Genomic DNA, 276,082 nt, shown 5'->3' on the forward strand with positions numbered 1-276,082 from the left:
GTGTGTGGCCGAGAGACGGGCGGTGACGTTGGGAGGCACTGTTGGGTGGGAGAAGGCAGTTGGGAGTAACTGTTGGGTGGCTAAGTGGGGGCAGGTGTGTGGCCGAGAGACGGGTGGTGACAGTTGGGAGGCACTGTTGGGTGGGAGAAGGCAGTTGGGAGTAACTGTTGGGTGGCTAGGTGGGGGCAGGTGTGTGGCTGAGAGACAGGCGGTGACAGTTGGGAGGCACTGTTGGGTGGGAGAAGGCAGTTGGGAGTAACTGTTGGGTGGCTAGCTGGGGGCAGGCGTGTGGCTCAGAGACAGGCGGTGACAGTTGGGAGGCACTGTTGGGTGGGAGAAGGCAGTTGGGAGTAACTGTTGGGTGGCTAGGTGCGGGCAGGTGTGTGGCCGAGAGACGGGCGGTGACGTTGGGAGGCACTGTTGGGTGGGAGAAGGCAGTTGGGAGTAACTGTTGGGTGGCTAGGTGGGGGCAGGTGTGTGGCCGAGAGACAGGCGGTGACGTTGGGAGGCACTGTTGCGTGGGAGAAGGCAGTTGGGAGTAACTGTTGGGTGGCTAGGTGGGGGCAGGTGTGTGGCCGAGAGACGGGCGGTGACGTTGGGAGGCACTGTTGGGTGGGAGAAGGCAGTTGGGAGTAACTGTTGGGTGGCTAGGTGGGGGCAGGTGTGTGGCCGAGAGACGGGCGGTGACGTTGGGAGGCACTGTTGGGTGGGAGAAGGCAGTTGGGAGTAACTGTTGGGTGGCTAGGTGGGGGCAGGTGTGTGGCCGAGAGACGGGCGGTGACGTTGGGAGGCACTGTTGGGTGGGAGAAGGCAGTTGGGAGTAACTGTTGGGTGGCTAGGTGGGGGCAGGTGTGTGGCCGAGAGACGGGCGGTGACGTTGGGAGGCACTGTTGGGTGGGAGAAGGCAGTTGGGAGTAACTGTTGGGTGGCTAAGTGGGGGCAGGTGTGTGGCCGAGAGACGGGTGGTGACAGTTGGGAGGCACTGTTGGGTGGGAGAAGGCAGTTGGGAGTAACTGTTGGGTGGCTAGGTGCGGGCAGGTGTGTGGCCGAGAGACGGGCGGTGACGTTGGGAGGCACTGTTGGGTGGGAGAAGGCAGTTGGGAGTAACTGTTGGGTGGCTAGGTGGGGGCAGGTGTGTGGCCGAGAGACAGGCGGTGACGTTGGGAGGCACTGTTGCGTGGGAGAAGGCAGTTGGGAGTAACTGTTGGGTGGCTAGGTGGGGGCAGGTGTGTGGCCGAGAGACGGGCGGTGACGTTGGGAGGCACTGTTGGGTGGGAGAAGGCAGTTGGGAGTAACTGTTGGGTGGCTAGGTGGGGGCAGGTGTGTGGCCGAGAGACGGGCGGTGACGTTGGGAGGCACTGTTGGGTGGGAGAAGGCAGTTGGGAGTAACTGTTGGGTGGCTAGGTGGGGGCAGGTGTGTGGCCGAGAGACGGGCGGTGACGTTGGGAGGCACTGTTGGGTGGGAGAAGGCAGTTGGGAGTAACTGTTGGGTGGCTAGGTGGGGGCAGGTGTGTGGCCGAGAGACGGGCGGTGACGTTGGGAGGCACTGTTGGGTGGGAGAAGGCAGTTGGGAGTAACTGTTGGGTGGCTAGGTGCGGGCAGGTGTGTGGCCGAGAGACGGGCGGTGACGTTGGGAGGCACTGTTGGGTGGGAGAAGGCAGTTGGGAGTAACTGTTGGGTGGCTAGGTGGGGGCAGGTGTGTGGCCGAGAGACGGGCGGTGACGTTGGGAGGCACTGTTGGGTGGGAGAAGGCAGTTGGGAGTAACTGTTGGGTGGCTAGGTGCGGGCAGGTGTGTGGCCGAGAGACGGGCGGTGACGTTGGGAGGCACTGTTGGGTGGGAGAAGGCAGTTGGGAGTAACTGTTGGGTGGCTAGGTGGGGGCAGGTGTGTGGCCGAGAGACGGGCGGTGACGTTGGGAGGCACTGTTGGGTGGGAGAAGGCAGTTGGGAGTAACTGTTGGGTGGCTAGGTGGGGGCAGGTGTGTGGCCGAGAGACGGGCGGTGACGTTGGGAGGCACTGTTGGGTGGGAGAAGGCAGTTGGGAGTAACTGTTGGGTGGCTAGGTGGGGGCAGGTGTGTGGCCGAGAGACGGGCGGTGACGTTGGGAGGCACTGTTGGGTGGGAGAAGGCAGTTGGGAGTAACTGTTGGGTGGCTAGGTGGGGGCAGGTGTGTGGCCGAGAGACGGGCGGTGACGTTGGGAGGCACTGTTGGGTGGGAGAAGGCAGTTGGGAGTAACTGTTGGGTGGCTAGGTGGGGGCAGGTGTGTGGCCGAGAGACGGGCGGTGACGTTGGGAGGCACTGTTGGGTGGGAGAAGGCAGTTGGGAGTAACTGTTGGGTGGCTAGGTGGGGGCAGGCGTGTGGCCGAGAGACGGGCGGTGACGTTGGGAGGCACTGTTGGGTGGGAGAAGGCAGTTGGGAGTAACTGTTGGGTGGCTAGGTGGGGGCAGGCGTGTGGCCGAGAGACGGGCGGTGACGTTGGGAGGCACTGTTGGGTGGGAGAAGGCAGTTGGGAGTAACTGTTGGGTGGCTAGGTGGGGGCAGGTGTGTGGCCGAGAGACGGGCGGTGACGTTGGGAGGCACTGTTGGGTGGGAGAAGGCAGTTGGGAGTAACTGTTGGGTGGCTAGGTGGGGGCAGGCGTGTGGCTGAGAGACGGGCGGTGACGTTGGGAGGCACTGTTGGGTGGGAGAAGGCAGTTGGGAGTAACTGTTGGGTGGCTAGGTGGGGGCAGGTGTGTGGCCGAGAGACGGGCGGTGACGTTGGGAGGCACTGTTGGGTGGGAGAAGGCAGTTGGGAGTAACTGTTGGGTGGCTAGGTGGGGGCAGGTGTGTGGCCGAGAGACGGGCGGTGACGTTGGGAGGCACTGTTGGGTGGGAGAAGGCAGTTGGGAGTAACTGTTGGGTGGCTAGGTGGGGGCAGGTGTGTGGCCGAGAGACAGGCGGTGACGTTGGGAGGCACTGTTGGGTGGGAGAAGGCAGTTGGGAGTAACTGTTGGGTGGCTAGGTGGGGGCAGGCGTGTGGCTGAGAGACGGGCGGTGACGTTGGGAGGCACTGTTGGGTGGGAGAAGGCAGTTGGGAGTAACTGTTGGGTGGCTAGGTGGGGGCAGGTGTGTGGCCGAGAGACGGGCGGTGACGTTGGGAGGCACTGTTGGGTGGGAGAAGGCAGTTGGGAGTAACTGTTGGGTGGCTAAGTGGGGGCAGGCGTGTGGCCGAGAGACGGGCGGTGACGTTGGGAGGCACTGTTGGGTGGGAGAAGGCAGTTGGGAGTAACTGTTGGGTGGCTAGGTGGGGGCAGGTGTGTGGCCGAGAGACGGGCGGTGACGTTGGGAGGCACTGTTGCGTGGGAGAAGGCAGTTGGGAGTAACTGTTGGGTGGCTAGGTGGGGGCAGGTGTGTGGCCGAGAGACAGGCGGTGACGTTGGGAGGCACTGTTGGGTGGGAGAAGGCAGTTGGGAGTAACTGTTGGGTGGCTAGGTGGGGGCAGGTGTGTGGCCGAGAGACGGGCGGTGACGTTGGGAGGCACTGTTGGGTGGGAGAAGGCAGTTGGGAGTAACTGTTGGGTGGCTAGGTGGGGGCAGGCGTGTGGCTGAGAGACGGGCGGTGACGTTGGGAGGCACTGTTGGGTGGGAGAAGGCAGTTGGGAGTAACTGTTGGGTGGCTAGCTGGGGGCAGGCGTGTGGCTCAGAGACAGGCGGTGACAGTTGGGAGGCACTGTTGGGTGGGAGAAGGCAGTTGGGAGTAACTGTTGGGTGGCTAGGTGCGGGCAGGTGTGTGGCCGAGAGACGGGCGGTGACGTTGGGAGGCACTGTTGGGTGGGAGAAGGCAGTTGGGAGTAACTGTTGGGTGGCTAAGTGGGGGCAGGTGTGTGGCCGAGAGACGGGTGGTGACAGTTGGGAGGCACTGTTGGGTGGGAGAAGGCAGTTGGGAGTAACTGTTGGGTGGCTAGGTGGGGGCAGGTGTGTGGCTGAGAGACAGGCGGTGACAGTTGGGAGGCACTGTTGGGTGGGAGAAGGCAGTTGGGAGTAACTGTTGGGTGGCTAGCTGGGGGCAGGCGTGTGGCTCAGAGACAGGCGGTGACAGTTGGGAGGCACTGTTGGGTGGGAGAAGGCAGTTGGGAGTAACTGTTGGGTGGCTAGGTGCGGGCAGGTGTGTGGCCGAGAGACGGGCGGTGACGTTGGGAGGCACTGTTGGGTGGGAGAAGGCAGTTGGGAGTAACTGTTGGGTGGCTAGGTGGGGGCAGGTGTGTGGCCGAGAGACAGGCGGTGACGTTGGGAGGCACTGTTGCGTGGGAGAAGGCAGTTGGGAGTAACTGTTGGGTGGCTAGGTGGGGGCAGGTGTGTGGCCGAGAGACGGGCGGTGACGTTGGGAGGCACTGTTGGGTGGGAGAAGGCAGTTGGGAGTAACTGTTGGGTGGCTAGGTGGGGGCAGGTGTGTGGCCGAGAGACGGGCGGTGACGTTGGGAGGCACTGTTGGGTGGGAGAAGGCAGTTGGGAGTAACTGTTGGGTGGCTAGGTGGGGGCAGGTGTGTGGCCGAGAGACGGGCGGTGACGTTGGGAGGCACTGTTGGGTGGGAGAAGGCAGTTGGGAGTAACTGTTGGGTGGCTAGGTGGGGGCAGGTGTGTGGCCGAGAGACGGGCGGTGACGTTGGGAGGCACTGTTGGGTGGGAGAAGGCAGTTGGGAGTAACTGTTGGGTGGCTAAGTGGGGGCAGGTGTGTGGCCGAGAGACGGGTGGTGACAGTTGGGAGGCACTGTTGGGTGGGAGAAGGCAGTTGGGAGTAACTGTTGGGTGGCTAGGTGCGGGCAGGTGTGTGGCCGAGAGACGGGCGGTGACGTTGGGAGGCACTGTTGGGTGGGAGAAGGCAGTTGGGAGTAACTGTTGGGTGGCTAGGTGGGGGCAGGTGTGTGGCCGAGAGACAGGCGGTGACGTTGGGAGGCACTGTTGCGTGGGAGAAGGCAGTTGGGAGTAACTGTTGGGTGGCTAGGTGGGGGCAGGTGTGTGGCCGAGAGACGGGCGGTGACGTTGGGAGGCACTGTTGGGTGGGAGAAGGCAGTTGGGAGTAACTGTTGGGTGGCTAGGTGGGGGCAGGTGTGTGGCCGAGAGACGGGCGGTGACGTTGGGAGGCACTGTTGGGTGGGAGAAGGCAGTTGGGAGTAACTGTTGGGTGGCTAGGTGGGGGCAGGTGTGTGGCCGAGAGACGGGCGGTGACGTTGGGAGGCACTGTTGGGTGGGAGAAGGCAGTTGGGAGTAACTGTTGGGTGGCTAGGTGGGGGCAGGTGTGTGGCCGAGAGACGGGCGGTGACGTTGGGAGGCACTGTTGGGTGGGAGAAGGCAGTTGGGAGTAACTGTTGGGTGGCTAGGTGCGGGCAGGTGTGTGGCCGAGAGACGGGCGGTGACGTTGGGAGGCACTGTTGGGTGGGAGAAGGCAGTTGGGAGTAACTGTTGGGTGGCTAGGTGGGGGCAGGTGTGTGGCCGAGAGACGGGCGGTGACGTTGGGAGGCACTGTTGGGTGGGAGAAGGCAGTTGGGAGTAACTGTTGGGTGGCTAGGTGCGGGCAGGTGTGTGGCCGAGAGACGGGCGGTGACGTTGGGAGGCACTGTTGGGTGGGAGAAGGCAGTTGGGAGTAACTGTTGGGTGGCTAGGTGGGGGCAGGTGTGTGGCCGAGAGACGGGCGGTGACGTTGGGAGGCACTGTTGGGTGGGAGAAGGCAGTTGGGAGTAACTGTTGGGTGGCTAGGTGGGGGCAGGTGTGTGGCCGAGAGACGGGCGGTGACGTTGGGAGGCACTGTTGGGTGGGAGAAGGCAGTTGGGAGTAACTGTTGGGTGGCTAGGTGGGGGCAGGTGTGTGGCCGAGAGACGGGCGGTGACGTTGGGAGGCACTGTTGGGTGGGAGAAGGCAGTTGGGAGTAACTGTTGGGTGGCTAGGTGGGGGCAGGTGTGTGGCCGAGAGACGGGCGGTGACGTTGGGAGGCACTGTTGGGTGGGAGAAGGCAGTTGGGAGTAACTGTTGGGTGGCTAGGTGGGGGCAGGTGTGTGGCCGAGAGACGGGCGGTGACGTTGGGAGGCACTGTTGGGTGGGAGAAGGCAGTTGGGAGTAACTGTTGGGTGGCTAGGTGGGGGCAGGCGTGTGGCCGAGAGACGGGCGGTGACGTTGGGAGGCACTGTTGGGTGGGAGAAGGCAGTTGGGAGTAACTGTTGGGTGGCTAGGTGGGGGCAGGCGTGTGGCCGAGAGACGGGCGGTGACGTTGGGAGGCACTGTTGGGTGGGAGAAGGCAGTTGGGAGTAACTGTTGGGTGGCTAGGTGGGGGCAGGTGTGTGGCCGAGAGACGGGCGGTGACGTTGGGAGGCACTGTTGGGTGGGAGAAGGCAGTTGGGAGTAACTGTTGGGTGGCTAGGTGGGGGCAGGCGTGTGGCTGAGAGACGGGCGGTGACGTTGGGAGGCACTGTTGGGTGGGAGAAGGCAGTTGGGAGTAACTGTTGGGTGGCTAGGTGGGGGCAGGTGTGTGGCCGAGAGACGGGCGGTGACGTTGGGAGGCACTGTTGGGTGGGAGAAGGCAGTTGGGAGTAACTGTTGGGTGGCTAGGTGGGGGCAGGTGTGTGGCCGAGAGACGGGCGGTGACGTTGGGAGGCACTGTTGGGTGGGAGAAGGCAGTTGGGAGTAACTGTTGGGTGGCTAGGTGGGGGCAGGTGTGTGGCCGAGAGACAGGCGGTGACGTTGGGAGGCACTGTTGGGTGGGAGAAGGCAGTTGGGAGTAACTGTTGGGTGGCTAGGTGGGGGCAGGCGTGTGGCTGAGAGACGGGCGGTGACGTTGGGAGGCACTGTTGGGTGGGAGAAGGCAGTTGGGAGTAACTGTTGGGTGGCTAGGTGGGGGCAGGTGTGTGGCCGAGAGACGGGCGGTGACGTTGGGAGGCACTGTTGGGTGGGAGAAGGCAGTTGGGAGTAACTGTTGGGTGGCTAAGTGGGGGCAGGCGTGTGGCCGAGAGACGGGCGGTGACGTTGGGAGGCACTGTTGGGTGGGAGAAGGCAGTTGGGAGTAACTGTTGGGTGGCTAGGTGGGGGCAGGTGTGTGGCCGAGAGACGGGCGGTGACGTTGGGAGGCACTGTTGCGTGGGAGAAGGCAGTTGGGAGTAACTGTTGGGTGGCTAGGTGGGGGCAGGTGTGTGGCCGAGAGACAGGCGGTGACGTTGGGAGGCACTGTTGGGTGGGAGAAGGCAGTTGGGAGTAACTGTTGGGTGGCTAGGTGGGGGCAGGTGTGTGGCCGAGAGACGGGCGGTGACGTTGGGAGGCACTGTTGGGTGGGAGAAGGCAGTTGGGAGTAACTGTTGGGTGGCTAGGTGGGGGCAGGCGTGTGGCTGAGAGACGGGCGGTGACGTTGGGAGGCACTGTTGGGTGGGAGAAGGCAGTTGGGAGTAACTGTTGGGTGGCTAGGTGGGGGCAGGTGTGTGGCCGAGAGACGGGCGGTGACGTTGGGAGGCACTGTTGGGTGGGAGAAGGCAGTTGGGAGTAACTGTTGGGTGGCTAGGTGGGGGCAGGCGTGTGGCCGAGAGACGGGCGGTGACGTTGGGAGGCACCGTCCAGCCGCTGGCTAACAGGCAGGGCAGCAGACTCAGTTCGGGGCTATGTGCTCGGAGGTGCCTCTGAGGGGACTGGAGGAGGCGGGATCTGGTGGGCGGGTGCGGTGATGGGGCTGGAGGCGCCGGGGCTAAGCGCACAGAGGCAGGGTCGCTGCCACCAGCGAGGGGTCCCCGTCACATGGGGGATGAGGGGCTTTGGGTGGCAAGTGTGGTCCGATGTGAGAATTCGGGGAGGGTGAATCATGCTGAGGGACCCGCCCGCGCATGGGGAATCATGATGACATACGCTTCGGGGTGGCTGTGCGTGTGGGAACACAACTTTCCTACTGAGGTAATACACGTGGGAGGGACAACAACGACCTTCCCCCCTCACCCCCCCCCCGACAACCGGCATTTGGGCGGGAAACTTCTTCCCGCCCATTCTCCCCTTTCTCCTTGCCCCGCCCTCCCTCACTTCGGACTGAGCCGCGCTCACGTTGCCCAGCCCCGCGCCAACCTCTGGCCCCGCCCCGCCTCTCAGTCGCCCGCTCTCATCGCCTGACCCTCAGACCGCCTCCGCCAATCGCCGCCCGGGCCCCGCCCCCTCGCCGCCCAGCAAAAGCGCGGCCTCCATGCCTCGCTCCTCTCGCACGCCGGCAGCTCGCGCCGTCCCTGGGCTCCTCCACGCGCCCGCCCCTCGGGACCCGACGCTCCGTGGGGGGCCATGGCCGCGTGTAGGGACCGCGTCCGCCTCCAGGGCGCCGGGGAGAAGGGCGCCTCCAACGGGGAGATCGGCCCGCGGGACGCCGGCCACGGCGCTCTCGGCCCCGCGCCGGGCTCCCGGTCCAAGGCAGCCCGCGTGCGGGGCTGCCTGCGCGCCAACCTGCTGGTGCTGCTGACCGTGGCCGGGGTGCTGGCCGGGGTGGCGGTGGGGCTCGGCGTGCGGCAGGTGCCGGGCGGGCTGAGCCGCGCCGGGATCCTCGCCTTCTCCTTCCCCGGCGAGCTGCTGCTGCGCCTGCTGAAGATGATCATCCTGCCGCTGGTGGTCTGCAGCCTGGTCTCCGGCGCCGCCAGCCTGGACCCCGCCGCCCTGGGCCGCCTGGGCGGCTGGGCCATGCTCTTCTTCCTGCTCACCACGCTGCTGGCCTCGGCCGTCGGGGTCAGCCTGGCCTTCATCATCCGGCCCGGCCAGGGGGCCGCGCCGCCCAGCCTAGAGGGCGAGGGGGACGGAGCCGTGCCGGAGGCCAAGGAGGTGGCGGACTCCTTCCTGGATCTCATCAGGTGAGGCGCTGGGGAGGGGGCAGAAGCCAGGGGGGGAGCCACGTGTCCCCTGGGGCGGATGCATGGCGGGGGAAGCGGGGTTGCAGTTTCCCATCCTCTGGAGCGTGGGGGTGGGGGGGCTGGGGAGCGTGTCGAGGCCCGCGTCTGAGGCCGGACTTGATCCGGCAGTGAAGGGGAAACGGACACGTGTCGTTCCCGTCTCTCACCCGGATCTAGGGGAGACCCAAGTTCCGGCTGGCCTTGCTGATTCCATCCCGGCTCCAGCTCCGTACCTGGGAGGCTGCAGGCCCTCTCCTTCGCGTGGGTCGCCCTTCAGGTGGACTTGGGGGGGCTTCCTCCCCTCCTAGCGCCGTGATGGTGGCTGCTCCAAGGCCTGGATAGGACAGCTGGGGGCTCTGGTTGCAGGTGGTGGAGTGGGGAATCGTGCTCATCCCCTTTTATCCTATTCTGGTTGATGGCTGGTTTGGGGAGATAAAAAGTGATCCGGTAGTGACCCCTCTGTACTGGCTGTGTTGTGTCTCCATTTGGTGTAATATCTGGTCTCCCTGGCATCACTACTGTGGCTGGGTCCATCCACTTAGCTTCTTACTCTTTTCTGAACAGGTTCCTGAGTTGTATGCAGTGTTGTCCTGGCCTCTTCCCTTCCCCCACATTAAAGCCCCATGTTAGGTACTGCCCTAGATATACATGGTAGAATCTGCTCTAAGGCAGCTGTCTTAAACTGCCTCTCTGAAGTAACCTCAAAGGCTTTCTACTAATCTTGTTCTACCTTCAGACTCTTGTCCACTGGTAACTAAAGCTCTGTGGGTCCCTTGAGTGTCTGGTTGGTTGAGAGTTTGTAACATGCTGGGATGAAAGATAAGCAAGAAATGTTGGATGAAAATGTGATTTGCCACCTGCACAGCACTCCCCACATCCAGAGATCCCAAGAATGACTTTAGTCTCCCAGCCTCCTTTCCCAGTACGGTTGGGGAAAGCGGGATACAGTGTAGGTATCTTGGGCAAGTCATCAAGTGAGTTTATGGCAGAGCTGGGCATGGAACTTGGATCCACTGACTTATAGTCCTGTGTCCGGCTCCCAACTCCATTCTCCTTCCGCCCCCCGCTGAAGGCATGTTAAATGCTTGCTGTGGAAAGTGTCTTTTTGCTAATTGAGTCCAGCAAACAGGATCCTATGGGAAGCTTGTAAAGACCTGATGGGCACTTCATGGCTTGAAGTATGTCTAGAATGGTGGGAGATCCAACAGGAGACCAGAGGAATGTGGTAGTCCAACACTTCTGACCCCACAGGGCCTACGCATTTAATTTCCTGTGTCAGACATAAATGTTACATGTCCGTTAGACCACCTCTTCCTCGTGATGTGTACATGCAGAGGCAGCCTGGCCTCTAGGCTGTTAATTCATTAATGCTTAGTTGGCATGTCAAGCTATACAAGTGTTCCCAAAGTATAAAAGGGAGAGATCCCTCTGGGCAGTGTCAGATGCTGACACTACTGAGGTTTTACTTTTTTCAGGCTTTACTATTTACAGTAAATATGGTCCATTTGCCGTAGATATTTCCGATCTGATTGCATACTGCTACATAGCAGCCTGCCACCCTGAGAAAGGGAGGGAGACCGCATCATGTTATGGAACCTGATGGCATCTCTCAGTCTCTCTCCTAGGGTAAAGTGCAGGGGTTTTTTAACAAAAAGCTTAGTAGGTGGAGTCTATTTTTGATGGAATATCCCCTTGAATCTGCTCTGTTCCAGGCAACTGCTGAGTCACAGTGACTGGCAATTGAATTCTGGTGTCTCTCCTTGGTAGATGGGGACTAGAGAGGTGGCATGCAGCCCATAAGGAAGAGAATTGTCACAGAACCTGTAACTTGATGCTGAATGAGTATAGCCTTAGCCTACTCCAAGGCCAGAGCCAGCACAGGCAAAGCTGACTGAGCTCCTGAACCATCAAACGTTCTTTGTTTCTGAATTATACAAATAACTAGATCCCAGTCTGGGTGGAGCAGGGATGTGAGGTAGGCATTATACGTGTGTTGTGACTTGCCCACAGTCATGCAGACTGTGGTAGAGAGGGGATTAGAACCACAAAGACCAGCCTCTTATAGCAACTTTCATACTAGCTTCATGCCCCCTGGAGCTGACTTGTGGGAGGATAACCTGGATAACCCCGATTTCAAACCAGTCCGTTCACAGAGCCTTTGTGTTCATCAATTGTGATCTGGGGTTGAGGACCACGTTGTGCTGGTGACATTGTGAGTCTGCCTGGTGGGAGCTGGGATTGGTTGAGCTGCTAGCCTGGACTGGCATTTGGACACAGAGGGTGAAGGAGTTGGGCTTGTAGCTGATGGAGAGAGCCTGTTGTGGCAACAGGCTGCTCTGTGTCTGAGAGCTGATGTCTGTCTTGGCCAGCGCAGTATCTTTGATCACTGCACTGCAGAGACACCCAAGTTTCACAATAGCAGCAAGCTCCCATACTTCATTTGTGTCTATTTACATGCTTAAATCTGATGCCCTGTTTGTGTCCCTGTTCCTGTTTTGATGGATGAACAGAAACTTCTTGTTGCAGGAGTTTTCTGTCAGCTAACCCCCAAAATCCCTGCATAGATGACTTGCGTCCTAGCCCCACACTTAAGAGGGTGATGCCTATTGGCCGGAGAACTCGTTAGCTGTGTTTTGGACACCTGCTTCGAACTGCCCTCTGTTCTTGTTGACTTCTTGGCTGAGGTGCTGCTGTGTCCCGAACAGCCTGAATCTCCTCCTTTCATTGGAACAGCCTGTCAGCATTTCCCCTGTTCCTGGTAAAATCTCAACATCTTATGCATGAATCATCTGAAGTGAGTCACCAGAACTGACATTTGAATAGTTGTGCAGGAAACAAATTCCAGTCTTTAGGGTTTTTTTATGTGGCTTGGGGCTAGCAACCTAGCTCTGAACAGCCATCTCTTGCCCAAGGGTTCCAACATAGTGCTCTGCCAGTGGTTAGCTTCCATGTAAGCCAGTGTCTTGTGCTGAAACTCCCTCACTTCAGCGGAATGAAAATCTAGCTTGCATTAGATGCCCTGTTTTCTTTAGGGACCAAATTGGGGTGTGTGTGTGTGTGTGGGGGGTCACTACTGATCCTGTCTTTGTACAGTGACCAGATGTCCAGATCTTATAAGGACAGTCCTGATTTTGGGGGGCTTTTTCTTATATAGGCTCCTATTACCCCTGCCCCTGTCCTGATTTTTCACACTTGCTATCTGATCACCCTATGTCTTTAGGAAGTGGCAGGGGGGAGTGTGATATAGGTAGGGTGACCAGAGAGCAAATGTGGAAAAATCGACATGAGGGTGGGAGGTAATAGGAGCCTATATAAGAAGAGACCCAAAATCGGGAGTGTCCCTATAAAATTGAGACATCTTGTCACCCTCGTTGTAGGTGGAGCCCTGTCTGTCTGATGCAATGTTGACTGTATGTTGAGCCTGCTGCCAGGCAAAGAAGTGCTGCATGGGGTGGGGTTGAGACTGAAACCACTGCTCTGGGCAGGCATTCCAGCCTAGCCATGTGGAGGCTGGGTTGGGGGATGGTAAAGCAGAGCTTTGAACTGTCAAGGGTTAACTGCTAAAATGAAGCTGTCTGCCTCAAGTCTAGAAAAAAGGCTAAAAATAGTTCTTTGGGTGTCTTTACCTCCTAGGAGCACCTGTGTAGCTTTATCTTTAGCCCAAGGGCAGCACAAGAAGTCAGTGGTCTTTGGGGAGCACCACTAGAATAGTAGGGTGGAAAGGTGAGAGGGTTAATTAACCCATACAAAATAGGCAAGACTATTTTCTAAAATAAGAAATAGCAGCCGAAGTGTTCTCTTCCTGGTGGGGTTGTTGCGTGTGGTTTTTTTTTTGTGAACTGGTTTGTTTCCTTGCCTTTCTCAAGGGAGAGTTAAGGGCAGCCAATGCTTGAGTTGCTTGGCTTTGTCTGGGTCAGGGAGGCAAATGTCTCTTACAAAAGAGGAGAAATCTCTAACTGCCTATTGCCCATGAGTATTATTGCCTTTTGTCTAAGTTCAAATAGGCAAAATTATAACCTCTATTGCTATTACGTTGAAAGGTGCTCCTGGGTGCCAGCAGGTGTGGCTGGGATCCAAAGACTATCACAACCCTTGTTAAAGTCTGTGGGTTTGCCAGGTACTCCTGGAGCATGTCTGCATTTAAAAGTTAATTCAGATTCAAGTATGTTGTGAATTCAAAGCTCAATAGCTATCCCTGAATAACTGTGTATAGACAAATCCTTGAACTACATCTTCACTATCCTTTCCCCTTCTCCCCCCCCCCCCAAAAAGGGTGGGTAGGTCTTTATTTTGTTTACAGCAGGAAAGCTGTTTGTACAGACCTCACCCAGCTACCTCATTACAATCTCTTCCCTTTGCGTATGGTTGACCTCACTTAGTTTACCTTGTAGTAAAATGACAGGGTCTTGTCACCACCAGGATTGTATAGCAGGATAGATAACATGGGTGTTTAGCTCATGGTAAAAATGCACTTTTTGTCCATGAAGACTCAGACTCGGAAGCAATTAAGCCCCTCTGTGTAGTAAAAACAGCTGCAGACAATGGGGGACTACCACCAAAGCACTAGGATGCATAGTAGGTCAGAGTAAAGCTGAGTGGACTGAGTTGCCAACGAAGGAGCTGGAAGTTGGTGTTGGATGCAGCGAGCCAGGTCAAGGAATTGTGAGCATGACCCTCAGAGGAAGCTTCTTGGGCATAGAGCATGCTGGAATGGCAGGCTTAGGAATTTTGGAGCAAAGAAACTGCCTCCTGGGAAACATGACCCTGTGGATGTTTTTGAATAAACAAGGTAACACCAAGAACACTGACTCCTTTATTTCTCTTTCTAATAGAAATGACCTTGCTGGGCCCTGGATATTGGCCAGTTGGTCAGGCCAGAGGGGCCACTCTGATCATTAGCTCTAGTTAGCCAGTCTCCTCTAAGACACCCCCGTTTGGAGCCTTTCCAGTGAAGTGTTCAGCAGAAAAATGACTAATTGGTGGTGTGGTCTGTCTTAAACTTGCTGATTCCAGATTAAACAACATTGGCTTTAAAAAGCCAAAAGATGATGAACATGCTAAGGAGAATCTAAAGAGCCCAGCTGGGTTTTCTGCTTCAGGCCTTCTCTAGTGCAGAGTACAAACTAGATCTCGGTGCCCACTCCCTCATCTGCAGGGACAAGAAAGCAGAGTAACTATTCTGGAATAGCGTCCACACAGCTGTTCTAGAATAGCTTATTTGGTGATAGCTAGGCTGTGTAGACACACCCTTATTTCAAATGATCTCTCTGCTTTACCCAGTTGCTACTTGTCAGGGACACTTACCTCCTTGCCCAGGATAGTACCTATTCTACTTGGGCCAAAGCAGACTACCTTAAACCAAAACCTCTGGGCAAAACAAATGCTGAGATGAAAACCACACACAGCCTAGAGAAAGGGATAGTCTCTGATGCTTAATGGGGTTTGTGTGCATTCTCTCCTAAATTTACTGCCAGATTTGGAGGTGAGTAGATGTTGGGCTCCTGGATTTTGTTCCCGGCTCTGCTGCTGTCTTGCTCTCTCTCAGGTCAAATCTGCATTGGTCTATTTTTTTAGGTTGTGTGTAAATGAATACTGCAGCTGGCTGACACTAGGCAGGTCCCAGAGGCTGCTGTGGGATTGTAGCTTAAACTAATATAAACTGCTGTAACTGTCCAAACTCTTCAAGCATGGTTGTAAATGGGTTTGGAGTGGCTGGCTGTGATTACAATGTGCATTCTGCAGCAGCTGGAATCTACTCTGTAGTTGTCATAAGACATATGGCGGATTTGTCTTTTAAAAAAGCCATCATTAAATCGGTTTCCCAAAACAAATACAGACCTACGTGGCAGAACCTAACAGTCCCATTTAGCCACTGTGCTCTGTCACAATGAAGGACCTGTGCACTCTGCATGAACTGACAATTCCGTACTTAGCACTTCTCATCAGCTCTCAAAGTGCTTCATGGTCTAATGTAGTTATCCCCAGAATCTCCCTGTAGGGCAGGGTTATTATCCACACTATATAGATTGGGGGAGGGGGAGGGAAAGAGAATGAAGCACAGAGAGGCTAAGTGACTTGTCTGAGGTGACACAGGAAGTCTGTGGTGGAGCAGGGAATTAGGCCGGGACTTGGAGTGCCAGCTTTCATGTTGTAACCAGTGGACCACTTTTCCTGAAGTGGCTGGCTCATGTGCCTAGTTGTCCACAGGACCCAGGTCAAAAGGAGCGTTTAAATTGATTAGACCAAGTTAAATAAGTTTAGAAAGGTTTTGAGTCCTGTAACTGTCCTGAATCTCTTCTCACTGCTCTTCCCTCCCAGCCAATTTTTGGGCATTACAATCTTTAAAGAGATTGTCTGATTCGCATACAGCTGGGAATAGCTCACAGGTGCAACAGTGAAACTTCAGAGAGGAATGAGACCTCCAAAAGAGGCAAAGAACTTGTTCTAACAATAGCGATCTTTGGTGTCTGTAGCAAGAGTAGAATGGTGGAGGGGTGGGATTTGAGCCAGTGTGATTGGTGAAGGGACTGGGTCCCTTAACTATCGAAGTCTGTGCTGCCACCCAGGTGATACTTAGATGTCAGAGGTTCTGCTCATGCAAGACTGCTGCTCACTTGAGACATCCGTTGGAAGTGGAAAAGATATCTCGGATAAGGCTGCACCTAAAAACTGCAGCGCTAGACTTAAGGCAGATCTTTTGTCATTAATAGGCGCCGTCTCATCCTTTTGCAGCAAGGGGGAATTGAGGACAGCGTCATTGGCTTTACACTGGAATTTCCTGGCACTTCACTAATCTTCAGTGATCCTGTTTTTTAACCAGGGCTTTGCTCCATGTGTCTTGGCACTAGGGAGGGTTTAGCATGCTCCAGTGACATCGTAAACATGTTTATCCAGAGGGGTTAGAACAACCAGCAGCAGTCAGGATCTGGAATCTTTGGTTTGAGTCTGACATGGGTTGAACATCCGTTTGCCCTCTTATGGCAGCTCAGCGGCCTGTATGAAATAAGTGTGGTCTCAGCTCAGTTCTAGCAGGCAGGTATCTATAGCCAACATTTACTGCTGGCATTATTAGTTCTGTTCATGACCCCTAATCCAGCACTTTCCCTCCCGCATTGGAAGCTGTGCTGAAGCCTCTTTGAAAGGAGAACTGTGTACAGTCAAAACTGAACAGGTCAAAATGCCCATCCAAGGGTATCTGGGCACATCTGAATAAACTGCTTCCTTGCCCTTGCTCCCAGGAAAATGGGTGATTCCCTACAGCTTGTTTGCATTCTCCTTGCCTCTAGGCTCTGCTATCCTGATCAGAAGAGGGGGGAGTGTGAGTGAGCAGCTGCCTCCTAGAAGGGTCCTCCACTCTGGCAATGTTGCCTAGTGGTTAGAGCACTGCACTGGTGCTCTGCAGAGCTGTGTTCTGTTCACTCTCTCATTGGCTTGCTGGATTACCTTGCCCAAGCCACTTCCTCTCTGTGCCTCAGTTTCCCCCTCTATAAAATAGGGGTGAATGGTACAGACCTCCTTTGTAAAGTGCATTGAGATCTATTGATAAGCACTGCTGTATACTATAGGTATTGCAACACAATTAGTGCTGCTGGCTGAGGCATGCCTGGGTGCATGGTCATCCTGCCTTTGCCTGTGCTATACCTGCCCTGGGGAGAGAAGTAGCTCTCCAGTCTCTGGAGCTGGCAAGATAGCACTTTATTTTGAGAGATTAAATCAGAGAAGCTTGAGGATGTTCAATTCTGTCCCTACTTGCCAGGCTTCCTGCACTGAGATGTGTGATGTATCTAAGCATCAGTGTGCGCTTGGTTATAAAAGATCAAAGACCTTATCCCTGCCTCTGGAAGCTCTGACATAGGCAACACCCTGGGAGAGCCAGAGACATGTTCCTGCTGGGCTTCTGGTTGTCTGGAGCAAGGGGATTGCTCCCATTATTTCTGCCAGGGGACTAGAGGTTTCGGAAATGTGTAGGATCCATCTTAACCAGTTAAATTTTCTCCATCAGATGCCAGCGATCTCCTCTGTTCACTGTCTCTAACCAGCACTCACCTGAATCTGCTGCACAGACTGGCTTGTGCTCAGAGCAGCCTTCCTAACAACTTGGGTAGAAACAGAAGGAAACCTTGGCTTATTGATCCTGGGGGATGTGAGGAGGAGATGCTGGCCTGTGGTGCTCTGGCATGTTTGTGGATCTACTGCCTTCCTGAGCCTAAGGGCAAGTCCACACTGGAGTGCTACAACAGCACAGCTGCACCCATGCAGCTGAAGCACATCCTCTCCCGTAGGCATAATTACTCCGCCGCCACGAGAGGCAGAAGCTATGTTGGTAGGAGATGTAGCGCTGGTGTGGAAAACACTTAAGTAGATGTAACTTAACAATGCTCAGGGAGGGTGTGTCTTTTTCAGCCCCATAGCAACATGAGTTACCTAGACTTAAGGGCTGCTCTACACTGCTGCTTAATTGTAAAAGCCAGCTGGACTCCATTGGTGTGATAATTCTCACACCAGCATCAGAGCTAGGAGACCTACCTAGAGCTGGAGCAGGGGCTGATCCAATCTTTTTGGCTTACATTAGAGCATGGGTGCTCACAGTTGTCAATATCTTCCCCTCCTCTTGGGGGGCGGGGGGGGGGCAGGGCAGGGCTATTAACTCCATTGTACAGATGCAGAAACGAAGGCACAGGGATGCTGAGTGACTTGGCCAAGTTGAGAAGTCTGGTAAAATATGGACTTTGGCTGCAGGTGGTGGGATTGGGGTTGGGCCTACAGAGGCTATAAGGGGAAGAGAATAGGCTGGAAAGCCACTCCTTGGTTTGAATGGAAAAACAGAACCACTTCAGACATGTGGGGCCTGATTCACTTGCTTGTGGGATCTTGTACAGTTACATCAGTGCATATAGTGACATGCCACCATGCTGATCACAGAAGCAACAGATTTGGGCCCTATGAGTTTCCCTCTGTAGTCCTTTCCAGCTAGCATAAACCAGTCCTATTTTGTGGTGGATGGGACCAGTTCAAGCTGCTCAAACACCAGTTCAATTGGTGTGTCTACGTAGAGGGGTTTGACTCTTTGCAGATGGGAATGATTGCTGTGAATCCAGGGTATGAATTCAGACGGTCAGTCAGTGAAGAACAGAGCTCTGTCATGAATGTGCCTTTCCTGCCTGTCTCAATCCCATGGGGAGGATGGAAGCTGCTGTGGGAGACCACAGTGCTAGAGTAGAGCTCTGTACATGTGCAGAACACTTCACAGTCCTGGTGATCACACTTCCCCTTATGCTGGGCTCTGAGACTGGGTTGGGAGCCGCATAAAGGAGGGTGACTGGGAACCGGACACCTAATGCAGTCCGTGGCAGCACTCTGGGAATGGGGCAGGAAGGCTTACACTAGCCCTGTTATCCAGGATTAGCTGGAGGCACATGACAGCTGAGTCTGCAGAGCTTTGTTGCTTTTGGTACTTACTGGCTGCACTTTGAGAGGAAAGCTGGCTCCTATCCTTGGGTAACTTGAGGATGGGGTGTTGTGTCCTTAAGAGAATCACAAACATGGCAGCCATATACTTCCCCCTTCCAGAGCCTGCCTGAATACTCCCTTTACTTCTGCAGTGGGTAAGCCCCTTCCAATGTGGGGTGGGATATACAGTCCCCTACACACACCCCTCCCAGCTAAGGCTGAGCTGGGCTTGTGTCATGTTTGCTTTGGATCAGGATAGTTCTCTTGTCGGCAAAATGCAGTCTCTCCCTTTAGTGCCAGTCCTGTGTTGGAATGTGGCAATCACTGGGGTTTGATTGTGGCGGCCCCATGTGACTGCTGTTTGGATTGGTGTTTTAGGGCCGGCTGCTGGTGGAGAGGATGCAGGCATCTCCCTGCTGCCCCAAATGGATATGCTGGCCTGTAATGGAGTCTCAGCCAAGCTGGTTCATGCAGGCTGGGGGAAGCTGGGTTTGGACTGTGATGTGAATGCAGAGCAGAGTACCTCTGCATTGGAGGCACAGATCATTCAGGTCTGCCTTCAGCCTTGGGAATTGTGAAAGGGCCTGCTGGCTCTTCCATGGGAAATCCCCTGTCCCTGATAGCATGTAAAATCTCTGGAAGTAGCAGTTAGTGTTATGTTGCCCAGGGGAGAAAAGCTCTGTGCTGTGTGGCTGAGGTGCAGCTTTGGGTATCAGGACTCAAGGGTTCAATTCTCCTCTCTGCCACTGACTTCCTGGGTGACTTTGGGCAAGTCACTCCTCCCTCCTGCTGTGCCTCAGTTTTCCTTCTTGCTAGATGCAGGTTGTCATAAATATAAAGAAGGGTAAACACCTTTTAAAATCCCTCCTGGCCAGAGGAAAAACCCTTTCACCTGTAAAGGGTTAAGAAGCTAGGATAACCTCACTGGCACATGACCAATGAGGAGACAAGATATTTTCAAAGCTGTGGGGGAGAAACAAAGGTTCTCTGTTTCTGTGTGATGCTTTTGCCGGGAACAGAAAAGGAATGGAGTCTTAGCCCTAGTCTACACTAGGACTTTAGATTGAATTTAGCAGTGTTAAATTGATGTAAACCTGCACCCATCCACACGATGAAGCCCTTTATTTTGACTTAAAGGGCTCTTAAAATCTATTTCCTTACTCCACCCCGACAAGTGGATTAGCGCTTAAATCGGCCTTGCTGGGTCAAATTTGGGGTACTGTGGACACAATTCGACGATATTGGCTTCCGGGAGCTATCCCAGAGTGCTCCATTGTGACTGCTCTGGACAGTACTCTCAACTCAGATGCACTGGCCAGGTAGACAGGAAAAGAACCATAAACTTTTGAATCTCATTTCCTCTTTGGCCAGCATGGCAAGCTGCAGGTGACCATGCAGAGCTCATCAGCACAGGTGACCATGATGGAGTCCCAGAATTGCAAAAGAGCTCCAGCATGGACTGAACGGGAGGTACAGGATCTGATCGCTGTATGGGGAGAGGAATCCATGCTATCAGAATTCCGTTCCAGTTTTCGAAATGCCAAAACCTTTGTCAAAATCTCCCAGGGCATGAAGGACAGAGGCCATAACAGGGACCCGAAGCAGTGCCACGTGAAACTGAAGGAGCTGAGGCAAGCCTACCAGAGAGGCGAACGGCCGCTCCGGGTCAGAGCCCCAAACATGCTGCTTCTATGATGAGCTGCATGCCATTTTAGGGGGTTCAGCCACCACTACCCCAGCCGTGTTGTTCGACTCCTTCAATGGAGATGGAGGCAACACGGAAGCAGGTTTTGGGGACAAAGAAGATGAGAGCTCGCAAGCAAGGGGAGAAACCAGTTTTCCCGACAGCCAGGAACTGTTTCTCATCTTGGACCTTGAGCCAGTACCCCCTGGACCCACCCAAGGCTGCCTCCTGGACCTGGCAGGTGGAGAGGGGACCTCCAGTGAGTGTACCTTTTAAAATACTATACATGGTTTAAAAGCAAGCATATGAAAGGATTAATTTGCTCTGGCATTCGCAGCTCTCCTGGATGTACTCCCAAAGCCTTTGCAAAAGGTTTCTGGGGAGGGCAGCCTTATTGCATCCTCCATGGTAGGACACTTTACCACTCCAGGCCAGTAACACGTACTCAGGAATCATTGTAGAACAAAGCATTGCAGTGTATGTTTGCTGGCCTTCAAACATCTGTTCTTTATCTCTGGTATCCTTAGAGTGAGATCATTCACGGTCACCTGGTTGAAATAGAGTGCTTTTCTTCAGGGGACACTCAGAGGTGCCTGTTCCTGCTGGGCTGTCAGCCTGTGGCTGAACAGAAATGTTCCCTGCTGTTAGCCATGGGGAGGGTTGAGGGGGTAGCCACACAGTGGGGTGAGGCAAAATGCAATGTTGTAACGAAAGCACATGGGCTATGTATGTAATGTTAACAGCAAGGTTTACCCTGAAAGAGTGTAGCCACTATTTTATAAAATGGGTCTTTTTTTAAATACCATGTCCCTTTTTTCTCCACCAGCTGCATGTGTTTCAATGATCACAGGATCTTCTCCTTCCCAGAGGCTAGTGAAGATTAGAAAGAAAAAAAAAACCAAAAAACAAAAACACACTTGTGATGAAATGCTCTCTGAGCTCATGCTGTCCTCCCACACTGACAGAGCACAGACAAATGCATGGAGGGAAATGTCAGACTGCAGGAAAGCACAAAATGATGGGGAGGAGAGGTGGCAGGCTGAAGAGAGTAAGTGGTGGGTTGATGACAGGGCTGAAGCTCAAATGTGGTGGCAGCATGATGAGAGGAGGCAGGATTCAATGCTGAGGCTGCTGGAGGACCAAACCAGTATGCTCCAGTGTATGGTTGAGCTGCAGCAAAGGCAGCTGGAGCACAGACTGCCACTGCAGCCCCTCTGTAACCAACCGCCCTCCTCCCAAAGTTCCATAGCCTCCACACCCAGACACCCCAGAACGCAGTGTGGGGGCCTCCAGCCAACCAGCCACTCCACCAAAGAGGATTGCCCAAAAACAGAAGGCTGGCATTCAATAAATTTTAAAGTTGTAAACCTTTAAAGTGCTGTGTGGCATTTTCCTTCCCTCCTCCACCACCCCTCCTGGGCTACCTTGGTAGTCATCCCCCTATTTGTGTGATGAATGAATAAAGAATGCATGAATGTGAAGCAACAATGACTTTATTGCCTCTGCAAGCGGTGATCAAAGGGAGGGTGGTTAGCTTACAGGGAAGTAGAGTGAACCAAGGGGCAGGGGGTTTCATCAAGGAGAAACAGAACTTTCACAGCGTAGCCTGGCCAGTCATGAAACTGGTTTTCAAAGCTTCTCTGATGCGTACTGCACCCTCCTGTGCTCTTCTAACCGCCCTGGTGTCTGGCTGCACGTAACCAGCAGCCAGGTGATTTGCCTCAACCTCCCACCCCACCATAAACATCTCCCCGTTACTCTCACAGATATTGTGGAGCACACAGCAAGCAGTAATAACAGTGGGAATATTGGTTTCGCTGAGGTCTAAGCGAGTCAGTAAACTGCACCAGCGTGCCTTTAAACGTCCAAATGCACATTCTACCACCATTCTGCACTTGCTCAGCCTGTAGTTGAACAGCTCCTGACTACTGTCCAGGCTGCCTGTGTACGGCTTCATGAGCCATGGCATTAAGGGGTAGGCTGGTCCCCAAGGATACATATAGGCATTTCAACATCCCCAACAGTTTTTTTCTGGTCTGGGAAGAAAGTCCCTTCCTGCAGCTTTTGAAACAGACCAGAGTTCCTGAAGATGCGAGCGTCATGCACCTTTCCCGGCCATCCCACATTGATGTTGGTGAAACGTCCCTTGTGATCCACCAGAGCTTGCAGCACTATCGAAAAGTACCCCTTGCGGTTTATGTACTCGCCGGCTTGGTGCTCTGGTGCCAAGATAGGGATATGGGTTCTGGCTACGGCCCCACCACAGTTAGGGAATCCCATTGCAGTGAAGCCATCCACTATGACCTGCACATTTTCCAGGGTCACTACCCTTGATATCAGCAGATCTTTGATTGCGTGGGCTACTTGCATCATAGCAGCCCCCACAGTAGATTTGCCTACTCCAAATTGATTCCCAACTGACCGGTAGCTGTCTGGCGTTGCAAGCTTCCACAGGGCTATCGCCACTCACTTCTCAGCTGTGAGGGCTGCTCTCATCTTGGTATTCATATGCTTCAGGGCAGGGGAAAGCAAGTCACAAAGTTCCATGAAAGTGCCCTTACGCATGCAAAAGTTTTGCAGCCACTGGGAATCATCCCAGACCTGCAACACCATGCAGTCCCACCTGTCTGTGCTTGTTTCCCGAGCCCAGAATTGGCGTTCCACCGTATGAACCTGCCCCATTAGCACCATGATGCATGCATTGGCAGGGCTCATGCTTTCAGAGAAATGTGTCCATGTCCCGATAACTCACATGACTGCGCTGACGTCGCCTCCTCTCCCAGTATCACTCTGCCAGGTTCTGGTGCTGCATATACTGCTGGATAATGCGTGTGGTGTTTAACATGCCCCTAATTGTCAAAGTGAGCTGAGCAGCCTCCATGCTTGCCTTGGTATGGCGTCCGCTCAGAAAAAAGGCACGGAACAATTGTCTGCCGTTGCTCTGACGGAGGGAGGGGCGACTGATGACTTGGCTTACAGGGAATTAAAATCAACAAAGGGTGTGGCTTTACATCAAGGAGTATTTCAGGCAGGACTTCATGGAGGGTTCCAATAAGGAATGGTGCACCAAAGTAATTGTTCTTATTGGAACAAGCAGGTTGGTCTGGCCTCTGATTGATACATGGCTAGATTTACCTCACTGCGCCTTCTCTGTGAGTGACTGCAGTGTGACCTAGAGGAAGGAGTCCCCTAGACAGGGGAGGGGGGGGGTAAGCAAATGCGTACAAAACAGATCTGGTCTATTTCTTGTTTTGATCCATTCCATCTATCTTTTACATCTTTGGCTGGCAGCAGACAGTGCAGAAGGACTGCAAGCCATCCACATCTCATGGCTGCTCGGCAGAAGATGGTACAATAGGACTGCTAGCAATCCGTATCGCCTGCCTGTTCACCATAAGATGTTTCAATAGGACTGACTGCAGGACTAAAGAGAATGACCTGGTCAAGTCACTTCTAATATAGTCCCTGCACCCATGTCTGCCCAGGCGCTCCTGGCCGATGTGGCCAGGAGTACCTCGAACGTGACAATGACGGCTACCAGTCGTACTGTACTGTCTGCTGCCACAAGGCAATGGGTTGCTGCTGCTTTGTAGCAATGCAGTACCACGTCTGCGAGCACCCAGGAGATATACGGTGACAGTTACCTGAGCGGGGTCCATGCTTGCCGTGGTATGGCATCTGCACAGGTAACTCAAGAAAAAAGGCGTGAAACGATTGCTGCTGCTTTCACGGAGGGAGGGAGGGAGGGAACGGGGGCCTGACGATATGTACCCAGAACCACCCGTGACAATGTTTTAGCCCCATCTGGTATTGGGATCTCAACCCAGAATTCCAATGGGCAGCAGAGACTGCGGGAACTGTGGGATAGCTATCCACAGTGCAACGCTCCGGAAGTCGACGCTTGCCTCGGTACTGTGGAAGCACTCCGCCAAGTTAATGCGCTTAGAGCATTTTCTGTGGGGACACACACACTCGAATATATAAAACCAATTTCTAAAAAACCGACTTCTATAAATTCGACCTAATTTTGTAGTGTAGACATACCTTAGTAAGTAAGCTAGCTAGATATGTGTTAGATTGTTTTGTTTAAATGTCTGATAAAATAAGATGTGCTGAATGGAATGTAGATTCCTGTTTTTTTGTCTTTTTGTAACTTAAGGTTTTGCCTAGAGGGATTCTGTTTTGAATCTGATTACCCTGTAAGGTATTTACCATCCTGATTTTACAGAGGTGATTCTTTTAGTTTTTTCTTCAATTAAAATTCTTCCTTTAAGAACCTGATTGCTTTTTCATTGTTCTTAAGATCCAAGGGTTTGGGTCTGTGTTCACCTGTGCAAATTGGTGAGGATTTTTATCACGCCTTCCCCAGGAAAGGGGGTGTGGGGTTTAGGGAGGATTTTGGGGGGGAAAGACATTTCCAAGCGGGCTCTTTCCCTGCTATATGTTCATTAGATGCTTGATGGTGGCAGCAATAAAGTCCAAGGGCAAAAGGTAAAATAGTTTCTACCTTGGGGAAGTTTTAACCTAAGCTGGTAAAAATAAGCTTAGCAGGTTTTCATGCAGGTCCCCACATCTGTACCCTAGAGTTCAGAGTGGGGAAGGAACCTTGACACAGGTACTGCTCGCAACACAGTGGGGACTCCCTAAGACAGTTGAGGCCTCTGTGCTACTGTAATACTTGTAAAGTGAGTCCATTGGGGTAGGGGAGACCTTACAAATGTGAGGTTCCATGGTGCCATCTGCAGTGCGAGTACATCTCAGAGTGCACCCCCACTCTCCTACCCTAACTCGTAAGGACATCACGGAGCACGGAGGACTTTGCAGTCTCCTGCTCTCTTTCTAACTGGGCATCACACTGCTAGCAAGCAATGTGGAAAGCCATGCAAGCAGGTCAGGTCTGAAGCCTTCATGTCAGTACTTCTGGGGTCTATCCCCAGTGCTGATTCTGCAACCTTAGAAGCATTTGATCTCTGTGCTTTTGTAAAATGGCTAGACGCTCCCAGTGGTTGTGAGAGTGGGGGCTTGCCTAAACAGGGATCTTGCATAAGATTAACACAAACACGCTAATGTTAAAGTGCCTTGCCTCTACCTAGGCTTTTAAAAGTGAATTAATTTGGTATATCAGGCTGTTCTAATGAATCCTGTATAGAACAAGAGTAACTCTACTTTGCAGTTTGTCTGCTTAAGGTTCACATGGATGCATTCATCCTGTTGCTACCTACACTGCATTGCTTCACAGCTGGATTGGCCTGTCTGTGCTTTCTGCTCTGGGCTCATCTTGACTGGATGCATACTCTAAGTGCAGGCATGCAGCCAGCTCTGCCCCTCTTCAGTACCAGGTAGGGGTGACAGAGTAACAGCCGTGTTAGTCTGTATTCGCAAAAAGAAAAGGAGTACTTATGGCACCTTAGAGACTAACCAATTTATTTGAGCATAAGCTTTCATGAGTTACAGCTCACTTCATTGGATGCATACCAGTACCAGGTAGGGGTGAGTTCATGCCCCACATTTCCACATGGACTCCTGAAGACCACCTGGGTTTGACTGCAGCTCTCCAGCAAGAGCGATGTCAGGCACTGGACTGCAGACAGCTACAAGACACTGAGATGCAGGGGCGCTGCCAGGCCTGGTCCCAGTGCCCAGCCAAAGCAAAGGGGCTCTGTCAGAGGTACCTGAAGGCAATGGACAAGAACAGGGTTTCCAGTAATGCTCATCACATGGGCAGGTAATGGGAGCAACTGGTCTCCAGTGACGATATTCTTAAGGGCCGTTTTCTGCAAAGCATCCAAGACAGCATGACACACGCCCAAGATGTCTAGGGTCCTTTCCACACCACATGGTCTTCCTGGGCAGACAAGAACTGGGACACAGCACATGCAGAGATCACAGAAGAACCGTATGTGTGCAGCCTGACTGAAGCCGCCATGGAGGAGAGCTCTACCAGCAGCCAGCCTCATGATGCTATGGGTGGGAGGTGTACCTGTTTTATGTGCTGTTAAAATACAAATGCATGGGGGGGGGGGGGGTTAAACTGCTCTCTGCTGGGTACCAGCTGTCCTCTGCCAAGCTGAGCAGAGCCAGAAGACCAACTGGCAGTGAGAAGTTATCATCCCCATGCTCAAAAGGGCACCTGTGCCAGAGACTTAAAGCTATAAAATAGCAAATACCAGAGCCAGTTGCCCTCGTGGGGGTTATTCTGTACACAGTTTTTATGCTGCTTGTAGCAGCAGCTCCAGTAGGAACTCTGCTCTGGGTCCCAGGTTGTCCCGATGCACTTTAATTGAAGGTACAGTTAAACTGGATGAGGTAAATGGCCAAAATCAGCTTATGGAGTACCTCCAGAATTGCAGGGTGTCTTCATTCGCTTCCTATGGGCTGTTAACCTTTGTATTTAGTTGCTGTAAAGGTTTATTTTTTTGCAGGTCACTTTTTTAAAAAATTGAAGGCCCAGGGAACACTGTGCTTTAGCACACACACTTCATGGCTGTGTACACCCACTAGAGCTAGTGTTCACTTCTATTCCTGTAGCAGCTGGGCAGACCCCATCCTCAGGAATAGCAATGCTGCATATCTCTTAGGTTTGCCCATTGCCTCCTAGAACAAGATGGCCTGAAGCCAGTTCTCCAACATAAGGATTGGATAAGCACCTCTGCAGGCTCTTACTAACCTGCCCCCTACCCAGCACTGCTACAAGGGCATGCCAAAATCAAGGGCAGAAGCAGTGTTTTCTCATTGTTGGTATGGGGACTAGCACTGGGAGAATAAATGTGATCATTCTGATGGCCCTTAGTAGCTGGGTCCCATGACTTGTGCATACAGGGGGAGGGATAGCTAGCTCAGTGGTTTGAGCATTGGCCTGCTAAACCCAGGGGTGTGAGTTCAATCCTTGAGGGGGCCATTTAGGGATCTGGGTCAAAAATTGGGGGTTGGTCCTGCTTTGAGCAGGGGGTTGGACTAGATGATCTCCTGAGGTCCCTTCCAACCCTGATATTCTGTGGTAATCTGTGGTCCTGGCACCAATAAAATGACCTCAAATTGCCAAAGATGAGGCAGAGACACAAGGAAACATTCAGAGAACCAGTGCCTGCAGCCTAGGAGGGCAGAAGGGTGGAGGGATGGCTTCCTAGGCTCAGGCTGAAGGCTCACAGGAGCGTGTGCGGCCCTGGAAAGGGACATGATGGACGTGCAAACAGCTGTGAGGCAGCTTTTTTTTTTTTTTGTAGCAGAGGCCAAGCACTGCCCCTACGTCTTGCCCTGCCAACTCTGGGGAACACACCACATTGGAACCATGGTGGTGTGGGAAAGACCTCACTCAACTCCCCACAGAAGGATAGGCCTGAGTGCCCCACCTCCAGGAGCTTGTGAGCACCCCACAGGCTGAGTGTGCCACAGTTCTGTTGGCCTGTGTTCTTGGTTAACGGTCTGGGTTTCTGTAATAAAAGTAGAAGTGTTTTTGGGGTGGGTGTTACTCGTTAACTCAATGGCTCTTTTCACCCAACCTGGCTGGAACATTCGATTACATCACTTACCTAACATCCCTCCATCCTCTGAGTTCCTAATAAAACCAGTGCACAAACACGTCACTGTTTTAGTTGCAGCATACTCATTACCCCCTAACTATCCCTTGGCCTCAATGTAGGAGCACAGTTGCATCATTGCTCCTGTTTCTGTGAACTCTTGGGACATGTTTTCTCAGAGGTTGTCTATAATGTTCAGAAATTCTCTCCACCACCTGTCTAGGCTCTCTTCCCTGGCTCATGGATGTTTTTTGATGGGCGTTTGCTATGTTCTGCACAAGGCATAGAATGAAGAGAAATAGCCAGCTTTACTAGGTACCATGGCTGCTTTCCCTTCGCTCTTCCAAACACATGTGCTGCTGTCATTTTGCAGCTGCTCTGCAGCCCCCGTTAATATTGATGAACTTTGCCCAGTGATCAGCCAGGCCGTGCAGCACCATTTTGGTCAAAGTTTCTGGCCTGGGGTGTGTGGGTGGTGCAAAGGAAAGGCACTGATCGCTTAGCAGTTGCCCCTGTACCATGCAGTCCCCCATCCATGCAAAGGCATTGCCAAACTTTGACCTGGGGCAATAGCATCCTCTTAATAGCCTTGCACGCCTCCACAAGACCAGCCCAAGCAGTTGATTTCTCTTCCCCTCCCCCCCCAAAAAAACTCCAGACCACTTAGCATGGGGGGTGGGTTCCAAATGGCTACACACTTCTCTGCGCGGAGGGGCGTTCTCATGGGGGTTCTGCTGCTCCGGGGTGAGCTCTGCAGAGATCTCTAGGAACGTAGCCTGCTGCAGCTACTGCTAATCAGCCCCGTTCAGCAGCACTATCCTGTTCTCCTCTCTCCTCTGTCTGTGCTAGTTGACCAAGCCCAAAAACAGTGCTGCACTCAGTAAGGCTGTTCCGGTTAAATGCCCTGTTGAAGTAACTGCTGGATTTCCTCTTCTCCCCCTCAGTGGCTGTATTGCTGCGGCATCCAAACCTGTCAGCTAAGTGACTGCCAATACACATGCCTCATCCTGTCATGACCACGGTGCTCCGTGTGTCCCCAGGGCAGCCTGATTAGCAGTTCGAAAATGGCACTGGCAAAATACAGATGAATTATGGGATGTTAGGAGAGGAATCATGGGTGTTTCTCAGATCTCCTTCTCCAAATCCCAGAATTCCTCTAGGTTCTGGGAGGCTTCCCCCAATGCACCATGAGAAAAATTCTAGAGCATTGAGGTGAGCGGCAGAACTTGGCACCAGAATGCTACCTGCTTCATTTGAACAACTGCAGAGCTGTGTGACTGCAGTAATTAACAAGGGTTGTGCCTTAAGGTGACGTAACAGCTCCGTGCTGTGTACTTCAGTTCTATACAGTTAATTCTGGGTACTTAGAATGAACATACTAGATCGGTGTCACTTTCTTGTATAGACAAGCGTTTGCTCGGAGATCTCTAATGCGAAGGGGGCCAATTTAGTGACCTTGTATTTTTCTGAAGCTTTGCTGGCTAAACTGTTCCCTTCTCCACAGGAACATCTTCCCTTCCAACCTGGTGTCGGCGACTTTCCGTTCGGTAAGTGACTCGCTGCATCATCCCACGCGCTGTTTGTCCCGCAGGTCTCCCCTTAATAACCGTTCTAGAAACTGTCGTTGGGCTGTTTGTCTGAGTGTAGGACACCATCTTAGTGTCACCTGCACTGCAGATGACCTCAGGGTTGGGGGCAGAACTGGCCCTTTACAGTTTGGTAGTGTAGATGGAACCTAGCGTGTTCCCCTATTTTCATACTACGGATGGTACCCTGTTTTGTGCATGTTGGTGACAGCCAGCTCCCTGGCACTGCCTCTCAAGAACTGCCTTCCATAGGCTTAGCATGGGCAAGAAGTGCCCTCAATATGTTTGTACAGTGCCTAGCCCAGTGGGGCCTCTGGGAAAAGAATAAACGATGAACCTGATGTTGGGTGCATAATGCCTGCTCTAGAGATACGGTGGTGGTTTTGCCGTCACTCTAAATTAGGATCAGGTAGATCCAAGTGGCATTCAATCTCTCCAGGTTCTTGTAATGGGTCTGCCATGGTATCTGACGGTCTCCTGAGATTAAAAAAGGACAATCAGTGTGTGCCCTTTAGAGTAGGAGAGAGCCCTTAAAGGAGAGCTAAGCTCAGGTGGGTGGGGTGGTGGGGGGAATTCAGGCTGAGAATTATGTTAACAATGAAGGCAAATCTCAGATGGGGATGTAAATTCACCCCTTCTCCATTGTGTGGGAACTCTGCCTGCTTGCAGTGCAGTGCATTTAATGCACCTGGATTCTAAAAATACACCTGAGAACTGGCAAGCTCTGTGGCCAAGCACCTGATTAAAGGATTTGGGTAGCAGGTGAAGGCCTCCGTGTAAGCATTGCAGTAATTGCAGGGTTTACATACAATGTAGTTTGGCAGGTGCAGTTATTGCTAATGGAACAAGGGGATCATAAGCAAATCTGTCACAGCGCTAACCTTTGGGTTATATTCATCTGTGGCAATTACGCTGCAGTTATAGTTGTAATTGCAGTGTAACTAAAGTGTAACTGGTCACTACACTGTACTGTGTGATTTATAACTTCCTACCAAGCAGGCACACTCCTCGACCCTGTTGGCCATTAAACAACATTGGGTGGGTTTCCATCTCAGCCTATCTTGTAGGCCCCCAAACCATGTGGAATTAATCACAAGACATGGGTGAAGCAGTTTATTTCCCCTTTCGTCTCTCCAGTATGCTACCCACTACAAGCTGGTGGTGATCAGGAAGAACGTCACCGATGAGCTGGGAGTTTTTAATGAAACGGTCACAGAGGAGAAGGTAAGAACCTCATCTTGGGGAACAGTGCTGCTACAAGTCGCTCTGGTCTGATCCCTGCTGCTAAGAACACAGGGAGCAGGTGAAATTGCTGTCATCCCAACCCCCTGTCAGAAGCTGCACACGGAGGCCTCTGCTTTACAGCAGAGCCAGAGACTAGGCTGGCCATACTGGATCAGTTAGTGGTGAGGCCCAGTTGGGGTGGGACCACCTAAATCCGCTAAACTGTTGTCTTTGTTTGGATTGGAGGCAACTTGGGGCTAAGAGTCCTGTCCAGGTGGGAACTCTGCAGCCCCACCCTAATCCCTCCTTGTCTGTGATTAGGACACTGCTGGTGCCTTCTCCATCGGCCTCTTCCCCATTGCTCAGGAATAGGACGTAATTGCAGGGACCTTCTTCATGGCCTGGACGTAGCAGTCTCCCAGAACTAGAGGCTTTGCATTCCGCTACGTTCCCTTCCCAGCCATGTCCAAGGAACCCCTGGGAGAGCTAGATAGGCCTCCTTAGTACAGACAAGGTACTATCTCCCAAAGATGAAGCCCCGTATTTTTAAAAATTGGATGGTGACTGATAGGCACATTCTAAGAACATGAATCCGAGAACAGGCCATTCTCACTGCTCCCCCTTGTCCTTGGTCAAGTGGTCGTGGAAGGTCTCTTTATTTATGACGCCAGCCTTCACAAATGCTATCCAGACCATCTCCCTTATTCCTAGAGATGCCACCCAGCATGGTCTGCCATGGAGGCTCATTGCTGTACAGACATCTGTTCAGTAGTGTGAGTGCTGGGCAGAGGATTGCAAAGACAAGACCCAGGCAATACGTGTGTCTGTGTCTCACAAATGCAGGGAGGTCACCTCTCCAGGTTCTCCAGCCTTCTTGGACCTTAAAGTACTGATGGCTAAAGTTCTACAAGGCTCTCGTTTCTTGCCAAACTCATGCCTGTCAAGCCTCTGCAAATAGCTAGAGCCTTTCTCTGTTCCCTGGCCTGTTGTCTTCTCTGAGCTACCTTGTTTCTCTGGTGACAAATGTTGACCTCTTTGCTCAGGTTCCCCTGGGAGATGAGGTGGAAGGGATGAACATCCTGGGTCTGGTGGTTTTTGCCATTGTCTTTGGGATCGCTCTGCGGAAGCTTGGGCCCGAAGGGGAGATCCTGATAAAGTTCTTCAACTCCTTCAATGAAGCCACCATGGTGCTGGTCGCCTGGATCATGTGGTATGAAAGGGCAGCTAGTTGCACCCATTGCGGGAGAAGGGGGGTGATTCAGTGCGGGGGGGGAGGAGGGGGCAGTGACTGGTAACTTGGCGATAAGGCTGTCTCCTGTAGTGCGTCGCCCTGGGCAGATAGCCAGAGCTGTTGGGGGTCGATGCAAAGGCCTGTGGGGATAATTATGGGGCTAGATGAGCCAGTGATGGGAATCTACCAAGCTGCTCAGATACAGCTGTGTGGCGATTCTGTGCTGTAATGGAGACCATTCCACTTGGCTCAGTGCTAATTCATTAACATGGAAACCATTCTACTAGGCTCAGTGCTAATTCGTTAACATCCTCACTCTGGAAGAGCTGGGCTCACTCTCCAGTACGTACAGTTAGTGCCTTGCTCTTAGGCCCTTCGAGAACTGGATGTGAGCCTGACTACAGAAAGGGAGATGTCAAGTGACTCGTCCAAGGTGGCACAGTCATCTGCAGAGCCACAAATAGAACCTGGCCCTGCTCTGCTGGCCTCCAGTCAGACACATGCCGGGGGTGTAATATTATACAGCAGATGCTCTTGGACACGGTTGTTGGCACTTTCTTTCCCAGTGTGCCAATATGCCAGGTGTAGCGGTCGCTATGCATTGGTGCTTACACCCAGTTCTGCCGCCTCCTTAGCAGCTGGACGTTCCTGTTATTTCTCCACTGTTGGAAGATGGGTAAATTACTTGCTGTATTGGAAATGCCATGGTGTAGTGTGAGATGGGAGTGGAAAGATCATGAGGGTTTTTTCCCTAGCTGAATGAGGGAAGCATTAGTGGGTCATGGGGTTCTTTGCTTCTGGAAGGGTCTGACGCTCGCATGTCTGGACTGGAAAGGGCAATAAATAGTATCCTCTGTCTGGGCTTGAGGAGTGGACAGTAAGGATCAGCAAAAGTCCTCCTGGCTATCGCTGGACTCCTTATCCACCTCTCCTGGGATCCTGCCCCGCTGAGTCCTCTTATTGTATTTGGACTTTCAGAAAGCCTTTGACAGGGTCCCTCACCAAAGGTTCTTAAGCAAAGTAAGCAGTCATGGGAGAAGAGGGAAGGTTCTCCCATAGATTGGTAATTGGTTAAAAGACAGGAAACAAAAGGGTAGGAATAAATGGTCAGTTTTCACAGTAAATACTGGAGTCCCCCAGCCGTCGGTACTCAGACTAGTGCTGTTCAACACATTCATAAATGATCTGGAAAAAGGGGTGATCAGTGAGGTGGCAAAATTTGCAGATGATACAAAATTACTCAAGACAGTTAAGTTCAAAGCAGACTGCGAAGAGCTACAAAAGTATCTCACAAAACTGGATGACTGGGCAGCAAAATAGCAGATGAAATTTAGTGTTGATAAATGCAAAGTAGAGCACGTTGGAAAACATAATCCCAACTATACATACAGAATGATGGGGTCTAAATTAGCTGTCGCCACTCAAGAAAGAGATCTTGGAGTCATTGTAGGTAGATCTCTGAAAACGTCAAAGTGCAGCTGCAGTCAAAAAAGAGAACAGAATGTTGGGAACCATTAGGAAGGGGATAGGTAATCAGACAGAAAATATCATCTTGCCACTATATAAATCCATGGTACACCCACATCTTGACTGTTGCCTGCAGTTCTGGTCACCTCATCTCAAAAAGGATATATTAGAATTGGAAAAGATGTAGAGAAGGGCAACCAAAATGATTAGGGGGGTGAAACAGCTTCCATACGAGGAGCAATTAGAAAGACTGGGACTGGTCAGTTTGGAAAAGAGACGTCTAAAGGGGGATATGAGAGAGGTCTGTAAAATCATGACTGGTGTGGAGAAAGTGGATAAGGAAGTATTATTTACCTCTTCACACCACACAAGAATCAGGGGGTCACCCAATTATGTTAATAGACAGCAGGTTTAAAACAAGCAAAAGGAAGTACTTCTTCACCCAACGTATAGTCAACCTGTGGAACTCATTGCCAGGGGATAGGTCCATTGATGGCTAGTAGCCAATATGGTCACGGGCACAACCCTGTGCTCCGGGTGTCCCTAAACCTCTGACTGCCAGAAGCTGGGACTGGATGATGGGATGAATCACTAGATAATTGCCATGTTCTGTTCATTCCCTCTGAAGCATTTGGCATTGGCCACTGTCAGAAGACAGGATATTAGGCTACATGGACCCTTGGTCTGACCCAGTGTGGCCGTTCTGATGTAACCTTCTCTCCTCTTCCAAGCAGCATGTGCTGGGCAGACTTCCTTCAGGAGATGGGGATTCCTCCTGACCTATGAGAGGTAGCATGAACTAAAAAAGGGATTGGGCCCAGATTTTGGGGGAAGTTAGGAGCTTGAATACCTTTGAGGATCTGGGCCTGGGAGACAGGACTTCTGGGTTCTCATCCTGGCTTGGCCACTGCATGCAGATCTGGGGCAAGACACTTAACCTGGCTTTTCCTATCTACAAAATGAGGATAATTGCCAACTTCTGGGAGGTGTTAATTGGCCGTTGATTGCAAATGGCTGGCACCATTGTCCTGCCATAGTGGCTGAGGGGGGTTTCCCTATCTTCACTGGTCTCTCCTGCCCTTAGGTACGCTCCCCTTGGTATCATGTTCCTAGTGGCTGGCAAGATTGTGGAGATGGAGGACGTGGTGGTGCTCTTCACTAGCCTGGGCAAGTACATCTGCTGCTGTGTCTTAGGGCACTTCATCCATGGTTTCATCCTCCTCCCGGTTATCTACTTCATCTTCACACGCAAGAACCCCTACAGGTTCCTCTGGGGCATCTTCACAGCGCTGGCCACTGCCTTTGGCACCTCCTCCAGGTATTGTGATGTTAGCTGCGGGCACAGGTGCTTAGGGGCTTGAGTAAATCTCTCTTAGGGAGGCTTCCATCAGAGCAGGGATGGCTGCTGAGCCTGGAAAGGAGAGAGAGTGGTAGAATACTGGGGTTGTTAGAAGATCCCTTCATAGAGTCCAAGGCTAGAAGGGCCCTCCAGCTTATCCAGTCTGACCTTGTCACCCCAACTCCGCCCCGCTGCTCGCACACTGAACCCAACAACCTATGTGTGTGATATAAGAACCCGAGACCGTGCTTGATTATGCTGAAAGTCAAGGAAAATACTACCTCCTCTTCAGCAGTCCTGGGCTGTTGCTACTCCCATTGACCCCTGCTGGGTTTTTGGTCACTCAGCAACTCTAACTGCCAGCTGTAGTGGTTTATGTTAACCTGCGGAACTCACTGCTGTATGATACTAACAAGTCTAGTATCTTTAAGAGTCAAGAAAAGGACTCAGGTTTTTCCAGGTAGTAGAATCATATCCTAGGGAGGCTGCACTAAGTAGGGCTCTCCATCCTTGGGCTTCAGGGCATAAACACTTCACTGGGGTCAGGAAGAAATTTGCTTCTGTTAAGTGAAGTGCATTCATTCTCCTGTGAAGCACCTGGCTTTGGCCGCTGCATTTAGACCAAGGAGGTAACAAACTTGGTGGGAGCTGTTTCCCATTTCTAGCATAGCTTGTGGGTGCCCTTCTCCCACAGGGAAGGTTGCTTATGGATCTATTAGGAAGTTCTACATTGGTCCCTCCCCGGGGTCGGGGGGGGCTGCTTCCCCTTACATACACCCCCGGCTTGAGGCCTCGCTGGGCTGGCGCATGAGTACTCACCGTACACACTCTAATCTCTCCGCAGCTCTGCCACGCTGCCGCTGATGATGAAGTGCGTTGAGGAGAACAATGGCGTCTCCAAGCACATCAGTCGCTTCATCCTGCCCATCGGGGCCACGGTCAACATGGACGGGGCTGCCCTCTTCCAGTGTGTGGCGGCTGTCTTCATCGCCCAGCTGAACAACATCCCACTCAACTTCATCCAGGTCATCACCATCCTGTGAGTGGGGAAGCCTCTGGCGTAAAACACTGAGCCACAGAATCTGCCCCACCCCGAGAGGTGGGCTGGATATTAGCCCTGGCTTACAAAGGGGCGAGTGGGGTCCTGAGGCACAGCGAGGTAATGGGACTTGCCAAGCGGTGGCGGGGCTTGGAATAGAACCCAGGAGTCCTGTCTCCATCTCAAATCACAAGACCATGCTTCTTGACTCCCAGGTTCTTGATCTAACTGCTAGGCCCCATTGTGTGGCCCAACCTGGCTGTTCCCCTTCCTCTTGCGGTTTTCTGCAGGAAACTGGGAATCTCCTGGCCGGCATCACATAGGAAAAATGTGGTCATGAGCTTGCTGCCAGGACCAGGAGAGATTCATGTGACGCTGGCTTATGGCAGGAAGTTGCAGGGTCAGGGTGGGTCATCGTCTCCGCTTCTGTTTTATAACTGAGCGCAGTGATGACTAGCTGAGCCCTGGCACTAACCAGTGCGAGTTACAAGGGTTAGTAGCTAAGAGGCCAGGACTGAAGGCTGGATGTCCTGCCTCAGCAGAACTCCCAGGTCTTGCCAGTCCAGGGGTTTGCCCCCCCGCCGTGCTCTTAAAAGGTGGCCTTCACGCCTGGGTTGTGTCTGCGTTTCCCCAGTGCAGATTCTGCTGGGGCACAAATGAGCTGTTGCCTTTGGATCTTTCACTTCACCCAGCTGTGCTGCCCCAACCCTGAACAACCCTCCCCACCCCCACCCCAAGTGTGGGCACTGAGTCAGACTGGGATATGTTGTTGACTCTGAGTGCAGGGCTGCACTGATCCATCCGGTACAGATCACACAAGGTGATGAGAGGGTCAGTGATCAGAGGGTCCCATGATTGTGCCATGGCTCATTAGAGCCGGATGCTTCCTCCTTGGTCGGGAGATGCTGCCCACGTTCCTCCCCAGCAGTGGGTGGAAGGGGAAGAGCTCGCTTTGTCCTTGGCTTTGCTGGCTGGCATGGGGCCTGTCACTGGCTGGTCGTGCTGCTGGGAGGTCCCTTTTCTGAGCAGTGCTGGCAGGTTATTGCCAAGCCCCCTGCTGGGGTCCTGCCTTGACCCTCAATTTCTGATCTGACCGTGCACCTCTGCTCTCCTCAAACCCGGCAATGTCCTCTGGGGCTGAACCCGCTGCCACTGGGCCCTGCCACACTGCACCGTGGCTGGGGAGTGCTGCACCACTGAAGCCCTGCCGACCCACACCCAGTCACTTGCCCCCCCGATCTTTACAGTGGCTTCCTGTCCCTGTGGGGATCTGCCATACAGAGCCCTGGCGCAAGTGAATGCAATTCCTGCTTTCCCCACGGCCCCTTTGTGCTGCTGCTCTTCTGTAACTTCTCTTGCTGCTGATCCCATGTGACTCTGTCCAGAAGCATCACCTTTGCGTGGAAAGAATAACTAGGAAGCTGCTAGCTCTGCCTGCTCCTAATTCTCCTCTCTCCCCGGGCGGGAATGGATGCGCTCTCTACCCCCTCATAGCGTCCTACGCTGTGCTTGCATCATCACCGTCTGTTGATGCAATTGAGGGGGTTGCAAAGGTGGTTCTCTGCCCCAAGAACAGCTGAGATCTCTGGTCTGACCCCCCACGTCTTGCCTTTGCATTTGTCAGGGCTGGAGAAAAGGCAAGGAGCAAGACTGAAATCTACCTGCATGTCCCCAGGAAACACGTATAGGCTCTTCTTCTGTGTGACAGTCCCACTCCAAGGTGTTTCTTGCATTCAGTCCTAGGAAGGATTGTGGCCTACGAGCACTAGAAAGGGAGATGGCTGTCCTCCTTTCACAGATGGGTGAGGACAAGGGGAAGTGACTTGCCCGAGTTAACTGAATTGGTGGCAGAGGCAGGATGAGTACCCACGCCCCTGCTCCAGCCACAACAGCACAGGAATGGATGTGTGTGTGTGTGCTGACACACCTCCGTTTGCCACGTACTCCTTAACTCAAGGATCATGTGGTTAGGGCACTACCCAAGGACTAGGGAGACCTGGGTTCAAGTCCCAGCTCTGCCACAGACTGAGACCTTGGGCAAGTCACTTGGCCCCTCTGTGCCTCAGTTTCCCCATAAGAGCCCTGTCCCGCCCCGCAGGGGGTTTGTGTGGTTAAGTGAGTTAGGTTGGGAAGCGCTTTGAGATCCACCAGTGAAAAGTGCTACGTCAGAGCGCCCCTGCTGCGCGGGTGACCTGTCTGACCTCTCTCTGCTCTGCAGCGTCACAGCTACAGCCTCCAGTGTGGGGGCAGCGGGGATCCCTGCCGGCGGCGTCCTCACCCTCGCCATCATCCTGGAAGCCGTTGGGCTGCCCACCAGCGACATCTCCCTCATCCTGGCTGTGGACTGGCTTGTGTAAGGGCAGGACAGAGGGGCAAAGACACTGACGCGGGTTGTACAGGGTAGAACAGACAGATCCGTCTGATGGGCTCAGTGGGTGCACCTGTCTGGAACAGGCCGGCTGGCTGGGTCTATGGAAATCCATTTCCTGGGGCCCCCCTGTGTTTCTGCAGCCTCAGCAGAGCAAGTTAAACCAGCTGAGAGCAATCTCGCACGGGGAGAGCCCTGGGCAAAGTGACCCAAGGCTGCACTCCCCATAGGCTAAGTCCCCACTTGGACGGGGCCGTTCCTTTGGCTGGCCCGCAGCTCAGCTTCTGCAAGGATACGGTTGTTGTGTTTGCCTGCCATGCAGCCTCCCCTGCTTCCAACGTGCAGTGCCACTTTGCCAGTGGGCAGCTGAAGCAAGGGGGTGTGTGGGTTAATCGCCAACGAGAGCAGCCTTTGGGGCAGATGCCTGCGAGGTTGCTCTTGTATGTAACCAGGCGCGGGAGGGGAGGAGGGAGGGTGGTGGGGGAGAGTGTCTCAATCATGGGCATGATCAGCACAAGGAGGCTGATGCTGGCTCGTCTCCAAGCTGAGCTAGGGAATTAGTTGGCCTGGTTAGTGGGCTCGGTGCTACTTCCCCATGTTTGAACACCCCAGGCCTAGCAGCAAAAAAGCCTGATTGAGTGGGACCAGCTCAGAGCAAATCCTAGGCTCTGAATGGGACGTGCCCTGGGGCACGAGGGCGTATCCTGTGGGGTGCAGGATTCCTCCTGCTCCAGAAATCCTCTGGTGGCAGATGCCACTGTCGTGCCAAGTCAGCATCCAGCCCAACAAGTGGTCAAGAGCTGCGGGAAGGGCTCCAGGTTGCTGGGCAGGGGCTTTGTGGCAGCACTGGGCTGCCATCTCCTGGTGGCACTGAAGCATCTGTCCCTGGTTCAGTGCTGGAGAGCAGTTTCTGACTCCCTGCTGTCACCTGTCTGCTCACCCACCAATCCTCCTGTGTTTATTCAGGGACCGCACCTGCACCATCCTCAACGTGGAAGGAGATGCTTTCGGAGCCGGCCTCCTGCAGGTGTACACAGAGAGGACGATGGGGAAGGCTGAAGCTGAGGAGCTGATGGAGATCAAGACTGAGGCCCTGGGTCCCAACAAGGTTCCGGGTGAAGAGGAGGGCTCCCCACTGATCAAGAGAGTTGAGCCCGTCCTGCTGGCTGCCGTTGGCTCCTGCGAGAAGGAGTCTGTGATGTAATCAGCGCCCGGAGCGTGGCCTTGGTCGGAGACTTTTCCTTTTTTAGGGCTCCTTTTTAAAGACATGTCAATTGGGGCAGAAACGGCCACTTCTGGTTTTCTTAAGCCTTGAACCCCCTGGGCGAGGCAGTCTCTGTGGCAGGGCTGATCAGCTCGAGACAATTCTGACACCCCTCTAGAGTGACCCCCTGCCGATCTGACTTGTGTTCAGGGAGCCAGAATCTTGGCTCGGTTCCCAGCCCCACCCCTTATTCCTTTTCTACGTCGATCCCATTCTCCTGATGCTGGCTGCAGACAGGACTGGGGCCTCTTCAATCACTCCTTGCCTCTGAGCCTCCGCTGTCTACCCTCCCACCCCTGCCCCCTTCCTGTTAATTTTCTGGACCAAGCAAGCACCGAAACTGGCCTCCTTGCGCTTTAAATGTGCTGAAGCATCCGGCATTTCTTGAACGACTGGTAACACCATTTTCTGTCATGCGCTCAGCTGCTCAAGTGGAGGCCAACTGGCTCGCGGACCCCTCCTGACCTCTGCCCTCTCCTTCTTGCCTGAAAGACTTGATATTCTAGCTTAGCCAGAGCTCCGGCTGGGGGTCCCTGCAAGAGATTCTTCCCCCTCCCCCATTCTCTCCATGTGGTTACAACTCGGTGGTGGAACAGCTTGTGCCTTTGTTTGTGTTGCTGTGGTGCAGTCCTGTCTGTCACGCTGGTCCCGGAGGAGCCAGCGCTGATGTTGGTGTGGAGTCGTGTGTCTGTGTCCCACAGTCTCTTGGTGTCCTAAGAACTGGTAGCTCCAGCCAGGCTGATGTAATTTATTTTGCTATTTAAATGATGCGAATTAGTTGGTGTCTCCAGAGTAGAGAGGAGGGAACCCTTAGACAGCACCAATGGACTGGAGGCTGCACGTGGCATCTACCATGAAAAGGGGATGGGACAGATCCTGGACTGATGGGGAAGCCTGTATGTCAACACCCCAGCTAGGCATTGCCTTAATTATTTGACTCCAAGCCCTGGTTCTTGGGCTGGACACTCCAGCCAAGGGTTACAGCTCGCTGCTGATGTGTCAACCCTCTGGCTTTTCAGCATAAGCTCTGACAGGCTGCGGTTCCTCTGGCCCCATTCACTCCTTAGCCTTGTAGACCCAGATCCAGCAGGGCTGTTCCGATGCCAGCTGGAACCTGCTGTTCTTGCCTGTGCCACGACCAGCCATGTGGGGCTCTGATCTGGGACTGTTCTCGGGGGCGAATGGCTTGTTCTGTTCTGGCCCCGAGCAAGCCGTTCTGGGGGCTGTCGGGCCCTGGTAGCAGCTAAGCTATTGCCCTCGGCCACAGCCTCAGTCCAGTGGGTTGGTCCGTTTGAATTTCTGCCATATCTTCCCCAAAGAGGCTTTGGGGTGAGGAATCGCAAGCGGGGGGATGGGTTAGCTCTTGGCATCAAGGTCCGATTCCGTTTTAAACAGATGGAGGGCAGGCAGGGAGAAGATACCAGACCCCTCTAAAGATCTGAGAGGGGAGGGTGTTTGCAATACTGGCCAGCTTGGGGCCAGGCCAGATCTTGGATGTGATTGCTTGCTCTGCTGACTCCATGTGCTGTTACCGACCCAGTGTCTCTGGCTGATTCCTCCCTAGGCCAGGGGGTGGGTGTGTCCGTTTCTCAGGCTGGCTCTTTAACGCTGGTTTTACTTGAGCTTTTGGAGGCCCTTCGTTTGCCCCTTAAGGATCCCTCAACTCAGGGCTGAGTCCAGGGTTCAATGGGGGGTGTTGGGAGAACCGAGACGTTCCTGGGAGATGCCGGGGCTGCCTAGTGTGCCATGTCTGCTTGCAGGCTGTGGTTCTCTGCTAAACCTCGGCTGGTGCTGCCTAGTTGGGAGAGCCTCGTCCTCTGGGCCGCCTTCCTTCTCTGAAGAAATCTGAGCTGCTAATCAGGCGGCCCGGCCTGTGCCGGAGTCTCACACCATCCACCAGGGTCTGGTTCCTGTTAGCAGCCCCATGCAGCCTTGCTTCCACCCAGGGCGCTCCTGCTGCCAGGCAAACGTGGGCAGCTGCTGTGGACTAGCTCCTCTCTAGATCACCCTCTCGAGCCAGGCCTCTCGGTGCCGAGCCACTCGCTGGTGAGAACAGGCTCTGGCCGATCCCTGTGTGAACTCCCTTTGCTGGGGGGGTCCATGCTGCTCTCGCTGCTGGGGACATTGGCACAAAACAGGCACTTCAGGGCCTCAAGTGGCCTTGTGCCAAGTGTTCCCCTGGCAGCTGTCTCCATGGCACCAACCGAGGGCAGACAGGACCATTAGTCCAGGTGAGGGAAGAAACCGGAGCCTTGGGTGAGCCGGCTCTAGAGGCACAAGCAAGTGGCTGCTATGCTGCCGGTAGTGAGACTGTCTTTGGGCTGTAGCATGGGCCTCTTGACCTCTGCCTTAGCTTCACAGTGGCCTTCAGCCAGCCTCCTTCCCGGGGGGGGGGGGGGGGGAGGAGGGAGGAGGCAGCTGTCCTTGGCTGTGCAGATAACCTAGGTTTTAGCCCGGCCACCTACAAAACTCTCTGGCCCAGTTTTCTTTAAGGCTGGGCCAGCTAGCACAGCTGGGGGTATCTGCTGATAGTCCTCCAAGGCCTGCCCACAATTCCCCAGAAGGATAGACCCCTTCTTCTGCAGTTGCCTCAGAAATAATCCTAGGGCATCCCAGTTCCAAGAACCAGCGGCTATGCCCCCCAGCCCACACATGCGTGTCGGATCCAGGTCGCAGTAATGCAGGTAGGGCTTTGCAGGGGCATGCTCCCACCTGGGCTAGCCTGTGCCAGCTGCCTATCACCTGCGTGACCTGGGCAGAGACTCCATCCCCTTTGTTCCAGCAGTGGGGTGAGAAAAGGCCCAATGTGGGGGATAACTGAATCCTGGGGGTGGTGATTTGAGGGACGTCCTGCACTGGAGTCTGAGCCCTGCTTAGGCCCGGTAGCTGCTATGGTGATATAGCACTCCTCAAGCACAGCCCATCTGCAGTCTTGGGTCAGTACTCACCCTGGATTTCAGGGGGTCTTTGCAGTCCCAGTCCCAGGGAGATGGAAGCACAATTTGAAGGAGGAGTAACTGTAGTGGCAGTTCTGTGATTCTCAGGCAGACTCTGCTGGGAGGGACTGCAAGTCTCATCAACTGTTTGGCTTGAAAGCCAGTCCTGGAGCGTAGGATTTTCATCTGCAGAAGGTACCTGTGCGTAGGAGGAGCAGAGAAGGCTGGCCCAGAGATCAGTGCCTGTGGGTGCAGGAAGGTTAGGTACAGGCCTGTCTGAATCTGCTTCAGGCAGTTAACCCCAGCCTTTTGGAAGCATGAGCAAATCCTTAGATTGGTGCTCGGGCTGAGATCTCCTCACTGCCCCTGAGGCGGATGGGGACGGGGATGCAGGTGCACGTCCAAAGTACACAATGCCAAAGGAATTGCTGGTAGGAGCCCTGCAGGGCAGTGCCGCTCTCAAGGGCGCTTGGTGGTGGTGGCGTCTGTCCTCAATGCTGCAATGGCTGTAACTAAAATGTTCACTCCTGACTGCGGAGACAATAAAAGAGACTGTCCCGTGGGTGTGTTTGTGCTTTGTATGCTGTGACCCTCTAAGCGTGGCCTAGAGAGAACAGGTGCGCTCTGCTGCTGTGGCTGGTCTGGGGGGCCCCGATATGGCCTGTACCAGGGCCCCCTTACCTTAGGCTGGCACTGGAGGTGAGGGGGAGCAGTGAGCTAACCCAGAGACGATGGGCATCACAGACCATACATGGGGGGGGGGGGGGGTCAATAAAGACAGCAGAGTAAAGAGCCAGATCCTAGCATGCGGAGGAAGCAGGGAACACTGGTTCATGCAGTCCCTTGGATATTGGACCAGCTGCCGATTGTGCCGTGGTTGGGCTTCGCTTCCTGTCTGTGGTGAGTCAGGCTGACCCAGCCATACAGCTCTCATCTGGTCCCGCCTGCTTTACCCCCACCCCGCGGCTGCCTCCCCTGGGGCTAGCCGCTGAGCCTTCGCTCTCCCCCATCCTAGGGAAAGTCAAGCAGCACAAGCACCCAGTGCAAGCAAGTCTCCGAGAGCTGGCACCTGCCTTGGCTGGCAGCCTCCAGGGGCCTGGCATCTGCCTCCATTCGCTTGCAGGGGCTTTGGCACAGCAGAGCAAGACAATCCTTAAACTGCTGGCTGCACCCTGGACGAGTGCGGGTGAAAGTTGGCGAGCAGGTGCCTGCACCAGAGACAAACGGCGCAGGGAGCACTGCCCTCGTGTACTTAGAGATGAATAAACATTGTTTTCTTTGTCTCCTTTTCTTTCCACACTCACTGCTTCCAACTCAGCTGTTGTCCTTTAAATACCAGCCCGATCCAGTCTTGATCTGTGGGCGTGGGAAGAGGAGCTCCTCTAGGATGACAGCGGTGAAGTAGGCCCTTTCCAACACCCTATCCCTTCCCACTGTCTGTCTTACACCTCCTGGTTCTCCGGTTGGCCACAGCATTGTCTATGGTAGCCAAGGCAGTATCTGACTTTCTAGTGGTAACCTCTCAAGTGCATAAGCATAGCCCAAGCTGTTCTTCCACTGTGGGTCGGATTTAAAGGATTGATCTGTATTCCTTTTATTAATGTTTATTATAGGGGATGGCATTGTGCTAGGGGCTGTACAACTGGTAGCAGTCTGCCCTCCTGTGTGGACAATTGAACAAGACCAGACAGGGCAAGGGTAGAGTGTGAACAATGCGATGGCATCAAAGGGCATGCTCATGCCATGATTTTATTTGGGTGGGTTTAGGAAGGGAGGGGATCAGTTCAATGAGAAGGGAAGGGGGAGCAGAGGAAGAGGGTGGGAGGAAAGTCCTGTCCGCTGCAGTTTTCTCTGAAGGGCCAGAGGTCTCTGCTTCAGCTGCAGCTGCTCCCATCTGGAGTCTCTAGCTAGTTCCTTTCTGCAGTTTTCCCCCAAGGCTTCAGGGCAGATGCTCTGAGAAACACCAGTTCCCCCAAAGAGAGGGGGTGGGTCTCCCCTGTATGGTTCTGGGTCTATGGGGGGTGGCCCTGGCTGGGCCCCATATGTAGCAGTACCTCTCTCCAACCCTCCCGGCCCCCCATTGGCTCTGTCACAAAGGTTCTCAGCCTGTGGGTGGATTATTTCTGGAAACCTCCCAGGGAAACTGAGGCAGGGTGGCAGCAGGCCACCTGGAGGTGGCAACCCAGCTACACTGGGCCAGTTGAAAGGGTTTCCTGGCCTGCAGAACAAGGTTCCATGCCTGCTCTGCATCAGCTAAACCTGTCGGTGCCTTAACTTGCCCATTGCCTTGCCCCACTGCTGCCTCCCCTCTTGCGGGGTTTCAGGGCGTTCTGCTGCTGAGAGCTCGAGCTGGCCTTCCCTGTAACCCTGCCCCTGCCTGCTCAGGCCAGGGGGGCAGCCCCCAGTGCTCAGACTGGAGGCGGATTTCGATCTGCCTCCAACAATGGCACGTGAAGATGATGGTGGATGGTCGGTGCTGCCCTCTGCTGGCACGAAGTGGGCTACACTGCATGCGTTTGGCAGGCTGTGCAGTAAACAAGCCAGGCCCAGGTCTCCTGCACAAGGGCTCCACAGGTTGATTCTCTGTAGTAACAGTCAGCCCTGGGATGAGCTGCATTTGCTGGAACTGAGCTAGCCCCTTGACTCCTGCTTTGGGGACAAAGCCCAACTCCTTAGCTCCTCCTAATCAACCCTGCGTGTCTGTGCGGGAGGCGTTTCTGCTTCTCTTTTCTGGTGGTGGATTGGCTTATTTCCTCTGCAACGGGCACAGAACCCAGCTTCCCTTCCCCCAGCTGAGCTATAGCTAGCGGACGTATCTGCCCTATTCTCCCGCCAGCATCTCCCTGATGGCTAGATGGATTTTCTTTTACCACTCACGCTGTTTGGGAGACGATATCCCTGTGACGGGATCCCTGGGGTGCAGCCTGGGACCGTGTGACCCCTGTGCCACCTTAACTCTCCAGCTGGGGCTGTCTCTCACAATGTTTTGCTAGTGACAAGCAGCAAACCCCTCCAGGCGCTGCGATCACTCAGCACAAGCACACCTGGCTAGATTGTATGAATGCTCCTAAAGCCACTCATGAATCACACAGAGAAAGGCACCAGCCCAATCCCCCCAGCTCCTGGCACTTTACCTCAGGAATATACCATCTTGCACTGCTCAAGACAAACAGTGCAAGTTTATTAATTGGTTCACCACTTCATCAATGGAAAGTGGATATACACTGCATCTAGGAGTGCAACAAAACCAAGGACTCATAGGCGAGAACTGATGATAGGGTGAAGGAAACATGCTAAAATACAGGAGATCTGTGCAGAAGTGGGCACTTGTGAGCACCTAACTCACCTCAATTTCCTGTGAGTTAGATACCTAAATAACTTTGAGGAGCTGGGCCTAGCCATTTCTTCCAAAGGCCGCCTGTCCGTGCCATGAGCCTCCATTTATTTATTCTCATTCTAGATTTCTAACTAGGGCTCCATCATTACAACATTGTGGATTTCTTTACAGCAAGGAATGGAGAGAAGGAACTGCCCTGGTGTGTCTTGGGGATGTCTTCTGACAGATCCCAGGGGCAGCTATCAGTTGGGGAGATTTTTAAACTCAGCATTGCTGAGCCTGGGGGTTACCATGGAGCTCCAAAGCGATATCTGATCACAAATATCAAACTGGTTCCCATATGGGACCAGATCCTCAACAGTTCAGATTCCCAAGGCCAGAAGGGACTATTGGGATCATCTCACCTGACCTGCTGGATAGCACAGGCCAGAGAACTGCCTCCAAATAATTCCTAGAGCAGAGCTTTTAGAAAAAACATCCCATCTGGACTTAAAATCTGTCAGTGATGGAGAATCCACCACGGCCCTTGATAAGCTTAATTACTCACTGTTAAAAATGTATGCTTTCTTTCCAGCCTCAATCCCTCGAGCTTCAGCTTCCAGCCCTTGAGTGGTGGTAGGCATTTCCCTGCTAGATTGAAGGGCCCATCATTAACTGTTTGTTTCCCAAGTAGGCTGAGATCAAGTCACCCTTAACCTTCTCTTCACATAGCCTGTAGGTGTTTGCTAGGTCAGGCATGAGTATGAGTTAAGGCGGTAATGCAGTGAGCAGCAGGCCTCCAAGACAATGGCTTAGCTAAACTAAGCAAGGCGTATGGCCCCCCAAACCTTAGCATGAGCAGCTAACCTTAGGAGTAACCCCAGCTGAGAAGATCTCACAGGACAGAAAACTGTTGTGACTAATTTAGCTCTCAGGTAGTCGGGAGCTGCTCGTTTCTATCAGTTGGGGGATATTTTAAGTTAGGAACATCAGCAGATGGCTGATCACAAGGGTGCCATGGTAACTAATTGACATATATACTAATAAGCATGAGGTAAACGAGCTAGTAGCCTATGGGAGAAGGCCCCCCCACCTGCAATCACAGTAGGGTGAAGAAATACAAACAAGGAAATGTGGGGAAACCCCTACCGAACATTAGGCATAGTGGTGTCAGTGTAACACTCTACAAAAGTTACATCCCCCTGGCCTGAGTGCCTTGGGAGGTGTAACTCCTGGGAGATGCCAGGGTTATGACCACTGGTGATGGTGACGAGGAAGATAACTAACAGTTCAGGTTGTTTTGCAAGGGATGGTGTGAGTATATAGATGCTCAGATGCACATACTGTATTATCTCTATCTACTTTGCTGGCTTGGTGTGTTTGCAATTTTACCAGTCCTGTCAATAAAATGATTGCAAATTCAGAAGAGTTTTCCTAAGAGCCAGTGTTGCAACTGACCACACACGGGTTCCCAACTGAACTTTCATTTTAATAACATTGGGCCTGATCTGGAGACAAGAACCTACCAAACCTCAGAGTGTTAATGGGGAATTTTTAAGCAATCAATATAATTAATACACAATCAATAGGTCAGGCTAAATAGTTTGAGCTTCTGGAGTCTGTCACTGTAAGGCAGGTTTTCTAATCTCGTAATCATTCTTGTGGCTCTCTGAACCCTCTCCAGTTTATCAACATCCTTCCTGAATTGTGGGTACCAGAACCGGACCCAGGATCCCAGCAGCAGTTGCACCAAATGCCAAATCCAGAGGAGAAATAACCTCTCTGCTCCTACTCGAGAGTCCCCTGTTGATGCATCCCAGGATCGCATTAGCCCTAGTGACCAAGCCATCGCTCTGGGAGCTCATGTTCAGCTGATTATCTGCCCCCGCCACCGAAAATCTTTTTCAGAGTCTCCTGGCTTCAGTGGGCCGTACCAGCAGCAGTGGGCAGACAGCTGCCCTAGCAGCAGCATGGTTCATACCAGAATGACTCCCTTCCGTTGGCATCAGGGATATGTTCAGAAGGAGAGAGGGATCCCTGCTCCCTGGGCCTCAGAGTCTGATGCTCTCTTGGGCCCCAATGCAGAGGCAGAAGCCAGAGTTCTTGCTTATTTCTCCTTATCCAGCTTCTTCAGTGCTGGGTTTGGATACTCTGGATTCTCGATCACACCTGCGCCGAACTTCAGCTCCAAAAAGCTCCGGTAGTTGTTGGGTGCCAGAGCTGTGAAGCCAGCAAATGGCAGGGGTAACAGGGGCTTGAGGAAGTGCTCCGGGAACTCCACATCCTGCCGATGGTCCATCCACGTGTCCTTGGTCATCAGCCCATTCTTGGGGTAGAAGGGCCAGAGGTCAACGTGCAGGTGGTTGTGCTCGCTGTATTGCACACGGTAGAAGTCGCCCTCGATGGCCTTCTCCCAGACAAAGCCCTTCTCATCCACGATGGAGCCAGACTCTACGTTCCTGAGGAGGTCGCAGTTGGGAATGTCCTCCAGGTATATCCCTAGATCCACGTCATAATCCCATGGGATGATGTCCTGATGTCGGGCAGCTCCTAGGAGCGTCCCGCCTTCCAGCCAGTACCGAACTCCAGACGTCTCCAAGACGTTGATGACATACTTTGCCGTCTCCCTCAGGGCCTGTAGACAGCAAGGCGGGGTCCAGCGGTTCTGATAGAGATATTCCGGCGTATCATCATGGACGGTGCTGAAGCAACGCGGCGTCTCTTTGCTGCACCCAAACCACTGCTGCTTCCCATCCTCCAGGAGAACCCGCTTGATGCCGAAGTCTCGGAAGAGCTGCAGCCGGCTGGCTTTGGCGCGGTTCTCTGCCTTCCATTGGTTGTGCGAGGAGCTGAGCAGAGGCTGGTGGGCTGAGGAGAAGGAGACATCAAGGATTCGGACCGTCCAGCCCCGCAGTGATGTCTGGATGAAGAGGGAGGTCAGCAGGGGCTTGGCCAAGGGAGTGGAAAGGTTGAAGAGATCCTTTGTGCGCAGCAGAATCACGGCGTCTCCCTTCAGGGCTGTGCAGACCCTGGTGGAAGGCGCTACACTGTATTCAGCAGTCCACTTTCTAAGGCTGACCTTCACGTTCAAGCACTGGAGGGGAGCGAGGGACTGCACGGGTGCTGCCACCATTTGAACTCTGCCCTGGTTGGCTTTGAACTCTTCTAACATACGATCCAGCTGCCTTGTGGAATCAACCTTGACCCCATCAGGCACCAGGGCCACATACTCCGTCTTCACGTACATCTCAGGCCTGGACACATGGGCAGACTGGTCAGGGGCTGGCTTGAGGATCACGAGCTGGACGTTGGGAACATCTGGTAATACAAGCGGAGGGTACGGCAAGGTATCTGCTGCTACCATGACTGGCTGCTCCAGCTTCTGCTTCAGGAAGGACTTCACCACACCAGGGACGTAGTTCTCAAAGTCCTCGAACTCCCTGATGATGACAGTCACCCCGAGCTTCTGGGAGACAGGCAGCAGCCGGGAGCTAGGCTGGACGTGGTCTCTGTGTCTGTGCAACATCCGCTGCTGCAGCCTCGAGACGTAGTACAGTATCAGTAGATTGATGACAATCGCAAGCGCTAGGACCCCCTGACAGAACGTGATGCGCATCTTGCCAGGCAGCTGGGTCTGTTCACCTGGGGAACGATGTTATGTGGCTGTGGTCTCTGCATGGGGCAGTCAGAGGCCTTTGCTTCCCCAGGAGGCTCTGGGCTCATCCATCCCAACTCAGCTGACTTGCTGGTCACCCTGGAAAGAAATGCAGATGGAGTTTGAGTGCCAGGGATGTTTGCGACTGAGGAAAGCCTGCGTCCACGGCTCAGGGGCTGTCTCCCCAATCCTACAATTGGAGCAGGGGCTACTAGACAGATATACTAGATGGAAAAAAGGGTTTAAAATAAATGGTCCGATTAAAGAAAGATGCTCCCCCCAGCTGATTGCCATAAGAAACACAGTCCCCTGATTCTTCAGGTTCACCTAAGGCCTCCCCTAAATTAAATCTCTCCACTGTCCCTCATTGACACAGCATGGTCTAGTGGGTAGAGAAGGGGCCAGGGACTCAGAACTCCTGTACTCTGTTCCCATCTCTGCCGCTGAACCACTGTGCAGCCTTAGACAAGTGACTGCCGCTCCGTGCTTCAGTTTCCCCAGTCAGGAGCAGAACCAGGAATAGGCTATAGGAGTCCTGTCTCTCAGTTCCTCCCTCAAAAGTGGTGTTCAGATTCCAGTCTGAGCCTCCCTCACCCAGCCTGTTTGAAGTCTGTGTTTACTGGCTGGTTATCAGCACAGCTCAACCACTGAGCAAAGCCAGCCAGTCAGCGCAGGTTGGAACTGGCTGACCGAACTGCTACTCCCAAAGGAGCTGCAGCCAGTGGAGAGGACAGACTTCAGTATTGTAGGCATGTCTGAGCTCGGGATTGCTCCTAAGGGACTTGGGGTTTCCATCTTGCTGGGAAAACAGGAGCAAGGAGACCATCTGAAAGTTCTGAATTAGTGCACATGGCTTCTCAACCTACATTAACTGCTAAAGTTCCCAGAACAAGAGATGCGCCATGACGAGGGGGCTGCTTTATTTAATCTTGTTTGTATCAAGCTGGCTCATTGCCCCAGAGCAGTGGTTCCCAAACTTTAACAGCCGGCGAACCCCTTTCACTAAATTGTGAAATCTCATGAACCCCCTCCTAAAAATGAATATTTCCAGGGATTTAAGTTTAAATTTCTTCCGCACTCCGCGGGGCTCCAGCTGCTGGACCCCATTGACCGCCCTGGTCAACTGAGCTCCACTGAGCTTGGGCTGCAGGTCCCGCTGACTGCCGGGGCTCGGGCTGCCAGCCCCACGCGGAGTGCTGGGGTTCAGGCTGCTGGCTCCCTTGCTGACAGGGACAGGGGCAGGGCTCGGGCTGCCAGCCCCAACTGCCCGGCCTGCCAGCCCCAACTGCCTGGCCCTGCTCTCCCTGGGGCTCGGGCTGCCAGCCCTGCGTGGAGTGCTGGGGTTTGGACTGCTGGCTCCCCTGCTGATGGGGGCAGGGCTCGGGCTGCCAGCCCCAACTGCCCGGCCCCGCTCTCCCTGGGGCTCGGGCCGTCTGCCCTGCAACCGGATCCCACCTGCTGCCTCCAATGCCCAGGGTCCTCTGGCTGCCAGGAGTGACATTTTTCTGGTGAGCCCCCTGTAATGTTCTGTGAACCCCAGTTTGGGAACCACTGCCCCAGAGGGATCAAGGCCTCCGTTTAAGCACTAATTTCTCTGCAAACCCACCTTCCCCTCAGGGGGAAGGGGTGGGGAACCCAGAGCACGGCACCCTGCACAACAAGAACCCAGTCATCTAGGAAAAGAAAACCCGCCTGCCCTCCTAACCTAGGGGCACTGTTACAGGCAGGCCTGATGAAAAAAATGTGGGGACCTGGTACATCATGTTCGCTGAGGCCCCACCTCCTCCCATGTCACTTTATTTACACAGATGTTTGGGGGGATCCCCCTGAGCTTGAGTCCCTGGTACAGCTGTCCACCCTTTCCCTCCCTCTCTCACCAGCCCTGGGAATACCGCTTAGCACTGTAAGGAGCCCATCTGTCAGCAACACACCCTGCATCCCAGGAGAGCTCTGTTCATGCAACTATAGCCACATACCGTGCACCTTTAATCACCAGGATCTCCCTCCCAGGTCGCAAGAGACGACCCCCGAAGCTAAGACCCAGATCTGAACTCTCCTAAAGTTTGGAGGTGTCTCATTCGGGGGTTCTGGTCTGAGCTCAAGTCTAATCTAACACGATGCTCTCAGCAAATGGCAGCTGCTCTTCTCCGATCCCATTGGACAAGATACAGGGTCAAGCAGTTAAAGCTCTGAATGCGACCCACTGTGATAGATAGAGCCTGGGGTGGAAACATCCTCCAGATTCTACATCAGAAATCACTATTTTTGTGGGACTTTTGAGGAAACAGTGTTCTGTGCTCCCTCTGCTGGCTGGCTGGCTCCCTCTGCTGAACTGCAGCATCCAAGTAATCAACATTGTCCCCCAGAGCTGTGCACGTTCCTAGTGATAACGATGCTCAAACAAGGAAGCCAAGCAGACAGATTTGCTTTGTTGCCTTGGAGTTTAAGAGCCCACAATGCACTCATTTTCCTTTAGCTAAAGCTACTCTCCCCCCAGTAGGTCAACGAGCTCCAGGAGCAGCAACACGGTTTAAAGCGGAGCAAGCCCTGCAGTGCCTCATTGTGCTGCCTCAACGCTGCTCCCACTTCAAGTTGCAGGAACTTAGGAACCAAACCTAGAAAGAGGCAATGTCACACAGCGATTCCATCCGGGAAGTTGGAAGTCAGTCCTGGACTGGGTGTGTGGCTAAGTGGTCAGAGCAGGGTGTCCTCCTGCATCCCATTCCCACCTCTGCCACTGATTCACTGTGTGACCTTAGACATAACACCTGAGCTGTCTGCACCTGTCTCCCTAGCTATGAAATGCAGGTATCTTTATCTCCCTACTTCTTTTGGGAGATTCAGCTAGGAGAGGTCTGCACTAGCAACATTTGCCAGTATAGTAATGTGGGTTGGGGGGTGATTTTTTTGATGACATTTCCATGCTGGCAAAAGCCATCAGGTAGACACAGTCATGCTGGTATCGCTTATTTAGCTCAGGGAACTGGCATAATCTATGCCAGCAAAAGCACTTTTTTTACCAGCATAAGATGCACCCATGGATGAAAAGGCCAGAAGGGACTGTTGTGATCATCAAGTCTGACCTCTAGCTATGCCAGCAAACCTTTTCCAGTGCAGATCTGGCCTTAGCTGAAGTGTGTAAAGCACTTGGAGTTCCTCAAGCAGAGGGTGCTGGAAAAGAGCAAACTATTATTCATTAGTACTAAACCAGACTCCTTTCTGCCTGGGACTGCAACGGCCTAGCCTGGGAAACAGTGTTCTGCCACAGTGACCAGCCCAGTTTTAAGCTGTTAAAACTGTAAATTGCAGACGAGAATTAAAAGAGGAGGCAGCAGTGTCACTTGAAAGATGAACTGCCCTCAGAATTAAAAACATCTCTGTGGCTTTGTCTACACTACACAGCTTTTAGAAACACGGGCAGTGTAAACGCTGTTTGTCGGTACAAAGTACTTCCTACTACTACAAGCAGGATTCACCGTGTTGACAGGAGAGTGCTCCTGCTGACAACAAGCTGTTTACACTGCAACTTGCCATGGAAAAACTTTTGTCTTGGGGTGGGGGTGGGGGGGCTTTTAGAAGCACCTGTGAATGACAAAAGTTTGTTCACTTGGCAGTGTAGACAAAGCCTAAGCTTCCCCAAGGAGGCTGAAGCTGAGTTTTCTCCGCATGCAAAGGAAGCCTGGTCTCAGGAAAGCTTTTCCACTAGCAGGCTTCTTGCATTGTTAAGCCAGGGCTCTGTAGCTGTTTCGTCTGTAGCTGTTTTGTCGCTTACAATCTTGTCAGCATGGGTTTAGTTTTTTTAATCACTTGTTTATAAGCACCACAGGCCTTAGTCTCCTCCCCTGCTGCTCTGCAGGACTGAAAGGAAACCTGTGTCAAGCAGCATTTAAGACGATGGGTTTACATAAGCTTGAAGTCATTAAAAAGCGATTGTATTAATCTCTGCTCCATTCCCAATGTGTGTGTGTGGGGGGAAAATCTATGTAAAATTGAAAAGGACAAAGCTATATTAAAAGGTACTTAATAATCCCTTGCCCTGCTCTAGCACCTTCCATGCATGGTTCTTAAAAGATGGTTAATAAACTAAGCTCCGCAATCTGCCTGGGAGAGAGGTATTGTTATCCCCACTTAAACGGCGGCACACAGATGGGAACTGATTTGCCAGTGTGAGTCAGTAGCAGAGTTGGGAATAGTGGAACCCAGGAGTCCTGACTCCCTGGCCTGTTTTTTAGTCCCCATTCCTCAAGCTTCTAAGAAGATATCTCAAAGCAGTGCACTCAAGCTGACACTGTCCCCTCCTATAGACACCAGAACACCTCTGACACCTTTAAAAACATCCTACCCCACAATGGTCCAAGAAGAGACAGGGTGAGAGTGAGAGGCTAGACAGAGTCCAGATGAAATGTGGTTTACAGGAGGCATATTTACCTGCCATTCTCTTCCAAGGACATCTGAGAAAGGGGACTCTGAAAGGAGAAATCAAACAGGTCAGATTAATTAAGACCTCGAAAGTATTTCACCAGCCCTGATTTTTTTTTTTTTTAATGCTGTTTCCTTTCAGACAAAGGAATCAGGAAGTGGAACAGAAACAGAAAGTTGGTCCGGACCAGAACCTCAGACCCAACCCTCCCTACCTTCTGGAGCCAAACTTTATATGGATAATAAGAATGTTCATAGTTACGTTAGAAAGGCTAAAAAGGGATATAATGTAGTGTATTACTTCTATATATTATATGTATAATCTCATATATATAAAAAGGATATAAACCGCATTGCTTCTGGGCAGACACGAACCTTTCATTGATGGGGGGGGGGTGAGGAAGAAATTTCTCCTCTATGGTTAGGCTATTCCTCAAGTGTCTACTAAAGTGTTTTGCCCTTTCCTCTAAAGCAGATGGTACCGCCCACTCTTGGAAACAAGGTACTGGACAAGAGGGATCCAATCCTCCGAGTTTCCAGAAGAAATCAGCTGGAATTTTATTAGTATATAGCATTAAATGCTGGCCTGTGTGAAATGAGTTTGGGAGGGCTCAGTCCAACTCCTAGTGGATGTATGTTCACATTCAAAAATCAACAATCATCCATCCCTATTGGCACTAATTGTCTGCCAGGTGGGAAGCTGCAGCAGAGACCTTAGCAAGCCCCGTCTTACCTCTAAACTGGGTCCCTCCAGGGAAGGGAGAAGGCACCCAGTGTAGTGCGTTTTGAGGGAGTTGGTTCTCTAGTTGCCTGTGCTGTACTCATGGGGATGTCTCCGGGGTTGTCAATCTGGCCCCTTTCACCAGTACTAGAAGTAAAAGAAGCATAAAATGATTGACAGGAAAATAACCTTTGTTGTTGCCTGGGACCCCTGCAACAAGTATGTGCGGTGGACCCGTGGGATCAGTTGACGCTACGCACGGCTCATGCGGCGCCTCATGGTCTCGGACACCATCCAATAGTCCAGGGACATCTACATCGAACACATCCCCAGCCACCGACAGTACCAAGATCCCCAGCCACCGACAGTACCATGAGCCGGAACAACATCGTGCATCAACTACGAGAAAGGGACCAAGAGACTTTTTCCATTGGACCGTATGAACTGAAATCATAAACTCACTGAACATTAAATCTCACCAAATGAGTAGCCACTCATTATTCTCCACACCTGAACATAGCCATTATATGAACGACATACCCTCATATCTCAATGTCTGTACTTTGACCTGTTAACCTTTTACTCCCAATCGGGGATATTGCAGATTATGTATTCCTTACACCACCCAATCCTAAACCAAACTTCACACCACTTGATAATCTGCACGTTATTCCCGGATAACCAGAAACTTCTACGCTTAAACTCTGTACCATTTTTTTTTAATTTTAACATCATCTTAATAAAAGTACTTGATAAGGCAAAGTTTGCAGCTAAGTGTGACATCAACGAGCACTCCAGAATGTGTATTTCTGGCTCCAGACTCCTTTCCCAGCTCCTTGTCAAAATATTTCTGCTGCCCCTTGCTCAGTCATACAAGAGGAGTCAAGCAAAACCATTAGACTCTATGACTGCTGTTACAAACAGCTCCCCGACAGTTTTGACCACAACCTCTCCACCTGCCTAGGTTCTACCAGGAGACAAAAGCCCCAAGTAAGAGTTCCACACATATCACAATGCACAACACCATAAAGCATGGGGGGGATTCAATCAACAACCATTGATTGTAGGCTTCTGAGTCAGTGTTCTGTTCCTTCCAGCAGCATGCCTGGGGCCTTGGATTTCAATGGTCTTGAAAGGTCTGTCTCTATTTTACCCCAAAATGGCCATCTTTCTAGACTGTCAACACGATGCCTGAGCTTTTCCACTCACCTATATCTTCCTCCTCCTAGTTTCTGGCTTTTGAGAAGAAGAAAAGGTTGACATTACATTATATATTTTTAACTCAGGGAAATGACTGATGCTTGAATGTAAGTGAATTTGTGTAAGAGTGGGGCCCAAGGACATCTGGACAGAGTCCCATCTCTCTGCTTCCTCTATGTCTATTCCACCCCAATTTCACAGCGCTTCTGGACTTGGCTCCTTTGCCACAGCCAAAAATCTCAAGATTTCTGGAGGCAGCCCTGTGAGTCCTCCTAGGTAAGACAGGTAAAGCACACTGATAAACCTGAATACCAACCGGTGGTGGATTTGGGGTAAGGCAGGCAATTGCCCTAGATAAGGAAGTAGATGGGGAAAGGAGATGGTGACCACCCTGAATAGTTGAGAGGAAGGGACAGTGACTGCTCTGAATAGGGGCTGGTATGGAGCTAAGGCGACAGACCAAATGTTCCAGCATCATGGCTGGGGAGATGAGGCAGGCTTTGATTTGTCCTCATCCAAACCAGACTGGAATCTCAGCTCTGTGCTAAGAAGGGATCTGCCCTGGGGGTGGGGGGGGGCAGAGAGAAAAGTACTTTGTGGGGGGGGAGGGGGAGGACTGATCTGGAAAGGAGCTGGCCTGTCAATGGGGTGGCCTATGCAGTCCTGGGTGGAGGTGGGACTGTGCTTACAGTGGTGAAGAGCCTGTTGCCAGGGGAACCTCCACCTGCTTGCTCTGGGTGGATAAGAAGCCTGTCCTGAGGGGGCCTGATCGAGACCCTCATTGAAATGGGAACCTCTCCCTGTCTGCTCGGGACAGGGGAGAGAAGTGACCCTATTCTAGGGGGAACTTGGCTGGGGTCCCCAGTGTAATGAGAATCCATCTCAGCCTCTTCTGAGTGGGGGGTGAAGCAAGTCAGGGGGGGTGGGGGCATGAGGTCTGGTGGGGGGGGGGTGAGGTCTGCCATGGGAACCCCTCCCTGGATGCTTTGGGTTTCTGGATGTGTGTGGGGGCGGAGGGGGATGTTCCCTGGGAACTGCTCCCTCCCTGCTCTGGGGGGGATAAAGCAGGCCTGTAGGGAGCAGGTGTTACCATGGGAATCCTTCTCCTTGCTGGGGGAACAGTACGGGGCTGAAGCAGGCCTACCCTGGGGGGGCCTGTTGCCATGGGAACCTCCCGCTCAAGGGGGAGCAGCAGGCCTACCTGGAGGGGCCCGTTGCCATGGGAACCCCCTGCTCAGGGGGGGAAGCAGGCCGGCCCTGGGGGCCCTGTTGCCATGGGAACCCCCCGCTCGGGGGAAGCAGCAGGCCTACCTGGAGGGGCCCGTTGCCATGGGAACCCCTCCCTGCCCCCGTCCCGCGGCGCGGGCCCCATTTCCTGGTGGAGCACTATCTGGCAGGAAGTGCCCCCCCCGCACGGCTCCCTATGTGGCAGCCGCCGGGATCCATGATGGAGGCTGAGCGGGTGCTGGTGCGGGCCCAGCAGGCCTCGGGCCCGGCGGGGGCAGAGCCGCCCCCGCCCCCGCCGCAGGCCCCGGGCCGGGCGGCCGCGGGGTCCGGGCCCGGCGAGCTCAGCCTGCCCGGCATCCTGCACTACATCCAGCACGAGTGGGCCCGCTTCGAGGCCGAGAAGAGCCGCTGGGAGGCCGAGCGGGCCGAGCTGCAGGTGCCGGGGGCGGCGGCGGCGGGCCGGGCCGGGGCGCGGGGAGCCGCGGGCGGGCGAGGGGTTACCGGGGCCACCGCTGCCTCCGCCGCTGCCGCCATCTTGGAGGGAAATGGCCGACGGGACCCCGGGGGGGGGGTCAGAGAGCCCCCCCCAGGATCGGGGACCCCCCCGTGGGTCGGGGCGGGGGAGTGTCAGCGCCCCCCCCCAGGATCGGGACCCCCCCGTGGGTCGGAGCAGGGGCGTGTCAGGGACCCCCAGGATCGGGGACCTCCCCCGTGGGTCGGGGATCCCCCCACAGGGGCAGGGGCTTAGACCTTGGGAGAGACCAGGGGGTTGAAGGGAGAAATTGGGGTGAGAGATTAGAGGGGGGTGGTGAGTGGGGGAGGTATTGTGGTCCCTCCCCCACAAAAAAAAATTTGGGACCCTTTATTTGCGACTTGGGATGGTGGCTGTTGCTGTCCAAGAAGGCTTGAGGAGGCTTGGGGCGAGCGTGAGGGGCGGGGTACGTGGCTGTCGCCTCCCCGTAGCACCAGGGGAAGGAGCGAATGACTTGGGGCAAATGCAGCCGTCCCCCTCCAATAGGAAGTTGAGGGGGACCATGGGGGAGGAACACAGCTGTCGTTCCTGCCATAGCAACCAGTGAAGGAGTTGGGATGAGCTTTTGGGGGGGAGGAAATGCAGTTGTCAACCCCGTAGCAACTCCCAATAGAGTTGGGGTGAATGTTGGGGCAGGGGCCAGGAAATGTCTGCTGCTGCCCAAGAGGGAGGTGAGGTGATGAGGGGGGAAATGTAGCTATCGCCTTCCAATAGGGACCAGGGAAGGAATTGGGGTGAGGGCATGTGGGGAGACATGCATCTGTCAACCCCATAGCAACTAGGGAGGGAGTTGTTGGCGGGGGCACAGCCAACATCCAGTCCAGTAGTGGGAGAGGAGAGAATTGAGGTGGGACACCTAATAGAGACCATGGAGGTGGTCACTTCTCTGAATAGCCTCCATGGGTCTGGTCAAGAGGAGCTGCTTCCCGGTTGTTGGTGTTTGGAGCAAAGGGAATGTCGCTTTCCTGAGGTATTGTTTAAGGAGCAGGGGACAGTGATCTCCCTTAATACGGCATGAAGACCTGCAGGGCTGTTCTCCCTGAGTAGCTCTAGGGCTAGAATTGGGATGGGAGGAGATGGCAACCTCTCAGAACAACAATGCTGACAGTGCCCAGGGATGGAAATTTCTCTGAGTAGTGACTAGGGCTGTTAAGTGCATTAACTTCTCTGAATAGCCACAGCCAGCGGATCTGGGGTTAGTAATTTGGGTGAATTCACTTCCACAGAGTTGGAGGGATGAATTGTTTGGGATGGAAATAGGTGCTGAAGATGTCAAGGGAATGCCCTGTCCCAAACAGCAGCTCAGGTATAGAGAATTCTCCTTCCCGAATACCAGTGGAGAAGGGCGGTGAGCTGAGGACCTTTGAGATCCTTGGCAAAGGGTGTCTGAGTGACTCATCAGCGCCTGGGTGAGAGAGTTACTATCCCCTTGAACGTTTATGGGTTTATAGGTCACAGGAGAGAGGCAAACAAAATAGACCAGTTCTCATTGACTTCACTTTGTTGCTCTGCTCGCACATGGAGAACAGGTGAAGAGCAGTAGCTTATCACATGCCAGGCCAGAAGGCCTTGATGCCAGCCTCTAGCACGTGTGCTGGATGCTGCAGGATGTAAGGCATCCCTAGAAAGTGTCTCAGATTTCCAGATCCTCATAGCTGGAGTGGACATGAGGCATAAACTGCTTTCTGGTGTGCGTGCTTGTATATATGATGACTTATAGCTGGTCTGTGTAACATGGGGAATTGAAGTGGGCCAAGCAGCAGGGTTTGATGTGAGCAGGGGGGTGAAAGGCAATGGATGGGACAGAGCTGCAGGTATCTAGGCAAGGGAATATGCAGGGATTGAGAGACTGAATCTGGCTGGAGAGTTTAATGAGATGGAGGTGCTAGGGGAACAGTGAGATAGCTTTAATCTGCAGGGTGAGGCTGAGGAGTGTTGTGTAGGAGGGGTTATGAGTGGAACAGGAAAAAGGCCATAGAGAATTGCTTATAAAATCAAGGGTGTGTCCAGCGGCACAGGTGGGAGTGTAGCAGATTGGATGAGGCCTTGGTGGGAGGGAAGAGAATCATGTGAGTCAGCAGCAGCAGTATGGAGGAAGAGAAACTGATCAAGAAGAGGAAGCTGGAAGAGGAAGGTGGGGCGGAGCGGGGCTTTCAGAAGATAATTAGGATGCAGTCTTGGCTGTGACTCTGATGCTAGCTCCATAGCCCAAACAATGAGATTCTCAAGGAGGAGGTACCCTGGGGGTAGGCTGCCTGTGCTTGACACTTCTCTAGTGCTGTCTTTGTAAACATTAACTCATTAAGCCTGGTAACTTCCCCATGAGACTGTGCCAATATTCTCTGATTGGGAAACTGAGGCACGGAGATGGGAAGTGACTTGACTCCTCTGTACTTGTGGGTGCTGTCAGAGCCATGATTAGAAATTGGGATTTTCTGGCTCCCAGTCCTGTGCGGAGACCACTTGACCCTATCTCATTCTCAAGCAAGAAAAGGCCAGGGGAGCATTGCTTGGTCTCAGTAATTCCATGGATATCAGTGTCAGGGATGAGGAGGGATTTGCTGTCTGAGGGAGCTGATGATAACATTTACCCAGGAGAGTGGTTAATGGCTGAAGAATGATGGAAAGAAGATTGGGAGACTTCTCTTGGAGGTAACAAGGTCATGTGTTGGGGAGAATGCTTTGGGATAGTCTTTGGGAGATATTAGCTGGTTTAATATGCTGATACTCTAACTTCCCTGCAGCTGCTTAGAATTTGGATTCGTCCAGCCAGCTCTGACCTCAGCCTTTCCTGTTTGGGAGGGAGAGAGAGAATTACCATGAGGCTAGGAAGCAAGCAAGCAATGCATTCTGAAGCCAGCCGGAAGTTAACCAACCGCAGCAAATGTGCATCGCTGTTGAAGGGAGCGGGGATGTGGTTGAAAAGCAAAGTGGAGGAGAGAAACCCCACCACAAATCCTCTTGCCCACCCACATTTCATAACTGTGGGTAGGGAGCACTGTGGCACAGGAGCACTTAAAAGTGCCATCAGAGTTCGGCCTCTGGATCTGTAAGCATCATGGGAGCATCCTTGTGGCAACTTGGACTCCAGGGGAGAATGAAGGAGCCAGGAAGAGCATGATGAGGAGCAGTGGAAGAGGGTATATGAAAGTAGCTGCAAGGATGGTCCAATGGCTAGAGCACTAGCCAGGGCTGTGGGAGACCTGGGTTCAATTCCTGCGCCACCCCAAACATCCTGTGTGAACCTAGGCACGTCACTTTGCTTCTCTGTGTTTCAGTTCCACATCTGTAAAATGGGCCTAATAGCACTGCCCTACCTCAAAGGTAAAGACTGTGTGGCACTCAGATAGTATGGTGATGTGGGCCAGATAAATATTCAAAATAGCATGGCAATTCACATGAAAAGTCCCTCAAACAATATTAATTGCATCACTTCAGCTTGTGCCTCGCTTATGCATCCCTGAGGAGACAGATTTAGCTAGTGATCATTCATTGCTAGGTGGGTTTCACCTGCGTTCTCATGCACCAGCATAGCTGGTGCGTGAATTGGCCACTCAATGGTGTATGTGGTGACATTTGCAAAGAAACCTTTGCATAACAGAGCTTCTGGATTGTTTCCCAAGGAAGGTTGCAACTTCCGGCCTTCCTGCAGACCTCATTTGCTAACTGTAGCACAGGCCTATCCGTGCTTCAGCGCAATTTTCTATTGCCCCACTAAAGGCACCCATTTGAATGCTGTATGTTTACGTTGGCCCTGCTGTTCCTAGGAAAGGACATATTACAAAACATAAACCCATGGCTTATAAACAAAACATAAACCCATGGGCTTGGCTTAAGACTTTCTGTTTCAAAGATTGCATACTAAAAGTCCTACCAAAAGGCCCATTGCTTTCTGCCTGTCTAGTTTCCCACATTCCTGGTGGAAATTCCAAGGTGTGTGTTGTCAGAGAGAGCAGTTAGCTTGTGATACTGCTGTACTTTTATCTCCACTCAAACCTTTCATAGCAGACACACAAAATGGGACATACAGGTGAACAGGGGTTAGGCTGTTTGGGATCTTAATTGAAAGGCCTGTATGGAAATTATCAGTTGATTGAGTTTAGACTTCACCTTGCAATTCCTTGGCTTTCTACAGGGCTAGGTAAAACTATAGTATTCTTCACTTTTTTCCTTAACTCCATTTTATCAACTTTTTTTTTCTTTCTTAACCAGAGAACTTCCTTATTTTCATCTGACAAGTAAAGTACTGATCCCCTTCCTATATGGAATTATGTATTCTACACCAGGCACTCAAAGTACACTGTAGCCTTGGTTACCTGCATGATGTTTAGCATACCTTGATGTCATCTTCGTTAGAACTGTACTGCTGTTTCTTCAAAGCTTCAGCCTTTTAAAAAAATGCTTTAAGCTGGCCTGTGTGCCTGTGGACTCCAAGAAGTCTTTGTAGGAATCTGAGAATCTGAACGTTTTGCCTCTGTAAAATCTTTCAACCCAGTAAGATCTGTGAAGTATTTTAAGCAGTCCCTAGGGGTCACAGGCTCCTTGGGAGTGATAGCATTAACCTGCAAGATGGTTTGTGGGGTCGAGTGTGATGGGCCAAGAATCCTTGTCTCGATCCAGCAAACTCTGTGACTTTTATGCTTCCCCAGAGCTCAGATAGGGTTAAGCAGGCCCAGAAGTTATAGTGTTAAGTTAGGTTCCCTAGGAGTTGCTGTGAGAAGTGGAAGCTCTTTAGGAATGAGTGTGCTGGCACACATGGACGGTGTTCCTTGACCCAGTCTCTGAGCAGTGGTTAGCACAGTCCTTTTCCATCTGCAAAGTCCTCTTTCCCCACCCCCCACCTCTAGTGAGGTTGGTCAGTATCATTATCCACACTGTACAGAGTGGGAAACTGAGGCACCGAAATGGGAAGGGCCTTGCTGAAGTCCCTGTGAGTCAGTGGCAGAGCCAGGAGGAGAACTTCAGATTCCTCGACTCCTAGTCCTGTGTTCGTTTCCACTCGACCAGAGTTTGCCAGCCTTCGCAAGCTGGCAATCCCTTATTTGAAGTTAAAATTTTTTGCCACCCCCTTCCGCTTACTATAAAAGTAAGAGTAAAAGAAGATATTGGTACTAAGCCCAAGTAATTAATGTGTGTGTGTGTGTGTCAAGAGCTTGGCCGAGAACACATGACCTTGAAGGGCCAGAGGATGTGGGAAGTGGGGTAGTGAGATCTTTTTTGCTTTAGAGCATAATAAAAATTTCAACGCATCACAATCCTCCCCATTTCCCCCTCCTGGAGCTTGTGGCTTTGAGAACCACTGCACTAGATTGTGGTACTCAAAGGTAAGTTAGGTTTGCAAAGTGAATTCTAGTCTTGATCCTTGCACAGTGATCTGGTATGCAAAGGCAGGCTGAGTTGGGCTAGATCAATTCTTGTAGCCAGAGAGGGCTCCAGGTTCATCTGAGCAGGTACATAACCTGCAGGAAAGAGGGGTTGTGGAGGAGATGGGAATGATCCCTACACAGATGACAACAGTACTCCTTTGGGGTTCCACTCTGCTACCCTAGAGCGTTAGGCACAAGTAGCTGATGTTTAGAAGCTCAGAAAGCTGGGCGTGTGCCATGAGTCAAATGATTGGAAATGAATCTGTAAGGGGTGCTTAGCATCACTGTTTGCTGGGACAGGGTTTGACTGACGGGAGCATGTCGGACCGGAAATCTGGCTAATAAGCAGAAAATCTGTGTTAATAGACTGGTGGTTGGGGGTGGGGGGTTTAAGAAGGTGTCAGCTGGCGGATGGTGGAGCCAGTTTGCAATCTCGCCTTAGGAGCTGGCAGGCAGTTTGGCATATGGTGCAGATTCCCGCGGCTTAAGCCAACAGACGGTCATTAAGTGATAGAAATGTTTTGTGATTGGGTTAAATTGCCTGTAGAAGGGTGAGAAAATACACACACTAGCTCAGTCCAGAGTGGAGCAGTCTCTCAAATGCAATGGAGCATGAGGAGGGGAGTGAGCTCCTTGCGGGCAGGTCTGCACTTAGCTAGATCGCTGCTGTGTGAAAGAGAGAGAGGAGGGAGGTGTTGTGGATGCCTTGCAGTGCCTTGGGCTGAGTCTGCTCCAGAATTAGCTGCCTAATGCCACTGAAGTCCGAGATGCACCTGCAGGAAAATTGGCCTGTTTTTATCAGAGTTTTGGCAATGGCATCGGAGGGGAAGGATAGTTTTGTGGTTAGGGCAAGGGAGCTGGAAGTCGGGAATCCTGGGTTCTGTTCCCGCCTTTGGGAGGGGAGTGGGGTTGAGAGTCAGGATGTCTGGATTCTGTGCCCCCCTCTGGATGGGGAGTGGGGTCTGGTGGGTTAGAGAAGTGGGGCTGAGAGTTGGGATTCCTGGGTTCTACTCCCACTTCAGCATTTAGGCAACTCCGACTAGTAGAAAACACCCTGGCATGTCTCCTCAGCAACACAGGCTGCTGGAGCACATCAGACCTGTCCTCTGCTCTCTATACTGGCTTCTCATAGAATATCGAATCAAGTTCAAAGTCTTGGTCCTTATCTTCAAAACGCTGCATGGCCTGGGCCCAACATATCTAAAAGGTCATCTAAAGCTCCGGGAAAGAGTGTGGTCGACAGCTCTGCTCCTCTGGCCCAATGGACTCTCAACAATCAGAGTAAAGCTAGTCCATGCGGAAGACAGAGCCGTCTCTGGGGGTGGTCTGAGACTGTAGACCGAACTGCCGCAGGAACTAAGGACTATTGTAAACCTCACCACCTTCCACTCCAACTGCAAGGGACATTTCTTTGACCTGCCTTCTGTAAAAATACAGCAACAAGTACCTGTATATTAAAAGAAAAAAAGACACCCCTGTCAAAACCAGACAGGCCACGGCACGGTGCTTCTCCCTCTGAGGAGAGGAGGAGAAACCAGCACATGACAGATGTGTAGTCATGGTGTGCTGCTGGAAGGCTCTCAGATACTATGGTGATAAGCGTGGTTAAAATCTTCTATGGAATAGACCAGAGTGGGGGCTAGTGGTTAGAGGGGTGGGGGAGCTGGGAATGAGGAGTCTTGTTTTCAATTTGAGACTCTGCTCCTGCTTTTCTATCTATGGGATTCTGGGCAGGTCACTGCACCTCTTGGTAAATCTGTAAAATGGAGAATAATGGCTCTGACTCTCCCCAGGGAGCTGTGAGGCATCCTGTGTTACGGGGAGGTGATTTGCTTTCAGATCCTCAGATAAAAGTGGCTGAATAAATTAGTGCCTACGCCCTGCACTGATTGGGAATGTTAGCAATGTACACAAGCAACTGGGCTGGTATAACTGGCACTGTTTTTGGGTTCTGCTGGAATAAGTAAAAAAAATAATCATTTCTAGCACTTCCTGTATGGGGCTCTCCAAGCATGGTAGGGCAGGCAGGGGGTGAGGGCAGCATGGGTGTGAGCCAACAACCTGCGCTCCAAGCCCTTCTGGGACCTGACTGACCTTGGGCTTGGTTCTTGTTCCTACAGGCCCAAGTGGCATTTCTGCAGGGAGAGAGGAAGGGCCAAGAGAACCTCAAGACAGACCTGGTGCGCAGGATAAAGATGTTGGAGTATGCCTTAAAGCAAGAGAGGTAAGAAATGCGGCAGCTAGAGGAGGTGGGAACGCCCGGGAAGGCTGTGGCGTTGAGGACTGGGCTGGCCTGCTTGTCACTCTCCACATTTCGGGGGATCTTTGGAAACTCCCCCTCCCAGGCAGACTCCCCCAGCTTCGTTTTCTCCAGCAGCAGAACAGGTGCGGGGCCCTTCGCTCTCAGAGAGGGTCCTGTAGTCTGTTAGGTCATCCGGGTTTGGACATGAAAGTCTCAGCCATTAGTTGTGATCCCTTGAAATCTACTGCCATCTCATGAGTCCACCTGAAAGGGTTTCTGAACGGTGATGGGTGCATGGCCAGCCCCCTATCCTCCTGCCACCCTCCCCCAACTCATATCATGCTGGGGTGTTACTGGCTCTTGGGTACAGCCTAGGGAATCATGAAGGGGCCAGACTATGGTTGGTGTCTGACTCTGGTCTGGAAGGATGTGCTGGTCTAGTGGTTAGACTAGATGAGAGTGAAGAAGCATGTTGAGTTATGATTCCTGGGTTCAATTCCAAGCTCCAAGGGGAAGGATTGCCAGGTGTTTAGAGCAGGGGTATACAGGGAGTCAGGACCTCCTGCTCTCCATTCTGAGGAGTGGGTGGAGCAGACTCACTGTACAACCATAGGCACGTTGCTGCGCTTCTCTGTGCCTCAGTTTCCCCTTCTATAATATGGGAATCGTCCGTTGCCTCAGTTGCTTTAGGTTCACATCAAACTTCGCTTTTCCATGTTCGTTCAAGGTCAAAATACCACAAGCTGAAGTTTGGAACTGAACCGAACCAAGGGGAGAAGAGAGCGGATCTGTCAGAACCAGGTATTGTACCATGCGAGTGCACTCATACCCACAGTGTCCTATATGTTCTGCCCAGTCCCCTGCTCATGGATATCGACGTGATTTCTGTGATTGCATATAGCTGGGATGTGGGATACTATGGGCTTGTGACCTCAGGGTTAGATTCTTCCCAAAGGTTAGCCTAGCACTGACAGGTGAGGGCTTGAGTTTGAGGCTGGTCCAGGGATGTGGGTGGCTTACTGAAAAGCTGGAGCTGAAGCCAGAATGGGTTCCCCATGGCGGGTATGCGTCACTGACACTTTCTTTACTGTCCTCTCAGTTTCCAATGGCCCAGCGGAAACAACTTCACTGGAAAGCAACCCACTGGTGTGGAAGGAAGGGCGCCAGCTGCTCCGGCAGTGAGTATGTAGAGCCTCCTGGGAGGGGCCAAGGCTCAGGAGCTGAGCCCCCAGGGGAAAGTGGGAGAATGGGGAGCTGTGTGATGGGACAGGGGAAGGAGGAGTTGGATGAGCCCCTAGGATGATTCTCCAGGTGAGATTTACTTTGATTGTAGCTCTTAAAAGAACTTACCACAGGAGCATGAATCCCAGTGTCCTGGCCTGTTCCATACTGGACAATTCCACTCTGCCTCTTTGAATTTCCCCGGTTTGTTTCAGTTGGGTATGACAGCATTGGTATGTGCTGTTAAACACCTGCTGTACTCCAGCCCAGAGGCAATTGCATTTCAGGGGGATGGGGAGGGGATTTTCCTTTGAATATTGTCAGTACATGTCCATGCCTTTTGGAATATGCCTGCGCTGTGCACCGTTTGCAAAGCCCTGACCGTCGGGGCCCCATAGACTTAACCTCTAACTATTCCAGGTGCGATTGATAACAGAGGTGTGCCCTGCCCCCCGCCCACTCCTGCTGTCGAAGCAGCAAATGGAAGTATTCTCATCTCTGCCCTAGTTGGTGTTATGTGACATTTCTATTGCTCTAGCCCCTAGGGTCTGTCTACACTGCAGTTCGGAGGCGTGACTGTAGCAGGTGTAGACTTACCCGGGCTAGTTCGAGTACCAACAGCAGTGAAGCCTCCCCAGGACAGGCAGTGGCCACTAGAGTGTGTACCCAGGCGGGCAGGGCTAGCCCACGCAGCCGCCCATGCCGCTGTGACTTCGCTGCTATTGTTACTTGAGATAGCATTGATCTTGCTCATCGGCTAAAGGAGCTGGGTTGTCACAACCAGCTCTTAGAACAGCGTTGGCAGGTGCTGATCCATGAGGAGCAATTCCTATAGATTACCAATAGCCAGAAATAATAGCTTAGAGGGCTGTGCAGGGCGATTGGTTTAAGTTTGGTTCTCTAGGAATTGGCACCACTCAGGTTACAGTTCTGTTTTATTTTTGCTCTCTGAAATACAAAAGGATGCAAAATGCCCTGCCCAGACTTTGGGCTCCCTAGCGCTCCTGACAAAGCATAGAACCTAAATACTACATGTCCTTATCGACTCCGAAGGCTTTTGGGTGCTCCCTTTGCAGCTGCCAGGGCCTGGGGCACAATTACACAGCAAGCTGAAAATACCCTGCAGTAAAGCATGGGGGGAGGACCCCTCTTTATATGACCTCACCTGGACTAAACCAGAGCTCTAGCCCAAGCCCCTCAACAGTCAAAACTTCCCAGTTGAGGGCGTTGGTGCAGGGTGGATCTGTCCTGACCGTGCAACAAACACTCCCTTTGCAGGTGAGGAATTTGTCATTGCTCCATATGTAGCTTGGGTGGTAAGTTCGGGCGCCATGTGGACCCCATGCACTAGTGTCCCAGTCCTCCAGCCGTCAGCTTAGTAACATTAACCCCATGTGTACCGGGTGGGAACCGAGATGCTGAGAATGCAAGTGACTTGCCCGAGGTCACCCAGCAAGCCTGTGGCCGCGCTAAGGGGATAGAACCCAGTTCTCTTGACTCCCAGCCCTGTGCCTTACCCACAGGCCCACGCTTCCTCTCTGCAGCTATGTTCCCTTTAATGTGGCATCTGCCCTGTGGCTGGGAGAGCCACCACCCTCTGAGGATCAAAAGCCGCTGGCAGCGTGGAGAGCTGTCTCATGCTGCACCCTCCTCCAGAGAGGGACTCCTTGGGGATCTGCCTGGGCCTCCCTCATTTTCCCCCTAAGTATGTGCAGCCTTCTTGACGTCACGGACAAAATGAGGGAGCGCACAGGACTGCAAGGGGGAAGTTCTCAGGTCTGCTTTGCTGACTTGGAGTAGTCCCTTTCCCATGCCAGCTCTGGAGAGATTGCTGACCTGCCATGTCTCTAAAGTGCATGGAGATCCGCAGACGGAGAGTGTTATGTTGTCCTGCCCTGGACCCTAGCTCTCAACTCGCCTTTCTCCCTCATCGCAGGTACCTGGAAGAAGTGGGCTACACAGACACCATCCTGGACATGCGTTCCAAGCGAGTGCGCTCCCTGCTGGGCCGCTGCTCTGTGGAGCTGAACGGCACCGTTGAGCCCAGTGACTTGGGGCTGGGTCCTGCTCCGGGGCCCCCTGGGCTGAACGGGGGCGAGTCGTTGCTTGTCAAACAGATCGAGGAACAGATTAAAAGGTGAGGGGGCAGCCCTCTGTCCTGGCCATACATCTTGCCCCCCTCCTGTAGGGGGCATCGCTGTTCTATGCCTCCTCTTGAGTTATATCGGGGGGCTGCGTGCTTGTCTTTGCTGGGGATTCTCACAGGCTGCTGCATGGATGGGGTTTGGCTGCTACGGGAGTGGGTGCTCTGCGAGTTGGATGGATGGGGATCCTGCTGGCAGGGGAGGGGGGTTCCAGCCTGGGGTGTCTCATGGGGCAGGGTAGGTTTCTGCTGGATGAGGGGGGTTCTGGCTGGTGGGGGAAGCTGGGGGGGGATGTCTCTGCTGGATGCATTCAACCCAGAGTCTGGCTGGTGGGGGAGACGGGTGATGCGCTGCGTTGAGGGGGATAGGCCCTGATTCTGCTTGGTAAAAAGGGGGCGAGCTGCCTAGATGGCGCTTTGCCTGGAGTCAGCATGGTATGGGGGGAGCTGCCCCCCACCGAGGGGTTTTGCTGCATGGTGTCTCATCCCCAATGGGATGTGCATGTGTTCACTGCAAAAGTGTTGATATCCAGCTGCAGGGCACCATGGGAGGGACCTCTGGGCCGTGGAGCTCTTCTAGCATAGGAAGCAGAGCAGGATCCTCAGTGGCTGGCCCCAGCTGCTTCAGAGGAAGGTGTGACAGGAGACCCCTATAGCATTACTTCCCAACCCCAGGCAGTTAGAACTCAGCTAGTGCCCTGAACCAGGGAGGTTTCTATGCCTTCTCCCCGACTTCCACAATGCAGCTGCTCTCCATTCTCTCTGCCCAGTGGGCTATGCTGGGTTGGGGGGCTGCAGTGCAGCCTCGTTCCCTAACGCTGGCCTGGTATCGCCTCTGCCTCTGGCAGGAATGCCGGGAAGGAGACAAAGGACCGAATCAGCAGCTCGGTGATGGAGAAAATCCCCTTCCTCCAGAACTGCGAGGACGAGGACAGCGATGAAGAGGAAGATCTGGAAGGCCTTCCTCTCGAGACCCAGCGGCAGCACAAGAAACAGCGAGTAAAGGCAGGTCTTACAAGGACAGGAGACAATTAACATGTCCTGGGCCACTCTAACAAGCACTCCCGATAGGTTTCTGAAGGCAGGGACTGGGCATCAGAACTCCCGGCTCCTCTGAGAGGAGAGTGTAGTGGATTGGTTAGAACAAGGATTCACTGGGAGTCAGGACTCTTGGGTTCTGTTCTCAGCTTTATTACTGTCTCACTGCATGGCCGTGGGCCAATCCTCTCTGTGTGCCTCTGTTTCCCCAGCTGTATAACAAGGTTAATACACATCCGCCTTTATAAAGTGCTTGATAAGCCTCTGCAGAAGAGTGCTATAAATGGACAAGTAACATAATAATCAGATGCTACTGCGTTTGCCTTGGCGGCCGGTTAAGAAGTTGTCCCCTACTGTGGGTGGTGGGAGCTGAAGGTGAAAACTTCTAGCAATGATCATTCCTGGCCTTTCTCTGGCATTTTCATCCAAGGATCTCAAAGTGCTTTAATTAATTCTCACACTCTGTCCTGTGGGGTGCACCAGCATTTCGCCCATTTTACAGATGGGAGATGTGAGGCACAGAGCGAGCAGGGAAGTGACATGCCCAGTCACATGGTGAGTCAGTGACAGAGCTGGGGATAGAACCCAGGAGTCCTGATTCCCAGCAGCCCCCCAGCTCTAACCACTAGACACACTCTCCTCCCAGAGGTGGGGATGGAACCTAGGACTCCTGGCTGCCCCTGTGCTCTAAACATTGCCCCATACACCCTCTTTTTCTTGGTTCCCTTTCCCTTGCTGATAGGGGAGTGGTGGTTTCTTCTGCAGGGTTCCCTTGTCCCGTTTCTACCCATTAAGTGTCTCTGGCTTCTAACGAGATCCATGCTGCAGCAGCAGCTGCGTCGCAAAGATTGCAGAGGGGTGGTCTGACTCCGCTGCCATAACACACCGATGCCTGAAACGACTTCACCTTCCCAACTCCAGCCTGCCCCGTGGTGAGAGGGACCTGCCGCCCCAGGGCTCAATCTGGGGGCATGGTAATGGGACAGAGAAGCCCTAAGTCGTGTTAATGTTGGTGCACACGCGTGTCCTAACACGCATGCGCAGAGCCCTGTGCTGTGCTTGTGTGTATGAGCGGCTATTGGCCTTGTATAGAACAGTTAACCCTTTTAGTGACTGCAGCCCTATGTGCACACAGCTCCCCCTAAGCAGTCTGCCTGGAGAATGGCAGCGTCCTTCCCACGTGTGCAGATGTGCCCCACCCTAGCTAATCAGTAGCCCAGGCTTTCCTTGGCCATGGTCTCTGATCTTCCTCTCCCAGCCCTCCTGTGTTGAACAGAATCTACCTGGGCCCCATCCCAGGTCTGGGTCTGTCAGTCCTGTGGGCTGGTGTCTCCGCATTGTGTCCACAGGCTGTGGGGAGCAGGCTAAGCTTGGAGCCCCCCTGCCCTAGGCTAACTCTCTCCAGTCTGTGTTACCAGCTTGCTACAAAGCCCCTGATGTCCGAGGTGGAGGATGAGGAGGATGATGAAGACTCTGAGGATGCCTTGAACGAGTTTGACTTCTTGGGCTCTGGGGAGAACGGCGAGGGCTCCGGGGACGCCCGGCGCACCGGGGACGGGAACGAGCTTGGTAATGGGAGTGTGTGGATAGGATCCTAGAGCTCCCAGCAGCCATCCCCACAGGACCAAACCCTCCAGTCTGGTTCTGTGTCCCCATGCAATGGGACTTCCCCACTTCTCTGCATGTCCCTGAGGGAGATCATTCCCGAGCTCCTTACAGCCCACATTAACCTTCCATTTCTGCAACTTACATCCATGTGTCAGCCAAATGAATTCCCCACCCACCTTTGGGGTGACATCCTTCATGTATGCAGCCAGCGACTTGTCCCCGCTACAGCTTCCTCATAGCTTAGCCAAGCTTTGCATAGAGCACATGACTGCTGGGAGCCAGGATGCCTGGGTTCTATCTCTGGCTATGGGAAAGGACTGGGGTATAATGGCTGGCCCAGGGGGGCTGGGATTCAGGTTCTATCGGGAGTCGGCTGGGAGGGGTGTGGGGGTCTAATGATTAGAGCAGGAAGGCTAGGAATCAGGAAGAAGAATACCTTTACTCTCAGCCCCCTCCTGGATCATTTCTGTTTGTCAGACTCCCTCTGGTTCATTCATATCCTCCAGGGACCATGGTGCCTAGATCTGCATGTAAATCCCAAGAGTCCTGTAAAGAGGATTTGCCCCCTCCCTTCCCTGGGATTCCTGTACACACTCCCACTCCCTGGGATCTGTTGTGCGCTTTACTGCTGGGTCACACTGCAAACTCCGGTTTAACTTCCCAAACCGGGAAAGGTTTCTAGCAAGGTGAAAGAGCCACTGACTCCCCATCTCTGCTGCAGGGATGTGGGGTTCCCTGGCCCCTTCTTCCCCCAGCAGTGCTCTGAGCTTCCAGAGAGGAAACGCAGACTTCCTGAGGAGCACATTGCTAGCGGCAGCTGCTGTTCCCATGTCCGGTCGGGATGATCCTGCTTTCCCCTCGGGGCTGCCCTCAACCAGCCTTCAGCAGGAAAGCACCGGGCGGTTGCACTTCCTCTGCAGGCTTGGATGGCATGAAGCGTTCCCTCCCCTGTTCCCACATACACTCATACAGTAGTCCATTCCTCCCCCCCCCCCGCCCCATCAGTGATTCCAGCCTGGCTCCTGGCAGCTCCAGTTCCTGGCAGTGAAGCTGGTCCTAGCCCCTGGGCCTGGACTCCATATGACGTGAGCGCCCTCTAGAGCTGCTATAAACTTGTGTTCTCAGGAATTTAACACTCCACATTTCCTCCGGGCTGCAATGGGCCATGCAGTGTCCCAGCCTGGAAGGAAAGCTTTCTTTTTAAAGGGGCATCATCAGTTTCAAACCAAGAGTCGAAGGCAGTTTTGGGTCAGCAGCGCTGGCTGCTGTGTGCATGTCACACCTATCCTCTGCCCTCTACACCGGCAACCTGCAGAAGCTGAATCTAGTTCGCGGTCTCAGTCCTTATCTTCAAGGCCCTCTGTAGCCCAGGCCCAGGCTAGATCTAAAAGAGGCTCCAGGGTGGGGAGCATGGTTGATGACGCTGCTCCTCCAGCACCATGGAACTTTGTTACCATCAGCGTAACGCCTGTCTGCACAGGAGAAGGATTGTCCTCAGAGGCCAGTCCCAGACTGCGGAACAAACTCCCCCAGAAGCTAAGGACTATCTGAAATCCGCCCACCCTTTGCTCCCAGTGCTGGGAGCACTGCTCCGACCAGGCTCCTCTAACAGAAACAGAGTGGTGTGGACATTTTAATCAACAACAGCAAAACTTTACCAAAACACCCCCCCACACACACACACACGCACAATCCCTGCCCTTGTGGGATAGAATGAACCACAGGGGAGAGGTGGTTATTGTGTCAGTTACTGCATGTCTGAAAGGCGGCCTGATGATGAGGGCGAGATAAGAACCCTTATAGAACAAAATAGGTCCCAGTCCTGTTCCTTTGGTTCTTTTCCTCTTTGTAGATTCCCAGGCCAGAAGGGACCATTGTGAGCAGCTAGTCTGACCCCCTGCATAGCACAGGCCATAGGGCTTCACTGAATGAATTCCTCTTCTTGCATGTTTCTCTTTCCCATGTGGCTGGATGAAAGACTTCCACCAAGAACTGGGGAAGCAGTGAAACTAACAAATGCTGAGGGCAAACCCATATTTCAGGGGTCTTGTCCTGTTCCCAAAGAAGCTACCTGTCTCTTACCATGCTGCCAGGGCCTGGATTTTAACCTTCCCCCTGTCATCTTTCCTTCCTCTGCAGAGAGCCGGAGAGTTAAGCTTCAAGGCATGCTTGCCGATCTTCGGGACGTTGATGGGCTGCCTCCTAAACCATCTGTTCCATCTGCCATCTCCAGTCACCCCAGGTCTCATGAAGGTAATGCCTAGTCCCTTTGTTCCCCTCCTGTTTCTGGCTGTGGGGTGGGGATTGTGTTATGGAGGGGAGAAGTTGGGGGGGGGCGTGTCCATCATGCTCAAGCTGTCATGTTCCTCTGATCCTCTTTGGACCTCTTCAGCAAATCCCCAGTTACAGAGGCCCTACAGACCACCTCCCACCTAGGGGTGCTCCCAGCATACCTTTCTCAAGCTTGGAATACCGCTGCCTTTCCTCCAGTTGTAAACCTGCTCCCACCTGGCACCTCTCCAGTTAGCCCTGAGCTTTGCCCCTTCTCCCCTTGCAGCAGGGTCGCTTGGCTTCTCCTCGGACGTGTTTATCATGGACACCATCGGCGGAGGGGAAGTAAGTCTGGGGGACCTGGCGGACCTGACTGTCACCAACGACAACGAGCTCAGTTGTGATGTGAGTAGCCGGCATCATCTCCTCACCCCAGCTTTCCGAGCTGGCCCTTAGCCCAGGCTCCTTGAGCGTTAGTCAGTGCCGCCTGTGGTGCCAGGCATCCGTGGCACAGCACCGCTCTGTACACCCCGTACATCCTATTCCAGTGGGCTCTAATACCCAGCAGTTCTTTGCACTGACATCTGCCCATCAAGATGAGTCTGATGAGCCCCACAGCCTGGGGATCTTTCTGGCACCTGAGGTCCCTGGGCGCAGCAGTATCCAGGAACATCTCCTCCCATTCACCCCCTGGTTGGAGTTTAGCAGTCATTTCTCTCCGCAGACCTAGCTGCTGTCTCCCCCAGCTTGGACTGTATTGTAATGCCCTCTGCAGGAAGTAACCCGAGGATCTCAGCTGGTGCAGAAGCCAGCTGCCTGCGTGCTGGGATGGGGGGAAGTTCCATGCAGGGAGCTGCAGGGACCCCTGTGCTTTGGGGGCTGCGCTAGCTACCAGCTTATCTGGGTGTGGAGCAGATGGACAGACCACATGATTGGGTCCTGTCTGATACAGATGCTGTCTTGCTCCATGGGCACCAGGCAGACAGTTGGCATCCAGCAGGACATGTCTACTAGTAGTCCCCAGATGGGAACTCTAGTGGGGGCTAGAGGTGGGGCCTTCTTGCAGTGGGTCTGGGACATATGGAGCAAACTCTGATTCCTATGGGACCACCAGAACACCCTCCTCCATAGCCAGTGAACATACCAGTATGACCAGTCTCTACTGGATTGCTAGTTTCCCTTTCAAGTATGCAGCCATTTTCCAGTGCAGGAAGGAGTACGAGGCCAGTTTGGATTCTTTTCCTGCCTCTTAGCTCTTCTGAGAAGAGTTTTGTTCTAATCCACCCCTGCTCTGTCCTGAGCGTTCCCAGCGCCAGACCTGAGCGCATGGCTCCCAGGGCCAGAGGGGAGATAGCCTCAGCCCTGCCGCAGTGCAGAGGGGTGGACTAGAGGATCTCTTGGGGTCCCTTCCAGTCCTGTAGCTCCATAATTCCATGAAAAGCCATGTTGCTGTTCGCATCAGCAAAAGTTTGTAACTGAGCCTGTTGGGGTTGAGAGGAGTGGTTATGACTCTTGCCTGGGACTTGGGAGACCTGATTCAAGTCTCTCCTTTGCCACACGATGCCTCTGTGACCTTGGGTGAGTCACTGTGCCTCAGTTTCCCCATCAGTGAAATTATTATTTATTAGGTGTATTACGTTAGCGCATAGGAGCCCTAGTCATGGCCCAGGGCCCCATTGTGCTAGGTGCTGTGCGAGAAGAGACTAATAATATCCCTGCTCTGCCCTGCCTCACAAGGTGTTGAGAGGAGGTGCTCTGATACCATAGTGATGAAGGCCATATAAGGACCTAATGTAGTTAAGACAGGTGTGGTACTGAGCCAGTAGGCAGGCAGATGCTTGGGATAATAACCCACAAGCAGAACATAAGAACGGCCATACTGGGTCAGACCAAAGGTCCATCTAGCCTGGTGTCCTGTCTTCCGACAGTGGCCAATGCCAGGTGCCCCAGAGGGAATGAACAGAACAGGTCATCATAAAGTGATCCATCCCCTATCGCCCATTCCCCGCTTTTGGTAAACAGAGGCTAAGGACACCATCCCTGCCCGTCCTGGCTCATAGCCATTGATGGACCTATCCTCCATGAACTTATCTAGTTCTTTTTTGAACCCTGTTATAGTCTTGGCCTTCACAGTATCCTCTGACAAGGAGTTCCACAGGTTGACTGTGCATTGTGTAAAAAAAAAAAAAATACTTCCTTTTGTTTGTTTTAAACCTGCTGCCTATTAATTTCATTTGGTGGCCCCTAGTTCTTGTGTTATGAGAAGGAGTAAATAACACTTCCTTATTTACTTTCTCAACACCAGTCATGATTTTATAGACCTCAATCATATCCCCCCTTAGTTGTCTCTTTTCCAAGCTGAAAAGTCCCAGTTTATTAATCTCTCCTCATCTGGCAGCTGTTCCATAACCTAATCATTTTTGTTGCCCTTTTCTGAACCTTTTCCAATTCCAATATATCTTTTTTGAGATGGGGCGACCACATCTACACACAGTATCTAAGATGTGGGCGTACCATATATTTATGTAGAGGCAATATGATATTTTTTGTTTTTCCCTTTCTTAATGATTCCCAGCATTCTGTTAGCTTTTTGGACTGCTGCTGCACATTGAGTGGATGTTTTCAGAGAACAGCAGAGGATGTGCAGAAGCAGCCTGGCTGCTGGTCCCTGTTGGGGGCTTTAATTGAAAATGGACAGAGATGGCTTGGCCCAGCTCAGAGGAGGAGGAGAGCATAGCTGTGATCATGCTGCCTTGTTTTGTGTTTCCAGCTGTCAGATGGCAAGGACGCCTTTAAGAAGACCTGGAATCCCAAGTTCACCCTCCGGAGTCACTACGACGGGATCCGGGCCCTGGTTTTCCACCACACAGAGTCCGCGCTAGTCACAGCCTCTGAGGATGGCACGCTGAAGCTGTGGAACCTCCAGAAGACGGTTGCTGCCAAGAAGTGAGCCCCCCCTGTAGCTTGGGGAGCATGCCAGGCTCAGCAGGGCCAGCAGGAGGCGCTGCGTGGGGGAGGGGTGGGGAGGGATTGCCAGGCAGATGCGTTAACCACACCCTGTAAAAACCAAATCTAGGGAAGGAAGAACATAAATACACCCACGTGTCTAAGGCATCTGTTAGCCAGCAGCCCCTCAAGGTTCCCCCCTGGCATTCCACATCATGCTGCATGTGGGGCTGGTTATTTTGGGATGGGGAGGTGGGGAAGGGGAGCACTGCCAACTGTTAACCTGATTTGTTCAGTTTCATGTGGGCACAAAAGGGTTAAAATCCCAGCAACATCCCCTCCCCTTCTCCCCTGATGCTGAGGGAAGGTCACACATTGAACCCTGGGCCTTTCCACTGTGGGGTCCGGCCCTGTCCCTGAGCCAGTCCTGCTGGGTGGTAGAGTATAAAGCATCCAGCCCTACCAGCTGGGGGTCCCCCCCGCTAATCTCTGCCCTTTCCTCTCCTGCTGCAGGAACGCCGCATTGGATGTGGAGCCGGTCTACGCTTTCCGGGCACACAGGTGAGTCCTGGGGTGTGAGGCTGATGCCTGGTACCTCTGCCCAAAGGGGCATCTCCCCACCTGTGTATTGGTCCCAGGGTCCAGAATCCATGAGTGACTCTGGCCGGAGCATCTCCCTAATGTACTCTGTGGTCCCAGAGAGTCAAGCCCATGACCCTAGAGTCTGGATCCTGGGCCCCAGTACAGCCTTTGGGATCAGATGTTGGAACCCTGGTCTCGGCAGTCTGTGATTTAGGAAGGGGTGAGGCTTAAACCCGCAGGAGGTTGGGGCGAGAGGGTCAGGGCTAATTCTGAACCCCCAGCCTACCCACAAGTGCAGTTAGTGCAGCTCTGGTGTCTTGCAAGTTCATTAAACGACTCCGTCGGTCTACGAGGGACGAGTGGTTCAGTCCAAGCAGGTGCTGTCTGGAGTGCCAAAGGAGCTACGGCAAACTAGAGACTTTGCCACTAGAGGGTGCTCTGACTCCCCGAATGCCTTTCCAAAGCCCAGGGCTCCGATGGGCTCCACGTGGCTGCGCCTTTCCCCCAGTGGGTGGCTGTGGTTGGCTCATCCTGTGTGGTTTGCACCCACGCTCGCTCCTTGGGAGAGTCCTTGTGAGTGTGGGGCAGAGAGGGGAAGCCCCATCCTACGGCTTTGGAAGTCCCCCTCCCCCATTCTTTCTCTGCCCCATTTCTTTTGCCCTGCCCTTCATTTCTGTGGCCGTCCCGTTTCTGCAGGGGTCCAGTGCTCTCCATTGCCATGGGCTGTAACAGCGAATATTGCTACAGCGGAGGAACGGACACCAAGATCCGCTTCTGGAGGGTCCCGGATTTGAGCATGGATCCTTACGACAGTTATGGTGGGTGCAGGCAGCTGTCTGTCCGTCCTCTCCCCTGGCAGTCCCTACGCACTGAGCAGACCCCAGAGTATGCAGCCTGTCTCCTGACAGCTGGGAGGAGGGTGGAGTGAGGCCCAAATGTGAGATTTTGGGTGATTTTTCAGGGTGTTTTTGTCTCCTTGGGGTTGCTGGGAGTTTTCCGGGGAGGGGAGGGCAGGGTGGCAGTGCTGGGGAGTGGGTTGTGCTGGAATCTCTTCAGGAGCTGATGGGCTGTACCTGATGTGTAGAAAACTCACCAGGGCGCAGTGGCCCTTGACTTGACCTGTGGAGACTACAGTTCCCAGTATGCACTGCGGCCTGGCCACTCCAGTGGAGGTGGAGCACTGTATGCTGGGAACTCTCAGCTGGAGGAGGGCCCTGGGGCAAATTAGGGTGACACTCCCCAGCTGGGAGCCAGGATGCGGCGTGACTCCTCCTTGACCCCGGCGTTGTTTCTGGCCCAGATCCAGGAGTCCTCAGCAACGTCCTGGAAGGCCACACGGATGCGATCTGGGGCCTGGCATTCAGCCCTTCCAAGAACCGCCTGGCTTCGTGTTCAGCAGATGGCACGGTCAGGATATGGGACCCTAGCGAGAACCCATCCTGCCTCAGCACTTACAACACGGAGCGTGGTGAGCGAACCCTACCCTGGGATAACAGAGCCTGGCTGGGAAATAGGGGCCCCTTTGAGAGGGTGTTCCCTACCAGATTAAGGCTTTGGGGGGTTAGGAACAGCATGGGGATCTCTCTCTCTCTTTTTGGGTCAGTTTTGACCCCAGTGCCCTAGCACAGTACTAGGGAGTGCTGTGCTTCAATAGGTGGGAGGATGGCCCATTGGTTAGGGCCCTAGCCTAGGACTTGGAAGACCTGGGTTCAAGTCCCTGCTCCTTCACAGACTTTTGTGATCTTGGGCAAGTCACTTAGTCTCTCTGTGCCTCGGTTTCCCCATCTGTGTAATGGGGATTATAGGCCTGCCCTGCCTCATGGGCATTGTGAGGATAAATTCATTAAAGATTGTGAGACTCTCAGATACTACAGAGATGTGGGGGGCACATATGTACCTTAGATAGGTGCCATCTAAAACGAGGGCCATTCTGTCTTGGCATTGAAAATCCCTTTGTAACTTCCCAAAAAGTCACGATGCTGCTCAATGCCCTGGTCAAATTCCAACTCAAGGAATGCCGTTCTGCCTCTCTAACAGACCTCTCGTTTCAATGGGAAACAGGGAGGCACTTCACTTCCCGTTGAAAACTTTGTGCCGTTGCTGTGTGCACGTGACATACTCCACCCCAGAGAGGGCTGCATTTTGGGAGTGGTTGGGTTGTGGCTTTCAGAGTAACAGCCGTGTTAGTCTGTATTCGCAAAGAGAAAAGGAGGACTTGTGGCACCTTAGAGACTAACCAATTTATTTGAGCATAAGCTTTCGTGAGCTACAGCTCACTTCATCGGATTTGTCCTTGGATTGGCCGCTACCACCACCAAACAAATACTGGTTACTGGGGAAGAGCTGTTTGGACACGTCTTTCCCCCCAAAAATACTTCTCAAAACCTTGCACCCCACTTTCTGGACAAGGTTTGGTAAAAAGCCTCACCAATTTGCCTAGGTGACTACAGACCCAGACCCTTGGAGTATGCATCCGATGAAGTGAGCTGTAGCTCACGAAAGCTTATGCTCAAATAAATTGGTTAGTCTCTAAGGTGCCACGAGTCCTCCTTTTCTTTTTGGGTTGAGGCTTGTGTGTTAGTGCGGTTGGAATGCTTTGCTCTGTCTGGTGCCACAGCAGGGGTGGTCTTGGCACTGAAGCGTGACGGTTGGTCCCGTAAGGCGGCCTTCATTGTTCTCCCTGTGTCCCCGCCCCTCCCGCAGAGTACGGAATTCCTACCTCTGTCGTGTTCGCCAGCATGGACCCTGCCCATGTTGTGGCCGCCTTCCGAACGGGCAACACGGTGCTGTACGACCTGGAGACCTCCCAGCCCATCCTGACGCTGGAATCCAGAGCCACCACTGGTGAGCTGGGGTGACTCCTGTGTTCTAGTCCCAGCTGTGGGAGGGGAGTGGGATTTAGTGGTTAGAGCACGGGAGGGTGGGGGAGGCTGGGAGTCAGGACTCCTGGGTTCTGTTCACAGCTCTTATTGATTTGCTGTGTGATGGTAGGCAAGTCACTGCCTTTCCCTGATTCCCTCTCTCCCCGCCATGAGGTGTCCATCTCCCAGGCGGCGGTGAGGCCCAGCAGTTTAGTTTGTGCTTTGAGATCCTTGCCTGGGAGGCACTTCTCCAGCAGGGGGCGGTAGAGGGATGAGCACAGGATGGGTCAGGCCAGGGTGGGGGGTTGAGGGGGCATGGGTGGTTCGGTGGTAACCTGCTCCCTCTCCCATGTTCTGACCCAGGATTCAGTCAAATCAATCATGTGGTGAGCCATCCGACGCAGCCCGTCACCATCACAGCGCATGATGACCGAGGGATCCGCTTCTTGGACAACCGGACAGGTAGGGCAGCCGTCTACTGGTGGCTGGGACAGACCTGTTGCCCCCTTCTCAGCCCCACCCCCTGGCAGGAAGGCAGCCAGCCCAATCTCCTAGGGGCGAAGGGCCTTGCTGTTTCCCAGAGCTCCACCTCCTGGGGCCATCTCTCCCACAGCCTTGAGGCTCTTGAGGGAGGCTCTGACATGACTGTGCTTTGGGGTCCTGCCTTGGGCATCCCCCGTCTGCTGGGGGTAGGAAGAGAGGTAGGTGGCAGTTATGGGGTGAAATCTGTGCATGCAGGACCCAGCCCCTGCTGTGCTGCCTGCCATCTCCCCAGGGCGCACGTGCGAGCCTTCCCGTGCACCCTTCGCAGGGAGACTCACCCATGATGCGATGGAATCAGCTCTCTCGCAAGGCCCATGTCCCTCCCAAGGACCAGTCTGCCCTCCAGCTCCCCTCACCTGCCTTGAACAGACCGTGTCTACTGATCTGATGGCTCCCAGCCTACCCCACTCACCCACCTGGGGGTGTCACTGTCTCCCCCTTCCCCAGGAGGGTCCCATCCCCTCTTGCCACCCTGGCGGCCCCTCAGTGCCCTCCCCTAAGCATGCTGCTCCAAGACCCCCCAGTAGAGGGAGCCACCTTTCCCATGCCCATGGGGAATCCAGCGCTGTAAGCTACCCCACCCCATGGGTTGTGAGGAGAACACCTAGTGGTTAGAGCAGGCCCCAGGCATGAGTGGGAGCTGCCCTATTAACCCTTTCTCCTCTCTGTGCCAAGGGAAAGCCATCCACTCCATGGTCGCTCACTTGGACGCTGTCACCTGCCTCGCTGTGGACCCCAACGGGGTCTTCCTCATGTCTGGAAGTAAGTGTCTTTCTGCTCCACCCTGCCCCCCAGCTGCATGCATCTTGCCTGCTTTCGGCTTTGAGAGTCACCTGCCGGGGGGAGGATGGGCAGTGATCCGGGTGTTCAAATCCAGTGGGGACCAAAAATTGTTCCCGCCCACGTGGCCCTGGAGTGAAATGAGTTTGCTGGATCTCAGCAGCTTCTGAGCAGGGCACCTGCCATCACCGCTGGCATGGCTAGACCTGCCCTCTGGACTGCGTCAGAGGGGCTGAGGACCAAATGGGTCATGGGGGCTGGGCTCGCCTGTCCCACCCCTAGCGGGAGGTGTCCCTCCAGTGCAGGGAGCAATGCGGGGGCATTTGGCCTGGTACTGCCCATGCTGGGCGTGTTCAGTGGGAAGTGAATCCAGAATCCAGCACTAAGCGCAGTAAACAAGCGATTCAGAGTGTTGTGCGGAAAAGCTCTGGGCTTTGCTGGCTGAGCTTTGAGGGAAGAGCAGGGAAATGGGAGCCAGGACTGGCAGGGCAGTGGGTCTAGTGGTTAGAGCAAGGGGGGTTGGGAGCCAGGACTCCTGAGTTCTATTCCCGACTCCATGGGTGAGTATCTTCTCCCCTGACCATGGGTGACCCTTCTCCGACGGCTCTCCCAGGCCATGACTGCTCTCTGCGCCTCTGGAACTTGGACAACAAGACGTGCGTGCAGGAGATCACGGCCCACCGCAAGAAGCATGAGGAGGCCATCCACGCTGTGGCCTTCCACCCCAGCAAGGCCCTGATCGCCAGTGCCGGGGCCGACGCCCTTGCCAAGGTCTTTGTATGAGCAGCAGAGGATCCTGCAGGTGAGCTGGGGCTGCGGGACAGGGCAGCGCTGGAGTGGGAGGCCAGAGGGCCCCCCGCCCCGCTCCCTTGCCTGCTACTGGCCTGCTCCTCTTGTCTCCCCCAACAGGTGGGTCCCTGGGACTCTCCAGAGGTGCTAACCCTGTCTGGCGATGAGCTTATCCCCCCCCACCTCCCCACAGCTCAGGACCTACTGCCAAGGGGCGTCTCTTCTCACCCAGTGAAGTGGCACGGACGTGTGTGGCTGGGGAGGGCAGGCAGGGGAGGATGACAGCCCCGTGACCAGCCCTCTCCGTGCCCTCAGGGCCCAGAAGCCAGATTCTGGAATGTTTTTTCTGCTTGTTTCAAGGTCGCCTGGTTTTATTTCCCAGCCAGCGAGTGGAAAGTGTTCAGGGCCAGGCACGGATAATGGAGGGGAGGGGCTGGGCACAGCTGTTCCATGACGTTGGGCACTCGTCCCCTCCCCAGTACCAGGGCAGCCCTTGCTGCCCCTAACTTCACTGGGCAAGGCACTGCCAGACCACAAAGTAACCCCTGGACCTTTAGGATTCACAAACCCTCCAGAACTGTCTCCTGGCCTCTTCCTTTCCTCCCTGAGCTGTCCCCTGCCGGCCCCTTGCAGCCGGCTTCCAGCCGAGCTGCCCTTGCCGGCTGACGCCAGGCCCGTCAGCAGGAGGGGTTTGGGGGCAGACTTAGTGATCACAAGGGGGGCTGGAGAGCCAGGGAGGGAGGGGCACTGATTTTAAGAGGGGGCCAGCTGGGAGGTTGCTCAGGTTGACCTGGGATAAGAGGCTCCAGTGCGTTGGGTCAGGCCAGGAAGGTTCCTTCCTGCGGGGAGCAGTATGGGGCTACCAAGGCAGTTTCCAGGCTGCTGCCAGCCCAGGCGAGTGACTGGGACAGGGGGACAGGACTCAGGACCAGGGTTTACAGCGTCGACAGTGGAGGGGCCGATGGGTGCTGCCCTCCCCTCTCTGCGCCACTGGGCCTGATTTGGAGTGTTTGGTCTCCAAGGCTGCTGCTGCCCTCGGCCCAGCTGTGCAAACCATGCTGCCCTATTAGCCCTTCAGTTTGCAGGCCAGCCAGCCTCCCATGTCAGATCTCCTCCTCCTGCCCCTGGCCTGCTTGGCCCTGCCCTGGATCCAGGCCCCATCAGGCCCTGGGGAGCAGCCCTCTGCCTCCTTGGCTTCCTACCTTATTGTAGCAATAATCCCTTCCTGCCAGAGGAGGGGGGTCTCCGAGCAGGCAGCTCCTGTGTGACACTACTGCTCCCTTAGCCCAGGGTCGCCTGCCTGCCCTGTGAGAGGAGCTCCATTCATCCACGGACGGTTCTCCTGCCCTCCGGCTGCAGCCTGGTTCTCGGCCCACCCCCAGCGCAGGCCTGGCACCTGGAGTGCTCCCCCCAGAACACTAAACCCCCATGCTGCTCCCAGGGGGCAAGGCCACCCTTGCCAGGACTGGACAGGAGCAGTGTTACCTAGGGTGGGTACACCGGCCAAACACCCCCTACCCGCTCCCCCAAGCAAGCCAGTGCCAGCAGGCCGGGCGTTCCCCTGGCAAGGGTTGGACACGGCCATCACGGAGCCTGATGGATCCCACGGCGCTAAGAGTCGGTTTGGGGAAGAGTTGCCCTTGCCATCACCCCAGCAATAAAGTCCATATACCCGGGGCTACAATGCCTTCCCTACCTGCCCCCCTACCCTCAGACAGTGACCTAGGGTCTGCCTGTGGGCACATGGCCCCCCACCCCACCCCCCGCTCTGCTAATGTCACCGAGACTGCAACCTGCACTGGGGCCTAAGGGTTAGGGCAGAAGGCCTGCTGGGAGTCAGGACTCCTAAGTTCTGTTCCTACTCCTTGGGGCAGTCCCTTCCCCTCCCGGCATCGCCCTTTCCGTATCCTCAAGGGGGACACCCCCTGTTTGCAAAGTGCATGGTGCCGTTGGGCGGCTGAGTGTTACCCTTGCCACATCAGGAACCATCTCCCTCATCTCAGCAGGGGCGGCTTCCCCACTTTGGCTTGGACACTAACCCATCACTCCGTGGGGTGTCCCCTGCAGCCTGTACCATGTCGCTGCTTCAGGCAGAATCCCATGACAACACCAGGAACCAGACCGACGAGGGGGGAACGAAAAGGGGAATGTTAGCTTTGATCGCAGGGCTCTCTCAAACCTCTCTACTGGGGGCAGGGGTTGATTCCACCCTGGCCGGAGGGGTGCAGATCCCTGCCCCCTGGTTGGCATCCCCTGCCATCTCTTCTTTGTTTCATCTTATCGCCTGTAACAAAGAAAAACTCCTTGTATATTCTGTACAAATGAAATCTGATTGAAACCGAACCCAGAGACACCTAAAGGGCTGAAGCTAAAGTGACCACAAACCATGTTATCACTGTGTGATAGTCTCTACCGCTGGCATTTTCAAACCGACTAGCAATTGTGGGGTGCTAGCTCTAAAGGGGGGGCGTTGCTGAGCCAGCTGCCCTCTGGCAATCAGGCCACATTAGGCCATGGCAAGGCAGGGGAGCTCCCCAAGAAATCAAATCGCTAGCCGCTCTTGAAAACCTCGCCCGACGTCCCCAATATACTGTATGTATCGGTGTGCTGTATTTATCCAAACTGAGAGCACTCGCCTTTTTAATGCCGTTTAACTTTTTATTGTATATTTATTTGACCTCTTTGGGTTGTTTTTTTTTTTTTTTGTCCTGTTTAATCACAAGACTGAATCGTATGTGAAAAAATCTGCCTCGATAAACCCCCTTTGGAATAAGAAGCAGGTTCTTCCCCCTCCTTGTCACTGCATTGAACCAGGTCTATGCAGCAATTGTTTGTACAGATGGGGGCGCACTCTCACTCCCCTGCTGAAATGCAGCTCCCTCTGGGGCGCAGCGTGTAGTGACGTCGCACAGAGCAGGGCAGGATCAGTTTAGGATAGGAAGTGAAGGAGAATCTGTTCTCTTATTGAAACTGCAGTTGGAATCATCCAAGCTGGACTCTGCCCTACATCTCAGATTTGATACTGACTCATGGGTGGGTGGGGGTAGGGAACGGGACGTGCCCTGGGAACTTCAGCGAGCGCAAGGTCTTGGGTTTAGGTCTGTCTGCCTGCCTGTGCCTCCAGCCGTTCAGCACCCCCTAGTGCCCAAGGCATCACTTCCTGAGCTTTCCTGGCCTCCTCCCAACCAAGCCCGGACCCTGCTCAGGCCCTGGTGCAGGGCAGCTGCTGCAGGCCACCTGCATAGCGTGGGTTTGTCTCCTGTGTGTGGCTCTGCTCATGTGGGCATTTCACACATGCGAGCCTTTCCCAGGGAAAGCATTCTGTGCCTGCTTCCAACGAGGTCAAGCTCTGGAAGGGTCATTTGCTAACAGCGGGGATTTGGTTTGCGTGGAGCCAGGAAACTGGCCTAGAGGAGCCTGATCCAGAGCTGCAGAGAGGATGGGAAGGGCCTGGACTAGATGAGCCCTTTGTGGTGATGTGCAGCAGGGCGAAGGGGAGCCCAGGCAGACGGGCTGTTAATCGGAACTGGCCTGGGGTGTGAAAGACGGGCCATCTGTCTAGATGAGCCTGATGATCTGAGCTGGGGAGGAGGGGGTGATACTGGACATCCAAGATTTGCAATATTAAAACGTATGTGACAGATTCCTCTGCGCTGCTCGCTCCTCCGCATGGGCCCCCCTGTCAGAGCCCCCCCTCTTCCCTGGAGATCTAATATTTGCCTTCCTGCGGCCTTGGAGAGGCCCCCACGACTTGGCTTCCAGGCCCAAGAGCGACTCGCTGGGGTTTGCATGGTTGGCGAAGCGAGAGCCCAGCTGATGCTCCCCAGCACAGGCACAGGATCAGCTCAGCGGGATGCCGCTTGCGGGGCAGAGAAGCTTCCCCCTAGGGGTGGGTGAGCAGTGATAACATCACCACCCCCCTCCTCCAAACCTGCCCCAGAGACCGCACCATTAGCAGCTTCCAGGAGCCCACTGCAATAGGAACAGCTCGGTCTGCATCTATCTCCCCTGGCTGACGTTCCCCTGTCCCTGTGTCCCTGCCGTGCACCCACCCCCAGCTGGGACCGGAGCCTGGTCCCCAGTGCCAGGGCTTGTTTGAAACCAGTGTGGGCTGATGGGTGGGAGCTGTATAACAGGACCCAATCCTGACCTGGGGGTGTGGGGCTGGACGGTAATGAATGGGCTTTCACCTGCCTCTGGATCCGGATAGCCCACAAGTGGCTGATGTTAGCCCCTGCCAGGGCTTCCAGCGTTGCAGTGGAGAGGGAGGATGAGCCTGATTGACCCCTTCTGTGGCCCTGAGCAGAGCTCCATTGTGGAAGGGGGAGGGGGTGGGGTGAAAGGGGTTGCAGGGGCAGCTGTTGGGAGAGACATTGGCATGGGCACAGTCTCTCGAAAGGAGAAGGGGATGTGTGCGTGGGGGGGAATCTCTTTGCCCTATTGTGACTCTACTCAGCTGGTGCCAGCACGGTGCCCTCACGCACCGGGAAGAGCAGGTAGGTGCTGAGACCCCTGCCTCCCACCCCACCACAAAGTAGGGAGCAGTGGGGGGCCCAGCCTTCCCAAAGAAGAGTGGGAATGGATCTCCAGCAGACAGCTCTTGTGGAGGTGGGTGTGGGCCCGGGGTCAGGGGTGGTGGAGGGCTCTGGTGGCGGTGTCCCGAGGGCCCTCAACTGCCTTAATTTGGCCTTGGGTGTCTCGGACATGGACTCTCATGTTGTCACGTAGGGGCTGAGATCTGCTGGGCCCCTTGAGGCGATGGCCCCTAGATGTGTGTGTCTGGGAGGGAGGTTCTCGGCTGTTTGCGGCAGGGGCAGTCTCTGTTCTGTGTTTGTACAGCCCCTAGCACAATGGGGCACAGTCCAGGACTGGGGCTCCTAGGCACTACCATAATACACCTAATAGCAATAAAAATGTACAGCTCCCTAGCACAAAAGGGTCCTGATGTACGTCTGGAGTGCTTAGCCATTACTGTAATACACCAAATAGCAGTGAAAAAATCTCTAGCCCTTAGCACAGGGGTGGGCAATCTATAGCCCATGGGCCGGATCTGGCCTGTGAGCTGCTTTAAGCTTGCCTCACTCCGGCGCTCCACCAAGGGTGCTGGGTTCGGGGGGGGCCCGCACCACACGGCTTGGCCCCGCTCCAGTGCTCCAGCTGGGGCACTGGGTCTTGGGGGGGCATGCACTACTTAGCCCCACTCCAGCTAGGGCGCTGGGTCAGGGGGCGGGGGTCCACACCATGCGTCTCGGCCCTGCTTCAGCACTCCAGCTGGGGCGGGGGGGGGGGGGGGGAGCGCACCACACGGCTCGGCCCTGCTCCGGTGTTCCAGCTGGGGTGTTGGGTTTGGAGTTGCACCATGTGGCTCCCAGAAGCTGCATCATAGCCCCCCTCCAGCTCCTACGCACTCCAGTGGCCCCCTTCGGCACTCCAATGGGAGCTGCAGGGGCAGTGCCTGCAGATGGGGCAGCATGCAAAGCCGCCTGGCTGTGCCTCCACGTAGGAGCCGGAGAAGGGACATGCCACTGCTTCCGGGAGATGCTTGAGATAGGCGCTGCTCAGACCCTGCACCCCTGAGCCTCTCCCCAACCCCCTGCCCCAGCCCTGATCCCCCTCCTGCCCTCCGAACCTCTTGGTCCCATTCCAGAGCCTGCACCCCCAACCAGAGCCCTCACCCTCTCCCACACCTCAACCCCAATTCTGTGAGCATTCATGGCCCTCCATACAATTTCTATTCCCAGATGTGGCTCTCAGGCCGAAAAGTTTGCCCACCCCTTCCTTAGCACAATGGGGTCCTGGTCCATGAGGTGCTACCGTAATACACCTAATAATAATGGGGAGCTGACTTGGTGCTTGTGCCTTCACGCCATGCACAAGACTGTTTCCCCTGGGATTGGCTGGGAGGGTGGGGAAGATGTGAACTTCCTAAAGGCTTGGCTGTGCCTAGAGCTCAGGGGCAGGTGTCTCTTAAGGCCCTGATTTCCAGAGGGGCCGAGCCCCCCAAAGCTAATAGGAGCTGCAGGCTCACTGGGCCAAAGGTTTCCCTCCCCCCATGCTGGGCTGAGGAGCTCTGTAAGGTTTATTTATATGGCTGGATTGTTTGATTGTTTTTAAGTAGGTTGAATGTTGCTTTCAGCAGCGGCTGCCAGGAAACTTCCCGGACGGTACACAAGTACACCCACCCATGTCTCGTATTTATTTCCAAGAAGCAAAACTTCCTCGGAAAAGAGGAGGAACTGGTTTTGAACCAGCCAACCTGGGGGCAGAGGCTGGGACTAACGGAAACACTTCCGCCCCCTAAGTCTCCAGCAAAGATGCCCCGATTCCTGTTATGTTCCTCCTAATGTTTATTTAATTGGGATGCTCCTTTTTCTAAATATGGGAGTGCTCCCCAAGTCGGGTAAGGAGCAGGGAACAACAGGGAGGCCTGTGGGGCAAGACTTGAGAGGCATCAGCAGAACTGTGTGGGGAGAGATCAGGGCTGGACTGGCAGGGGGACAGAGGAGCAGCAATAGAGCTGGGCAGGAGGAGGCCAGGGGGCTGCGGGTTGGGATTGAGGGGCACTGGAAGAGCCGCCCTGTGGCGGGCATGGGCTCTTGGCGGCCAGCTGCTTTGTGACTGCAGCCTGGGGCCTCTTCCCGCTGCTGTTTGCGTTGGCGGTGGCTGGGGGGTGGGGCTGCCGGGGGAAGCACCTGCAGAACCTGCCCAGAACAAAGCCCCTCTCATCCCGCACTCAAACCGGCCTAGGCCTGGCTGCATACAGGGCAGGAAAGCCCAGCCTGTCCTCAATCCACTTTGAGGCTCCCAAGAGGGTGCGGCCGGGTCTGCTCTTCGCGATGGAAACAGGGCGGGGCTGGGGCTGTAAGGCCCTGAGAGCCCCTGCCAGAACTCCCAGCCACGCTGCAAGCCATCTGCTCAAGAACCACACATTGCACACCCATGAACATGCTTTGTACATGCATTGCATGCGCATGGACACACCTTGCACCCACATGAACATGCTTTCCACACCTTGCACACGCACAAACATGCATTGCACCCACCCGCCCCGCACACAGAGGCAACATCTGTACATGCTTGACCGCATGCACACCCCCGCCATGTACGCCAGCAGGATAGGGTGCCCGCACGCAGGGACATGAGCTGGGGCAGCGCCCCCGCCCGCTGGGGCCTGCAGCAGGGTGCCGGGATGGCTGGGTCAGAATGCTGCCCAACCTGTTGGGCTCCTTCTCCCCAGGGCAGGGAGGGTGGTGCAGGGCCAGGGCAGGAAGATGACTCTGTGCTCAGCTTCCCCTTGCCCAGGGGCAGCTGGTGCTCTGGCTCTGCATGGCCAAGTCTCCATTACTCCTCTTAGCACTGGCTGGGAGCCCTCTCCTTCCCGTACCCCTCCCCTCCTTCCTGCTGCCAGTGACATTAGCTAATAATCCCCAGGGCACAATTAAGGAGTGAGTTCTACTCCTCCCCCGCCTTCCCAGTGCCATACTCAGGAGCGGATAGGGACAAATCAGCCCTTTCTGGTCTGACTCTTCTGTACTTAGATGGGCAGCTCTTCGGGGCAGGAACCGGCTTTGCTGGCGCTCCTACGGATACTTGAATAAAGCTAAAAGCAGTAAGAATGGACAGCCCCAGCATGACGGGTTCCTGGGGCATGGTCTAGTGAGCTGGGACTCAGGCAACCTGGGTTCTGTCCCCAGCTCTGCTCCTGCCCTGCTGGGTGAGTCACTTCCCTGCTCTGTGCCTCAGTTTCTCCATCTGTAAAATAGGGATAATGATGCTGACACCTGGCTTTGAGATGGCTGGCTGGCAAGTGCTACAGAAGAGCCAGGGAGTGACTGGTTGTGGGCAGCTTTGTGCCAATGCCATTCATTCTGCAAATCATAGAATAGAATATCAGGGTTAGAAGGGACCTCAGGAGGTCATCTAGTCCAACCCCCTGCTCAAAGGAGGACCAAGCCCCAATTTTTGGCCCAGATCCCTAATTGGCCCCCTCTAGGATTGAACTCACAACCCTGGGTTTAGCAGGCCACTGAGCTATCCCTCCCTGCTAATATTTGGCTGCCCTAGACTGGAATAGCAGATTTGCTTCTGTTCGCCCCAAAGGGGAGCTGACACACAGCAGGGGCCAGAGCTGCGTAAAGACCAGGAAGACTGAAAGAGGTGTCGGTCCACATCCGGATTGGGCTGACCCGGGAGTTCGTCCTCCTCCCCGTGGCCTCAGACCCAGCTCGTGTCCAGCAGCCGGCCTGTTCCACCTCTGGCAATGTTTGAATCTGGTGGTTTTCAGACACATCTGCTCTAGGAATTACTGTGGGGATGTTCTCTGGCCTTGGGATCTATGAAAATCCTCCTGATGCGGAGCCTGAGCGAAAGTCTCTGGGATGGGGTGAAGAGGTAACTTCCCTGCTAGACAGGTTATTCATTCATTGCCCACCAGGGGGCACCTTCCTCTGCAACAGCTGGTGCCAGGGCACTGAAGGAGACAGGATACCCTGGTAGATGGGCCTTTGGGCTAATCCCCACTTCCTTCCCCTTAGACTTCTAGCTCAGCAGGGCTCAGGCTGGGAACATCTCCCAGGCTTCTCTGCTCTGTCCCCTCCCAGGCCTAGGCAGTCACGGCTCCTGCCCCCAGGTCTCTGTGGGTGGGGGAGCTTCCAGCCCCTCCGGCACGGGTGGCAGGATGTTTGTCTAAGGCAGGCCATGCGGAGACGACAGCAGCAGCGAGTGGCTCTTCTGAGCCCTGGAGGGGGGAGGAGAGATTCTGTGTCCAGCTCCCTTTGTCTCCCTGCCACCTTCCTGGGGAAAGGGGGAGGGGGCATGGGGACCCACAGACAAAGGTCCCCGATGGGGAAGCTTGCTCCCAAAGTGGTCACGTTAGAACTTCTTCCAGGGTCCTGGATGTGTTGACAAGTGCCATGTACAATGTGCAACCCCAAGACTATACATGTTTGTGCAAACGTGCCCCTGCGCAAGCGTGTGCCAACGTGTGTACAAACACACAATGCACACAGGAGCAAACACATCTGCAAACATGCCCGGCACCCCTCCATATGCAAACACACCTGGGCAAACTTGCCACTCTGCATGCATGCACGAGCAAATGCGCACGAGCAAACGTCACTGCACGCATGCACAAACAAACACGCAGGGGCACCCATGCAGTTGCCAATGGGCAACTCTGCCGGCATCTCCCATGCAGACTTGCCGCTCCCGCAGGCCTGCATGGGCCAACACACACTTGCAAGCAAGCTGAGATATCACAGGTGGCCTGGAGCAGATCAGAGAATCTGGCCTCTTGTCTCTCTCATTCTCACACCTAGCACTGGCCGCTGCCTTGTCCCCCCACTGACGTGACGGCCTGGGAGCCTTCTCCTCTGCAGCCCCTACCCCCTGCAAGAGCCTCCTTGGACTCGCTTGGCTGCAGCCTTCCCCCCCTTCCAGGGATGCCCGGGAGTGGCAGAAGGGTGCCGGCAGGACCCCAAACCACGGGCAGAGGGATCAGGCTCCCTGGTGCCAGCAGGGGGCGCTCTCCCCAGCGTGTGTGTGTGGGGGGGGGATGACCGCAGAGGGGAGAGAGGGGTCCCAAGGCTGAGTGGCGGGTGGTCCCTGCTCTCTCTGGGGCACCAACGGGGTGGGATGTGCGGGGGAATCCCAGCAGAAGGGGGAACACAGGAGAAGGAATGGTCCGCTGCCCCCCCAGCGCCTTGTTTAGTGGGGGAGACGACTCCAGCTACCCATGTAGACAGACGGGGCGGGGGGCGCGCTGCCCCCCATCTGCTTCCAGTGCGGGACAGCAGGAGAAGTGCGGGGGGGCTGGGGCGCCCTGCCGCGCTCTCCCGGGGCGGGGTGTGGCGAGAGCTGGCGGGGGCGTTTGGAGGGGGGGGAAGAGTCGTCTGACTTCATCCCCGGAGCTCGCCATTGGCCCCGCGGCCCGTCACTCACAGCACTTCCTCCTCAGTCCCGGCCGGCCGTAAAGTTTGGGGGGAAGAAAAAGAAAGCGGCGGCGGAGGAGAGCGAGAGGCGCCGGCCGGGTCCCCGTGCGCCCCCGGCCGTGCCAGGACCCGTGCGCCCCGGCCGTGCGCCCCCGGCCGTGCCAGGACCCGTGCGCCCCGGCCGTGCGCCCCCCCTGGCCAGCTCTCGTGCGCCGCGCCCCTCCGGGATGCGCTGCCCGCTTCGGATGTGACAGCCAGACCCGGACGCCTGGGTTCGGGGTGCAGGGGCGGGGGAGTCTGTGCGTCTCTCCGGGGGCCTCCATGGCCTCCCCACCGGCCTGCGCCGGTCCCCCGGCCCTCCCCTCTTCCCCCGGGACCCCGGGAGGCTGCCTGGCAGCCCCGGAGCCCGCGCCGGTGGCGCCTGGGTCCTGCGCTGCTTGCCAGGGGGTCTCTTTCCACCTCCAGATCGGGCTGACCCGGGAGTTCGTCCTGCTCCCCGCGGCCTCGGACCTGGCTCATGTCAAGCAGCTGGCCTGCTCCATCGTGGACCAGAAGGTAAAGGGGGGATGGGGCGGGTGTGGGGCGGTCTGGGGGTCAGGCGCTGCCCGGAGGGACCAGCTAACTCCGGGCCCAAGAAGCGAGAGAGGCTCTGTCTCTGTCTGTCTGTGTGTAATTGTGTCTAGATCGTCCTGTGTGTGTGTTTGTGTATCTAAATTGGCGTGTGTGAGAGACCATGTGCGATTGTATGTTGTGTGTATGATTGTGGTGTGTGACTGCGATTGCGTGGTGTGTGTATGATTGTGGTGTGTGACTGATTGTGTGTTGTATGAGTGTGTATCTTTACTGTTGTGAGTGTGTGACTGCGATTGTGTATTGTGTGTGATTGTGGTGTGTGACTGTGATTGCATGTTGTGCGATTGTGTGTTGTATGATTGTGTATCTGTATTGTGAGTGTGTGACTGTGTGTTGTGTGTATGACTGTGCTGTGTGACTGTGTGATTGTGATTGTGTATCTGTACTGTTATGAGTGTGTGACTGCAATTGCACATTGTGTGTATGATTGTGGTGTGTGTGTGTGTGTGTGACTGTGCGGTTCTGTGTTGTGTGTATGATTGTGGTGCATGTGGCAAGAGTGTTTGCATGACTGTGTCTGTGCATCAAGACTTAATGTGTGTGCCTGGAATTGCGTGTGTCCACATGGGTGTGTGTCTGGGAGCCTGTGAGCTGGGCTGCCTGTATCAGCTGCGTGGGGTGGGAAGGTTTAACTGCAGTTGTGGTGTTTTGATGCTATACTGTGCATGGTGGAGGGACAGGCGGGCCTGGGATGGGGGTCGATGGGGAAGGAAGTGGGGTGCAGAGGGGATGTGGGAAGCTGTGTGGGGGTAGATAGGGTAATGAAGCCAGGCGGAGGGTCTGGGAGGCAGCCAGCTGGGGCCAGACTCTGGGTTGGGGTTGGGGGCTGGGTCCCATCTCCGCCCGACTCCCCCCATGGGGGCGGGGATTTCATTTGGTTGGAAACTGCAACTTTTGCGGTTTAAGCTCCGAGTCTGGTGCTCCTCATCCTCCCCCAGGTAAAGGGGTTCTTCTGCCCCCACTCCCCGAAACAGCAGGACTTCCACCAACGAGTGGAAACTCTACCCGTGACTCTTTGCCTGACGGGAAAGGGATGAGGTTTTCCAGCTCCCAGAGGCCCAGCTGGGTTCACGGAGGCCCATGGGATGGGGCAGATCAGAGGGGACCCCTCCATCCTTGTCGTGGGGCATGACAGGGAAGGAGCTGTGGGGCCAGGGTCTGGTCTGGGTGCTGGGAGGTCTGGGAGTTCAGGGCTGGGTATCTGTGCTGGGAGTTTGGGTCTGGGTGATGAAGATTCTGCAGTGTGTGTTTCAGGGACTCCCTTGATCACTTGATTCCCAGTAAGGAGCTCCAGGACTGACCTCCCTCCATATATCCCCCCCTCCCTCCCCCACGCTGGTGTCCTTCTCCTGGGGTCTTGGGGCACAGGCTATGGAGACCTAAAGGGAAGGGGAGCAGAGGGATGCATCACAAACCTGTTTCATGCCCCCCTGCCCCAGTCCAAACTCCGTGCTGTTGGGGCTACCTTTCCAGTTGGATCTGCCGTCCCTGCACAGGAGCTGCCAGGGCTGGGAAGCAGGGGTGACCCCAACGGCTAGGGTTGTGACCCTTCCCCCCCCCCCCCAGCTGGCTGGGGAAAGGGCCCCTTCTCCCTCTGCTGGATCTCCTAGCTGGAGAGCCTGAGCAAGGAGAGCCTGATCTCCAGAGCCTGGGCAAGGAGCGACTTTGCAGCTGGCTCGGACGCCATGAGTCAGAACCGATCCAGATCACTAGCCCTCGAGCTTGGCCCAGATTGGTTAATCCCCGAGGCCTTGGACACAGTAGCTTCTGGCGGGGGGGTGGGAACAGATGATGCCATAGCATCAGAGAGCCCTTTTGTGGGGCTTAGGGAGGTATCCCTCTGGGGGTGTAGTGCATTCATTGTGGCGGGGTGGACAGGAAGGGCGTTGTGGATGTGAGGCATGCAAGGAGGGGAAGGCGCTAACTGTAGGGGCCACGTGGGGGAGCCGGCCAAAGGGTAAACAGGGGCCGTTCTTGGATGAGAGACCTCAGAGATGCTGCAGGCAAAGACGTTGTGGTCAAGTGGAAAGGGCACAGGATTGGGAGCCAGGACTCCTGCATTCTAGCCCCAGCTGTGGGAGGGGAGTGGAGGCTAGTGGTTGGGCGGGGCCTGGATGTCAGGACTCCTGGGTTCTGCCCCCCAGCTCTGAGGTTTAATGTGGCCTTGCATTCAGCACAGGAGACTGTAAGGCCTTGGGCAAGTCATGTCCTCTCTCTCTGCTCTCCTTGTACTCTACTGGGCATTGAGATCCGTGGGTGTGCAGTGCCATTGAAGAGTTGTGTTACTACCTGTAAGGGGTACTCTTCCCCTCGGATGCAGTATTGGGGCATTGCCTGGGGGCCCCAGGCAGGGATCAGCCCCAGCCTGGTGCTAGGGGTAGGGTGCTGCTGGAGGTGCTGGCCGCTATAGGAAATGCAAAAGGCCATGATTGCTTGTGGTTACTAAAGCTCCCACAGCTGCTTTTCACAAGGGAAGGCCTCTTAGCTCAGGTCTCCTGGCTAAATTCCAGTCTGGGTAGTTGGTAATTGTCTTCCACTTCCTTAAATTCCTGTCTGTAGTTTCAGGTTGGCTCATGCTTCACTTCCTCCGTTCTGAACCGTAGAAAGTTTGTCTGGCTGTGAAAGAGCTGCTGCGCCTCACCCCAGAGGTGGCTGCATTTCAGTGCCCAGTGTTTAGATTTTGCTCGGTGCTTTGTGGATCCTCCAGGGCCCCGTAGAAATATGAGCCTGCTGATTAGCAGGCCTTGCCCTGATCTTGATCTAGCCTTGAATAGAGGGGCCAGTCCCTGATGCCTGTGCTGGCCGGGAGAAGAGCTCCCTCCCTTCGGGTTTATTGCCTGCTGTTATGTGCCTGCTTCCTGCAGATCAGTAACAGTTTTGGCAGCAGCTGGGAGAAGGGAAAGCGTGACTCCGGGATTAACCCTTAGCTGGCCAGTCCAGGAGGAGGAGAAAAAGGCCGGGTTTGACCATCCCGGCTCTTTGGGGATGCCCTAGAACGAGCCAGCTGGCCTCGTAACTGGGGTGTGTGTGATTATTCCCACTTCCCCTGTTGTGGGCTCACGCTGCCTCAATGCTCCCCCCCCCCAAGTCTTCTCTTCTGGTGGGTCTACAAGGGGAGCAGAATGGGGCATCAGAGTCACTCCCCCTCCCAGGAGACACCTCTTACCCCAAAGACCTGCCTCCCTAGCTGGAAATCCGTTCCCTGCCTCCAGAGACAGAGGAGCGAGGGAGGGAGACAGGCTGCTACCCCAGGCCTGCACTGGGATGTGGTATTGTAGCGGGGCTGGGATCCACCCCCTGCAACCCGTGGAAGGCCCTGAGGGGAGGTGGAGAGCGGATTCACTGGGCTGCAGCTGCTTTTGTCTCTTATGGCGCTGCCATGCTCCACCCCAGAGGGGGCTGCATTTCGGGGCTTGGAGGAGCAGCCCCCGTAGCTTGGTAGGGACAAGGCACGAACTGTGCACACATACCGTGTCATCCCCCCTCCCCGATCAGTTGTCCGCATTTTGGAGCAGGGACTGTCTTTCTGTTCTGTGCCAAGCGCTGCACAGAGACAGTGAGGGCGGGGGCTGTGGCTGGGCTCCTAGGCACGACCTCAATAAACACTAATAGCAATAAAAACATACAGCGCCTGGCGCAATGAGGTCCTGGTCCAGGAGTGGGGTGCCTAGGTACTACCGTAATACAACTAATAGTTATACAATACAGAGTAATACAGCCACTCTCACAATTGGGTCCTAGTGTGTGACTGGGTGCTGCCATAACACACCTAATAATTAGGATCACCTTGGCATTGGCTGATCTACCACAGGCTGCGTCCCATGGAGGCGGGGGGTACTGAACCAGGGTAGAAAGAAGAGCTCCTGTGGGCCTCCAAGGGACCAGACACCTTGTGGGGAGTAAGGCCCCACTGGCCTCATCTCCAGCTTTGAATCTGTAGCTAACTGCGGTGGACTTTGAATTCCTGGGATGTTATCAGGGACCGGGCCCTGCCCATGGAAAATGCTGTGGCCCAGCGTGCCTGTGCATGGCTGCCCTCCGCTGGGCGGTGTCAGAACCGCTCAGTCGTGTGTCATAGCCTCGCTGCTCATGGAGATTCTCCGGTGGTGCTGGGCTTTCCGGGAAAGAGGCCTGGGTTCTGTCCTTGCTGCTGTCGTGAGGTTCGGCGGCCAAAGTCTTGGGAGGCTATGGGTTTTGTACGTTACATGAGACAGCAGGAATGGGAGTGAAGTGTCATCACAGGTGAGGGCCGGAGGGTCTTTCAGGCTGCTAGATTTTATCCCTTTTGTGCTGGAAAATATGATCTAAAAATCCAGATCCAGATCCAGGTGAAGTGTCTTTTTAAAACAGTAACACTCAAAACCATTTCTCCACCCCCCCCCCTTTTTTTTTTTTTAAATCCTGTTTGGACAAATATCAAACCTTAGATTTTAGGTCTCAAAAGAAGCCAACTGTCCCCAGGAATAGTAAATTATTATTATTGAAGAGAATGTGGTAGCCCGTAGAGATGTCTAGTTTCTCTCCATTGTGGCAGGTGCTGTACAAACATGGCAAAACCAGCAAGTCTCTGCCCTGGAGAGCTTGCAGTGTAAAAGACTCGACCGACTAGCAGGGTGAGACCTAATTAATATAGCTTCTAAGTGGTTACTATAGTATTAATGTAGCTAAATAATTAGTAGAGCTGCTCATTATCTTCTCTTTTGCCCACACTTCACCCAGAAATGATTCCAAATAAATTTACGATTCTCACCATTGTATTGCAAACCTTGTGAGACTTTGAGTTTGTTTCCCTCCCCCTACAAGTCCCCAGCTGCAGGAGTCAGGTTATGACCTTCGGATCTCTGCTTAAATTTCTTTTTGTTTTTAAAATGTAAGTTCTTGTGGTTGTGGACAAAAGCTTGAAAATATGGGCCCTGAGATTCTATGATACCAGAAGGCAAATAAATAACCTCAGTTCTATTATTTAAAACAAAAACTCATGATTCTTGGGGCCTCTCTTTTATACAGTGTGTATATAGGACACTTTATCCCTGTGCTCTATCTATCTATTTATCTATCTATCTACATGCAAACACCCCCCACCCCTATTTTGTATCCATCCCTCTGTCCTAATCCGGCCCTCGTTACCACAGTACTGCACTCCTCGCAAATATTTAATGCATGTATTTCTGTAAATACCTCTGCTTCTGGGGTGGAAGGAATGCAGCCCTCTGAGTGCTATGGAGACGCTGCCCAGTCATGTGGGGTGGGGAAGTGAAGAACTCCCTTACTGCTACAGTGGGGAGTCAGGCTGGACAACTGTCCCGGCCCCCCAGCGGATTAGGAGCCCGGTCCGGCTCTCGGTCTCTTTGACAGCCACAAGTGGGTGGGACAATTGGTTTACGGGGTGTTCAGCTGGTCAACTCCCCCTGATTCACTGAGGCCTCCTACCGAGCCACCAGCCGCTTCCTGCAACCTGGGATCTTTGGGCAGCTCATGGCTGCACGGAGCAAAACTGCAGTGTTCACCACTGACCCTGTGGTTGTGGCCGGGTCACGTCCCACCCCACGGCTGGAGCCACAGCTGGGCGGAGTGGGTGGGGGAGGCGCTGTAATTAGCCCCCCCGCAGCTGCTGCCTCCCTCTCTCCCTGCACCAGGGAAGCAGCTGCTCCCCTTGGCCCGTGTGCTCCGAAACACCCATCCACAGGGTTAATCTCCTGTGTGAGAATCGAGACGGGCAGCCCTGGTGTTGGGATCCAATGATACGTGGCGGTACCAGAGCTGGGGTCTTCTTGCACAACAGGCCTGGGAAGGAAAGCTAGGCCCCGGGGGCACGCTTTGAACTTGGCGTCCTGGTCGGTGGGAGTTACCCTGAGCAGGCAAAAGGGCTCTGGGAGCCAGGATTCCTGGGTTCTATCCCCAGCTCTGGCAGGGGAGCGGGGTTCAGGGGTTAGAGCGGGGGGGGGCTGGGACTCCTGGGTTTCATCCCAGCTCTGGCAGGGGAGCGGGGTTCAGGGGTTAGAGCGGGGGGGGGGGCTGGGACTCCTGGGTTCTTTTCCCTGCTCTGCTTCTGACTCACTCAGCATCCTTGGATGAGGGACTTGGCCTCTACTGGGCCTCAGTTTCCCCCTGTGTGACGGCTCCACACAGCCTGTTGCTGCACCGTGGCTGCTGGAGGAGCCTGGCCCCTCAGAGGGGGAACGGGGGGGGCAGGGAGTGCAGTGTCGGCACCTGCACCAGCCCTTCACTGAACTCTCTGGGCCCCGGGCCAAGAGCCCTGCTTCTAACCACGTCCTGACAACAGGCAGCCGGCTGCAGCCGCAGAGCTGCGGCACGAGCCCTTTCCCAGAGGTCCCTCGTGGGCTCCCTGCCTCCCCGCTGCCTCCCCCCTGCCCAGAACCGACCAGGCCTTGGCCCTGTTCAACCCAGCTTGAGCTGCAGCTTCCCCAGCCCTGACCCCAGCCCCTCCCCCTGCTTGGCTCCAGCTCTGTGGGGCAGCCTTCCCTTCCTGTCTTTGATGGTCCCCAGCCCGGTGGTATCTGAGCACTTCACGCCCTTTGGTGTATTTATCCTCATAAGCCCTGCCTGTAAGGCAGGGTGGTGCTGTTCTCCCCCAGTCCCCCATTATAGATGGGGAAACTGAGGCACATAGGAGCTAAGTGACTTGTCCAAGGTTGCACAGAGGAGCCTGTTGCAGAGCTGGGAACCGAACCCTGGTCTCTTGAGTCGCTGCCCAGCTCCTTCCCCACCTGGCCCTTTGTGTCTTTAGCCATGCCACCCCCCAAGCCCAGGGCACATCACGGTTACCCCCGCCCCATCCCAGTCCTGTGGCCCCTCCTTCACGTCCCAAGAGTCCCCGTGTCCTGCTTGACAATACCCTGCCCCCACTTGCCCGCACCTGGGCACGTGGCCTCATCCTGAGGATGTCTGGGAGGGTAAGATGTTGAGGGAAGGGTTGTCTGTCTCCCTTCCCTCCTTCCATCCGCAGTACTGAGGCTGTCCTCGTGTCCATCCTTCTGTCCATCTGTCCTCCTGTCCCTCCTTCTCTCCACTGCTTGTCTGTCCATTTGTCCTCCTCTCCATCCTTCCGTCCACTGTCTCTGTCCATCTGTCCTCCTATCCAGCCTCCAGTCCATGGTCTGTCCATCTGTCCTTTGATCCATTCACTCTCTTATCTAACCATGTGTTGTTCTATCTATCCTTCCAGCTACTGTCTGCCCATCCATCCAGCCGCCTGCAATATCCTAGCTGTCCTTCTATTCCTCCTTCCATCCACTGTGTCTGTCTGTCCATCTGTTCTTCAATCCATCCTTCTACCCATCCGCTGTCTGTCTGTCTCTCCATTTTATCCTTCTCTCTGCCCTTCAATCTCCCTCTCTGCCCATCCGCCCACGCTGGGGCTGGCTATCTCAGCCCAGATCGGTCTGTCTCTCAGCCTCCTGGACTCAAAGAGAGGAACCCGCTTTCCTGACTTGTTTGTCGCTGCAGCAGGCCCGGTTCTGACCGTGCCAGCCTTGGGGATGTGCGCTGAGCTCTCCGGACAGCTCCCCTGCTAGCCGCTCTCTAGGCCCTGCGTGAGGGGTTTTATTGTCGCTTGGCTCTTCCTGAGAACAAGATGGGCGGTTGCGGCGGGGGGTCTCTGCAGAATCGCCATGGTGGGGTTTTGGGTTCTCTGCAAAAGCTGAAGCAGGGGTGGTTTGAGCCGGGGTACCAGCCTCTCTGTGCCCGCCCTGGACTGGGAAGTTGGGTTCAGAGAGCCGGCCCCGTGTGTCTGTGTGGGGGGGGGGTGTTGGAGAGGGAAAAGGTGGCTCCCCTGAGCTGAGCTTGCAAGCTGGCTGATCAGGGTGCATCTGTGGGTGTGTGAGGTGACTCCTCCTCCTGGCGCTGGTGGAGTGGAACGGGCTGGGCCCTGCTTGGGCAGGAGGAAGGAAGGAAGAGGCCGGAGATCAACTGGAACCAGATCGCTCCTCGCTGGGGCCAGCTCAGAGCCAAAAATAACCCCACGGATTTGCATAAGCAGCTGGAGGGAGAGCGCGGCAGCCCCTGTGTCCAGGCTGCCCTTTGTGGGCTCTGCCATCAGATGTGGGGGGGCGGGAGGGGGGCGCCCTTCCAGCTGACAGTGGGGGAGCCAGAGCACCCAGTTCCACTGTACCGGTGGGGAAACTGAGGCATGGGGGAACTGAAGAGAATTGCCCAGGGAGTCTGTCTGCAGCAGAGCAGGGCCCTGCAGGCCACTGATGGGATAACACGCCCCCACCTAGCAGGTGGCACCAGGCACCCGTGCATCAGACCCTCATCCCCTCCTGGCTGGAGGAAGCCATCGGGGCAGCTGTGGGGCCTTTGGCCCGGGATCTTTTCTGTCTCCCCCAGGGAGCCCAAGCTGCCAGAGACCCTTAAACACCCCATGTGCCAGCCCTGTCTCCTGGCACCAGCACTGCCTTGGGGATGGATCTGGGTGGGGAGCTCTCGGAGCAGAGGAGGGGATGCACTAATGGGTCACGGGCCCTGTCTTTCCTCCCCAGCTCCTCCCCATGGGTGGGACCCCCAGAGTCCAGGCTGGGCTCAGCAGCCATGGAAGGTACTGAGGGCAGCTAGAAGTTCGCAATAATGCAACCACTGCTCCCCACCAGCCACCGCAACTTCTGTGAGATTGGGCTTAGAGTGAGGGAGTGGGGGGCAGCGCTGGGAACCAGGACTCCTGGGTTCTGTCCCCAGCGCTGGGAGGGGAGTGGGATCTAGTGGTTAGAGCAGGGGGACTGGGAGCCAGGACTCCTGGGTTCTGTCCCCAGCTCTGGGAGGGGAGTGGGGTCTAGTGGTTAGAGCAGGGGGCTGGGAACCAGGACTCCTGGGTTCTGTCCCAGCTCTGGGAGGGGAGTGGGGTCCAATGGTTGGATGGGGGGCAGGGCTGGGAGTCAGGGCTGGGTTCTATTCTGAGCTCTGTCATTGATTCGCTGTTTGATCTTGGGTGGCTCACTTGCCACCTCTGTGCTTTGGCTGTTGAATGCAGGCCTGGCTGCTCCCTGGCCCTACCCCTCTCTGGCTCAGTAGTGGGTGGGATGGGGTGGGCTATATATGCCCCCATGTAGAGGCGCACCGGCTCAGGGTGTTCCCTGCCAGCCAACAGGGAGCCGTCTTCTGCTGGATATTGGGTCTGGTAAGCTGTGGGAAGGGATCAGAAGTACATAAGAACGGCCATCCTGGGTCAGACCAAAGCTCTATCTAGCCTGGTGTCCTGTCTTCCGACAGTGGCCAACGCCAGGTGTCTCAGAGGGAACGAACAGAACAGGTCATCATCAAGTGATCCATCCCTTGTCATCCAGTTCCAGCTTCTATTAGATTTAGGGACACCCAGAGCATGGAGTTGCATCCTTAACCATCTTGGCCAATAGCCATGGAGGGACCTGTTCTTCAGGAACTGATCTAATTCTTTTTGAATGCTGCTATACTTTTGGCCTTCACAACATCCCCTGGCAAGAAGTTCCACAGGTTGATGGTGCGTTGTGTGACGAAGCACTTCCTTTTGTTTGTTTTAAACCTGCTGCCTATTGATTTCATCGGGTGACCCCTCCCTGGCTCTTGTTCCCTGAAGTGGTAAATAACACGTCCCTAGTCATTTTCTTCACGCCATTCATTATTTTATAGACCTCAGTCATATCCCCCTTAGTCGTCTCTTTCCCAAGCTGACCAGTCCCAGTCTTATTAATCTCTCCTCGTGTGGAAGCTGTTCCATACACTTCATCATTTTTGTTGCCCATCTCTGTACCTTTTCCAATCATCTCTCTTTTTTGAGATGGGACGACCAGAACTGCATGTAGTATTCAAGGAGTGGGCATACCGTGGCTTTCTATAGGGGCGTTATAATGTTCTCTGCCGTATTATCTATCCCTTTCCTAATGGTTCCTAACATTCTGTTCGCTTTCTTGAACTGTCCTGCTTGCTAAGCTGGTCTTTTCAGAGAACTATCCATGATGACTCCAAGATCTCTTTCTTGAGTGGTAACAGCTGATTTAGACCCCCTCATTTTGTATGTAAAGTTGGGATTATGTGCATTATATGCATTGATTTGCATTTATCAACATTGAATTTCATCTGCCATTTTCTTGCCTGGTCACCCAGTTTGGTGAGATCCCTCTGTACCTCTTTGTGGTCTGCTATGGACTTAGCTATCTTGAGTAATTTTGTACTGTCTGGAAACTTTGCCACCTCACTGATCAGCCCTTTTACCAGATCATTTAGGAATATGTTGAACAGCACAGCCCAGTACAGATCCTAGGGGGACCCTGCTATTTACCGCTCTCCATTGTGAAAACTGACTGTTTATTCCTACCCTTTATTTCCTGTCTTTTAGCCAGTTACTGATTCATGAGTGGCTTTTCCCTCTTATCCCATGACTGCTTAAGAGCCTTTGGTGAGGGGACCTAGTCAAAGGCTTTGTGAAAGTCTAAGTAGACTATATCCAGTGAATCATTCTTGTCCACATGTTTGTTGACACCCTCAAAAAATTCTAATAGATTGGTGAGGCGTGATTTCCCGTTACAAAGGCCATGTTGACTCTTCCCAACATATCCTGTTCATCTGTGTGTCTGATAATTCTGTTCTTTACTATAGGGTCAACCAATTTGCCTGGTCCTGAAGTTAGACTTAACCGGCCTGTAATTGCCTCTGCAGCCTTCTTAAAAACTGGATATCACATTAGCTCTCTGCCAGTCATCTGGTTCAGAGGCTGCTTTAAGCAGTAGGTTACCTACCATAGTTAGTAGTTCTGCAATTTCATAATTGAGTCCCTTCAAAACTCTTGGTCTTGGTGACTTATTACTGTTTAATTTATCAGTTTGTTCTGAAACCTCCTCTACTGACATCTCCATCTGGGACCGCTAATCAGATTTGTCACTGAAGAAGAATGGCTCACATGTGGGAATCTCCCTCATATCCTCCTTAGTGAAGACAGATGCAAAGAATTCACCTAGCTTCTTCTCTGCAATGCCTTTGTCTTCCTTGAGTGCTCCTTTAGCACTTTGATTATCCAGTGGCCCCACTGATTGTTCGGCCCACTTCCTGCTTCTGATGTACTTATAAACAGTTTTGCGCTAGTTTTTGTGTCTTTTGATAGTTGCTCTTCAAATTCTGTCTTGGCCGGCCTAATTATACTTTTACACTTGACTTGCCAGAGTTTATGCTCCTTTCTGTTTTCCTCAGTTGGATTTGACTTCCAGTTTTTAAAAGATGTCTTTTTGTCTCTGGGCTGCCTACTTTATTCTGCTGTTTAGCCATGATGGCATTTTTTTGGTCCTTTTACTGTTGTGTGTGTGTGTGTGTGTATAAATTTAGTTTGAGCCTCTATTCTGGTGTTTTCAAAAAGTTTCCATGCAGCTTGCAGGCATTTCACCCTTGTGACTGTTCCTTTTAATGTCCATTTAATTAGCCTCGTCATTTTAGTGTAGTTCCCCCTTTTTGTAGTTAAATGCTGCTGTGGTGGGTTTCTTAGGTGTTTCCCTCCCTACACTGATGTTAAATTTAATCGCCATGTGGTTCAGCTGTATGTGCCTCTTGGACCGGATCCTGTGCACCATGTAGGGCTAAATTAAGAATTGCCTCAGCAGGGTATTCACTGCATGGCTCGGCTGTGTCCCCCAGCACTCAGCCATGGCCTCCCCGTCCCATGTCTGTCTGTCTGTCTGTCCTCACAGTTCCCAGAGTGCGGCTTCTACGGGCTCTATGACAAGATCCTGCTCTTCAAACATGACCTGTCGTCCGCCAACATCCTGCAGCTGGTGCGCGTGGCTGGAGACATCCAGGAGGGGGACTTGGTGGAGGTGGTGCTCTCAGGTAACACACGCGTGTGTGTGGATGAGGGGGAGAGAGAAAAAAAAGGCTCTGTGTGTGTCTACATGCCTTCTGCCCCCTGCTGGAGGGCATGGGTCCTGCTCTGTGTGTGTGTGTGTCCCTGCTGGAGGGAACGAGTCCTGCTGTGTGTGTGTGTGTGTGTGTGTGTGTGTGTGTGTGTGTGTGTCCCCCTGCTGGAGGGGATGAGCCCTGCTCTGTGTGTGTGTGTGTGTCCCTGCCGCCCCCTGCTGGAGGGGATGAGCCCTGCTGTGTGTGTGTGTGTGTGTGTGTCCCTGCTGGAGGGGATGAGCCCTGCTCTGTGTGTGTGTGTGTGTCCCTGCCGCCCCCTGCTGGAGGGGATGAGCCCTGCTGTGTGTGTGTGTGTGTGTGTGTGCGTGTGTGTCCCTGCCGCCCCCTGCTGGAGGGGATGGGCCCTGCTCTGTGTGTGTGTGTGTGTGTGTGTGTGCGTGTCCCTGCCGCCCCCTGCTGGAGGGGATGAGCCCTACTCTGTGTGCGTGTGTGTGTCCCTGCCGCCCCCTGCTGGAGGGGATGGGCCCTGCTCTGTGTGCGTGTGTGTGTCCCTGCCGCCCCCTGCTGGAGGGGATGGGCCCTGCTCTGTGTGTGTGTGTGTCCCTGCTGGAGGGAACGAGTCCTGCTGTGTCTGTGTGTGTGTGTGTGTGTGTCCCTGCTGGAGGGGATGAGCCCTGCTCTGTGTGTGTGTGTGTCCCTGCTGGAGGGAACGAGTCCTGCTGTGTCTGTGTGTGTGTGTGTGTGTGTCCCTGCTGGAGGGGATGAGCCCTGCTCTGTGTGCGTGTGTGTCCCTGCCGCCCCCTGCTGGAGGGGATGGGCCCTGCTCTGTGTGCGTGTGTGTGTCCCTGCCGCCCCTTGCTGGAGGGGATGAGCCCTACTCTGTGTGTGTGTGTGTGTCCGTCCCTGCTGGAGGGGATGAGCCCTACTTTGTGTGTGTGCGTGTGTGTGTCCCTGCCGCCCCCTGCTGGAGGGGATGAGCCCTACTCTGTGTGTGTGTGTGTCCCTGCCCCCCCCTGCTGGAGGGGATGAGCCCTACTCTGTGTGTGTGTGTGTGTGTGTGTGTGTGTGTGTGTGTGTGTCCCTGCCGCCCCCTGCTGGAGGGGATGAGCCCTACTCTGTGTGTGTGTGTGTGTGTGTGTGTGTGTGTGTGTCCCTGCCGCCCCCTGCTGGAGGGGATGAGCCCTGCTCTGTGTGCGTGTGTGTGTCCCTGCCGCCCCCTGCTGGAGGGGATGAGCCCTGCTCTGTGTGTGTGTGTGTGTGTGTGTGTGTGTGTGTGTCGTTGCCGCCCCCTGCTGGAGGGGATGAGCCCTGCTCTGTGTGCGTGTGTGTGTCCCTGCCGCCCCCTGCTGGAGGGGATGGGCCCTGTTCTGTGTGCGTGTGTGTGTCCCTGCCGCCCCCTGCTGGAGGGGATGGGCCCTGCTCTGTGTGCGTGTGTGTGTCCCTGCCGCCCCCTGCTGGAGGGGATGGGCCCTGCTCTGTGTGCGTGTGTGTGTCCCTGCCGCCCCCTGCTGGAGGGGATGAGCCCTGCTGTGTGTGTGTGTGTGTGTGTCCCTGCCGCCCCCTGCTGGAGGGGATGAGCCCTACTCTGTGTGTGTGTGTGTGTGTCCCTGTCACCCCCTGCTGGAGGGGATGAGCCCTACTCTGTGTGTGTGTGTGTGTGTGTGTGTGTGTGCGCGCGTGTGTGTCCCTGCCGCCCCCTGCTGGAGGGGATGAGCCCTACTCTGTGTGTGTGTGTGTGTCCCTGCCGCCCCCTGCTGGAGGGGATGGGCCCTGCTCTGTGTGCGTGTGTGTGTGTCCCTGCCGCCCCCTGCTGGAGGGGATGGGCCCTGCTCTGTGTGCGTGTGTGTGTCCCTGCCGCCCCCTGCTGGAGGGGATGAGCCCTGCTGTGTGTGTGTGTGTGTGTGTGTCCCCCTGCTGGAGGGGATGAGCCCTACTCTGTGTGTGTGTGTGTCCCTGCCGCCCCCTGCTGGAGGGGATGGGTCCTGCTCTGTGTGTGTGTGTGTCCCTGCCGCCCCCTGCTGGAGGGGATGAGCCCTACTCTGTGTGTGTGTGTGTCCCTGCCGCCCCCTGCTGGAGGGGATGGGCCGTGCTCTGTGTGTGTGTGTGTGTCCCTGTCACCCCCTGCTGGAGGGGATGAGCCCTGCTGTGTGTGTGTGTGTGTGTCCCCCTGCTGGAGGGGATGAGCCCTGCTCTGTGTGCGTGTGTGTGTGTCCCTGCCGCCCCCTGCTGGAGGGGATGGGTCCTGCTCTGTGTGTGTATGTGTCCCTGCCGCCCCCTGCTGGAGGGGATGAGCCCTACTCTGTGTGTGTGTGTGTGTCCCTGTCACCCCCTGCTGGAGGGGATGAGCCCTACTCTGTGTGTGTGTGTGTCCCTGCCGCCCCCTGCTGGAGGGGATGGGCCGTGCTCTGTGTGTGTGTATGTGTGTGTGTGTCCCTGTCACCCCCTGCTGGAGGGGATGGGCCCTGCTGTGTGTGTGTGTCCCTGCTGGAGGGGATGGGCCCTGCTCTGTGTGTGTGTCCCTGCCGCCCCCTGCCGGAGGGGATGGGCCCTGCTCTGTGTGTGTGACACCACAACACACTTGCCCTCCTTTTCCAGACGCTCACTAGCCCATCCAAGCTCTTCCCACGTGGCCCGCTCCGCACTGGCTTGCACCTGCCCGCGCCCTGGGCTGTCCAGCTGCCGATCCCGGCCGGGCGGCGCTGTGAGGGCATTACCAGCGTGTTCCCCAGCCCGTGGCAGCCGATCCCGGCTCGGTGGCGTTGGCTGCTTTGCCAGAAGGCTGGGCGGACCGATGGGGCGCTGAGGGCTGGGCAGGGCAGAATGGGGCCGCCCGCAGGGCTGGTGAATCAGGTGTTACACCGGCATGACGCTGCCCCTTGGCACGTTGCCATGCGACTGGCAGGGCCTGGTTCGGGGTGCAGGAGAGGACGGGACACAGTGCCACGGGGGGCTCGGGGCTGGGAGATGGCGGGGGGACAGGACGTGTCTCGGTGCCAGGGGTCTCTGGGCAGAGGCTGGGATACAGCGCCAGGTGCCTGGGTACCGATGATGGTGTAGTCAGTCCGGGGCTGCGGGTGGGTGGGGAGCTTCCCCACGCATGGCTGTGGGCTGCGCCCGGGCCCCTGGCTCCCTGGCGCCATCGCTCTCCTCCGCTGCTGCCCGCCCACGGCTGCTTTCGCTCCCGCCGGTGCCCAGGTGCTGTTTTGAGTCAGGGCTGCCTGCGCGCGCCCCGGCAGGAAGTGGTTTGGGGGCCGGCTCCCTGGCACGAGACCTGGTGGGGGGAAGGGCAGGGGCGCTGCAGCTCCGGGGCCCACGGCAGTGACGTTCCCCCCCTCTCCACCCGCAGGAAATCCTGCCCCGCGTCCGCCCAATCTGTGCCAGAGGCCCCTGTGCTAGAGAATCCCCGGTGTCAGGGGTCTCGCCAGCAGGGGGCGCCCCGGCACCAACGGGGGGTCCGGCCACTGCTGAAAGTGGGGTGTTGGCTATGGATCGTTACGGGGATGTGGGTGCAGGGAGGTGGGTCCAGCCAGGCCCTCCCTCTCCCAGGGGCAGCCGGCGGGTCTGGACCGGGCCACGCCGTGCCCTGAGCTCCCTCCCTCTTGTCCACCAGCCTCGGCCACCTTTGAGGATTTCCGGATACGTCCGCACGCCCTGAACGTGCATTCGTACCGCGCCCCGGCCTTCTGCGACCACTGCGGGGAAATGCTCTTTGGCCTGGTGCGCCAGGGCCTCAAGTGTGATGGTATGGAGCCCAGGGGGAGGGTGTGGGGGTGTCTCCCCATCTGAGCCCAGGGGGCTGGCGGCTCAGGAGAGGAGGGGTGGGGAATGAGACACGGGGCCTTTCCCCTCTAGGCGATGCCGGCTCTGATCTGGCCCCAGGACTGGGGCCTGGCTGGCGCAGGTCGGGGGTGGGGAGTGGCCGTTCGGTGACCCTTGTGTGTAATGAGTTGGGGGGGGTCTCAGCCCAGTTTGAAGAGGGTCCCACTGCACAAACCAGCCGGTGAGAAACAACCCACAAAGCCCCACGGATTGAGCAGCCTTCTGCCCCCGGGGGGGAGATCTCTCTAGGGTGGGGGCTGGCATCGCTCTTCCACCCCCCAGGTCACCTCTGCCTGGCTTGGGGGGTTGGGGGGCAGGGTGCCTGGCGTTGGGGACATTCTGCTTTCGACCTTGGTGGCTCCGGCACGTGGCTGTGACCCCCTTGCCACGTGCCCTGTCCGAGCCCTAGGACACAGCCAGAGACGGAGTCACTTAGCGTGTAGGAAATTAACTGATTTAATGCTTAACTCAGGCTCTGAGCTGTCCTGTTAAACCAGCGTCCCAGACGGATCCACGCTGGGGCCTGCCCCACTCCTTAGGCTGGGACCGCTGCCCAGAGCCATGCCCTCCCGTCTGTCTGTCTGTCTTACACTTAGATCATAGGCTCTGTGGGGGAGGACTGCCTTGGTCTTCGGACAGCACCATGGGACCCCGATCCCGCTGTGGGGCCCTAATCCCATACTGGGCCTCCCCTGCCCCCGGGCCCTCCCGCCGCCCGTCTGGTCGGAAACGTGACGCAGGCGGCTCCTCCGTGTGTTGCAGGTTGTGGCCTGAACTATCACAAACGCTGTGCCTTCAACATCCCCAACAACTGCAGCGGGGCCCGCAAACGCCGCCTCTCGGCCACCTCGCTGGCCACCGCGCAGTCCCTGCGGCTCGCCACCTCCGAGTCGCTGCCCTGCGCCCCCGACGAGCTGGTAAGAGCCCCCGCTGGGTAGGGGCGAGGACCGCCCGGCCCTGCATCGCGGGCCAACCCCTGAGATGGCGCTGGCCGCGCGCCGTGGCCACCTGAGCTGTGTGTCTTGTCCCCTATACTGCCCGGCTCAGCGAGATTCTTCTCAGGCTGGAGGGGCAGGGTCTGGGTGCTGGGGAAGGGAGCGGTCTGGCGTCCATCCTCACTGCTGCTGGGTAGTTTAGAGCTGTGGCTAGCCGTGACCAAGGATCGTGCCCCAGAAGAGTGGGGGTGGGGGTGGATGGGCAGCCCCTGGGTGTCACCCTGGGTGACACCCTGGGTGTCACAAGTTCAGGTTTCAATGTACTGGGTCCCCAGCTGGAAGTCCCACCCCCCCGTCCCTGAGGGAGCTAACTTCCCCACCCCCGCCCCATGGCAGCGCTAACTGGCCCCCTCCGCGGCTGCTGCAGCACTGGGTTGGCCATGGAACGTGACCCCCCTTCCCCCCCTCATTCCCGCCATGTCCCGTACCCCCCTCCCCTGCAGAGCCGGAGCTCCATGGAGACCTTGCCCCGCCGGCTCACCAGCACCTCCTACATTGGGCGCCCCATCGAGCTGGACAAGCTGTTCCTGTCCAAGGTCAAGGTGCCCCACACCTTCCTCATCCACTCGTACACCCGCCCCACCGTCTGCCAGTTCTGCAAGAAGTTGCTCAAGGGGCTCTTCCGCCAGGGCCTGCAGTGCAAAGGTGACCGGGGGGGGGAGGGAGGTGGGGGGGTCAGGTGGGACTCCTTCTCCAAGAAGGGCCAAGGTAGGGAAATGAGAGGGGAGCACTGGGTGCACATGGCCGGTGGAACTCCCTGCCACTGGAGGGTCCAGCTGGATGTAAGAAGGGGCTGGATATTTCTATGGGAAAGGGCTTCCACTCTCACACTTCAGCGCCTGGGATGAGTGTCAGAGGGGACAGGAAAGAGATTCTCCCCACCCGCTCTGCACCCACCCCTAAAAGGGAGGAGTGAATGCGCTTTCCTTTGAAGGTTTCTTAATTGGCTACTGCTGAGAGGTGGGGCACCAGGCTAGATGGGCCCCTGGGTCTGATCTGGGGTGACAGGGAAGGGGGCGGGATACTGGGCTAGATGGGCCCAAGGGTCTGATCTCGGGTGGGAGGGAGGCCAGGATACTGGCTATATAACAGAAATGGCTTCACCCAGCTCTGAAATTATTCTTATTTATTAGGTGTATTACGGTAGCGCCAAGGGGCTCCCGTCATAGACCAGGACCCCCTTGCGACAGGCACTGTACAGGCAGCTACTTCTGGGGTGGGACGTGGCAGCTGTCTGACAGAGAACAGCAACAGCATACAACAGTGGGGGGATGGGAAGTGGAGGAGAAGCCCTCACCTGCAGGAGGGGCAGGAATGGATACGGCTGGTGGCGTTTGCCTGGGACCCTGGGGCTCACAGCCTGACTGGTGCAGGGTGTCAGAGGGGGGTGGGGTGTCTGCACTTTGGGAAGGGGGTCAGGATGGTTGAGAGACGGGGCTGGAGACCCCCAAGCTGGCACCCCCCTGACGCTCTCCTCTCTTTCAGACTGCAAGTTTAACTGCCACAAACGCTGTGCCACCCGGGTGCCCAATGACTGTCTGGGCGAGACGCTCTTCAACGGCGGGGGTGAGTGGCAGCCGTGCGTGGGTGGAAGGGGTGGTGGGACGCTGCCTTGGGACTACTGCCCAGGGGGCTGGCGAGGGGGACGGGACTGGGGATCCAGCCCTAGCCCTGGCTCATACAGCCTGTGGCCTGGACGATGAGTCTCCCTCGGCCCCTGCCCGCTCAGGGGCTGGGTGCGGGTGCAGAGAGGATGGGGCAGGTGGGCTGGCCCGGCTGAGCTCCCAGAATGGCAGGGTCCTGTGGGTCAGTTCTGGGCACCCCGGTTTCACACCCTGGCACTGGCAGGGCCCCCCTCCCTGGTGCTGATCCCACGGGCTCTGGTGCTGTCCCCCAGACGTGCCCATGGAAGACGCCAGCGACCTCAGCGATGCTGACAAGAACTCGCTGATGGACGAATCGGACGACTCGGGCATCATCCCCGGCTCCCACTCGGAGAATGAGCTCCACGGAGGGGACGACCCCGATGACGACGCCAGCAAATCCCAGGGGTACAGCCCTGCCCCCAAAATCTCCCCTGCCCTGCCCCTCCCTCCCTAGCATCCTGGGTCAGGGCCAGAGGCCCCCTGGCTTCAGGCTACCACCAGCTAGCAGCTGCGTTTCCTGGTACGGGGAGCCAATATCCCCTGACTGCTTCACCTCTGGGTCTGGGGGACCTTCCCTGGGATTTCCTGTCCCCCCTCCAGCTCTGATGACCCTCAGTCCTGACCCACAGCCCCCACCTACCCCAGCCCTGGCCTCCCCCTGGTTCCCACAGCTCTACCGATGCTCCTCAGTCTCAACCCGCAGCCCCCTCCCAGCTGTCCCAGTTCCGTGTTCCCCCACCCACAGATCTGGTGATGCCCCTCAGTGCTGACCCGCAGCCCTCCCTATCCCCGTTATCTCAGCCCTGAGGTTCCCTGCCCCCCTCCCCACCCCCCGCAGCTCACTTGTCCGGTTGCTCTCCCCTCAGCTCCATGGGCTACATCCCGCTGATGCGGGTGGTGCAGTCGGTGCGGCACACAACCCGGAGATCCAGCACAGCGCTGAAGGAAGGCTGGGTGGTTCACTATAGCAGCAAAGACACCCTGGTGAGCGGGGCCGGTTCCTCTGGGGAAGCCAGGCTCAAGAGCTGGCTGCAATGGGACACTAAATTGTATTATACTGCACCGTCAGTAGGTGGTGCTGTGTGTAAAATACCCCATTTAAGCTAACCTTGGCAGTACCTGATGGACGCAGCCGGGGTGGGTAAGTGAGCTCCACAGCCAGGCCAGTTCTGGGACAGGAGCATGAGGAGGTGCCAGGAGTGGGACTAAGAACAGAAACAGAAGAAACAGCAGCCACAGTTGCAGACAGAAAGAACAAAAGTTGCAGGATCTCATCAACATGCCCCTCTGCAGCGCCCCACAGAACTTTATTTTTGACAAACCTTCACACTGGACAGACTGGAAAAAAGATTTTGCAAGATCTCGCATTGCTGCCAGTCAGAGAGATGACGATGAAAAGGTTCTGGCTGTGTTTGTTGCATACTTTATACCTCAAAGAAAGAGCATGTTTCCACCGGAGAATTCAAGAACCAGGGGGAAATGCTGAAAGTTTAAGAGCTCTGCATGCATTGGCTGAAAACTGTGTTTCTGGGAATGCAAAACATGAAAATATCAAAGACAGGCTTGTTGTTGGGTTAACAGATAATAATCTTTCACAGCAGCTATGATTGAGGAGAGATTTAACCCTAGCCACAGATATCCAGAGAGCAGAACAGTCAGAATTAGTCACACATCAGAACAAAAGGCAGGAGCAACTTGAAAAACCTAAAAGTAGCTTTGGCTTGTTTACACTACCAACATATGTCAGTAAATCTATGTTGCTCAGGGGTGTGGAAAATCCACACCCCGCCCGAAGCAGTTATACCAACTAACCCCTGCTATAGACAGCGCTATGTTGACAAGAGGGCTTCTCCCGTCGACATAGCTATGGCCCTCGTGAACATGGATTAACTACACTGACGTAGTGTAGTAGCGGGTTCACTGAAGTGCTACTCTGCAGCGTTTTAAGAATAGACCTGCCCTTCGAAGCTATAAACAGACACTTGAGAGTTAAATGTCATTATCATAAACCCCTGAGGCAAGGAGAGAGAACTAGGCTAAGAGGGACAAATTCCAGCTGCCGTGCCCAACATGTGGAAAAAGTCATATCCAGCTAGAGGCGCATGGTGTAATAATTGCACCAAATATGGACATTTTGCAGCTGTTTGCTGCACCAAAGCAGTCAGGGAGTTGACTTGTATTACAGACAATCAAGAAACATGGCTTCTGGGATCTATCACTGGTGATGATGTAGAGCCTGCCTGGAGAGTGAAATTAAATACTCATGGCAAGACTATTGACTTTAAATTGACTCAGGATCTGACGTCACAGTCATCTCAGAAGGGACTTACAATCACCTTCTACTTCTCCCAGAGCTGAAGTCACCTGACGCAGCTCTGACTAGCCCTGGAGGGATCTGAACTGCAGGGGCCAGTTCACCACAGAAACAACTTACAGAGACAAAAGCTTTGCCTTCAGAGTGGGATCAAAGACCCAGTCGCAGCGTGGCAGCCATGATGGGCCTAGCGAGGAGGGTGGAAGAACTCAACAGAGGATTTGATGATACACTTAAAGTCGTCCTGGTTAATGTTGTTTCGTTGTTATGTGGCTGATCAATTAGGGAACAGGCTCGTTTAAAGTTGCACAGTGCTCCCTTATAACGTTGTTTGGCAGCCTCCTGCTTTGTCCACTGCTTGCAGGAAGAGCAGCCCGTTGCAGCAAGCTGGTGGGGGCTTGGAACCAGGGTGGGCCGGCAGCCCCGCATCAGCTCCCCGCTCCCCTAAGTTCCCCGTGCATCAGCTGCCCGGCAGGCTATCAATTGCCTGCAGTTCAGCTGTCACTCCCCCGACTGCCATGTGCTGCTCCTGCCCTCTGCCTTGGAGCTGCTCCCCGAGCCTTCTGTTGCTGTGCAGGTGTGGGGGGATAAAAGGGGGGGCTAATGTCCGGGTGTCCCCTCCCCCCTGCTCCTGTCCCCCGCTTTCCCCATCTCAATAGAGCGGGGGGCGGGGGGGACACGTCAGGGCTCAGGACGGAGGGAGCTTGCTGGCAGCAGCTGCTGTCTCAACTTGCTGATCTACTTAAAAATGCAATGCACTTAGAGTGGGGTCAGTGTACTTAAAGGGGCAACGCGCATCTCTCTCTCACACACAGGGTGTGTCTCTGTCTCTGTCTGCCATGCTGTCTCCCCTTCCTCCGTTTGTGCTGCCTTGTAGTGTGTGAGGCCACATTAACAACAATGTGTTAACCCTGGAGGGCTCAGCCGAATGCTAGTTCATCATTTAGCAATAAGGCATTCCCTGGGAAATATCCCACCCTCTTCCACCCTCTGGCTTCACCACCTCAACCGAGCTTCACAATCATCATTGCTGTGTACAGTATTAAATTGTTTGTTTAAAACTTATGCTGTGTTTGTATGTGTGTGTGTGCGTGTTTATATAATGTAGTCTTTGGTGAACAAAATTTCCCTGGAACCTAAACCCCCCTATTTACATTAATTCTTTTGGGGAAATTGGATTTGCTTAACATCATTTTGCTTAAAGTCGCGTTTTTCAGGAACGTAACTACAACGCTAAGCGAGGAGTTACTGTACTGGGCTTTTGAAAGGCGATCCAGTACAAATCAATGTAAGAGACAATGCTGAGCCACACAGTGTACAGACACCTCTACCAGACAGAGCAGGGAAGAGATTAGCTGCAGATTTATGTAAATTCAGAGGATAGCATTTTGTGGTTGTTGTGGGCTGTTTTTCCAGGTATAGAGAGATAACGTACTTGAAAGACGGAACATGTTGCATTGTTATCGAGAAACTGACATGCCCGTTCGCTCCCTTTGGCGTTCAGAATAACCAGCGGTGGACAACGAACCACAAAGCACCACCGCAGAATTTAAGTTATTCCGCACAAAATATGGTTTTGATCATATTCCCAGCAGCCCACATTACCCACAAGCGATGGAGAGGCTGAGAGAGCTGGACAGACAGCCAAGGAAATCCTACTGCAGGACGATCCATTCCTCGCTCTTCTGCGTTACAGATCAACACCAACAACGGCTACTGGATCCAGTCCAGCACAACTCCTGATGGGAAGACAACTCAGAGCTACTGTTCCGACTTTGGAAAATACACACATACACAGAATCTCCGAAGTGCCCCGTCATGAGGAGAGTAGCCAAATCGCATAAAAAGGCTAAAAGAGCTCACAAACACTTTTATAACAGACGTCACTCAGTTAGAGAACTGCCCGCTCCAGAACCTGGTGAGCGTGTTCATGTCCAGTTGGGTAGAGAAGAAGGATGGACGCCTCCAGCTGCCATAAAGAAAAAGAATTCAGCGCCCAGGTCATACGTGATCGAGACCGACAGTGGAGATGTCAGCAGAAACCGTCGACATTGATAGTTTGTTCCTCAGCAAGAGCAAACTCTGCCGATGGCGGCTGCAGGACAAGAAGACGACTCCTCGAGGTTTCCAAATTGACCACGGTCCGTCGTTGAAACGGCCGGCCAGCCAGGTGGCCGAGTCGTTCCGCGTTCGGGTCGTGTAACTAGAAAACCAGCAGGGTTCAGAGAGATGTGACAGACTGAGCTGCCGTGAACGGCACAGACAGCATGACGGTGTGAATAGCGTACATGGTAGGAAGGGAGATGGAATGGGGTGTTAAACCATATTAGACTGTTGAGCGACTAGCTGTGTGTAACGTACTTTAGTTAAGCGAATCTTGGCTGGTTCAGGACCATGATGCCGGCCTGGGGTAGAGGTGGACTGAGGGGGCCCCAACTCCCCCTGCCCCCTTCCTCCCCCGCCTGCAAGCTGGGCTGTGACCATCTGCCCAGGGCAGAGCCGCCAGCCCCACGCAGTAGACACCCACATGGGAACTAAGTTCATTTCTTTCCTCTCCCCAGAGGAAGCGTCATTACTGGCGGCTGGACTGCAAGTGCATCACGCTCTTCCAGAACAACACCTCCAGCCGTTACTACAAGGTAAGCCCTCTTTGCCCTGCATGGGGCTTGGCCTCTGTGGGACCTGCCTGGTATGGGAGTCACAGGGGAAGAGCAACCCATCAGAGCCTACCTAGCCCGTCCCCTACAGCCTGTTCCCCCCCACCCCCCGGGGGTGCAGGAATTGTCCCTGTTCCCCTAGCAGAGATGGAGATGCCCCCTCAGGGCCCACTGAGCCCAACCCCACCCAAGGCAGAGTCATCCCCTACTGTGTGTTCCTCCTAGAGAGGTGGGGGGATTGTCCCTGTCGGACTACCCCAGGGTTTGTCGGTTTCAGTGTCCCCAGCCCTTCCCTTGGGGAGATGTTTCCCCAGCCTGGCTGATCAGGTTCTCCGGCTCCTCCACTGAGAGTTTCAAGCTGTCAATCCCGGCGAACCGTCCCTGTGTGTTGTCACCACACCCTTTGTGTCAGAGGCCCCACACTGATGACTCAGGCTGCTCAAAAATCTTTGGACAAAAAAGCCCTTTTTCCATCAAAAGACATTTTTGGCACCAAAAAAATAAAAGTTTAATTATTGAGGGTTGTTTTTTTTTTAATGGAAATTCTCTGCAAAAAGACACCCGCTTTCTTCTGTTGTTGGAGTGAGGTCGAATTCCCGCTGCCTCTTGAGTTCCCCTGCCCCTTCGTTTTCTTCCCCTTGGGAAAAGTTGGTGGGACGTGAGAGTGTGTGCTGGGGGGGGGGAAGCTGGGGGAGAGGGGGGCGTCCACTCTTTTCCTGCTTTCCACTTGAAAAGTTTTGGGGGAAAATATTTCAAAAGTCTGAATTTCTCTCAATTTTTTAAACATTTGACGAAAATATTTCCCTTATTTCCCACTGTCGGGAAAAAAAAAGGAAAGAACTCTGTTTTTTGTTTTAAAAAAATAGCGTGTGTGTGTGTGTGTGTGAGAGAGAGAGAGAGAGAGAGAGAGAGAAAATGAGGGAAATAAATGGAGGGGATCCCTGAAAGTTTGGAGGGAAATCAAAGGGCTCAGAAGCCAGGCTGGGCTGAGCTACTCTGCATTTCGCCCCTGAGCCTGTGAGTGGGTTCCCCTTGCAGGAAATCCCGCTGTCTGAGATCCTGGCGGTGGAACCAGCCCAGACCTCTGCCCTGGTGCCGCCGGGCGGCAACCCCCACTGCTTCGAGATCGTCACGGCCAACGCCACGTACTGCGTGGGGGAGGACTGCGCCCCCACCCCGTCCACCGCCAGCCAGCAGCAGAGCGGGGTCGGGCTGGAAGTGGCCATGGCCTGGGAGAGTGCAATACGCCAGGCCCTCATGCCTGTCATCCTGCAGGATGCTCCCAATCCTCAGGGACAGGCCCCCCACAGTGAGTGAGAGCCCCGGGGCCTGGAATGGGCTCTGGGGCAGCGGGGAGAGTGCCCCCTACCCTGCTCCCTGCAGCACAGCGCCCCCAGCACCGGGGTGGGTCACTGGGGCCAGCGCTGACTGCGAGGGGAGAGCGCCCCCTACCGAGCCCACACCCTGATCCCTGCAGCACAGCGCCTCCTAGTGCCTAACCCTCTCCCTGCAGCGCTCTAGGTGTCTCCCATCCGAGCGCAGGCTGGTCCCTGTTTGGATCAGCCGGGAGTCCAGCCCGAAGCACCAGCATCCTGTCAGACCCTGCTGGGCCTAGCCAGGCAGCGTCCCAAGTGGGGGAGGTGATTGTCCTGCAGGGGGTGATGCTGATCTCACCGGGGGGGCACCCAGACGGTCCTGGGGATGGAGCTTAGCGTCCGCATGGCTGGGAGGAGCTCAGTCCTCAGATGCTGCAGCTAGGGTTAGGGGCTGGGACGGGGGCGGGGACTTGACACGCCTTCCCCCATGTAGGATTTCATGCCCTGGACACAATATGCGGTGGGGAGGGGAATACTGATTTGGCTCAGGCCAGGCCTGTCTGGTGCCAGCTCCTAATCAAAGGCCCCTTTTCCCTTCCCAGGGCAGGCATCGCTCCGGATCTCCGTGTCCAACAGCCAGATCCAGGAGAACGTGGTGAGTAGAGGCCCCGCCCCTCTCTTTCTGCCCTGCCCCTTCTCTGTGTTTGTCCAGACCCAAGAGAACGTGGTGAGTAGGGGTTCCACAACCCCCGCCCCTCAGCTCTCTGTCTGTATATAAAGAGTGGAAAAATGAACCAACGGCTAAGGAGGAGCACAAAGGAATAGCATGAGCATGTAGGGACAAAACCAGAAAGGCTAAGGCACAAAATGAGCTACATTTAGCAAGCGACATAAAAGGCAATAAGAAGAGGTTGTATGGTTAGCTAAGGAGCAAGAGAAAGGTGAAGGAAAGTGGAGGTCCTCTGCTTAGCAGGGAAGGAGAGCTAAAAACGGGCGACCTCAGGAAGGTGGAGGTGCTTATGCCTCTTCTGCTTCAGTGGCCTCTGAAAAGGTTAATTTGTGACCTGGTATGTAACACAATTAATGGTAACGACAAAAGGGAAGGAGTGCAAGCTAAAATAGGGGAAAAAAACAGGTTAAATAAGGTAGATCTATTCGAGCCATCAGATGAAACTCACCTGAGAGTACTTAAGGAGCTAGCTGAAGCAAAATCTCGGAACTGTTGACAATTATCTTCGAGAACTCCTGGAGCATGTCAAAGGCTTTGTGAAAGTCCAAGTACACTATATCCACCGAATCATTCTTGTCCACATGCTTATTGACCACCTCAAAAAATTCTAATAGATTGGTGAGACATGATTTCCCTTTACAAAAGCCATGTTGACTCTTCCCCAACATATCATGTTCATCTGTATGTCTGATAATTCTGCTTTTTACTCTAGTTTCAACCAATTTGCCTGGTCCTGAAGTTAGACTTAACTGGCTTGTAATTTCCTCTGCAGCCTTCTGAAAAGATCGGGGTCCCATTAGCTCTCTGCCAGTCATCTGGAGAGGCTGATTTAAGCAATAGGTTACCTACCATAGTTAGTAGTTCGGCAATTTCATATTTGAGTCCCTTCAAAACTCTTGGTCCTGGTGACTTATTACTGTTTAATGTATCAGTTTGTTCTGAAACCAAATCTATTGACACCTCAATCTGGGACCCGCCTGTCTCTATGCTCCCCCCTGTATGTGTTGGACATCCTGCCCCCCAACCCTGGATGGGCTGACTTGACCCTTTTCCTTGTGCCATTGCAGGACATAGCCACAGTTTACCAGATCTTCCCGGACGAAGTCCTGGGCTCAGGGCAGTTTGGAGTTGTCTATGGAGGTGGGTTCGGGGGGAAGGCGGGATGCAGGGCCTGCCACTGAGAACCTCTGGGGTGGGGTGCGGTGGGTGTTTGTACAGGGATCGCTCACCCGGCAGTGTACTGAGATGCAGCTGCTTCTGGGGTGGAGCGCGGGCGGGGGCTGTTTAGTGGCTGCACAGGGATGCTGCAGACTAGTTCAGAAGGAAAATGGAAGAAAACTCCCGTGTCCAACCCTATTTTGGGTAGGGGAGACTAGCTGGCTTTGGGGGTGGGGAATGGGACATGGGGCCTTTCACCTCTAGGGGGCGCTGGGTCCAATCTACCCCCAGGGTGGGGGACTGGCAGGGTCAGGGGGTGGGCAATGGGACACAGGGCATCTCCCCTCCAGGAGGTGTTGGCTCCCCTGGGACGAGGACCCTAATGCCTCTGTTCTGGCCCCCACCAGGGAAGCACCGTAAATCGGGCCGGGACGTGGCAGTGAAGGTGATCGACAAGCTACGTTTCCCCACGAAGCAGGAGAGCCAGCTGCGCAACGAGGTGGCCATCCTGCAGGTGAGAGGGGGATGGACAGACAGACAGCGACGCCGCTCGGCTCCTCGCTCCCCCGCCCTGGAGAGAGCACACCCTTCCCCCCTGTGGGGCCCGCTTCAGGTGCCCCGGGCTTGGCTGGCTTAGGGGCACTTCTGAGAGCTGGTCCTGAGGTTGCTGCTCTCTGCAGCGAGTTGCATAGGTCTCAGCTCAGGTCCCAGCAGGGCAGGGAAACACCGGTTGAGCCAACCGCTCTGGGGCGGCTGTGCCGGCCGAGGCAGCGCATGGGGCTGGGGTTTGCCTGGAGCTGGGTGGCTCATGGGGGTCACCAGATCCAAAGGGGGGTGGGGCTGGTGGGCAGGTGGATTCCCTGCCCCCAGCCCCGCTTTTCTCTCTCCTCTCCCCGGCCCCCAGAGCCTCCGCCATGCAGGCATAGTGAACCTGGAGTGCATGTTCGAGACGCCCGAGAAGGTGTTTGTGGTGATGGAGAAGCTCCACGGGGACATGCTGGAGATGATCCTGTCCTCGGAGAAGGGCCGGCTGCCCGAGAGGCTCACCAAATTCCTCATCACCCAGGTGAGACCCTCCCCCCCACGCCCCCACCCCGAGCTGCCCCAGCACCGTGGCTTGTCCCTGGGGCTGCTGGATGGGGGAGTTCACCAGGACAGGCCGGGGGCATGTGGCTGTCTGTCCTGGCTGGAGGGGACCGGCCTTGCGCTGTGTGTCCGTCTGGCTGGCGGGGACCGGCCCTGCGCTGCTTGTCTGTCTGGAGGCGACTGGCCCTGCGCTGCGTGTCCGTCTGGCTGGCGGGGCTGAGCTCTGCTCGGGGGGTGTCCCTGCTGCCCTCTGGGATGGCCCAGCCCAGCCTGGTCCCTCAGCTCCTCCCTGGAGTGGGGTGCAGGGGGAGCAGGCAGCGCCCCTCCCTCCCCTCCAGCTGGCGGGGGCAGACCTCCCCTGCCCCAGGCTGCTCTCTCCCCCGTATGCCCCCGCCAGCCCCTGGGGGAGACCCCTCTGCTGGGCGGACGAGGGGAAAGGGCCCCTGTAAGCTCTTGGGGCAGCCCTGGCGATGTCTGACCTGCCCCATCCCGGCAGATCCTGGTGGCCCTGCGGCACCTCCACTTCAAGAACATCGTCCACTGTGACCTGAAACCCGAGAACGTGCTTCTGGCCTCCGCGGAGCCCTTCCCCCAGGTGAGACCCCTCCCCCAGGTAGACCTCTCCCCCAGGTTGGATTGCCCTGCCACCCTCCACAGGGACCAGGTGTGAGTGTCCCACCCCTGTGTGCCGGGACCCCCCCTCCCCCAGGTGAGACCCCTCCCTCGGAGACCCCTTCCCCCAGATGAGGCCCCTCCCGCCCCCCCTCGAGGATCCCCTCCCGTAGGTGAGACCCCCCCCCCACATCCCTCCACAGGGACCCCCTTCCCCCAGATGAGAGCCCCCCTCAAGGACCCCCCCACACTGTCTATAGGGACGCCTTCCCACACTCCCTCTTCCCCTCTGCTGTTTGTGACACCCCCATCTCACACTGTGGAGACCCCTTATCCCCCACCACTGCTGGGGCATTGGGGAGAGAGCCCCCCACGCCGCTCCCTGCAGCACAGCGCCCCCTAGCCCCTCACTGGGGCATCAGGGCCAGCCCTGCCCACTGGGGGAGAGCGCCCCCTGCTGAGAACCCTCCCCCGGCTCCCCCATTCCCCTCCCCCCCCCAGGTTAAGCTGTGTGACTTCGGCTTTGCCCGCATCATCGGTGAGAAGTCGTTCCGGCGCTCGGTGGTGGGCACCCCGGCCTACCTGGCCCCCGAGGTGCTGCTAAACCAGGGCTACAATCGCTCGCTGGACATGTGGTCGGTGGGCGTCATCATGTACGTCAGCCTGAGCGGCACCTTCCCCTTCAACGAGGACGAGGACATCAACGACCAGATCCAGAACGCTGCCTTCATGTACCCGCCCCACCCCTGGCGCCAGATCTCCGCCGGAGGTACCTGCCTTGGGGGGAGGGGGGCTCTTGCTGGGGGGAGGGATAGCTCAGTGGTTTGAGCATTGGCCTGCTAAACCCAGGGTTGTGAGTTCAATCCTTGAGGGGGCCTTTAGGGATCTGGGGCAAAATTTGGGGCTTGGTCCTGCTTCGAGCAGGGGGTTGGACTAGATGACCTCCTGAGGTCCCTTCCGACCCTGATATTCGATGATTTCTATGACCTGCCCCCGGTGTGTGTTCTAGTTGTGTGGGGGGGTGTCTGTTGTCTCCTAGTGGCAGGACCCAGCCACTACAACAGCTGGCTGAGGACTCCCAGCTATGGGGTTTGCACCTCAAGCTCTAATGGGGGGGGGCCCAGACCCCCTGTGAGGGGGCAATACCCCCAGCTGACACCCCCCATCCCTGCAGCACAGCACCGCCAGCAGGAAGGCCTGTGTTGCCGGGGTGCCGTAGCCGCTATCCCCACGCCCCGTGGCTTTCCCCAGGGCAGACTCGGGCCCTCCCCGCCCCCGCAGGCTGCTCCATGACTCCCCCACGCTCTCTCCCCCTCCAGCCATCGACCTGATCAATAACTTGCTCCAGGTGAAGATGAGGAAGCGCTACAGCGTGGACAAGTCCCTGAGCCACCCCTGGCTCCAGGTACGTAGGGGTGGCCCAGCCATGGCCCAGCAGCCTGCCCCCAGACCCGGCAGCATCCCCCGGCCCTGCCCATGTCCCGAGCCATCACCTAGGGGAACGCTCAGGAGGAGTGTCACTATCGCTATGGAGAGGTGGGGAAACTGAGGCACAGAGAGGGACTGGGACTTGCCCAAAACTTGGGAATGGAACCCAGGAGTCCTGGTGCCCAGCCCCCCCCCACTGCGCTCTAACCACTAGACCCCACTGCCCTCTTACACAGCTCACAAGCCTGCTGCTGTTGCCCCTGTGCCCAGTATGGTCCTGCAGCCGCTGCCCTTGGTTGCAGCAGCAGAAGGGATTACGGAGCAAGCTGGAGGTGGTGGTTCTGGTGTTGTCCACCGGGGGGCAGCACGGGCACATGCCCCAGCTGGCCCAGTGAAAGGCAGTTCTGGTGCTGTCCAGCAGGAGGCAGCAGTGACACACCTGGTCCCTGTTAACCCCTTACTGCCCCTGCAGGATTACCAGACGTGGCTGGACCTGCGGGAGCTAGAGACCAAGATGGCCGAGCGCTACATCACCCACGAGAGCGACGACGCCCGCTGGGAACAGTTCGCCGCCGACCACACCCTGCCCTACCCCGCCCACCTGCGGGCCCCCCAGGGGCCGCCCCCCGAGGAGGAGGAGGGGGAAGGGGAGCTGCAGGGGCTGACAGAGCGGGTCAGCATTCTGTGAGCCTGGCCCCCCACCCCGTGGCAGAGAGAAGACCCCTCCCCCTGCTCCGGTGGAGGGACAAGTCGGACCCCTGGGGATGGGGGTGAAGGACACCCCTGCCCCTGCTTTGTGCTGTGGGGACGCGGCTCCCCCTGCTGACGCCAGAGCAGACAGGACGGCTCCCTTGCCCCGGCTGGTGCAATGTGAAGAACACCCCCGCCTGCCTACCTGCACGCCCTCCCTTGCCCACGGGGGCCACCCTGGGGACCCTGGGCAGGCGGCCCTAGGGCTGAGGCGAGGCAGGTGGGGGCCCGGAGATGGGCTGGGGGCCCCAGGACATGGCGAGGGGCCTTGGCAGGGAGTGACGCCCGGCACAGCCGCTGAGGTCGCTTGGCGCCCGTCTGGACGGCCCTCGGATCCCGTGGCGCCCAGGCCAGTGGAAGAATGGAATAGAAGAGGTCAGCGGCCTCAGGGAGGGGGCCTGGCAGGTGGGCCCAGGCTCCTGGGGATGTGGGTGGGGGCCTGGCGCCGTGATCAGGGGCTGAGGGCATGAGGGGGTGGAGTTCCAGGTGCATGTCGGGGGCCTAGGGATGGCTGAGGGGTCCCAGCGAGGTAGTTAGGGGGTTGGGGGAGGGTGCAGGACGTGCTAGGCTCCCATGGTTATGAAGTGTGGGGGGTCCCAAGGGCGTGGGGTTGGTGTTAGGGGCCTGAGTTATTAAGGTTTTGGGGGGAATAGGGGCCCCTCTCTGCACCCACTTTCCCTGGTGCATCACTCTGGGGGCAAAAGGGGGTGTCTCCATTTTGGGGAGCACAGAGGGAGCTAAGCCCTCCCCCTCCAGTCTTCAGCGGGGTAGAGGGGAGAAGCGTCTGTCCTCAAACCCCCCTCCTCCCCCGCCCCCAACCCCTGCTGGCTCCAAGTCGTCTTGGCCAGACTGAAGCCACCCTAGGCGGAGCCCTGATGGATCTTGGTGCCCTGCTCCACATGTGGCCGGCATGGCCATGTGCATCCTGGCCTGGGCACACATGTGTTCACGGCGGGGCCAGGGGAAGGGCGAGTAACTGACGAGGCCGATCGAGCTGGGGCTGATCTACGCTGCCCTCCGGTCGATGCTCATTTGGGGACGTGTGTGTATAAATAAATCATGAACAGAACCCACCCAGCCTGCCTTTGAACTGAAATGTACGCGACCCCCTGTGCGGGGTGACGCCGAGTCACGCCCCCCCCCCCAGCTGGAACGGACGGGGTGGGGGTGATTGCCCCGCACTAGAGCTAAAAGCCCCAGGTATTGCTAGGGGTGACCCTGCCCCACTGTAGGGCACAAGGTGCTGCCTGGCGCAGGGCTGGGGGTCACGCTTGCTGAGGAAGCGCCTCCGAAAGTTTCAGATTTAGCCACGCTCCGAAGTTGTGCTCAGGAGCTATGGTTCTAATCCTGCTTCTCCCGCTGGCTGCGGGCAAGCCCCTTCCCTGCTCTGTGCCTCGGTTTCCCCAGCTGCACAATGGGGATAATGGCACGGACCCAGCTTGGCAAAGTGCTCTGAGCGCTCCGGCGGGAAAGGCCTTGATCCGAGTTACGGGTGGTGGTTTGTTATCTCGTGTGGGGTTTTTTTTAAAGCAGTGGCACTGAAGCTCTACAACCCGACTCCATGGGTCGGGCGGGAAAACAACTGGATCCTTGCGGGTTGGGTCAGCTCTGCTTCCGCCCGGGGGGGCTGGCGTGATGGCAGCTCCATGCCCTGCTCCGGGCGCACTTGGGTAGTGTTTGCTTGTGGCCTAAAACCAGACCTGAGCCGCTCTCTAGCATGGACGCTCGTTGTATCACTTGAAAGTTGGCTTGCGCCTGTAAATTGACCGGCTGCAGCTCAGTTGATAGATACCAGGTTTAAAGTGCTTTTAAGGCATCCAGGTGGAAGAGTGAGCACAGCCTCGTGTCCGCCAAGGGTCTCCCGTTCGCACCCCTGACACAGGCACTTGGGCCAGGAGAAAATCGGTGTGTAGAGCCAGTCTCAGTGGGTATCCGGTCCCGCCTTTGGGGCGACTGGGGCTCCGGGGCATTAAACATGCCCCATGCAGGAGTTGTTGGTGCTCGGCTGCCTGGGTAGCTGAGGTGAAGGGAGGTCCGTTTGGAAGCGCTTGGAGCCCAGGGTCGTGCCCGTGAAGCCGGGGCCGGTGGCTGCTTTGGGAAGCATGGCTGGGATTAGCCCACAGGTGTCGATTTTTTCCCCCTATTCGGATCTCTCCGTGTTACAGCCAGAGAAGAGGTAGAGTTTGTGACCATGGAGGGCAGGCTACTGGGGCTCTCAAATAGTAACAATCCCTGGCACTTTTCAAAGGAGGGGGGTCTTAGTCCCATTTTATGGCTGCGACAACTGAGGCAGTGTGAGGGGATGGGTCATGCCTGTGGCAGGCTGGGAACAGACCCCAGCACTGCCCAATCTGCTCAGCCTCACGAAAAAGCCGCGTGAAAGCACCACGCAGAGCCGCTTTGCTGGAGGGCCCTGGATTGACCCTGGTCCAAAGCTAAACAAGCGCAGTGACAGGAAGGCAAAGCAAATGCCGCGTGAGCCCCGCTAGGCCGCTCTGCAGAGGATCTGAGTCAGTTACAGCCCGCCCAGAGGTGGGTTGGCTCTTTAGCTCAAGCTGTACCAGGTCCTGCTTTTAGCTCAGGAGGGCCCCGGTTCAATCCCCAGGCTGTCAGCTGAGGGTGGTGCCTGGCTCCAAAAAATCAGTCTGTGGGTTTGTCCCCAGGCAGTTCTGCTGTCGCTAGACAGAGCCTAACTTCGCTGTCTCCAGAGCTCTGGTTTCCCCAACCCAAACACCAGATCCCGTCTCTTAGGATACTGTGTAGTGTCCTGAAATAGTGGTAACCCTTTAAATAGTTGGTGAGCCCTCTAGAAGCGCTCACTGTGTTCCAGGTTTTCCCCGAGTAGCCGTGTGGCTAGGTAGCAGGGGCCGGCTAGTCAGGAGCTGCGGTTAGACGGACCCCACTGTGCCCATGCAGGTTCTTCCTTCCAGGTGGAGCTGGGAGCACGGCCTGGCCTGAAGGGTGCCCACCCCTTCCCATTACAAGCCCCCCGTTGGCAGTCCCTTGGCCTTTCCCAGGCACTAGCTGGTTTGGCCTGGAACGGCTCATGCTGGGCATCTGCTGTAGGTTCAGACCTTTTGGGTGGGGGGTGGGGAATTGCACCCAAGACGTCTGAGCCAACTGTGAGACCGAGGTGCGGGAGAATGACTTGTCACTTGCCCGGGTGAAAACTTCTGGCCCCCCTTTCTTTGTGCAGCTCTAACGCTCCTATGGGTTGGAGCTAGGGGGCAGGGGGGTGAGGGTCGCTCTGAGGTCAGAGATGTGCTGGTCCCAGTCCCAAGCTGGTGGCTTTCCCAGTTGAGGTGTTGGTTGACCTTGTATCTAAGGACCAGGAGGCAACTAGTCAAAGGTAGCTTTAAGCCCATCTCCCTTAAAGGGCCATCCCGTCCCCCGACCACTAGGCTTCAGGTTTAGGGAGACGAGGTGAAATATGTGACCCTCCACAACGCCAGAAGGTGTCTTGACTACCACTTGCCCCCACCCCTGCATCTGGGTGGGGAGTGGGGGATCTAGTGGGTTAGAGCAAGGGGGAGCCAGGACTCCTGGGTTGTGTTCTGAGCACTGGGTGGGGAATAGGTTCATGTGGTTAAGCAAAGGAGAGGTAGGGAGGCTTCTATTCCCCAGCTCCTCCACCAACTCATTGTGTGAGCTGAAGCAAATTTCATCCCTGCCCCGTGCCTCAGTTTCCCATCCATAGAATCTGAGGCGAGAGAGTGCGACACCCCTGCATCTGGCAGCTACAGAGTTGGTTGGGAAATCTTTTCCACAAAGGCCAAACCCACCCCTGAACCTGAGCATGGTGTGCTGGGGGGGCAAATGGTCTCCCGGTGAAAACCCAGTGCTAAATAACCATCACTCCTGGTTCTGAGCCATCGGTTGGTTCTGAGAAACTCCGGCTCTCGGCAGTGCAGGGGACCAAATGACTCTGCGTCATGCCAGGAGCCACACTGGAATTGCCGGGCCTGTCTGCATGGTGCCAGGAGACAGCGTTGGGGGCCGTGGGCCGTCCCCTGCACCTGGAGCCATTTCTCAGTTCTCTGCTGCTGTGAATCCCCTGTGGCTGCCAACGTAAACAGGAAACCACTGAGAGCAACTGTCTGGGTGGGGGCCTTGGTACACCCGGGAGCCAGCGCGCCCTGGCACCAGGCCAGTGTAGCCCCCAGGGACCCTGCCAGAGATAAGGGCAGGGGAGCACGGCGTTCCCAGGCCTGCAGTCGTGACCAGTGGGTGGCAGACGGTCACTGGGGGTGCACAGACTGGGCTGGTTCCTGGCTGCGCAGCCGGCATGACTCACTCCTGGCTGACATGTGAATCATAGAATCATAGCATGTCAGGGTTAGAAGAGACCTCAGGAGGTATCTAGTCCAACCTCCTCCTCAAAGCAGGGCCAACCCCAATTAAATCATCCCAGTCAGGGCTTTGTCAAGCCTGACCTTAAAAACCTCAAAGGAAGGAGATTCCACCACCTCCCTAGGTAACCCATTCCAGTGCGTCACCACCCTCCTAGTGAAATAGATTTTTCCTAATATCCAACCTAAACCTCCCCCACTGCAACTTGAGACTATTGCTCCTCGTTCTGTCATCTGCCACCACTGAGAACAGTCTAGACTCATCCACTTTGGAACCCCCTTTCAGGTAGTTGAAAGCAGCTATCAAATCCCCCCTCATTCTTCTCTTCTGCAGACTAAATAATCCCAGTTCCCTCAGCCTCTCCTCATAAGTCATGTGCTCCAGGCCCTCCAATGTTTCCACATCCTTCTTGTAGTGTGGGGCCCAAAACTGGACACAATACTCCAGATGCAGCCTCACCAATGTCGAATAGAGGGGAACGATCACGTCCCTCGATCTGCTCGCTATGCCCCTACTTATACACCCCAAAATACCATTGGCCTTCTTGGCAACAAGGGCACACTGTTGACTCATATCCAGCTTCTCGTCCACTGTCACCCCTAGGTCCTTTTCCGCAGAACTGCTGCCGAGCCATTCGGTCCCTAGTCTGTAGCGGGCCATGGGATTCTTCCGTCCTAAGTGCAGGACTCTGCACTTGTCCTTGTTGAACCTCATCAGATTTCTTTCGGCCCAATCCTCTAATTCAGTGGCCCACAGTCTTTCTGTGGGAATAGCATATTCCTATTCCCAGAAGACTGTGGCGGGTGCCAGACATTTCGCTGCTGAGAAGCAGCAATTGCGCCCACGGGCACCGCGTTGGGGACCCCTGCTCTCATTTGTCTAGGTCCCTCTGTATCCTATCCCTACCCTCCAGCGTATCTACCCCTGCTCCCAGTTTAGTGTCATCTGCAAACTTGCTGAGGGTGCAATCCACGCCATCCTCCAGATCGTTAATGAAGATATTGAACAAAACCGGCCTTTGGGGCACTCTGCTTGATACCGGCTGCCAGCTAGACATGGAGCCACTGATCACTACCCATTGAGCCCGACAATCTAGCCAGCTTTCTATCCACCTTATCGTCCATTCATCCAGCCCATACTTTTTTAACTTGCTGGCAAGAATCCTGTGGGAGATGGTGTCAAAAGCTTTGCTAAAGTCAAGCAATAACTACTGCTTTCCTCTCATCCACAGAGCCCGTTATCTCGTCATAGAAGGCAATTAGGTTAGTCAGGCATGACTTGCCCTTGGTGAACCGTCAGTTTGGGGGGTTTCTAGCAGCTCGTGTCTTTCAGGGCATCCTCCGGCCGCCCCTCCACGCACTATCTGGCCTGTCCGTCTGGGGCTGCTGAGGGCGGCTAGTTTAGTACATGAACGGTACAGGGGTACTAACCCTGGGCTTGTATTTATCCAGCACCTCTCAGCTGGCAGGAGCGCAGCGCCCGGTACAGGCGATCCATGGAGGGGCTGCAGCCATGGCTGAATTGCAGCCACTTCTGGGCTGGGATGGGGTGCGGACGGCAAACGCAGCCATTTGGGGCGCTGTCTCCCCCGCCCCAACCCAAGCACCACAAATCCTCCCCTCCCCTCCCCTCCCTCCGCTCACCAACAGCCCCTCGCTTTTCCCTGTAGCTCCTCCCCCGCCCAGCTCCCCTCCCCCTCCATTTGCTTCAGTCTGGTCTGAGTGCTGGGGGGGACCTTATTCTCTCGGAGGCAGTGCTGACCCCATACCCCGGTGTGGTGCTACAGGGCGCCCTCAGTGCTGCCGGGAGTGGGGCGGGGGGCTCGGCAGGGGGTGCCGTGCTGCAGGAAGTGCTGTCCTAGCATAGGTCCCCACCCGGGCCCTTTTCCTGGGGGTATCAGGCCGAACCCTGGCCCAACTCCCGCAATACCGCCTGCCCCCCCCATGCCCTCCACCACTCTGATTCGGGGGGCACCGATTGCTCCCAAGGGGGCTGTGCTCAGCGTCCGCTCCCAGGTGCAGGGAACCAGGCCAGGTACTTCCCGGGCCCCGAGCCACTCACGGCCCTCAAGTGCTTTTGCTTTATTTGCCTTCACATTTTTGGCAGCTTGGTCTGGGCTCTCCACAGCCTGGCCCTGCCCTCCCCTCCCTAGTTCTCCCCCCACCACCCACAATGCTCCATGGCCTGCCCCCCCTGCCCCGGCCGCCTTTCTGATATACAAGAATTAGAGATCCCAGCCCCAGGCAATGCTCCTGCTTGTCCCTGGGCAGGGGAAAGATGTTTTGGGCCTTTGAATTATGACCCCCCCCTGCACAACCACCTACCACCCACCCACCATCCATCCACCTACCACCCACTGTCCATCCACTGTCCATCCACCCACCATCCATTCACCTACCACCCACTGTCCATACACCTACCACCCCGTCTGTCCATCCACTGTCCATTCCCCATCATCCTTTCACCTACCACCCTGTCCATCCACCCACCCACTATCCATCCACCTACCACCCACTGTCCATCCACTGTCCATCCACCCACCATCCATTCACCTACCACCCACTGTCCATACACCTACCACCCCGTCTGTCCATCCACTGTCCATTCCCCACCATCCTTTCACCTACCACCCTGTCCATCCACCCACCCACTATCCATCCACCTACCACCCACTGTCCAGCTACCCACCATCCATCTACCTACCAGCCACTGTCCATCCACCTACCACCCCGTCCATCCATCCCCCCACCCACCATCCATCCACCTACCACCCACTGTCCATCTACCCAACATCTTTCCACCCACCCACGTATCTCCCATTGATGGATCCAGCCAGCCATCTACCCCCTGCCACTCATTCAGCCATGCCCCTATCCATTTAGCCACCCCCACCCCTCCGCCCATCCTGCAACGGGGACACCATTTCACCGCGCTGTGACAGGGCCCTCATTTACCCCCAGAAGAGAAGGTGAAGTGGCCATATCCCCCATGGGTGCGTGGCATTAGGGGACTGTGTGCAGCAGCCGTGCAAGGCAGCTGTGCGGTGGTCATGCCTGGTGTTGAGTGCCTGGGCACAATGGCCGTGCACGGTGCGAGGTGGCCGTGCGTGGCATTGGGCGAGTGTGCACAGCGGCTGTGTGTGACGATAGGCGAGTGCGAGCGGCAGTCGTGTGTGTGTGTGTGTGTGTACACTGCCCGTGCTGGCATGGTGTGGGAACGGGGGCACTGAGCCGTTGGCGATGGCAGCCCCAGCCCCGGGTGCTGCGTCTGGGAACGTCAGCAATGTTTCCCTCTTGCCAAGAACAGGTGGGCTGGGCAGTGCTTGCCTGCCAGCCCTGATCGCCCCCCGCAGGGACCTCAGACTTCCGCCTGCCCCAGGGGCAGACGGGCCCAGGGCTGGGCCACCCCCCCAGCCAGCCCTTGGAAACCCCCTTTCCAGTGTGTGTGTGAAATCCCGGCCCGTGCTTCTTAGAAATCGGTAGTGCAGGGGTCGGGGCGGGCAAGGGCGCTGGCTGGCGAATGGCAGTGCAGCAGGCAGAGATGCCAGCCATTCATACGCCAGCTGAGGTAGCGGGGGTGGCGGGCGTGGGGGAAGCCTTTGAAGATGCAAAGGAGCCAAGATCTCAGGACGCATCTGTGCCCCTGAGCTGCACCGGTGCCAGCATCCCCCCAGGCTGGGGGCTTCCACTCAGCTCTCCAGAGACCTTCCCTGGCGGCTTGGTATGTTGCTGTCCCCCACTTCCCCCTGCTCTTGAGATCAGTTCCTGGGGAGGGGAAGGGAAAGGCTGGGGCAGGTGGCTGTACAGGACCCCTTCCCCCCGCCCCAAACCATGCATGCTGCCTAAGGGGCAGGGGTCTGGGTGGGGCAGACATGGGGGATTGCCTGGTGGAGCAGGGGAGGGAGTGGAGGGGGGGGGCGGTGAACAGTGAACCCCTCCCTGCCAAATGCCCCCTCCCCCAGGGCCCCACAAGTAAATAAACTGCAGGGGGTGCAAATTGGGGAGGGGGGGTCTGAGTGGGAGATGAGGGCACATGTGTTATACCGGGGGTGGAGGATGGGAGGGTAAATAGAGGTAGGGGTTGCTACAATCACCCCCCCCGCAGCTGTCTTGGGGCCACAGAGGTGGTTCCCCAACTCACACAGACATAGGGGGCAGAGGCTGAGCCGAGCCAGCTGTTTGCCCCCCAACTTCTCCCAGAACCGGCACCAAGCCCACCCCATCCTCCTCCCAGGGCCCTGCCCCTTTCCAGATGCCAGCATGCCCTTTACACGCACAACCCTCACAGCACATGCGTCCCCCACAGTACACAGGCTCCCTCCCCCACATCATTGTTACACGCCATCCCCTGTGACAGACACACCACGTTTCACACCCAGTCCCCGTGCAGCTCCAACACCCACAGCCATGCAACCCTGCCACACGCACTGGGGAGGCTGCTCAGCCAGAGATCCCCAACCACTGGACAAGGGTAGGTTGGAACCATTATCCCCTGTGCTGCGGATGGGGAAACTGAGGCACCGAGCGGGGAAGTGACTTGGCTAAGGGCAGCGGCAAAGCCAGGAATAGAACCCAGGCAATCTGACTCATAACCCCCCCACGGCAAACATTTTCCCTTCCCAGGAACAGAACCCAGCTCCCACCACCACCCCCGCTCTGACCTCTAGACCCCAATTCCCTCCAGGAGCTGAGGACAGAACCCAGGCATCCTGATTCACAATTCCTCCCCCAACCCTAGTCCCCTCCCTGAGCCAGGAACAGAACCCAGGAGTCCTGATTCCCCAGCCCCCCCTGCTCTAACCCCTAGACCCCACTCCCCTCCCTGAGCTGAGGCTAGAACTCAGGATACCTGGCTCCCAGGCCAGTGCATTGTCTGTTGGACCGCCCTGCTTCACACAGATACCCCCCGGTCCCCATAAAACCTGCCAGCAGCATGTGCCACCCTGGCCCCCCATTGGGGACAGTGCTCCCTAGTGCACACAGCGCCCCCCAGAGGCTGCCAGCCACAATTCTGCTCCCGCTGAGGGAGATCCCCCACTCGCTGTGCGGCAGGATGGGGCTCCCTCCCCCACAGCCGCACGGCCAGCTGCCACGTGCGCCGTTCACCGCGTGGGGCACGTGTTCCGTGCTCGGGCTGCCAAGGCAGAAAGCCGGGCCCCAGGGAAGTGTCATGGGCTGGGAAAGGAGATGGTCGCACCGCAGCCTGCCTCGGCCGCCCTTAAAGAGCCAGGGCCTGCGTGCTGGAAGCCGGGTGTGTGCGGGGTGGGGGCGAGGTTGTGCAGTGGCCCGTTGGCGACATGCACGGGCATGCTGAAGTGGGAGGCCTTGGGAACGCCAGAGGCACGTGGGCTGTTGAGGTCCTGGGCCAGGGTTTGTTGTGTTCAGTGTCGGCTGATGGGCTCGTCCCACGACAGCCAGTGGACAAAACCCTTGGGAGAGCTTTTAAAAAAAGATAGTTACGTATTTGTATCACAGTAGCATGTACAAGCCCCAGTCATGGCCCAGGCCCCCATGGCGCTAGGAGCTGTACATTTGTATTGCTATTAGGTATATGACAGTAGTGCTTAGAAGCCCCGGTCATCTGCTAGGCCCCCCCCACCCCATGGCACTAGGAGCTGTACATTTGTATTGCTATTAGGTGTATTATGGTAGCGCTTAGACGCCCCAGTCATGGCCCAGGCCCCCATGGCACTAGGAGCTGTACATTCGTATTGCTATTAGGTGCATTATGGTAGCGCGTAGACACCCTGGTCATGTGCTAGACCCCCCCCCATGTCACTAGGTGCCATAATTTGTATTGCTCTTAGGTGTATTACAGTAGCGCCCAGGGGCTGCAGTGTGCTAGGCGCTGTACAAGCAGAGAACAATGATCTTGTGTTTTCTCACCTGTCTGCTCGTTGGTTCCCCCCACCATGTGTGAGAATGACCGTGAGGCCGGCTCCCTCTCATGAATCGCGAAGAATGCGGACTCAGTGCATGTGCGTGTGCATCCCACATATGTCCTGCCAGGAGTGGTAGATACGCTGCAGGGCAGGGACAGGATACAGAGGGACCTAGACGAATTAGAGGATTGGGCCAAAAGAAATCTGATGAGGTTCAACAAGGACAAGTGCAGAGTCCTGCACTTAGGAGGGAAGAATCCCATGCACTGCTACAGACTAGGGACCAAATGGCTAGGCAGCAGTTCTGCAGAAAAGGACCAAGGGCAGAGGTGGGCAAACTACGGCCCGTGGGCCACATCCAGCCTGCAGGACCCTCCTGCCCGGCCCCTGAGCTCCTGGCCCGGGAGGCTAGCCCCCAGCCCCTCCCCTGGTGTTCCCTCTCCCGCACGGCCTCAATGCACTGCACCGCCGGGCCCAGGCTCTGGGCGGCCGGGCAGGGCAGTTGCAGAGCCGTGGCCTGAGCCGGTGCTCTGGGTGGCACGGATGTACCGCTGCCAGCTATCGGTGTGCCAGGCAGCGCGGTAAGGGGGCGGGAGGGTTGGATAGAGGACAGGGGAGTTCGGGGGTGTGGTTAGGGGTGTGGAGAGGGATCAGGGTGGTCAGAGGGCAGGGAACAGGGGGGTTGGATGGGGCAGGGGTCCCTGGGGGGCAGTCAGGAATGAGAGGGGGGGTTGGATGGGGTGGCAGGGGGCAGTCAGGGGTAGGAGGTCCTGGGACAGGGAGCAGGGGGTGGTGGATAGGGTAGGAGTCTCGGGGGGCAGGGAACAGGGGGGTTGCATGGTGCAGAAGTCCTGGGGGAGCCGGCAGGGGGCAAGAAGCAGGGGGGTGTGTGGATAGGAGGTGGGGGCCAGGCCACGCCTGACTGTCTGGGGAGACGCAGCCTCCCCTAATGTTCCCTCCATACAATTTTGGAAACCCGAGGTGGCCCTCAGGCCAAAAAGTTTGCCTGCCCCTGATCTAGGGGTTACAGTGGCCGAGAAGCTGGATATGAGTCACCAGTGTGCCCTTGTTGCCAAGAAGGCCAATGGCATTTTGGGATGTATAATTAGGGGCATTGCCAGCAGATCGAGGGACATGATTGTTCCCCTCTATCCACCATTGGTGAGGCCTCATCTGGAGTACTGTGTCCAGTTTTGGGCCCCACACTACAAGAAGGATGTGGAAAAATTGGAAAGAGTCCAGCGGAGGGCAACAGAAATGATGAGGGGACTGGAACACATGACTTATGAGAAGAGGCTGAGGGAACTGGGGTTATTTAGTCTGCAGAAGAGAAGAGTGAGGGGGGATTTGATAGCTGCTTTCAACGACCTGAAGGGGGGCTCCAAAGAGGATGGAGCTCAGCTGTTCTCAGTGGTGGCAGATGACAGAACAAGGAGCAATGGTCTCAAGTTGCAGGGGGGGAGGTCTAGGTTGGATATTAGGAAACAGTATTTCACTAGGAGGGTGGTGAAGCCCTGGAACGGGTTCCCTAGGGAGGTGGTGTCGCTTCTGTACCCGCCTGCCCCACATCAGTTAATTTTCTGTTCCCAGCCCTAACTTCTGCCCCAGCCCATCTCAGTTCTTCCTCCCAGCCCCACATCTGTCCCTTGTCCCCCAGACCCATGTCAATTCTGCCCCCTCGCCCCTCAGACCCACGTCAATTCTGCCCTCAATCCCACTTCTGCCCCTTGCCCCTCAGACCCATGTCAATTCTGCCCCCAACCCCACTTCTGCCCCTTGTCCACAGGCCTATGTCAATTCTGCCCCCTAGCCCCACATCTTCCCCTTGCCCCAAGACCCACCTCAATTCTGCCCCCCAGACCCATGTATAATTCTGCCTCTCCAGCCCCACATCTGTACCCAGCCGCACCTCTGCTCCTTCTACAACTGTGGATGCTGTTCCCCGCCCCGGGCCTGTGGGGAAGGGCAGCTCCAGCAGGGCCACCTTACTGCAGAGATGGCAGGGGAAGGGGGGAGCGGGGCCACCCACAGACTCCTCTCCTCCCTCCCCTCCCCCCAAAATCCTGTAGGTATGTGCCGGGGGGGGGAGGGGAGGAGCCTCTGCCGGCCTTCTGCAACTCTGATTGGCTGCTCTCCCCCCAAGCAAGTGGGAAAGGACAGCCAGTCAGCTGGTGTGTGTGTGCTGCCCCCTGCTGGCGGGGACGAGCCCTGCTCCCTGTGCAGGGGGCGCGTGTGCTCTGAAGACACAGCTGATTCGGGGGCTTGGGGAAGTTCCTCACTGCTACTAAGCCCCCCTCTCTCTTTGCAGCGCCCCCCCTCCCCCGCAGCACCATGCTGAATGCCAGCGCCCCCTGCCCGTCCAACGCCTCGCGCTGCGGGGTGGATTTCCAGGCTGGCCAGGAGCTGGTGGTCTCTCTCTACGGTGCCGTCTTCCTGCTGGGCCTGGCCACCAACGCGCTGACCCTGTGGCCCATCGCGCAGCAGGTGCGGCTGGGCAACGTGCTGGCCGTCTACCTGCTGGGCCTGGCCGCCTCCGACGTACTCTATCTGCTCACCCTGCCGCTGTGGATGCTCTACGTGTGGCGTGGGCACCGGTGGACCCTGAGCAGCCTGGCCTGCCACGCCGCCGGCTTCGTCTTCTACTCCAACATGTACGTCAGCGTCCTGCTCCTCTGCCTCATCTCCCTGGAGCGCTACCTGGCCGTGGCGCACCCTCTCCGCTCCCTGGGGCTGCGGAGCCGCCGTTCGGCCGCCGTCGCCAGCGCCGTGGTGGCCCTGCTGGTTTTCACCTTCCACACGGGCATCGCCCTGCGCTCCCCGGAGCCGGCCAACGCCTCCTGCTACGACAGCTACCCGCTGCAGCCCGGCGTGGCCAGGTTCAACTACTTCCGGGTGGCTGGCGGCTTCGCGCTGCCCTTGCTGGTCCTGGGGGTCTCCTACCTCAAGATCTTCCAGGGGGTGCGGGCCAGCAACACCCTGCTGGACTGGCAGAAGGCCAAGGTGAAGCGTCTCTCGATGGGCGTCATCGCCATCTTCCTGCTCTGCTTCGCCCCCTACCACCTGCTGCTGCTGCTGCGGACAGTGGCCTCCGCAGTGCTAGATGGCTGCTCCCTCTGCTCCTTCGAGCAGCAGCTCCATCTGCCCTTCTCCCTGGCCCTGGCCCTGTCCAGCCTCAACAGCGCCCTGGACCCCGTCCTCTACGCCCTGGTGAGCGACAGCATCAAGGGGGACCTACGGAAGGTGTTCGGCTGCGTGGCACGTGCCCCGGCATCCGGAACAATCACCTCTCTGGCCTTGTGACCGGGGCTGGCATGGCACCGACCGAGGGAAACTGGATCGGGGATGTCCGATGGCACCAGAAGGGGGAGCTACGTGCTTAGGAACATCGGCCTCGCCCATGGGAGAAAGCCCGCAGCGCCATGCCCGATGGCACCAAGAGACGCAGCTGGATCCATGGGCGGATGCCAAAGACTGGAGGGGTGGGGTCTGGGGCCCAGCAATGGCTAAGGGGGTGGATTAGGTGGCTTGCCAATGAGGCTGCATAGACGGGGGCATTGTGGGAAGGGGACAGCCCTGCCTGGGAGCTTGCGCTCAGCGGCCGAGCGGTCGCTCTGTCGCTGGGATCCCAGGCACGGCATGGGGTTTGTGGGGAGCGAGGAACTGAGAACTCTGCCGAGAACAGGGTACAGGACAGGAGGTGCTCCAAAGAGGGCAAAGGATTATTTAGCAGGAGCAACGAGGGGCAATAAAGACAGGGCGGGTACAGGAGGATGTGATTCCCTAACAGCGAGGCTGGGGTATCCTCTCTGCCGGGGATGGAGCCCATCTCATCGGGGGCTTAAATTGAGGGGCCCATGATGTTGAGAAGAGGGCGTCTCCCCCCAGCAAGGGATAAACGGGTAACAATCCCTCGTTCACTGTCCCAGCACTAAAGTGTGGTCTGGGGCTGGACATCAAGTTTTGTAGGTGACTTTCACTGCAACAACCACTGATGAGCATCCTTTAAACCTTTTCTTACAAGGACCCTGAAAAAGACGGGAAAACAGTCCAAGTCCTAAAGGAGGCTTCTCTTTTAACGAGGTCTCAGTGTCTGTAGCAATAGAAGGTTGTTATAGGTAACAGCCTCTGTTTGACAGTCTATTAAATAACATGAAAAGGGGGATGAACTATTCTTATTTGGGGGGGGGTGGGAAATACAAGGGATTTCTGATGGTCTGAAGCCGCTGGTGGAGTCCGATTCTGCCTCCTTTGAGACAAACACCCATGAAAGGGGAGGGAAAAGAACAACCAAGACAGGAAACGCCAAGTCTGTCGCTGGTGCCATCTCTCTCCTGCAGCCTCCTTGCTGGAGAAACACAGGCCCAGCCCATGGGCTGATCAGCCGCTCTGAGACCTGGCAAATTTGTAGCAGCGTTGGGGCTGTTTAGGGCCCTGCTTTCCGCGGCCTCTTTGGTCGCAGGCTTGCAAAAGCTAGAGTTGCATTGGGTGGTGGAGCCGGACGCTGATCAGACAGCTGGCAAAAGGAGGGAGGAGGAAAGAGGGCAAGGAAACTGACACATGGGGGGTGGTGGTGGGAGGGGGCAGCAGGGAGCAAGTCTCCGGCCCCTGGTGTGCCGGGTTTGGCCAAAGCAGCTGGAGAATGATGAATTCACACTGGAGCAGGTGCAGAGAAAGGCTGCTAGGCTGATCATCATGGCTCAGCGTGCTGATCTCATCAGAGGAGTCTGACAGAGCGGGGCTTGTTTCGTCTAAACCCCAGGCTGCGGGGTGGGGGTGGGGGGGTCCGATTGCCAGGGCGGGGTGTCCCTGGGGAGGGAGAAAAGCTAGTGAAGCTAAGGAGAATGTTGGCACCAAATGGGGAGAAACTGATCAGCTCAGGCTGGTTTTTCTCAGGAGAGGAGGGAGGGTCGGGGGCAGTCTCCCAACTGGAGCCGCGGCAGGACAGACAACCATCATCCGCAAAATCGCAAAACCATCCGGGGTCCTCTCTTTGGCCAGGTCTGTTCAGGAGGGCTGCCAGGACCAAGGTAAGAAAGGCCCAGTGGTGCCCGGGACATGGTGGAGGTGGCAGCTGTGATATAAACATGCTCTGCGCCAGGCTGGCAAATCTCTCTGGCCAACTGACGCGCATCCTGGTGACTTCAGACATTTCCTCCCATTTCTAGACTCTTTCAGCCCGTTGCCATGCCGACCCCTGACATTCCCAGGGGCCCTGCAGCCCCCTTAGCCACACATCTTTTAACTTCAACGATCCACCCCGGATCTGCCCATTTGTCGCCAGCTTTTCGGACTCAGTTCCCGGATCAGGCTGACAATCCAGGCGTCTTGACAGTGGGCCCTGGAACGCTGGCCGATGGGACTGCCTCAGCTGCGTATGCCGGCGCTGAGATGCTGCTCACGGCACTCTGGGCCATACAGACTGCAGGGTGAGTGCCCAGCTGATGAATAAAGACCAAGATCCTGAGCCTTGTCCTTTCTACTCACCCATGGGACCCACTAGGAGATTCCCCCTCACCACACACACGTCAGATCCATGAACAAACTCTGTCAGGTCCAAGACACAGGAAAGATTTGGATCCACCGGGACGCGAGGGGACGGAAGTGTGGGGAGCCGCAGGGTTTGCCTGGCTATGAAATTGGTTTCAGGTGGTGTCGGTGCCCCCCGGGTTGTTATTGACGTGAGCTAGGGGAGATCAATGGGCCCCAGACCAGGGTCGCATCGGGCCCTGTAGCACTGGGCACTGCATAGGCCCAGAATGAAAACACGGTTCCATGCCCTGAAAGGTTCACAGGGCATGTCTGTGAGTCGCAGGTGTAATTTCTGGCTGGAGGAGGCATACTGAGCAAGCTGGCCCACTAAAAAACCCCATGGTGTTGTCGTGGCTTCCCGGGCGGTGGGATAGGCAAGTACAATCCTGGCCGAGATGCTAGCTGTGTATTTCAGCAGCTCCCGCTCCCGCCGCAGTGGCCAACCTGCTATTTTTAGCACCCTAACTCAAGCAGCACTTGCGTATGTCTGCTCCTCCCAGCTCCAGTGTGAATGTACACCCCCTCCCGTGATGGACTAGGGACCGGTGACGGTGTTCCCGTCCCAGGAAAATAGTCAAGGTTCTGGGAAATTTCCCCGTCTCGAACGGAGATGGAGAGTCCAAATCTCGAAAACCTTCGGGACATGAACAGTCAACGTTGGTTTGGGTTCAGGTCGCTGGAAACATTTTGTTTTTGAACTTCCTTCATTTCGGTTGAAACGACAATTAGCCTCAATCGCTGCCGGAAAAGGCCTTTCAAGCCAGGAAACTGCAATGTGCCACTCAGACGACAGCAAGATGGGACATTTTGACAATTTTATAAACTTTTTTCCACCTTTTCAAGTCAAGAAATTCCCCAGAATCGACCCGGCCCTGCAAACAGTTCTGGTTTTTGATTAATCGAATTTTTTGGATGGGAAAAGTCTCATTGAAAATTCCCTGACTTATCAACAGGTCTGGGACATGCCTACACCGTGCTGACGTATCACATGCACTGACTCCTACGGAGCATCCCCCTCTAGTGGCAAGGTGCCTGCTTGCGGTTTGTGACTTGGCTACAGGTTACGGAGTGAATACAGCAGCTTCTTTGGATTATGCTCTTCGAGCCAGGGATCTGTTCCCAGGGAGAGTCAGCACACACCACCGCTTGTCCGTCTGCCTCACCCTTGCTAGGCGCACAGTCTCCTTGGCCCCTTCAGCCCTCGGGGGCCTGCTGGGCTGGTCGTTTTGAAGCTGGACACGGCTGTCTTACTAGAAACTGCTCAAGGCTTTGTTTAAATCAGGCTGCTAGCTGGGTCTAGCTGTACTTGTGCAAACCCCTCGTGCAGATGGGCTGCAATGGTGTAAGCCGTGACTCACACCAGCATGGACAAGTCTGATTCTGCTGTTCTTGGTCTGGAAAGTTTCTGGGAGGGGAGTGGGGTCTAGTGGTTAGAGGGGGGGGGCTGGGAGCCGGGACTCCTGGCTTCTTTCCCCAGCTCTGGGAAGGGAGTGGGGTCTAGTGGCTAGAGCGGGGAGGCCGGGAGTCAGAACTCCTGGGTTCTGTTCCCCCCTCCCAGCTTGGGGAAGGGAGCGGGGTCTAGTGAATAGAGCAGCTGGGGGTGGGAGGGTCTGGGAGTCAGGACTCCTGGGTTCCCTTTCCAGCCCTGCCTGTCTTTATTAAAAGTGCCCAATTAACGAGGCCTTTCCCCACCATGTGTCTGTGCTGTCATGACGCATTCTGGCCCCCAGAGGGGGGTATCGGCTTCTTCTACAGATGCATGAACTCAAACCCTTTCTCCTTTGCTAGTGCTGTGGGGTGACTGGACTGGGGGGCAGGCCAGGGTCACTGGTGGGGCAGGCCATGGTTTGGGGGCTTGGGCCTGTGATGCCGGCACCCTTCCCCAGCACTAAATCCCCCTTAGAAGTTAACTGGGGGGGCAGGGCAGCGTTTTGACCTAAGGACACTGATCCTGTTAATCCCCCACCCCAGGCCCTAATCCTATTGGAGCTCGTTAAATCGCCCTGGCCCCTTCCCGTCTGCACTGGCTCTGGCAGCTGCAGCCTGGGGAAGGGGCAGCCTTCCTGGCCCCATGCCCCCTGCCACTCTGCCCTCCCTGGAGCCCTCCCACCATCCCTGCTACCCGTCCTGTTATTAGCATGGCCATTTTCACCGTTGTTATCCTCCGCCAAAGAGAAGGTAACTTGATCCCAGTCTACCAGGGGACAAATATTTAATCCTGGGCTCTTCAGTCTAGCAGGGAAAGGTCTAATGTGATCCAGGGGCTAGGAATTGAAGAGGGACAAATTCGGACTGGAAATAAAGGGGTAAATTTTCAACAGTGCAAGTATTTCACCCCGGAGCAATTTCCCCAGAGTGGTGATGGATTCTCCAGCCCTGGTCACTTTCAACTCAAGATGTGATGTTTTATTAAGATCTCGAATTCATTCAGGGCAGTTCTCTGGCCTGTGCGCTCCAGGGGGCTGGAGGAAATGGTCTCTGCATCCATGGCTCTCTGGATGAACCCCGTGACTATGATCAGCGGGGGGTCTCTTCTGGCTCTACGCCGTGAATCGCTGTGCTTGTGATGGGCACTTACCACGCCCGCCATCCTCCCCATCCCGGTTGCGTGGAGTCCAGCCTTGCCTGGCGGGCAAAGCAGACCCCTCCTCTGCACAGACACGTTTCACTCCACGACCAAAGCTGGTTGTGACCCATGTGCTGGATTTCACAGTTCGAACGAGGATGGTAGACGCTGTTCCGGGATAAAGCGTATGCCTCCACTGGGGTTCTGTGGGGGGTGAGATGTGGGAGGGCGTGCTGCATAAGTGTGTGTGTGGGGGACGCTGGCATGTTGTGGGCTTGTTAGGGGTTCTTGTTGGCAGCAGCAGGAATAGTGGGCCCTGGGGGATTTGCAGGGATATGGGGAGACCTGGAGGGGCGCTGCAGGTATTTGGGGGTATCAGGGATAGCAGGGGATAGGAAGTATTGGGAGGAGGGGTGAATGGTGGGGGGGCTGCAATGGGAGCATGGCAGAGATAGGTAGGGGTGGGGGAGGAGGGCGAGCATTATGGAGCAGAGGGATTGAGGAGACTGCCTTGGGGGAGGAAGCCATAAATGGGGGGCAGTGTGCATTGGGGAGGGGCTAAATGGGCAGGTGCACAGGATGCATTGGGGAGGAGTTGAATGGGGTGCCTTGGGGAGGGGGTGGAGGAGTGTGCAGGGTGTATTGGGGCTGGATGAAGGACATGGCCAGGGGGCTGGAGGAGTGCGGTGGGGCGGGGCATTGGGGGAGGTGCAAATGGGAGTGGGTAGTGAGGACTGGGGAGGGGATTAATGGGGGGTGCATTGGTGGATGGGATGGGGGGATTGCACAGAGTGCATGGGGAGGGGTGTGTGGGAGTGGCCAGAGAGTACTGGGGCGGGGATTGATTAGCAGGGTGGAGGGTGCATTGGGGAGGGGCTGGGGTTTGCACAGGGTAAACTGGGGAGGGGTAAACAGTGGGGTAGGCAGAGAACACTGGGGAGGAGGGGCATTGGGGGAGCAGGTTAGTGGGGGTGCATTGGGGAGGGGGAGTTGCACAGGGCTCATTGGCAGGAGTCGATGGGGTGCATTGAGGCGAGGGTGCATTGGGGGAGAGGGTTCATGGGGGAGCACTGGGTTCAGTTGTGAGGGGGGGTGTTGAATGACCATTTGGGGAGGGGATGGCATTGAACAGGATGAATTGGCGGGGGGCTTTTTGGGGGAGGGGATGGGTTTGCATTGGAGGTGAGGCTAGTGGGGGTGAACTGGGGAGTTTATTGGGGGAATTGGGGAAGGGGCTAGTGGGGTCAATTGGGTTCACATGAAGGAGTTGCAGGACCATTGGGGAGGGGATGGGGGTTGTACAGGGTGCATTGAGGGGTTATTGGTGGAAGGGATGGGGTTGCACTGGAGGTGAGGTTAGTGGGGAGGTACTGGGGTCACATCAGGGAGTTAAGGACTATTGGGGAGGGGAGGGGGGCTGCAGGGCATGCACTGGGGAGGAGGTGCACTGGGGGGGTGTTATTAGGGGCAGGGTGTACTAGGTTCAGCAGGGGATGGGGAGGGGGGTTGAAGGACCATTGGGAACTTTACCAGAACCAACAGCTCCCCTCTCCTGGGTCTACTTAAGGTAGGCAACCCAGGCTCAGCAGGAGCCAGCCAATCAGCTGCTTCAATTGTCCCCTGGGAGGCAGGATGAGTGAGAGCCACACCCACCTTGGGGTGGGTGGAGCTGTCACTGGCCCCCCCCATGGATGAAATGGATGAACCAATGGCTAGGTGCGGGAGGTGTGGTCATGCAGATTAAACTCAGTGTATGAGCAAATGGCAGCATCCATGGGCGTGACTGTGCAAATAAGCATGTGTAAATGAACCACTGGCTGGGAAGGGGAGGTGGTCATGCTTTTAAAACAAGGGGGGTGGAGCCAAGCATTAAATTTAGGGGCGTGGCTATATAAATAAAACAGGGCAGGGGCGATAGCAGGCGAGCCAATGGGTTGGCTGAGGGCGTGACTATGCAGATAAGGCAGGACGAGAAACTCAATGGGCTACAATGAGGTGGGGGGGGCTATGCAAATTTAGCAGGGTCGGGCAACCAATGGGTTGATCTGAAGGCGTAGCTATGCAGATAAAACAGTGCGGGGGAACCAATTGATCGGGTCAAGGGCGTGGCTATGCAGAGGAGGCAGGGCGGAGAAGCCGATGGCTTGCGTACGTGTGGGGGGGTCTATGCAGATGAGGCCGGGCAGGCGAGCCAATGGCTGTGCTGGGGGGGGTCTATGCAGATGAGGCCGGGCAGGCGAGCCAATGGCTGTGCTGGGGGGGTCTATGCAGATGAGGCCGGGCAGGCGAGCCAATGGCTGTGCTGGGGGTGGTGGTTATGCAGATGAGGCCGGGCAGGCCAGCCAATGGCTGTGCTGGGGGTGGTGGCTATGCAGATGAGGCGGTGACAGCGCGGAGCTGCCGCCGGCGGAGCGGGTCGGCTGCGCTGGCCGGGGCCGCAGGGGCAGCAGCGGGAGCCCAGCCGGGGGGATGATCCGGGCGTTCTCCTTCCCCGTGAGCCCGGAGCGGGGCCGGCTCCGGGGCTGGTTGGAGGGGAGCCTGGCCGGGCTCTGCGAGCTCCATCTGCTCCGGGAGCGGCAGGCGCGCCGGGTGCGGCAGGCGCTGCGCCTCGGGACCGAGCCCGCCGAGCAGGCGGCGGCCGGGGAGACCGAGCCGGGCAGCGCTGCGGAGCCGGCCCCCGAGGAGCAGCTGGTGAGTCCCGGCCGGGGCCCCGAGCGCCTGTGGGGACGGGTCCGGAGAGCGGGGGCGGCGGGGCCGGGACTCGTTGGGCACAGTGGGGCTAATTCCGGGGGGCTGTGCCCGGCCTCCCCATAGCTGCTTCGGTGTATGGGGCTGTTCTGGGGAGCCCCAGCTGTGCGGGGGGGCTGGTGTGGGGGCAGCCCCCCGCTGTGTGGGGTGTATGGGGCTGTTATGGGGTGTGGGGGCAGCCCCCCGCTGTGTGGTGTGTATGGGGCTGTTATGGGGTGTGGGGGGACCCCCAGCTGTGCAGTGGGGGGTGTATGGGGCTGTTATGGGGTGTGGGGGGACCCCCAGCTGTGCAGTGGGGGGTGTATGGGGCTGTTATGGGGTGTGGGGGCAGCCCCCCGCTGTGTGGGGTGTATAGGGCTGTTATGGGGTGTGGGGGGACCCCCAGCTGTGCAGTGGGGGGTGTATGGGGCTGTTATGGGGTGTGGGGGGACCCCCAGCTGTGCAGTGGGGGGGTGTATAGGGCTGTTATGGGGTGTGGGGGGACCCCCAGCTGTGCAGTGGGGGGTGTATGGGGCTGTTATGGGGTGTGGGGGGACCCCCAGCTGTGCAGTGGGGGGGTGTATAGGGCTGTTATGGGGTGTGGGGGGACCCCCAGCTGTGCAGTGGGGGGTTTACAGGGCTGTTATGGGGGCATGGGGGGGTCTATGGGGCTGTTCTGAGTGGTTGTGGGGGGAGCCCCTAGCTGCGTATTGTGGAGGTCTCTGGGGGTGTTGGAGCCCCTAGCCCTGCAGTTTTAGAGTTTTCTGGGAGCAGGGGGGCCCCTGTTTCCTGGGGCAGGTGAGCAGGAGGCTTCCCCTCCCCTTCCTTTGTGTCTTTAACTTTCATTGAAACATCTCAGACCTCCGGCCTCTGGGAGCCCCTGGGCCCGGCCTGTTGCCTGACTCAAGTTGATGGCACCACCATGTCCGAGGTTACGTTGTCCTCTGCCCTGCGGTTGGACTCTGTTGATCTGAGAGTGTTTTCTCTATGGCGGTGTGGTTAGAGCAGGGGGCCTGGGAGCCACGACTCCTGGCTTCTATCCCTAGCTTTGGGAGGGGAGTGGGGTCAGTGGTTAGAGCAGGAGACTGGGAGTCAGGCCTCAAGGGCTCTGCTCCCAACAGGAGCAACCCAGGGCCAGCCTTTCTTCCTGATCTGGATGGGCTTGCAGTTTAAGAACTGCTTTTGGAACACGAATCCGGTAAGCAACAAAGTAGCGAATTATTGCGGGACCGTGAGGCGTTAGTTGGTAGATCTTCCACTATGTATAATAGAAACTGGGCTTTCAGTGTCGGGGTTTTCCTGAGAGCTAGAGAAACTGTAAACCCTATATATGATGAAAACCACTTCAAGTCAGGGCATGTAGCAGGACCCCCAGCACCTCTAGTTCCAACACCTATGTTCTCCTGAGCAGCACAAAATTAACTTGTGGAATTCCCTGCCACAGGATGTTACCAATGCACAGTGCTTGGGTAGGAGGTGGAAAAAAGTTAAGATTGTTTTTAATACAAAAACTCGCCCTCATGCTTCAGAGCTGATCACTGGCTGATGGTCAGGAAGGCACCCAATCCAAGTGCATAGTTAAGTCCATCCTCCAGGCCATCCAGGAGAGAATGACAGGTTTCAGAGTAACAGCCGTGTTAGTTAGGAGAGAATGTGGCTCTAGACTGGCCCATTGGTCTGCTCTGGTGCAGCAAGGAAGGGGGTGGTGGGGACACTGCACTCAACAGACCATTGATCATTTCTGCTTTGGCATCTTCAGAAACAGAATTCAGTCTGCGCTCAGCCCCAATGCTAATGCGGGGGAAGGGCTGTCTTGCCATTGACAAATTAGACTAAGCACCTTTATTGTCTTCTCCTCCACGTGCGGGTGGAAGGGAAAGATCCTGCAGGCCGTGTGGGTGTGCTGGCATAAGGCAGCTAGAGGGAGGCCGGAGATGGCAGGTGAGGTGTCCCTCTGAGGTCTGACTGGTCTTTAGTCCTGCCATAGCTGGGGCGCCAACTGGGGATCGGGGGGTCCCATTGTGCTGAGCACTGTGCGGACAAGCCATAGAAAGTCCCTGCCCCAAAGACCTTACAGTGCAGGGCCGGATCCCGAGCTGGGGTAAATTGGGTGTAACTCCATTGGAGTCAGTGGGGCCAGATCCCCAGCTGGCGTACATCAAGCTTTGCTCACTGACTTCATTGTAGTACTATGGAAAGTCCTCTGGGGCGCAGGGTGTCTGTCTGTCTGTCAGTCAGAGCTTGTCAGCTCCTCTGGTGCAATCCTCCCCCATCTCATCCTCAGCCCGCTCAGAGGGGAAAGCAGGTGGGGTGGGAGTCAAAAGGATGGGGGGGTGTCATTCACAAAACATGCGATTGGCCGGTCATCGTTGAAAGTGGCAGGTTCCTCCATCACCCCAACATCACTGTGCCGGAGTCAGCTAGGACTTCGGTTGTGTGGCGAGATCCCTTGCAGTGGTGTCTTAGCCAGGGAGGGGCTGGGGTTGTGGTGAGCTTCCTCAGTGCAGTGTCCTAGCTGGGAAGGGGTCAGCGGTGTGGTGAGCATCCTCACGGTGGTGTCCTGCCTCTCAGAGCTCAGCCTGTAGCTGTGAGTGCTGGGTGGGGCAGGTCTCTCTCTGGCCTGAGGAGACCATATCTGGGGGAGAGGAATGGGGCAGGCTGCCTTTCCCTGGTGTATGGGGCAGGTGTCATAGAATCATACAATATCGGGGTTGGAAGGGACCTCAGGAGGTATCTAGTCCAACCCCCTGCTCAAAGCAGGACCAATCCCCAATTAAATCATCCCAGCCAGGGCTTTGTCAAGCCGGGCCTTAAAAACCTCTAAGGAAGGAGATTCCACCACCTCCCTAGGTAACCTATTCCAGTGCTTCACCACCCTCCTAGTGAAAAAGTTTTTCCTAATATCCAACCTAAACCTCCCCCACTGCAACTTGAGACCATTACTCCTTGTTCTGTCATCAGCTACCACTGAGAACAGTCTAGATCCATCCTCTTTGGAACCCCCTTTCAGATAGGGTCTGTCCCACCTCTGAGCTGGCTCTAACCTAAGACCCTGCAGTACCAAACCAAACTGTCCTCAGCGACATCTGGAGTGGGGTCGGGGGAAGTTGTGTGGATCTTGTCACTTTGTGTAATAAGCTGCTCACAAGCCCTGGGCAAAGGTGTCTGTTGGGTATGTGGAACCAGCTTATCTCTTGGAAAGTGACTGCTAAGGCTATTCTCACTGGAGTCCTTCCCTGGGTGCATCTCTGCCCCTCCCTGTCTCAGCAGGACGGACAGATGGACGACATTGTTGTCCTGTGCTCCAGACTGCTGCCCATGCCGGGGGAGTTAGAGTAGTCAAGGTCATGCTCCAGGGCAAGAGCTGGTCCCTGGAGCAGGGTCAGGAAGGGGATTCCTCACCTGCCCCTGCAGTGCATTCAGCCAGGAGGATGGTTGATTCTGAAGCGTTGGATGTTGACTGGTGCTGGTGGCAGGGTGCTGGGCTGAAGTGATGTAGCAAATATCTTCGTCTCCAGCCCCATGCTCTAGTGTTGCTTAGCATTGCTGCAGCAGGGGCAGCTACAGGACCTGAGTGACTTGGTGAGCTTCCTCCTAGTAGTGACCTGGGTGGATTCTACATATAGGGGAAATAGAGGCACAGCACAGACAGATCACCCAGCAAATCTGTGTCAGAGCCAGGAAGAGAACCCAGGACTCGAGGCACCAAATGCTTCTGCTGTAACCACTAAACCCCACTCCCTTCTCAGAGCTGGGGGTAGAACCCAGGAGTCCTGGCTCTCAGGCCCCCTGTTCTAACCACTAGATCCCACTCCCCTCCCAGAGCTGGGGTAGAACCCAGGAGTCCTGATTTTCCCCTCCCTCTTGCAAGGTGCTTTGTATTTTCAGTGCCCTGGATGTGCTATCTTGCTGATTTCACTGCTTGGCCTGTGCAGCCATCTCTGACCAGGTATCGCTTGGACCCCTAAAAGTCTTGTTCTGGAGGCTGGCATTACTGGTCCCTTCTGCTGCTGCCAGGGCTATGGGGTTCCTGCCTGGCCTGGTACATCACAGCTGCCCATCCCGCCCCCCCTTTCAGCTCCAGCTTTGCCAGCTATTTACTGATTTAATAAAAAGATTTTGCTCTTTCTCTGCCCCCCCCTTAATTAAATCGACTTCACGTTTGCGGATCCGCTGTCAAAAAGCCTGGCAGCGTCTTCCAGCAGGGGATTAATGGGGCGAGCAGCCAGCAGCCAATGAGAGGCGCCTGCTTTGCATAGTGATGAGATTCTCTGGTGGGGCGGGGGTGAGCTGGTCTGGAAGCTGTTCCTTGGACCTTGCGTTGAGGAAAGGCGGCGGGGAGTGGGTGGGTGCGGCCCCGGGGACGAGGCTGCAGTCAGATCAGGATGCTGAGCGCTGGGTGAATTCTTCCCACCGTTGACACAAGCTGCATGCCTTGGTGCTGATAACGCCGCTCCAGCGGTGGGATAATGGGCCGACGAGTCCTGCTGTCACCCCAAGACTGTCTGGGCTCCGGTGGAGGGACTGGGGGGGAATGAGTCAGCCAGAGAACAGGCTGCCTGGACTTCTGTGTCCTCCTTACACCTCTCCGCCCCTCCCATCTTGACTGTATGTCAGTGGCGTGGTGAGCTGCCACCGAGCAGTGCCAGCTAGACCCCAAGGCCAGGGCAAAGCAATCCAGAGTGTTGGCGCAACCTCACATGGGGCACTTCCTTGGCCCTGCCCCTGTGCCATGACTCCGCCCCCTCTTGTGTTGGGCAGGGGTCACGCATTCAACCATCCTATTTCTCTCCCCCCATTTCTTTGGTCTTTATCTTCTGGCTGGGCTGGGGTCCCTTCCCGAGATGGGGAGGCTCCTTTCTCCCTCAGAGAAGGTTGGGAGTTTTTTCAATTAAATGTCCCCCCCGTTCCCCCCCACACACTGGGAAACGTCAGTGCGTCGAAACCCAAATATTTTGGTGGGAAAGTTTTTTTTGTTGTTTAGACAAATTTCCTGATTTATTTATTTTTGGGTGGGGAGGAAGGGGTTAGGAATTGTCACTACCTCCCTGTCGTCACGTTTTCCAAAATGAGAAAATCCAGGTTTGTTTTTGTTTTTTTGGGGGGGGGGGTAAAAGGGAAATTTGAAGTTTAATTTGTAGAGGGGGGAAAAGTAAACAAGGCAGATAAGAATAAAAAAGGTTTCAATCAACACAAAACCCTTCAGCTGGACCCAGTCGTTGTCTTCTTCTTCTTCCACTTCTTTTTGGATTGCTGGTTGGTGAAAATTTTCAGACTTTTGACTTTTCTTCCCAATTCGGGACAGGAAAAATATACAATTCTCAGGGGATGGGCAATCTGTGCAGCTGTGCTGGCCCTCCCCTCCCACCCCCCATATGTGTGTGTGTGTAGGGGAGGGGAGCTTCTGACACCATCGCAGATTGGTGTGGTGAGCTTCCTCAGGGAGGTGCCCTGGCTGATGGAAGTTAGGACACCCCCCTTTCCCCGGGTGTGGTGAACTTCCTCAGGGGAGTGCCAGTGGCTAGCATTGCCAGTGTCTTTAGCTCTGGCCTGGCCATTCCCGGCTGGCTTGGGTCTCAGTGACAGGCCGTCCGGCATGCGCTCTGGCAGGCCTCATCGGTCCCCTGCCTTCCAGCTGGAGCTGGGGCATGTGGGAGTCTCCCCGGTGGTGGTGGGGAAACACGTGAGTCGTCTGGAATGGGCCGGCGGCCGGCGCTCTGAGGTCGGCTCATGCCTGAGACATGACGGTGCGCGAGGCTGCGGCTTGGCGTCCGGAGCGGCCCCGGTTTAGGGTTTCCTTGGGAGAGATGCTCAGACAAAGCAAAGCCCAGCCACGCGTCCCCGGCTGCAGCGTCCATCCCCCCACCCCAAACACACCACCCCACTGGCTATGGCTGGGCCTGCCTTTCCGCTAGGAGTCTGATTTCTCCTCTCTGCTCCTCACTTCTTCAAAGGCAAAAGCCGTTGGCAGCTCACAATTGAGGCTGGGGGCCAGGAGGCGGGGCGGTGGTGGGATCCTTCAGCAAAATGCTACCTCTCCCTGGGCCTCGCTCGCCCCGTCAGTAAAACAGGGGTAATGATCCTGCCCAGACGGTGCAGCACCGTGCGGTGGGGCGGGGGGGTGCGATCTTGGGTGGGGAGGCTGCAGAATCGAAGCAAAAGCTGCTGCAAAGGGAGTAGCTGTAAGATCCCGGAAGGGGCGGGGGTGAGCCCCTGGCTACAGAGGGGGAACGGAGCTTGGACTTTAAATCAGTGGGTTGGGGGAGGGCTGAGAGTTGTCTGCATGATGCAGGGCTGGTGGCAGCCGACAGCTGCATGGTCAGGGGGCCTGGCGGTGGCTGCTGGGGGCAGACTGGGCCCCTTGGCTGGGCTGGCTGGAGCTGTTTCGCTCTGCCTGCCCTCCCCCCCCAGCCCCATTCCTGGCCGCTGAGGGGTGCTGAAGGGATGCAAGGGGGCAGGCTCCTGCCTGGTGAGCAGCCTCCCTTCCCCCACTGGTCCCTCCTGCACCTTATCTCTGCTTTATTACTTATGGGCCATAACCGCTGGGCTGGGGGGGCTGTGCCGAAAGGAGCTAAACTCCGGCCTGGACTGTCGCAGAGGGAGGGACCGAGCTGTAGCTAGTGGGATGGATGGGGCAGGGAAGCTGCTGGTGCCAGGGTGGGCCCCATTACGTCAGGGATCCTCCTCTGTATCTCACCCCAATGGAGACTCCATTATTCCCCCAGACCCAGGGAGCCCTGGAGACAGACCCTGCTGTCCACCCTCAGTAAGCCCCCTCCCAACTGACCTTTGCACAGACCCCCAACACACCCTCTCCTCCTGGGAGCCCCTGCCCTATCTGACCCCAAAGCAGACCCTCTTACCCCCTCCCCGCCTCAGTCACTGCGTGTCTGGGCAGCGCCCGGCCCGACGGGGCCCTGATCTCGCTCACTGCGTGTCTGGGCAGCGCCCGGCATGATGGGACCCCGATCTCGGTCACTGTGTGTCTGGGCAGCGCCCGGCCCGATGGGACCCTGATCTCAGACAAGGAAACACAAGAAAGAAGAAGAAAAATGCAGCCAACATGGAAACCCCAAAGTAGCGACATAAGTTGCGTCACCCAGCCAGGAGAGCTTCTTATGTCGTCTTGGACCAGTCACAATGACCTTGGCTGCCCTTCTCAGCTGGGGAAGCATATTCAAGGGCTGCCCCCCAGTCTGGTCCTCTCCAGCGCAGTCCGTGCCCGTCTCGTGTCCTGTGAGTCGCGATCACACATGGAACTTCTGTCTAGCTAGGTCCGTGTATGGTCCCCATCACCGCGGCAACTGTGCAAAACCATCACCATGGTAACTGAGCACCTGACCTTCATAGCACCCCATTTTACAGATGGGCAAGTGCTGCACCTCAGTTTCCCCAGGGTCACACAGGGAGCGTCTGTGACAGAGCCTGGACTTGAACCTTTGTCTCTTGCTGTCTTAACCACGAGGCCAACCTTGTTACCAGAAACATTGTTGCCTTGAGACGGGAGGGTGTGTAGCAGGCCCAGATGGAAGGAGGAGAGCTTGTGAACTCTGAGTAGATGCTTAAAAAAAATCTTTGTATAAGGGCAGGGGTCTGCTCTGGTGCCGTTGGCCAAAAATCTACCCCACCCCTGTGCTGTGCACTCTTCCCCCGCCCCCAGAGGTGGCTGCATTTAATTGCTGCTGCTGGGTGTGCGTGCACAGCTTGTGAAAAGATCTGAGATCCGCTAGGGAAACAGTGTAACAATATCCGAGCATTGCCGTCTTCTGGATACACTTGGGACAGCTCTGATGAGTGTCATAAGCCCTGTACTGCTAACACCTACCTCATGGGAGATTCTCCTTCAGCCCAGGTGGGCTTTTGTGGCAGGAGGCGCTGGGTTCTATCCTTGGTGGTGGTGGGAAGTTCTGAGCTACCACAGACCTTCCTCCAGATTGTCATTCTTGAGCGTGTCAGTGGCTTGCTGGAAAGATTACCATGCCGTGCTGCGCAGCTGATTGTGGTTTCAGTTCAGGTGGAGGCATTAGCAGCTGTTAAATGCCGTAGGAACAAAAGAATCTGCTTTTATGCAAATATCCCTTGTAATTAAGAAGGCGAGGGAAAAAAAAAAACTACCGAGGGGGCGGAAAGCCACAGAGAAGATGCTGAATGCACAGCCAGGGATGTTGCTAAGTATAGCAGTGGCTAAATCATCCATGGCATAACTCCTGTGAGAATCAATGGTGTAACAGCTCAGTAAGGTTTCCAAAAGTCGTTTAGAGCCCGGCTTCAAGTGCAAATCCCTCTAAGGTCTTCCATAGCCTAACAGGGGAAAATCATTTCTTGGCATATAAACCACACACACCTCTATGGAGAGAAATATACATGTATTCAGATTTTATCACATGCCCTGGACCAGGACTACTTAGAGAATAGGGCACACAACGGCATTTGGTATTGAAGAAAAGTATGCAACCCCTAATGCTCACCTGATCAGAGAAATTTCCCCCTCTCCATATATATATATTTCCCCATATCTAGCTAATTAAAGAAATTCAGTCGTGGAACTGCCAATTAGAAACCTAGCCTGTTTCTACCAAGATCCCTTCCACACCTCCAAAGTGACGCGTCTCTTCAAGAATAGATGATTTTCTAAAAGACCTGCTCGAGTTCAAACAGGAATTAATTTGAGGTTATCCAGGAGGTCACAACCACATGATCACAATGGTCCCTTCTGGATCCTAGAAATGCTCATTCAAGACTCCATCAAATTAAACCAACCTGGATTTTTGTTCTGGGAAAGGATGTTGTGTTTCCCCCCACATCGAGATAGGAATCAGTACCAGCCCCAAATTAATGGTCATTTGCAACTTGGTTTTGGAAGCGTAGAAGATGAGAAATTTTGTCCTACGTCAAAATCGGTGGTTTAATTTTAACCCCCCAAACAAAATTGTAATTCTTTTCCTTGTTGGCGAAGCGAAAGCTTTGCAGGAATTAAATGTTGCTATGGGAGCACCTGGGTTTTTTTTAACAAGCTCTTGTTCTAACGATTTAAACCTCATTCCAGAAATTAGGGTTGGGAAATAATCTAGGGGAATTAGATGCTTTTGGAATTCACATGCCTAACTCCCTTAGGAAATTTCAGTCTTATACATAGTGTGGGATGCTTCATTGTCCACTCCCCTACACCAGGGCAGAGTTGGTGCCCAAGAATCTAAAGCCACTGATGGCCCAGGGGATTTAGGCACCTCACCTGGTCAGGCCCTTTTGTAAAATCCTGCTCGGTGCCCCTCTGCATCTTGAGGCATCTGTTTCCCTTTGTAAGCCTGGCCCTCTGTGCCCACGGCAGGTGTGGGGATGAAGTACTTATAAGCAACAGGAAGTTTATTTAAGTTCTTTTCTGTTTTAAAATCATTTAATGCTTGCCACTTGCATGGTGCTTTTCAGCCACCTGGTGCAAAGTGGGTTAGTATTATGGCCCCACCCCCTGGTTTACAGAAGGGAAACTGAGGCACGGAGAGAGGAAAGCAACTCCTTCAAGGCATCAGTGGCAGAGCTGGGGAGAGAACCTAGGGGTCCTGACTCCCAGCCCTGCTGCTTTAAGCACTAGGCCCAACTCCCCTCCCACAGAAGGGATAGAACCCAGGGGTCCCGACGCCCAGCCTTCTCTGCTCTAATCACTAGGCCCCACTCTCCTCTCAGAGCTGGGAATAGAACCCAGGGGTCCTGGTTTCCAATTGTCCTGGCTCTAACCACTCTCTCACGCAACCGGGAATAAAACCCAGGAATCCTGAATGCTGGTGCAAAATGTTGTCCCTATGGGTCATGTGTTTCTCTCTGTTGGGTGTTTTTTACACACGTGTGTGTGCAACGTACGTCTCCAACCTTTGTTCCTTTTTTTTTTTTTTTTAAATACAGCCTCCCCGTTTCTCCAGTCGGGAAAGCAGCCCTGACTGTCCAAGAGGAATTTTCCTGCGGAGAAATGGGAGTTATGCTTCCATCCAATAGACTTTTATGGTCTGTCCTCTCTCTCCTCTTGCCAGTGGGGGGAGGGAGGAGGAGGAGAATGCTGAGCAGCGGCTTCTTTAAGGGAATGCCAGAGCAAGACAGAGAGAACCGATACAAAGCTCAAGCTTATTATAGCCTGCAATCCCCTTGGCGGCTGCTGGCTATCAGGATCCGGTGTGCTGAAGGAGCCCTCTGCAACGGGGAGGAGAGCAATCTGCTCTGAACTGCACCCCAGGGACCGGTAGTAACTAGCTGCTTAGTACAGCAGCTCAGTGATGCTGGAGTTTTGGGCCGGTGCAGTTTGTGCTTTGGCCTGCCCTGCTACCCGCCCTGTGCCAGAGGCCGTGTGGCCTAGTGGCTAAAACACTGGCCTGTGACGCAGGAGAGCTGGGTTCGCTTCCTGGCTCAGCCACTGGGTGGCTGGCTGGCGGTGCCTCAGTTTCCCTAGCTGTAAAATGGGGGTTGTGATCCTGCCCTCCTCTGTAAAGCCCTTTGAGATTTCATGGTGACGAGCGAGGCTTCCCCCCTGCTCCCCATTCAGCTGTGGGGTGGTGCCAGCCCCAAAACTCATGTGTCAGCTTCCCCTCCAGAATCATGAGATGGCCCGATGCTATCAGCAGACTTTCCCAAATAATGGGGTGGGGGGTTCTCTCCATTTGCCTTCTGGAGCCTTTAGGGGGTCCCATTTTCTAGCTCTGTCTCCCCTACCACAAGCCCTGCAGACACAGATCTGGGGTAGGTCAAAGCACAGTCTGCCACAGTTAGTGCATGGCAGGCTATGGCCAGGTAGATTCACGCTCCAGCTTGCCATGTGCTAACAGTTCATCTAAACAAGCCCTTACTTCATTAAGGAAAAAAAAACGGAAGCAGATGTTCTCCCATGACTCCGGGAGCTGGGTCTTGAAGTGCAAGAATTGCCAACATTGGATTATTATTTATCACTGTATATCACAGTACCACCTAGTGGAGATCAGGGGCCATTGTGCCAAGCGCTGCACGGCCGCAAAGTCCCTGCACCAAAGAGCTCACAGTCTAGGCAGGAGGAGAAGCAGAGAGAAGTGATTTGCCAATGCCTCACAATCTGGGCAGAGCATGAAATAGAGCCAGGGCACCCAGCTCCCAGTCTGGTGCCCTATACACTGAGCCATGCTGCCTCTAGCTGGTCCAACCTTTCTACCTCCTAGACTAGTCCAGTGTTGGATGTGCTAGCCAATATGGCCAGGCTGGGAGATTTACTAGCCAGAGGGCTAAACCTGCAAGCCAGGTGCTGATCTGAAATATGCGGGAGGGGGGTGTAAAAACCTAGCGAGATCAGCCCATGCCTCTGTCCTCCCACTGAGGGAGATGAGAATGGGGGCTGAGATGCTCCCACTGTCTCTGTTCTTCTGGGTCAGCCTCTGCTAGTAGGTGTAATGAATCTGAAGTCACCTCTGGCCGCTGGCTCGGTGAAGGGTGGAACTTTGAAACCTGGCAAGAAGAGAGAGAGAGAGAAACCCCTACCGTGGTATCCTATGGAACTCCCTGCCACATGATATTATTAAGGCCAAGAGCATAGCAGGATTTTAAAGGAAGGGTTAGAAGTTTTCTATATAAAACAAGAATAGGAAGTTTGTTGGTAAAAGGGATATAAGCCTTCATGCTTCAGGGCATACGCAAACCCACTAACCTAGGGGTCTGTCAGGAACTTCTGCTCTTGGCTGGGTATATCATTGCCCACCGGGGGTGGGGGGAGCAGGGAGGAAGGGCGGTTCTTGCACCTTCCTCTGAAGCAGCTGCTGCTGTCACAGACACAGTTCCAATGCTCAGGCCCAGCTGGTCTTAAAATGGGTGGAAACGCCCCTTGAGAATCCCTCCTCCACAAGGGGATCTCCCTAGCCAGTGTGGAGCTGGGGTAAGAGGACTTGGATCCCAGCCCCCCGACATAGGGGGTGGATAGGGGGCATTGTCAGAGCACACTGCTCTGTGGCTATTCTCTGTCCTCCAGAGGCAACAGAGTGTGAATTAGAGCAGCCCTGAGGCTGCACTAGCTAACACCGGGGGCTGGGGGAGGCCTAGAATATGCCGGGGCGGTGGGGAGCACTGTGCAGAGGGGCTTAAAACCACCTCCCACCATCATTGCCACAAACACAGGGGGTAGATAGCTGGGAATCGGGCCCCACGATACTGTGCAAGAGGAGGTGCTGGTCCAATCCGGCCCAGCAGATCCTAGTGCCTGTGGGGCATGCAGATTAGAGACTCGCACGGCGTTGGAGCCACCATCCATTTGCTGTCCTAGCCACACATCCAGAGCCTGGCCCTTGGCTCTGCGGGATGCTGGGTTGCTGCACTGAGTTTACTTAAAACTGAATTCTACGGTTTAACCCTTTTTTAACCTTGTCCTGAGCCGTGAAAGGCGCAGAGTTTGATCCGGCTGGATTCAGCCTAGCCCTGGTGCTCAGAAGTCACGGGATCTGTTGGTACTTTTCCATTTCTGGTTGCTGCGATCTCTGCTTTAGCTCCGCTGCGTCCACCTCCCTGCTTATGGCTGTTAGCTGGACGATAACGGCTCTGCCGAGGTCTGGCTTGTGTCTTTGTCTCCTTGTTGCTCCAACATCTAAACATGTGTTTGAATGCAGCCAAAGGCAAGATCGTGTGTCTAGGAGCAAAGAATGCAACTAGAGGGGGGACTATAGTCTGGAAAGCACTGGTTCCGAAACAGACGGAGGGGTCACGGTGGCTGTTGCCAGGCACGTTTATACTGCACACTAAGTCCAGGCTCTGACTCCAGTTTAAGCCCAGTTACCCCCCCACCCCTTGTGTCCACACACAAATTACTCTGTCTTGGGTCAGCAAGCACTCACTGAGGACCCTGCTAGTGGGGTGCATCAGAGCCCCGCTCCTGGTGTGACTCAGGCCTGAGCCCCGTCATTTTGCAGTGTGGACACAGAGACGGGCTGCAGACCATGTAGTGCAGTGTGGACGTGTTAGCATGGGTGAGAGACCCCAGCCCAGCACTTATAAGTGGAGTGGACGCTCAAGCACGGGCTTCGAAAGGCCGAGTCCACATGCTGGGTTCCACATACCCAGGTTAGCAATGCAGTGTAGACGCACCTGTCAATCCCATCCTCAACCTGACAAACCGTCTGAGCATCCATTTCAAGTGCAAGGCCCTGATTGGCTGGCATTGGAGTAGGGCCTTTAACCTGGTTTGCTGAATCCCCAGCGACAGCCCTGACCACTGGGCTACCCAATCTCTTTCTTTTTGGCCCAGTGGCTAGTTAATGACTTCTACAAAGGGGTGAGACTGAGGCTGATTCTCCAGCCAGGTGCTCCTCAGGGAAATGGGAGACACCGGTTCAATTCCCTGGGCTGGCCCATGCCTGGTTCTCATTCTAGTTCTCAGCTGAAGAACTAAACAATCCATGTTTAGTTTTAAAGGGACGGAGTGGAGAGTAATGGTTAGAGCAGGATGGGGCAGGGAGTCTCAGGACCCTTGGGTTCTGTTCCTAGCTCTGGTGGGGTTTAGTGGGTCAGAGCAGGGGGCTGGGGGTCAGGACGCCTGGTTCTATTCCTGCTCTAGGAGGGGTGTGGGGTGCAGGGGGTTAGAACAAGGGTGGCTGGGAGTTAGGACTCCTGAGTTCCATTCTGTGCTCTGCCATTCCCTCTCTGATCTTAGGTAAGTCAGTATGCCTCAGTTTCCCCATTTGTAAAACAGGGATACTGCTCAGCAGGTGGGGCTGGGAATCTGGACTCCTGGGTTCTATTCATTAGAATGGCCATATTGGGTCAGACCAAGGGTCCTCTTAGCCCAGTAGCCTGTCTTCTGACAGTGGCCAATGCCAGGTGCTTCAGAGGGAATGAACACACCAGGGCAATTATCAGGTGATCCATTCCCTGTTGTCCAGTCCCAGCTTCTGGTAGTTAGAGGTTTAGGGACACCCAGAGTTGTTCCTGTGACCATCTTGGCTAATAGCCATTGATGGACCTGTCCTCCAGGAACTTATCTAGTTCTTTTTTGAACCCGGTTATACTTTTGGCCTTCACAACGTCCTCTGGCAAGGAGTTCCACAGGTTGACTGTGTGCTGGATGAAGAAATATTTCCTTTTATTTGTTTTAAACCTGCTGCCTATTAATGTCATTGGGCGACTTCCTGGTTCTTGTGTGATGTGAAGGCAAATAGCGCTTCCCTCGTCACTTTCTTCATACCAGTCCTATTCCCAGAGGACTTGAACCTGGGTGTCCCATATCCCAGGAACGCGTCCTAACTCTGGGCTGTTGGCTGTTTCAGGGTGGGTCTCTCTCTCTCTCTCTCTCTCCCCTGTGGTGTTTTTGTGAGTAATTTCAAAAGGTCTCGGTTCGTTCCAGCTTGAAATAAAAACAAAACTTGAAACCTTGACATTTTTTGTGGAGGGGGATTTGTGCTTTCTGGCCAGCCCCTAGCCTTACCTCTGTATACAGCTACTGGGATAGTGTGTCCACACTCCAGACAGGAGTGGGGGAAGCTCACAGAGGGTTCAGAGGTGAGCAAGTTGAAGTCCGGAAAAGCCACCTCCCAGCAAGAGAGGGAAGGAGCTCAGTCTATTTAGCTTATTGAAAGGACACCTAAGAGGCAGCTTGGTCTGGGTGGATAAGCATCCGCGGGGGAGATCTCTGGTGTAAAGGGCTTGGTAACCTACTAGACAAGCCATTACAAGAGGCAGTGACTGGAAGCTGAAGCTAGAGAAATTCAGACTGTAAATAAGACTCAAGTTTTTAACAGGAAAAGGAACTAAGCATTGGAACAACTGACTGAGGGGCAGTGGTGGATTCTCCACCGCTTGGAGGCTTTATGCTGAAATCAGACATTTCTTTCCCGTTCTAGCTCAACCACAAGATATGGGCTGGAAGTGGGATTCTCTGGCCTAGGTAATACAGGTCGGACAGGCTGATCAGACTGATGGTTCCTTCTGGGCTGAAAATCTCTGAATCACTACAGTAGAGCACCCATCTCCGTCCCACCCCCCATCCCGGCCCCGTCGTCACTCCCTGCAGAGCTTCTACCAATCCCACCCCAGATCTCCTCCCTTCCCTTTCTTCACAGAGCCCCGAGTACTGCTGAGATTGTCACAATTCCTCTGCCTTTCTGACTGTGGCTCCAGGGTGTCCTGTTTAAATGTATCCCCCCCATCAATGTCTGTATGTGGCTCCATTCGGTAATTTATCCCATACGCTCTCCCCGGTCCGATCTTTAATTTGGCGGGGGATAGCTCAGAGCAGTGGTGGTGTGCAGAATGAATGTGGATGAGCCCCACACCTGGTTCTCATTTGAGCTCTCTTTTGGAGAACTGAACAAGCTATGTTTAGTTTTAAAGGGGAAGGGATGGGATTTAATTGCTGGAGGAGCAGGGACAAGAGAATCAGGACTCCTGGGTTCTATTCCCAGATCTTGCAGGGGAGTGGGGTCTAGTGGATGAGAGCAGGCGGGGAGTGGGAGCCAGGACTCCTGGGTTCTATTCCTAGCTCTGCCATTGACACTCTGGTTGTAGGGAAAGTCAACATGCCTCAGTTTCCCCAATTTGTAAACCAAGGAAAGTGCAGAGTTGGGAAGCAGAAAGGGTTAATATTTATACAGTATTCTGGAGGTAGCAAGTGCCGCATACATGAATGATTATATTTGCTGCCTTGTGCTGGCAAGAGGCAAGAAGTGGAACCGATTAGAATCAGAGTGAAAACAACCCAGCTATGTTTCAGGGTTCCTGAGCGAGGTGAAATGCAGACAGGAAACCCACCGCATTAATAGGATCTCTGCAATCTCTAACCAGATCAGATTCATTTCCCGGAGGCAGGTTGTCTGATATTGCGCTGCAACTAATCTTAGCCGCGAAGCCAGCAGGAAAGTAGGCTAGATTTAAATACACACCAGGTCTCTTAATGCAGGGGTTTTTAAAAATGTAATTTCCTATGATTTTAAAAATTGGGAGGGGCGAGGATTTCACCCTGTGGAGCCATATTGACCCTTTCACACATGCGGGGTGTCATCAGGGTTGGGGTCATTTGATTCAAAGCGCAGTCCTGGTAGCAGTAGTAAGCTGTTATCTTCTATGTGGATCTGCCACTAGAGGGGGATGAGAGACACGTGTTGACTGTGGGTTTCACAGCTATTTGCTGACACCAAAATCCCTCATGACTGGTCCTCCTCCTATCCCACTCCGCTTCTCTCTCCCTCTCCCTACCTGCATCTCTTCTGTTCCCCCATCCAGCCTCCTCACCCTTCTGCATTCCAGCCTGGCAGCTGTCTCCTCTTGCATGCTGCATGGTGCCAACAGGGGGAGCACTCAGAGTGTAGGAGAGAATCTCCTTGCTCTTTGTGCTGCATCGCCCTCCCCCTTTCCCCAAGGAGCAATTTCCAGGAGTCCTACTCAGCCCCTGCAGCCCTGAGCTGGAGCATGTTCAATTGCTCTGTTGGGATGGTGCATGGGCAGTCTGGTTGGGACACAGGACAGATTCTCAGGGAGACAGCAGAAGGCACATCCCTGGCCCCTCTGCCAGATTTCAAGTCCCTGCCCCAAAGCATGGAGGCGCTAGAGCTTCTCAACCGAATGGTTGGAAGAAAAAAAAAATATTTTTTGGAAGCATGGGCAAAGCGCTATATTTCCCCCTAACTTTGTTCTCAAAAACAGCTGACCTGTTTTACCTGAAACTTTCCAGAAAAATTCAGCTGGAGGCTGACACCCAGCAGGGAAAATTTCAACCTGAATAGCTAAAGTTATAAGTAACCGAAAACAGGCTCTTATAATGGAAACTGTCAGACAACCTTAATAATTGACATCGCTATTTGGGCTGCCGATAACACACCCATTCAAATCACAGATCCAGTGCTCCTTGCCGTTGTGTCCCAGGATGTATCTTTCAGCTCCATCCTTTACCAGAGGCTGATCGTGGCTGCTGGCAGTTGGATTGGGATTGGTTTTTCAAACCCATTTGTGTGTGTGTGGATTTAGATATTTGAAATGCACCAGCACCTGATATTACAGAGCTTAGCAGGATTCCAAAAAGGATTAGCCATTTATAGGAATAATAAGAACGGTTGCGGCTACACGTGCCGGGATAAAAATTTACATGGGATATAAATCTGCCTGCCTCGGGGTATAAGCCCACTGCAAACGGATGGAGGTTGGGATAACTTCCCTCGTAGGTGGGTTAGTTGGTCACGGTCCTATCCGCAGTGCCTCGCACCTGCCCCCAAAATATCTGGAACTAGCCACGGGGAGGCAGGGTGCTGGGTAATATGGGGCATTGCTGGGATCTGGCACTTCCTAGGGGGTGATTTTAAAGTCTTTTTCCGGATTAAAAATCTTTTGACCAGGAGCTCAGCTGGTGCAAATCCGTTCAGCGCTGTTTGTGCCAGTGGAGTGATGCTGACTTGAACCGGCTGAGGATCTGGTTCTGTTCATCCCAGTGTTGCTGAGCCAGCTGGGGATCTGGCCCGGTGACTCCAAGAGCGTGACACCCATTTACACCAGTTGGGGGCCTAGACCCTTAGCTGAGCTTCGTAGCTCAAAGACAATAATTTGGTTTTTATTTTGAAAGGCCCCCTTGGAAATTTTTTTTTCCACGCTGTCAGACGTTTATGGCTGGCAGTTTAACTCCCAGGGCTCCTGGGTTCCCAGCTATGGGAGGGGAGTGGGGTTTAGTGGATTGGAGTGGGTAGGAGGGGGTGGCTGGGATCCAGGACTCCTGGGTTCCATTCCTCACTCTGGGAGAGGAGCATGATTTAGTGGTTAGACTGTCAGATTGCCAACCTTCCCCCTTACGGCCTAGCTCAAAGCAGGTCTAGCTGACACAGCAGTTAAAACCCCGACGGCTGCCGGTTCGGCTGTGGGACCTGCATGGCTGGATTGTCTGAACATGGGGAAAGTGCAGCTAACACATGGGTGATGCATGCAGGTCGTTTCAGTCCTGATCCGGCACAACCGTTCCATGTGTACTCGATGGGGTGCCCACACGCACCCTTATAGTAAGGTGCCCAGATACCGTGGGGATGGGCGTGGGATAGTAGGATGAAAACCTGACTAGCGCCATTGGAGGATTTGATGGGGCAGAAAGTCCAGGGGCCAAGGCCATTGAGGGCTAGGTTTTCCAACGCCCAGCATCCTCACCTGGGACCTCAGCACCCAATTCACTGAGGTCTCTAAATGGAAATTCTGGCCTGGCTTGTGGGTGCTGCCCCCTTCTGGATAGTCCATGTAACAACCACCTCACTTCAAGTCCTGCTTTTGACCCATTAATATAGCACCTGAGCACCCCACAAACTTTAACGGAAGGATCTTCACAGCATCCCTGTGAGGCAAGGCAGCTATGCCCATTGTACAAATGGGGAAACTGAGGCACAGAGAGCCTTGTGTCCAAGGTCACTCAGGGAGGCTGTGGTGGATCAAGGAAGTGAACCCCCCTCTCCTCAGTCGGAGGCTAGAGGCCCTGGCTGCTAGGCTATCCTTCCCTCTTCCTTCACCAGCCTTTCTCTTTCTCTGCTGCTAGGCTGAAGCCAAAAGACCTGAAGAAAACAAACCCTCGGGTCCCCCCAGAGTTTTACAGTGTTGTTGTTCTGGGTGGGGGGGCGGAGAGGGGGAGCTTAGTTAGGAAATTTACCATTTTTACATCCAGCCTCTTCACAAAATGGCTGGACTTCACCCATGAGCCTGACGCCCAGGGCCTCTGGGAGACAGACGGTGGAAACAGAGGGGGCCAGTTAGGTGCTGGGTGGACAATACAGAGTTGAGGGTCAGGAATGGGGGGGGGGCATTTATCAGATGTCCCTAGAGCAGCAGGATAAATCCCTGATTTAGAATGTCACTCGTGAAGTGGGGGGGGGAGGACATGGGCTGAATTTATGGAGTAGGGGGGTGGATCTGGGCTGGGCTGGGAATACCCCCCCCCCCCCATGGCCCCTTTGTCTGCAGCCCCCTGCACTGTAATGTATTCATCGACGTTGCCGTTGTAGTAGGAATAATTTATTTCCTCCGGCGCTGACCGGGTGTCGCCCCCCCTTTCCCCAGGAGCCGTGATAAATGAACCCACCCCCCGCCCCAATCTCTGAGCCAGGCAGAGGGGAAGGCATCCAGGTGTGAAGCAGAGATAGCGGGGATGCGCCGGGGGAGGCCTGTGTGTGTACGTGTCCCCAGTGCAGGGCTGGGGAGCTCTCCCCTCCCCATTGGGATGGCAAGGAAATGGGGTCTGTGTTGGAGGGGTGGAGGAGATTTTTCCTTTCTCTGCTTCTCCCCTCTCGTTCCTTCTCTCGTTTGTTTCTCTCCTTTTTTCTTCCTGTTGTGTTTTCTGTCTGTCTATCCCCACGTAACCCCATCTGTCCGTCCGTCCCAACACACCTCTCCTTTTCCCTCTCCCTCCCTCTTGTTCGATTTCGTCCGTCCTGTTCTTTTTCTCCTCCCCTGTCTTTTCCTTCTCTCTCACTCTTCTCTCCTGGCGCAGGAGAGCCGGTTAGAAATCTCACCGGAACCGACGGGCAGCGGACTGATTACACCTTTTACGAACTGACTTATAGCCAGGACGCTGTTCGGTTGACTTGGGGTGTTAAGAGTTTGCGTGAACTTGGGGGTGCTGATGCTTTAGGGATTCAAGTTTAATGTCCGCCGGGTGTGTTGTGCTTTGTTTTATCCCTGTCTCGGTATTTTAGAACATTTTTTAAAAGTTTTAATGAAATTTGATGTGAATAAAGGTGTTTTTCATGACATCGTCTCTCCTTTACTCTTCTCATTCTTTCCCCCCTTTTGTTCTCTTCTCTCCTTTGTTCCCTCTTCTCTTTCTCTCTCCTTGTTTTTCCTCACTCTCTTCTCTTCTTTTTTTCCTTCCCTTGTTCTCTCTCCTCCTTTTCTCCTCTCATTTTCCCTCTTTTCTCTCCTCCTTTTCCTCCTTTCTCTTTCTCTCCTTCTCTTGTTTTGCCCCCGCATCCTGACTGGCTCTGGCCCCGTCAGAACACCCCCCACCCTTGTGCCCACCCCGGCTCCTTGGAGTTCAGGAAGCTTCCCCCCACCCCCATTGGGCCCGGGAGCTTTGGGATCTGGCTGCCTCCTGCTTTCCTGACCTTATAGGGGCAGGGTAGAGGCCAGCACAGTTTCCAAAGAGCCTGGGGCCCATCCCCTGGCTCCTTGGGCCTTGTTTCCCTGGGCGGCTGCACACCCCAGATGTGGGGGTGGGGATTGGGGTATCCCAATGCAGTGGGACAGGTGGTGGCTGTTTCCCCTCCCCCTCCAGCCCTGGAGCTGTCAGCTCCCCCACTTCCCCGGGGTGAGGATGTTCCCCCCCCTTTTTGTCTCCAGCAGAGTTTGAGCGACAGCCCCAAATGGGTCTCATTGTCTCCCCCCACCCATCTGTCTGGAGGTCAGAGGTCACCCAGCAGACCCTACCCCACCCCCCATGTGGGCTGTCTGCAGCACATCCCCCTCCCACCATGATACCCCCCTCGGGGTGCAAAGTTCAACTGAATGTAAACATGAGGGGTGCACTTAGGGGCTAGCTGACCCCCCCCCAACTATCTACCACTGATGGGGTTTGAGCCTTGATTTTTGGGAGGGGGCTGAGGGGGTGATGTGCAGCAGTGGCTTCTGGGTGGGGGGCACTGTTGGGGGGGGTAGTTCAACCCCCCCAAATGGGGAGGCTTGGAAGGCCCCTGTTGCTGGAGTATCAATCCCTCACTAACGTCCTGCCCCTCTCGGTTTCCTTTCCAGGATGCGCTGCCCGGGCTGATGTGGGAACTGGAGCAGCAAGTGGGGGGGCTGCGGCTGCACCCCGAAAAGGCCTGCGGGGAGGCGGCCGAGATGGACAGCTGGCCCAGCTCGGGTAGGAACCCCGGTGGTGTGATATGGGGGTGTGTGTCTCAGACTGGGGGAGAGATGCAGCTGATTCTCACCCCCGGTTATCCCTGCAGGGAAGTGGGACCCCAAAACTGCTTCTCACACCCCAGATTCCAAGCTGAGACCTGCCCAGGGAACGGGCCGGCTGGTGCCCCGTGGGCTGCTCCCATCCCCCCCAACAGTCTCTATCACCTGCCTCCCCCTTCCCTGCCCCTCAGCTGATGGTTGCCTCTTCCCCTACCCCCAGCTGACGGCTGCCCCCCTCCACGTCCATCTCTGCCCCCCAGCTCAGGGCTGCCTCTTCCTATCCCCCATCCCTGCCCCCCCCCTCAATTGGTGGCTGTCCCACAAATCTGTCCCAGCTGCCCCCCAGCTCACAGCTGCCATCTCTTGCAGGTTTCTACGAGGGTGCCTCTTCCGCCGTGGCCTCAGACTCGCCGGCCTCCTGCTTCGGGGACTCTTCCGGCTTCCCCTCCATCTCCGGCTCCTGCTCCCGCATCGGCCAGGCCGAGTCACGTGGCAGCTACGCCAGCGAGCGCCCCAAGTCCGTGGGTGAGCGGCTGCCCGGCTCCTGAGAGACCAGCGTGGGGCTGGGGGTCGCCTGGCTGATCTGGTGGGCAGAGGGAGGGATACCGGGCCGGACGGAGCCGTGGGTCCGGTCCTGGGGGATACCGGGCCGGACGGGGCCGGTGGTCGGGTCCTGGGGGATACCGGGCCGGACGGGCTGTCAAGGACCGTCTGGCCATGGCTGAAGAGAGTTGGGGGGTGGTGAAAGGGGCAGGCCTGTCTCTGGGGTTGCCTTCGTCCCTATGGGAGCGAAGGGGGCCTGAGCACTGCCCCCCTCCAGCTGGAGCCGCCCTTTGTGGGTCTGTCTCTCAGTCCGTATCTCTCTGTCCCGCAGGCGAGATGGGCAGCAGTGGCAAAGACGGGGCCGGGCGGGGCATGGTTCCCCGCTCCTACTCGGCCCCCTACTCCAGCTGTCAGGACTACCCCTCCGAGCCGCCCCCGCGCCTCCCACCCCGGGACAGCCTGGACCCCTTCCTGTACCCCAGTCCCCTTCACGCTGTGGCCATGCAGAACCCACTGCTCCGCGGCCGCCTCTACGATGCCGCCCCCTTCTCACCAGGCCTGGCCTATGGGGCGGAGCAGGCTGGGGGGCTGGAGGAGTTCGGGGGGCAGGAGATGCCCTGTTATCCCGAGGCCGCTCACTGCCACAAGGTGGAGAGCTACATCTCGCGGCTGATCCGCCGACGCAGCCAGCTGGCGCGGGGTGGCAAGCCCCGGACTAGCCTCAACGCCGAGCCGCCCGCCAAGGCAGTGGCCCGCCAGAACAGCCTCTGCAAGAGGCCCTCAGAGCTGCTGGCCCCCCAGGCGGAGCGCAAGCACCCCCCAGCCATGGAGCGGGGCAGCAGCACCCCCTCGCCCTGCGGCTACGAGGGCGGGGCCGGCGTGGCCGCCCGGATCTGGTCGTCTTGGGACGCCGCGGCCGAGAGGACGCTGGCCGGCAAGGGGGCCCCCGAAGGCTACGCCCCGCCGCACTCCAGCCTCAAGAAGCCCCCCAAGCTGCAGGCACTCGCCCACCTCCGGCCTGCCCTGTCGGTGGATCACTACGAGGAGGGGCCGGGCGAGGACGGTGCCCATGCCAGGAACGGCCAGGAACCCGCTCCCTATGAGGAGAGGGGGGGCCGCCCCCCGCTGGCCTGCACCGAGGACGGGGCCTGCCAGATGGTGAAGGCCCAGTACATCCCGGCCCAGCAGCCGCCCCGCGCCCAGCAGGCCCACCGAGGCGCCAAAAAGAAGCCCCCTCCCCTCACCAAGGGGCGCTCGGTGGAGCTGTCACCAGAGCGGGCCCCGGTGACGCCCAGGGAGAGACCTCGGGCAGCGGCGATGCCCAAGAAGTGCCGCTTCACCGAGGAAGGGGGGGAAGCACCAGGGGGGCGCCGGGCTAGCGCCAGGAAAGGCTCCCCCCGGGGCAAGAAGGCGGCGCGCTCTCAGTCGGAGAACAGCCTCCTGAACAAGCCGGGCGCCTCGGGCACCAAGTACCACACGGTGGAGCGGGACGAGGTGGTGCTCAAGCCGTCCCGGCAGCGTCGCCCCCACCCCGGCGCCGCCGGCTACCGGAAGTGGCGCTCGACGGCAGAGATCTGCCAGGAGGAGGCGGGCGCCGGGGAGCCGCGGCGGAGCCGGCGGGCGGGGCGGAGCGGGCCAGGCGCCCCCTCGCCCCCCCGCAATGTGCTGTACGGTTACGCCGGGAGCGACTCGGAGTGCTCGGGCGGGCGGGGCGGTGGGGCGCGGCGGGCGCCCGTGTGCCGGCTGGAGGAGGGGCTGGCCTACGGCGACAGCGAGTCCAGCCTGAGCGAGGGCGGCTCGCCCGCCTTCAGCACCGGCTCCAGCGACACGGACGAGAGCAGCGGGCTGGTCTGGCCCCAGCAGCTTTCGCCGCAGCTGGTCGCCAGCGCGGGGCCCGGCCAGGCCGGTGGGCGACCCAAGGTTTTCGTCAAGATCAAGGCCTCCCACGCCCTCAAGAAGAAAATTATGCGCTTCCGCTCGGGTTCCCTGAAAGTGATGACGACGGTGTGAGATCCTGGGCTTGGAGGGGGGGGGTCTAATCCCCCTCGTCACCTCCTGCAGCCTGGGGGTGCCCCTGGCCCACCCCCTCTCCAGCCTCCTCTACCCCCCCAACCAACTCTGCCCCATACTGCCCTGGCCTGGGGCAGCCTAACCCATTCCCGGTCTATGTCCCCTGCCTGGTGGTGGCCCCAACAAACCCTGCCCCATACTCCCCTCGCTTGGGAGTATTCCCTGACCCATACCCCCTCCAGCTTGATCCACCGCACTCCATACACCCTGGCCTTTTGTGGGGGGCTTGACTCTCACCCCCCCATCTACCTTCCCAATCTGGGAGTGTCCCTTTCCCAACCTGATCCAAGCCCTCCAGGGTAATCCAGCCCACCCCCACCCCCAGCCTGGGAATGTCGCTTGACCTAAACCCCAGCCTGATCTACACCCTGACCTGCCTTAGCCTGGGGATTCCCCTCGACCCCCTGACCCACCCTGGATCCATGCACCCCCAGCCTGGTGGGCCCCCTCACCTCACACCCCCCACTCCTACTTACCTTGGGAGGGGCATGTCATCCCTCCATCCCTCCCAGCTTTGGGACCCCTCTGATCTCCTTTCCCACTGGTCTAGTTCTCCTCCCAGGGTTGCCAATTTTGGTTAGACCTATTCTTGGAGGTTTAATCACATGACATCATCTTTAATTAAAAATTCATCTTTAATTCCTGGAGAGTCCAGGACAATCCTGGAGGGGTGGCAACCCTGTCTCTTCCCCCTTTGCCGTACTACCAGATCCTCCTCCCCAAACCCTTCCCTGCCCGGCCCCCTGATGCAAACCTCAGGCCAGAAGCTGGTAGGTTCAAGCCCCCAGGTTTAATTTTTAGCAGAGGTGCAAGATGCCCCCCCCTGCCCCCCACCAGTCTGCAAGGCCAGGGGGATGCCATGACGGGGCAGGGGGCACTGGCTGCTGGGGGTCAGTGGGTTACATTGCGGCTGGGGAGCAGGTACTAAAATTAATTGGGGAGGGAATTGGGTGGGGGAGCTGCAGTCTGCCCTGGCACCATTGTGCGTGAGCGCTCGCTTCCTGGTGCATGACGCCTCCCAAGTGAGCTGCATACGAGACCCCCGCTTGGCACTGGGGAAACCCTGGTGCTGGGACGCTAGTGGTAAAATCCTGATGCCGAGCGGCCTCGGAGACACTAACGGTGAAAGTGGGGCACTGGTGCAACCATGGGCCCTGGGGGTGACGCCCCCTGCATGGGGGGGGGGAGCTGCCTTTGGGGCGCTGGTGAGGCGGTTGTGATGCTGATGCGATCGTGTCTGAATGGATGAGCTCTTCGGGTCCGTTAATGGTGACGCTGTGGGCACTAGTGAGCGCGTGCCAACACCCTGGCGGCTGGCACCGAGCCGGTTCATCGCCTTGCAGATTTTGTGGACTGCTGAGATCTGGGCCCAACCAGGCTAACGGCAGCTTCTGGGTTAGGATGGGCCTGTGTCTTTCCTTGCACCCGTGGATCGTGCCCCAGGGCTTCGGCGTGCCGGATTAAAGGTGCAGAGATCTCAGGGTGGTGGCACTCCCATCCTCTCCCTTTGGGAGTCTATGCCTGGGGGCACGGACTCTGGCTACCTCCCACCCCCCCGCACACATGCTCCCACCGCAGCAGCTCATCAGATACTCTAGGAGCCCCTGATGAGCGTGGTGGGGGCAGGACAGCATTGTGGTCTCAGGGGCATGAGATACAGGGGCCTTTTCCCTCCAGCTCCTCAGTTCCAGTCCAGCCCAGCTGGGTAACGTGGCCCCCTCTCCCCGTCTGCAATCAATTTGTTGGGTCTCTGCTCACAGTGGGAGACACCATGAGCCTGGGCGGTGCTCACCCCCTCCCCCACCCCCCGTGACAGGGGTCCCTCCCGGGCAGGGCTGAGACTGGCTCAGGGTAGCATTTGGGGTGCAGGGGTGAGTTCCCCCTGCCCGGGGTTGTGCCCACTCTGGGGCTAGACCGGGAAGGATCCCTCTCCAAGGGTCTCCATCCGGCCCCATCACAGCAGCAGTTAAAATCCCCCTCCCCGGTTATGTGGGTTTCATCTCTCTGCCAGGGCCGGTTACTAAGGAGATCCAGCCTGTTCCTGAGCGCTACCCTGAAATAGACACCCATGCCCGCTACACAGATAATTAACTTGCCAACAGGAGCCCAGCTTGTGTTAGTCCCCTGCCGCAGACCCCTGCCCCCCGGCTGGGCCAGCACTTCCATGGCGCGACGTTCACTGTGTCGCATGCTGTTTAAATGAACGTATTTATTATTCTGATTTTGTATCGTAACTCCTCTGGAGTCCGCGCTGTACATAGGTACCTCCCTGGAGTCTGTGGCAAACCCCCCTGCCAGTCTTGTATTTCTATATATAATTTCCCCCTCCCTGTCACCCCGTTTTTGTAAATAAAAATCTGTTATTTGTGGAAGTGCCGCTTTACTGGTGGGGTGGGGCGGGGCAGGGATTGAAGCACCCACAAAGTTAAGGGGGCGGGTTGCTGAGCCATATTTGTTAATATGGTAACACACAGAAAACCCCAATTGAGATCGGGGCCCCGTCGGGCCAGGCGCTGCCCAGACACGCAGTGACCGAGATCAGGGCCCCCGTCGGGCCGGGCGCTGCCCAGACACACAGTGACCGAGATCGGGGCCCCGTCGGGCCAGGCGCTGCCCAGACACGCAGTGACCGAGATCAGGGCCCCCGTCGGGCCGGGCGCTGCCCAGACACGCAGTGACCGAGATCGGGGCCCCGTCGGGCCAGGCGCTGCCCAGACACGCAGTGACCAAGATCAGTGCCCCCGTCGGGCCGGGCGCTGCCCAGACATGCAGTGACTGAGATCGGGGCCCCTCATTGCATACAGTGTATGTCCGTGAGTATGCAAACAAGTAGCTAGATACCCTGGTGTGGCTGGGGAAAGCAGGCCACAAACCTCAGGCTTGGGCGGCTTTAGCATCCCCACACCAATGCCCCTGGCATTTCATCCACCTCCCCGTGCCTGGCGTGGGTCAATCCCTCCATGGCAGCATGCTGGCATCATCCCACCTCTGACACCAATAGAGAATTTGGAGGGAGATTCCAGGCTGCAGCCATGTCCATGGACTGCTTTGAGCTCCAGGCAGTCCCTGTTAAAAACGCTTCGCCCAGAGCCCCTTTATGAAAACCAGATGTGTGAAGCAGCCAGGAAAACGTTCCTGCCTTCCAAATTCTTTCCCTCAGCCCCACGAACGCCAGCGCTTGGCCCCCTCCCCTCCCCCCGGCCCTTGCTCAGCTGAATTATTACGAGCTGTGGACAACATGCACGTTCTCCTCCTCCAGCCCTGCTTGGAAGCCAAAGTGTGGAGCCAGTTCTGCTCCCTGCCCCCCTCCACCTCGCCTATGCAGATTGTCTCTGCTCCCCCGGCCTAGGCTGTTGTCTCCCCGCTCCAAAATCTGAGCTTCCGCGCTCTCTGCACCCTCATGGCGGCGTTGTGCTTTTTCTCCTGCCCCTGCACCCTGACACCTGTGCTGTTGTGCTCTCTGCACCTCCAAACCTGGCCTGCGAAGTCCCATGCCCCCCTTGCCCCCCCAAACCTGAGCGGCAGTGCTCTGCACCCCTCGCCCCCATATCCCAAGCCTAAGTTGCTGCGCTCTGTACCCCCAAACCTGAGCCACTGAGCCCCTCTGCCCCTGCACCCCCAAACCTGAGCTACCAAGTGTCTTCCCTTTCCCACCCTGCCTTGTGCATGATACAAATGTGGGGTTCACCTCCCTCCCACCCTGCCTTGTGCATGATACAAATGAGGGGTTCACCCCCCCATGCCTCTCTCTCTGGGTGGGAATGGGACACCCCCACTCGCTGGGGCAGAAGGTTTTACCTCCCCCCATTCACACTGGTGCTGCAGGCCAGGTTCTGCCTGCCCCCTCCCTGCGTGCTCCATCTCCTTGCATGGGGGAGGGGAGAAAAGCAGGGAGCATCTGGCTGCCTCCCATTAGGGGAGCCTGGGGTAGAAACGGGGGGGATTGGTCCAGGGAATGAGGGGGGGGATGGGACCACACCCTTTAATTTGTACCATCTGCAAATCACACTGAAACCCAAGCAGAGGGGGAGTGGGTGGGGTGAGGAGGGCTGTTATGGAGGGGAGGGTTGGAGGTTGTGGGGTGGGGAATGGGCTATTGTGGGGCAGGATGTGAATATGTTGGGCTCCCCCAAGAGCCGGGGGGGGGTGTTTGCAGTGGTTGGCTCTGGCGGGAGTGGGGGGCTGGGCTGTGGGAGGGGGCTGGTGTGTAGGAGGGGGATGTTGGGGGGGGCTCGGCTTTGCTGGGTGGGTGGGGGGGCAGAGCTGGGATCTGGCAGGCAGGGAGCCTGGGCTGTGGGGAAGGGTGGGTTGGGCTCTGGTGAGGGGCTGGGCTCTGCTGTGCAGTGGGGGAGTTGTGGGGGGTGCGCTGGGACCTGGGGAGGGGCAGGCTGTGGCGGAGGGGGGACGTGGGGAGGGGGCTGGCGGCTCTGGCTGACTGAAGTCTAATGCCTGCCAGATGTGAGACAGTGGCCCCCTTTCATGGCCTGCCCCGAGCCAAACCCACCAGCCGCTGGGACTGTGCGCATTTCAGGCTGGGGCGGGGGGAGGTGAGACAGGCCTGTGGGACCCACGATCGCCTCCCCCAACTCCCAGCGGGTATGGGGCCACTTCGCCAGCCCCGGGACGGGACGGGGAGTACCAGATCTGGGTGTGCGGGCAGGTGGTGCCCCATTCCTTGGTGCCAGGTGCCTTGATCCCAAGACCGGAAGGGTCCATTGCGACCCGCTCATCTGACCCCCCCTGCGAGGCAAAAGAACTGCCCGAAATAATCCCCAGAGCAGATCCTTTTCGGGGCGGGGAGGAGGGGACCCACCCCTCCTGCAGCCACACCAGACCTTCGTCCCGGCAGAGGCCCAGATCTGGGTGTGCGGGTCCCTGGGGGCCTGTTGTGCCATTCCAGGGTTCTCCCAGCAGCAGGGGTGGGAGTCCCGGCGGGGGCAGGCGGGGGGGACGACATCAGGGCAGTGGGGCTGGATAGTACAGCTTGGAGCTGGCAAAGCGCCAGTTGCCTCCCAAGGGGCATTGGCACTAGGCGAGGCTGCAGTGCTGCGAGCTTCCTCCGGGCAGTGCCGGTTGGGGAGCGTGGTGCTGCGAGCTTCCTCCGGGCGGTGCCAGCTGGGGAACATGGTGCTGCGAGATTCCTTACAGCAGGAGCCAGGCCCAACTGGAGAGCTGCTAAACTGCAGGGAACATGAAGCCTGAGTCAGGCAGCACCTTCCCACAGAGCCGCTAAAAATACCTCGCAGGCGGTGGCAGGGACGGAGCGTTGCCAGACTCCCGCATTTCTCCTGCCCCCTCCCCCTCCTCCCGCTCCCCCGAGCCCCGGATCACTGCAGGACCGGGGCTGAGCTCTGCTCCCCCGGGAAAGGGGTTACTCTGGCCCAGGAAGGGGCCCTGGCATGTCCACCCACACCTGCTTCGCTCCTACCCCTCCTGGCACATGGAGATGGCAGGCAGCTGGCCTGAGTCCCAACTCCCTACGCTTGGGAGAAGGGAAGGGTTAACTCTCTTTGTGTTCCTCACATTCAGGGCTCTTCCCAGTTCCCGGTCAGGGGTGCACCCTCTATGTCTTGGGGGGTGGGGGGGCAGTGAATAGCCACAGCGCAATGTGCTCCGGCCACACCCCCGATCTGCTCCCTACGCCAGGGGTTGGGAGTCAGCTCTACACTGAGCAGAGAGGCCCCCTGTGTGTGGGGCGGGGGAGAGTCTGAAGGGGCTGTTTCCAGGGCAGAGGGGCCTGAGAATGGAGCTCAACCCCCCCCCACACACATGCCCCTCACAAGGTGTCCACCCATCCCTCTGCCTGGATCGCCCACTGCTGAGAACTGGCTTCTACTCTGATCTCTGCCGTGCTGTGAGCTTCTCCAGGGCAGTGCCGGCTGAAGCCGGCTGTGCTCCTGCCTTCAGGCACCATAGGGTTAACAAACTACCTTACCCACAGTGGGATGCCTCCCCCTCAGACGGGCAAGTCCCCCAGGCAATGAGCCAAGCTGGGCCCCCTGCCAGTCGTTCTATCCTGGCCCCTTATAGGTGCCCATTGGGCTGAGTCTGAGCAGCTACGGTCCTGCTAATGGAGGGTTAACAAGCCGGGATGGTGGCAGGAGGCAGCTGGCTCACTGGGCACTTGGTGCCCTATGGGGGGCGATGAACGGCCTCGTTCCCCTGGCACCCTGGGGTGGGGGTAATTGATCGGTTTGGTGTCACGGGGCTAACTTTTCTGGAACGGAACAACTGGCCAATATTACAATAGGGAGGAGGCAATTAATTAAGGCAGCATCATGGGGCTGATTAATGAGTCTGGGGCCGCAGGGGGTAATTAGACGGCAGCCGCGCACTGTGAACAGGAGACTGGCCCGGCCTGGAGACCGTGAGCCAGGCTGGGGAGATGAGGTAAAGCAACCCAATCTAAGGGGACAAAGGGCTGGGCTGGGTTTGGGCCAAGGGGACTAGGAATTCTGGGCCAGTGGGCCAGTTCTGCAGCAGAGGGGCCCTGAACTTGGCCAGCACCCAGCTGGGGGCTCCAGCGTTGTGAGCTTCCCCACAGCAGTGCCCTGCCAGCACCCAACCGGGGACCCCAGCGCAGCGAGATTCTCCTCCGCAGTGTCTGGCCATCACAGGGGCTACTGGGAGGTCTGAAGGTGATTCATAGATTTTTTTGTGTGTGGGGGGGCCCTAGCACCATTCCCCTACATCCCACCCCCACTCCCTTCCCTGCACAACTTGCCTTTTGCAGCCAGGACTGAGCTGACTGTAATCTAAAGGGGGTTTTCTATGGAGGCTGCTGGGCCCTCTGTGGTTCCATCAGACCCTCCAACCTGGCGACTCTAAGCTGGCCGGTCCCGTCTCTTCCCCTATGCCCCCAGGAACCGTGCACCCTGGGAAAGCCACTCCAGAGCCTGGGCAGAGGAGACGCAAATGGACGGGATTTTCCCACAATGCACCGGTGCCCGGGCACAGGGCAGGCGTGAGTAGCCAAGGTGGGAATGATGGGATGCATTGGCAAGTGCTGGGAGCTGGCTGGCTCCTCATGCCTGTGCCCTGGGGGCATCCCGTGAGTTCCAGTTTGGTTCAGACTCACCCATGGGTGGGGGGAGAGGGGAAGGCTAGGGTAGGACACTGGGGTGGGCTGCCTGCCTTGAACTGGATGCTAATCTGGAGGCACGGGGGAGGGTCTCTCTAGATCCCACCTGGCTGAATCCACTCTGGCTCCCCCCTGCAGTGACTAGGACCAGGCTGACAGATGAGAAATCAGCATTGCTGAGAAAGTCTGGGGGACTGGGTGGGGAAACTCCTTGTTTAAACAGCTGCTGAGGCCCACTCCAGAGGTGGCTGCATCTCAGTGCTGGGTAAAAACTCCCTGTGTAAAGAGAGCCCATGCATCCCACCCCAGAGGCAGCTGCATTTCAGTGGTGGGCAGAGAATTCTTGTATGAACAGCTGTCACGCTCACTCCAGAGGCAGCTGCATCTCAGTGCCAAGAAAAGGATCCCTGTATAAACAGCTGCCACACCCCTCCCCAGAGGTGACTGCAGCTCAGTGCTGGGTGAACAATCCCTGTAGAAAGAGTCCCTGTACCCCCTGCCAGAGGAAACTGCATTTAAGCACTGGGTGAAGGTTCCTTGTATAAACAGCTGCTGCACCCCCACCCCAGAGGCAGCTGCATTTCAGTGCTGGATGGAGGATCCGTGTATAAACAGCTGCTGCACTCCCACCCCAGAGGCAGCTGCATTTCAGTGCTGGATGGAGGATCCGTGTATAAACAGCTGCTGCACCTCACCCCAGAGGTGGCTGCATCTCAGGTCTGGGTGAATATTTCCCTAAAAGGACATGAGCGACAGGCACTGTCGAAACGTGCGAGATAATTTGCAGGAGCCCTTTCTCTGTCTCGTTTCCCTCTGGAATGTGCCCGATTCCTCCTCCTCCACTATCGCCCAGATCTTAATGAACCGATTCCACACCCCGGCTTTCCCACCCCTCGCTTCTTCCGGTATCAGAACGGGCTGGTGCCGTCGCCATGGCGACCATATTGCAAGCGCCTGCCTCTGGAGAAGTGGGCGAAGGGACGAGAGGATTATGTTAACCCTTCCGCCGGCTCCTTCCCCGCCAGCCCTCCGTGCGAAGGACTCCCAGGGCTGGCCGAGGACTCGAGGGGAAAAGCAAAGCTGCCTCCCTGCAGGGCCCATCTACACTAAGGCGGTAGATGTTGCAACAATGTGTCTGCGGGGTGGCAAGATTGGGTCCATGCCACAGGGATGGGGCCTTTAGTTCAGTCTTGGCCAAGCCATGCATACAGGGATAGGAAGCCGCATGGCTGCAGCTGGTCCCGTCCCACAATGCACTGCTCTGCACCTGACAATTACCCACCGCTCTCCGCTCCCAGCTGCGGGGATTGGCACCACTCACGCCAGGAGAGCATGGATTGGCGCCACCCTCTAGCGACCGCTCCATGGCTTCCCGAGGCGGCTCAGCCAGCCGGTCCTGTCTCTCCAGGGACAGAGCCGCAGCTCTGATGGCCCCGGGTTCAAACGCCGGAGGGGGGGCAGGGCATCCTCGGCTGGGCAGTCCCAGGGTGCAGGGCACCGGAAGTGCGGAGGGGCTGAAGTGACTTTACCAAGGAACCGGTGCCTGGAATCCCCTTCCTTAGGGTTGATCTGCACTGGAATGCACATCCCCGAGAGATGTAGCCAGCCTAACCCCCGGTGTAGACAGCACAAGGCCTATGTGCCACTGTACGTGTCAAGGCCCATCACTGCCGGTGTGGATTCTCCTTCGGCTTCAAGTGATCTGGGCTGGTGGAGGAGGATTTGGATTTTACCACAGCTGCTGCTAGGAAGTGTTAGGAGAAGACGGCTATTAAACAAAAACAGAGAGGAGTCGCGTCACACAGCGTAGACATGCAGCTGCTTCTGGGGTGGGGCACGGCAGCTGTTTATACAAGGACACCTCACCCAGCGCTGAATTGCAGCCACCACTGGGATACGGCACACAGGTGTACCCCTTGCCGGGTACTGAGATGCAGCCAACTCTGGGGTGGGACGCAGCAATTGTTTATACAGAAATCCTTCCCCCAGCACTGAGATGCAGCCGCCTCTGGGGTGGAACACAGCAGCTGTTTATAGAGCAATGCCTCCCTCGGCACTGAAATGCAGCCACCTCTGGGGTGGGATGCGACAGCCATTTTAATGGCAAAACCAAACACTGTTTGGGACAGAAAGTGCAGGAGAATCCCGTCTCCAGGGCGGGCTATGGGGGAGAGGGAGGGCAGTGTCACCCAGGCTGAGATGCAGCCAAGACGCTCCAAAGGCCACATAAAGCCTCGTTGGCAGGAAGCGGGGGCCGAAAACAGTAAAAAGAACAAATAATTAAATACGGAGTCCCGGTCTGAGTGGCTGCAACGTGTCGGGACACCTGGGAGGCACTGCTCTCTGGGGGGCGGGGTGCACTCGGAGCTTCCGGCTGGTAATTTGGGGAGGAGAGGGGGGTTGCAGGGGAGGATTCAGCAGGAAAGGAGCTAGATGGAGGCAATCCACTCCCCTGTCCCATCCCAGGAGGACGTGGATGTGGGGCAGGAGTGTGTGTGTGTGTGGGCATGGGAGCTGGTCCATGGACCGAGCTGGTCCCATGGAGCTCATTTGCCCTCATTCTAGACATCTCTCTCTGTTGCCCCCTCCCCAGCAACCCCCTCCCTGCCGTTCAGCTCCTTTAATGGCCTTGTCTCCCCCACCTCGAGTGTGGGGCCAGCTGATTCCAGCACTCATGCTCGCTTGCTCTTTTCCCCTCCCCCACCCACTCTACCTCTTCCCCCTCCTCCCTTTCCCCTTGCCCCCTCCTTTTCTCTCTCCCCCCCACCTTTCCCCGTCCCCTCTCTTTCTATCCCTCCATCATCCCCCCCCCGCCCCTCTGGAATCCGTGAGGCCCTGCTGGGATCTGCTGGGGCTAATTTTAGCCCCTTGAGGCCCTTATGGCTGCCATGGAGGCTGCAGCGGGGCTGGTGCTCAGAGCCGAGAGCGCCCGCCTCTCCCCGTGACACCAGGGCACAGGGGCATGTGCCCCAGCCCGATCAGAGCCCTCTGCAGGGGCACGGCTTCCCCGCACGGCCATGCGCGGCCCGTGCCGCGATCTCCCGCCTCCCCCGGAGATTCGCTCCTGTCCCGCCTCACCGGCATTGCGCGTGCCACGCTCACCGCCCAATGCGCACGGGTACACGCGCTCTGAGCCCCCGCCCTCCTGCAGCCCGTACTCCATTGCACCGCCGGCCCCGCGGCGCCGTCCTGCCCACGCGGCACGCTCTCGTGAGACACGAGGGCAGCCCCTGCAGCCCGGCCAGCTTCTGGCTCATGCTGAAGATCCCAGGGCTTCCGGGGCTGAGCAGCACCGTCCTCGAGCCCAGCAGGGCCTGTACCCATGTCTAAGGCCCTCTTGCCCTGCGTGGACCCCATGCCCTCTCCAGGTGTGAGCTCCATGGGGCGGGAGGGCGGGAGGAGGAAACCTTCAGCGGGAGAGACCCTGGCACCCTCCCCCATGCACCCCACTGTCTGCCAGCTCTGGGGTCGGTGGCATGATCCCAAGCGCTGTACGGATCCCCTGTCCTTCGGTGCCCCCATGTGGATAATGCCAGGGCTGCATGTGGGGAGGACGGCACAGAGTGCAAAGGACCGGACTCGGGGTCCCAGGGACGGGGAGAGACAAAGCAAAGTCATTGCACATAACAGAAAATCGGGAGCAGGAGCTGAGCAGGGCCCTGGGGGATTCTTGGTAACTGGGAATGGGGCGCAGGGGCTGGGCAGAGCCCTGGGGGATTCTGGGTAACAGGGAATGCGACTGGAAAGGTCTGGTTGCTCCCCCATTGTCTTGTCCAAGTGCAGTTGCAGGGTAGCTCCCCCCCAATCTCGGGGTGCCCTTTTGCCTGGGGGCTGGAGCCTTCCAGGGTCCATGTCTCGAGAGGAGTCTGGGTAAGGCTTGGAGCCTTGTGGCCTGCTGAGGGTGAAGGGGATACGGGCAGCCCATTAGCCACCCACTTACACACAGCCAGCTTGGGCTGCAGCCCGTCAGCCATTCCCTAAAGGGAACATGTGGACCCCTTGCTCTGGGGCTGGGAACGCCCAATCCCCAGTGACAGAGAGAAAGGCACCCCCAGAATCCTGGGGCCTCCTTCTCTGTGGGTCAGTGGGGAAGGCAGCGTGGGAGGGCACTTCCATGCCCGAATGTGGCGTCCCTTGGCACTGGACCACATGATGGCACGAGCGGCAGAGAACAGGCCCTGCGAACTGAGTATGTGTGAGCACAGAGCTGGGGTGCGTTTGTGCACACGGGGGGTGTGTGTGTGTTTGTGTGTGCGTGAGCACGAAGGCTTCCGTGCCTGGCAGTCCCGTTGCACCAGTCTGTGTCAGTCCGACCGTGGAGGGGGCTTCCTGCACGCACCTGACTGTGAGTGTGTGTGTGTCCATCCACCCTTCCGTGTGCGCGTGTCCATCTGTCTGTCCGTGTGCGCGCCCCATGGCTGTCTGTCTGTGCCCACGTGTCTCTGTCTATCAAGGGGTTGGGGGAGGGCATTTGCCCTTGGGTCCGTGCGTCTGTCTGGCCACGGGGGTGTGCCCACGGGCCTGCGCATCTGTTTGCTCCTTGGCATGTGTCTGTGTGTCCATCCCGCCGTGTCTGCCCGTCTGTCCAGCCACAAGCGTGCTCACCTCCGTCCTTCCATGTGTGATCACAGGGCTCCGGTGCTGGCCCTGCCTCCCCCCACTCTGTCAGCTGCTGCGAGCCACCCTGCTGAGCCAGCGGCCCCCAGGGGGGGCAGGGGGAGGTGACACTCAGAGATGCTTCACACCAGAGGCTGCTGTGTGGGGAGCTGACGCTGCTCACTCCATCCGAGAGACCCGGACACTTTGGCAACAGGTAGGAGCTGGCTCAGCCCCCATCCCCTTCCACCCCGCGTCCCCTCGAAAGTGACCCACCCCTTCCTAAACTGCCCTGGGCTGGGGTTCTGACATGGGGAGTGCTGATCTCCCCCCTGGGCAGCTAGTGCCGAGCTAGAAGGCTCCCTGTTCGCTGTAGTGAACCTCGCTGTCCCCTAAGAACTCCTGGGACCCAGCTGGCCCCGGAGCATCCGACAGCCATGATCCCCGTCGGCCGGGGAGCAGCTAAAGCTCCCCCATGCCCCAGACTGCTCCGTGCAATGCCAGCGGGGACTGGTCTCCCTGCCCTCAGGGGGCAGCTGGCAGGCTGGGGCGCAATCACAGCTAAGGGGGCATCTGGTCTCTCTCCGTCCTCTGCTCCAAGGGTCTCAGAGCCTTTGCCAAGCAAAACTAACTGCTTCCTTCCCAGCATGGGGTCAGGCTCCCTAGCCCTGTTTCAGAGGGGGGCTCAGGGGCAGAAAGGGGTTTGCCCAGGGTCCCCCAGTAAGCCAGGACTAGCACCAGGTGCTCTGGCTCCCAGGCCCCCCTGCTCTGGACCCTAGACTCCATTCTGCTCCCAGAGCTGGGGCTAGAACCCAGGAATCCTGATGCCCAGGGTCCCTCACCAAATCTCTAGACCACCCCTCCCTCTGGTGACACCTACTCATTCTCTTGCACTCCTCCAGTGACAGGGGCCAGACTGGGGGGGAAAAGTATGAACCTCCATGCCCAAATCTCATTCTTAGAACCGAGCAATCTTGCCCAGATGTAGCAGAGATGGGCACTGATGTAAGAAGATTAGATAGATAGATAGATAGATAGATAGATAGATAGATAGATAGATAGATAGATAGATAGATGGGGTATATGGGGATAGATTAGATAGATAGATGGATAGATGGATAGATAGATAGATAGATAGATAGATAGATAGATGGGGTATATGGGGATAGATTAGATAGATAGATGGATAGATAGATAGAGGGGGTGAATGGGGATAGATAGATAGATAGATAGATAGATAGATAGATAGATAGATAGATAGATAGATAGATAGATAGATAGATAGATAGATAGATAGATAGATGGGGTATATGGGGATAGATTAGATAGATAGATGGATAGATAGATAGAGGGGGTGAATGGGGATAGATAGATAGATAGATAGATAGATAGATAGATAGATAGATAGATAGAGGGGGTAAATGGGGATAGATAGATTAGATTAGATAGAGGCAGTGTATGGGGATAGATTAGATAGATAGATGGATAGATAGATAAATAGATCTATCCTCAGAAGTTCTGAAAACTCTTTATCCCCAGCTCACCTTTGTTCCCAAGAGCTGCCGCTGAATAAACCAAATCACTGGTGAAGGTGAGTTATAAGCAGGTCCGGATCTATACTGCAGGCCCTAAAACTGAGTGAGATTCCCAGATGGGTTTTGCAGGCTCAGCAGCTTCCGATCCATTTGGGTCAGCACCAGAACCAGACCCAAGCCCGGACTCTCCTGAGGCAGGGCGGGACATGCATTCCACCTGGCTCTTGGACCTCAACTCACCACGCTGGTCCAAGGCATGCAGGAGATTTGCTTTGTAATAACCCCCCAAGCCCTCTCTTTCCTGCCCCATCTCTGCCCCCCACCACATACCTGCCAGAGTCCCTACAGATGGCAGTGCAGAGCCAGCTGTGCCATTGGCTTGGCTTCCCGGGCAGGAGCTCTGTGGCTGGTGACCCTGCCAGAGAGGGTATGAGTCCAGCTGGATGTGCAAATCTGGAAGGAAGGAGGTATTTGTGCCTCCAGCGACTGATAGGGGTCAGATTCCAGGTCCCCGCATGGGGGGACAAATCTGGAATTGAAAAACAGAGCAGCCAAGGCCCAGCCCCTCTGTTATTTACCTGCTGAGAGCAGAGATCAGGGACCAGCATCTCCCGCAGCAGCAGCTGCAAAGCTAGGGAGGGCCTGGCGCTTGGGACACCTCCTCCGCGGGAGAACGTGTCTGCTTGTGTCCACCCATGCACGCTCACTGTGTGCAACCCCCCCACATGCACACGCACACTCGTGCACACACATGTGCAAGTCTTTACACTCTCATGTGCACACTTTAGCACACACATCCCCTCCCCATGGCCCTGTCCACGCAGATGCATGCCCATAAGCCCTTGTCCTCACATGCCCTTGCACACATACATACGTGTGTAAGTCCTTGCACTCCCATTTGCACACTCACGCACTCCCATGCCTGCATCCGCACAGGCACAAATGTCCGTAAGAACCTGCGCTCGGGCACACCCACCCATTCAGACATAAGCATGCAGGCATTCGTGCATTAACACACGCCCTGGCACGAACTTGCACGTGGATGCACGTCCACACGCCAGTGCACACCAGCAACACATATACCTTTAGCTCTGATGTTTCACGAGCAGGTGGCCTTCCTCGCTTACAAACGGCACACACCCTGCAGGCTCATGAAGCCGGGCAAATGAGAGGCCCAGCCAGCTCCCCCAGCGTTACTGGCTCGGGGTGGGGAATGGGTGCTCTTTAGAACAGCACAAAGCAAGCGGATTTGACTTGCACCATTGCCCCCAAACTCTAACCGATCCCCCCAGAAAAACTTCTCTGCATTTTATTAACTTCCCAGTCACCCCTTTCCCCAATATTTTAACAACTGCCTCTGCCTCGAGGGGTTCTGGTGGGCCCCCGTTCCTGACAGAGACTCTGTCACCCCCATATTCCTAACCCTGATTGGTGGGAGCTTCCCTGCCGGAGCCACCTTCATGGGATTTTACAGACTGGCTCACGACTTAGAGCCTCCAAGATTCGCAGTATTTCAGGCCTCCCTCCACCCCTGGCCCCCGCACAGCTCAGTTGGGTAAAGACTGCAGAGGCACTGTCCCTTTAAAGGCCCTGCCCCAGGCTTCTAGCCATGCAGTGCCCCCTGTTATGCCACTTAAGCGCTGGCCTTCCCTGTGCCAGCCCTGGAACAGGTGACATTTCCCTGCACCTGGCTGAGCAATTAGCCGGCTGCTTTGAGCATAGCTAATCAGGGACCGCCTGCAGGCAGGGCTGAAGTAGAGGGGGAAAGCTGCTGCAAGGCCCTAATTAGCCAGCCCCCCCGATACGCCTCCCCCTCTTCCCGGAGTGTGGATAATTTCCCTTTCTTGGATCAAGTCTGAAGCGGTGGGTTCCCCGTGGTCCCCAGCACAGCCAGCCTCCAGCCCCCTCCCCCCCGCCTCCTGGCCCAGCAGCTCCACTGAGCTGCCTTTAAAGTTTAGTAGCTCTGTGCTGGGGGGAGGCATGGATGGAGCAGAGAGCTCAGGGTTGCGGGGGGGCAGGGTGAGCTCATAGGCACACGCAAACATACATGCATGCACATACATGTACTCTGCTTCCTTCCCCAGACGGGAAGAGGAGCTCTCATGCAGCTCAAAAGCGTGACTCTTCCACCAACAGATGTCGGGCCAATAACAGATAGGACTGCCTCTACGTATATATACACACCCCCACCCCCTGTACATGCATGCAAACATATACATACTATGCACACCACAGACATATCATAGAATCTCAGGGTTGGAAGGAACCTCAGGAGATCATCTGTGCAAAGCAGGACCAATTCCCCAAATTTTGCCCCAGAACCCTAAATGGCCCCGTCAGGGATTGAACTCACAACCCTCCAATGCTCAAACCACTGAGCCGTCCCTTCCCCTGCATAGGCTCCTCCCCTGCCAATGTGGCCCTGCCCTAGAGGGACGGGCCCTTGGCCCGGCATCTCCTCCTCTGCCACCCTTTCCGCTCTCATGGGGGTGGTCTGTGACTGAGACCCCCGTCAACGCCTCACATATGAGCCACTCAGCGGGGATGACTTTGTACTTGAGCCAGCACCTGGAGGGGAAGGGCCCCATATCCCATTGCCCGCCCCCCCGAGCCAGCCAGTCCCCACTGCCCTGGGGCTGGAGCAGAGCTGGCGCCCCCTATAAACAAGGGAGCAGGGAGCGTGCGAGAGGCAGGCGTGGGTCTGGGGCTCGGGGAGTTGTGTCCCAATGGGGACAGCAGCCCGTGACGAGTTACATCAGCTCTCTCTGCCCCCCCCACCTTCCCCTCACTCCCCCGGGTCCGCTCGCCCCTCTCCGCCTGCTCCCTGCAGGGCAAGCGCCTGGCTGGGGAACCATGTCCAACAACATGGCCAAGATCGCCGAGGCCCGCAAGACGGTGGAGCAGCTCAAGCTGGAGGTGAACATTGACCGCATGAAGGTGTGACTCTCCTCCACCGCCGCCTCCTCACATGGGCGTGCAAACCCCGCCCCCGTGCCACTGTCTCCACGGCTGTGGAAGCCCCACCCCTAATGCCATCCTCGCTGCATGCTGGCTGTGGGGGGAGCTCCCGATTACTCCAGTCCCGGCCACTCCCAGCAGGGGGCGCTGTGGGGAGCAGGGCAGGAGCTGGATGCGTGGGGAGCTCCCGATTACTCCAGTCCCAGCCTCTCCCAGAAGGGGGCACTGTGGGGAGCAGGGCAGGGGTGCTGGCTGTGAGGGGAGCTCCCGGTTACTCCAGTCCCGGCATCTCCCAGCAGGGGGCGCTGTGGGGAGCGGGGCAGGAGCTGGCTGTGGGGGGAGCTCCCGGTTACTCCAGTCCCGGCCTCTCCAAGCAGGGGGCGCTTTGGGGAGCGGGGCAGGAGCTGGCTGTGGGGGGAGCTCCTGGCTATTCCAGTCCCAGCCTCTCCCAGCAGGGGGCGCTGTGGGGAGCGGGGCAGGAGGTGGCTGTGTGGGGAGCTCCTGGCTATTCCAGTCCCAGCCTCTCCCAGCAGGGGGCGCTGTGGGGAGCGGGGCAGGAGGTGGCTGTGTGGGGAGCTCCTGGCTATTCCAGTCCCAGCCTCTCCCAGCAGGGGGCGCTGTGGGGAGCGGGGCAGGAGGTGGCTGTGGGGGGAGCTCCTGGCTATTCCAGTCCCAGCCTCTCCCAGCAGGGGGCGCTGTGGGGAGCGGGGCAGGAGCTGGCTGTGGGGGGAGCCCCTGGTTACTCCAGTCCCAGCCTCTCCCAGCAGGGGGCGCTGTGGGGAGCGGGGCAGGAGGTGGCTGTGGGGGGAGCTCCTGGCTATTCCAGTCCCAGCCTCTCCCAGCAGGGGGCGCTGTGGGGAGCGGGGCAGGAGCTGGCTGTGGGGGGAGCTCCCGGTTACTCCAGTCCCGGCCTCTCCAAGCAGGGGGCGCTTTGGGGAGCGGGGCAGGAGCTGGCTGTGGGGGGAGCTCCTGGCTATTCCAGTCCCAGCCTCTCCCAGCAGGGGGCGCTGTGGGGAGCGGGGCAGGAGGTGGCTGTGGGGGGAGCTCCTGGCTATTCCAGTCCCAGCCTCTCCCAGCAGGGGGCGCTGTGGGGAGCGGGGCAGGAGCTGGCTGTGGGGGGAGCGCTGGCTGGGAAATCGCCCAGTGGCTCTATGGCCAGCAGAGGGGGCTCTCCCTGGGCACCGGTGGGCGTGTTTAACCCTTTCCTCCCTGTGGCAGGTGTCAAAGGCGGCGGCTGATTTGCTGGCTTATTGCGAGGCGCATGCCAAAGAGGACCCGCTGGTGACCCCGGTGCCCTCCTCGGAGAACCCCTTCCGCGAAAAGCGGCTCTTCTGCATCGTGCTTTGAGCCCTGCAGCCAGCGACTCAGCACCCCGCCCAGCTTTAGCATAGGGGAGCGGAGAGTGGGTCAGAGACTGGGGGGGAGGTCGGTGGACACTGGGGGACAGAGCATGGGGTGTGGGCTGCACACCCTGACTGACCTGGGGCGTCTGCTTCACCTGTCCTCCTTTCTCCCCCCCACCAGTGAACATTATCTCTGTGGATTCACCCCTTGGCTGCTGTTTCCAAGATCAATAAACACAGTGCAGAGTTACTCTCCCTCTGCCCCTGCCTGGTCATTGCGTCCCCCAGCCCCTGTCCCCCCACATCCCCAGGTCCTGTCCCCCCGTGCTGCTCCCACCGGGTCACTGAGGCCCCAGGTCCTGTCCCTCCCACTGCCCCGCCTGGTCCCTGGGCCCTCAGGTCCCGTCCCCCCCCAACAGCCACCACCTGGTCACTCAGCCCACAGGCCCTGTCCCCCTCCCCAAACAGGACCCCTGGTTCTAGCTTTCCTCGCCCTGCTGCTCCTGTCTGGTCACTGAGCCCATCCCCTCCGCTGCCCCAGATTCCATCTCCTCCCCACTACCCCCACCCAGATACTGAGACCCCAGACGCTGTCCCCACCGAGTCCCCAGGTTTCATCTCCCCCCTGCTGTTCCCCACCCAGTCACGAAGCCCCCAGGGCCCGTCTCCCGGGGGGGATAGGGGATGCCCAGGGGTGGCTGACAGACATTCAGGGACTTGGCCCCCTCCGGTGTAGAAGGCTCTGTGGCACCGTGGCCCGCAATGGGGGGAGATGAGGCTGTGTGCCCATCGCCCAGGCCCCCACGGAGGTGCTCTGTCCCCGCTGGGGAAGCGGGTGCTGTGGCTGTGAGGCCTAGGGGTGCCATGTGTCTGTGAACAGGGGAGGGGGAGGAGGAGGAGGGAGGGGAGCTGGCTGCTTGTGGGGGAAGGGATAGGATCTCCCTGCACTCTAAATGCCCCCCCTATTGCAGCGAAGTGGGGGACCGGAGTCCCCCATGCTGCCCCTCCCCTCTTATAACAGGGTGACATCCGGGGCTGTGGGAAGAGACTGGAGTTCACTGGCTCAGCCCAGTGGGCAGGACACGGGTCAGAGCCACTCTGGGTCGATGTGCTTGCCACGCATCAGGGGCAGGAGCCGCCGGCTGCACTGGGAGGTGTTACACACGTCCACACGCATGGACAACGTCCGCGCACACACACGCATGCACAACGTCCACGCACACACACGCATGCACAACGTCCGCGCACACACACGCATGGACGTCCACGCACACACACGCATGCACAACGTCCACGCACACACACGCATGGACAACGTCCACGCACACACACGCATGGACAACGTCCGCGCACACACACGCATGCACAACGTCCACGCACACACACGCATGGACAACGTCCGTGCACACACACGCATGGACAACGTCCACGCACACACACACATGCACAACGTCCGCGCACACACACGCATGGACAACGTCCGTGCACACACACGCATGGACAACGTCCACGCACACACACGCATGCATGGATGCGCCCGCGCACACACGAACATGGACGCACACACACGCATGCTTTGGTGCACACGCGTACCTCCAGAGACCGGCACACAGTGGTGTTGGAACACTTTTAATAGTGGGGCTGCTGAAAGCCAGGGCCCTTACCCCTCTCCGTGGCCCCCTCCCTGCTGGGCCCAGGAGCAGGGCCATGGCTCTGAGGGGGGAGGGGAACTGGGACTGGGGTAAGGGGGCCAAGGCTGGGGCCACACCCACCTGTAGTGAAGATACACCTGAAATGGGGGGCTAAGGAGGGACCCATAGAGGTCGGGGGGCACGATCACCTGCCTGCTGAGGTGCTAATGGGTAATGACTTGGAGGACTGGCCGGACGGCACTCAGAGCGCCTTGGTCCTTACCCGGAGCCAGAGCCAGCGGGGGACGTGGGACCTCCTGAAGGGGGGAACTGAAGCACCGAGGGTAGGGCTTGACAGGGCTGGGACGGAGCCTCCGTCCCAAGGTGGGGAAACTGCGGCACTGTCATCCAGGGCTGTATCGTCAAACCCAGCAGCTGAATTCCAGACAGAGCTGCAGGAGGATCCCTCCTTGGAGAATCTGAGGGCCCTTGCTGGCCACAGCGGTGCAGGATCCCAGGGGGAGGACCGCCAGGAAAGATTACTGTGGGAGAAAGGATTCCTGTACTGGGAATGGGCTGATTCGGGGCAAACCGAACCTTGGAAGGCCAGGAGAAAGTTGGTGGTTCCCCAGAGGTACCGCCACAGACTGTTGTATTTGGCCCACGATATCCCCTTTTCAGGGCATCAGGGCATCTGGCACCAGGCAGAGGCTGCTGCAGATCTTTTCCTGGCCCGGGGTCTTTGACGCCGTCCAGCAGCATTGCAGGTCCTGTGACTCCTGCCAGAAGCAGGGGTTGGGGGGGGAGGAAGGCCTGGGATAAGTGTAAAGCACCCCGAGACCTTTGCCCATCATAGAGGAGCCTTTCCAGAAGGTGGCTGTGGACATAGTGGGGCCCCTCAGCAGGGCAACCCGGTCAGGGAAGAAATATATCCTGGTGGTGATGGATTTTGCTACATGCTACCCCGAGGCGGTGGCCTTGTCCTTGGTCGAGGCAGACACCCTGGCAGACGCGGCGCTGACCATTTTCAGCAAAGTGGGGTCCCCAAGGAGGTCCTTACAGAGCAGGGCTCCATCTACATGTTGGCCCTGCTCCAGTGCTTGTGGGAGACGTGTGGGGTCCGGCACACCTGGGCCTCGGTGTATCACCCTCGGTCCAACGGGCTGGTGGAGAGGTTCAATGGGACCCTAAAGATTATGCTGAAAACATTTATGGACCAGTAACCGCAGGACTGGGACAAGTATTTACCCACCTGCTGTTCGCATACAGGGACGTGCCCCAGGAGTCCACAGGGTTTTCCCCATTCGAGTTGCTGTGTGGGAGGAGAGCGAGGAGACCCCTGGAGTTGATGAGGGATGAGTGGGAGGAGAAGGTCTCTCCCGATGGAGAGTCAGTGGTGGAGTATGTCCTGACCTTCCGGGAAAAGCTCGCAGAGCTCATGGGCTTGGCCAGGGGAAACCTGGTCAGGGCACAGAGGAAGTAGAAGGTCTGGTACAACCGCTCAGCACGTGTGCTACTGGGGACCAAGTGATGCGTCCCATCCCCGTGAGGAGGAACAAGCTGCAAGCTGCCTGGGACGGTCAAGGTCACCAGACAGGTAGACGAGGTGAACTATGTCGTGGAACTGCCCAACTAGGCACACAGCCAGTGGTGCGCCATGTCAACTGGGACAGGGAGAACTTGGTGCTGGCTGTGTGTGGGCAGTGGGAGGAGAAGGGAGAGGATCCCTGGTGGGACTCCGCCCTGAGGCTGGGGCTGACCCCTCGCTGGAATCAATTCCCCTCTCAGACCAGCTAACCCCTGCCCAGCAGGCTGAGATCAGAGAGGTGCTGCATTCATACCAGCAGCTGTTCTCTAACCGGCCTGGGCTCACTAATCTGGCTGTTCACCGGGTGGAGACGGAAGCCAACCCTCCCATCAGCTGTTCCCCATTCAGAGTCCCTGGGAAAACAGCCCATAACTTGACGGGGGAGGTTGGAGACATGCTGGCTTTAGGGGTGATCCAGCCATCCTCCAGCCCCTGGGCCTCTCCCGTGGTGCTGGTCCCCAAGAAGGATGGGTCGATCCGGTTCTGTGTGGACTATCGGAAGCTCAATGCTATCATTGTGTCCAATGCCTACCCCATGCCTAGGACCGATGAGATCCTAGATAAGTTGGGGGGCACCCGGTACCTCACTACCATGGATCTCACCAAAGGCTACTGGCAGGTGCCTTTGGACCTGGAGGCCAGGGCGAAGTCTGCCTTCACCACCCCAATAGAGATGTTCGAGTTCCTGGTCCTGCCTTTTGGCCTCAAGGGGGCACCTGCCACCTTCCAGCGCCTGGTGGACCAGTTACTAAGGAGGATGGAGGACTGTGCTCTGGCGTACATTGATGATATCTGTGTCTTTAGTGAGACCTGGAAGGACCAGTGTCCCAGGTGAAGAGGGGGCTGGGTCACCTGCAGGATACAGGACTGACTATAAAAGCTGGAAAGTGCAAGGTGGGGATGGCAGAGGTGTCCTACCTGGGCCACAAGGCGGGGATCGGCCACCTGAAGCCGGAGCTGACCAAAATGGAGGCAATCAAGGACTGGCCCACTCCCCAGACTAAGAAGCAGGTCCAGGCTTTCACTGGGATGGCAGGGTACTGCCGGAGGTTTGTGCCCCACTTTAGCTCCCCTCATGGAGCTTTGTAGGAAGAGAAAGCCGGACAAGGTGGTCTGGACCGAGCAGTGCCAGAGGGCTCTCTGTGTGCTGAAGGAGACACTTATCCAAAGCCTGGTGCTGGTAGACCCGGATTTTAACAAACCCTTCCTGGTGTTCACCGACGCCTCAGACATGGGCCTGGGTGCGGTGCTGATGCAAACTGATACAAAGGGGGAGAGACACCCCATTGCGTACCTGAGCAAGAAGTTGCTGCCCCGGGAGCAGCACTATGCGGCCATGGAGAAGGAACGCCTGGCCATGGTGTGGGCCCTTAAAAAGCTGCAGCCGTATCTATTTGGGCGGCACTTCCCTGTGTACGCTGAGCATTCGCCCCTGACGTGGCTGCACCAAACGGAAGGGGCTAATGCCAAGCTCCTGCGGTGCGGCCTGCTCCTCCAGGGTTGTGACATGGAGGTGCTCCCTGTGAGGGAAGTGCCAATGTTATAGCCGATGTTTTATCACGGGGCCGGGGCCCTGAACTTCCCCCAGGTCACTGGCCAAGTGACCCCGCTCAGTTCAGCCGGTTCTGGCCAGCGGGAGGACAATGGGCTGCGGAGAGAGGACCCCGGGGGCTGTGACCAGTCGGTTCCAACCAGTGGGGAACAAAGGACGGCTGAGAGGGGAGGAGGCCCAGGTGACCCTGTTTACCTGGACAGAAGACAATGGACAGAGGCGTGGCTTGCGGGAGGTGATATCGGATGCCCAGCTGGAAAGGCGGGGCCGGGGGTCAGGGGTTCGAGCCTGGAGGGAGAGAGCAGGCAGAGCCCACCTGGATGCAGGGGAGACTAGGATGTGCTGTGCTGAGCGAGGCCAGGCCTGAGGATCCCTGAGAGTTTCCTGTGCTGGGTTCAGACGCTCAATAAACCCTCCTTTGTTACGCTGGCTGAGAGTTGCTCTGGGCTAGAGATCGGGGGGGCATTATTTCCTCTGGGCGTGGAGGCCCCAGGGTCCAGAGCGAGTGGTCTCCCTGAGGGGGCCCACGGCGAGAGACCGGCGTGCTGAGGCTCAGAGAGGTGCGCTTCCAGGAGGGGCTTAACCCCTGAGAGAGAGTGGACCCCCGAGAAGGGGTGTCGCACTGAAGGGGGTTCCCCCGAGGGACCGTACAGGGCCAAGAGTGGGCACGACCTGTGAGTCTGGGACAGCCTGGCCAGACACAGCCCGCGCCTGCTTTCCCAGCAGGAGGGTCGAAGCCCCTTCCCCAGCAGACGCCTCTGGAGGCACGAGTCCCTTGCCAGCCCACCACCTAGTGGTCATCCGGGCGAGTGCTCTTCAGTGCCACTGGCGGTGGGGGGCCGGGTGATGGCCAGCATGGCTGGGGGAGTGGGACCACACAGCACCCATTGCCCCCAGTGCACTGCTGCCTGCTCCCGCTGGTCATTGCTAAGCCGCACTGACCCTGGTGAGAGCTTGGCTGGGAGCCACCCAGAGAAAGCCGGGAGCTGCCCCAGGAATGGAAGTGAATCTCTGCCCCCTCCACAGCTGGAGGGGAAGCATCACCCCGTGGTTAAGGCTCAGCAGACCCAGCTTCTGGTCCCAGGTTTATCAGCCTCTACGGGCAAGTCACTGCCCACTCCTTGCCTCAGTTTCCCTCCCACCCATTGCATATCTCGATTGTGCTCTGGCAGGGGCTGTCTCTCACTCTGTGCCTGTGAGTGCCTGGTGTGGAGGGGCCTCCGGGTGCTATCGTAATGCCCATAATAGCACTTCTGTTGCCCTGGGTTGGGGGCTGTGCTCAGTAGGGTGTGTGGGTGGGGGAGGCGGGTCAGGGCAGGCAAGAGCTGGGGCCTGGTGGTTTATTGTGTCCCTTTGCGGGGTGGAGTAAGGGACTGGACACTGCGACACCCGGATTGGGGCACTCTCTCTGCGGGGAGAGATACGGCACGAGGAAATCCCAGCACTGAAAGCATGGGGAATGTCTGTCCCACCCCCGAAACCAACCCCCTGGCCCCCCTTGGAGACCAGCTCTGCTCCCTCTGTGAGGGAAAAGGCCAGGGCAGCTGCCCCGTCACTCAGTGGTAGGAAAAGGGGCCAAACTGACTCTGGGCTGGCCCCCCCAAGTGACTCCCGAGGCTGGGTTCCCCCCAGTGAGTCTGAGCTTCCTCCCCATGCCTGCCCCTGCCCCCCAAGTGCCGGAGCTCCCACCATGACTTTTGCTAGGCTCCCCCCCCACCCCAGGTTCCTGGCTCCGTTCCCCTGTCCCTGTTTCTTGTTCTTCGCAGAGTCCCTGCACAGAGCCAGCCCATAAAGCACCGTGACTGCTTTACTAGCCAGCCTCGGCGCGAATACCTTTCCCCTAAGAGGAAGAGTAAACAGGTCCCTCCTGTGACTGCCCTCCCTACTGCTCCCTCGCAGCCCGGCTGCCCCTGGCCATGTACATTCATGGGCATGGGAAGAGACCAGAGGGACCCAGCTGAGCCCAAAGCATCCCAGATCCAGAGCAAGGCATGGCCCGTTCTGACGCAGCCCAAGAGACACTCCCAGCTGATGGTCCAGGCTTCCCTCTCAGCCCCCCGATTCTCTGCATCCTGCTAATGAGGACTGTTGCACCCCCTTGACTTGCCCAGTGCACCCCCTTTCCCAGTGTGTGCCCTCTCCCGCAATCTGCCTCCCCGCCGTGGAGTCAGCCACGTAGCGACTGCCACTTGTCTCTCCGGGTCTGAGGAAATGCACTGGGCTGTCAAGGGAATTAGCTAATGAATTAGCCAGTCGCCTGCACTGTTCAACATTTGTGCCTTATTTCCAATCGGAATTGGTCTGGCTTGAACGTCCAGCCACTGGTTCTTGTTCTGTCTTTCTCCCAACTGCTAACCTTTGGACTCTGCTCCACCCCAGACGTAGCTGCATTTCAGACTCCCAGACTGGCCTGCAGCCCTCCCCTCTGCCGGCAAGCCCCAGGAATTATTATGTTGCTTGGAGCAATCAGGGGCTCCCAGGGCCTCCGTGACTTCCCTCTTGTGTTTGGAACATGATATCTAAATTGCTTACTGCTCCCTCCATTCGGGTCCAATCTCAGCGGTGCTCAATTAGTTACAGCCCTATTAGCCACTATTGATTTACAATCCTTCCTGCTCATCAGGGCTATAATTGCATCTGACTTCCCTCCGTCTCCCTCTCTGCATCTCGGCCTCCAGCTCTGAAACTTGCATCATGTCTCCAGCCCTGACTGGAATGAGCCAGCTCGAGGTTAAAGAGATACAGCCCCTTCCCACCCCTCACCCCCACCCCTGCACTCCTGCAACCCTGGAGTGCCTCAGCTGAGATAAGCAGTGGCCAATGCTAACAACATCGACATGGACGGTCAGCAGATTTCAGAGCCAACTTGGAGGGCTGTCCTCGAGCTGTCATTTCAGTCTCCGTGCAGACTCAGGCAGAGAGCTCCGGGCCGGCTCTGTTTGGAAGGCTTTCCTCGTGAGCTCGTCAGGGCAAGGAAAAAGTATCAAGGGTGCAGAGAAGATCCAGGGAAATGCGTCGAGGACTGGCAGCAATGCTTTGTACTGAGCTCAGGCTGTTCAGTTTGTTGAAAAGGAGGCTGAGTGGTGAGTTGCTTACAGCACATAAGAAATTCCCAGGTACTAAAGGGCTCTTCCATTTTGTGCAGAACAAGAGCCAGTCGCTGGGAGTTAAAGCCAGACACATTTAAGTGAGAACTGTGGCCTGATTTTTAACAGCAAAGATGACTGAGCTCTGGAATCAGCTGCCAAGGAAAGTGGTGGGTCATTTTTCATCTCCAAGTGCAGGCCTGTCTGGAGATGTGCTAGCCAAACGCAAGTCATGGGGCTCAGGACAGGGGGAGCCGGAGGAAGTTCTGTGGCCTGTGGAGGTCAGCCCAGGTAGCTTGGTGGTCCCTTCTCGGCCTTAAACTCGATGAATCTTCCTCTGGGCTTTTGTAGCGCCCAAGGCCCTGTATGTTCTGAGTGCGGCTGTTGGGTAAATAGATGCTCATAATGACCCCAGGGCTACTCAAAGCCAATTTAAATCCCATGGGATATGGTGAGTCAACAGGGTAATCTTGGTATAGTCAAATCAGCAGGAATCTAGTAGTGGGAACTGGCTGTCAAGGCGTGCCGGGTGATGCATGTCTTGTGTGCATGATAAGGCGAGAGGCAGGAATCTGTGCAGCGGGAATCCATTCATAAAAAGCAGTCACAGGGGCCTGCAATGTCAGGGGAGGGTCAGCCTGGTGGTGAAGGCACCTGCCCGACAGGATGCCCGGGTTCAAGTCCTAGCTTTGTGAAGAGAGTGAGTGATTTCCCTGTGCCTCAGTTTTTCTATCTATATATTGGGGGTGATGATACAAATGTAGCTTTATCCATGAAAATGGCTACGTTTAAGAGTGAATTATTAGCATCTGAGCCACCTGTTCTGACTACCAGAGACCGGACTAGCTCAACCACTGGGATTTGCTGGTTTGGCGTAAAGCAAACCACTAATGAAGAAGTCAGTTCTTATTATTTATTTGCATTATGGTAGTGCCCACCTGAGATCAGGGCCCTGTCGGGCCGGGCGCTGCCCAGACACACAGTGACGGGATCAGGACCCTGTCGCGCCGGGCGCTGTGCAGAGTGAGACAGTCCCTGCCCCCAAAGAGCTACCTGTCTACGTGGACAAGACAGGCAGCAGAAGGGTGGTTATGCCATGGGGTCACACAGGGAATCTGCAGCAAAACCGAGAACTGACCCAAATTGCGAGGATCCCTGGCCAATCCCTGAGCCCTGAGATCAGCCTTTGCCTCCAGCGGGGCCCTGAGCCTGGTCAGGCATGGCTGGCAAGGGCAGTGGGAAAGGGGGACAATTGTACCTGAGCTCAGGAGGCCTCCACCCAAGCCTCTGCAACTGGAGTGACATGGGAGGGGCTGGGGCCCCAGCTAATGGGGTGTCCCAGGACCCCGAGATCCTCTTGCTGGGCCTCCCTCCTACCTTCAGTTTGTTCAGCCAAGGAATCAGCACCAGCTGAAATCTTGCTTCTTCCAGCTCAGACCAAAGCTGATGGCTAAGGCGCTGGGCTGCGGGAGAGAGATGGGATGGGGGAGCTCAGCTTGGGGGCTCCATCCTTGGCCAGCAATAGTGCTTCCCACTGACAGGAAATGCCTAAGGCCTGACATAGCCCCAGGGCAGCCCTGGGGGAGTTAGAGGCAGAGCCAGGAACATGGGCTCCTCAATCCCTTGCTCTAATCACTACATCAACCCCCCCCCGCCCCCCGACCCCCGACCCAGGACCAGAAATAGAACCTAGGAGTCCTGACCTCCAATCCCTTTGCCCCAATCCCGAGACCCCGCTCCCCACCCAGAGCTGAGGACACAACCCAGGAGTGCTGACTTCCAGTCCCACCCACCCCGATTCAAACCACTAGCCAACGCCCCCTTCTAGGGCTAGTGGCCCCCTGCTTTGACTAGCCCACCCTGCTGCTCCACGCTTGAACAGCTGCTTCCAGCAGAGACCATCCAAGTGTGCGACACTCCCCGAAGATCCCCATGAGGCGACGAGGTCCCAGTGCACGGATGGGTCCCCTGGTCACAAACACGTCATCCCGCCCGACTCCAGCCCCACAGCTCTGTCGCCCTGGAAGGCTGCCCAGCACCCCCTCTCCAAGGGGCCCTCTCTCTGAGTCGAGCACAGCGCCCACCCCCTCCGTGCGGTGGAAGTCAGTGAGTGACGAGCCCTGGGGGGATCGCATGGAAGGAAATGTGCAGCGTGAGTCATGGAGACACATGGAAGCTCTTACAGATGGGGGCATTCCTTCACCCCCCTCCCGCCCCCTAATAATGGGATGCCCCAGGGCTTTGCTAACAGACAGCTTGGAAAATCCACTGACCGCTGTTCACAGCTCATAGCCATCTGATTGGGAGGGGTCTCTCTCCATCCATCCATCCCCCTTATTTATCCTGCCTCAGATTCACCCCTTCCCCCTTCTCTCTGTCCCCAGGCACACCCCTCTATTTATCCAGCCAGCCCCTGGCCACGCCTCTCCATCCCCATACACTCTCTTTCATCGATTTACCCTCTGCCTATCCCTCCCTCCCTATACACACTCCTCTGTCTACCTAGCCATATACAGACCCTTTTACCGTCCACCCAACCTTATACACGTCCCCGTCTATTCTCATAAGTATCCCTTTACCCATCTCCCCATCAATCCCCAACCCTGTACACCCCCCTTCTCTCTCTCTCTCTTTCTCCCCCATACATACAATCTATCTATCTATCTATCTATCTATCTATCTATCTATCTATCTATCTATCTATCTATCTATCTATCTATCCTCACACACCCCCTCTATCTATCTATCTATCTATCTATCTATCTATCTATCTATCTATCTATCTATCCACGATGATCAGCTCAGGAACAGGGCATATCCCATTATAACCAATCCAATGCCAGTTAGGGTTTTGCTCTTTTCCCAGCGACACACACAGGCCACTTGGCCCTTCCCAGCCCCAGTGAGGATACAGCTCCGACCTTCCTGTTCTGAAACCCAGGCCTCCCCGCATTTGATCTAAAGGAGAATCTCCCTTTGATCTTAGTACTGTATGGCCTAGGACACACCGCTGTCATGCCAGCTCACGCTGGCATCTTACGCTAAGCAGGGCCAGGCTTAGTTCACAGTTGGATGGGAGACCCTCCAAGTCCCCAACTCAGCGGGAAGTGGTGTGGGTGAGTCAGGAGGGGGCACTCTGCTTTCTATCCAAATTTACTACCTTCCTCCCCACCCCGTCCCCCCAGGGCTGGGATCTGGATCTATCTCTGCTTGGCCCTGCCAGTGACTCTGGGCTGGGATCTGTAGCCTCAACTCCCCACGCATGCACTTCCCAGGGGAGACATTACTCTCTATGTGTGGCCCTGACATGCGTGTTGCATGTGTGGCTTGGCAGGGAGGGCCCCTGCGCCCCAGCCCACATCACGCCAGGTTATAAAATCAGTGATTGAAAGTGGCTGGGCCTTCGGCTCAGGGGGGAGGAAAATGGCCCTCCTGTGACCAGAGCCGGAAAGCAAAACCTATGTCATTGTTAATTTCAGCCCCAGGAGTGGCTGTCTGTAAGGCCATGGTCAGCGGGTCTGTGTGACCAGCCAAGGCGGGGCAGGACATGGCTGGGGGCACGGGGATGGATGGAGGTGTGTGTCAGTCATTGGAAGGTTCACCCTTCCCAGGCCTCATCCTTAGTCCGTGTAGGTCTGAGGTCCTGTGTCCTTGAGATTAGACCTGCCTGCTCCCTAAATCCGCTGTTGCTGATTGAGGGCTAATTGCCTTCACACCGCTGGCCAGTGCCAGATTATCCAAAAGAGAGGGTTAATCCCCCTCCCGCCGTGTTGTCCTGGCTCCAGATGATCTGAGACTGAGGGTATAATCCCCCCACACTGCTGTCCCGTGCCAGTTTATCAGGGCTAATCCCCTCACGCTGCTGTCCTGTGTCAGGTTATCAGGGCTAATCCCCCGACACTGCTGTCCCGTGCCAGTTTATCAGGGCTAATCCCCCGACACTGCTGTCCTGTGCCAGTTTATCAGGGCTAATCCCCTCACGCTGCTGTCCTGTGCCAGTTTATCAGGGCTAATCCCCTCACGCTGCTGTCCTGTGCCAGTTTATCAAGGCTAATCCCACCACACTGCTGTCCTGTGCCAGTTTATCAGGGCTAATCCCCTCACGCTGCTGTCCTATGTCAGGTTATCAGGGCTAATTCCCCGATACTGCTGTCCCGTGTCAGGTTATCAGGGCTAATCCCCTCACGCTGCTGTCCCATGCCAGTTTATCAGGGCTAATCCCCCGACACTGCTGTCCTGTGCCAGTTTATCAGGGCTAATCCCCTCATGCTGCTGTCCTGTGTCAGGTTATCAAGGCTAATCCCCCGACACTGCTGTCCTGTGCCAGTTTATCAGGGCTAATCCCCCGACACTGCTGTCCTGTGCCAGTTTATCAGGGCTAATACCCTCACGCTGCTGTCCCATGTCAGGTTATCAGGGCTAATCCCCTCACGCTGCTGTCCCGTGCCAGTTTATCAGGGCTAATCCCCCGACACTGCTGTCCTGTGCCAGTTTATCAGGGCTAATCTCCTCCTGGTGCTCTCCCAAGACAGTTTATTAGTGACAGTGCAGAGTGGCCCAGTTTGGTGGGTGTGATCACTGGTGCCCCCCAACCCCATTCCACCCAGTGGGTGCGCCCGACCCCCTCAAAAGCTGCAAATTCACGATGCAGCCAGGTGGGCCGGTGGCTACACAGGCTGAGGGGAGCAGGTCCCTGTCAGGGGCACTTGTGCGCCAGCCAGTACCCTGGCCCCACTGGCGCCTGCCCGGCCACATGCAGCCTCTGGCTCTGGTTCCTTCCCCTCATTTCCTCCCTAATTAATTGAGCACATTGGCTAAATGAATTGCGAGTGAGCCTGCTTTTGGAGCATACAGCAGGCCTCCAGGCTAACCCCTTCCCTGGAGGCTGGGTCTGGGAAGTAGCTGCCAGCCTAGCAGAGCCCCGGCTGGTCCATGGGACAGGGTGTATGTCTGTGTGTGTTTGCCTTCAACTGGGGTTGGGGCTGGGCTAAAGAACTGGAGTCTGAGCTGGAGGAGGGGGCTGGGGTGTCAGCTGATTTAGCCTAGGTTCTGGGGACTTCCTAGTGATCTTGCATAAGGAATGGGGATGGATCTCTTGGGATACCTCTTGGGGGCATGGGGTGGATCTCCAGAAATTGTGAGCGAGCAATGGGGGCAGATGTCTTGTGAGTTCTCAGTGGGCTGGAAAGGAGGCCCTTTGGTGATCTGGCTTGGAGAGGAAGCCAGGACTTGGGGGGGCAGGGAATGTGAGGCCAGAGTTGGGGCGGGGAGCCAAAGCTTTGTTTCCACCCACCAGCTGCTGCAGCAAGGCTGGGTCGGGGGCATTGCTCTAGGCAGCATTGCTCAGTGTTGATGGATCCTGCCAGAGGCTGGGATGATGCCAAGGCTGAAGCTGGCGAGGGTGCAGGGGAGCTTTGCCATTGCTTAGCATACAGGGGAGCAGGCAGCCAAGCTGGGACGCTTTGGGGGTTCACCCAGACCTGTGCCCACTGGGGCACTTTGGGGGTTCACCCAGATCTGTGAGGGGTTCTGTCACCCCCCTGCCCTATAACCTCAGCTGCTTCTGTGCTGGGCAGCTCAGGCTCAGAGCCTGGACACCAGCAGCCTGCTCACGGCGTAAGGGTCATATCCTGCCTTCCACCAGCCCAGTGACGTCATGCAGGTGACCCCAATAACCCTTCCATTCTCCCCAAAACCAATCCCTCTTGCTGGACACTCCCAGGGGTAACCCAAAGCTGGTTGCCTCCACAGAGCCAGTGCACACAATGGCTTGCTAGCTCCGGCGGGCTTCTGGGTCCTGCCTCGCCACACAGCCCTGAGATGGCTTGTGCTAAAGCTGGAATACCTTGGTTCACAAAGAATAGAGATTTACGTGATGCTGAGCAATTGGCAGGATCTGGCTATGAGCAAAACCAAATCAAACCCAACCTGCTTTCTAGCGACAAAAACTTCATTTTAGCAAGTTACAGCCTTTGCCGGAGCAGTTTTTTACTTCCATTGCATTGTAGCATCTCCATGCAAGGGGATCCGCCTTTCTCAGGCTCCGAAGGTGCCAAAACGGCTTTTTGCTTCTGCTTGTGTTTCTCCAAACTCCTTGTTTTTCAGGAAGATGATTTCCCAGCTCCCTGCTGATGCCTGTGTAAATGGGGCTTCCCTTGGTTCGGTTCCATCATGCTTAATTTCATGGGCGAGAGGCAGGTAGCTGCCTTCCCCCTTCTGGGAGACAACCTGGTTCTCCCTTTCTTTGGTCACAGACTTTAAAGCAGGGGTGGGCAAACTACGGCCCGCAGGCCGGATTCGGTCTGTAAACCATTTTAAGCAGGCCCACGAGCTCCCGCTGGGGAGCAGGGTCTGGGGCTTCCCCGCTCCGGCTCTCCAGCCCGGGCGCTGGGTAGGGAGCTGCACCACGCGGCTCAGCCCCGCTCCAGCTGGGGCACAGGGTTGCGGGCTGCACCATGCAGCTCCTGGAAGCCACGGCATGGCCCCGCTCCAGCTCCTACGCACTCCAATGACCCCCTCTGGTACTCCAATGGGAGTTGCAGGGGCAGTGCCTATGATTGGTGCAATGTGCAGAGCCACCTGGCCACGCCTCCACATAGGAGCCAGAGAAGGGACATGCCACTGCTTCTGGGAGCCGCTTGAGGTAAGTGCTGCTTGGAGCTTGCATCCCTGAGCCTCTCCCCATGCCCCAATCCCCTGCCCCAGCCCTGATCCCCCATCTGCTCTCCAAATCCCTCGATCCCAGCCTGGAGCACCCTCCTGCATCCCAAACCTCTCATCCCCAGCCCCACCCCAGAGCCTGCACCCCCAGCTGGAACCTGCACCCCTTCCTGCACCCCTGCCCAAGCCCTGAACCCCCTCCCTCTCTCCAAACCTCCTCGATCCCAGCCTGGAGCACCCTCCTCCACCCCAAACTCCGCATCCCCAGCTCCGCCCTGGAGCCTGCACCCCCAACCAGAGCCCTCACCCCCTCCCGTACGCCAACCCCAATTTTGTGAGCACTCATGGCCCGCCATACAATTTCTATTCCCTGATGGGGCCTTCAGGCCAGAAAGTTTGCTCACCCCTGATTTAAAACACAGTAGCCACGAGTACCCGTCATTCCTTGTGTTGTGTGAATACAGACATTTCACCAGGATATTCATCAGTGCCACCGGCTTTCAGAAAGGACTGGACTGCACATGCTTTGGTAGTGTAATAATACTGTGGACAATCAGTAGACTCAATTTCTTATTTTGAGGGGTTCAGCCCCTCTGTTCTGCCCCTGGGGTGTCTGGACCACCCCCCCCCGCCTCCTCCCAGATACCAGTGCAGTCACTTGCCTGGCTGTCATAGAAGGGGATCGCGTTCCTGTCCGTGGTGCAGGGCCCTGCTGGTTCTGTATTGCCGATGCAGAAACCTATTCAGAGTTATTTGCACACTCACACATGAGTGTGCAATACGAGCGTGCACGCATGGGATGCACGGGTATGTATGCAGGCAGCCATGCGTCATGCAGTACAGATATGCATACACGTGATGCAGGCATGCATACAACCAGGCATAGAAGTACACAGCCATGCGTGCCTGCAACACGGACACGGATGCAATACAAACATGCACGCATCCATCGACACGTGTGCACAGACACACGCACATGCAATGCGGACACGTATAATGCAAGCGTTCCCGCAGCCATGCACACACATACACAGCCATGCATGCGTGCAAGACAAACATGCCTTAATGCAAGGCAAGCATGCAAACACACGTACCAGCATGGGGGTATCCATGATACAAGCACGCCCATGTGCCAGGCTGTGTACATGACCTGCAAACGTGCAAAATGCCTACCAAAATGCAGGCAGGCATATAGGCAGCTCTGTGTAAACATATGCCATCCTATGCACGGATGTATGCGTTTGGAGAACGTGCGCATTCACACACATAGTTACATGCATATGTAGCACGTGTAAACACATGTGAGTGCACTAATATAAGCCCTTAGCATGCAGTGTCTTGGACTGGAGCATCCACCCATTCAGCCAAACCAATACCTGCTGCTTCGATACAAGGCAGCATTTGAATCTCTAGCCTTCCTGCAGCAGGGGGTTCCACAGATTGCCCACATGCCAGTTTTGCATGTTCTGTCTTCCAGCTCCAGTGAGCGCCCCCCTGGCTCTCTCGTTGCAGGCAATGGTGCCGGTGAGACCCCGCCAGCCTCTTGGGAGAGCATCCAGGATGCTCACCAGCACCAGCGGAGCAGGGACAATGGTGGCCCAGCACAAGGGCTAGCAAAGGATGGTCTCCCCTCCCACCCCCATAGCCTGAAGCCATCTGTCTCCGTCCGGGTGCCTGCCTTCCCCAGACCTTGCCATAGGAATGCCAGGCCATGTGTGTTTGGAGTGGGCTCCATGGAGACCTGTCTAAGCATTGTAACGTGGAGGAAGTGCAGGGGCCCAGCCGTCACCTCCAGAGCAGGGAACGAGATGCCCGTCAGCCGCCCCGGGCAGCCGTTTCCTAATAAGTAGGGACCTACTAAATTCACGTCCATTTGGGTCAATTTCACGGCCAGGGGAGTTTTAAAGTCGTAAATTTCATTATTTCAGCTGTTTCAATCTGAAACGTCAGGGTGCTGTAATTGCGGGGGCCCTGACCCACAAAGGAGTTGTGAGGCGGGTTGCGGTGCTGCTCCCCTTCCTTCTGCGCTGCTGCTGGGTGGCTCCCTGCCTTCAGAGCTGGGCACCTGGAGAGCGGCGGCTGCTGGCTGGGAGCGCCCAGCTCTGAAGGCAGAGCCATCGCCAGCAGCAGTGCGGAGATAAAGGTGGCCTGGTCTGGTATTGCCACCCTTCCCTCTGGGCTTCCGCTGGTGGGGCGCTGCCTTCAGAGCTGGGTGTCTGGCCAACAGCCGCCGCTCTCCGGCCACTCAGCTCTGAAGGCAGCCCAGAAGGAAGGGTGGCAATGCCATGACCCCCTCCCTAAAATAACCTTGTGACCCCCCCCTGCAACTCCCTTTTGGGTCAGGACCCTCAATTTGAGAAACGCCCATGACATCTGTATGGTATTGGGTGAAACCACACCAAAAAACAGATTTCATGGGGGGAGACCAGATTTCATGGTCCGTGATATGGTTTTCATGGCCATGAATTTGGTAGGCCCGTATAGATAGCCAGAGGGGGTGTATGGGGATAGATAGATAGACAGATAGATAGATAGATAGATGGGGGAGGTGTATGAGAATAGATAGACAGATAGATAGAGGGGGTGTATGGGAATAGATAGACAGATAGAGGGGGTGTATGGGAATAGATAGATAGACAGATAGATAGATTGGGGGGTGTATGGGAATAGATAGATAGACAGATAGATAGATCGGGGGGTGTATAGGGCTGGGCGATTGATGGAGGGATGGGTAACAGGGTACGTATGAGAATCGATAGAGGGGGGCGTACGGGGATCGTCCCACTGAAGGGCAGATGACAGGGGGCTAGCGGCTGGATGCTCAGCCCAGCTCTCCAGGAAGGCCCCCCCAGATCGAGCCGGGGCAGCTGGTTAATAACACGCGCCCATTTCCCAGCTGTGCTGAGACACTCCTGTGGGCGGCGAGAGCTAATACCTTTAAAGGGCAGGCGGTGCCAAGTACACTGCTGTTTAGCTCACGTCCTGAGGCCTCGGAAATGACTCCACTGCTGGCTGGGAACGGGGGGGACGGGGGGGGACGGGGGGGAGGGGAGGGAGAGGCTCCCTGCAGGGCAGGGCAGGATGGTGAGGCGGCAGAGCTGGGAGTGAAAGTACAATGGTGTGTGGAGCGGGTGCGTGTGTACGTGCGTCCGTGAGTGTGTGTGAGTGTGTGTCTGTGTGTGCGTGTGTATCTGTAGGTGGGTGTGTCTGTGTCTGTGTCTGTGTGTCTGTGCACGTATCTGTAAGTGTGTGCGTGTGTCTGTGCGTGCGTCTGTGTGTGCGCGTGTATCTGTAGGTGGGTGTGTCTGTGTGTGTGTCTGTGCACGTATCTGTAAGTGTGTGCGCGTGTGTCTGGGTGTGCGTCTGTGAGTGTGTGTCTGCATGTGTCTGTGTGTCTGTGTTTCTGTAAGTGTGTGCGTGTGTGTCTGTGAGTGTGTCTGTGCGTGTCTGTGTGTGCGCGTGTATCTGTAGGTGGGTGTGTCTTTGTCTGTGTGCGTGTCTGTGTGTGCGCGTGTATCTGTAGGTGGGTGTGTCTGTGTCTGTGTGCGTGTCTGTGTGTGTGTGTCTGTGCATGTATCTGTAAGTGTGTGCGTGTGTGTCTGTGTCTGTGCGTGCGTCTGTGAGTGTGTGTCTGCGTGTGTCTGTGTGTCTGTGTGTTTCTGTAAGTGTGTGCGTGTGTGTCTGTGAGTGTGTGTCTGTGTGTGTGCACGTATCTGTAAGTGGGTGTGTCTGTGTCTGTGTGCGTCTGTGTGTCTGTGCGTGCGTCTGTGTGTGGGCATGTATCTGTCAGTGTGTGCGCGTCTGTGTGTCTGTGTGTTTCTGTCAGTGTGTGCGTGTGTGTCTGTGCGTGTCAGTGTGTGCGTGTGTGTCTGTGCGTGGGCGTGTCAGTCTGTGTGTGTGTGCGTGTCTGTGTGTTTCTGTCAGTGTGTGCGTGTGTGTCTGTGCGTGTGCGTGTCAGTGTGTGCGTGTGTGTCTGTGTGTTTCTGTCAGTGTGTGCGTGTGTGTCTGGGCGTGGGCGTGTCAGTCTGTGCGTGTGTGCGTGTCTGTGTGTTTCTGTCAGTCTGTGCGTGTGTGTCTGGGCGTGGGCGTGTGCATGGAGGGCTGAACGGGACTGGGCCGTCAGGGAAGCGGTGACGGTCACTCGCTAAGGCATACAGGGGACAGGCTCCCCATTGACTGTGGGAGGTGGGGGCTCAGAGCGGGCGGTGGAAGCATCTAGCAGTGGTGGCATGGCCTGGGGGGCTCAGATCTAGAGCTCAGCCCTGGCATCCTCTGGCTGAGGTGCCCAGTGTGTGGGGGGAGAACCCAGCCCCACTGGGGGATGCGTCCGATGGCGGGACCCGGAGCGCGGACGGCCAGGGCCGGGTGGATCCGCAGAACTCCGGAACGGGTGGAATCCAGCCCCTCTGTTAACCGGGGCGGGGCAGCTCCGGGTTTATTCGCTCCCTGTCTCAGGCCTATTTGCCTTGTTATTCCATAGGGACTCACCCGGCCCCAGCACCCTGGGTCGGAGCCCTGGCTACCGCTCTGGAGAAGCTAACGGCTTTGCTGGATCAGCAGCTTGCAGCCAGGAGCAGGCCTGGGTCATCAGCAACTGGAAACGGGGTGTCCCCCCCACCCCCAAGGCCTCTGATCCAGGGCCCCTTTTGTTCTCCAGGCTTGGGCCTCTCTGCTCCAGATCCCACCCCAGCCCCAAGCCTTCCCAGGCCACTTTCTCTGCTCCAGATGCCCCCCCTCCCTGCATACTTCTCCCTCCCCCATAGATTCCCACTCAGTTATCTCTAATTGCCATTTGGCTCTCTGCCCACACCTCCCACCCCACTATTGAGAGCCCTCCCCACAGAATCCCAGCTCTGCCCCTCACGCTCTGGCTGCTCTAAACCCGGCAGCGCCCTCCCCTGTCCTCCGGCCTCGTTGTCTGCCCAATTCAGCACTTCTAAGCGATCCCCAGGGACCTAGGGCTTCCTGCGATGCCGCTATGCCATGCACACTCAGGGGCTAAGATAAACCGTCACCTGATTCAAAGACCCGGCCCCCGGAGCTTGAGAAGAATCCCCATTAGCTGATGGCAGTATAGGGTCTCTGACCCAAGGATGAGTGTATCTGATCCCAGGTGGTAGAGGGCAGTGATGTGCTGGGGCCATGGGTGTTGGCTGAAGGCTGGCTCGCCCCGGGCTGTAGCCCGAAAGGAGTGCTGCCACGGGGTTGGGCTACTGGCCGAGGTTACTGTTGTACCAGTGGAACAGAGGTGATCATTTTTAGGCAAATAAAGAGACTTTAAGGCCAGTGGGGGCAGGAGACAGGGCGGGAGGAGGGAGGGTGCAGAAGGAGGAGGTGTCGGGATCTCATCGCTGGGAGGGTGCGGTGGGAAAGAAGTCAGGAGAGATAAGGGGGCTGTTTACATGGCCCTGAATGGCCCTATTCTGGTACATTGTGCCAGCCTGCAGCAGGCAGATTCAACCACTGGAAGGATCCTGTGCCTGCCAGCTAATGTGGGGGGATGGGGGGGGATGGAGGGTGCAGCTCTGCACCCTGGGGGATTGTCAGCTGCCGTGACAGCTCCAGGGTGTTGCATGTGGGAAGCCAGGAGGGGAAAAGAAAGGGGCTTTTTTTGCTCTTTGTTTGTTTTTTAAAACATTACAGATTCAGGCCTCAGCTGTTGCTCTGGGCAGATAAAGACCAGGTAGGAAATACCAGAGAAGTGAAATCAGAGCAGCCGGGGATTTTCCTCCCCACTGTTCAAATTGGTTCCTTTTTGTTAATGCTGATTTCACTCACATGCTCAAAGAGCCATCGGGAGAAAAACTCTCATTGTTAAAGATAGGTGGAGTTGCCATGAAGTCATGCTTGGTTTACACTGGGGCTGAGTTTCCATGAAGTGACTCCTCGTTGACACTGGGTTGAGTTTCAGTGGAGCTACTCCTGGTTTACACTGGGTTTGAGTTTCTATGAAGTGACTCCTCGTTGACGCTGGGTTGAGTTTCAGTGGAGCTACTCCCGGTTTACACTGGGTTTGAGTTTCCAAGAAGTGACTCCTAGTTGACACTGGGTTTGCGTTTCCATGAAGCTACTCCTGGTTCACACTGGGGTGAGTTTCCCCCCTCCTCCAGCAATTGGGCTCTTGCCGTTAAACAGCTGCTGGGCTCCACCCCAGAGGAGCTGTAGCTCAGTAGTGAGCGAAGCTCTGTGGGGCTGCATTGGGGCCAGATCCCCAGCTGGATTAAATCGGCCATTGCTCCATTGGGGCCAAAGGGGTCGGATCCCCGGCTGGTGTGAAAGGGCGTCCTTCCGTTGGACACACTGAGTATGAGCGGGCGACTGAGATCCAGGACTCCTGGGTTGTGCTCCCTGCTCTGGGAGGTGAGTGGTGTCTAGTGGTTAGAGCAGGGGGGCTGGGAGCCAGGACCCCTGGATTCTCTTCCCCCATGCTGGGAGAGGAGTGGGGTCTAGTGGTTAGAGCTGAAAGCCAGGCCTCCCAGGTACGCACCTCGGCTCTGCCATGAGATCATGAGCTAGCCTGTTTCTCCCACTGTAAATGAAATTATTGTTATATCTCTGAGGGGGGGGGGAGGAACTTGCTGCTTAATTATTTAGTGCCCATAAACATCTTGCTTCAAGCCACATGACGTGGGGCCAGATTCCACCTCCCCCCCGCCCAGCCCCCGCGGGTGTAAATCGTGCTGCCCCGCGGAGCTGGGTGGGTTTGCGCCAGGGTGGGATTTGGCCCCCTTGCTGGCGGCGAGAGTGGCTGGGTGGCTGCAGTCCAGCTCGGCGGTTCTGCCGGCAGCAACTGGCTCCAGGAGATAGGCCCTGGGGGCTCGTGTGCCAGGCTCAGCCGCCCACGCCATGGGCAGAAGGAGGCTTCGGCTTTTATCCAGGCTTTTACGGGGAGCGGGAGGGGAAGAGTGGTGTGCTGATGGCCCCCACCCGCTACAGGCAGAGGGAGTTTCTGGCCCCCCACCACAGTACAGCCCCATCTGGGTCTGCTGCATCCAGGGCTTCCCCCTCTGCACCTCGGCACTGATCAGGTGCTGAGTGCTTGCTTGTCCCCCATCAGGTTAGGGAGGGGCTGGGAGGCAGGCTTTCTGGGATCTATCCCCAGCTCGGGGAGGGGTGTGGGGTCTAGTGGTTTGAGTGTAGGGTGACCTGACAGCAAGTGTGAAAAATTGGGACAGAGGGTGGGGGGTAATATGAGCCTATCTAAGAAAAAGACCCCAAAATCGGAACTGTCCCTATAAAATCGGGACACCTGGTCACCCTATTCAAGTGGGTGGGGGAACTGGGAGTCAGGACTCCTGGGATCTATATCCAGCCCTGGGAGGAGAGTGGGGTGCAGTGGTTAGAACACACCGACTGGGAGTCAGGACTCCTGGGTTCTTTTCCTGACTCTGCCAGTGACCTCTCGTGTGTCATTCCCCCCGATTTGGGCCTCAGTGTCCCCAGGCGTATGGATGATCTTCGGCATACTCGCGGGGAGCAGGTCTTCAGCTGGTGTAGGGTTCACGCTGGCTGAGGGTCTGGCTCTGGGGTGCTATGTTCCAGTGCTGCAAGCAGGCACGCACTGGACCCATAAATCACCTGGACAACCTGTATGTGGCGCTCCCTTTCTGCTGAGCTGGGTCAGCGCACTTCTGCTTCACTACTGAGGTTGGCTCTGCTGAGCTGGTAGTTTCCACCCCATCCCTGCGGGCCCTGATCCCCCCTCTTGCCATCAGGATGTTTTTTCTGCTGCTCAGCCAGAACTTTCCCCGGGCTTCAGAGGGAATGACCAGAAGAGGGCAATTATCGAGTGATCCATCCTCTGTTGTCCAGTCCCAGCTTCTGGCAGTCAGAGGTTTAGGAACACCCAGAGCATGGGGTTGCGTCCCTGACCATCTTGGCTAATAGCTGCTGATAGACCTGTCCTCCAGGAGCCTAGCTCATTCTTGTTTTGAGCCCAGTGATACTTCCTTCACAACATCCCCTGGCAAGGAGTTCCACAGGTTGACAGTGCTTTGGGTGAAGAAGCAGTTCCTTCTGTTTGTTTTAAATCTGCTGCCTATTATTTTGCGGGGGTGACCCCTTGTTTGTGTAATATGAAGAGGTAAATAACTCTTCCCACTTCATTTTCTCCACACCAATCATAGTTTTACAGACCTTGCTCATATCCCCCGTCGATTGTCGCTTTTCCAAGCTAAACAGTTCCTGTTTTTTTTAATCTCTCCTCACATGGAAGTTGTTCCAGAGCCTTAAATCATTTTTGTTGCCCATCTCTGTACTTTTTCCTGCTCTAATATCTCTTTGCTGAGATGGGGGTGACCCGAATGGTACACAGTATCCCAGGTGTGGGTACACCCTGAATAGCAAAGTGATGGATCCAGGACCTGATCACGCCCGAAGTCTCTAGACCAGGACAAAAGCGGTGTGTAGACCAGGCTCTGGCCCTGTAAAGGGGTTGTAAATTATGCTCAATTTAAGGCCTCTTCATGCAGCCCAGGAGGCCTGAGACTGAATGAGAATCAGACCCCAAATTCTTTTCATGTCTCCCCATCTATCAATCCAGCCCTTGGAGCACCTTGACTGCCCATCAGCTCGCTCCCTTCTGGTCACAAAATGCCCCAGAGTACATGACAGCCGTCAGAGCTGTAGAGTGACGGACTCTGGGATCGAAGGGGCTCAGAGCTGGGCACCAGACCCCAACGGGAGGGTCTGCTCAATGCCAGATAGGGCAGGAGGGACGCTGCTCTCTTCTCCAGCCTGGGAGGGCTCTAGGCAGCTCCCAAAACGGCATCAACGTTTTCTGTCACTGTATCGCATCCAAACAGCCGCCCACTCCCCGCACTGGGGCTTTTCTGGGCAAGTGCTCCTGGGCGATGTCCCCTCCCACAGAGCAGGCTATGTCTAAGACTATTCTCCCTTTGACTGTAGTTACTAAGAGGAAACTCATTAACGTTTCTTGAAATTTTTCATTCATCCAACCAAAGTTAGTGCCTCGGTTTTCCCAGTTGGCTGGCTCTGACACTGACCTTGGCAAGCCTGCCCTAACTCTGGGCCTGTTTACACTCCCACCCTTTGGCGATGTTGATTGTGAGATCTTTGGAGTTGTCTCACTATGTGTGTGCAGCACCTGGAGAAGTAGGGCCCCAGATCTGAGAGTGAGTATGCGTGTGTGCACACACCGATGTCTGGGCAGCGCCCGGCGCGACGGGCCCCGATCTCAGTCACTGGGTGTCTGGGCAGCGCCTGGCGTGATGGGCCCCCGATCTCGGTCACTGGGTGTCTGGGCAGCGCCTGGCGTGATGGGCCCCCGATCTCGGTCACTGGGTGTCTGGGCAGCGCCCGGCCCGACGGGCCCCAATCTCGGTCACTGGGTGTCTGGGCAGCGCCCGGCACGACGGGCCCCGATCTCGGTCACTGGGTGTCTGGGCAGCGCCCGGCACGACGGGCCCCCGATCTCGGTCACTGTGTGTCTGGGCAGCGCCTGGCGTGATGGGGCTCCCGATCTCGGTCACTGTGTGTCTGGGCAGCGCCTGGCGTGATGGGGCTCCCGATCTCGGTCACTGTGTGTCTGGGCAGCGCCCGGCACGACGGGCCCCCGATCTCGGTCACTGTGTGTCTGGGCAGCGCCTGGCGTGATGGGGCTCCCGATCTCGGTCACTGTGTGTCTGGGCAGCGCCTGGCGTGATGGGGCTCCCGATCTCGGTCACTGTGTGTCTGGGCAGCGCCCGGCGCGACGGGCCCCAATCTCGGTCACTGGGTGTCTGGGCAGCGCCCGGCGCGACGGGCCCCCAATCTCGGTCACTGGATGTCTGGGCAGCGCCTGGCGTGATGGGGCTCCCGATCTCGGTCACTGGGTGTCTGGGCAGCACCCAGCAGGATGGTGCCCCAATCTTAGGTGGGGGCTTTTGGTGTCACCGTAATCCACTTAATAAATAAGACTCGTATCTCTGGATCTCTCTGTGTTGCTGGATACATCAGATGGCCCAAACAATCTGACTCTGAACATTGTCCAGAGCGCATGGAAGCTCTACCCCACAGCTGCTGCTGCTGCTGAGACTGGGAATCTGTCTCCAGACCAGGGCAGGTGTTTGCTGACTCACCCTCCTCCCCCGTGGCTGAGCGGGGAGATGCTCTCTGGGTCCCTGGGTCCCACAGAACCCCCCCCCCCCCACCTGTGATTAGACTCAGCTGAGCCTGGCACAAAGAGTGCTTGGTCTGGATGTCCAGGCACCTTCCTCCCCCCACCCCCCCATCAAAGAGTGGGGTGCTGGGGGCCTGCTCTGTGACTTCGCAGGGCATGATGGAAAGTTGCCCGGGGCGGGCTCTGGAGAATGGGCCCTCTAGAGGGTGCTGGCTGTGATCCAGCCCCTGGGTGGTGGGGCGAGGGCTGTGAGGAGAGAACTGGCTGGCTCCGTTGGTTGTGGGGAAAGGGTGGAGAATTGGATTTGGCGCATTTGATGTTTCCTGTAATCTGCTGATAAAAACCAGGCTCTGGAATATTGGCAGGACGCGAGCACAGAAGGGGGTCCTGGGCCAAATCCTCAGCTGGTGTAAATAGGGTTAGTCTATTCAAGGGACTGCAGAGGGGCTGGGGATCTGGCTCGTTGATTGCAACGGGGGTGCCACCCCTTTGCACCAGTTGGAGATCTGGCCCCGCGGGTTCCAAGGGAGCCGGATTGATCTACGCCAGCTGGGGCTCGGCTGGGATGTACTCCAGGGTCGAATTACTACGACCCCGACACAGAAAAGGGGGAGTCCGGAGGGCCGCGACCTCCCCCCGCCCGCAGTCGTCTGGAGTCAGAGGGGATCTGACGGTGAATGCCTTTCCCTTTCCACACTCTCCGCTCTCCATCCGCCCCTCTCCGGCGTTACCCACCTATCCTCCCTCTAGGGCGTTAGCGGGGTGTTCAAATCACTTGTCCTGCTTCTGCGTCAGGCTGCGAGAGCCACTCTGGGCTGTGGCTTCGGGCCCACGCTCCCTTCCAAGTCGCCCACGTCGCCTCCCCTCCGGCCGGCTGGTGGTGGCCCTGCGACCCTGAGGCGCCCCGCTGCGGGTACATGGCTGGGTCGCCGGAGGCTGGCCTGCGGGGTGACCTCGGACAGGTCCCTGTGCCTCAGTTTCCCCATCTATCAAATGGGGACAATGATACCTCCTTTGTAAAGTGCTTTGAGGCCCAGTGAAAAGAGCCAGGCATTGTTATTAGCTATTTCTTCGTCCACATACCTCCCCCACGTCTCTCCCTCCCCATATACACCCATCCATCTAGCTCTCCCCCCATACACCCCCTCTGTCTCTCTCCCACATAAACCCCCTCCACCCTGGCACACACCCCTCTCTCCCCCCATACACCCCGTCTATCTGTCTCCCCCATACACCGCCTCTAGCCCCCCATACACCCCTCTCGATCCCTCTCTCCCCCCCATGCACCCCCTCCACCCCGCTCTGGGTGCCCCCTCCCTGGCTGCGCGACAGTTCGAGCCCCCTGCGCCCGGCCCAGGACGGGCGGGGGGCCAAGGGCCGCTGTCCCGGGGCTGATGTTGGCAGCTGGTCCCCGCCCCCCAGTTCAAATAAAGGAAACAAGTGGGCAGTGGCTGCCCCGCCCTGGGCCGGCTCCTCCCCGCTCCGCAGCCGGGTGAGGAGCAGAAGCCGCTTCCCAGACGCTGCCGGAGAGTCGTGGGCTGAGCCGAGCCAGCGGCGTCTGCAGGACGCGGATCTCCGGGGGTCCCACGCGGGCGTGTCTCATCTACAGGTGCCCTTGAGCCCGGGATAGAACCCAGGAGTCCTGGCTCCCAGCCCCCCACCCTGCTCAAACCACTAGACCCTGCTCCCTTCCCAGAGCAGGGGATAGAACCCAGGAGTCCTGGCTCCTAGCCCCCCACCCTGCTCAAACCACTGGACCCCGCTCCCTTCCCAAAGCCAGGGGTAGACCCCAGGAGTCCTGGCTCTCATTGCCCCCTGCTCTAACTACTCCATCCCACTCCCCTCCCACGCTTGGGACAGAACCCAGGAGTCCTGACTCCCAGCACCCCCCACCCGCCGCTGTCACCCATTAGACCCCACTCCCCTCCCTGAGCTAGGAACCGAACCCGGGAGTCCTGCCCCTGCCGATGCTCCTCCTGCAGAAGAGCCCGGGTCCCTTGGCGTCGCCCTCCCTGGGGCCCCTGGCCGACCTGTGCGCCAATACCACCCAGCTGCGGGAAGACGGCAGCCCGGTGCTGAGCTCCTTGATGTTCTCGGCCGGCGTGGCCGGCAACGTGGTGGCGCTGGCCATCCTGGGCGTGCACCGCAAGGAGCTGCGCACCAAGTCCTCGGCCTTCTGCATCCTGGTGACCGGCCTGGCCGCCACCGACCTCCTGGGCACCTGCTTCCTCAGCCCCGTGGTCTTCGTCAGCTACGCCCACAACGCCTCCCTGCTGGGCCTGGCGGAGGGCGGCCGGAGCCTATGCCAGCTCTTCGCCTTTGCCATGACCTTCTTCGGCCTGGCCTCCATGCTCATCCTCTGCGCCATGGCGGTGGAGCGGTGCCTGGCCATCAGCCACCCTTACTTCTACTCCCAGCACAACGGGCGCGGCTGGGCCAAGCTGGCCCTGCCGGCCGTCTACGCCTTCAGCGCCCTCTTCTGCTGCTTGCCCTTGCTGGGCGTGGGGCGGCACAAACAATACTGCCCTGGCACCTGGTGCTTCGTGGAGATGGCATCCGGCCAGCCGGGCACCGCCGCCTTCTCGCTCACCTACGCCACCCTCATGGCCTTCCTCATCCTCGCCATCTTCCTCTGCAACGGCTCCGTCATCGTCAGCCTCTGCCAGATGTACCGCAAGCAGCGGGCCCGGCGCGGGTCCCTGGGGCCAGCCCAGCGCCGCGGCAAAAGCTGGCTCAGCCAAGGCGAGGAAGAGGTGGATCACCTGGTCCTGTTGGCCCTCATGACCATCATCTTCGTCATCTGCTCCCTGCCCCTCACGGTAAGTGCTTGCTCTGGGAGTGGTGAGAGCAGCGGTGGGGGGCTGGGAGCCGGGACTCCTGGGTTCTATCCCTGGCTCTGGGAAGGGAGTGGGGTCTAGTGGTTAGAGCAGGGTGGAAGGGGACTGTGAATCCTTGGGATCCTGGAGGGCACTGGGAAGTCCGACACCCTGGGTTGGGGAGGCTGTGTGTCATTAGGCTGAGGATGCCCCTAGGGGAGGTTGGGGAGAGCTCCTGGGCTGGGGTCCGGGGAGCGGGCTTGGGGAGGCCATGAGTGGCTGCCAGCGACTCCTGGCCAGGGCAGAGGATCCTGGCTGGCTGTCCCAGTATTTGCCGAGGCACTCCCCGAGATCAGAGCAGCTGAGGCCCCTCATCGCGCCACTGCTATTGAAGACTCGATCCCTTCCAGCCGGGCTGGCTGGGCCAGGCTCCAAGCTACTCTGGGCGCCCCAAGGGAGCCAGGCTCAGGGATTGGACACGGGGCCAAGACAAACACAGCTGGGCCCAGTTCCCAGGCTCTGTTTGCCCATGGGCCCAAGGTGCTGCTCGCCCCATCTCTTCTCTGCCCTCCTCCTGGCTTTTTCACATCACACTCCCTAGATGGAACACTACCCCCCCCACCCCCGGCTGACCTGGGGGGTCGGGGAGTGGGTCAGGGAGGCTCCTGCGGGGGTGGATCCATCAGGGAAGGGGTTGTGAATCTTTTGAGGTATTCTGTAGGCTCCTGGGGTGTGTGTGTGTGTGTGGATCCATTGGAGGGGGGAGTGGGGGGGCGTTGTCAGGTTGTGTGTGTGCATGTCTGACAGGGATATCCTGTAGGCTCCTGGGCGGGAAGTGGGGTCTGTCAAGAGTGGGGTTGTCAGGAATTCGATAGGCGCCAAGAGGGGTAGGTCTGTCGGGGAGGGGTTGTCGGGGAAGTTCTAGATGCAGGGGGGAAGGGGTGTCTGTCTGTCAGGGGGTGTCAGGGAGGCTGTGGGCTCCCGGCTGCAGGGCCCCAGGGCTCTGGAGAGATGAATGAGGGGAACACCCTTGGGCTGACGGGAAAACTGAGCGGATGACCAGGGGAGTCCTCTCAAGCCCATGGCCATCCCTCCCCACAGCGTCTCGGGGTGCTGATGAATTCTGAGGGGCTGGGAGCTGAGCCCAGACTCGGGCCCTAGAGAAGAAGCAGCAGGTGCTCTAGACAGCAGGAAACTGGGGAGGGACCCTCATGGGCTCTTCATAAACCCAGGAATCCACCACCCCAGCACTGCAATGCAGCCACTTCTGGGGCGGGGCACGGTAGCTGGTTCACACCGTCATCCATCCCTCTGTGTGTCACTACATTCATTTATCTAACTGCCTAGATATATCCTCCCCCATATACACCTCTCTGTCTGTCTGTCTCTTGCTAAGTGTATTTGTCCACCAAGGTACAAACAGAGGGGATATGATGGATGGCTGATTGATAATACTGCGGATGGATGGATGGATGCCTTGAATTAAGATTTTTTGCATGTGTCTGCAGTTGAGGAGCTGTGAGAGAAGGCAGACCCATAAATAGAGACAGCCCAGGTTGCTTGAAGCAGGGAGCGTCAGACCCATTGGAGTGTCCTCATTAGACTCCAGGGTTGACACCCAGTGAGCAAATTGATGCTAGAGCTGTTCACCCCTCTTGGAGCCAGCGGCTCAGGCTGCCTGCAGACTCAGGCAGACCTCGCAGCCGCAAGTCACGCTATGGGAAGTTTTCTTTGTCACCCTGCAGGTGAAGGGTGGCTGGGCTGTGATCCTTCTAAGTGGCATGGGGCAGATGCCGTGGTTCTCTCCCATGTGAGGCCCTTAAGATGCAGCCACCTGCACTGACCACTTTGCTCCTGCTCCTTCTCTTTCCTGGGAATACAGGGTGGGGGCAGATTCCAGGCAGCTGAGACTCCCTGCTGCGTATCAGCAAAATGGCCGGAGATCAGGATTTACATCTTGGCATGAGCCTTTCTGGGGTGGTGGGGGTGATTCTGTGATCCACAGGGGGAAAGGATCGGAGATTTCAGGTGCAAAAGAGGGAGGGGGGAGTTGTTTAAAATCCAGCAGGGGGAAGGGGAAACCTGGAGTATTTTCCTGATCTGTTCTATCGAAATGTTACCGCAAACAGCTGTGGGCTTGGGGAGGAAAGTCCCATCTCCGCTAAGAACCAAGCGGTTGCAAGAAGAAGTTTCCAGGGACGTCGGGATCTTGTGACACCAGCACAGCCGCCCCTGCGGGGCAGGTGTCCCGGGTGTTGGGGACCAGGCCTTTAGCTCGGGCCCCGCCGAGCTCATGCCACCTGCCAGGGTTTCCCAAGTGTGGCTGGGCTTAAATTCAGCTCCACTAGCCTCTCCCACAATACAGTGCGTCTCTCTGGGGCTAGGACCCCCAAATCCCTTGGGCCTGGGTGCAGCTGGGATCCCAGAATGCACCAGTGCAGCCCCTAGGGTGAAGGCCTGTGTGCTGGTTTGGGGGATGAGAGTCAGGGGCGGGAAAGTGTGTGTGTGTGTGGTGGGCAGGGTCGCTGTCCCCCTCCCAGCTCTTGAGGGGTGGAGGGTACGGGCCTGATCCCCTCCTTAACTCCACCGATTTCAGTGGCCGCTCCTGTGGGGTGCTGAGGGGGCCCATATCAGGGTCACGCTCATGGGGGAGGCTGCAGGCCACCGTTGCACACTGGATCCAGGAGTGAGTGTTGGGGCCAGTGTCCTGGCATAGGCTCTCCTTGCCCACCGGATCTAGAGCTTCGAATCCTGCTGTGCTCCTCGTTTAACAATCAGAAAAGCAAATCCTGGGGGTGATTACGGGGCCAACAAGCTGCTTATTGTTCCCTGATTGTTAAACCAACATTGGGGTGGGAAGGCGAGGAGCCTGGCTGGCAGAGAGCTGCAAGGCGTGCGGGAGCAGCGTGCGGGTTGGAACAGCAGTTCCCAGCCTCGCTGGCCTGTCACGACCCCGTACATGGCTTTAGTGCAGAAATCACCTGGCAAAATGTTTCTTACATGTACACGCAGTGCACTGGGCAGACCACAGCTGCAGCTCCTGTGGCTCCCGTCCCATGGAGCTGGCTGGGCTCGGCTGCCCGCTCTGGGCGTTGCAATCTCTGGGGTGCCTGCGGGTGGGGTGAGCTCTGCAAATAGCCCCCCAGAGCCTTGTGACCCTTTGATGTGTTCTGAGTCACGACCCATGGGTCGAGAAATTCTGGTCTAGTACATGCAGCACAGGTCTGGGTTCTGTCCCTGGCTCTGGGAGGGGAGTGGGGTCTAGGGGTTAGAGCAGGGAGGGCCAGGAGCCAGGACTCCTGGGTTCTATCCCCAGCTCAAGGAGAGTGAGGACTAGAGGTTAGATCGGGGGGCTGGGAGTCAGGACTCCTGGGTTCTGTTCCCGGCTCTGCTGGGTGGTTTTCGGCAGGTCAGTTCCCCATGCCATGCCATGGCTCCCCCTATTTATGAAACGGAGATGGCAAGAGGAGTGGGGCCCCCGACCTTTACAAAGTGAGTGAGGGCTCTGGGCTGAGAGATGGCATGTTAGTACAAAGTACTACCCCATCCATGTTAGTTACAAAGTCCAACTCCTTCCATGTGAGTGTGTGTGATATCACTGTTGCCTCCTAGTGGAGGAAATCAGAACTGTTCATCCATGTGTCGTAGCCCCGGTACTGCACCCAGCTGATGGTGATTTCCCTGTAACTCAGGTACCGGACATTTGGGCTTTAGAAGCTGGTCTGATCGGCTGCAGTGGCTCTGTAGCCAGGAAGGGCTGTGGGCTTGTTACAGGGTTTGCTGTGGTCCCGGCAGCTCATGGGATCCTACGCCGCCTTGAGCAAACGCTGCCGTGGGGCGTCTCACTGAATGCGGCTCCCAACCCGCTCACCGTCCTTCCAAACCTGCCCTGCTTATGGCCCGCCCGGCGCTGACAGTGCCTGTTGGCTGGCCCCATGCCATGTTTCCTTCACCTGTTTCAATATTGCCTTTCCTTCCTATCGCTTCCCCCGGCTGGCTCCTGGAGCTCTGCCAACACCAACAAGCCCACGGCGGGCCCGATCCCCAGCCTTAGCGCCTCTGGAGTCCTCTGAGCTATGTAGATTGACCCCGCTCTGGCCCAATAACTAATGGGATTGGGGCCTCTGCTCTGCCCGCCTTGGCATGTCGGGAACCCCCAACGTGCACGCACCTGCCTGTCTCTCCCAGCGTGATTCATCCTTTCCTCCTTGGGTTCACTTTTCCTCCCGGGGCTGTAAATTACAGCCTCTCAACCATTCGTTTTCTTGCCTTTCCAGGCTGAGCCTTTAAATAGAGAGGGCGAGGACCAGAGGGCCTGAGGCTGGTCACATCTAGGCCACCAGGGCCCTCCTTCCACGCCCGCGGGGTGAGCAATGGGGGAGCTGCGCCCCTATTCTCCTTTTGCTCCCACTGGGTGCAAATGAGGGGGTCACCCGCTGACCCCCGTGCAGTGATGCCCAACTAAAATCAGCCCCTCTAGTTTCTCCGGCCAGAGAATCCGCTGAATGGCAGTCGGCAGCCAACTACACGGTTTTTTAAAAACCTCCTTTCAGGTGTTTTTAACCAGACCTGAGTTTGCTAGGGGTGACTCTCCCCTGCCCTCCGCACCTGGGCAAGGTGAGGGTCAAGAGCGAACCCCAGATTGGCTGGGCAGCATTTCACACTCGTTTTGCACTGGTTTGCAAGGTGCAGGGCGGAGAAGAAATACGCCCCCTGCGTGAGTGAGTGGGGGCATGCGTGTGCATGTGCGGGTGTGTTCGGGCAGCCTTGTGTGTGCATCTGGACGGGCGGGGGTGTACGTGTGCACGTGCGTGCATCTGTGTACGAGCAACTTAATTTGATTCCCTCCTTTCTGGTTGTTGTCCTTGCTTCGCTTCCGCCCCCCAGCATGCACGTTGCATTCCCCTTGCACATTCGCCTTGGTGCAAGTGACGCTTCCTGGCCACATGCACTGGCTTCTTCTCCCGTTCTGCAGCCTCTGGGCCTGATTCTGGTCTTACTCCCCGTTCTTCTGTATCACTCAAGTGTCACTGATTTCCTTGGGTTTTACCTTGGGGTGACTGAGAGCAGCGGCTGACGGAGGGAGGTTGAGATACCATTTCCTTTGCAGCCACGTTCTGCTCTGTTTCTCTTTCACCATCGATCACGTGGGGTGTCCATCTGTGCTCTCCCTGGGGCATGAATCACCCTCTTCCTTACAAAGGACATGAGCAGGCATCAAGAGACCTGAACTGCAACTCCGCTGATTTCAGCGGAGTCACTCCTGAGCTGCGCCCCCGGGAGAAGAGAATTAGGCCTGCTGGTTTCAGTGCCTTGATTTCTGATTTACACTGGTCTATATCCTCCGCCTTCAGTGGGCCATTCTGGATTGACATGGGGCCTGTCCTGATTCCTGATTACTGCCCGTTCACACCCTGTTGTCAGAGATCCGGGTTGTGGCCCTGTCCTTAAAAGAAAGAAACAAACAAAATCACTTGGTCAAAAGTCATGAAACTTTCACAGACAGTCCAGTTAGAACCTTCCCCCCGTCCCCTCCCCCGACCCCCCGAACCAACAGCCCTTTTCTCACCACTTCTGTTCTTTCACTGTTGGATTTTCTTCTCGTTTTTCCTCAGCCAGCGCCATGAGAATCGGTCAGTTTCAGGTCTCTCGAGAGTCCATTTCTGGCCAGTTTCTGCTCTGATGGCAAAGAAAGGGATGTTTATTTACAATCCGCCGCTTCTTAAGAAGGGAATTTGGCTGGGGACGGATGGGAGCTGTCCGCCCATTGAATTTAACGAGGGGCCTGGCATTAAATTTAACAGGGATGTGTTAAGTAGGAGGAGGGAGACAATGGGATATATGTTGGGGCATCTGGAGTCCTAGAGGGACTGCGACTGGAAGATCTAGGGTCTCTTCTGGACTTAAATGCTATGAAAGTCCTGCCCAGGCACCCATCTCCTGCGAGTCCCGCTCAGGCCATATCTGGTGGTCAAGATAGAGAGGAGCTTTTAGACAGAGTCAGTTGATCTTGGTGGCAAGACTCCACCTGATGGAGTCTCTGCCCATTGTTGCCTTCTGCTCCCTCCTCTGTCTGTCTCCCCTGTTATTCGTAGTTTGTGGTGTAAATCTGGAACCAATGGGCCAGATCCCCAGCTGGGGTAAAGCAAGGCACCCTGGTGGTGAACGCCCCCAGAAGCCTTCCTGTCTCTCTCCCCACGGGCGAGCGGGGGAAGCTGCTGCCGTGCTGGGAGCCTGTGTGGAAGGGGCCTGCAGATAAGGGTTGAGTTCTCCATTCAGTCCCTTTCCCCGGTTAGGGTTTATGGTTCCAGGGCAGTAATCTCCTTCCTCCCATGCCCCGGTCTCTCTCGCCCCTGTGATGAGGCTGTTTCCTCTCCTAGGATGTTGCCCTGAGTGATACGGATGCTTGCGTCTGCTCGCCTCTGCGAGCTGTTTAGCACTCAGTGTTCCCAGCGGGCCGGGATCTGGGACTCCCCGCCCCCCCCTCCACACTCAACCCCCTCCCCCCTTTCAGTTGAGTGGCATTTTTTGAAGACTGGTCAGTTACCTCCCCAGGGAATGCCCTCCGGCCTGTCTGGGATCCAATTTATCCTGTGTCCGCCCCCATGCCGCTCCATGGAGCGACTCTGGATTCACCCCAGGGTGGGCAAGGGGGTCTCCCTGCAGCCTGGTCTGCCTTCCCGGGCAGCCTGACACAAACAAGAACCAGGGGCTGTACAAGGGATGGTTTTCAAAGGCACCCTTTGAGGCACAAAGTGTCGTTAGCAAGTGCTGGGGATCGTTTCCACTCTTTTCCCCTGGCGATAGCCACCAGTCCCATAGAGACCCTGGTTACTCCTCCCCCCCCTCCCCCCAGTGGCTGGGTCCTTGTTGCTGTGGGGGACCCCGCTCGATGGGAGGAGAGGGTAGAATATTTGGGGCACCCCCTGGATGGGCCTAGGGGGGAGCGTGGTGCAGCCGGGCAGGCGCTGGGGAATCACGGCATGGCTCAGCCCCAGTTTGCATGAGTGGTCTCAGTGGAAACCGAGGGGGCTGGGAACGAGTCCTCGGGCCCAGCCGGGGTGCTCCCCACAGGGCAGGAAGCGCTGACGGCGCAGGGAGCTATTCGTGGCTGAGTGGAGGGGCCCGGCAGGGGGTGATCCTGCCAGGGCTGGGGGGGCACTGACAGCACAGGGGTGCAGAGCGTCCCCAGCAAGTGCCTCCCCTCCGTGCTGGGTGCTGGCTGCCCAGCGGCGGGGAGCAGCCCTGGGCGCACTCATGTGGGCTCTCGCCCAGTGCCGGGGCATGGCTGCCAGAACACCTGGGGGATGCTCCTGGCTCTGGGGAGGAGTGGGGGAATGCTTCTTTCCATCCTTCCCTCCTTCCTTCCCCCCCTGGGGCTTTAAGGGTCCAGCTTGATTAATACGCACCTGGGAGAGGCCATGAATAAAGAGGGGGGAGGGGAAAGTGCAAGGGGCAGAGGGGTAACTTCCCCTGGGCTTAGGTTATCCCATCATTGTCTGCTAGGGGGCTGTCTGCTTGGGGGCTAGCTGGTGTCGGGGACGGGATACTGGGCTCCGTGGCCCCTGGCCTGATCCAGCAAGGGTGGAGCACAGAAGTGTGTAGTCTTGGGAGGCAGCCTCACCACTGGCCTTGCGGTGCGGGGGGGGGGTGGTTACAGCTCCCCGTGCCTCAGTTTCCCTGCCTGCTTCTCACGGGTGCTTTCTGGACAGGTGCTGCCCACATTTGTCCACTCACTGACCCTATCTGCTTGTGCTCCTGGGCGCCCCGGGGCCTCAGCCCCCCCTTCTCAGCTGATCCTGTTGCCATTAATCCTGGCTAACCCAGAGTGTTCATCACCATTATCCGCTAACAGCTGTCCAAGGCCCCCCGGCCCGGGTTACACGTGAGGATCTATCCACGACCAGCGAGGGCAGCTATTGCCCAATGTGTGTGTGTGCGGGGGGGTTATGCAGACAGAGCCCAGATCTCCTGGCCCCACTCCAAGTGCAGAGCCTGACATGTCCCCCCTTCACCCCACATCTGCTGGAAGGAGGATAATGTCAGGAGCTGGGCTGAGGTGTGAATGGGCCCCCTGAGGCTGGACCCTGCTCTGGGGGGGCCCCGTGGGTGAGGAGCGGGGAGCCTGCATGTACTCCAGCACCGAGAGGCTAGGATGGGCCAGAAATAGCCTCCAGTGAAGGGGTGGGGTATCACGGCCCGGCAAGGCCGCTCCACGGGGTGGAAACAGCAGCCAGGCACAAGGCTTCAGGAGCGGGATAGTCGGCTCATTGGACCCGGGCTCTGATCACTGACAGACCCAAAGCAGTGGGCGGCCTCCCCTGCCCCATCTGTGACTTGGGGCCACACGACAAACGGGCCCACGTTAAACGGATTCAAAGCCTGCAGAGGGGTCGCCAAATGGAACTGTCCGTGGGACGTTTCCAGTGGGGTCCCGCAGGGATCAGTTCCTGGCCCCTCGCTGCTTAACTTGGTTATCGATGGCCTGAAATAAACCATGAAATGCTCCCTGATAAAGTTTGCAGAGGGCACCCAAATGGGGGTCACAGGCACAGAGCGATCTGGGTCACTGGGAGCAGGCTGACAATACGGGTTTTAACCTGGATAAATGTGACTGTATCGATCTGGGAACAGAGAATGTCAGCCACACTTATGGGGGGGATGGGGGGAAGCAGCGACTCTTAAAAACATTTGGGGGTCATGGTGGAGAATCAGCAGCACGGGAACTCCCAGTGTGGCGCCGGGACCGAAAGAGTTAATGTGATCCTGGGGTGTATGAACAGGGGAGTAGCGGGTAGGAGCAGAGAGGTGATTTTCCCTCCATGTTTGGCCCTGGCGTGACCACTGCTGGGATCCTGTGTCCAGTTCTGGGGCCCACAATTCAAGGAGGACATTGATAAATTGGAGAGGGATCAGAGAAGAGCCATGAGAATGATCAGAGGGTTAGAAAACCTGCCTTGTAGTGAGAGACACAAGGAGCTTGATGTATTTAGTTTAACAAAGAGAAAGTGAAGTGGGGACTTGATCTCAGGCTATCCGTACTGACGTAGGGAACAAATATCGAATAACGGGCTCTTCAGTCTAGCAGAGGAAGGTCAAACACGATCCGATGGCTGATAGTTGAAGAGGGACAAATTCAGACCAGAAATACGGGGTCAGTTTTTAATGGTGAGAGTCATTAACCCTGGGAACAGGGTTGTGGTGGATTCCCTGGCACTGACAAGGATTAAATCAAGGTGGGCTGGGTGTCGAAGAGATCTGCTCTAGGGATTATTGTGCAGCCATTCCCTGGTCTGTGTCATACAGGGGGTCATTCTAGATGATCACAATGGACCCTTCTGGCCTTGAAATCTGTGAATCCCTCCTTCAGATTGATCAGTGAGCTGGCTTGGGTCTCTGGGGGGTTTGAAGTCAGGGCCAGATAAGGCCACGCCCAGGGCCCCAGCTCCTGGATTCTCCTGATCCCAGGGCCAATAAAAATATTTAAACAGGTGTTTCCAGACCGTGGGGTTGGCGAGAAAGGCTCTGCAATGCGACACAGGTGTAAACGGTGCAGCGACGCTGCTGGGGTTTGCAGAGAGCCTGAGCCGATTGCTCCGAGGGGGAGCTGCCCTGTGCACCCCGGTGCTAATTCCCAGCCCCAGTGCTCTGTGTGGGGAAGGAGGAGAGGAGCGCACTGGGCCCAGCCCCCTCTCCCTGCAAGGAGAGACACCCCAGCTGCTGGGGTGAGCACTGGGAGGAGACGGGAGCCCCTGCCTCTGCCAGGAGGAGGAGGAGCCAGAGCAAGGGGGCGGAGCCTTGGGGTAGGGGGTAAATCCAGTCTTGTTTGAGCCTGGGGCTTTCAGCAGATGCTCTGCTGCTTGAGATAAAGGAACAGCTCCCCCAGCAAGCAGCTGTAGCAGACTCTGTTCCTCGGGCAGGCCAGTCACTGCAGGGTAATATGGCCCCAGTTTTTTTGGAGAGGGGTTGTAACCCCCCCGCCCCCGCCCCATCACATGCAGCTAGAGAGCAGAGAGCCTAAGCACACAGGCCCCCACGGGGGGCAGCAGCTGGGGACACTCCTGACACTGCCCCCTGGTGGCTCTGGGAAAAATGGGGGCTACTGGTTAGAGATGGGGGGCTGGGAGCCAGGATTCCTGGGTTCTATCCCCAGCTCCAGGGAGGGGAGTGAGGTCTACTGGTTAGAGCTGAGGGGCTGGGAGCCAGGACTCCTGGGTTTTATCCCCAGCTCCAGGGGGCTTAAACGGTCCCAGAGCTGAATACCCCCCCGCAGGGCCCCGAAAGGCCCCTGGCCCCTCCTGCTTTGCATCCCCTCCTCAGCTCCATCCCACCTTGTAGCCTCTTCTAACATCATCCTCCCCACACCCCCACGGGCAGTGGCTGTAACCTCCCCTCTCCCCCCAGATCCGTGCCTACATCGGCGGCCTGGCCCCGGATGGCTACGAGAAGGGCGACATGGTAGCCTTTCGCTTCAGCGCCCTCAACCCCATCCTGGACCCCTGGATCTTCATCCTGTTCCGTAAGGCCGTCTTCCGGAGCCTGCGCACGCTGCTTTGCTGGCCCTGGGCCGGGCGCCGGAGCCCGGAGTCCTGCAGGCTGGACAGCGTCCCCTTCCAGGCCAACTTCTCCTGCTGAGACGTGGGCCCCGGGCACCATGCGGGCACCGCCAGGCCCTGCACCTTGGGCACCGAGCACCAGCCACGGGCCCTGCCGTGGGCACCACGGACACCTCCAGGAGCCCTGCCATGGGCCCTGCTGTGGGCACCATGACATCGCCGGGCAAGGGGGCCCAGTGGGCACCTGGGACTCTCCGTCCCCAACCCCACGCACCTGCTACAGAGGATGAAGAGGAGACCCAGGGCACCCGGCTGGGTGGGGCCGTGACTGGAGGAGCGGTGGCGGTGCGAGACAGGACAGAGCATGAGCTAAGGGGGCCAAGCGGGGGAGACGCCCCTCCCGGTGTGGGGCAGAGGGACCTGGGGGGAGGGGCATGGATGCCCCCCAGGTAGGGTATAAAGGACGTTTCATACCCCCCCCAGAGGCCAGAAGATGGAAGCTGGTGCTGGAGGCCAAGCACCCTGGTGGGGGGGATACCAGGTCATGGGGAAAAGGGGGGATTTTGATCCCGACTCTGATTCCCCCCCATACCCTGGGCATGATCAAAATGGGGGGTGGAGAGGGGCACAGGGATTACATGGCTGGGTGTGGCTGGGCTATATGCACCCCCCCTTGTGGGAATGGCACAGTCTGGCCTCTGGCTCGTTAATGGCACTCGCAATTAAATGCCTCCATCCTCCTTATTAAAGATAATTTAACAGAGGCGCTTCCCAGTCGTCTATTTGTATTAGAGTGTGTGGGAGTGGGGAGTATTGGCAGAGCTGTGGGGGAGCCCAGGGCTGGGATAACGTGGGGGGGCTGGGGTTGGGATTAAGGGGCATCGGCAGAGCTGTGGGGGGGAGGAGCCCAGGGCTGGGATAACATGGGGGGGCTGTGGGTCGGGAGTGAGGGCGGTCGGCAGAGCTCTGTGTGGGGGGGAGACCAGGGCTGGGATAACATGGGGGGCTGTGGGTTGGGATTGAGGAGCATCATCAGAGCTACATGCCTGGATGCCATGGGGTGGCCTGGGGGTTGTTTGTGCCCCCAATTGCCTCAGTTTCCCTGCCCCATTCCTCCCCTTCCTCTGCCTCCTGTGCCCATTCTGCCCTCTGGCTGGTGCCCCGACGCCCCGGCTTGTCCCTCTCCTGTCTGGCTCTGCTCTCCGCTGGGATCCGGGTGCCGGAGCTGACGCCAGAGCCCACTGAGCCCAATGTAAATAGTTCCTTTGCTGAATTAATCCCCCTCTAGCCTCCCCCACGCAGCTGCCGGCTAATCCCCCCCGTCTAAATATTTGCAGCGCTGTCCCACGGCGGGCAGAGTCCCAAAACCTATTGGCCCATGGCCCCCTCCCACTCCCAGTGGTGGAGGCAGCCCCCCTTCCCCCCCCAGGGCTGGTGGATCTGCAACAGGGGGGCTGATCCTTGGGCTGGGGGTCTGGCTTAGCGAGTGTGGTCACTGGGAGCTGCCCTGTAGCACCTGTGGCCTTTGGGGGTTGGGGGGGGGGCAGAGAACGCAGAGCCCATCAGCTGCCCCCTCTTCCCTGGGCGGTGGGCTCAGGCTGGTGCAAAGATCTGCCACGCCCATGCACGGCCCGCCTCGCCCTTTCCTGGGCTGCTCAGCCCCACACAGCAGCTGTTCCCCGCCCCCTGCCCCCACCCCCGGCCTGTGGCTTGTCTCGTCTCACTGAGATCTCAAGCCACTTGTTCAGGGGTGGGATGGAGGGGGCTGTGCTTTGATCTGTGTTTGAACAAGTGCCATGCAAATGTGAGGTCACTGGACGGAGCAAATCACTGCCTAGGAATTCGGGTGGGTCGCAGCATCACTCAGCATGGACAGAACCCAGCTTCTGCCCGGCTTCCCCCCTGGCCAGGAGGCAAAGGGGAATCTCCGTTAGCAGAAAGCTGTAGAGGGGTCTGTGACACACAGGAGCAGTTCTGATTGTATCCAGGAGAGGGCAGAAGCACACATGCAACCACCCCCAATACACTGTAGTAATCAATAAAGGAAATAATAACACATGGCCAATTAACACCTTCCCTCCCCACCTCCCACTTGCTCTGCCTCAGTTACCATGCAGCGCCCGGTGCGACGGGGCCCTGATCTCGGTCACGGTGTGTCTGGGCAGCACCCGGCCCAACGGGGCCCTGATCTCGGTCACTGTGTGTCTGGGCAGCGCCCGGCGTGACGGGGCCCCGATCTCAGTCACTGTGTGTCTGGGCAGCACTGATCTCGGTCACTGTGTCTCTGGGCAGTGCCCGGCGTGACGGGGCCCCGATCTCAGCCGATTTGTGGCTCTGCAGAGCCTGGCACAAATCAGGGCCTTTAGTTGTGACTGTAATAAATAAATGAAATTAATTAAAGGCACGGTGTCAGATGCTTCAAATATCCAGTCTATAAAGAACTTTTATGAGGACTTTGGTATTTCGGCATGTGTTGTATTTGGAAAAATGAATGAAAACTATAAATAATAAGAATAAAAATGTCTCTAAAGCCTGGGACAGCTGGAGTGCATGTCCCAAGGCTGGAAGGTCTCATTGCATCCCTGACACTGAAGTAGCTACACCCAACTGACTTCCCCCCACACTCGTAGCATTAAAAACCCTCACTCTTGGCGGTAGAACTTCCTGCTGCTTCGGGACGGTCCCGTGGCGGAGTCGAGGGTCAGAGCGCTGCAGGCCAGAAGTGACCCCCTGATCGTTGGGTGCGTCCCCGGGCATGAAACGCCACCCAAATATCAAACCCAAGGACTTTAGCTAGAGCAAAACCTTTCAGTTCTCAGAACTGCAAAAGACGTTTGGCTCCTAAGTGCCATAGAAAGCAGTTGCCTCTGAATACCTCCGCAGATCGGGGCCGCAGACAGAGACCGGGCGAGGCCAAGGTGCGGGGTGGACGCTTGGCTTTGTGAGCAGGTGAAGGCTGGTTAAAAGGAGACCTGGACCCGTGATAACGTGAGATAAATCGCCGCTCCCACTAGACTCCTCTTGGAGAGCTGCAGAAAAGAGGCAGGCCTGGGGGGGGGGCGGGCACTGCATTCACCCCCTCACCCCAGTGCATGGGGGCACCAAGGGAAATTATGCAGCTGAGATGCCTTTAATAATTGGATACGATGCCAATAGACCCGTATTAATGCCTGGGGTTCCTTATCTCCCCCTGCTGGTTGGGCTGTGAACAGGTTTCCAGTTTAATGGAGTTAGATCTAGTTGCCAAGTGCCATGTATAGGAGAGTGGGTGCACAGAAATCAGGTGGGATCCTTTTTAACTAGTTTATGAGTCCTCTGGGGGCGCTCACCGGCTTGCAGAAGCCGCCAGAAGCTAGCGAGAGCGGCCATGTGTGTGTGGATGGCTGTGGGTGTGCCCGGCAGGTTGTTAGATTATTCCGTAGACATTCTGGCTCATTTCTCCCCCCCAGCAAAACACCTGCAGATTTGGGTTGGTTGAAAGATTTCATTCTTTCTTTCTTTCTTGCAAAGTTGCGTTGTTTGGCTGAATTGCTCTCGTCGAAAAAAACTCTTGAACCAAAACGAATAACATTCCGAAAAAAATCAAAATGTTTTGAGGTCTTTTGAGCATTTAAAATGACTTTTTGGTTCCAAATGGCCGTTAGTTTTAGTTAGAAAATGTAACAAAAAATGTTTTTAAAAAATGCTCAAAATCTAACGGTGCCAGTTCATTTGACCCCAAAGCTGACCACCGGTAAAGTTTGAGGATGACACAAAAATCGAGGATGTGGTAAACAGTGAAGAGGACGAGTCACTGATACAGAGTGATCTGGATCGCTAGCGAAGCTGGGTGCAAGCAAACAACCTGTGTTTAATATCTCTAAATGTAGACATCTAGGAACAACAAACACAGGCTGTACTTAGTGGATGGGGGACTATCTCCTGAGAAGCAGCGAGTCTGAAAAACATCAGGGGGTCCTGGTGGATAATCAGCTGAACAGGAGCTCCCAGTGTGATGCTGGGGCCGAAAGAGCCTACGTGATCCTGGGCTGTATAAACAGGGGAATCTGGAGGAGGAATGGAGAGGTTATTTTACCTCTGTGTTTGTCGCTGGAGATACCGCTGCTGGGATCCTGTGTCCAGTTCTGGTGCCCACAATTCAGGAAGGATTTTGATCAATAGGAGAGAGGTCAGAGAAGAGCCACAAAGAGTCAAGTCAGGGGTGACTGGTTCCCCGTCTAGCCGTACCGACGTAGGGAACAAATATTTAGTAGTGGGCTCTTCAGCCTAGCAGAGGAAGGTCTAACATGATCCGATGGCTGGAAGTGGAAGCCAGACAAATTCAGACCAGAAATAAGGTGTCAATATTTAATGATGAGAGTAATTAACTGTTGGAACAATTGACCAAGGGTCATGGTGGATTCTCCAGCATAGACAGTTTTTAAGTCCCGGTTGGCTGTGTTTCATAGAATCATAGAAGATCAGGGTTGGAAGAGACCTCAGGAGGTATCTAGTCCAACCCCCTGCTCAAAACAGGACCAACCTCAACTAAATCATCCCAGCCAGGGCTTTGTCAAGCCAGGCCTTAAAAACCTCGAAGGATGGAGATTCCACCACCCCCCTAGGGAACCCGTTCCAGTGCTTCACCCCCCTCCTAGTGAAATACTGTTTCCTAATATCCAACCTAGACCTCCCCCCCTGCAACTTGAGACTATTGCTCCTTGTTCTGTCATCTACCACCACTGAGAACAGCCGAGCTCCATCCTCTTTGGACCCCCCCTTTCAGGTAGTTGAAGGCTGCTATCAAATCCCCCCTCACTCTTCTCTTCTGCAGACTAAATAACCCCAGTTCCCTCAGCCTCTCCTCGTAAATCATGTGCCCCAGCCCCCTGATCATTTTCGTTGCCCTCTGCTGGACTCTCTCCAATTTGTCCACATCCCTTCTGTAGTGGGGGGAACAAAACTGGACTCAATACTCCAATAATCTTTCTAAAAGATCTGCTCTGGGAATGACTGTGGGCTGTTCTCTGGGGGGCAGACAATGGTCCCTTCTGGCCATGGACTCGATGAATCTATTAAATAATATTTTTAAACATTTCCAATTCCCTGACATTTTTTGGGGAAAAAAATCATTTTCATTTTGCCCGGAAATGCTTTCTTTCCCCCCCCGATTTTTCAGAATGGCTGGGAAGGCAGCTTTTCTACCGGTGCACCTGCTCCTACACGAGTGCTTATCCCAGTATTATGTTATCGGTAAAAGCATCACACCCCTAACCCACATAGCGATACCGGGTGTAGAGCAGGGCTCACACTAAACAGATGTAAGAGCCTCGGGAGCGCATTGTGCTACACACAGGATTGCTTCTGATTAACTAAACCTGTTGAAAATCGCACCCTTAGTTTCCTAGATCCATAGAGTCTAAGGCTAGGAAGAAGAAGTAAATCATCTAGCATTAGATCGTCAGTGCCTTGGCCAGTGGTTTTCAATTAGTGATCGGTGGACTGGGCCCTTGGGGGTCCGCAGACTGTGTCCAAGATTTCCAAAGGGGTCCGTACCTCCATTCGAAAATTTGTCGGGCCCCTCCTGATCTCGGCTGACCTCCTGTCTAACCCAAGCGCTGTCCCTATGTTGAACCTGGTGACTTTAGTTAGACTAAAGCATTTTGGTTTGCAGGAGGCTGAACTTGTGTGTCCCCCGGGCAGAGAACAGACAAGGCCGAGCTGTCACGGATGCCCACGGACCGTGCACCAGCAGGGAACGGGTGTGGCGAGCCAGCCCGCCTTGCGCCAGCACCATCCGAGCGGGCAGCAGGCCCTTGGCCACCATTTTCACAAATGGCTAGTGATTGGATTCCGCTCCCTTAAAGGCAAGCTGATCGGAGGGAGACAGTGAAATTGGCCAGGGCCGCTCAGCTGCCGGAGCCAAACGCAGACACAAATCCAGTCCAAGGGGATACGGGGCGAGAACGCACACGGGACCTGACATTCTTTCCGAGTTAATAATCAAAGGAGCTATTATTAGGAAGGCAGATAAAGGCGTCGGCCACGTGTCTTTAACATCGATCGGAGCCCCTGGAAAGGGACTGACGGGGACTGACCGGGGTTCGGGAACTGCTCCCCAGCATCCTAAACCGGGGCTTCTCACTGGGAAGAGTTTAACCCTTTCCACGTCACTGGGCTGAGACGGGGGTAGTGCTGCTTCCCAGCCCTGCTCATCCCAACAGCCCTGGGCTGTTCAGACCTCACTCCCGAGAGGGATGAGCCAGACTTCCAGGGAGGGAGAAGAGGCATCAGACATGGTGACCCAGGAGCGGATGCTGTGTCCCAGGGGAGCAGAGTATATATATATATACCATTGCCCTCTACTAGATAAACTCAGAACTGTGTGTCATATGCCCTATAATGCTAACAGCAGATGGGGATTTTCCTTTAGCTCAGGTGCTGGTGGATTTTTGGAGCAGGGGAGGAGGTCTGAGCTCTACCCACTGACAAAAGCAGCTGATCAGAGCTCTGCTCCTGGCTCAGCGACTGTAGGACAATGCCCCCGCGCTGCTCTCAGACCGGCCTTAGCCCCTCAGGGCCACTGGAGTCTGCCCAAGGGAGGGTCCTGTGTCATTAAACCCAGCTGGGCTCTCCCAGGGAGAATATGGCCTGTATGTGTGTCAGGGAGCAAGAGCCCGGGAGGCAGCATGGGGGGAACAGACTGTGGGCATCGGCAGTGTCTGGGTGCTGGGACAGACAGGAAGGGTTTGCTCTGGAGAATAATCCTGCCCCCCCCCTTGCCCAGCACACCTGTGCTGTGCACGACATCAGGTCTGGTGGGAGGAGGGGAAAAACCCAGTGCCCTGCGCCTGGCACCTTCTGTCTCTCAACCGGGCCCAAGGGGGTGTCAAGCCCTGATCTAAGGGGCCCGGTGCTGGGGTGTTCCTGCCTCGCCTGGAGTGAGCTGCCGCTCCCTAGAAGGCAGATGAGTTCCCCAAAGTGCGGGGGCACTGCGATCCTGGGCATGCCCCCAGCGATGCCTGCTTTGGGGACAGGCCAGGTGGGAATGATGGGGAGGGGCTGCTGGCCCTCCCCCTTCACCCACAGAGCAGGTACCAGAGTGGGTGGGAAGGACGGACTGATACAGATCCCAGCTCTGGGGGGGCTCCCAGGGGGCGTGGAGAGGGAGAGAGAGAGCTGGGGGGGGGTTACTGACGAGAGCGAGGCGGGCACTGGGCATCCTGCATTGTGTGCACACCCACACCCACACAGACACGCCCCAGCAGTAAGAGCCCTGTGCCAGGTGCCGACACCCTTCCCCAGCTGCCGTGTCGTGCGTTCCCACCGGCCCCCTCCGGCCGCGGGGGCTGCGCCACAGGGACCAGATGCGGGCGGTGCAGGGAGCATCCGAGCTGCAAGCCCAGCCCCAAGGGATGCCAGCGAGAAAATGCTTCCTGGGGGCTCCTTTGTCTTTTGCAGCCAGGAGCCTCAAATCTGACAGAGCGTGGGGGCAGAATCGGCGCTGCACCCTTAGATCCAGTGGGGCGACACCCAATGACCCCAGCTGGGATCTGGCCCATTGAACCCAGCTGGGGATTTGGCCCCATTGACTCCAATGGAGTGGCCCTGATCCAGCTGTTGGGGAATTTGCCCCATTGAGTCCCATGGAGCTACGACCCCTTGACACCAGCTGGGACCCTCGGGTCGTGTCGTCCCCGTCCCCACCCCCGCAACCCCCCAGACTTTGTTATTTTCTGCAGGAAGCAGCAGCCCAAATCACACATGCGCTATCCCCAGGCCGGGAAGCCTGGGGGAAATGATGATGCAGTAACTGGGCTGTGACGGGCCCGGATGTTGCTTCCACAGCAGCTCGGAGCTGAAAGCTCCTTTCATAACCGGTTGCATCACCCCTTCCTGTTTACGTTTCCTTTGTTACTATTACGGCAGAGTCTAGCGGTCCCAGCTGAGATTGGGCATTTTGCTGGGCGCTGCAGAGACCCCAGCCAAAATCAGGGCCTCCATTGTGCCAGGCATGGCACAGACCCCATGCCAGCCGAGATCAGGGCTCCTGTTGGGCTGGGCACCGCACGGACACACAGTCACCAAGACCGGGGCCCCATTGCGCCCAACGCTGCACAGACATGGAAGGAGAGATGGCCCCTGCCCCAAAACACGTCCACGCCAAATAGCCAGCGGGACCGTGCCCCAAAGAGCTTCTCATGCCAACTGGCAGAGGGCACGCTGCCCTCTAACCCCTGTCAGGCCTGACACACTCATCACACATAACATGCTGGTGTCATAATATTTATCCAAAAAGTAGCTTGCAAGATCTCAGCAGAAAACTGGTGGCCGTCTGGGCCCTGATGCTGGCGCGGGCTGTGTGTCCGGCAGTGTGTGATGAGTTACGTGTGTGCTGGAAATAGGGTCAGACCAAGTAACCTTAGAGCGGCTTTACCAGCCCGCCTAATGCCAGAGACAGTGGCCATCACAGCTAGGGAATGTGGCCTGCGAGAAGCACCCGTGGCATGACAAGCAGCAGGAGAAGGGACCGATCTCTGGGGCTACGCTTCACTCTAGACTACATGGCACAGGGTGCCTGGACCTGGGGAGAAAACCCCTTGGCGATCCAGCTCTTAAAAGACAAGAGGCCAGAGTGCTTGGAAAGGTGGCACCCCCCAGCCACGTGGGAGGAATTGTCTGAGCCCTGGGGTAGAAACTGTTAAAGCGTTGGTCACCAGACAGCCTGCTTCATTGGGAGCCATGTTCTGTTGCTTGTCTCCTTGCCGACTGTCCCAGACAGCTCTGGACTTTATTAATCAACTCAGTTCACCATAAAACCATCTCCCTGCTGTGTGTTACGGTGGGGGTCCAAGGCGAGACCGATGAATGGGCTGGCATGTGCGCCGGGGGTCCTTTCTGTGCGTGGCTGGTGCTAGCGGCCGGATCCAGCGGAGGACCGCTCTGGAATGGGTTGTTAGCTGCAGGGCAAGGCAGAGGCCAGGAGTTTGCCGGCGGGGCGGCCAGGCCGGTGTGGCAGGGAGCTGAGACAGAGTTTAAATGCCAGCAAAGTTCTCACTTGCTGTGGCAGAGGGTCTCACGCAAGGGGGGCTGGGGCGGGGCTGGGAACTGAACCGCGAGCTCCAGACCACCAGCCGTCCTCGCTCAAGACGCCGGCCACTGGCCCTGGCTGCCTTTCATCTTAGCCCATCTTGAGACACCCTAGGGCAGAAAGAAGGGGCAAACGTTTGATGGCACGGGCGGTTAAGCGTGGGAGCAACGTCCCGGGGACGGGGCGGATCCTCCATCCCTTGTAACCGTTACATCGAGCTTGGGTGTCGCTTTCTAGCTCAACCATCAGATCTGGGCTCGATGCCGGGATCCGGGGGGAGGGTCAGCATGATCCTGTCTATGAAATCTACCAATCCAGGGAAAGGGACCTCTGCTGGGCTAAGCTGGCTCTTTCCAGAATCAAGCGCATGCCAGCGTAACGGTAAATCAGCGGCATGTTCTTAGCAGAATGGCGTAAGCGGTGATGGAGCAGGAATTTGGCTGCATTTGGACCATTCAATACAGCATCGGAATCTCACTCCCCCCGATCCATTGTCACCGGCTCGGCTATCAAAGAGGAGACGTCAGAGCTGGCTAGGGGGCCATCAGCAAAGGGGGGCAGGCTGCTACGAGGGGAGAGGGGCCATGGGAAGTGTGTGTGGAGGGAGCAGAGGGGTACAAGTTTAGAGCCCCCAGATCTTCTAGCCGTCTAATCAAGCCCCCCCCTTCTCCCCCCCTCCAGGAGCCACTTGCTGTAGCCATTGTTTTTTTCAATGGTTTGCATGCAGAGGGGGTGGGACGCAGTTTCCCTGGGCGTTACTGGTTTAAGGAGGTGATGGGAGAGGGAGTTTGTTGGTACAGAGGACCGGCAACGGAACTTGGGATCCCGGCCAATGGGCTGGAGAATGGAGACCCCAGTGACTGGTGACTTGGTGACCGGGAGGCCCAGCTTGGGAGTCACAGACAGTGGGAGGACAATGGGCTGCGAAGAGAGGACCCTGGTGTCCTGACCAGCCAGATCCAGCCAGAGGGGGACAGAGGATGGAAGAGAGGAGAGGAGGCCCAGGCCAGCTGTCACCTGGAGAGAAGACAGTGGACAGAGGCGGGACATGGGGGACTGGAGCCCACCTGGATGCAGGGGAGACTGGGATGTGCAGTGCTGAGGGAGGCCAGGCTTGAGGCCTGGAGAGTTTCCTGTGCTGGGTTCAGACGCTCAATAAACCCTCCTGTGTTAGGCTGAGCCTGGGGGCTGGATCCACGAGGAGAGGCCGGGGGAAAGGAGCCTGGCCTAGCCAGGCACCTGCAGGAGAAGCAAAAGGATGACGTGGGGGGAAAGGGGCAGCCCGAGGAGCGACCAGGCTGGGCCTTGGGGGAACGTTGCTGTGGGGAAGATCTCAGCAAGGAGGGAACCAGCTCACATTTCATGGTAGACGCATCTTGGGGCCTAATTCCCAGCTCCCCCATCCGAGGGTTTTAAACCCCCTTAGTCCTCCCGGTATTCTGGGCCCTGCCTGGCCCCCCAGGGCAAACTCACATGTTGCCCCCTATGGGCCCTGGGCGTCAGAGAAAAGCCACAGCACAGTGCTCTCTGGCCACGCCCCTGATCCGCCCCCTGTACCTAGGGCTGGGGGCAGGACCTTTAAGCCAGCTCCGCACTGGCTGGGTAGGCCCCTGCGTGGGGTGAGGGTTGCCAGGTGTCCGGGGGTTGCCAGGTGTCCGGTGTTTGGCTGGGCCATTAAAAGTCCGGTTGGCGTGGGGCTGGCAGGCTCCCTACCCAGCTCACACAGCTCCCGGGAAGCAGCCAGCAGGTCTCTCTGCCTCTTAGGCAGAGGGACACCCAAGGCGGGGCTCCCCATGCTGCCCCCGCCCAAAGCGCTGGCTCTGCAGCTCCCATTGGCCAGGAACCATGGCTAATGGGAGCTATAGGGGCAGTGCCTGCGGTCGGAGGCAGCACGCAGAGCCACCTGGCCACGCCTCCACCTAGGAGCCAGTGGGACATGTCGCCAATTGTGGGGAGCTGCCTGAGATAAGTGCTGTCCAGAGCCCACACGCCAAAACCTCTCCAATGCCCCAACCCCCTGTCCCAGCCCTGAGCCCCCTCCCGCTCCCAAACTCCCTCCAGGAGCCTGCACCCCAAACCCCCTCTTGCACCCCAGCCCCCTTCCCCAGATCGGAATCCCCTCCCACTCCCCAAACCCCTCATCCCCAGCCCCACCGCAGACTTTGCATCTCCAGCTGAAGCCCTCACTCCCACACCCCTGCACCCCAACCTCTTGTCGCAGCCCGGATCTCCCTCCTGCACCCTGAACCCCTCATTTCTGGCCCCACCCTGAAGCCTGCACCCCCAGCCCAGAGCTAACAAGCCCTCCCACACCCCCAACTCCTTGCCTCAGTCTGGAGCCCCTTCCCACACCCCAAACCCCTCATCCCTAGCCCCACCCCAGAGCCTGTACCCCCAGCCAATACCCTCACCCCCTCCCACCTCGCAACCCCCTGCCGCAGCCCAGGGAAAATGAATGAGTGAGTGAGGGGTGGGGGAGAGCGAGGGAGAGGGGCTGGAGTGAGCAGGGGTGGAGCCTCAGAGAAGAGGCGGAGCAGGGGGCGAGGCCTCAGGAAGGGGGGAGGGGCAAGGGCAATTGGTTTTGTGCAATTAGAAAGTTGGTAACCCTAGGTGAGTCTGATTCTCTGGGGTGGGGGGCGGGGGGTGAGGTTTTTGTCCTCATCCATGCTGCACCGAGGGGCCCAAGTGCGACTGAGACTTGAGATCCCCCCCGGCCCCCTGTCGAGTCAAGCTCCCCCTCAGCCATGGAGCCGCATCAAATGTTGGCTCCTGGGAAAGTTTTCGAGGACGTTCCCAGTGTCCCCATTCCCAGAAGCAGGCAGGGCTGCTGGGCAGGAATGGGGAGCCCATCTCCTGAGAGGGGCAGTGCGGGGGGGCAAAAACCCAGACTTGTTGGGGATGGGTGCAGCTTGATGGGTTTGGGAGCTGGGCCGGTTGGTGGGGCGGAGGGAAACGGGCCAGTGTCTCTTTAAGCCCCAGGGCCTGGCGGGTGCCCAGACACCTGGCACGATGGAAAATGTGCCGGCGGCAACCTGGCTCCGGCTGCATAAATACGGTCAGGGGAGCGCTCTGCACCTCGCCGATCCGGGGGGACCCTGTCACGGAGTCCCTGGGCGATGCTCTGGAACTGCTCCCCATGAAGCCGGTCAGGACTCTGGGGAAGTCTCCTTTCTGTGAGCAGCCTGTCTGCAGGACACACAGCTCACACAGCTTCCACCTTCCTGGGTCTGACCTCGGAGCATTCCCTCTAGGGCTCTGCAATGATCATACACCCTTACCCCACCACCTAGATACTTAAGAACTGCATAGGGGAAACTGAGGCACCCCCACACAATTCAGAGGAAACATTAAGAACAGTCCCACTTCGTCACAGACCCATCCGTGCACCCGTGGATCAGGCGCCTCTTCTCGGCCGTTTCCGGCCAGTGGCCAGCCCCTTTCCAGGAGGCAGCATGGCCCCCCAGGCGGGAGCCAAGGGCCGGGATCGCAGGGGGCTGCCGGTCGGGATTGAGGGGATCTGGCAGGGATCGGGGGAGGGAGAGCCCAGGGCCGGGATTGCAGGGGGCTGTGAGTTGGGATTGAGGGGATCTGGCAAGGGGGGAGTCCAGGGCTGGGATCACAGGGGGCTGCGGGTTGGGATTGAGGGGATCTGGCAAGGGGGGAGTCCAGGGCCGGGATTGCAGGGGGCTGCGGGTCAGGATTGAGGGGCACTGGCAGGGATTGGGGGAGGGGGGAGCCCAGGGTTGGGATTGCAGGAGGCTTCTGGTTGGGATTGAGGGGGACTGGCAGGGATCGGGGGAGGGGGCAGCCCAGGGCTGGGATTGCAAGGGGGCTGCGGGTCAGGATTGAGGGGATCTGGCAAGTGGGGAGTCCAGAGCTGGGAGCCCAGGGGGCTGCGGGTCGGGATTGAGGGGCATCAGCAGAGCCGCGTACGTGAAGCTTCCAGTCACTACCTGCCCTGTGCCTGGCTCTCGTCTGCCGGCTCGTACATTTTTGCCATACCGGGCTCGACGGCTGTTTATGTTTTCTGGCACAGCAATGTGCATACCATGGTATGGGGCAGGCGCTCCTCTCCCCCTTGCCCCAGGCAGGGCGACCCTGAGCCACCCTGCCGCTTAATAGAAAACACCCCGGTTGATCCAGCCATAGTGCTGACTGCGTGGGACAAACATCTACAATCACATGGGAAAACTGAGGCACAGGGCAGCAAGGGGATTTGACAGTGGCAGAGTGGGAACAGCCAGGCGTCCTGACTCCCCCGCCCCACTCTAACCACTAGACCCCACTCCCCTCCGAGCCAGGAATAGAACCCAGGACTCCTGGTGCCGCATGCTCTAACTGCTGACCCCTAACCTCTTGTCCAGCCAAACATTTGGAGGAGACAAACCCAGCTGGTGGAGTAGTGGGGCTGGCTGGAGATAAGGCAAACCTGCTAGGGCCAGCCTGCCTCTTTACTTAGGTGTCCTGCCAATTGCAGGCATGTTCCACCCCTGCAACAGCTGCTCTCGGCTGGGCCTACTAGGAGCTCAGGGAAGGGCCCATAGCACCAGCCCCACTGCGCAGCCTGGGCTTAGGCCAGGGGCTGCGAGTAGGGGCGTGTGAGGGCTAGTTCTCTGCTGTGCATTGAAATAGGGGAGGAGGGGCTGGAATCCTGTGTCTTTGCTTGATGGATTCCTGGGGTGGGGTGAGGAGTCAGGACTCCTGGGTTCTATCCACAGCCCCGGGAGGTGAGTTGGATCTAGTGGATAACGGGGGCTGGGAGCCAGGACTCCTAGGTTCCATTCCCAGCTTTGCCACAAACTCGCTGTGGGATGCTGAGGCTCACTCAGTTCCCCAGTCCATGCCTCAGTTTCCCCATCTCTGTGCTAGGGTGTTCAGGCAGGCTCCTCCCCTTCCCACACAGCTCTGGGAATCATTTTGTGTGAAACATCAGGTTTCTCTTCCCCCCCACCCACAGACTGGCTGCTCTCCACTGTGCTGGGGTGGGGGTGGGGATTCTGCTCAGTGGATGGGCAGGCTGCTGTCCACCTGCAAAGGGGCTGGGGAGCTAATCACTGCCCCCCCGCACACACCCCCAGCTCAGTGTGAACTGCTGCTAGAATCGCAGTGGTTCGTACAGGCAGCGACAGCTGGAGAGGGACAGCTACAGAGAAGGGGTGTGTGTGTGTGTGAGACCTGGCTGAACTCTCGCAAGGAGTCAGAAATAGAACCCAGGAGTCCTGGCTCCCAGCCCCTCCCCCATCCCTTTGGTTTCATATCAACTAATGCGCAGGCATGCCTGCGATCAACAGGAGGTCAGACTCGATGTGCTGTGGGGGGAGGGGGGGGGAGGAGTCCTTCCGGCCTTAGACTTTGTAACCACTGGACCCCACTCCCTTCCCACTCTCGCTCCAGGGCTTGAACCCAGGAGTCCTGGCTCTCATTCCCCCCCTTTCTCCAAACCATTGGACCCCATGCCCCTCCCAGACCTGGGGATAGAACTCAGGAGTCCTGGCTCCCAGCCCCTTCCCCTGCTCTCACTACTAGACTCCACTCCCCAACCCAGGAGTCCTGAGGCCCAGCCCCGCTTCCAGTTTTCAATGGCTGCAGTGACCCTATGTGGGGGGCTCATACTGACTGTAATGGACCTTACAACTCTGTGGGCTGAGGCGCACCCTCTGCCCACAGCTTGCGTCCCCTTCTGGTGGCCCGCCACGGTGAGCAGCCCCTGCTGGCTGGGCAGCATTTAACTGCCCCTCCCCATCTAACCCCCCTCCCTGCACGTGGCGGCCAGGGCCCTGCCTGTCTCCCTCAGCCGCCCCAAATGCTCCCCAGGACCCAGCCCCTGTATCTCCCCGCAGGTGCCTCTTCTCCAAACTCCCCTGCTGCTGGGGACACCTGGAGCCAATTGGGGTCCACAGCGCATCTGCCCCCCCCCCCCAGCTGGAGGAGTCACGCTGTGACCCACAATGCAAGATAGTGGCTTTCCCTGGTGAGATGACGCAGAGCTATGCCCTCCCCCACGCCCCAGCAAAGAGCCAGGGCTACAGAGTCACATCTTCTCTCCCCCCTGCCTCCCGCCAGGCCCACTGGCCTTTGGACCTGCCTCGCCCCCTTGTGACCCACCAGCGAGGGTGAAAACCATGGGCCAGCACTGGCCTGCAGTCACCACAGGATAAATCAGGAGCAACAGGAGCCAGGGGGGCTGATCCCAGCATCACGCCCCCCAGCACAGGTCGGGCGAAGAGGGGAACACAGGGCCTTTCCCCTGCCGGGGTCACTGGCTCTGATCCGGCCCCAGAGCAGGGGGACATGCTAGCTCAGGGGGGTGGGGACTGGGGCCCAGAGCCTTTCCCCAGCCAGGGTCACTGACTCTGAGCCGGACCGAGCAGGGGGACCTGCTGGCTCAGGGGGGTGGGGACTGGGACCCGGGGCCTTTCACCTCTCAAGTGCCCAACCCTGGCACGGTCACACGGTCCCAGCCTGTTGCACCCTCGGGGGCCACCTGGGCAGCGTAGCAGCTGACTCCCCTGTACCCACTCCAGCAGCAGAGAGCTCCTGCCTTCCCACCCACCTTGTCCGTCTCCCTTAGACAGCTGGCCCTTTCTGGGGTGACTGCCTCCCTCCAGCGTCCTCCCCGTGTAACTGCAGCCCCGGGTGCCTCTTTCCCAGCATCAGAGCAACTAGCTGCTAGATCTGAACCTTCCCCAGCGCAGGGGAGATTTTCTTAGTCCCCAAACTCAGGCCAGCTCCCAGGGGCTAGCAGAGCCCACGAACAGGCTAGTTCCCCCTCCCCCCGCAATCCCCCAAGGCAGGGGCTGCTCAACAAGTCAGGCTCAGGGGCAATGGCCCTGCCCACAGCTTGTCAGGCTGGGGCCTAGGAATTGGGATGCCGTTTTGGGGTTTTTTCCCAACGTAAGCCCAGCCCTACTGCTTGCCGATCCCAACGCCGCAGGCCCAAGCAGCCTGGAGGCCAGATCCATCAGCAAGGCAGCACTGAAGCCACCAGGGGAGACTGGGCCCCAAAACTGCAGCTTTGCAGAGATTCGTACATTTCAAGCTCCTAGCAGCAGGAGGGAACAAAGCCGGCTCTTAGCCGCCGGCAAGGTCACTGCCCGACACCGGTACTCGGAGACTTCCAGGCCAGAAGGGACCAGGCTGACCATCTAGTCTCACCTCGTGCACGTTGCAGGCCACAGAACCTCACCGACCCACTCCTGGAAGAGACCCCTAACCTCTGGCTGAGTTACCGGGGCCCTCAGCTCAGGGTTTAAAGCCAGTGATCACTTGCCATGCTAATAGGGACAGAGGTGGTACAAGGCCCAGTTTTGGCCTCTCCCGCATGGCTGGAAGGTGCAGTGGGTTTTTCAAGGCAGAGGAGGCAGCTGGCATCTTAGCACACCACAAAGACAAGAGAACGAGGCCCTGCCCGGGTGCTGTTTTGGGTCTGCCGCTGGGTTGGATGCCGGGGGCACTGAGCTCACGTCAGGTTACCGGTGATTGACGCAGGGATCCCACCAAGGAATGTAGGCTGTGGCCCAGACCCTGCAGCATCACTGAGGTTAGAAAAAAACCCTTCAATGTGACAGTATCACCGAGAGGCCCCAGCAGCGAGCAGAGGCCGTCCCAGGGCCAGGTGCGGCCCAGTCCCGCCGCAGCCCGGTCCTGCCAGCAATCATGGTGCCGGGTGCAGCAGACATGGTACAGAACAGCCCCACACACTCAGTCTAAATTAGGAAAGGGGAGCTGGAGGGAAACGGACACAGAGGTCACCCAGGAGGTCAGCAGGAGCTGGGATTTGAGCCCCAGACCAGGGCTCCCCACTGCCTGCCTCATGTGAGGTCTTCTACACCGTGACACACACCAGAGCAGCGGTTTTCTAACTGGGAGAGTCAGAGCTGATAGCAGGGGGGTACACAAGAAAAATCCTGAGGCAGCAGACAACTCATTTCATTTACTGCACAAGTTATCAAACTGGGGGGGGCATGGAGGAATTCCGGTGGATGGGAGAGAAAGCAGCAATGCCAGGTGGGCTCAGGCCATGGCCTGGCAGCTGGCATCAGGGTGGGAGCACCAGTCCACCCCCTGACTTATGTCAGGGGGCCCTGTGGCGTGGCTGGGATGGTGAGGTGCCACCAAAGTTGTAACTCAAAGGGACATGCTTAGCTCACCTGCCCAAAGATTCCTCCGTGGCCTCCTGCGAGGGGAGGGTACATCCCATAATTTGCAAACCACTAGAAGCCATTGCTAAATGGAAGACAAATCTGGGAGGGCGCATGTGGGGTTCGTGCCCCCTTGCCCCCCCACGACACCTCTGGTAGAATCAGAGTTGACATGGCCAGACTAAGAGAAGAGAGGGACCTGTGATCCAACAGCCCTGGCAGCCTCACGGAAACCTTTCACCAAGAGTTTTCCTCCCGCCTGGCTCAAAGCATGAGAGTTACAGGCATAAAGAAGGGAGCAAAGAGTCGCTTCTGTTACGCCTCAGTGGTTGTACGCTTGATATCTGCTTTCCTAGCTCTGCAGCAGGCCAGGGCGTCTGCCGGGAACCAGAGCCAGCAAGGAAGGGAATTTCTGCAAGCAGGAGAGAAACTGAATTAAATCCAGGCCTCCTTGCTGAGGCAAGATGAAGACAGGGTTGGGGGACATGGGGGGAAGGAGACCCGATTCAGCAGCGTCAGGTAGTCACTGTATTTTATTGGAAAACATTGATATAGTTTTATTTTCACAGCTTGAACTGAACACAACATCGCCCGCTTTCAGACAGCCTCGCTCCCATCAGCCCCACGCCCCAGCTCTCAAAACAGGCTTTCCCCTCCCCCCGGTTCTGCTCACAGCCCAGGGGCATTGCCGGTCCCGCCACGGGGCACGCTAAAGCACCCGCTTCCCGGGGGGGGGCTGGGGGGGAATTTTCAGAGCGCCTTCCCCCCTCCCCAAACTTTTACAAAATTAAAAATAAAGAGAAGCAAGTTGACGGCTCATGCTCTTCGCGGCGGGTTGGCCAGGCAAGGGGGGACTTAGCAACAAGAGCACAGACATCAAGAAAGCAAAGGCAGGTCACTAGATAGAACAGGGGGCCGCACCGGTGACGCCCACCCAGCCGATAGCAGCTGTCGCTCGCCTCGGGTCTTCAACAATCCCCTCCCGCCCGCCAGCTCTTGCCAGTCAGAAAGCAGCCATGCCTCACGCAGGGCGTGGACTGGATGGGTTAGCACCAGTATTTACACAGCAGCTGAGAGATGGACAGTGCTTAGGAATCATCGCATGGACATTTACAGTTTGTACAGGGCTACGAGCAAGGAGAAATGAGTCCTGGTTTTAGGATCACGTGTCAAGAGCCAATTGCTTTAAGCTTTTTTTTTTGGGGGCAGTTAAAACCCTCCCCCCCTCTTTTTCCCCGGATGGCATGACAAGGTCTCTGGAACCCACACTCCAGTCTCTGGGATCGTTCGCCGTCCCCTTTCTTTAAAAAGAAAAAAAAAAGACGAGACAAGAGGCTTCCCTTCCTGCCGACCCCCTGTCGTTTCCAGGGGCGAGACGCTCTGAGGCCGCGGGGTGAATGCACAGACCCACAGTGCCAGACGCATGCAACACGGTTAAAGTTTGCTCTCTCCGCGGCGTGCTGGGACACCGGCCAGCTCCGTCCGCAGAACAAAGAACCCCCCAAAGGAACTAAAGACATCTGCAAGGCTGAGATTTCCGGGGGGTGGGGAGGGGAGGTTGGGTTAGGGCCAGACGGATGGGCTGGGGGAGGAGAGAAAGGGAGGAAGGGGAAAAGGGCAGGAGGGACAGGGGACAATCATGCAGTTTGGGGAAAGTAAATTTTTTGTTGCTTAGTCAGTTTTCTTCCACAGCCGACTGGAGTTTGCTGAAAGAACCAGATTACTTAAGTAGAGAGAGAGTGTTGGAGAAAAGTAGTGAAGGAGAATGGGCATCGCCAGCCGCCCGTCCCGGAGCCTTCACTTTGCGGTCATCATCTGCACAAACTCTGAGAGAGAGAGAGAGAGAGAGAGAGAGAGAGAGGGGCGAAGGTACAGGATCAGAGAGCCAGGATCGCATCCCCACTCCGCCCTTCTACAGGACTCAGCTACAAAAACAGCCCATTAGCCTTGTTTCCCCAAAGGGCTCAGGATCAGCGAGACCCCGTGCACAGAGAGCTAAGCACCCCCTGGGTATAAGGGGGATGGGGTACCCCTCAGCCAGATCTCATAGCTTTTACACAGAACGCAAAGCACTTCAAAAAGATCAACCTTGCCCCCATCATGGGGGGGGGGGGGGTATGGAGAGAGAGGAGAATATACATAAGAAGCGACATGCCCCAAGGTCACCCAGCAGGCCAGTGGCTGAGCCAGCGCTCTCAAAGTCCAGTTCAGCACTCAGGTTCTGACACCTTCACCCAATGCAGAAATGCAGCCACTTCTGGGGTGGAACTCAGCAGCTGGAACGGTTGTACAGAAGTGCCAGCAGCTGAAAGCTACAAGCATCCTCCCATTCTGGACATGCATTTGCACGATAAGTTTGGGATTGCAGACCTCTTGGGGCATTTTTCAAGCAGCAGGACCTGGGCCTGATCAGGTCAATGGTGCTCAGCTGCAGGGGACCGTTGGGTTGCCGAACCCTTGAGGACAATAGCCTGGTCGCTGGTGAGGCATCTCAGCATCCCTCTCCGACTCACCTTCATAATTGACCTGCCCGTCTCCATCGATGTCAGCCTCTCGGATCATCTCGTCTACCTCCTCATCGGTCAGCTTCTCTCCCAGGTTCGTCATCACGTGGCGCAGCTCCGCCGCGCTAATGTAGCCGTTCCCGTCCTGTAAGGCAGGGGGCGACAGAGCAAGGATTTAGCTCAGTACAGCCACTCCCCTTCCACACACCCTGCCCCTGCACACCAGACGTGGCAGCTCAGTGACCTCGGCACCCACAACACCTTGCCCCCCACCTCCCAGATGGGTGCTCACCTTATCAAAGACCCGGAATGCCTCCCTGATCTCTTCCTCGCTGTCCGTATCCTTCATCTTCCTCGCCATCATGGTCAGGAATTCTGGGAAGTCGATGGTGCCGTTCCCTGGAAAGGAAGTGCTGCCTTTGAGTGAAGGGGACTAGCAGGGTGCCGGGGCGGGGAAAAGCACCAGGGGATAAGGGAGAGGCAAGGAAGGGAATCAGCTGGCTGTGCCAGGCCCGGCTTGGAGCCTGAAGGCCTGTTTGTCTGCAGAGCGGGCAGTATACCCACAAGCTCTGGTGGGACCCACCTGTAAGGCAGGACAGGAGTTCGGAGCCCATGGGCTCTTCAATCCAGGGCCCCTCATTTGAGGCGACCAGTGTGGTGGCATCACTCTCTGTGGAACCGGACTGAGGTCCCAAGGAACAGCTGTGGGCAGCCGGCAGCAGCCTCAGCTGGCTTTGAACCACCGGCCTCAGGACAAGCTGCCTCTGGAAGCCTGCCAGACCAGGGCAACGGGCACCCGAGAACAGCTGCCCACGGAGCCCCACTGGGATAAGCCAGGATGCACGAGCCAGGTAGAGTGCCCAAGACGCCTCCTCCAGCATCTTACGTGTGGGGGGGAATGGGTTTGCTGCTGAACACCGTCCCCTCCCATTCTGCTCCCTGCCAGGCAGGCCGCCCTCGGCCACTCAACGCCCTTCCAGCTCACCATCCGCATCCACCTCGTTGATCATGTCCTGCAGCTCTGCTTCGGTGGGGTTCTGGCCCAGGGACCTCATCACCGTCCCCAGCTCCTTGGTGGTGATGGTGCCGTCCCCATCCTTGTCGAACAGGGAGAAGGCCTCCTTGAACTCTGAGGGAGGGAGAGACCCGCCGCCCGTCAGTGCTTCGGTTAATGAGGCTCCTCTACTGCAGAGCTGCTGAGCACGCTTCGGTGGCTAGCAAGGAGCAGCCGAGCGGCTCATGAGACAGGCTGCTCAGAGGCAAAATACCCAGGGCACCTTAATCCTGAATTCCCCACCCCCACCCTCTCACCACTGCTTCCAATGTCAAGTCTGACCCTAGGGTGAGTCTGCGTCGTCCCGCTGACCGAATGGTCGTAAGGGGCCTAGCTTGAGCACTGGCCACTGCCAGAGACGGGATGAGAGATCCCCATGGCTGGCGATTCCTATGCTGGTCAAATTAGGCCATTTGAAGGGAGGTCAGCAGTATCCACTTAAACAGCACCCCTCAGCCTAGGGATGTTTAGAGAGCCTAATGCTAAAGAGCTGTCAAGAAGCTAAAATACAGCTATCAGCAGGGGCACAGGGCACCAGCCAGTGGGGTAACCCGCTCTCGAAGGTGCCACACTGGTGTTCCTGTGTCCATTCCCCAGTCGTCTCCTGCAGACAGACCCTTTGCTCGGTCCCATCCTGGGGCCCACCCCTGGGGCCAGGTTTCTATTTTCCAACAAAGTTAGCCGGGGACTTCGACAGCACTAATCAGGCTGCTGCTAAATCCCAATGGCCGGAGGCTGCGGTGGGCGAGTCCGGATGCCCCGGTCATAGGACAGCCAATCAGAAACATGGCCCATTGCAAGAGCTGAGCGGTCTCCGATCCCAATCTGCAGGCTGACAAAAACCTTAAGACGTGCTTCTCTCCACGACCGCTACAAAGAAGGGGAACCGCAAAGCCGGCTAAGCACCAAGCCCAGGGAAACAGACTGTCATTAATGAAAGAGTAGAACCAACCTTCCGTGATAGCCATAGCAGGGACAGCATTTGAATCAGATTTTTAAGCTGACTGTCTTTAAGCATTTAAAGAGCTTCCAGCTAGCTGGGGGCATAGTCCTCTAGGTAGCACTTGGTGGAGAATCTCATCTACTGTCTGCCTATTTGTGCCCCGGCCCCAGCAGCAGACCCCCTATATGCCTACCATCAATTACTCCTTAGCTCCATGTCACGAGGTGAGCTCCAGGAGCGGGACTCTAAATGCTGCAGCCATGAGCATGAAGACTTGGCAGAGTCTCAGAGCATCGCTACGCCTGAAAGTCCTACACAGCAGAGAACCTAGCCCCTTCCCTGGAGCATGCTCGGTCCTGCATTGTGGGGGGCATGGCCAGTAATGGGGCCCACCCCACTCCCCAGAAAGTCATCTTCATGCCCCACTGGGCAGCAAGACCAGAGACTCCTCCCTTTCCCCTGCTCACTGGGGGCACGGTGGAGGGGGAGGGGAAAAGGGGTCGCTACAGATGCACTGAAGCGGTGTGTTGGGAGACGCTCACCCCTCCTTCAGTCTAAATACGGGGGAGCCCATGTAGAGTGAACAGCTAAACACCCTGGATCAGTTCTTCTGGCCCGTACACGCCCGTGTCCCGGTGGGGATGACAGACAAGAGCTGCACCTGGGGATGCTGTGGATACTGGGTTCCCTCCCCATTCTTCCGAGCCCTGGGCTTGGGGGGTGATCACTACAACACAGAGCCTTTGCGAGCGCCACGGTTACAACAAACACTCAGCTAGGTGGAAGGCGGGTTTAGGACTCACCTGCTATCTGCTCTTCAGTCAGCTGGTCGGCCTAGAAGGAGCAGAGAGAAGTCAGTCACCAGGGCATGGAAACCGTGGGTTGTTACAACACCTAGAAGGCAGCTCGTAGCAAAGGATGCTGGGTTGACCTGATCGGTGCCTGCCTCTCTGATTCAGGCGGTGGCAGCATAATCGTCCCCTGTTTTGAGAGCACCACCTCCCCACAGCCCAGCCACGCCTCCATCTCCGTACCGGAAACGGTGATCATCAGGGCCGCTCCTGACAGGCTGCTGCCTCGACCCATCATCGTAAAGACAAGGGGGCAGGTGCCACCCTAGGGCAGCAGCTGAACCCCCAGCCACGGTCACGGCCAATACCGCCAGCGCTCCAGCTCCAGGACGCTGTGGCTCTATTTCCAGTTCCACTACAGAGCACGCCTCTTGCCCCATGTGTGCGACGGAGTCAAGATCTGCCTCACCAGGGCCTTAGTTCAGTAGGGTTTATACCGAGCACTGAGTCACGGCACCAGGGAAGGGCAGCGTATTAACAGACAGCCTAGCCAAGATTCCTGAGGTTGCAAGGATGCCACCAGTCCCAAGCTCTCCGCTGGAGACATAATGCCGGCGGTGCAGCCCTTTGCTGATCCTCATGTGCCCGCAAGGGGATTAAGGGGAACTCCGAAGCTGCCGGAGCCCCAAAATGCAGGGTTTGTAAAAAAGCTCCTGACCCAAGTCTGGGGGAAATATGATTTCAGCACACGGGCCTGTTTGGACCTCAGGCTTTGCCTGCAGTTTTGGAAACTGCAGCACCCAGAGGCAACCATATGAAAACGACGAGAAATGGTGAACTTCACGAGGCTCCACTGTGAAATGCGATCGAATTCCTGGCACCAAGGAAGGAAGAATGGTGCCGTGCCTGAGGGCTGTCAGCACCGAGGCTGGAGCAGAGCAGCGATTAAGGTTTCATACTGCAGCCTAACACCCTAGTATCTGGGTGCCTTCCGTGACAAACTAATAGCCAGAGCGAGGTCCCCAGTAGCCTCGCTCCCTTTGGGACAGCGATGCCCTGCTCCAGATAACATCTCACTGGAGAAAGCCTCATGGTAGCGTTTGGGCAGCAACACCCACTACAAATGCAGCAGCTTCGCAGCCACCCAGGGCAGGAATCAAGACAACCGAGCAATTCTAAAATTGAGTGAAGGGAGGGTGCGAACCAGTAATTTTCCCAGCCATAGGGGGTGACGGGGGTGGGGTCAGCTCCCCACAGTGGGTCAAATGAGGGCATTCATGCCTGAGGCAGAGACAAACTACAGGACCAAGCTGCTCCAATCTCTATCCAGCTACATCTGCTTCCGCCGCTGGCATGAGCACACGCTAGGGGGCTGGCAAGGGGCATTGGACAATTTTCATCTTTGCTCGTTAGCTTGGGGTCAGTCGCTCCCCAAAGCGAGACCGAATTCTGCAGCCACCCAAGCTGGGATTGAGCTGCTGTCAGATCTCGAGACAAAAGCAGGGTCAGGCCGTGGGAACCCTCCAGGGAACACACAGAGCAGTGACAGAGATTTCCGACATCAGGCATGCATTGAGGTGGCAAAGGTATCTTCAGTGGAGGTGTGAAACCAACGTCCATACAGTCACTAAAAATCTCAAAGCACTTTCCCCAAGAGACTGCACCTTAGCCCCAACATCCTGGCCTGATTCCAATCGGGCAGATCCATTCAGCCTCCCTAAACTCCCCTGCAGTTTCAGTAGGATAGAGTTCTCATCTTTCTAGCCTGACCTACCGCGTAAGCACTGCTGAGCCATTCCAGTGACGAGACAGGCACATCTTGTAAGACATAGCTCAGATGAAAGGTGCTCCAGAAACACAGGTTGGTAAGGAGAGAGCAGCGAGCAAAGATTAATTCGTTAGGCAGGAATATCTACCAGTCAACTGAGAAAGGGAACGGCAGTCACAGCTGATGGCAGTTTGTGGGGGAGAAAACTCCCTCCCCATGGCTTGGTGTGAATGAGGCGACTCCATCCATGGAGGTGGAAGGTCATGACACAGCTCCCCAGTACCTGAAGCAGCACGTTGTCCTGCTGCAGTCGGGAGAGGTTGGAGAATTTGGAGGGGAAAGGAAGAGATCCTGCATCGCCCTATCAGAGATAAAGGGCTGATCAGTCAACACTACTTCTGTAAAGGGAAATCAGGCCTCCCCAATCTATTAGAATTCTTTGAGGGGGTCAAACACACACATAGACAAGAGTGATCGGGTAGACAGAGTGCACATGGATTTTCAGAAAGTCTTTGACATGGTCCCTCACCAAAGACTCTTAAGCAAAGTAAGCCGTCATGGGATAAGAGGGAAGGACCTCTCATGGATCAGTAACTTGTTCACAGACATGGAACAAAGGGTAAGAAGAAACAGTTTGTTTTCACAGTGGAGAGGGGGAATTAGTGGCATCCTCCAAACGGGTCCGTACTAGGACCTGTGCTGTTCAACATATTCATGAATGATCTGGAAAAAGCGATGAACAGTGAGGTGGCAAAGTTTGCAGATGATACAAAATTACTCAAGACAGTTAAGTCCAAAGCATACTGCAACGAGACAAAGGGATCTCACCAAACTGGGTGACAAAATGGCAGATAAATGCAATGCTGATTAATGCAAAGTAATGCATATAAATGCACATAATTCCAACATTACATACAAAATGATGGGTTCTAAATTAGCTATCATCACTCAAGAAAGATCTTGGAGTTATCGTGGATAGTTCTCTGAAAACATCCACTCAGTGTACAGCAGCAGTCAAAAAAGCGAACAGAATGTTAGGAACCATTAGGAACGGACAGAAGACAGTAAACATCACAATATAAAGCCATGGTACGTCCACACCTTGAACACTATGTGCAGTTCTGGTTGCCCCATCTCAAAAAAGAGATAATTGGAAAAGGTACAGAGATGGGCAACAAAAATGATTAAGTGTATGGAACAGCTTCCATATGAGGAGAGATTAATAAGACTAGGACTCTTCAGCTTGGAAAAGACGACCAAGGCGGGATATGACACAGATATATAAAACAACTGGCATGGAGAAAGTGACAAAGGAAGTGTTATTTACCCCTTCACATAACAAGAACTAGAGGTCACCCAATGAAATCAATAGGCAGCAGGTTTAAAACAAACAAAAGGAAGTGCGTCACACAACGCACAGTCACCTGTGGAACTTCTTGTCTTGGGATGTTGTGAAGGCCAAAAGTATAACCGAGTTCAAAAAAGAATTAGATGAGTTAATGGAAGACAGGTCCATTAATGGCTGTTAGGATGCTCAGGGACACAACCACATGCTCCGGGTGTCCCTAAGCCTCTGACTGCCAGAAGCTGGGACTAGATGACAGGGGATGGATCACTCCGTAATTGCTGTGTTCTGTTCATTCCCTCTGAAGCACCTGGCACTGGCCACTGTCCGACAGGATACTGGGCTAGATGGACTATTCCTCTGAGCCAGCATGGCCATTCTTTTCACTGGTCTGATCCTGGCAAGGCCTGTAACCTCACATGGCAAAAGACCAAAGCTCAATGTGGCACCACTGCACCAGGAACTGCTGCCCAGCAGGAGCTCAAAATCCTAACCATCCTTCTCCCCAAAGAGGAGCCTTCATCCCCAGGACGAGAAGTTTATCCTCCTCCTGGCATGCCCATCTGGGTGCTTGCTCAGTGGGTTTCCCTTCCAAGACCCTGTTCAGGTAGGAATCTCTCCCCTCTGCAGCCTAGCTCCACTCCTTACTCATGCTGAATCACCCACTGCAGCTTCTTGTTCTCCACTTAGCACTCCCACAACCAACAAGACTCCCCTCTCCTAGGGACTGCCCACTTCGTTTCTTGTACCCTGCTCTGGCCGTCCTCTGAGCCAGGATACTGGAGCCCCTGGTCTGATCCAGCCTGGCAAGCCCTAGGTTACCAAGTTCCTAAGAGCACTTTCCAGCACACGGCAAGGTCACATTCCCTCAGGATGCACTTCAACCAAAACCCTGATCCACTGCTCGCTGTAGCTGACACACCAGCTCCCAACCTCAGTGATTCTCGCCCCCCCACCCCCCGCTTCACAAGGCACCCTCCCCCAACCTTGAAAACCCCAGCAAGGTCCCCCTGCACCCTCATACCAGCCATCCTCAAGGCCATCTCCATCCATACCAGCCACACACCCCCACCCCTCGGCATCACAGAACTCCCCAAACCCCACTCAGACTTCATTGCCTCTTCCCTTCACGATCCTCCTCCCATCAACTCTGGGATTCCTCCACCAACCCCCTAGCGCATCTAACCCACACCAAGATGGTCCCAATCCACACACCCCGAAGTCCCGTATCCCCGGTAAACGCCCACAATCTCTAGTTCCTATATCCCTAACCCTATTTCCTCTGAGCTCCTTCCCAACCCTCACTCACCTCCAAATCCACAGATCTCCAATTACTCCAGGCCTTTCACATCCCCCTCGCCTTCCATAACCTCAAACCTTCCTAGCCTCACAGTGTCCAGCTAATCCCCCCCGAAACCTCCACACCCTTCCCCCTCGAGCCAGAGAGCTTCTACCAAGTCACTGTACCCCCACTATATCCCCAAGCTGCACAGAGCCAGACCCCTAAGCTTGTCACCCACACCTGCCTATCAGCACCCCAGCCACCAACCTACCCAGTTCAAACCCTGCTAACCCCCACATCTTCCCCCGCCACACCACAACCCTTCAGTCTCCTTGCGACATCCCTCCTCAAGTGCTGCCCGCCCACCAACCCTCCCACGCCCCCAACTCACCTGCCAGCCTCTCCACACGCCCTACCTAACATACCCAATCTCTCTCCAGGCACCCAGCTTTCACAACACCCCTAACACACAGCCCAGCCCGCCCACCCTCTTCCCATCCCGCTCTCCAACACCTAACCCACCCCGGCACCTGCTCCTGACAACCCCCCCCCCGTGCCTTCCAATCCCAGCTCAAATGGCACCCCGCAAGACACCCTCCCCCGCACCGGCCTCCAGCCCCCCCCCCGGCACCTTCCAGACACAGCCTGAAACTGCCACTGTACCCTGACACCCCCAGGCCCCCCCACAAGCCATACACAGACCATAGAGCCCCACCTGTAACCCCCACGAGACACCCCCCTCACTCCCTCCACCTCCCCAGTGCCCCCCAACACTCCCAGCCCCCTTCCCTCCAACCCCCACGCTTCCTAACACCCCCCCAGCCCCCTTCCCAACACACTCCTCAACCCAGCTCCCAAACCCCTCCCAACCCCCCCAGCCCCAGGACCCGCCCCCCGCACCCTGCCCGACACCTCCAGCCCCAGGACACCCCCCCCCGCACCCTGCCCGACACCTCCAGCCCCAGGACCCCCCCCCCGCACCCTGCCCGACACCTCCAGCCCCAGGACCCCCCCCCCCCGCACCCTGCCCGACACCTCCAGCCCCAGGACCCCCCCCCCCGCCCGCCCAGCCAGACACCTCCAGCCCCAGGACCCCCCCCCCGCCCGCCCAGCCAGACACCTCCAGCCCCAGGACCCCCCCCCCCCGCCCAGCCAGACACCTCCAGCCCCAGGACCCCCCCCCCCCCGCCCAGCCCGACACCTCCAGCCCCAGGACCCCCCCCCCCCCCGCCCAGCCCGACACCTCCAGCCCCAGGACCCCCCCCCCCCGCCCAGCCCGACACCTCCAGCCCCAGGACCCCCCCCCCCCCGCCCAGCCCGACACCTCCAGCCCCAGGACCCCCCCCCCCCGCCCAGCCAGACACCTCCAGCCCCAGGACCCCCCCCCCCCCGCCCAGCCAGACACCTCCAGCCCCAGGACCCCCCCCCCCCGCCCAGCCAGACACCTCCAGCCCCAGGACCCCCCCCCCCCCGCCCAGCCAGACACCTCCAGCCCCAGGACCCCCCCCCCCCCCGCCCAGCCAGACACCTCCAGCCCCAGGACCCCCCCCCCCCCCGCCCAGCCAGACACCTCCAGCCCCAGGACCCCCCCCCCCCCCGCCCAGCCAGACACCTCCAGCCCCAGGACCCCCCCCCCCCCGCCCAGCCAGACACCTCCAGCCCCAGGACCCCCCCCCCCGCCCAGCCAGACACCTCCAGCCCCAGGACCCCCCCCCCCCGCCCAGCCAGACACCTCCAGCCCCAGGACCCCCCCCCCCCGCCCAGCCCGACACCTCCAGCCCCAGGACCCCCCCCCCCCGCCCAGCCCGACACCTCCAGCCCCAGGACCCCCCCCCCCCGCCCAGCCCGACACCTCCAGCCCCAGGACCCCCCCCCCCCCGCCCAGCCCGACACCTCCAGCCCCAGGACCCCCCCCCCCGCCCAGCCCGACACCTCCAGCCCCAGGACCCCCCCCCCGCCCAGCCAGACACCTCCAGCCCCAGGACCCCCCCCCAGCAGACAGCCCCCCACTCAACCCAGCTCCCAAACCCCTCCCACCCCCAGGGCCCCCAAATCCCTCCATGCCCCAGCCCCCCCCCCCTTCCTGGAGCCCCCCCCGGGCCCCTCCCCTCACCATGGCGGGGTCCGGCTCGCGGCGGCAGGAGGCTCCAGGCGGCGGCGGCGGCAGCAGCGGGTGGGGGAGGGAGGTACCACCAGCACCAGCCGGGACTCGCTAACCGCTTCACAGTCACACCCCCCACCCTGAGACCCCTCCGCCAGCCATTCGCTGCTCCGGCCCCGCCCCCGGGGCCGTCGCAGCAGAACGAGGAGCGGGAGGCGCCCGCCTTCACGCCCCGTCCCGGGGACTATTTTCTCTCTCCGCGCACGAACACATGGCATGTAGCTTCAGCCATGTGTCGCGCCTTGCCATTGGTCCGGAGGCGGCGGCGGGATGAGAGCGCGGCGCTGATTGGACGCTGCTCACCTGCAATGCGTAAAAATTGGACTGGGCCATGTTAGCGGGAGGGCGGGGGGACGGGGAGGGAACCAAGCGCGGGAGGGAGATCACGGGACGGACACAGCCAGACCAGGGTAGCTGGGGGTAGGAGAGGAGCATCGACACCCCTTTTCCCGGAATGGAACAGCCCGGAGCAGCCCACCCCAGTAGGCAGATGGACCAACCCAAGGGAGTGGGCGGAGCCCCGGAGATCACGTGACACAGAAGACCCTGCCCCTAATCCCTTATTCACAAAGCATAGGCCCGCCCGTTTTGCCACGCCCCTGAAGCTTTTGGCCACGCCCATTCATCCCAGTTGCATTAGACCACGTCCCTTATGGCTCGGGCCGCGAATCAATCAGCTTTGGCCACGCCTCTTCTGAGTATGGCCATAGTATTGTCGGCCACGCCCCCTGCTCTCGGGACCACGCCCCATCACTTCTGGCCACGCCCTCACGACTAATACCACGCCCATATTCTCATTGACTAAATCTCCTATTGTCAGGGCCACACCGCCTTCGTGTCTGGCCACGCCCCTACGCTAATACCATGTGTATTATCATTGGTCTATTTTGTGGCCCCGCCCCCTGCGCTCAGGTCTCAAGCTCTGGCTTTGGCCCCAGTCGCCTGGGTTCCTGGTTCTGTCCCCGTCCCCACCCCCAGGGCGGAGTGTGTGCACCATCGCCCCCTTGGGGCCCAGGGCAGGGGTGTCCCCTAGGGTCTGCTCCCCCAGGGCTTTGCCATTCATGCCCTGGTGAGTCTGGTACCTGGCGGGCAGCACCATTCACTAGGCTGGTGTGACCCACTGAGGCACAGCCCCTTCGCACCCCCTACCACCTGGCCCATCGAATGGAACGGATTCCCCTTCCCAGGAGGAGATGGGGGTTGTCAATGCGTGCTCAGCCTACACCCCCTTCCCCATCGCCTTCCTTCCCTGTCTCCCCTCAAGCTCTGGCATGATCCCCATGACCCTGAGATGAGAGGTTTCACAAATTGCTCTTCGGCTGGACTGCTGCTTTTGATGGGCCCCGAGGGAGTGGCCCCAAGGATGCTGTTACCCTAGAGACCAGGAGCCGTCTGCGGCTGGCAGAAATCCACTTTTAACCCTTACGGTTTATGACCCATTGGCTCCTTCCCCGTTCTGCCTCCCTCTGAAATATCTAAGGATCCACTCTGTCCCCTTCCCTGACTCCCCCTTGTCAACATCCCCAGCGCCCCCAAACACTGCCACCTCCCCATGGTACCCTCCCAACCCAAAACCCCACTCGCGCTCCCTCCAGCCCCCTTTTCTGACAGCCCCGCCCCACCCCACTTTCCCCCATCGCCACCAAACACCTCCAACCACTAGTATCCCCCACCCCACCCTCTACCCCCAAACCCCTTCCCAGCCCCTTGCTTAGACTCCCCACTTCTCTGCATCCCCTTCTCGGACGCTAGGTGGCAGCCAAAGCCTGTGGGGCCTGCATCGACTTCCCAAACCCGGCCCCGCAGGCCTCCAGCCTGAAATGGGAGAGCCCGGTGAGAGGGGAGGAATAGCTCCCCTGCCTCCCTCTCCACCTCCCTCTAATCCCCTGCCAGCTGTGCCCAACGCTTGCTCCACGGTTAGGTACCAGCTGGCCTGGGATCTGGGCTAGTTCGCCTACCGGCAACCGGACAGATTTTCTCGCCCAGCTCTATTCTCAGTAGCTACCTACTTTCCCCCTGTCTTTCCCGTCACAGAATCTATTTCCTCTCCATCTTTCCATCCGCAATATCTGTCTGCCTTTCCCTCTCCCTCCCCCCATCCACGGGAGCGATCTACCCCTCTGCAGTTCGTATCTCATCTGTTTCATCTGTTGACTCTCTCTCTATTCTTCCTTTCCTGTGCAGGCAATCTATCCATCCTTCCCTCCCTATCTATCTGCCATCCTTCCTTCTCTCTGCTGTATCCATCCATCCTTCCTGCCCCAGTATCTCTCTTTATCTATCCACCCATCCCTCCTTCCCTCCCCAGTATCTCTCTCTATCCATCTTTCCTTCCTTCCCCCGAAACCATCCATCCACCTACCCCCTGATCCTGCGAGAATAAGGGTGGCTAACCTGAGCCTGAGAAGGAGACAGAATTTACCAATGTACATTGCTAAAGATCCACATTCGTCAGCAGCCCCCCCATCAGCTCCCCCCTCTCCCAGCACCTCCTGCCCACTGGCAGCCCTGCCGATCAGCTGTTTCGTGGCGTGCAGGAGGCTCTGAGGAGGAGGGGGAGGAGCGAGGGCCCGGCAGGCTCAGGGGAGGGGGCGGGAAGGGGTGGAGTGGGGGCAGAGCCCGGGTGGAGCAGTGAGCCCCCCTCGGTCTGTTGGGAAGTTGGCGCCTGAAGCTCCAGCCCCGGAGTCGGTGCCTGTACAAGGAGCCGCCTCTTAACTTCGGTCTCCGGAGCCACAGGTTGCTCGACAATGTGTTTCTAACCCAGCTTGTCTCTCTCCGGCACCCCGGCATCTGCTGAAGCTGCTAAGCCGGGGAAGGGGGCCAGCTGTACTGATGGTTTCTGGGACGTAGACACCTGGCCACCTGGGATCGGGATCAACCCCCCCCTTCCACCCCCCGGCTTATTAGCCATGGGGGGGCACCAAACAGCAGTGACTTGTGACCGATCTCGGATCCCCCACCCGTTGCTTCCCTATGGATCCCGCCTCTGCTCGGACCCCCGGCACTTTCTCCCTGCTGCTGACGCTGCAGGCAGGGCAGGTCTCATCCTGCTGGCAGCCAGGGATCCGGTCCAGGCGCCGGTGCTTCAGCTGGCTGGACACCAGCTGCAGCTGGGTAGGGACAGGGGCGTTAGAACAGGGAACGGCTGCCAAGGGCGGTGCCTCCTCCCTACGGCCTCGCGTCCATGAAACCCTGCAGGAGTTTCGCTGTGAATCAGCAGGAAACACGGCACCACCAACCTGAATTCCTCAGGGTCTGGGATGGGGGCAAGGAGAGCACAATACGTGCGTGGCCACCGCTGCCCGCTTCTGGTGGCAATCAGTACTACCCAACTGTGTGTCATAGCCCCTATAGTGCTGGAAACTAGTGGAGATTCTCCATCAGCCCACATAGTTACAGAGGAGGAGGCCCATAGTTCTCCCCTTCCCCTCTTACCACTAATGCTCCAGTGGGGTTTAAATGGGAAGGGCACGGAGAGGCGCAAGGCCAAGATTCCTCAGCTGCCTCGCTAGCCCCGAGCGCATCCCTCTGACAAGCAGGGACATGACACAGGCTCTGCTCACCTCCTACTGCCTCCCTGCCTTTCCTCAGTGACTCTGTTCCCCTGTCCTCATCTCTGCTCCCTCCTCTCTTTACCCCAGGGGTCCCCTGACTCTCCTGCTGTACTACAGGACAGTGCTTTCCTCAGCATCGCAGGCCACCTCTGGCCACATCGGGCTTTGTGATGCTTCACGTGCTGTGGCTGCAGCTGGGCTAGAACCCAGATCCCTCAGCTCTGAAAGCCTTGAGCTTTCCAGAGAATCCCTATTTGCAGTACAGGGGTTATGACATGCAGCTGAGCAGTTCTGATGCCAACCAGCAGAGGTCAGCGGGGTACTGTGCTGGACGAAGCCATCAGCAAGACAGGCCCCTTGGCTGAGGCTGCAGCTTGTGGTACAGTCGAATTTCAGCCTTCATTTAAAAAAAAAAACGTTTTCTAGCCATAACGGTTGGGGCGAAAAGCCAGGCGTCCTGACTCCCGGGATCTAATCCTCTTCTCCCTCCCTCTCCACTGTGCTCAGCCATCTCTCAATCTTCCTCCCATTTGACTGCCCCCCCTGCCTCAAGACAAAAAGTCTCACAGCCTTGGGGTGAGGCTTGGAAAATATTTATTCATGGTTCACACTTTTGACCCTGAGCGAGCTTGTCTCACGCCGGGGGCGGGATAGAACCTGGTACAAAAAAGCAAAGAGGTCACAAAAACTCTACGAAGGAATCTGTACAGTATCATACAACAGAGATACATTCAGCACATGCACACACCTGCCACCAGGGGGTGCTGCAATATGCAGCCCCTCCCTTTCAATGCTGGGGGGTGTGCCTTGGCTCTGGCACAGAATGATTTATTTTTCCTAATCACAGGCCCAGTAGGAAGGCAAGGGAGGCCTTGTGTGTGTATGTCAGGGTGGGGCTGGGGAATCTCCAAGGGGTCCCCTAGACAAAAAGCTGATTGAAAATGTTGGGGGTAGAGGGGGGCTTTCCATGGAAAATGTTGACTTCTGGCGGAAACTCAGAATACTGTCATAGCTTGATTTGGAAATGCTGCTGCGGTGCATCATGGGAGATGTAGTTCTGTTGCTACATGATTTACCTCTGTGAGCTGGGCTCCCCAACTGGACTATATCGCCCATGATGCATCATGGCCACAGAGCCCCATGATGCAATCACCTGGCCAAGAGGAGAGGTCATGGTGCATCATGGGAGATGTAGTCAAAGTGCCGTAAGCTCTCATTCTCTATTCTCCAGGCTCCCAAGCCAGACTCCATCTCCCACGACTCACCCATAGCTGAGGGCTCCCCAAATGCAACCGCCTCTCCACGAAGGGACTCTGTGGTGCATCATGGGAGATGTAGTTCCATTGCCTCACGCTTCCATTCTCTGTTGTCCAGGCTGCCTGGTTGCACTACCTCTCCTATGATGCACTAGGGGAGTCCCTGGCCATGGTGCATCATGGGAAATGTAGTCCAATCGCAAAGCCCGCCCATAGAGTAGAAAAGCATGAGGCAACTGACCTACGACTCCCATGAGGCACTGGGGTGCCACGTCTGAATTGAAATATTTTGGTGTCTTGGGTGTTTGATTTTTGTGGCATATTCCCTGGGGAGCAGGTGCTTTTCGAGACAAATTTCCTTTGGTTGAAAACCCAATTTCCCCTAGAAAAAATCAGTTTTGATGGAAATTTTCCCTCCAGCCCCAACTACTCCTTCCCAGGTGGGTGGCTTCAAGACAGAGGGGCTTAGTGAGGGACCAACACATGTCTCAGAACAGAAGCAGATGGGGCTGGGATGGGTGATGGGCAGGGGTGGATGGTGGGGCTTGGAGCTCCTGGGAGTGGGCAGATCTGGTCTCCGTTCATGGAGCACAGACACCAGATTGACAACCGTCAGCATTCAAGGCATCTGGCTGGACAGAGTGAGAGCAGGCCAGGCAGACGTGGGGGGAGCATTGCCCCCCCACACCCTGACAGAGTGCCCCTGCCTCAGTCCCACCCTGGGACACTCTTGGCGGATGGAGTTCGTTATCCACGGCCCGTCCCTCTGCAGAAGCTGCTGGCTGGGGACAACCAGTGAGGGCTGAACAGGAGGGATGTGGACACTGGTCCCCCTAGGAACTGGGCTGAGTCCTGCAAACTTGCTTCATGCTGACAATGGGAATGAATTTCAGGGGGAACGGAGACGGTGCCTCTAGAGGGAAAAGGCCCCGCATCCCTTTCCCCACCCCCCTGAGCCAGCCAGTCCCCCTTTGCCCCGGGGACCAGGTTGGAGATGGTGCCCCCTAGAGGGGAAAGGCCCCGCATCCCACCCCGCCACCCCTCCAAGCCTGCCAGTTGCCCACAATATAGCAGTTGCATTTCCCTCGTGCCCACTCCACTTCCACTGTGCAGCTCACTGGCCAAGGCCTTGCAGCCTGGCAGGGAATCCTCACCAGCCAGCCTGTTACCTTGTGCTGGAGCTGCAGATCACTGGCAGGCCAGGCTCCTTCGAGGTGGTGACCCAGCTACCACGGGCATCCGGTTCCCCACCCCTGGCGAGCTTCCACCTGTGTGATGAACTGGGGCAGCCTCAGCTGGCTGGTCTGAATTACCCCCCTCCAAGGGGCACCCCGCTGGGTTGGTGTGGTGGGGCGAGGAGAGTGAATGTGCCCCCCTGGCACAGAGGGGCGGTTAAGGTGCTTTAGCAGAGCTGGGGGGAATCAGGGGGCATGAGGGTCCCCAGGGCAGGGACGAGCCCACCCCGATTCCTTTATACCACGGCATGGGCGGGGGGCAACGTGGGTCCAGCCCGCTCTCCCCCCATGCTGGATCAGAGCTTGGGCTCCAGGCCGGCCGGCACATTGAGTCCATTGAGCTTGGCTCTTTCCAGGTTGGAGATGTCCATCTTGGGGAGGCCGTGGGGCAGGGGCAAGGGCAGCCCCCCCTTGTCCAGGGGCTGGCCATGGTCCCCCCGGGTGGCGTTGTGGATGAGGTGCGGGGCGTTGTTGGCCAGCAGCTCCTGCGGGGGCAGTGCCCGGCCTTTCCGGCGGGTCCACAGCACCAGGAGGGCACAGAGCAGGGCGGCCAGGAGGGGCAACAGCGCCAGGGGCAGCAGGGCATAGAGCAGGGTCTGGCCAGTGGCCTCTGCAGGAAGAGAGAGTGGTGAGCAGGGAGCGCCAGGCTCACGGTGCCAACCGCCCCCTGAATCCCCAGCCCTGGGCCTCTGCCCCATGCCCAGCCTTCCCCCCACCCAGAGATAGCTCCCTGATCCACCCCTCCCTGCCACGGCACCAGCGGGGCTCTGTCGTCTCCTCCCCAACCCACCTGCGCCAGCCTGGAGCTCCCTGCCCCTCTGCCTGGCATGGTGCCCGCCCTCCTCCCCCTGCCCTGGCACCATTCTCAAAACACCTCCCTGCCCCTCCCGCACCTGTCACAAACCCAGAGCTGCCTCCTCCCGCCCCCGTACCTCCCCCATAGGGGCTGCCAATACGGAACCACCCCCAGGGCAGGTTAAACCCCCGCTTCCCACGCCTGGCCATACCTGTGCAGCCCCCCTCCGGGCAGGAGCACACGTAGCTGCCTGCCCCGCCCAGGCACGAAGCCCCCCTGGGGCAGGGGTTCAGGGAGCAGAGATCCAGCCAGACCTAGGGCACAGGGAGAGCAGAGATAGCAGGGCCCAGCACTGCCTGGCTGGCACCATGCTGCGGGGTGGAGGTGGGCAGGGAGATTGCCAGGCCAGGGGGCCTCTGGTCTGTGCAGCCCCAGTGGGCTGATGCAGTCCCTCCGTTCCCCCCAGGCTGGATTTGGCCCATTGAAACCGTACAGCCTCTGTGGGTCAGGTTCACGGTCCCCATTTTGTAGAGGGGGGAAACTGAGGCACAAACGCGGGTTTGGGGGTGGGAAGTGACTTGCAGAGGGCCACGTGGGGGAACCAGCGGCAGAGCCAGCAATAGAACCCAGGAGTCCTGGCTCCCAGCCCCTCCCCCCTGGCTCTAACCTCTAGCCCCCACTCCCCTCCCATCTCTGACATGGCTCCTGCCTCTCCTCACCAGATCCTGGTGGCTCTTACCTCACAGAAGGGCCCACTGAGGCCAGGCGGACAGCTACACACCACCCCCTGCCCTGGCATCTCCTGGCACCGGGCTCCGTGCTGGCAGGGGGTGCTGGCGCAGCCCCCCAGCTCCGTCTCGCAGGCCTCGCCCGTGTAGCCAGGGGGGCAGGAGCACACGTGCCCGGTACCCACCGCCTGGGGGGGACAGTGGACAGGGAGGAGGAGCATTGTCATTGGCATAGCAGAGACCAGCTCCCCACGGTGACAAGACCCCACAGCGACATGGAAACGGAGCCCCCCAGGGGCAAGCTGATGGTCACAGTCCACTTGGGCAGGAGGGGGCTGAGGGAGGCGGAAACACCCCGTCCTCAGGGGCTGGGGCGTGGCCAGTTCAGGGCAATGCCCATTCCCATTCCCACCCCCCCCCCCAGCAGCAGGGGGACGGGGCACCATGAGTATCCACGGCCATCAGCCTTTGGAGTCCCCCCAAATCCATCCCCTCTCTCCCCAGCCTTTGGGGTCCCCATGTCCACCCCCTTCCCCATCATCATTTGGGGTCCCCCCACTATCCATCCCACCCCCCCACCAGCATTTGGGGTCCCCCCGGTGTCCATCCCCTTCCCACCCCCAGCCTATGGGGTCCATCATATGTCTGTGCCCTCTCTCCCCAGCCTTTGGGGTCCCCCGTGTGTCCATCCTCTTTCCACACCAGCTTCTGGGGTCCCCCCAAATCCATCACTTCTCCCCCAAGCCTTTGGGGTCCCCTGTGAGTCCATCACCTCTCCCCACCAGCCTTTGGGGTCCCCCCAACATCTTTGCCCATCCCCCACCAGCTTTTGGGGTTGCCCCTGTGTCCATGCCCATCCCCCACCAGCCTTTGATGGCCCCCCAGTATCCTTGCCTATTCTTCACCACTGTTTGGGGGCTCCCCATGTCTGTCCCCTCCCTGCAGGGGCTCTGCACATTCTCTGGGGACCCTCCCTTTCCCTGGCCCAGGCTGCAGTGGGAACATCACTGAGCTGCTCTTGGGGTGGGGAGCTAAGCGGGGAGGTGCTGCCTCCAGACTGGGCGAGGAGGGGTGATTCCTGTGGCCGGGGCGGCTCCCCCTGCATCCCTTCCCAGAGCAGCAGAGTCTGAGGGGCGCACACCCACCTGGCACTGCCCCCCATTGCGGCACCGCCCCTGGCAGCCGTCGTCTCCTGCAGGTGGAGAGGAGCCGGGGGTCATGGAGAGACGAGGCAGCGCGGGGGGTATCCTGGGTGGGGAGCAAGCCGAGCACCCCATCTGCCTTGCAGCCCCAGCTCACCTTGGCAGGGGCATCAGCTGCAAGCCATCATGGGGCCCCGGGACCCACCCCCTTGGTCCCCAGGCATCTGGCAGGGCTCTCCCACTGCCGGGGGCGGGGGGTACGGACCAGCCAGCAGCTTTGGGCCGCTACTGGCTAGGGCAGGATTCAAACTGGCAACTCACATGCCCCATCATGGCTCGCAACCAACACCGTACCCTAGTAATGGAACCGATTAGCATCGGCCAGTGGCATTGGCCTGGGAACGAGTGGCCCGATTCTCGGTCAGGCTTAGGCCCCCTCCCATAGCGGAAAGCGGGGGGGAGCAGCCCCTTGGGACCCCCTGAGCCAGTGGGGAGTGGGCGTAAGGGCTCTGATCCCAGCCCCCGGGTGCAGGCTGCTGTGGCTATTCTCTGCCCCCCCAGGACCCATAGGGGGCAGATCGGGAACGTGGCCAGAGCAACCTGCGCTGTGGCTATTCTCACATTCCCGGCCATCGAAGCTCCCTCCTGGTCCGACTCCGCCCCCTCCCAGCCCTGGCCTGGCCCTGCCCCCTCTTGGCCACGGCCGAGTCCCAGCCACCCTCTCCTGGCCAAACCTGGGCTGTGCCCCCCGCCTCACCGGCCCCAGCCCCAGCCCCAGCCCCAGCCCGAGCCCGGCCCCCCACAGCTCTGGCCCACTGGTCGCTCTCTTACTGGTCTCGCAGTTGGGGCCGGCCCAGCCCTCCAGGCAGTCACAGAAGTAGCCCCCGATGAGGTTTTTGCAGCCCTGGGCGTGCACGCAGGGCTCCAGCTCACACTCATTGGCATCTGTGGTCGGGGGGGCTGGGGTCAGGGCAGATCGCGGTCGAGGGTGGGGAGGCTGCTGGCCCCTCATGGGATCAGTGTGGGAAGGTGGGATCAGTGGGAAGAGCCAGACGTGTCCCCCCAGCACCTGCCCCGTCCAGCCCTTGGCTTGGGGATTGGGGATCGTGGGCCCTTGTCCTGCTGGGAACTACCCCGACTCACTCACACCACCCAGTGGGCATTGGCTTGCAATGCCCCCAAGGGTCTGGTGCCCAGCTCAGACTGGCCATTGTGCAGTGAGCAGCCCCGTTTGCCAGCCACGCGGCTCCTCTCCCACCACAGGGATGCTGCTGCTTCCCCTAACTCCCCACCGACCACACATCCTCTGGGCCTCTGTTGCCCTTGGCAGGGTCCGAGCTGGCTGTGGGTTCTTGGATCTGCACAGCTGGGGAGGGCGGGGGGGCACATCCAGTCCTGGGTGCTGTTTGTGGGGGGAGAGTTCACTGCCCCCTGCTGCAGACTCACAGGAAGGGGAGGGGGACAGTACCCACAGCACAAGGGTGTGGGGGGCAGAGGGGAGGTGACTGGGGGGGTGCTGTGTCAGGGCAGGGGGGCAGGAGGGGGGTGCCACGGGGCAGTGTCAGGCTGTGGGGGGCAGGAGGGAAGTGCCACAGGGCAGTGTCAGGGTGTGGGGAGCAGGAGAGGGTGCAATGGGGCAGGGGGCAGTGTCAGGGCATGGGGAGCAGGAGGAAGCTGCCATGGGGCAGTGTAAGGGCATGGGGAGCAGGAGGGAGGTGCCATGGGGCAGCATCAGGGCATGGGGAGCAGGAGGGGGTGCCTGAGCTCGGTGCCCCAGGCTTAGCCTCACCCAGCTGGCAGGTTTTACCGGTCCATTGGGGCAGGCAGCTGCAGCTGAACCCATCCGGGAGGGGGTGGCAGGTTCCGCCGTGGGCGCAGGGCTCCGGCAGACACTCGTCCAGCCCTGCCAGGGGAGGGAGTGATTAGGGAGGGCGGGACCCCAGGCATCCCCGCAGCGAGTGGGCTGGGCTCAGCCAGGCCCACAGGGCCCCCCAGGGCTGGACCGGTGCCCTCCCTCCAGCCATGGCGTCATGCCAAGCGATGCTGCATGTCCGGCTGGGCGGGGGGGACCCTGGGAGCAAGGCCCGGTCCTGAGGCAGGAACCCCTTCCCTCCCAAGGCCGGTCAGGGACAGCCTGGGTCAGGGATCCTGCACCACAGTGCTATGGGGCGACCTGAGCCTTGGGGGGATCCATCCCCAGTGGGGTCAGCCCCGGCCGCCAGGCCCCCAACAGCCTCCTCCACCCTACCCCCACAGCTTCCTTTGCCCCACTTGCGCCCAGTCCCTCTGTCTGATCCCCTGCCCCCCAACTGAGCCCATCGCGTCCCCCTCTCCCCAGCCACTTGACTCCCCACAGAACTCCAGGCCCCCAACAGGAACTCAACCCTTTTCCCCCAGGGAACCCCAAATCCCTAACAGCATCCCTGGCCCCCAGGTCTTTGCCCCTGGCCCCCTGAACTCCCCATCTCTCTTCCCTCATGGCCTATAACAATGCCCCTTTAGCCCCCAGTAGGACCCCCATACCCCCTGGTTCCCTCCTGCTGGTCTCCCTACCATTGTAGCTCCATCCCCCCCAGGCCTCCTTTAAGCCCCCCTCTCCCTCTCTCCTGGTCCTCACCAGGGCCCCCCTAGAATTCCCCCATTCCCAAGAGACCCCCAGACCCCTAACCTTTCCCCTGCAGGCTGCCAGCCACTGCTGCTGGGCCCTAGAGCCTTCATCCCAATTGGGCCCCCAGGGACCAGCTTCCCCCACCCCGTGGGCACCCCAGCACTCACGAGAGCAGCCATGGGGACAGGCGGAGAAGCTGGGGTCCTCCCCAAGCCAGCCCTCTCCCACCCCCGTACAGCGCCCGCTGCCCCCTCACCCCTCTCGCAGTCCCGGCCCCGGAAGCCCGCGGGGCACAGGCATTGGTACTCGTCCGGCTCCACGTTGGTGCAGGTCCCGCCATTCCGGCAGGGCCGGTGGGAGCCACAGTAGTTCAGGTCTGGGGGGAGAAGGGTTCGGCTCAGCTCCAAGCAAACTCCACTGACCCCGGGGCTGCCCTGCTGTCCTTCCAGGGAGAGGGAACCCAGCCAACTCGCCACAGGGGGCGCTGTGGGGAGCGGGGCAGGGGAGCTGGCTGTGGGGGAAGCCCTCGACCACTTCAGTCCTGGCCTCTCCCAGCAGGGGGCGCTGTGGGGAGCGGGGCAGGGGAGCTGGCTGTGGCAGGAGCTCCCGGCTACTCCAGCCCCGGCCTCTCCCAGCGGGGGGCGCTGTGGGGAGCAGGGCAGGGGCACTGGCTGTGGCAGGAGCTCCCGGCTACTCCAGCCCCAGCCTCTCCCAGCGGGGGGCGCTGTGGGGAGCAGGGCAGGGGCACTGGCTGTGGCAGGAGCTCCCGGCTACTCCAGCCCCAGCCTCTCCCAGCGGGGGGCGCTGTGGGGCGGGGGCTGCAGGGCGGGACACACCCAGCCACCCAGCTGCTCACCCTTGTCGCACAGCAGCCCGCCCCAGTTGGTGTCGCAGTCGCACTTCCAGGGCTCGGTGCAGGTCCCGTGCAGGCAGCCGGGGAAGGGGACGCACTCGTCGCAGTTGGAGCCCGTCCAGCCGTAGTGACACCTGGGCAGACAGACCCGGCGTGGGGAGAGATGGGCGCACATCGGGGGCAGCCTGGCACGGAGTCGCCCGCAGCCACAGCCACGGGTGTCTGGTCTGGGGACCCCGGGAACGTCTGCATGGGGGCAGCGGGGGAGGAGGCTGCCTCTGCTCATGACCAACCCCCTTCCCCCCCCACCCAGGTGGGGTGGGCAGGGGGCAGCTGGAGCCCCAAGCGGGCAGCAGAGAGTCAGGCGATGCCATATGGGTGGTTGTTAGGGAGGGTGCTGGGCAGGGAGACGAGGGCAGCTCCCTGAGTGGAGTCTAGTGGTTAAAGGGAGGCGGGGGGCTGGGAGCCAGGACTCCTGGGTTCTATCTCAGCTCTGGGAGGGGTGTGGGGTCTAGTGTAGAGGGGGGCAAACTACGGCCTGCGGGCCACATCTGGCCTGTGGGACCCTCCTGCCTGGCCCCTGAGCTCCTGGCCCGGGAGGCTCGCCTCCCTTGCAGCCTCAGTGTGCTCTGCTCCAGGCAGCGTGGTAAGGGGGCAGGGAGCAGGAGGGGTTGGATAGAGGGCAGGGGAGTTGTGGGGGTGGTCAGGGAGCAGGGGATGGTGGATGGGGCAGGAGTCCTGGGGGAGCCGTCAGGGGGCGAGAAGGTGGGGGGGGGGGTCGGATAGGGGTCGGCCATGCCTGGCTGTTTGGGAAGACACAGCCTCCCCTAACCAGCCCTCCGCACAATTTTGGAAACCTGATGTGGCCCTCAGGCCAAAACGTTTGCCTGCCCCGGTCTAGCGGTTAGAGGAGGGGGGCTGGGAGCCAGGACTCCTGGGTTCTATCCCTGGCTCTGCATAGGGTGGGGCAGGTTTGCCTGGGCTGTTTCCCTGCCCTGCAAAGCCCCCAGGCGTTGCCAGGGAAGGAAAAACGCCCAGAGTCCCCTTCCCTGACCTGCGCTTCCCCCCTCCTGGGCCCAGCCCAGCCGACCGCTCCCTCCCCAAAGGGCAGGAGGCAGCGGGCAGCCCTGGCCGCCGGCACTTCCTCCCGTCCTGCCCAGTGGAGAGTCTGCCTGGCAGCAGGGGCAGGCCTGGGTTGGGCAGAGGCTGCAGGAGGCTGGGAGGGGACCCCAGCAGCCTGCCAGGGAAGCCACACAAACAGCACCCCACATCCATCTCCGCTCTCCCTCCAGCTCCATCCCATCCCTGGGGTCCCCCACCCACTTCCCTAGGGGGCTGAGGTAGGAAGCCAGCGGGGGAGTGGAAGGGGATTATGGAGGGGGCCTGAGGAAGGGGGCAGATGGGGGCCCCTCTCACTCACTTGCATTCTCCAGGCTCCTCGCAGAAGCCATGTAGCTCGTGGCAGCCCTGGTGGCAAACGGCTGTGAGAGAAATGGTGGGGGTGGGGGCATTAGGGGCAGGGAATGCCCCCCGTCACCTCCCCCTTCTTCCATCTGTGGACACCATGCCCCCCTCCCATTCCCCTGGGCACCACGCCCCCCTAAGCGCCCCCTTCTGTTCCACCCCACTTCCCAGCCCCCCCCCCCCCGCTCCCATTTTCACGTGCCTCCCATCTCCTGCCCTTCCCTGCAGGCACCGGGCCCCCCTGCCCCAGCACGTACCCCGAGTGCACGCCTCTCCCGTCCAGCCGTCCAGGCAGACCTTGCTGCCCGCGGCGTCGCAGCCGTGGTGGCCGAAGAAGTCGTCGCGGGGCCGGCACAGGTGGTTGCAGGCGGGGCCGTAGTAGTGGTGGGCGCAGCGCACCCGCAGCCGGTACTCCAGCGCCGTGCCCCGCCCGTGGTGCCGGAAATCCTGCCAGCCCTCGCCCGGGTTCAGCATCCCCGACCGCGTCACCCGCTCCACCAGGGACCCCCCGCCTGCCGGAGAGGGGAGCCCGTCACTGCCCGGCCTAATGTGCCCTACACCAGCTGCACCCCTCCCGGGGGGCTCCAACATTGGCTGGCTCAGGGGGATGGGCAATGGGACGTGGGGCCTTTCCTCTCTAGGGGCACCGGCTCCAATCCGGCCCCAGGGTGGGGACGGGCTGGCTCAGGGGGGTGGGCAATGGGACGTGGGGCCTTTCCCCTCTAGGGGCACCGGCTCCAATCCGGCCCCAGGGTGGGGACGGGCTGGCTCAGGGGGGTGGGCAATGGGACGTGGGGCGTTTCCTCTCTAGGGGCACTCGCTCCAATCCGGCCCCAGGGTGGGGGACGGGCTGGCTCAGGGGGGTGGGCAATGGGACATGGGGCCTTTCCCCTCTAGGGGCACTGGCTCCAATCCGGCCCCAGGGTGGGGACGGGCTGGCTCAGGGGGGGTGGGCAATGGGACATGGGGCCTTTCCCCTCTAGGGGCACTGGCTCCAATCCGGCCCCAGGGTGGGGACGGGCTGGCTCAGGGGGGTGGGCAATGGGACATGGGGCCTTTCCCCTCTAGGGGCACTCGCTCCAATCCGGCCCCAGGGTGGGGACGGGCTGGCTCAGGGGGGTGGGCAATGGGACGTGGGGCCTTTCCCCTCTAGGGGCACTGGCTCCAATCCGGCCCCAAGGTGGGGGACTGGCTGGCTCATTGTGGTAGGGAATGGGACATGGGGCCTTTCTCCTCTAGGGGGCGCTGGCTCCAATTTGGCCCTAGGACAGGGGGCTGGCCAACTTGGGGTGCCTCACCCGGGGTGCCGGGGCCAGTGATGTTGTCAGCATCCCAGGCTTCCAGGATCAGTGAGTACGAACGCTGGGGGATCAAAGCACAAGGTTAGAGGGGCCAGGTGTCACTGACCAACCCCCACCCCCCAACTCGTGATCCGATTGCCCCAGGGCTGGGGAAGTGGGCAAGGGGTGAGACTGAGCGGCTCTGCGACCTAACGCCTCCTGTCCCAGGGTCTATGAGCTCTCATGGCTGGGTGGGGATACTTAACCCCACCGCACAGATGGGGAAACTGAGGCACACAGAGCTGGCATCCTGACTCCCAGCGCCCCCCCCTCGGCTCTAATCACTAGACCCCATTCAACTCCCAGACCTGGGGATACAACCCAGGAGTCCTGACTCCCAGCCCCACGGCGCTAATCTGCTAGACCCCCACTCTCCCACCCCCAAGCTATGGATAGCGCCCAGGAGTTCTGCCTTCCATTTGCTACGGGGAGGCCATGCCGATCAATTCCTGCCTGCTGTGGGAGGAGACTGATGATCGCTGGGCATTTTCAGAGTTGTACATACTTTGTTGTATGGCAATTGTCTCCTCTCCTCCCAAGAGGTGGCTGCACTGTTACCTAGGTGCCATGCCTGCTGCATGCGGCGTGGGAGCGCAAGGTGCTGCACAAACGGAGGACAGCATGGGAGACAGCCAATAAACCACAGCAATCCACAGGGGATCAGCGTCATCATCCCCATTTCACAGGTGGGGAAACTGAGGCACGGGGCGGGAGGGACATGACTGAGCTCCTCCAGCAGCACAGCTGGGAGCAGAGCCCGGCTCTTTCCAAGCCAAGGGGGGGCTAGCGGATGGAGGTTGTCAAAGCAGGTCCGGTGTCAGGGAGATGTCTCAAAGTTCAGGGCACTGGCGAGGTCCGTCATGGCTCTCCTGTGCCACACCCTGGTGCCAGAGCTTGAGACCAGAGGGGCAGCTTGAAGGTGCCTGGCTGGGGCATGGGCACTGAGGGGAGATGGGCAAAGAGGGGGTCCCCCTTGCCACCTCGCTTTGGTCTGGAGTCACTCCAGAGGCTTCCGCTCAGAGAAATCCCCGGCTGCCTCCTGCAGCTGCCGCTGCCTGAGCCAAAACATTCCTTCTGCCCACGTAACGTTCCAGGTGTGGCCCAAGCCAGGGGGCTCCCTGCCCTCGCCCCTGCCAGTGCCCCCTGGGCCCTGGCGAGGGTGTCAACCAGACGTGCTGCCTCCTTTAGCCGCAGTGACGGAGCCGATTTCCCTTCTCACAGGCACCTGGGCACCGACCCGTCACCCGCTCCCATGGATACTGCATGTTCCCAGCCCAACCCACCCTGCTGCTCCATCTCTGCTTACACTCAGAGGCTGGGGGCGGTGGGGTCCCCCCTCCCCTTGGGGTTCTGTAACACTTGGGGGAAACAACCACACTGGGGACAGAGCTCAGCCGCTGCAAATGTCACTCCAACTAAAGGAGACTCCCTGCGAGCAGTATAGGGGCCGTGACACACGGAGCAGCGGGTTCGATTGAACCCAGGAGAGGGCAGTGGCACACACACACACACGGTCTCCCTGGGATGCCATATCAGAGCAATGGGTCCTTTCAGCCTGGTAGCCCCTCCCCTCACTCTCTGACAGGAGAAAGGTGGGGGCACCATGCTCCCTTCCCCTCACCCACACTCCAGGGACCCCTGGACGGGTCCCCCCACTAACATCCCCTTCTAGCAGCATCCTGGCCCTGTAGCAATCCTGCCTGACTCCCTGGTCAGTGCCCGGTGAGAGGGGGGAGCCCTGTGTGTGTGTGTGTGGGGGGGCTGCAGCAGAGGACCCCCCAGGCTCTGCCCATGCCCAGCAGCCTCGCCCCAGACAGAACTCCCTTATGATTCCAGCCCAGCCTCTTCCACTCTGGAAGGAAAGGGGGCTACCCCATATATGATTGCCCCTCCCCCACCAGCTGCTGCCACCCATCCCCCATGGGGTTCCGCCTCCCCCCACCTCCCCGTGGATGTGGGGAGACCTGGGATGGGAGACCAGTCCTCTCCTGGAGGCTGGCAGGGGCATGATGGGGGCAGGCATGGACCCGGGGGAGCCGCAGGGCTGGGGCAGGGGAAGGAGGTGGCTCCCAGGCCTGAGGGCTGCCTGGGGGGAAGGCAGGGGTCAGGCAGCCCAGCAGGGATCAAGAGCCGCCTCTGCCCTCCCCTGGGTGGCAAGATGCCAACGCAACTGGGTCTGTGCCGCCCAGCATCGGGGAGAGCCACAGGCGGAAGGATACAAATGGGGGGTGGGGGGCAGTGAAAAGCCCCTAGATGAGGAAGGATATGAGCAAGGTGAGTAAAGGGGCCTCTAGAGGTGGAAGGATACAAGGGGGGGAGCGAAGGGTCCCTAGAGGGGGAAGGATATGAGCGAGGGAGGGGGGCAGTGAAGGGGCCCTAGAGGCAGAAGGGTATTAGTGGGGTGGGGGGGAGTGAAGGACCCATAAAGATGGAAGGATACAAGGGAGGGGGGCCAGTGAAGGGGCCCCTAGAGGTGGAAGGATATGAGGTGGGGTGGGTGATATGGTCAACATGTAGGGCCAAAGCAGACACAGTTTGTCCTGGGCCCCTCCCCCAGCTGAGCCCCAGGCATGGCCCCCCCTCTCCCCCCCCGCGTCAATTCTCCAAACACCCCTGCAGCTGAGGCAGCCCCTGCGTCCACTGGCAGAGCAACCCCCCCCAGCAGAGGGGGCACGTGACAGCAGCCAGCAGGGTCCCCACCACCATACCAGATGGGGGCCCAGGAAAGGCTGGAGCAGAGGATGATGGGTAGCTGTAACCCACTGTCCTGTCAGCGCTAAGCTGGGGGCTCCGGCGCTGTGAGCTTCCCCACAGCAGTGCCCTGTCCCTGCCCAACCAGGGACTCTGGTAGTGTGAGTTTGTTTCCAGTGAGTCTCATCTGGCATTTCCCAAGGCACCGCTGCGGGACAGCTCACCGCACCCGAGGCCCCGGTGGGGGCACTGCTGCGGGGAAACTCGCCACACATACTCCCCTAGCCCAGCCTATAACAGCTGGCACATCCGCGCCCTTGCTGGCTGGTTCAAGGGCACAGGATGGGTGCAGGGTAAGTGTCTTCCTTGTAATTAGGGAAGTTATTTAATTAAGTTATTTACCTTCTGCTTCCCCCCTGGGTGTGGGTGTGGGATGGGGGCGGGGCCGCAGTCCCAGGCAGCGTCTGGTACACAGGCCCCATGGGCTAGGTGTGACGGGCTGCACTTCCCACTACTGGCATCTGCCAGAAACCCTGTTCCATGCAGGGCCGGACCTGCCTGGCGCTGCAGAGGGCCCTGGGCTCCAGCCCCACCCAGGGTCCATCAGCAGCCCCCGCCACAGTGGGGTGGCTCAGAGGGTGGGAGTGGGGTACGGAGTAGAATGATGCCCCCCACCACGGGGCGCGGGCAACCTTGGCCTATCTCACACGTGTGTGCACTGACTTGCGTGTGCTCACAGGCTGGCCCTGCGCGGGCTGCACTGAGCAGTCGCAAAGGGACACTGTCCTACGGTGAGGTAGCAGTTACTGCTATAAAGGCAATCTCCAGCCGGATGCTAGGGGGCGCTGTCCTTCACTGGGCCCCGCCCCATTTCCCAGCACCTCAGCAGGATGCTAGGGGGCACCGTCCCCCTGCACCTGGCCCTGCCCCATTACCCAGCACCTCAGTCGGGCGCTAGGGAGCGCTGTCCCCCCTCACCTGGCCACACCCCATATCCCAGCACCTCAGCAGGGCACTAGGGGGCACTGTTCCTCACCTGGCCCCGCCCCATTTCCCAGCACTTTAGCAGGACACTAGGGGGCTCTGTCCCCCTCACCTGGCCCTGCCCCATTTCTCAGCACCCCAGCAGGGCACTAGGGGGCGCTGTCCCCCCCACCTGGCCTCACCCCATGTCCCAGCACCTCAGCAGGGCACTAGGGGGCGCTGTGCTTCTAGGCCCCATCTCCGGTTCTTCCCCGCGGCCCCCTCCAGCCCATCCCCCCATCTCAGCCCGTGACTCAGTGCTGGGGCCCATGGCATGAGGCCCCTGGGCACAGCCGGCAGCCAGTATCTCGGGCACGCTCTAAGGGAGGTTGGGGCTGCCCTGCTGATGAAGGGCCCCGGGCCCCGGGCCCCGCGCTGAGCAGCAGCCATGGCCAGGTAGACAGCGGCGAACTCAAACCTGTGCCGGGGGCTGGAACCTGGGGCGCAGCTAGGGCTGGGTGCTGGAAATGGGATTGCAGCAGAGGGCTCTTGGGGGGGGTACAAGGAGCAGGGCAGGAGTGCAGGCGGCGTGGGGGGATCTCCTGGCTACTGCAGTCCCAGACTCTCCCAGCAGGGGGCACTGTGGGAAGCAGGCCAGGAGCTGGCTGTGCGGGATGGCGCGTGAGCCCAGGACCTGGTCCTGGCGCGCTGAGATCCGCAAGCAGCGTTGGATCCTGGCCCTGGGAAAGGTCACGCAGGGCGGGCTGCTGACCCCTGGGGCCGAAGCCCGGCCAAGGCTCCAGGAAGCCCCATGCCACCAGGGCGGGTCATGGGCCCCCAGCGTCCCTCGGCCGGAGGTGCCTGGGCCAAATGAGTGGGCAGAATGAGCCTCTCTGCATACAGATCAGCTGGGCCTTTTGTGTGCATTCATCTCTGCCCGGCCCTCTGCCCACAGCTTCACCGAGCGCATCGGAGAGAGCCGGATGGAGATACCAACTCTGGGGGCGGGGGGAGTGGGGTCCAGTGGTTAGAACGGGGGCGAGGGGGGCAGAAGCCAGGACTCCTGGGTTCTGTTGCCAGGTTTGCAAGTACAAGATGGTGCCAGAAGCTCTCTTAGCCCAGTGCAAGGAGGATGCAGAGAGCTGGGGGCGGTTATGAGGGGAGGCCCAAAGCAAGGGCAGCAGGGAACCCCCCCCCAGCTTCCACAGAGAAGGGGTGAGGGCAGGGAACGCACAAGCAGAGAGATCGATCCAGCCCCTGTGAAGGGGTCCAGCTTCTCGTGGGCTAGGGAATGGGCAGTGGGCTGGGAGCCCTGGGTTCTGAGCCACTGCCCCATCGTGCCTCAGTTTCCTCTCCCCACTCTTTGTGTTTTCAGACTGCGAGCTGTTCAAGGCAGGGACTGTCTCGTGCTCTGTGCCTGTGCTGGGGGCTGCCGTGCGACGCCTGACAACGCTGCCCGATGGAAGTGGCTTTGGAATGGAAGTGGGAGAGTGAAGGGCCGGGATGCCGGAGCTGGCCGGAGCCCAGGATCGATAAATCACGGAGCAGGCGGGGCCACCCACTAATTCATAGAGATGGAGAGAGATTTAGCATCTGCCACAGTCTCCTGGGGATCCGGGCGAGACGAGAGACCAGACACACCACTGTCCGCAGCTCCACCCCACTGGGGGCCTCCTCGCACCATTGCCTGAGAGCTGAGCTACATGGCCCAGCAGTCCTGACTCCCAGCCCGCCCTGCTCTAACCACTAGACCCCACTTCCCTCCCAGAGCTGGGATAGAACCCAGGAGTCCTGGCTCCCAGCATCCCCCACCCTAACCACTAGACCCAATTCCCTTCCAAGGCTGGGGTAGAACCCAGGAGTCCAGGCGCCCAGCCTGTTGCTCTAACCACTCAACCCCACTCCCCTCTCCACATCTGTTGCTCACAGCTGTGATGACAGTTCAAGAAGCACGTTCTGGGAGTCCTGGGCGGCTTACAGCAAGGATCACTCTCCCAGCCCATCCTTGCTCTTAATGAAGCCTCTGGAGGGGACCCCAGGCCGAGGCGTGATGGGTGGATTGGGGCTGGCAGGGTGGATGGCCCCATCTCCCAGGGGCTCAGCGAAGGATGCTGGCAGCAGCCCCAAGTGGAGAGCTTGGGAGAACCCCAGGGCCTGTCTGCACCTAGCAGCCTGGATAAACCCCGCCCTTGCACACCCCGGCCAGATAAACCCCGCCCCTTGCACACCCCGGCCAGATAAACCCTTCACCCTTGCACACCCACGCCAGATAAACCCTTCACCCTTGCACACCCAGGCCAGATAAGCCCCGCCCCTTGCACACCCCGGCCAGATAAACCCCGCCCCTTGCACACCCACACCAGATAAACCCTTCACCCTTGCACACCCAGGCCAGATAAGCCCTGCCCCTTGCACACCCAGCTCAGCCCAGAGCTGCTGCTGCCTAGGCTGACACCGCAGCCCCCGCCCCCAGTGGAAGAGCTCAGGGGCCCTTACCGGCCAGGCGAACTGGAACGGCATGGTGATCCTGCCTGCATGCTCTGCGCCCTTCCTGGGCTTGGCCGCGAAGGTGTTGCCCCCCAGCACGGGGGTGGCGCCGGCCCCCAGCACGCAGGGCCCCCCAGGGAGGACACGCAGCTGGTACTCCTTCAGGCAGGCCCGGAAGTAGGTCCGACACTGCTCCCCAGCAGGACATGGTGGCTTTGCCCCGCCCCGGCAGCAGTGCCCGTCTGCCAGCACCCCCTGCTCGTTGTGCAGCAGCCGGATCTGCAGCTCGAAGGTGCCAGCCGCTTCGGGGACCTGGAAGTGGAGAGGAGCAGGTTAGAGTGGGTCAGAGTCCCCCCCACCTCCGCATCTCACCTCCTGGTCACTGTGAGTGCAGAACCCCCCTGCTCTGAAAGCCCAGCTCTTCCCATTGTGCTGCAGGCACGAAGGGAGAATCCCTCGCCAGCTCTTAGCAGTAGAGGGCCCATGACACACACAGCGGTGCTGATTCCATCCAGCAGGGGGCAGCGGCATGTGCACGCTCTTTGCAATAGCAGAAGCAGCCCCTCGCCCGTTGCCAGCCCCAGCTGTCGTCCAAGGTGAATAAAGCCTGTGATGTGGGGGTTCGCGATGATCTCGGACCTCCAAGCAAGCAGTGGGCTGGGGCGAACTCCCGCTGGGCATCACTACGAGGGATTGATTGGGGCCTGGGAACTGGACCCAGCTCAGGGAATTCAGAGAGATGGCTGCCAACTTCTCTCCCGGACCTGGCTTCACCCCACAGTTCTGGGGCTTTCCAACGGCTCCATGGGGATGCAGCCACCTCTAGGGTGGAGGGCAGTATCCAGGCAGCGTGTAACGCTGTGGGGAACACCGACCCTGACACCCAGGCAGCTCATGCAGTCCCTAAGCCCTGAGCCCACCCCACAGAGCCCCCTTTCCTCAAGGGCTGGGGTGTGGGTCGAGGCATTCTGCACCTGCTGCTGTGCCCCTCATGTCAGCCCCTCCAGCTCTGATCCCAGCAAGCCCAGAGCTGAGCGCAAGGAAAAGGGGGCAGCAGGGGGAGGGGGGCAGGGAATATTCTCACCCCACCAGATCTTGCCCCGCCCCAGGGCACCAGGGCCCCACCACATCGCTGCAGGAAGGAAAACAACCTCCTAGGGAACTGCAGGGCGTTGCTGGTGGTTTACAAGCCTGGCTTCACCTCCACTCTCCTTTCCTCTGAGGGAGGGGTGCCTGGGCCTTTGATGGAGTCTCAGCAGCTGCCCCCCTGGGTGTCCCCCATCCCCTTGCAGACCCACCTGGCCCCCTGGCAGGTCCCCAGCCTGTGCTGATGCCGGGGCTCAAACCCTGATCTCCCAGGGAGATTGGTTCGGAGGAAGGGGGGAATTGGGACCGGGGACCGTTTCTGGCTCAGGGCAGGGAGACGCCAAACCCAAGATCCAGTGGGCCCCGCCCCTTCAGCTCAGCCTGCAAGCCCACCCCGAGGAAACAGGATCCACCGTTAGATGGAGTAGCAGGCCCAAGGCAGCAAACATACTGAGATCCTCGCCCCATGCTAAGGTGCAGTTGTCTCTGGCGTGGGGTGCAACAGCTGTTTATACAGGGATCCCTCACCCAGCACTGAGATGCAGCCACCTCTGGGGTGGGGCGCAGCCACTGTTTAACAACACGGGACTGCCAAGAAGACGCCTCCAGCCAGCTGAGCCCGCAGCGGGAACGGGGGCAAGTCGGATGGAATCACCGTCAGCGGATTTAGCCAGCGGGACGCCTGGGGTCACATTTGCGACAGGCCGGGCGCTCCAGTCGCTATGACCCTGGTCGAGCGTCTCACTTGAAAGCCAGCAGCACCCTCCAGGACCACGGCACCCGCTAGCACCCTGCGGGGCTCTGCACTGACCCGGAGGGGAGAGCGCCCCTTCCTGAGCCCCCGGCCTGGCTCCCTGCAGCCCCCTGTGTTTCCTCAGAGGTCTCCCATCCGAGCACCGAGCCAGCCCAGGCGTGGCAGACGGGTGCCGGCTGGAATGTGCCAGAATGTGCCGGGCAGGGCTCAGACCCATGGGCAAGGAGCGGCCTGGACACGGAGGTGCTTGCCCAGCCCCCCCCCTGTTTCCCCCCCCCCCCCCGCTCTCAGCAGAAACAAGAATTCAGGGGGCCCCTTTCCCCAGCACCAAATTCCCTTCAGTGTCTCGAGGGCGAGGCAGGGCCCAGGTGCCCCACAGAGGGCTGGGCCCACTGGGCAGACAGGCTGGTGCGGGATGGGTGTGAACGGACCGAAGGGGAGCGGGGAGGGAGGGGCTCTGACCCATTGGATGGGCTCTCACCAGCCGGGGTTCCCAGCGTTTCCCCTCACCTCAACTTTAAATCCTACCACTGCAACTTATGCCACACCCCATCAGGGGGACGGGGGGGCAGGGCTACGGGGGGTGGGGGGGCCCACGCCTGGAGGCCACCCATTGGGGTGCCTGCCCGGGCCAGCGACCCCCTTGCTCCTTGCCAATTCCAAGCACCCCATGGGCAGGGGCGCGGCCTTCCCAGGGACCCCTGCTGTGCTGTGGGGGATGTGGGCTCCCCCTGCCAGGGGGACCAGCCCCCCCAGGGTCCCCCTGGCCCCCCCCCAAGCCAGGGAAGGGCTGCCCCATGGACCCAGGCTTCCGGAGAGTGGCAAGTTCCCAGACAAAGGGCAACCCAGGGCGGGGGGGGGTCTGGGGGGGGGACTCACCTGGGGCCACATCTGAAGCAAGAGGAGGCAGAGAACCCAGCCGCTTCCCGGCCTCATTGTCTCTGGCTGGCCGCCTCCCGGCGCGCTGGCTCCCCCGCCACACCTGCCCCCCCGGCCGGCCCCCCCGCCGCCGCCCGCCCCCCCAGGACAGGGGCGTCCCAAGCGCGCTGCTTGCGGGGCATATAGAGGCCGGAGCCACCCCAGGCACTGGCTGCCTCCCCAGCCCGGTCCCCGCGGCGCTGAGCGGCTCCCAGCCGGGTGCGTTCGCCGGGAGCCGCCTGACATCATGCAGGATGGGGTGGGGCCAGCCCCGCACCCGGCCAAGTCATTAAGAACTTTCCCTGCTAATGAAAGGAGGAAGCTGGTTTCCTCCCCCCGGCCCCCGGCCCCCCCGCCCACGGCCTTCGCTGGCAGGAGCAGGCCGGGGGGGGGGATAAGGGGTTCTTGGGGAAACTGTAGGATCCATCCATCCCCCCCTGCACACACACACATGGGTCCATCTTTCCATGTATCTATCCATCCATCCATCCCCTCTACGAATCCATCCATCCCCTCTATGCATCGGTCCATCCATCCGTGCACCCATCTCCCCCTCCCCGCATCAGTCCATCCATCCCCACTATGCATCCATCCATCCATCCATCCATCCATCCATCCATCCATCCATCCCCGCTATGCATCAGTCCATCCATCCATCCATCCCCCACCGCGCATCCACCTATCTCCCCCCCGCATCAGTCCATCCATCCATCCCCACTATCCATCCATCCATCCATCCATCCATCCATCCATCCCCCCCTGCATCAGTCCATCCATCC

At 57.4% G+C, this 276,082-nt stretch overlaps 10 protein-coding genes across 29 annotated transcripts; 7 read left to right on the forward strand and 3 right to left on the reverse strand.

Moving 5' to 3' along the window:
• Nucleotides 1-8,112: 8,112 nt before the first annotated feature.
• On the forward strand, nucleotides 8,113-42,537 carry SLC1A5 (solute carrier family 1 member 5). Of its 2 annotated transcripts, XM_073321767.1 has the most exons (8): nucleotides 8,113-8,831; nucleotides 29,026-29,068; nucleotides 30,245-30,331; nucleotides 31,375-31,541; nucleotides 34,114-34,347; nucleotides 35,213-35,407; nucleotides 37,626-37,760; nucleotides 38,742-42,537. In XM_073321767.1, the coding sequence occupies exons 1-8, from the start codon at nucleotides 8,275-8,277 to the stop codon at nucleotides 38,977-38,979; spliced, it is 1,656 nt and encodes a 551-aa protein (XP_073177868.1). In that variant the 5' UTR covers nucleotides 8,113-8,274; the 3' UTR covers nucleotides 38,980-42,537. The 2 variants fall into 2 exon arrangements, with proteins under 2 accessions (XP_073177868.1, XP_073177867.1); XM_073321766.1 differs by lacking the exon at nucleotides 37,626-37,760.
• A 4,294-nt stretch (nucleotides 42,538-46,831) lies between these two features.
• Nucleotides 46,832-57,059, reverse strand: FKRP (fukutin related protein). 13 transcript variants are annotated; one of them, XM_073321772.1, is made up of 5 exons: nucleotides 57,015-57,033; nucleotides 55,296-55,322; nucleotides 54,099-54,485; nucleotides 53,375-53,412; nucleotides 46,832-49,045 (listed from the first exon to the last, which is right to left on the reverse strand). In XM_073321772.1, the coding sequence occupies exon 5, from the start codon at nucleotides 48,905-48,907 to the stop codon at nucleotides 47,399-47,401; it is 1,509 nt and encodes a 502-aa protein (XP_073177873.1). In that variant the 5' UTR covers nucleotides 48,908-49,045; nucleotides 53,375-53,412; nucleotides 54,099-54,485; nucleotides 55,296-55,322; nucleotides 57,015-57,033; the 3' UTR covers nucleotides 46,832-47,398. The 13 variants fall into 13 exon arrangements, with proteins under 13 accessions (XP_073177873.1, XP_073177882.1, XP_073177874.1 ...); XM_073321781.1 differs by lacking the exon at nucleotides 57,015-57,033 and adding an exon at nucleotides 56,598-56,773 and having other exon boundaries at nucleotides 54,099-54,233; XM_073321773.1 differs by lacking the exon at nucleotides 57,015-57,033 and adding an exon at nucleotides 56,598-56,773.
• STRN4 (striatin 4) lies at nucleotides 56,698-84,211 on the forward strand. 3 transcript variants are annotated; one of them, XM_073321765.1, is made up of 19 exons: nucleotides 56,992-59,697; nucleotides 59,790-64,003; nucleotides 64,532-64,635; nucleotides 65,381-65,454; nucleotides 65,753-65,831; nucleotides 67,811-68,011; nucleotides 68,866-69,022; nucleotides 70,474-70,624; nucleotides 72,803-72,916; nucleotides 73,221-73,339; nucleotides 75,705-75,880; nucleotides 76,394-76,441; nucleotides 77,159-77,280; nucleotides 77,763-77,930; nucleotides 79,166-79,306; nucleotides 79,687-79,785; nucleotides 80,542-80,628; nucleotides 81,260-81,448; nucleotides 81,556-84,211. In XM_073321765.1, exons 2-18 carry the CDS (start codon nucleotides 64,001-64,003, stop codon nucleotides 81,427-81,429), a joined length of 2,013 nt encoding a protein of 670 aa, XP_073177866.1. In that variant the 5' UTR covers nucleotides 56,992-59,697; nucleotides 59,790-64,000; the 3' UTR covers nucleotides 81,430-81,448; nucleotides 81,556-84,211. The 3 variants fall into 3 exon arrangements, with proteins under 3 accessions (XP_073177864.1, XP_073177865.1, XP_073177866.1); XM_073321763.1 differs by lacking the exons at nucleotides 56,992-59,697; nucleotides 59,790-64,003 and adding an exon at nucleotides 56,698-56,949; XM_073321764.1 differs by lacking the exons at nucleotides 56,992-59,697; nucleotides 59,790-64,003 and adding an exon at nucleotides 56,698-56,949 and having other exon boundaries at nucleotides 73,224-73,339.
• A 7,164-nt stretch (nucleotides 84,212-91,375) lies between these two features.
• On the forward strand, nucleotides 91,376-122,380 carry PRKD2 (protein kinase D2). 2 transcript variants are annotated; one of them, XM_073321462.1, is made up of 18 exons: nucleotides 91,377-91,919; nucleotides 103,664-103,802; nucleotides 107,440-107,571; nucleotides 108,411-108,565; nucleotides 109,087-109,288; nucleotides 110,129-110,209; nucleotides 110,541-110,694; nucleotides 111,156-111,273; nucleotides 115,165-115,242; nucleotides 116,299-116,569; nucleotides 117,179-117,231; nucleotides 118,374-118,446; nucleotides 118,872-118,978; nucleotides 119,369-119,530; nucleotides 120,047-120,145; nucleotides 120,664-120,931; nucleotides 121,482-121,567; nucleotides 122,063-122,380. In XM_073321462.1, exons 1-18 carry the CDS (start codon nucleotides 91,686-91,688, stop codon nucleotides 122,276-122,278), a joined length of 2,628 nt encoding a protein of 875 aa, XP_073177563.1. In that variant the 5' UTR covers nucleotides 91,377-91,685; the 3' UTR covers nucleotides 122,279-122,380. The 2 variants fall into 2 exon arrangements, with proteins under 2 accessions (XP_073177564.1, XP_073177563.1); XM_073321463.1 differs by lacking the exon at nucleotides 107,440-107,571 and having other exon boundaries at nucleotides 91,376-91,919.
• LOC140901960 (probable G-protein coupled receptor 132) lies at nucleotides 122,355-136,725 on the forward strand. 3 transcript variants are annotated; one of them, XM_073321464.1, is made up of 2 exons: nucleotides 122,355-122,745; nucleotides 134,880-136,725. In XM_073321464.1, exons 1-2 carry the CDS (start codon nucleotides 122,355-122,357, stop codon nucleotides 135,869-135,871), a joined length of 1,383 nt encoding a protein of 460 aa, XP_073177565.1. In that variant the 3' UTR covers nucleotides 135,872-136,725. The 3 variants fall into 3 exon arrangements, with proteins under 3 accessions (XP_073177565.1, XP_073177566.1, XP_073177567.1); XM_073321465.1 differs by having other exon boundaries at nucleotides 122,355-122,715; XM_073321466.1 differs by lacking the exon at nucleotides 122,355-122,745 and adding an exon at nucleotides 130,241-130,410.
• Nucleotides 136,726-143,045: 6,320 nt separating this feature from the next.
• Nucleotides 143,046-169,219, forward strand: DACT3 (dishevelled binding antagonist of beta catenin 3). The gene is made up of 4 exons (XM_073321808.1): nucleotides 143,046-143,357; nucleotides 164,082-164,193; nucleotides 164,604-164,759; nucleotides 165,109-169,219. Exons 1-4 carry the CDS (start codon nucleotides 143,136-143,138, stop codon nucleotides 166,785-166,787), a joined length of 2,169 nt encoding a protein of 722 aa, XP_073177909.1. The 5' UTR covers nucleotides 143,046-143,135; the 3' UTR covers nucleotides 166,788-169,219.
• Nucleotides 169,220-178,689: 9,470 nt separating this feature from the next.
• Nucleotides 178,690-184,373, forward strand: GNG8 (G protein subunit gamma 8). 2 transcript variants are annotated; one of them, XM_073321725.1, is made up of 4 exons: nucleotides 178,690-178,741; nucleotides 180,064-180,115; nucleotides 182,890-182,996; nucleotides 184,236-184,373. In XM_073321725.1, exons 3-4 carry the CDS (start codon nucleotides 182,913-182,915, stop codon nucleotides 184,362-184,364), a joined length of 213 nt encoding a protein of 70 aa, XP_073177826.1. In that variant the 5' UTR covers nucleotides 178,690-178,741; nucleotides 180,064-180,115; nucleotides 182,890-182,912; the 3' UTR covers nucleotides 184,365-184,373. The 2 variants fall into 2 exon arrangements, with proteins under 2 accessions (XP_073177826.1, XP_073177827.1); XM_073321726.1 differs by lacking the exon at nucleotides 180,064-180,115 and having other exon boundaries at nucleotides 178,730-178,741.
• Nucleotides 184,374-210,277: 25,904 nt separating this feature from the next.
• Nucleotides 210,278-223,130, forward strand: PTGIR (prostaglandin I2 receptor). The gene is made up of 2 exons (XM_073321403.1): nucleotides 210,278-211,816; nucleotides 222,218-223,130. The coding sequence occupies exons 1-2, from the start codon at nucleotides 210,965-210,967 to the stop codon at nucleotides 222,446-222,448; spliced, it is 1,083 nt and encodes a 360-aa protein (XP_073177504.1). The 5' UTR covers nucleotides 210,278-210,964; the 3' UTR covers nucleotides 222,449-223,130.
• Nucleotides 223,131-240,095: 16,965 nt separating this feature from the next.
• On the reverse strand, nucleotides 240,096-251,575 carry CALM3 (calmodulin 3). The gene is made up of 6 exons (XM_073321324.1): nucleotides 251,381-251,575; nucleotides 244,885-244,915; nucleotides 243,070-243,213; nucleotides 242,377-242,483; nucleotides 242,094-242,229; nucleotides 240,096-241,406 (listed from the first exon to the last, which is right to left on the reverse strand). Exons 1-6 carry the CDS (start codon nucleotides 251,381-251,383, stop codon nucleotides 241,378-241,380), a joined length of 450 nt encoding a protein of 149 aa, XP_073177425.1. The 5' UTR covers nucleotides 251,384-251,575; the 3' UTR covers nucleotides 240,096-241,377.
• Nucleotides 251,576-257,304: 5,729 nt separating this feature from the next.
• On the reverse strand, nucleotides 257,305-275,429 carry LOC140902036 (protein jagged-2-like). The gene is made up of 13 exons (XM_073321646.1): nucleotides 275,265-275,429; nucleotides 272,555-272,857; nucleotides 266,363-266,426; nucleotides 265,322-265,576; nucleotides 265,021-265,081; nucleotides 263,604-263,734; nucleotides 263,004-263,123; nucleotides 261,929-262,042; nucleotides 260,971-261,084; nucleotides 260,143-260,189; nucleotides 259,009-259,185; nucleotides 258,481-258,583; nucleotides 257,305-258,083 (listed from the first exon to the last, which is right to left on the reverse strand). The coding sequence occupies exons 1-13, from the start codon at nucleotides 275,319-275,321 to the stop codon at nucleotides 257,770-257,772; spliced, it is 1,860 nt and encodes a 619-aa protein (XP_073177747.1). The 5' UTR covers nucleotides 275,322-275,429; the 3' UTR covers nucleotides 257,305-257,769.
• Nucleotides 275,430-276,082: the final 653 nt, after the last annotated feature.

The sequence above is a fragment of the Lepidochelys kempii genome, chromosome 23 (assembly GCF_965140265.1).
Source record: "Lepidochelys kempii isolate rLepKem1 chromosome 23, rLepKem1.hap2, whole genome shotgun sequence".
In the NCBI taxonomy this organism is placed as follows: Eukaryota; Metazoa; Chordata; order Testudines; family Cheloniidae; genus Lepidochelys; species Lepidochelys kempii.

Bases quoted from the DNA above. Each gene is read 5' to 3' on its own strand.
- SLC1A5 (XM_073321767.1), top strand. From the start codon at position 8,275: ATGGCCGCGTGTAGGGACCGCGTCCGCCTCCAGGGCGCCGGGGAGAAG. The intron at 8,832-29,025 runs GTGAGGCGCTGG...CCTTCTCCACAG, and splicing joins TCCTTCCTGGATCTCATCAG to GAACATCTTCCCTTCCAACC. The intron at 34,348-35,212 runs GTATTGTGATGT...ATCTCTCCGCAG, and splicing joins GCCTTTGGCACCTCCTCCAG to CTCTGCCACGCTGCCGCTGA.
- FKRP (XM_073321778.1), bottom strand. From the start codon at position 48,907: ATGCGCATCACGTTCTGTCAGGGGGTCCTAGCGCTTGCGATTGTCATC.
- STRN4 (XM_073321763.1), top strand. From the start codon at position 56,710: ATGTGGCAGCCGCCGGGATCCATGATGGAGGCTGAGCGGGTGCTGGTG. The intron at 56,950-64,531 runs GTGCCGGGGGCG...TTGTTCCTACAG, and splicing joins CCGAGCGGGCCGAGCTGCAG to GCCCAAGTGGCATTTCTGCA. The intron at 79,307-79,686 runs GTGAGCTGGGGT...GTTCTGACCCAG, and splicing joins GGAATCCAGAGCCACCACTG to GATTCAGTCAAATCAATCAT.
- PRKD2 (XM_073321462.1), top strand. From the start codon at position 91,686: ATGGCCTCCCCACCGGCCTGCGCCGGTCCCCCGGCCCTCCCCTCTTCC. The intron at 108,566-109,086 runs GTAAGAGCCCCC...CCTCCCCTGCAG, and splicing joins CCTGCGCCCCCGACGAGCTG to AGCCGGAGCTCCATGGAGAC. The intron at 120,146-120,663 runs GTGAGACCCCTC...TCCCCCCCCCAG, and splicing joins CCGCGGAGCCCTTCCCCCAG to GTTAAGCTGTGTGACTTCGG.
- LOC140901960 (XM_073321464.1), top strand. From the start codon at position 122,355: ATGGGGGTGAAGGACACCCCTGCCCCTGCTTTGTGCTGTGGGGACGCG. The intron at 122,746-134,879 runs GTGGGCCCAGGC...CTCTCTTTGCAG, and splicing joins TCAGGGAGGGGGCCTGGCAG to CGCCCCCCCTCCCCCGCAGC.
- DACT3 (XM_073321808.1), top strand. From the start codon at position 143,136: ATGATCCGGGCGTTCTCCTTCCCCGTGAGCCCGGAGCGGGGCCGGCTC. The intron at 164,194-164,603 runs GTAGGAACCCCG...CATCTCTTGCAG, and splicing joins GGACAGCTGGCCCAGCTCGG to GTTTCTACGAGGGTGCCTCT. The intron at 164,760-165,108 runs GTGAGCGGCTGC...TCTGTCCCGCAG, and splicing joins CGAGCGCCCCAAGTCCGTGG to GCGAGATGGGCAGCAGTGGC.
- GNG8 (XM_073321725.1), top strand. From the start codon at position 182,913: ATGTCCAACAACATGGCCAAGATCGCCGAGGCCCGCAAGACGGTGGAG. The intron at 182,997-184,235 runs GTGTGACTCTCC...TCCCTGTGGCAG, and splicing joins TGAACATTGACCGCATGAAG to GTGTCAAAGGCGGCGGCTGA.
- PTGIR (XM_073321403.1), top strand. From the start codon at position 210,965: ATGCTCCTCCTGCAGAAGAGCCCGGGTCCCTTGGCGTCGCCCTCCCTG. The intron at 211,817-222,217 runs GTAAGTGCTTGC...CTCTCCCCCCAG, and splicing joins TCTGCTCCCTGCCCCTCACG to ATCCGTGCCTACATCGGCGG.
- CALM3 (XM_073321324.1), bottom strand. The intron at 243,214-244,884 runs GTGAGTCCTAAA...TCCCTCCCTCAG, and splicing joins GACTGAAGAGCAGATAGCAG to AGTTCAAGGAGGCCTTCTCC. The intron at 241,407-242,093 runs GTGAGTCGGAGA...TCTCTCTCTCAG, and splicing joins CGGGCAGGTCAATTATGAAG to AGTTTGTGCAGATGATGACC.
- LOC140902036 (XM_073321646.1), bottom strand. From the start codon at position 275,321: ATGAGGCCGGGAAGCGGCTGGGTTCTCTGCCTCCTCTTGCTTCAGATG. The intron at 266,427-272,554 runs GTAAGGGCCCCT...TTGATCCCCCAG, and splicing joins CGTTCCAGTTCGCCTGGCCG to CGTTCGTACTCACTGATCCT. The intron at 265,082-265,321 runs GTACGTGCTGGG...TTTCTCTCACAG, and splicing joins GGGAGAGGCGTGCACTCGGG to CCGTTTGCCACCAGGGCTGC.